The sequence below is a fragment of the Neovison vison genome, chromosome 5 (genome assembly GCF_020171115.1).
Source record: "Neovison vison isolate M4711 chromosome 5, ASM_NN_V1, whole genome shotgun sequence".
Classification (NCBI taxonomy): Eukaryota; Metazoa; Chordata; class Mammalia; order Carnivora; family Mustelidae; genus Neogale; species Neogale vison.
In genome coordinates this window covers 83,359,171-83,611,852 of record NC_058095.1, presented here as the reverse complement: position 1 = coordinate 83,611,852, position 252,682 = coordinate 83,359,171, and the positions used below count along the sequence as shown (strand labels likewise).

Genomic DNA, 252,682 nt, shown 5'->3' with positions numbered 1-252,682 from the left:
ATTCAGAATTCAGAAAGAAAAAGTTTTGTTTATGTTCTGTAATATTGAGCATATTTATTTTTTTATTTCACTTCACAGACTTACAAACATTTCCAGAGTTATTAGTCAAATCACTGGATTTGGGCATATTTGTAGTAAATATTATTAGTAGTTTGGGTCATTCTTTCTGGGCTTTCAGGGAAAGTGGAGAATTACCATCCTGTTCTGTGTTAGACTTAACAGACTTTCACCCTTTCTCCAGTCTTAAGTCTTGTAAACATGTGCGGTGGAAAGTTAATTTTTTTAAAGAAAAGCAAATGCTTGAAATATACTGATTTTAAACTTGATTTTGCTTTGAATATTCATTGATTTATTTTGGTATTTCTTAGATTATGTTGAAATTTGATTCTACTCCAAGGGTAGATAAAGAAAAAGCAGGTTGTTTAAGGGACAGAGTAAGAGTATATGTTGAATTTTTGTTTCACCCTCTTTCATTATTAAGGAGGGACGTTAGGCACAGACTAATCACCTGTCATTTGAAGAGAGCCATAGGTGATATTTAAGGTCCCATATATAAAAGTTTTTTTAAAAATTCATCTTTAATGATTCTCTCTAAAAATACAGTCATTTGTGAATAATGCCTCTGGTGCATTAATTAGATTATGTTACATTTTTCTTTATGTTTTAAGCATAGCTTCCCAGATTGGGTCTTGTGCATTCTTTGTAATATCAAATGGCAGTTCAGTTTGACTTTCTTTTTTTTTTTAATATTTTATTTATTTATTTGACAGAGAGAGATCACAGGTAAGCAGAGAGGCTGGCAGAGAGAGAGAGAGAGAAGCAGGCTCCCTGCTGAGCAGAGAGCCCGATGTGGGACTCGATCCCAGGACCCTGAGATCATGACCTGAGCCGAAGGCAGCGGCTTAACCCACTGAGCCACCCAGGCGCCCCCAGTTTGACTTTCTTTTAAAGCTAAGTGGAAGCAAAAACATGTTCAGTGAAACCAATGAGAACATCTTTGGCTCAGAAATTCCATACAGTACTAATAGCAGCGTATGTCTCACCTCCTATTGACTTCTTTCCAGGTAAATTAGTTTTAATGACTAGCATGACTATGAACAGAGGTAAGTCACTGATGATTCCTGGAGTTAAAGAATGAAAAAACTGAAGTGAAGCACACTTAAATAGGGATGTGCTAAATATTCTTTCCACAGTAGTCAGTGGTTTTAAGTTTTCATGGTTTTCATGTCCATTTACTTTGCCAGGTGAATCTTCAGATATTCCTATTAGTAAGCCTAAGATCTTAGGCTGCAATACTCATTTGTACATCTGCTTATAACTGCATTGCCCTGGATGGTCCTTTCTGAGGACTCACCTGGTAAAGCCTTTTGAACTGATACAGTACAGGGGAAAGGCAGAGAGACTTAGATTCAATTCCTAACTAAGCTATTTAGGGTTTATGTTAATTTCCATGGGCCTATCACTTATATCATAGGACTATACGTGTTGTTAATTCTTCCCAAAGGAAAAATTTTAAACACGGTAATGGATATAATAGTAGATGCTCAGCAGATTCCATTATATTTAAAGATTATTTCCAAGAACACATTTTGATCAATAAATGTGACCTAATACAAAGTCTAATACCTGATTGTCATTAATTACTTTCAAATACTGTGACACCTACACATCAGTAAAATGTGACCTTCTAGCCCTAGCCAAACCACCATGTTGATACTGGGATAGAGTTCACCATAGTATTTATTGTTTCTTCTTTTCTATATGATAAAATCGATTAAGTCAGTGGTTTCATTTCTGTTGAATATTCAGCTTCTGTTCCTACAACAATAACAATCCTAAAGTGATTCCTAAAGGAAGTTTCACGAATCACTAATTCTTTATGACTTAGTGTTATCAAATAAATTGGAGAAATAAACCAAGTGGGTTTTTTTTTTTTTTTTGGTTGTTTTTTTGTTTTTACTATGTGAAGCTAAAGCTTTACTACACTAATGCACATTGGAAACTAGAAGATCTTAAAGAGATTTTCTTCAGCTTATTTAATGGTTTCTTCTCAAAGCATGGGACTAGAATTCTAGTGAACATCCTTTGCAACATGCTTAGGTTGAATAATCTGGTTATACAGTACTTGAATGGAAGAAAAAGACTGTGTTCTTGTAATTATGGTTAATTACTAGTTATTTTTTAGAAAGGGAAAAACGAAGCTAAAGTTCATTTACGAAACATTTTCAAAGTAATCTTCATTCCTTTTATGTACCATTTCTGAAGAGTAGCAAGATGAACAAAAATAGTTTCTGAATACACAAAGGAGTAATTCCTGGATTGAAACTGATTTGAAAGCATCTTTCAAGTCTAGTTTAACTTGACAGATAATCTTCACTTTACTTCAATAATAAATTGCCTTTGATGTTTTACATTTCTTAATGATTTTCAAAAACCAATAAATTACAATGCAAACATTTCACCAGGAAAATTCTGATCTTCATGCAGTAGAGATGTGCTGTCTGGGCAGTCCGCACTCTTGGTGAAGGTATAATTATATGAACTTCCTGACATGTAGGTCACTTTATTTATAAAAATAACGTAGCTGTACACATCACATGAAGCTACCTTGTGTCTCACACGTTATGAAAGCAATTGAAACTTTGAAAGCTTAAAAAGATGTTTCTTTTCCTTTTTTTAAAGATTTTATTTATTTATGACAGATAGCAAGAGAGAGAACACAAGCACAGGGGAGCTGGAGAGGAAGAAGCAGGCTCCCACTGAGCAGAGAGCTTGATACGGCATTGATCCTAGAACGCTGGGATCATGACCTGAGTCGAGGTCACTTAATGACTGAGCCACCCAGGAGCCCCTAAAAAGATGTTTCAAACCAAAAGTGATTTGCTTTAGCATCAATTTTCTGATAATTTACAAGCCAAGGCAGTCTCATATGTATGGACACTACCTCTGTAAAAATGTACTGCCATAAAAGTTGGCTATTGTTTCCTTGTTCATGTTACTGATTTCTTTTAGTTTTATATATTTTCTTTACAGCCTCTTTGCTAAGTTACAACTGATTTTGAAATATTTAGTAGATTTGTCTTAAGTTCGAAGCATTCAAAGTAAATAAAGCATGTTACAGACCTGCAAATAGTACTTAAAATTATGGTACTCAACAAAGTTGTAAACCTCTTTTATGAACTACTGAATGTCCTCATTTGGCAGCTGAGCAATTTATTTATATCCTCATCCAAAAAAAAAGGACTTAAAGCTATTTGGAAAATACATAACTTAGCAAGATCATAAAATTGATAAAGGAAGGTAGGAACATAACATTGATTGCCTTGGGGAATGGAAAAGTATCTCCCTTGAGTTTCGGTGACAGTGAAGCTGGAAGGGAACCTCTCTCACTCTATGTGTTATGTGGTAGGTACTGTATGCTAGATGTCTTACACATTGAAGGCACTCAACTCTGAAGGCTCTGAAGGACTCCTAGCAGGTCAGCTGACCAAAAAGTATCTGTTATTTTCATGGATAATGTTGTTGCCTCATAATTACATTGTTTGCCAAATTAGTAGCGGGTCTTATTTCAGCATGTCATCGTTCACCAATCAGATCTTGCGCTCATTTATATCTCTTGCATTCTATAGCTAACCCCCAAATGAAAAATGCCTCTAATTCTGTCAATATTACAAAGCCTCAATTTAATGTCTTAGTGCCTCTATTTAAAAAATTTTTTTTAAATTCCTGTATTAAGACTGGGTAAACTAGACAGAGGTTTGAATTTAATGTTGTAAAACGGGCATCTAGCTTCAAGTGCAAAATAAGCTACCTGGAATACGTTTAATTTGAAGGGAATCTAAAACCTTAAATCTTGTCTATTGCCACCATTCTTAGGTGTAATTTATAAGATAGAGAAACGAGAGGAAACAGTTCCATCAAGAGTCAGTACTTGTCTCGTAAAGCGGGACTTGGAAGGCCTGGAAGAAACCGCGTTCACCGGCTTTCCGGAAGCGCCCTCGGGCGGGAGGCTGTGCGCATGCGCGAATGCAGCACGGCCCGGCCCCGCCCGTTGTCCTATCACTGAGTGACTGCGCACGTGTGGCTTGTGAGTGGAAGATCCCGGTTGCCAAGGTGGGGTAGTTTCTGCGCTGTTCAGCGGCTTCGGAATCGATTGTGGTTCTTTTTCTCTTGTGACTCTTTCTCCAGTGCAGTGGAAGAGGAGGGGTTTCAATTTGTGGTGTCTGGGGATGGCTGCCGCGCTGAGAGGGGAACCTGGTTGCTGTTGTATGAGACCCGGCCTCGTGGGCCCCGGCCCCGGAAGGTCCGCACGGCTGGGCTTAGGCAGTCCAGGTGCGGGGAAGAGTCAACCCCCAGGCCAGGGCAGCACGAGAACTCCCCTCCGATCAGAAACGGAACTGGGGCCTACTGCTATTTACTTCATTGTCCCGGACGTTCAAGCCTCCGCCCCTGTCTCCTGGGGCCTTAGGAGGCAGGTCTTCTGCTGGGCGCAGGGTGTTTAGTGGCGTAGACCAGGCCCCAGCTCCCCGGGACAGGCGGGAACACGGGAAACTTAGCGGTTACTAAAGGGCAGTAGCGTCTCCTACAGGGATCACAGTAAGGGACCTAGCTGGGATGGGGGACACTTTGCAGGGGAAAGGGAGGATGTGTAAGATCAGAAGGATATCTTGACAGGGGTTGTGATTTCGTGGAGGTACACAAAGCAGTTCGTCGTGTTGTACGTTTATGATCTGTATTAAACTGTAGGTAAATTTTACCTTTTTTAAAGTTAATTTCTTAAAATAACAGGATAAATAGAATTTTAGAAAACGAGAGGGAAGAAAGCATCTTAGGCAGGGTAACTACGTATACAAAGATGAAAATGAAAGATTTTGGCCCTTTTCTGACAGTAAATGGGATTAAGGATAGAGTCGTAGGGCAATATGCAAAACTAATTAGGAAACATCTAGGCCATTCTTACCCATTTTCAGAGGGAACCTTACAGACTACCTCAGATTTCCCTTCCCTCCCTCCACACCCCCTACCCATTTACTCAGGCTCTGAGATGAGCCCTAAACCTGGGGGTTTTTCCTAGTGCTCTTTCCACTGAATCACACTGCCTTGACTGAAATAGCTTGCAGATGACAATATGAAACTGTATGAATTTATACAGTGGGGCAGGGAGTGGCTTGCTTTAGTAAATTTAATATATGGAGATTGAATTTTATATATTTGAAGTGTAATTGGATTTACACATTACTTTTTAGGATTAAATTAGTTACTTTGAGTTAAATACTCTTTAAAGAAATAGAAAGAAACCACAGTCCATTAGGAGCCTGCTAATCCCTACTGATGCTGTAAGTTAATGTTTCCAGCCCTTTGTTCATGCTGTTCCTTCTGCAGTCCTCACTCTTCATCTTTTCTTCTCCCTCAAGGCCAAGTTAAAGTGCCTCCTGCTTCACTTCTGTTCGCCCACTCATGCTCTTCATTCTGATCCCATTGCACTAACGGTGGTGAATGGCTCTTTTCTAATAGAGGACTCACCATATTATCACAATGATTTGTCTTTTCCTCAACCATGGCACTGTAGACATTTGAGGTCAGGTAGTTCCTTGTGGAGGGTTGTCTTATAAATACATGGTATTTGCCAGCATTCCTGGTCTCTACCCACTAGATACCAGTGTCACCCCCCGCCCCACACACACACACACTCTTCTGACAACCAGAAATTTCTCCAGACAGTGCCAAATACTCCCCTTCTGGGGCAGGCAGCGGGGGTACAAAATCCATGAGAACCACCATTCTTATGTATGAGCCATATGAGACTCAGCATCAGTTTAATAATATGACATAGCACTTCCCAACTTTTCTGGACTTGAAAATCTCTTTCACATCAATTTCATAAACCCACTTAAAAACCATTGTTTTTAAGCAATGCTAAAGATACGATAAAGTGGTGACTTAAGTAAAAAAGTGAGAATATTGAAACCAAAGTTCATTTCATTTAGTCTGTAGCAATGTTTATTACATAAGCAGATTTAAATTTCTCCCACTTAACAAGTGATGCAATCTTGAACTCACTTTATTAAGGTAGAAAACAGTCTATGATTGCTAAAATTGCAGCCCCTTCCACTCTCCACATGTTCCTCTATTGATCTTACTATCATCCAACACATTTTACTGCTTATAGTCTGTGCCTCACTGGAATATAAGCTCCAAGAGGACTGGGACTTTGATTTCCATCACTAAGAATACGCAGTACCTCAATAACTGATTACCAAATGAATGGATTTGGTCAGCTTTAATGTAATATTTTATTTTGGAACACAATCCATACTAAGCTATAGATTGGATAAATTGCCTATAAATTGGAGTATAATTTGCAGTGAAAGTAGACAGTTTTCTTAAACTGCTTTTTAGAATTTTTTTTTAAACATAAACTGGTTTCTTTTTATGGTTTTCAGGTTTTATTTCAAGCTGCAGTTTGAAAGCCCTTCTTCACAAATGGAGCTGTGGAAAATGCTTAGTAATAGTAAATAAAAATTCAAATTTTCCTGTCTATATCAGGGATAGATGTACGTACATGTGCCTATACAATGTACATGGGTGTGCATACATACATATATGTATATACATATACATATGTATATACACTAACACACACATACTTTTTTTTGTCCTTTACCTCTTCTAGACAGTAGCATAGTGTAGCTTTGATCAGGAACTGGTTGTATACTTCAACTCTGCCAGGAGATGCTGGATTGTGTGAAAAGATTCTTAATCCTGAAACACCAAACCAAAATGAGACCTTTTAGTAGGTTGCAGATCAGTTTGCTATGTTTTCTTAGTCTCTCTTGGTTCGGCATGCACAACACACTAATCTTTGGAATTTCCCCCTGGAAATTCTCCAGCCTGATAGCTCCTGGTATGCTTTCCTAAAAATTTATTCTTTGTGCTTTTTGCAGTAAACTAAAATTGCTCATTTAAAGTCTTCATACCATTGCTCCGTGGGACTGCTGCAGACCCCTCTATGTTGATTTAAATTACTTTTATTTTAAATTATAACCTCAAAGGCAAATAATTCATCCTGCTGTCTGCATCATCTGTTCACCACAGATTCTTCCACATCTACAGAACTTAATACATTTCTCAAATTAAATATAAACAAAACTATAAAACAACAAAATTCAAATTAGTTCATTGCAAACATTATTTTATTGCTGAATTAGTAGGCAGTTCTTTTGAGATTATTCCTAATCTACTTGAAACTGTATAATGCATCAGTTCTTTTACCAAACACTTGTTGCAAAGTCTATGTCCTCTACCTTCAGTGCTCTTTTTCCTTTCTTTGCCTACGGGAGAACTTATTCCCCAGAGTCATGACAACAATATAATTTAATTACCTTACTTAACCATCCATTGATATCCATGCTAATAACATTTCCCTCAATATTTTTATTGTGATAATATACATGTAACATAAAATTTACCATCTTAACCATTTTTAAGTGTACAGCTCAGTAGCGTTAATATATTCAGCACTGTTGTGCACCAACTGCCACCATCCGTTTCCAGAACTCTTTTCATCTTCCTGTAAAACTGAAACTATACACATTAAACAGCTTCCCATTTCTCCCATCCCCCAGCAACCACCATTCCACTTGCTGCCTTTATGAATTTGACAGTGGAATCATAGAGTATTTGTCTTTTTGTGACAGGCTTTTTTCACTTAGTATAATGTCCTTAAGGTTCATCCATATTGTAGCATGTGTCAAATTTATTTCCTTTTTAAGGCTGAATAATATTCCTTTGTATGTGTATCCATTCATCTGTTGATAGACACTTGGTCTCTTAGATCATGTAGAAAACAAAGAGTAGAGTTATAAATTGACATTACAATAAAAGTAATAAAATTACTTTCATAATTGCCCATATATTTACCTTTATGAGATCTTTATTTCTTCTACATACGGCTTTGAGTCACTGTCTAGAGTACTTTCTTTGTTTCTTTTTTTTTTTTAAGATTTTTTTATTTCTTTATTTAACAGAGAGAGAGATCACAAGTACGCAGAGAGGCAGACAGAGAGGGGGGAAGCAGGCTCCCTGCTGAGCAGAGAGCCTGATGCGGGGCTCGATCCCAGACCCTGGGATCATGACCTGAGCCGAAGGGTTAAGCAGAGGCTTAACCCACTGAGCCACCCAGGCGCCCTGTCTAGTGTACTTTCATTTTAACTAGAGGACTCGCTGTACCAATTTTTGCAGGGGTAGTCTAGTGGTAACGAACTCCCTCAACTATTGTTTATCTGTGAATGTCAGTTTCTCGCTCACTTTTTTTTTTTTAAGATTTTATTTATTTATTTGATAGAAATCACAAGTAGGCAGAGAGGCAGGCAGAGAGGAGGAAGGAGGCTCCCCACTGAGCAGAGATCCCGGTGCAGGGCTCGATCCCAGGACCTTGAGACCATGACCTGAGCCGAAGGCAGAGGCTTTAACCCACTGAGCCACGCAGGTGCCCCTCTCCCTCACTTTTGAAGGACATTTTCATCAGATAAGCGTTGTTGGTTGATTTTTTCTTTTTTTTCTATTCAGCACTTTTTAAGTATATCAGTCCACTCCTTTCTAGCCTCCAACATTTCTTTTTTTTTGTTTGTTTGTTTTTTTTTTTTTCAAGATTTTATTTATTTATTTGACAGAGGGAGATCACAAGTAGGCAGAGAGAGAGGAAGGGAAGCAGGCCCCCTGCTGAGAGAGAGCCCGATGCGGGACTCGATCCCAGGACCCTGAGATCATGACCTGAGCCCAAGGCAGTGGCTTAACCCACTGAGCCACCCAGGTGCCCTAGCCTCCAACATTTCTGATGAGAAATCTACTAATGATCCCTTTTGGTGATCCCTTTTATGTGACAAGTACCCTGTCTTGATGCTTTCAAGATTGTATTTTTGGCTTTCCATAGTTATTTTTATTATGTGTGGGTGTTTTGAGTTTATTCTACTAAAGAGGTCATTAAGCTTCTTGGATGTTTATAGTTCTGTCTTTCACCTAATTTGGGAAGTTTTCAGCCATTATTTCTTCAAATAATTGCTTTGTCCCTTTTTCCTCTCTTTCTGAGACTCCCACAGTGTGTATTTTGGTCTACTTGGTATATGCCCTTAAGTTCTGTTCACTTTTCTTTATTCTTTTTTTTTCTTTCTTTCTTTTCCTCAAACTTAGTAGTTCTAATTATCTTATCATCAGGTTTGCTGATTCTTCTGTCTAATTTGCCTTCGAATTCCTCTAGTGAATTTTTCATTTCAGTAATTGTAATTCTTAGCTCTGGACTCTTTAAGTTTCTTTTTATGTTTCCTGTCTCTATTGATATTCCCATTTTGTTCATACATCATTTTCTTAGCTTTTCCCACATCTTCCTTTAGTTTCTTTAACATGTTTTAAAGTCTTTCTCTAGTAGATCCACCATCTGATCTTTCTCAGCTATGGTTTTTCTTGATTTACTTTCTTCCTTTGAATGGGCTATACTTTCCAATTTCTTTGTATGCCTTGTGATTATTTTGTTGTTGTTGTTGAAAACTGGTAGTAACTCTGGAAATTAGATTCTTCCCCTTCTCAAGGATTTACTGATTTTATTATTGTTCTGTTTATTGTTTTGGAGTTTTGATGTTGTAGGGCTGTCTGTGCTGTGTATCAGCCTGTGGTGTAAACTTAAGGTCTTCTCAGGTTTTTTTCTGAGCCTCTACCTCTTCCTGGGAAGATTTTAAGTGACTTTCTAAATATGTAGTTCCTTTTTATAATGATCTTGTCCTTAAATGTTTGGCTTCCCAAAGGAGAACAAGAGAAAAATAAAGTGAAGAAAGAACCGCTGGCCCGGGGCGCCTGGGTGGCTCAGTGGGTTAAATCCTCTACCTTCGGCTCAGGTCATGATCTCAGGGTCCTGGGATCGAGCCCCACATCGGGCTCTCTGCTCAGCAGGGAGCCTGCTTTCTCCTCTCTCTCTGCCTGCCTCTCTGCCTACTTGTGATCGCTGTCTGTCCAATAAATAAATAAATAAAATCTTTAAAAAAAAAAAAAAAGAACCGCTGGCCCTTTAAATCCTCTCAAAGTTTCTTCAACTGGAGGTGGAACTAAAGACCACAGTGGGAGCCTTACCCTAATGGCTGCTTGACTGTGTCTGTGCCTCCATATGCAGGAGCAGCTGTTAGTGATCAGTATACAGATCCCCAATATTTGAAGGACAGAGCCCTTATTCTCTACCTTGTTTCCCACAAATTGCATACAAACTACTCCTGGGACTTTGTGTGCTCTTAAGCTTTGTATTTGTTTATTTGGCACCAGCTAGTTACAGGGCCAAACTAGTGGCCAGAGTTGTTTCCGTCTTCCCTGCAAACCAGTTTTCATGGGCACGTCAAGGTCATATCACAAACCTCCCAACCACAAACTATAAAATGTGTGTTTTTACTTTGTGCCCAACAGGGTACATCCCCACCTAATTTCTTCCCACCCACCTTAGCAGTAAAGACAAGAGTTCCAGGTCTCTCTCTGCTTCTTTGTCCCCACATGTGACAAGTTTTGTATGGCCCTTTATGGTGCACTATGCCTCTCATTTCTAGGGAAACTGAATAATAAACACTTCTTGTAAGGGCATTGATCTCTCTGTGCTCTCACTCAATCTCCTTCATATATTAGGACCAAACACAAAACAGAACCCTGTGCACAGCTTCCTGACACAGGAATAAGGAGTGGGGGATGGGTAACCACCGCAGAGCTAAGTGCCAAAACTGACTGAAATTAATTGTACTTGAGCCTTCCTTTGGAAGTTGAAAGCCTTTAAATAAACTCTACAGTTCTAAAATAGTTACATCAGACAGATTGTACCAGTACAGCTGGTCTAGTCTTCCCAGAATCCTCTAATAACCTTTATACACACCCTTTTTCGCCATTCATTCCCATGAATACCACTTAGACATTGTCAACTCTCAGAACAGTTTCATCTCTTTCTGACCATTTTATGTTGAGGATACAAAATGGTGGATCTGCTGCATGGATGATTCACTGTGTTGCCTACAGTTGTTACAGTGATAACTATATTTTATCAAATCTGAGATACTATGGATTATAAGAATACCATCACTTTAAGAAAACATGCCCACAGTTAAATTTATACACCATCATTTTTAAAGTCATATCCTGATTTTAAGTTGTTAGAATGAGAAAAAAAATAGGTGAGGGATACTTGGACCTCAGTGTATTAGTTTTGCCACTTCCTATGAATTTAAACATTTCAAAATATGAAGTTTAGAAATGAGAATTGGGTCAGAAAGTAGGAATATCCTTAAATGCAGAATATCTGATTCTTTCCAAATAGAACTGATGCCAACTTAAATTATTAACCAGCTTAGAGTACCAGTATCCCTACATTCTCATCAGCATTTCCATTCTTTCGATTTACTTGTTTTATCTGCCCAAGCTTATTTTGGCCATTTGTTTCTAATACTGAGGATATAGAAACTAATCAAAATATTGGTAAGTGGTTTAGTGCTATGATTTGTTTGATGTTCATATAAACAAAGCTTTAATCCCCCCAAAAAAGTGTAATTGTACACAGATGTTTATAGTATTTTATTCACAATAGCCAAAAACCGGAAGCCATCTTAATTTCCTTCAATGAATGAATGTTTAAATAAATTTTAGGACCAGTATATCAATTTCTATTTAAACTCATAAGTGCATGCAGGTGCATGCACACACACACACACACACACACACACCCTGCTGCTTGGATATTTTGAATGTATTGATAAATCTGGGGAGAATTTACACCTTAATAATACTAATTCTTCTAGTTCATGAGCGTGGTATGTCTCTCCTTTTACTTAGGTCTTCTCTAATTTCTTTCAACAGTGCTTTGGAATTTTCAGTATCGAGGACTTACAGTCTTTATGTTAAATACTCTTAAGTATTTTTTATGCTATTTTATAGGAAATTGCTTTTAAGCTTAATTTCTGTTTATTTGCTGTTAGAAATGCAATTTACTTCTCTGTATTGATCTTATACTCTTAGACTTCAATAAACTCATTTATTAATTCTAGTAGTTTTTGTTGTTGAAGTTGGTTATGCTTCCTTAAAATTTTCTGAAAATAAACTTTGTCTTAGAATAGTTTTAAGTTTACAGAAAAATTGGGAAGATATCAGTGAGTTCCTATATACCTATACCCAGTTTTCCCATTATTAACATCTTCTACTAATAGGGTACGTTTGTCACACCTAATGAACAATATTGCTACATTATTATTAACCAAAGCCCATACTTTATTCTGATGTCCTTAGGTAATACATAGGCACTTCTTGGCAGTGACTGTTGTGTTTTTCTTGTTTTTGATGACTCTTAATCGGGGTTTGTCTGATTTTCGTTCATGCTTACACTGGGATTATGTGTTTTGGGGGGGATTATGTGTTTTTTGGAGGGGAAGACCATGAAGTACTGTTTTCATCACTGTATATCAAGGCTACAGGCCGCTGATAATGAATTATCACCTTTGATCACCTGGATGAGAGTAATGTTTCCTTAGGATTTTCTCTGTAAATAATCATGTCTACAAATAGGGGCATTTCTTCCTTTCCAGTCTTTATGCTTGCTTGTTTTTGTTTTGTTAGTTTGCCTTCTGGAATTAATGAAAAGCCAGGATAATTTTAAATGAAAGTGGTGACAGTGAATATCCTTTCCCTTGTTCCTGAGCTTAGAGAGAAAGCATTTATTGTTTCACCAGGAAGAAAAGTATGAAGCTTATGTGTTTTGTAGGTGCCGTTTATCAGATTGAAGTTCCCTTTTATACCTAGTTTGTTCAGTTTTTAACATGAATGGATGTTGAATTTTGTCAAAAGCTTTTGTAGTATCCATGCAAATGATCATATGGCTTTTCGCTTTTAAACTGATAAACTAGGGGGACGCCTGGGTGGCTCAGTGGGTTAAAGCCTCTGCCTTTGGCTCAGGTCATGATCTCAGGGTCCTGGGATCGAGCCCCACATCCGGCTCTCTGCTCAGCAGGGAACCTGCTTCCTCCTCTATCTCTGCCTGCTTCTCTGTCTACTTGTGATCTCCCTCTGTCAAATAAATAAATCAAATCTTTTTTAAAATAAAATAAAAATTAATAAACTGTTAAATTAGGAGTCCGAACACTTTTTGTAAAAAACCAGGTAATAAATATTAAAATATTTACTAAAGTAATAACTTCTTATAATAACTTATGATAATAACTTATCATAAAAACAACTGTAAGACATATAAACCAAAGGGTGTGGCTGTGTTCCCAATAATCTGATTTGCAAAAAAAAGCCACAAGCCTGATTTGGAATGCAGTCCAGAGTTTCCTGTTTGCTTGATCAAACTTGAGTCAGCCTCCTGAACCTTCTAGGCCCATCCGTACACTTCTTTGTAAAATCTAGTTTTAGCAAGAAGTTTGCTAAATCACTTTCACCAGAAACCACCATCCCTCTCTGCCTCTGATATCTGATCACCCTCAATCAGGAATTGAACCTGGTTGTATACTGACATGTTTTTATGTTAGATTTAATCTGGCTTCATTAAACAAGTTGGGAAGTACTCCTTCTCCTCTGTTTTCTGGATGATAAAATTATCAACATTTCTTTTTAAATGCTTGCTAGAACTCATCAGTAAATTTTCTTTTTTTTTTTTCTTAAAGATTTTATTTATTCATTTGACAGAGAGAGATCACAAGTAAGCAGAGAGGCAGGCAGAGAGAGAGGAAGGGAAGCAGGCTCCCTGCTGAGCAGAGAGCCCCATGCGGGACTTGATCCCAGTACCCTGAGATCATGACCTGAGCCGAAGGCAGCGGCTTAACCCACTGAGCCACCCAGGCGCCCCTCATCAGTAAATTTTCTCAGCCTCGAGTCTTCTCTTTGGGAAGGTTTGGTAATAAAATTAGTCTATCTTTGATAAATATAGGTTGATATGCTTCTTTAAATAGTTTAATTTTACTTGTTTTTGAACTTTCTATAAATATGTTATAGTGTTTATACCTTTGCTTTGCTCCTTCTCTTCCTAGAGGGGTAACTGCTTGCTCATAGAGGGTTTATTTATGTTCCTAGATTAAATTGTGTGACCAGATGTTTTATTAACAAGACTTTACAGGTGAGTGTTTGATGAAGAAAGGAAAGAAGAAATCAATAAGCTATTTATACTTCATGAAAATACATTGGTTTGTCAGTAGTTGATACATACAGGTTTTTGGTTTGGGTTTTTTGTTTATTTGTTTCGTTTTGTTTTTTGTTTTTTGGTTGTATTTTTGGATCCTATGTAGAATGGCTAGCTCTTTGATTTTGAAAAGTAGAACAAAAGCAGCATCTAGCAGGCATTTCTCATTTAAAAAAAAAATATATATATATATATATTTATTTATTTATTTAAAGAGGGAGCATGAGTGGAGAGGCAGAGGGAGAGAGAATCTCAAGCAGACTCCATACTGAGCCCATCAGGGGGCTGGATTCCAGAACCCCGAGATCATGACCTGAGCCGAAACCAGGAGTCAGAGGTTTAACTGACTGTACCACTTAGGCACCTTGGCATTTTTCATTTTAAGTGGCTGCTCAGCATCTCTTGAACCCTTTTCCTAAGCCTGGTGAATTTGCCAGGTTCGAATGCTATTTTACCAGCTGCCCTTGGTGGCGTAGGCAGGAGGCCGAGATTGTCAATCAGGTACACCTCCATAGGCCTTGGAGGAGGAAGGGAGCATGTGACGAAGCTATTGAATAATCTTTGCTGATTTTCAACACATCCCTTGCTGTACACTTTGGGCATATTTTAAAAAGCAAATAAGATGCTGTTTTTATGCTCTTAGAAAAAAAAAACTTATCTAACTTTTGGCTTAAAAATATGTTTGGTACTGTGTAGTAAAGAATTTGACCTCAAAGAGAGGTTTGAGCTTTGCCAAGGCTCTTGGGAGGTAACCTGTAAAAACGTAGACTGTCCCAGGTTGTGGGAAAGTCTTCGTTATTTATTAGGGCCATGAGGCCTTATCAACCCTACCTCCTGGTTGGGACAGCTGGAAACTGACTTCATCCAGGTGGGCTATCATTCAGTCACTCATACCAACACAGTGAAACCTTAATAATAGCTGGACACTTCGGGGCGCCTGGGTGGCTCAGTGGGTTAAGCCGCTGCCTTTGGCTCAGGTCATGATCCCAGGGTCCTGGGATCGAGTCCCGCATCGGGCTCTCTGCTGAGCGGAGAGCCTGCTTTCCTCTCTCTCTCTCTCTCTGCCTGCCTCTCTGCCTACTTGTGATCTCTCTCTGTCAAATAAATAAATAAAATCTTTAAAAAAAAAATAATAGCTGGACACTGAAACTCTGCAGAGCTTCCCTGGTTGGCAGGACTCCATGCATATGATCCCGTATCTGCGCCAGGAGGGTGATGCATCCTGAGGGCGATGGGAGCTTCCTGTTTGGAGCTCTTCTTGACGCTGCCCTGTGCATGTCTTCCTTTGGCTGGCTCTGATTTGTATCTTTTCCCTGGAACTGTGAGTACAGTTGTTCTCAGTGAGTTCTGTGAATCCGTCTAACAAATTACTGGACATGAGGGTGGTTTTGGGACCCCCCCCCCGAACTTGAAGTGGTCAGGAGTCTTGGGAAGGCTTTGCTGTCTGAACCAGAGCTGTGCCTTAATCTCCCAGTCTGGCTAACTCCATTGGTACCACAAGAAGTGGTACCTGGCCATCAGTTCCTGCAAGACCCCTTCTTTTTCTCCCTCCCTGTGTTTTACTTCTTCCCCTTCTCCTTGTCATTCCTTTAAATTTCCATACCTCTTTCTATTCCCGTCCTTTATCTGTCCTTCACTTACCCTATTAATAACACCCATGAGCCTTAGATCACCTGAACAGTGACATTCAAACTCAGAATGATCTCTGATTCAGGGGATCTACTGTGAAATGTCCACATATGGCTATTGGGGTGGCAGAAGAAAGCAAAATGTCTTTTGATATTTATGGTAAAAAATTTCATTCTGCTAGGAGTCTTAAAAATACAAGAATCTCATTTGTAGGGGCGCCTGGGTGGCACAGTGGGTTAAGCCGCTGCCTTCGGCTCAGGTCATGATCTCAGGGTCCTGGGATGGAGTCCCGCATCAGGCTCTCTGCTCAGCAGGGGGCCTGCTTCCCTTCCTCTCTCTCTCTGCCTGCCTCTCTGGCTACTGTGATCTCTCTCTGTCAAATAAATAAATAAAAATCTTAAAAAAAAAAAAAAGAATCTCATTTGTAAAAACTGAATATGGATAAAAGAAAAGCCTGCATTTGTTGAGCTGTATTTCAATAGGCGACCTCTGTAGATGTTTGATCTCAGAAATTTTAAATATGAGTTTCTCTTATAAAACCCACTTCCAGTTTGGACCTTTGCCATGAGATAAAAAATTTCTAAATTGTTATTTGATGGGAGAGGGGAAAAATACCCCCACAATACCTTTGCTTATTTATTTGCAGATTATAGACGATTTGTGAGATGAGTGACTCTGATGATGAAGATATCCCCCAGCTGTCTTCCCATGCCTTAGCAGCCCTCCAGGAATTTTATGCCGAGCAGAAACAACAAAGTGACCCAGGCAGAGATGATAAATATAATATTGGAATAATAGAAGAGAACTGGGTAAGTAAATGCATTCCACATCCCTCCGAAAGTATGGGTGCGATGCCGATTCCGTTCTTGTCCACACCTGTCGGTCCTGCCCTGTGTTTGTATCCTACTTCATATCAGTGTCTGTCTCACCTGCGCCTCAGAAGCTGATAGCCTGTCCTGGGAGCTGAGACAGAGTGCAGTCCATGATCATCTAAGACAGCATAAATGCAGATTTTCCTGGGTCTGACCATCAGGCTAGTTGGTGGTCAGATGGGGACAGAATGTTCATTTGTGACCAACACAAACTTGTGCTTCCTTCTTGTACATGGACGGTTCCTATTGGTTTTTAAATTTTTTTTTTTAAAGATTTTATTTATTTATTTGACAGAGAGAGATCACAAGTAGGCAGAGAGGCAGGCAGAGAGAGAGAGAGAGGGAAGCAGGCTCCCCGCTGAGCAGAGAGCCCGACGCGGGACTCGATCCCATGACCCTGAGATCATGACCCGAGCCGAAGGCAGCGGCTTAACCCACTGAGCCACCCAGGTGCCCCAGTTTCTATTGGTTTTTGTGGAGCCCAGCATCCTCATAAAAGGGGTAAAATATATCATTGCAGTAAATAGGGTAACTAAACTTAAGCATGCAATGAAAAAAGATGAGTGGGAGTTCTATAGAAGATATTAATAATTTCTGGTGCATAGAATGTATTTTAATTATATTTTTGTGGTCTAAATAAAAATAGGAATTAAAAGAAAAAAAAAGTGAGTTGAGGGAAACCAACCTAGGATGGAGCCTGGCAATTTAAATTTTTGAGGGAGATAGCTGAGAAATAGATGAAGCTTGTATTTTCTCTCTGTGCGCACCCCTCAGTAATGGATATGCGTCTCTCTCTGTCACTTTGGAACTAGAAGGAAGGTTTTGTATGCCTTTTTTTTAATAACCTTTTTATAGCCTATACATTTTGTGTCAAGTTTGGATCTCTTTGACTTGTATAAAATTCTCCTATTTACCATCTGTTTGAAACTGACTGATAAAAATATTTCTACACTAAATTTTCTACCAACACAAAAGCCTTTTTCTCACAGTTTCCCTTCTTTACGTGTCTTTGTCTTCTGGTTTGATGCTTCTGTAAATGTCAGAGACTTGAAGTACCTCATTCTTTTCTTTTCTCCCTGCTTAATGTTTGAAACACTGTGTGTTTTTTTCTGATTTTAAAAGTAATCCATGGTTGTTGTAGAAAATATATAAAAATATGAACACAAAAGTAAGTTATTCCTAATCCCACTACTTAGAATTAAGTATTTTTATAATTTTGATACTTTCTTTGGTTTGGTTTGTTTATCAAGTTGAGAAAATTTCTTAGGGACCAAAAAAAAAAAAAAAGGAGAGAGAGAATGATGCAAGTATTGGAAAGAAAACATTATAAAACTAGAGAATAAATTCAAGAGGCTCAATATTTAACTAATTGGAGTTAGAAATATTGAATTGAAAACAAAGGGGAGAGGAAATCTTCAAAGATTAATATTAGAAAATTTTCCAGAACTTCAGATCCTTACTAAGACACATGGTTACATGACTGAAAATTCTGTATGCAGGTGACAAGATCTTAGAACCTTCCAGAGGAAAAGCAGGCCACCTACAAAGACTCAGGATGAGTCACATTGCACTTTTTGATAGCTTTGTTAGAAAACTAGAAAAAAGTGGAGCAATGTCTTCAGTATTTGAAGTAAAATTTTGTTCAGCCTAGAATTCTGTACTCAGCTGAGCTATCAAACATGAAGATAAACTAAAAAACATTTTAGAAATGGCAAGTCTCATGGCATTGACCACCCATGCACTGCTTCTCCAAGCCTGCCAGAGGATGTGGAAGAATTAGAGGTGAGCTCAAAGAAACAAGCAAATGACACATGTATTAAGTCTAGGAAAAAGAAAAGGTAACGTACTAGAAGGAAATGGTAGCAAAATATGTTACTTGCCCCCACAGTAAACACTGACTGTGATTTTAACCAAAACAGGTTATAATTATATGGGGAGGTGAAGGGTAGGAGAGGGTGTGCATGACAGAGTGAAATTCTCATCTGCCATAATGTAAAGTGAATTAATCAAGAGATAGCATTTAGAGACACCTGGCTGGCTCAGTCCGAAAAGCATGGGACTCCTGATCTTGGGGTTGTGAGTTTGAGTCCCACACTGAGTGCAGAGATTACTTAAAAATAAATAAATAAACTTTAATAAATAAAAAAGGAGCATTTAAAGCATAATATTTGGAAATGTGGGAACAAATGACAGAAGACCCAACACTTCAGAAGATGCTTTTGAGGAGTGGGGGCAGGGACTCTTGTTTTTCTTTGTAAGTTTAGTAGTGCTTTTGACTTTTAAAGCTATCTTCATACAGCACACTGAATAAGAGAAAGACTTTTATTTTTTAGAAGGGTATGAGGAGAGCCAAAACACACAGCTGTGCTCTGACAATGCTGGAGTAAGAGAGAAGGGCAGCTCGGTAGCCAACTGCCAGAAATAGTCACCCACCTCCCAGTGCAAGTCGAGCAGACCCCCCTGCATATCCTGTGTATTAGGGGCTTTCCTCCAGCTTCTTAAGCACCCACTGAGCCACCCATGCACCCCACTTTTTCTTTTTAAAAAGTAATTATTCTTTGAAATTATTTTACAGAAGGCTCTAATTAAGCCCCTGAGCATCAGGGGCTGCTGACATCACAAAAGGAGACAACCAATCAGTGTTTCTGCTGATGGAAGAACACACTTCCACCTTTGTGTGCTTCTTGACTAAAAACTAAATTTGAGTCTGATTAAGCTTCTAGATTCAATTACCAGTTAGCAGCATATGTTAACCAACACCACAGGGATGAGGACAGCAAAACCCAGTCTGTGATCCTTTTTCTCCTATGCCTGGCCTCAGCCTTTACCTTATGAATGGTTCCTAAGTTACTTGTTTTTTCTTCAAGGGGTAAGTTGTTTGTCATCTTGCTCTTTGTCTTTCTTTCTTTCTTTTTTTACAACAGCTGTCATCTATTCAGCATTCTTTGGTGCAGTCTTACAGGCTCAGTGGGTGCTTCTTAAGCAAAGAGAGGTGGAGCTTGGCATTTTCCTGCAGCTAAGAATGGTTAGACACAGACATAGTTCATTTATATCCAAATGAATAAGTACATTCTGTCTTTGGAAACGTTTATCCACCTTGGTATTTTCTAGGTCAACAGTCACAAAATGTGCAGAATAAAACAGATGTCAGAGAAAAGTAACATAAAAAGTGTGTGGGGAGGTGCCTGGGTGGCTCAGTGGGTTGAGCCTCTGCCTTCTGCTCAGGTCATGATCCCAGGGTCCTGGGATCCAACCCCACATCGGACTCTGCTCAGCTGGGGGCCTGCTTCCCTCTCTTTCTCTCTGCCTGTCTCTCTCCCTACTTGTGATCTCTGTCTGTCAAATAAATAAATAAAATCTTAAAGAAAAAGAAAAAAACCTGAAAAAAATGTGCACACTGATATGGTAGATATAAATTAAAGGACAGCATTTATGGTGGTTCTGAAATGACTTTGACTCATTGCTCTGATCCAGCAGCTGAGCCAGTTTTGGTACAGTCAGGACACTGCTTTGCGACTTGCAACAGAAGCCGTTGCAGCTGCTGGAGAACGTGGCAGGTAAGATCCAGAGTTGGTCTCTCTTTTGCCTTCTGATGTTTGAAATGGCCTTCCTTGTTGAGCAATGGTTTGTAAGAAGTCTGAACCCTAATCTGCAAAAGCGGTAAGCCGTGGTTTGCAGAACATGACGAATTAAGAACTGCTCCAGGACTGAGTTTAGGGACACAGAAATCCACTCATAAGATATCCTACCTCTGATATTTATTTGTGTTCTCTAACCTGTTTCTTACATTTATACCCCTAAACTTTGCTTTAAAAGAAAAAAAAATCTTTATGTTTGACTTTTGAAGTTTTAAGAATATAGGTTTTCAGAGTGCCTGGCTGGTTCATTCGGTGGAGCATGCAACTTTTTTTTTTTTACTGTTTGTATTTTTTTTTAAGGATTTTGTTGATTTATTTGACAGAGAGAGATGACCAGGAGGCAGAGAGGCAGGCAGAGGTTGGGTTGTGGGGGAATGCAGGCTCTCTACTGAGCAGAGAGCCTGAAATAGGGCTCGATCCCAGGACCCTGGGATCATGACCAGAGCCAAAGGCAGAGGCTTTAACCCATTGAGCCACCCAGACACCCTGTATTTTTTTTTTTTTTTGGCTTAGAATTGATACATTTATTTTTTATTTATTTTTAATTTTTTTAAATTAACATATAATGTATTATTAGCCCCAGTGGTACAGGTGTGTGAATCATTAAGCTTACACATTTCATAGCACTCACCATAGCACATACCCTCCCCGATGTCCATAACCCCACCACCGTCTCCCTACCCCCCCACCCCCCAGCAACCCTCAGTTTGTTTCATGAGATTAAGAGTCTCTTATAGTTTGTCACCTTCCCGATCCCATTTTGTTTCATTTTTTCCCTCCCTATCCACCATGACCCCCCTTCCTGCCTCTGAAATTCCTCATATCAGAGAGATCATATGATAATTGTCTTTCTCTGATTGACTTATTTCGCTCAGCATAATACCTTCTAGTTGCCTCTACATTGTTGCAAGTGGCAGGATTTCATTTTTGATGGCTGCATAGTATTCCACTATATATCTATACCACATCTTCTTTATCCATTCATCTGTTGATGAACATCTAGGTTCTTTCCATAGTTTGACTATTGTATACATTGCTGCTATAAACATTCAGGTGCAGGTGCCCCTTTGGATCACTACATTTGTATCTTTAGGATAAATAGCCAGTAGTGTGATTCCTGGGTCATAGGGAAGCTCTAGTTTCAACTTTTTGAGGAACTTCCATGCTGTTTTCCAAAGTGGCCGCAGCAGCTTGCTTTCCCACCAAAAGTGTAGTAAGGTTCCCCTTTCACTGTATCCTCATCAACATCTGTCATTTCCTGAATTGTTAATTTTAGCCATTCTGACTGGTGTGAGGTGGTATCTCATTGTGGTTTTGATTTGTATTTCCCTGATGCCGAGTGATGTGGAGCACTTTTTCATGTGTCTGTTGGCCATCTGGATGTCTTCTTTGCAGACATGTCTGTTCATTTCTTCTGCCCATTTCTTGGTTGGATTCTTTGTTCTTTGGGTGTTGAGTTTGAAAAGTTCTTTATAGATTTTAGATACTAGCCCTTTATCTGATATGTCATTTGTGAGTATCTTCTCTCATTCTGTCAGTTGTCTTTTGGTTTTGTTAACTGTTTCCTTTGCTGTGCAAAAGCGTTTGATCTTGATGAAGTCCCAGTAGTTCATTTTTGCCCTTGCTTCCCTTGCCTTTGGCGATGTTTCTAGGAACAAATTGCTGTGGCTGAGGTCGAAGAGGTTGCTGCCTGTGTTCTCCTCAAGGATTTTGATGGATTCCTGTCTCACACTGAGGTCTTTCATCCATTTTGAGTCTATTTTTGTGTGTGGTATAAGGAAATAGTCCAGTTTCATTCTTCTGCATGTGGCTGTCCAATTTTCCCAACACCATTTGTTGAAGAGGTTGTCTTTTTTCCATTGGACATTCCTTCCTGCTTTGTTAAAGATTAGTTGACCATAGAGTTGAGGGTCCATTTCTGGGCTCTCTATTCCGTTCCTTTGATCTGTGTGTCTCTTTTGGTGCCAGTACCATACTGTCTTGATGACCAGAGCTTTGTAATAGAGTTTGAACTCTGGAATTGTGATGCTGCCAAATTTGGTTTTCTTTTTCAACATTCCTCTGGCTATTCGGGGTCTTTTCTGGTTCCATATAAATTTTAGGATTATTTGTTCTATTTCTTTGAAAAAAATTGATGGTATTTTGATAGGGATTGCATTAAATGTGTAGATTGCTTTAGATAGCATAGATGTTTTCACAATATTTGTTCTTCCAATCCATGAGCTTGGAACGTTTTTCCATTTCTTTGTGTCTCACTTTCATGAATACTTTGTTTCCTGAGTACAGATTCTTTGCCTCTTTGGTTAGGTTTATTCCTAGGTATCTTATGGTTTTGGGTGCCATTGTAAATGGGATCTACTCCTTAATTTCTCTCTCTTCCGTCTTCTTGTTGGTGTATAGAAATGCAACTGATTTCTGTGCATTGATTTTATATCCTGACACTACTGGATTCCTGTATGAGTTCTAGCAGTTTTGGAGTGGAGTCTTTTGGGTTTTTCACAAAAGTATCATCTGCAAAGAGTGAGAGTTTGACTTCTTATTGCCATTTCAGATACCTTTTATTTCTTTTTGTTGTCTGATTGCTGAGGCTAGGACTTCTAGAAACATGTAGAATAGCAGTAGTGATAGTGGACATCCCTGCCAGAGCACACAACTCTTGATCTCAGGGTTGTAAGTTCAAGCCCCGTGCTGGGTATAGAGATTACTTTTAAAAAAATTAATAAGAAAAAGAATACATGTTTTCTGTTTTGTTATTTCATCATCAGAATTTTGTATGTATATAATTTAAAGCCAAATGGTGCTGCAAGGCTTGTTAAAAAAAAAATGAATTGCTTATTGCCCCCTGGTGTGCTTCCCTTCCCTCTGCTCCCTTTCAGTGGATGCATTAGATATTTACAGCCGTATTTCTCAATACCTGTTTATATTGGCACTTCTTGATCTGTCACATGTAGACATTATTTCTTGACTTCTTACTATGGAGTGTGACGATTTAGCTCTCTCTCAAACTCCACACATATGCATGCTTTCTGTCTATATTCCTGATTTATGTCTTAATTTTGGTGAGAACAGGGTTTATATTATGCCACCACAAATGTCCCTTAAAGCTGAGCCTTATACTCTTTCTTTTCTAGTATGATTTTTCATTTTCCTGAAGACAGTAATTCTTACATTTTATGTGTATCTGTATTCATATCATGAATTAATGCTCAGGCTCTCTTCCAGTTATGTGAACCTCCTATCCATTAATGCAGACATGTTTCAACTCCATGAAAAAAGTCACTTCTGAGGCTTTACAAACTGCTCTTACCTAGACTAGTTGATTTCTAGCTTTGCTGTCGGTCTTACCTTGGTATCTCCCTTCACCAGAGCCCTTTTACTTCTCTTTTCCTCTGGATTCCTGTTTCCTGTACTCCAGTTCTTAGTGTACAGCCTTATCTAGGTTGGTACATCCTTCGATAGCTTCCACAGAAAAGGTGCACTGGAGGAAAAGGTTTAAACCTTTCATATATGTAAGCACTTTTATTCTGTCCTTCCTCTTGACTGTGTTGGTGTTGTTGGGTATCTCTTCTAGGTTTTGAGGGCATTGGCTCACTGCGTCTGGGTTTCTGTAGGCGCTGTGAGAAACCCAGTGCCATTCTGATTTCTTGTAGGAAACCTGTGTTTTCCTGTCTCTGTCCACAGCAAGCTTCAGGTTTTCTCTTATTCCCGTCCTTGGTGCCTTGCTGTGGCGCTTTCACCTTCTGTACTTTTTATTTTCTTCTTTCCTTTTTTCTATTTTCTTAACTCAGGCCCTTCAGTTTGGGGAAAGGTTTCTGCCACAGTTTTGGAGGCGTGGGTTGGGGAAGAGAATCCTGGGAACGAGTTTCTTCTTTATTAGATAGACTTTCAGTGAATCTTCCTGTTTTTAGCCCCGCCTTCTCCCCCAGGTCTTTCCTGAGCCTTTGGGGGTGCCCTGATGTAAGCCAGGATGCTTCTCAGCTTACCTGGCTGCCAGTTTAGGACTTGGCTTGTTGGGTCTGCTGAGCCAGATTCCACCTATCCATTTGCTTTTATGCTTCTTAAGGGGTTTTTGGTTGGTTGGTTGGTTTTTATAGTTTTGGGTCTTCTCTAGAGTTCTCTTTGCTCTTGGCAGTTCATGCTTAAGCAACAGGATGAACTTAAACTTATGTTTTATTTTGTAGGCTTTAATGAGGGAGCAAATGTAAATGAGTGTGTTATATCTGCCATCTTTAACTGGAAGTCCTAAGTTTTTCATTTTGCTTCTCTTTTTCTTTTAAATTATATGTAGATGCTTATCAGCTTTTTCTTAATGACAGTGTTTTTACACATGCTTTCTTTTTCTCCATTAATGTATGGGCGTTGGAGGAAGTTTTTTATTTTCTCTGAAAGGCATCTTCAGTATTTTTAGGAAGTGTGTCATAATATTCCAAATTAATAATAATGGTAGCATTTATTGAGCTCCTACTGTGTGCCCTGTCCACTGTATACATGCTTTATAGGGGGTCATCCCTTTTGATGATCCATTATACTCTGCATTATAAAGAGAAACTCTGAGGCTCCCCAGATGGTGTCTCCTGTGGAAGATCACCCACAAGCAAGTGGCAGAGCTGGGTCTGCTGCAGGATAAACACTGCAGATATTGTCTCCCCCAAGTTTATCACCATTCCACTCTCAGTCCCTCTTGCGTCTCAGACCACTTTCCTTTAGCCCTAAGTACAGCTCTGAAATTTCATGGTGGAGATCTGCTGGTGACAAACTCTCAGATTTCGATTGTCTGAAATTATCTGTCTCTCACCCTCTTTCTCAGAAGATACTTGCATTGTGTGTTTAAGCCAGGGCCACTGCTTGGTATCTTTGAGCACAATGAGGACATCATTCCATCCTCTGCCTCTCTGTGGCCCCCAGAGCTCTGGCAGCAGCCTGAGCTGGGGGTTCTGATGGCCCTTGTCTGTTTGGGCTGGGACATGCGTGTTTCTCACAGAAGTATATGTGACAACAGACACATAAAAAAATACTCAACATCACTCGGCATCAGAGAAACAGATACTGTGAAGGTTGTGGAGAAAGGGGAACCCTCTTATACTGTTGGTGAGAATGCAAACTGGTGCAGTCACACTGGAAAACAGTATGAGGGTTCCTCAAAAAGTTGAAAATAGAGCTACCCTATGACCCAGCAATTGCACTGGTAGGTATTTACCCAAAGGATACAAACAGTGATCCAAAGGGGCACCTGCACCCCTGTGTTTATAGAGCAATGTCTACAATAGCCAAACTATGGAAAGAAGCCAGATGCCCAACAGATGACATTCAAAAGAATGAAATCTTGCCATTTGTAATGATGTGGATGGAATTAGAGAGTAGAATACTAAGCAAAATAAGTCAGAGAAATACAAATACCATGTGATTTCACTCATATGTGGAATTTAAAAAACAACAGCTGAACATAGGGGAAGGGTGGGAAAAATAAAATAAGATGAAAATTGAGAGGGAGACAAACCATGAGACACTGGACTCTAGGAAACAAACTGAGTGTTGCTGGAGGGAAAGCGGGTGGAGAGATGGGGTAACTGGGTGATGGGCATTAAGGAGGCATGTGATGTGATGAGCATTGGGTGTTCAATGAAACTGATGAATGACTAAATTCCACCTCTGAAACTAATAATAATAAAAGCGTAGTTTACACTTATTCCTTGAGTATCTTGCAGGGTAATGATATGTACCATTCCATTTTATTAGATGTACCGCAATCAACTCAGTAATTCAATATTTAGGTTACTTTTAACTTTTTGAATAGTTGGTTTTAAAGTTAAATGTTGGAGTACTACCCATTTGTAAACTAGGGACTGCTTATAATGAAACAAATTCTTTGATTTCCTTATATAAAAAAGAAACAGAAATTCAAAGTAGCTTTTTGGCACTGATGTTGAATTTTACGATATTTTATTGAGGCAACTGTTTGGGGTTTTTCTCTCTAGATTATGAATATTATAAATTAGCTTCAAAATATTTTAGACTTAAAGTATTGGAAATAAATATTAAAACAAGGACCAACGTGAAAATAACAAGCAAATTTAAGCCTTGGGCTAACTTTCTTCCTAATGTGTTCCTAATGTTTTACATTTTTTACTATAAAAAAGCACAGTTATTCTTTCACATACCTTAAAATTATGAGTTGCAGAATTTTTAAACACCAGATTCCTTAAAAGTGAGGTAGTATAGTTTTCTTTTGAAATTTACTGCCTTTACATTAACTTGCACTCCGATTAAAATCTGAATGCAAGGACCTGTATTGTCTTAGAGAAGTAGTTGTTACTTAACACCATAAGCTATGGATCTTTCAGGAGTTTTTTTCCTTTTCTTTTCTAGAATAGCCTGTGTGAGCGCCCCCAGTGTTTACCAGAAACTGAGAGCCCTACACAGAGAAGACATTTCTGTATACATCTTTGAATATGACAAAAGATTTGCCATATATGGAGAGGAGTATATCTTCTATGATTACAATAATCCATTGGATTTACCTGAAAAAATTGCCACACACAGTTTTGACATCGTAATAGCGGATCCCCCCTACCTTTCCAAGGAGTGTCTCAGAAAAACGTCAGAAACCATCAAGTATCTGACTCAGGGCAAGATTCTGCTGTGCACAGGTAGGTACGTCTCAGGAACAACGACCAGATATTCCAGCCTTAGGTTTCAGGAGCTGGAAGAGATCTCAGAACTCAAAGCCTGAATCCATCTCCTGTGTGACCCTACACAAGTTGCATAACCTCTCTGTGCCCGGATTTCCTTATCTGTAAACTGGGACTGGTAATATGTCCTGCCTTTCAGCATTGCTGGAATTAAGTGATATGATAAATGTGAGATGGGGTCTGGCATTTGGTGAGTGGACTATGTTTTTTTTACTCCTTCTCATCAGGAATAGTAGCAGTATTTGATCCAGCCTCTCCACTTGCTGAAAGAGAAACATGGAATCGATAACATTAAAATGAATTGCATAGGGTTACAGAACTAGGCATTGGATTAGATTTATTTAATCAGCAGAAGATTTTCTTACTGGTGAGAGTCATGCATGTACTTTCTAAGGTGGATATACAGAGGGTTGGTGGAGAACTGGCATGTTAACTCCTGGTCAGTTATGTTGGGGGGCTGTTGTCCAGACCCCGGGGTGCCCTTGGGCTGCTGATGCCCCTCAGGCTGGGCAGGAAGCTGGAGCTGCAGGGAGTCTGTTTCCCATTGTGTTGGAGAATTGTCAAGAAGGTGACTTTTTCTCCCAGCTCATGTTTACTTAAGGCTTATTAATTCAGTAGTTGTTTGCTAGCCATCTGTGTTGGCTGACAGGCTGGTGCTCTGAGCTCATGGACCGTACCTTCTAGTTTTAGGGGATAGGTCAAAAACTTGCAAAACAGACAGAAGAAACGAATGACCAATTCTGGTAAGTGTAGTGAAAAAATGAAAGAATCAGAGAAGGGTGGGGCAGGCACTGAGACTGACCAGTGCCCTTAAGATGGGGCTGGGAGAGAGCTCTTGGAGGAGCAACATTCCAGTGGAGACCTCAAGGGGCACCCCCCTGGGGTGGGAGGGGGGAGGGAAGAGATTATAATTCCAGGAACCAGAGTCAGAGCCCCCTGGAGTTTTCCTCCTCCCCCTGGTTCTTGGAGGGATGTAGGGAGCACAACCCAGCACTGCGCAAGTGCAGGGAGCATCGCTGGAGTGGGAGGAGGGGCAAGAGGAGCCCTACAAGTGATGGACCCTGTTGGGGCTATCCTTTAAAGGCAGCAGCCCCCAATGGACAGGACCCAGTTGGCCTAAAGGAATGTGCTTTCACTTTGTGCTGAAAGGGATTGAAGGGCAGAAGTAGAAGCAGGCCCCCCATTGAGGGTATATCCAGCAGAGAAAAGACATGGTGGGGACAAGGTATGACAGTAGAAAGGAGGGCAGGGAATGGAGTAAAGATACACTTTGAGATCAAAGTGGAAGAACTCACTATGCTCGAGATGTGGTGGGAAGGGAAGAATCTAGGATGAGTCCTGGGTCTCGGGCCTGGGCGGGCTGGAGAAGTACTTCCTGCAATGCGGTGTTCCAGGAGAGGTGCTCCGAGGTCCGCGGGGCATGTCCACAGTGGGGCCACATGCCAGGCAGCAGGTGAGATACCGGAGCCCTCAGCCAGAAGCTGGTGTGAATGTATTCCCGTGAGTTTGCAAGGTCAGGTATTACTGAGAAGGGGGGTTCACTAGTTCTTAGTAATTATTTTTGCTTATGTTACTTTGTGGAATATAACTTCATTTCTAAATTTTTCTAAGTATCTCAGTTTTGCAGAAATATGAAAACCATTTATTAAATGAAAAAGGGAAAAAGTAGGTAATTTGCAAATGTGTTGAAGTAAAAAGGGATATATCCAGAATTGACCTTCCCCTGTATTTGCTGAGCGATATTGTCAACTTCACGTATTCTAGTCAAGAATCCCTTCACTGCTGGCGATGGCATTGTGGTTGGCATTTCAGACTTTGGGTTCACTGGGTTTTTTCCCTTCAGGTGCGGTCATGGAAGAAGAGGCAGCAAAACTTCTTGGTGTGAAGATGTGCAAGTTTATTCCAAAACACACCCGGACCTTGGGAAATGAGTTTCGCTGTTATGTGAATTACGATTCTGGGCTAGACCGTGAAATCTAAATGCAGGTAGTAATATAATATGGTAAAGGATCCTGTACGACATTTCTCTCTTATTATTTCCTTGGTAGACTGAAGTTATAACCTCCGCCCCTCCCCTGCGAAGTGGGGCTATCCCTGGCCTAATTTTCAAAGTAAAGAATATAGGGCGCCTGGGTGGCTCAGTGGGTTAAGCCGCTGCCTTCGGCTCAGGTCATGATCCTGGGATCGAGTCCCACCTTGGGCTCTCTGCTCAGCAGGGAGCCTGCTTCCCTTTCTCTCTCTCTCTGCCTGCCTCTCTGCCTACTTGTGATCTTTCTCTGTCAAATAAATAAATAAAAATCTTTTAAAAAAATAAATTAATTAAATAAAGAATATAACTTCTCACTATGACTTCCTGACTGCAGGTGCCTCTAGAGCTCGGGATGCTTTTGCCAACTTGAATCCATTGAATTAGAGTGGGAGAAATCTTAGAACCTATCTAAAGTCTGCTCTCCTCTCCTATGAATACGTAAAAAACTGAGGTACAAACAGCTTAGCAGCTTGGCCAAGACCTGAATTAGGACCTAGGCCTCTGCCTCAGGTCATCTGCCCCCTTCAGATGGGCCCATTCTGACTCCACCCAACGGCCTGCCAGTTCTTCACAGCCACTTTCCTGGGGTGTCATAGGACTTGTGAAGGGGCCCATCATCTGCTCCAGCGCCTCAAGGAGGAACAGCTTGTCTCCATGAGAGAAGTTGATAATCCTTAGAACTAGTATCTGAAAGCCTCCTGGATGTTTCCTCCTCTTCAAGGCCCAGGTGCCTTCTGCACACATAGCCCCTGCACCCTCACCAAAGCCACAGAAAATGCTCCAAGCCCCCGAGAAACGGAAACTGCCATCTACAAACCAGACGCTACAGCAGAAGGAGGTGAGAAGCATGCTAGACTATTAGATTTCAGAAATGAGACATCATTCATCCCCACCACAGAACAGTAATTACTGATACCTGCAACTTGGATTTCAAGACCTTGTCCTGAGTGACAGAAGCCAGTCCCCAAAGTTTCCATACTTCATTTCCATCTATGTAATATTCTTGAATGGTGAACAGATTGGTGGTTGGCAGAGGTTAAGAGGCGGTCCAGTCCAGGGAGGTGGATGGGTGGGCCCAGAAAAGGGAGAGCTTAGGGAAGCTGGAACACGTCTGCCTCTTGTTTGTGCAAAGCTTACACACAACTCCACAGATGGCATTACACGGCCCATGCACTTGCACACACATGAGAACTCTGAGTGAGGTCTTTGGGCAGTTTGCAGTGTCCAGCTCCTGGTATTCTGTGCTTGGTTAAGATGTTCTCATTGTGGGCAAGTGGTAAAAGACACAAGACCTCTCTGTAGTGCTCTTGCAATTTCCTGTGAGTTTAGAATCATTTCAAAATAAAATATAAAAAGGGGGGGGAATAACACTTCCCTACCTCAGATGACTTGCTTTGCTAACAAAACATGAAAGGAAGTGCCAAGCAGAGCTTTTATTTTCTGACATGACTGCCAACGATTTTCCACACACAAGCGCTCTGGCTGTCCAGGTGCTTGAGTGAACGGTGGGCCTGCAGTGGATGTGGGGAGGGAGCAGGAAGTCTGCTCTTGAAAATCAGAGACTGTGGGATAGTTACTGCAGTGAAAACCCAGCCTGTCCTGGAGAGTCTGGTACCCCGGCACCTGTGCTCAGGAAATGGGGGTAGGGGGAACCTGCTTCCTGTCTGTTCGTTCTTACCCTCGATGGTCCTACTTTGGGATAATTTTCAATTTACTTTAAAAATCACTTGGTATTTTTATGAGACATTTATATTTTATCAGTATGTCAGCACCTGGCACATGTGAAGTATTCAATAAATGTTCTTTAAAAAATACCCCCTTATTATTTCTTCATGAAGTCAGTTCACTAAAAATTACTTAGGCCAGTAACAAATTTTAGTAACATGTCTGGTAATGTCATGTGTAACTTAGGAACTGTGGGCAAGTAGCAGCCTAGAAACAGAAAATTGTAGTTATCCTAGAAGTCTAGCGTTTAGATGAGGAGAAAACTTATTTCTTCATGGAGGGTGGGGGAGGGAAGGACCAAGCTCAACTCATTAAATGTTTGTATAATAATAAGCAGCCAACATGTGTTTTATTACTTTGGACCCCTTGTGATTTTAGCAAACCCGTGTTCACATGTGATCCACTTCTGGGTCTCATAAAAGGTCTGCCACTCTGCCTCTGCAACCCTGAGGAACCAGAGTCAGAGCTGAGGGGCTGCCCAGCCCGCCCAGGGAAGGCAGGTGTGTGCTGCATGGCGCGTTTGACACGTAAGCTCCCTGACTTCTTAGGAGGCAGCCTCACCTCTTCCACTCGACCAAACCACTTCAACAACTCAAAAGAATATTCTAAGAGACACCTTTTTAAAGTCCTTGCTAATGCAGAGATTTCCACTGAGGCACAAAATAACCATAGCATGAGTGGAAAGAGAAAGGATAATAATTTCCACGTTGCTGACAATTCAGAAGTCTATACAATGACTTAGTCGGGTTGTTTGGGGGTCATGGGGAACCCTGACAGCTGAACACATGAAATCCCAGAGTCAGTTGGAAACCCCATTTTCCATGGGAACATCATGCTCTTCCATTCCTCTCTCAAATCAGAGCAGACTAAGCAATGACCCCTTTCTCCCTTTGCCTTGCTAAGAGACCTACAGCAAACAAGAAGTTTGGGTAACTGGACCCTGAATGTGGAACTCTTGGCATTTGTGATGTGTTTTAGTTGATATTCCCAAATGATTGTTTTTATCAAACAGTAGACATACTGTCAGTTGGCTGGAGAAAAATCTTCAGTAACCAGCAAGGTATGCCCATCCCCAGGGCCACCTCAGAGCCCTCCAGACAGAATTACTTAAAGGAAATGTTGGCAGCATGGCATTTCTTGGAGAGGAGGGAAGAAGCTGTGAAGGTCCCACTAGCAAAGTGTGCCATTCCGTGAAGCCTGGGACTGAAATGGTCTGGTCAGTCACTCCATTCACTGTGGGTGCCGGGGAGTGAGGTGACTAAGACCGCATGGGAGGGGCTGATCCTCACCTTGGGGGGTGTGGGTGGGCAGAATTGCTGTAGCCAGCACATTTCCCCAGATGTTTGATAAAACACAGTAACTACCTCTCTCAGCTCTAAAACACCCCTTTAGTTTAACAAGGGAACAAAATTCTGTCCCAATAAACTCTTATTATTCCCTGAAACAGTGTCTCCCCGGACTGTATCACCACCCTCTCTGCCTCCAACAAATATTTTTTTAAGTTTTTATTTTAATTCCTGTTAACATTCACTCCAACATATTCTATCTGGTTGTTGCTCCCTAGTGATCGATTTTTTTAAACTTTTATACAAAAAGTCATTATGATGATCAAAGCAATAAACATGAAATAGCTTGATATTTATTTTCAATGTAGCTTATAAATCACCGAGGCCAATATGTTCTCCTACCTCCTATGTGTCAGGCACAGCATCCATGTATAAGTGAGGAAAATGCGGCTCCGATTCACAGGGCAGCATTTGTGAGGAGTGGCCTGCCAATGCCTGACTGCTCACCAGCCAGTGCAGGGTCTGCTTTTGGCTGAGGATGGCGACTGTGCCTGCTTCACATGTGGTTCCCAGGGGTTTGGTGCCTGGAACAAGGCAAGTGCTCAATACATATTAAGTGCATGAATATTCCATTCAGAGAAAAAACACAAAGAAAGGTTGCCTGTCTGGTTCTGTAGAATGGAAAGCTAAATTTCTTCCGCAGGGAATGTACTAGCCTTTCACAAGCTAATTCGTTAAATAATAAAAATAAAACAGGGGTAGTTTCCCCAAATGTCTACTTTCCTTAAGTCTAGTCTTCTGTGATGTTTCCACTATTAGTATTTGAGGAGTAGCTGGAAAATGTTACCCAACAGTGGCGATGACTGGAACGATCATCCAAGCCATTGGTTTAACAGCAGTTTTTCTTTTTAATTTATGGATTTGATGTTATTTTTGAGCTAGCAATGAAAGATTGCTCTGGAAAGGAATGTATTCCAGATATACTACCGCTAGGGATACCTTTTTTCCCCACACACACCACTCCCCCAGAAGTTGAATGCAGAAGTAAAATTTCTCAGATAGTACAGAACTATACCTTGTACATAACTAGCACTTTCAATTCTGAATTTCTGAATTTTTGGAAAATTCTGGATTTGGCTCAATAATGTATTTTTCACGTACAAACTTCCGTCAGTACAAGTTGAAAATTCTCTCAGTGAACCCTCCATCTAGATCAAAGTAAGGCTGATACTTTGTAACTAGAGAGCTAAAGCCCTGTTATTGAGAGCTGAAGTTTGAGAGTGAAATACATATAAATAGCGTAGCCTTGGTGGCTCAGTCAGTTAGGCATCTGCCTTTGGCTGGGGTCATAATCCTGGGGTCCTGGGATGGAGTCCTGCACTGGACTCCTTGTTCTGCAGGGAGCCTGCTTCTCCTTCTGCCTGCTGGTCCCCCTGCTTATGCACATGGTGACAAATTTTTAAAAATCTTTTTTTTTAAAGATTTATTTGCCAATAAGAGGCAGATTAAGAGAGACCATAAGCAGGGGGAGCAGCAGAGAGAGAAAGAGAAGCAGGCTCTCCATTGAGCAGGGAGACTGATGCGGGGTTTGATCCCAGGACCCTGGGATCATGACCTGAGCCAAAGGCAGACACTTAATGACTGAGTCAAACAGGCCCCCCTCAATTAAAAAAAAAAAAATCTTAAAAAAAAAAAAAAACCGAAACATATAAAAAAGGGACACTTCTTGGCTTGGTTGGGGTTGGGGAAGAGACACTGACTTACAGGAGTAGTTGATCTTTCAAAGACCAAATCAGATCTTAATTTAAACTTCAACCATAAAATTAAGATAAAGTGAAAACTAAGATAGTTTCCTCTAAAAATAAGTCAAGTCCATCAAAGCCGAGTCCAGAGAGAAATGCACACCGCCAACGTGCCCTTCACCTACAATTGCTTGAATGGTTTAAAAAGAACTTCTCACTTTTACAAATAATTGTGTTCATGGACAAACTTTCAGCCTACAGAAGGGAGTATGGTTTTAGCTCGCATTGCAGGATGTAAATAAAGAGGCCCCTGATACTGATTTCTGGACATCATAAGCTGGCTGGCTTCTCATGTGGCTAGTTCTTGAAGCCCTTAAAACTAAGCTGAAACTTGGACTCTACTGAGAATTGGCAGAGATAGCACATTCCACCTCTAGCCTTATCCACCACATCTTATTTGGTCCCACTTACTTTCAAAAGTGAAAAAAAAGTTTAATTATATACATCTGTGGCCCTTTATAGAGTCATGAACAAACCACATTTGAGGTTTCTGGAATCCCTGGCCAGTCTGGGGTGAGCTAAGCCTCCTGCAGTTCCATTTTACTCATGTAGCAGCCTGTGAAGATCTTTACTGAAGGTCACATTCAGCCCAGTTTTGTTACGGTCAGCAACTGGTGACAGGCTGAATTCAGGGACTCAGGCCCCAGTACCCACTAAAAAGTTTATCTGAGGATTCCAGTTGTGCTTCTAAAAAACCTTGCCAGAGGAGGAAAGGGAGAACAGAATGGTTATAAAATACTTATATGTCAAGTAAAAAAAATTTTAATATACGCAAAATTCCTAATATAAAAATAGTTTCTGCGTCATTGAAAACATTGAACAAAAAAAAAGTAGGTATATATTCTACTTAAAAAAAAAAAAAAAGATTTCTTTTAGAAGCACCCATCTACCCATCTATCTGTAGAGGCTGGCACCTCTTCTGAGAGCGTCCTAAAAGCATGGCACTGTAGCGGGGCAGGGGGAAGGGTCTGAGCACTGAGGACCACGGAGGGAGGACTACGGAGAGAGGACTACGGAGGGAGGGCCCCGAAGCCACTTCGCCACACACCAGGCTCCGGCTACATGCGGAAGGCCCTGGTGCTACGCTCCCTACCTGCGGCCGTGTACCCGGTAACTTGCCGGCAGCCTTCACCAGCCCCATGCCTTTGCCTAGAAGAAAACCAGGTGATGCTGAGTGAGAGCAAGCCGTCAAGCAGTCAGGTCGGAAGACCTCTGCAGTTCGGCTGTGTTTCATGGACTCCTCTCCGTCCTCGAGTCCGCTCGGGGGAGGCGGCTGAAGCAGCCCGCGCTCCAAGAGAGGGGCAGCAGCGCCTCAGGGCCGGCCTGGCTTGTCGCTGGGGCTGAGCAGGAGCTTGGCGCCCTGCTTGTCCATGCTGGAGTTGATGCTGTCCGCTTCCTTGTCCTGCTCGGGGACGCACGTGCAGCCCACCGGCACGGTGACGTATTCCTCGGCGTACACGGAGCGGCCGCCTGCGCACGCCGAGGTCCGCCGCAGGATGACAGTAGGCACGTACACCGGGGCGCTCCGGAAACGCAGGTCCTCCTCGCCGAACAGCCCGGTCAGGCAGCCCCTGCACAGGCAGTAGGCCTCGGGCAGGTACTTCGGGTACCTGGCAGGGTCGTAGGAAATTCTGCGGGGAAGAGAGCACAGCTTTAGTCCACGCTTTGCGGCAAGAGGAACACACTGCGTGCTGAGAGAGGGCAGCCAACAAGGACTTCCACTTCTGGGTTCAGAAGGTGTTGAGACCATTGATTAATGGAGCAGGAAGAAAGGTGGGGCTGGACAGTTCATCCCGCAGTTAGCGTCCACGCAAGATCCCAATCTTAGACGCACCATGTGACTGCTTTATGTTAAATGGTGAAGACAGTTTATAACTGTTAGTACATTCCCTAAAAATGCTTTCAGAGTCTGTGCTAATATACACAGAAAAGTAAAATGTATCTCTTCACGTTAATGACCGAAATTCATTGGCAAAGTGAAGAGATGTACAATGAAGCAGGCTCAGAGCCTGGAGTTAGAGCCTGGCAGAGGCGGCTGTAATCTGGAGCAGCCGGGAAGCGAGCCACGTGCACACTGATAGGCGGCCACAGGGCCACCAGAATGTGAGACGCCCTCCCTGCTTCCCGAGGAAACAACAGTCCTCAGCCCCAGAGCCCTGGTCCCTAAGGCCTCAGATCTGCCCCCCTTCAGACACTAGGCTCTGTAGCCCCAGGGTACCACCCACACCCTTCCCCAGGGAGGTGCCACCTCTGCAAGAAGCTAGCTGGCCCAGGTGCCAGACGGTGCAGGCACCAGCCACATGGCCTCTGACACAGCTATCAGCAAAGGCAGCTGCAAGACACCTGTCCAGAAGGTCACAAGGCGGGCCCTGTGTCTGTCAGGGTCTGTGTGCCCTCCTCTGTGAAGGGGCCAAAGCCATGCTGGAGAGGGCACGCTGGCCAGCCTGGGACATTTGAGAAACTAATGCTGGTTTAAATGTAATCACTTCCACCCTCCTCTAAGGCTCTCTATTTTCTGGTCAGATGCCAAGAACCTATGTCAACACCTACAAAACAGCCCACTGCCACAATGCCAGGGGAATCTAGGGCTTCACTGGGCCGGATGGTTCCCTGGGAGGGGAAAAAAAAAAGCACATTCTGGCAGGATTCTGCCCTCTGCCACCATCCCCTGCAATGAGCCAAGAGGTCAAAGCTGTGTTTGGTCACTAATGGAGACCCAGGGCTCTTCTGTAATGTCCCCTTGCACAGGGAAGGATGATCCCCATTCCTCATGGGACTGCCATTTCCCATGGCAATGGGAATTCTCATTTCCACGAATCTCTCCCACTTAAAACATGTGCAATCCTCTTACGAATGTTTCTCTTGCTTCTGGAACTGAGTCTTAGGGACCCTAAACTCTCAGAGCCAGAAGTCAGGACTTCTGGCCTCTCAAGCAACACACACACACTTGTAGACCCACAATGTGCCAAGCCCAAGAAGGCCCCAAAATTGCTGTGCCAATGAGAGCTTATGAAATAAATTTTTAAAAATAAGGTGTTCCTAGAGGTCTTTACAGCCAAGAACTTGGGATGTATATGGTTTCTCATCCAGGTTTCTGGACAGAAGAGTGTGGCTCCATGGAGAGGGACAGTGGCCCAGGCTGGCCTTCACCCTCTACGGTTTGCACAAGTTTTATATCCTTCCGCAGAAAACCCCTCTTGACTGGTTTTCTTATATGTTCCCCTGCTAATGACTAAAATTCATTCACAAAGTTAAGAAATTTCCAGTTAAGGGACGCCTGGGTGGCTCAGTGGGTTAGGCCGCTGCCTTCGGCTCAGGTCATGATCTCGGGGTCCTGGGATCAAGTCCCGCATTGGGCTCTCTGCTCAGCAGGGAGCCTGCTTCCTCCTCTCTCTCTCTCTGCCTGCCTCTCTGCCTATTTGTGATCTCTCTCTGTCAAATAAATAATAAAAAAATCTTTAAAAAAAAAAAAGAAATTTCCAGTTAAGAAGCATGTTCAGACCATCCAGTTAATGGGGCAATGGGGGGTAGGAGGCTTTGGAAAGGTAAGGGACAGGTCAGCGAGCAGTGGGGTGTCCAACAACAGAGCTGAGGATTTCTTGCAGAGAGGAGCTGAAAGGTGGACAGACCAGCGGTGCTTACTGGGGCCAACTGGGGGCATCTCAGGAGTAGGAGGCAGAAGCCTGAATGGACTTCAAGCATGGGAGGGACAGGGTTGTTACACTGATTGGCCAAGAGACTTCTCTATTGAGAGCTCATGTCAAGAGGAAGTGTTAACTCTCAATGGCAGGATGAGGGTGGATGGTTCCAGATATGTAAGGAAAGTACATGGGTTTCTTTTTCTGTTTGGATCCAACATCTTTAGACATTAGTAGACTGAAGCATGATTGGGTGGGAAAGAGTCTAGAAATTGTTATCTTCACACAGCACCAAATTTACTCACTGCCAACTACATGCCAGGGACCATGCCCCCCAGAACCCGGAGCTGGGAGGCCCACCCAGGCACAGCGGTGAGGGAGCTGGGTAACACCTGCTGCATGCAGAAAGGCCAGTGAGGCCAGGAGCCAACAGTTAAACTAGAGGACCCAGCCCAGCCTGCCACTTGAGCATTCTAAAGCCAAGAGGGACATCTGCAGTACTTGGCCACTGTCTGAATGTGGGGGATAAGGTCAGAGGAAAAGTCTGCAGTGATTCCACAGCTTCCTGTTGGGGTGACCAGAAAAATGGGAGTAGCAACAGGGGGAGGGGGACCTAGGAGGCCTCAGGCCTGGCCATCCCTACTGGTGGTTGAACGCTGAGGCACAGATATCTTCACCTCCCTTCTCGCTGTTATAAGGCAAAGGCAGAGTCAAGGGTGAAGGCTATGAAATCTGTTATGTGCAAACAGGGAGAGGGAGGGGTGGGAACTGTCTACACAATGTAAGTCATCTCTGAAGCAAAAACATTGAAATTTATACTGATTTTGTCTATTCATCTTTCCCTCCAACAGAAACACAAAAATAGTGGTTGAAAAAATATTTTTTAAGCTTCTCATTACCACTTTTTCCTCAGATCTGCTATGAGGAGCTTTTGGAACAAATGAGCTCTATCCTTGCAAGGACTGATAAAGTTGACCACCCTTACCGTTCCAACTTTTTCAACCTCCTCTGTAAAGCCTTGTTCTTACCCCTCATCTGAGGTATGCAGAGACAGAGCACTGGGAGGACAAGTCAGGACAAATCCAAACTCTTTGCTTTGCCTTCAGAGGCCTCTGCAGCATGGTCCCTACTCCATTCCTTTCCAACATTGCCTCAAGGTCTCCTCCTTCACACATCCTAGCCTACAGTCATCCCAAAGAGGAATACCCCCTTGCATGTGCTACAGCTCAACTTTTACTCAAGATGCCCTCCCCCCAAAACCAATATTAAATCTTGCCATATTTTAAGGTCCAATTCAAATCATTACGAGTTTTCAAATTTCCTTAGCCAAATTCATTCTCTTTCTCCCCCAGGTCCTCACAACACTTGGTGCCTGTGAAACAAAGCTACACTTTGTTAATGTTTTCCCCTGGGAGGGAAGATTCAGGGCTGTACTCTTACTCATCCTTGTCCCCTAACATGAGAGAAAGAGTTTGGTAGATGGTGAGCTGCTGATGGTGAGTCTGGACTGCATAGCTCCCTGTCCTTCATACCCTTAGGTCCATATAAGGCCCTAACTTAAAGTTTGATGAAAAAGGAATTTATACTATTTCTGGTCACCTTCAATATTTATTCAGCAACATCTGAGTGTGAGTGTGATGTTTTAGCCAATGAGGATAGAGATGAAACACAGATCTACTAACCAAGGACTCACCATTTCTGGGGATAAACACTTAGAGAGTTCATCCAGCTGTGGCAGCTGGGAAGGCTTCCTAGCAAAGGTGGTTCCTGGGTGGATTCATCCAGATGAGGACGGGAGAAAGGGCAGTTAGGACAGAGGGCAGAGCCTAGAGCCCAGGGATCAGGTCAGCATTAGGGAACTGTGGAACGGGAAGGGAAGTATGAGTGATGCAGGGGTAATCTGTGGAGGCTGGGTCATTTAGGGGCCTCAAATTCATAGTGAGGAATTTGGATTGGACCGTGAAGGCAAAGGGGAGGATGTTAAAAAGGGAAATGACCCAATCAGATGGAATTTTAGATAGATCTTCCAGCCTACACAGTAGAATATGGTCTGGAGCCCAAGAGAGAGGTACTGGCTGAAGGTAGAGATTTTTTTTTTTTCAAGATTATTTATTTATTTGACAGAGAGAAGATACAATGAGAGAGGGAGCATGAGCAGGGGGAGTGGGAGAGGAAGAAGCAGGCTTCCCGTAGAGCCGGAAGCCTGATACAGGGCTTGATCCCAGGACCCTGGAATCATGACCAGAGCCAAAGGCAGATGCTTAATGACTGAGCCACCCAGGTGCCCCAAAGGTGGAGACTTTTAAGTTATTAGCATATAGGGACGCCCTGGGTGGCTCAGTTGGTTGGACGACTGCTTTTGGCTCAGGTCATGATCCTGGAGTCCCGGGATCGAGTCCCGCATTGGGCTCCCAGCTCCACGGGGAGTCTGCTTCTCCCTCTGACCTTCTCCTCACTCATGCTCTCTCTCACCTCCTCTCTCTCAAATAAATAAATAAAATCTTTAAAAAAGAAAAATTATTAGCATATAGATGGTAGTTAAATAGGATAATTCAGGGAAGTATATGGAGAGACACAAAATGAAAGACAGGGAAAAGCAAGGGGAGGGGCAGCAGGAGAGGGGTAGAGGGAGAATCTTAAGCAGACTCCCCACAGAGTGTGGAGTCCGATGTGGGGCTCCATCCCACAACCCCAAGATCATGACCAGAGCTGAAATAAAAAGTCAGATGCATAACCAAATGAGCCACCCAGGCTTCTGGGAAAACCAATTTTTAAGGGAGAATATGTCTTACTGTGGAGATTGACAGAATCAGGAATGGCAGTCCCTGAGCCAAGGAGGGTGGTCGCTAAAGAGGGGCTGGCCAAAAACTGGAACTGAGGGGGACAGTTTACTGGAACTAGAGGGATGGAGGAACATGTTAAATGGCACTATGAGGATATGACCAACAGTATACAGAATGCTGGAAATTCAGCACATGTTTATTCCAAGGGAGAAAGGGAGGAAGGGAACCCCAAAGAGCACTGAGGAGAGTGACATAAATACAGGGGACATGGGGCACTGCTAACCTGCTTTACATCCACTGTCTCTGTGCAGTTGTGAATTGAGCAACTTTTTACTTGTAAGTGTCTCCATTTGGATGAAAACTTATGATTGCTTAAAAAAAAAAAAAAAAATCAGGGGCACCTGGGTGGCTCTGTGGTTAAAGACTCTGCCTTCGGCTCAGGTCATGATCCCGGGGTCCTGGAATCGAGCCCTGCATTGGGCTCTCTGCTCAGCCAGAGGCCTGCTTCCCTTCCTCTCTCTCTGCCTGCCTCTCTGCCTACTTGTGATCTCTGTCAAATAAATAAATATCTTTAAAAAAAAATTAAACCCAAACTAAGGACCTTTCCAAAAAACAACTGAAGGTACTCTTTAAAAGTGTCACAGTCTCAAAAGACAAAGAACGAAAAACTGCCGCAGACTGAAGGCCGCTAATGGGCCTAACCACCAGAGGCTGCGTGTGAGCCAGGGTGAAGTGCTGGGGCAGACAAGGGGCATTAGTGGACTGGCTCTGAGTAAGGACTCTGGATTCTAGGATTGTTATCAAGCATTTTCTGATCTTGATAATTCTACTGAGTTTTGATGCTGCCGTTTAGGGAATCTGGGTAAAGGGTACACAGGAATTCTTTGTATTAATTTCACAAAGGTTTTTGTTAGTTTGAAACTATTTCAAAATGTAGACTTAAATTATATAATAGAAAAAAAAGAGAAAAAATTTTAAGGTTCTAAAAAAACCACTAATAAGGTAATTAGGGAACTATGAACCTGACTGAATATTTGAAGATATTTGGGAAGTATGAACTTCCAGGTTTGTTAATGGTATTGTGTGGTTTTATTTAACAGAGTCCTTATCTTTTAGAGATGCACACCAGATACAAGAGTGTACACAGACATACATACACAAACAGTGCTAAATGCTTGCGAAGTTAGAAAGTGCCCTGGGAATTGGCCAACTGGAAAGTTAGTCGTGATCATTACTTTTGCAGATTTTCAAGCTCTCACGATGGCCACTGGGCAAGGGTATGGCCCCTCCATGAACATTCATGCCAGCCCATCAGGACAAAGCAACGCAAAGTACACACAGACCACTGCGAACACGTGGGTGCCTGGAGGCTACGGCCCCAGGAAAGTCTGAGGCAGGTTTAGAAAAGGAGTGCTGAGCAACCTACACTCAGGCAGGAACGCAGCAACCACATGGGTAGGAAACTTCCAGCAGGTCACCATAGCTGGAATGACATGAGTGCAAGCTCATGCGTACGGGGGGCGGAGATTTAGTAAGACGTGTAAGAAGTGGACAGGATCTTTGAAGACCAGCGCAAAAAGTCTGGATTTTATCTTCCAGATCACGGGAAGCCATGTGAGGATGGTAAGCATGTAGAAGCCCGATCAGTGGACGTTTAGAAAGACCTTTTTGATAGTGGCGTAGACCCAACTACAGGCCAAAATCAGGGTTGGGGCAGGAAGGTCAGGCACAGCCTCTTCACACTCAGTTTCCTCCAATGCTAGTGTGACCTGGGGGCATCCAAGATCCCTTTCAATTACAAGTAGTTGGGATTTATCTTTATCTACGCACTCCTGTATGCAGGTAACAATCTGTGTAACAATCCTCATACCATCTGTTAATGATAGGCAGAATGAACAGTCACTTAGATGCTGTGATCATCAGAAGGCTCATCATCTGACTAAAAATATCTGCTCCACCCCTACCAGTCGGCCCCCCAGGACTGAAACTTCCACTGGCACAGTGACACTTCTGGGCTAAGGCATTATGACAAAGAGACATCTGCCTACCCCTACTTCTGCCCGGTACATGGAACATAATAACAAGGTATATGCATTGGTGGGTTTCAAATTGTGGCTTATGATCAAGAGGTTTCTCTTAAAATAGAAATGTGCTACCAAGGGGAGGGGTGCAGATACAATGCAAATCACATCCTGATACCCAGTATGGTGGGTATCGATCCCAGCAGGTACCATGGAAGAGAGAAAGCACAAAGACGGACATTCTGAAGGACACTAGTTGGGGGGAGGTGGGGAAGAGATCAGGAAGAAAGGTCTAGAAGCTTTGGAGACACAAAGTTAAAGCCTGTCACCCCAACCTCCTGGCTTAAGAGTCTGAGGAAATTATCAGCCTGGAGTGTTTTCTAGTTAAAGAAAGCTACCATGAAAACAAGACATCAAGAAACTCCAACACAGATCCTTTTCTCTTACCAAACATGGAAATGCAATTGAGTAAGTCTCCTGCATGGCTGTCTTGCCTCCTTGTGAGCAATAATTCTTTTGTCTTTACATTTTCTGCATGCTACACTGTGGAAGCTTGGCACCGGAACATACTTGAAACAAATCAGGTTTTCCCCTCTGATGGGATCCAAAAGTGTCCCTGGGGCCACGTGTGAAGCCTGGCTTGAGTGAGTGACAGCTGGCCCAGCTTAATCCAAGAACAAAGGACAAGTCCTCCAGAGATGATTAGAGGTGATGGAAACTGAGCTTGGAGAGGAATGTGAGTGACAGCAGAGACAGAAAAGAGCACTGCCCCTGGGACCCTGAACTCGGTAGGAAACAATTCGAAGCGGTTCCCCAAAGACTGCCACCTGGAGAACAATGCGTACATTCCGACAGACAGAACCGCAGCCACCCGACGTGCTCTCCATCCCATGCCCAAGTATAGCTTGGTATTTACTGGCACAAACTCACCAGCATGGCTCACCTTCCCACTTTGCAAAACATACAATTATTTTGATCTCAAGACAGCAGAGGCTAAGTATGATTGTTTCACAGCCATTCCAAGATCCCAAACTAATGGAACAAAGTTGGGGAAAATACCTTCTCTGGTTCAGACTGGAGACCCACAAGGACTGAAATGGTCTAAGTGGAAACAAAATTGTCTCATAATTGTCTTGCCAGATCTTAAGGTCAATGTGTTCAACTCATTGTCAATTACTTTTTTAAAAAGGGCAGGATGAAAAAAAGGGGGGGGGGGCAGGATGGAGTCATAAGCCTAAAATTTCAGTCCTATTTAGTTACCAATATCATTGCCTCTGCCTGGTTCTTTGCTGCAGAGAGGATGGAGCTGATGACTAGGCTACTTCCTCCAGCTTCCTGATGGCAGGACTGTTAATGTGTTTTTGTTTTTTTTTAAGATTTTATTTATTTATTTGACAGAGAGAAATCACAAGTAGACAGAGAGGCAGGCAGAGAGAGAGAGAGGGAACAAGCTCCCTGCTGAGCAGAGAGCCCGATGCGGGACTCGATCCCAGGACCTTGAGATCATGACCTGAGCCGAAGGCAGCGGCTTAACCCACTGAGCCACCCAGGCGTCCCAATGTGGTATTTTTTAATCCATGTTTTTTGCTTACAAAGGACAGCTGTCATCTACTGAGTTTCTGAGATTCCCTAAATTAATCTATAAAGTACAGTTCTAAACAAAGTAGAGTTTTTGTAGAACTTGGCAAGCTGATCCTAAAATTCATAGAAAGAGAAAAAGTCCAAGAATACACAAGATAATTTTGCAAAGGAAAGAGGGGGACTCACTTTACCAGAGATTAAGATCTTCTGAAACCATGGTAATACAGGGCAGCCCTCTGGGGAAACTGAGGAGAACCAATTTCCCTTCCCAAGACCTAAGATTCCTCTGCAGAATATTTGTCTTTTTGCCCGGCAGGTGGGCAATAACAAAAGGCATAAAAAAGATTTCCAAACTGTGGTTTTCTGACCACGTGCATAAGAACCACAGTGGGAGTTAAAAGCACAGATTCGCACCCTTGACCCCCTGAGTCAGGATTTCTGCATACCAGCCAGCTGTGCATGTGACTTGTCTTGCTCCCTTGAAGTGGGGAGTCACTGACGGTCAGCAGGAGCCTGTTCCACAGCACAGCCAGCAGTTTCTTCAAAAGGTAGCCACATATATATTGACTGCAGTTGATAGCAAGTAATTAGATGATTGCATTTTCCCCAATACACCCAATTTTCATGATCCTACCAGTGTAGCACTCCCTACACTGAGAAATCTAACTAAAGCAGAAGGTCAGTGTTAACCAAACAAGCAACTGGCATTGTAGAGAGGATGGTGTGCGGATCTCAACTGTGCTTCACTGGAGGCCCACAAAGGAGCTTTCAAAACTAGTGATCACTATTCCCCCCACCCCAGAGATTCAGAATTCATGGTTCTGGCATGGGGCCAAGGTATTGGGATTTTTTTAAAGCTCTCCAGATTATTCCAACATGCGACCCTGGTAGATATGAGAGATAATGAGTCACTGAGATGGGGGTTTGTGTAACCTTCCAATTTCTTTTTCCCTTTGGAACCAGCCCTGAAGCTAGGTGGTTATGAGAGTATGGGGGAAAGAATGGTGCATGACGAGGCTCAGAGCTGCTATGAGAGGGCTCTGTTTGCAGGCCAGGGAGTAGCCAGGGTCATAAGGACCACAGTTTCCCTCTGCTGTAAAGCTGCGGCCAGCAGCTCCAACAGTTCCACCCTCTCTCTATTCCCTAAGGCCTGAGAGAGCCAAGATCTTCAATACATGCTGCCAAGGAGCTCTGAAAAAAGTTCTTCTGGCCCCTGCAAGAAAACAGCAGTTGTGCATTTCTCCTGAAAGAGGACATGGAAAAATCAGCCTGGGAGAGCAAAGTCTGAGCTGGCACCGATGCCCTGGAGTCAGAGCCCCAGTGGATTTCACCTGGCCCTCTTCACTGGCCAAGGAGAGCTAGGGGTCAGCCCTACCCCCCTGTGGGGACTGAAGTTGACTTTGGTGTGATCCTGAACTTGGCATCAAGGTCAGTCCTGAAGCTGAGCCAGTGAGGCAGGCTCCAGAACTGACCAGGCTCTCCTGCCAACCAGGCTGGCTCTGGACTACTGGGAACCTGGAAGGACTCACAGCTTGTCCGTCCTTTCCCTTTCCTGAGAAGGAAACTGAGGCACTGATAAGGCGAGGGGCTTGTCCAAAGTCTTTCAGCTCACCTGGCTTCGTCCCATCCGCTGCCCCACCCACAAAGCCACGCCATGGTTGGGGTATTCAGCTGGTAGCCAGATGCTTCGTAAGTGCTAAATCTACAAGCAGGAAATCCACTGATGCCATGTAAAATCTGTTTTCTGGAAGATCAGGGAAGATGAGAGAGACTCATGGCTTGGAAAAGAATTTGGAAGATAATTTGGAAAAAAAGCTTTCCCAGAGGGAAAGAGAGAATGAGAAATTAGAATGAGGGCCAGAATTTCTCAAAGGGTTTTATTCTTTTGTCATGGCAAATGCCACACATTCATTGCAGCTGGGAAATATCTCTTCAAAGGAAAAACATAGCTCATGCCCACGGGGTGGCTTAACTATCTTTCCAGGGGAAGCTGCAGAATTTGGGTTCAAAGCCATCTTTGATGTGTCCGTCCTTGGGGCAGGTGGGTGAAGCACCTCCGTGCATTAAGGGTGGAGCCCACCTTGATCTGAAATGAACCAGCTGTTGCCTTACAGTGTTCAGGAGGAATAATTCATACCAAAACATTAGCCTAGGCTATTTAATTCTGGAAGAGTCCTTAGCAGATTATTTTCTCTTTGACCTCATTACTTTAGTGAGCAATGTACTCATTACCATCCTTCAAAATCTTCATGTGCCATTTCTGGAAGACAGGCACCATAAGGAATTTCACTTCGTGGTATGTGTGTTCCTTCCAGGACTTGGCCCAATTCTTCTGTTGGTATCAAGAGTACAAACATTCTATTCAGGTGAGGACATTTGGAAGAGGTGACGATGGATGAAATATTATCATCATCCCTGGTTGCTCTAACAATGCTAAAGTAAAACCCAGGCAGTTGAAGAAAATAACTATCAAAGCAAAATGAACATATCTGTTTTCAGAAAGAGAGACTTTAATCCCATGACAATGCTCTTATTTTTACTCTGTGAAACAATGATAGGTGCAGTAGAGCCCATTATATTGAGTAGCTCAGAGAAAAAAATCCACGCAGTACTTCGGCCAATTAAACGTCACTTATCTATAAAAAGTTTTCCAGGGTTGGGGTAAGGGGAGGGGCGGTGCTCTGCTGGTTAAGTGGTTAAAGGGCTGCCTTTGGCTCTGGTCATGATCCCAAGGTCCTGGGATCTAGCACCGCCTCCCCCACCCTCCCCACAGTCAGGCTCCCTGCTCAGTGGGGAGTCTACTTCTCCCTTTCCCACTGCATTCCAACCCCCCCCCACCGCTGCCCCCGTGCTCTCCCTCTAATAATAAATAAAATCTTAAAAAAGTATTTTGGGGTGGGGTGTATCAACATTTCATAAACAAGCTGCCTTGAACCATGAGTGTCTCCTTTTCTAGGACAATGGGTTTGGTGAGCAGTGCCCTCACCCTCCCTGCAAGCTGTAACTGGAGACTTCCCCAGCGGGCAAGCGGACACTACTTCTGCTCTGTCCGCCCTCCCCTGTCCCTTTCCCCAGCCCTTCCTTTCTTGAACAGAGAGGTACCACAGTGAGCGGGCACAGAAAGGGCACAGCACCTGCGCTGCTACACCATATACAGATATTCCTTGAAGGTATGCACATTCCTAGTTTGTTCTTAAGCCGTTTGCAAAAGCTGTAGATTTGAATCAGGGACTGAGGAAAAAGTGCACTTGCTAAGGAGAATTATAAACAGGAAAGGACGCTTCTCCATTCCAAAGATCACAGGGCCCGGCCTCCCCAGGAGGAAGCCAGGCAGGTCCGCCACGGCGGCCGGGGAGAAGGCGGGTTGCCGCGGTGCTGCCCCCTGTCGGTCACAGTGGATGCAGCGACCCCATTGAGGCCCCCTCCCTGGGAGAAGGATTGGAACGGGTGCAGTCCTACAAGACTTTGGAGTAAGGCAACCACTGTGCTTAATGCTGGGACACAAACATGCAAGTGCGTCAGGGGAAAGGGGGCATTTAAAAGAAAATATTTTAAAAGGGGGCTCAGTGCAGCAGAGAGAACGTCAACATTATACTAACTCCTCTCACTATCTCTGGTTAATGTTATATTCCCTTCACAATTTTACAAATGACATGATGAGGGAAAAGTGATGTGATCGTTGCCCTGAGAATGTGCGAGGAAAGCGGCAGGTCTGTGTTCTGAGCACTGCCCTGGCTCGGGCAGTATGTGGGGAGTGGACGCAGCTGTTTCTGCAGTGGTGAAAGGGAATAGGTGATGGACAGTCCCAGGGGAAATAGGATGTTTGGGTTAGCTGAACTGAAAGGTTAGAAGAGGGTGAAGCACAAATACCCTTTTTATTTCAACCTTTCCTGACAAAAACCTTTCTAAAGTGCAGTGTTGCTAAATATCCGATGATAGATTTATCATGAAGAACACGAAGTTCATCCCTATAAATGGGCATCACTGGTCTGGCCCAGGGGACAGTGGTGACCTTGCCTGACTCACACATGAGCTGGAAGCCATTGCTGTTGCTGTGCCTGTCTTCCCCAAAAAAGTCACCTGTTGAAAGTTCTGGTAATAGGGAGTGGTGCCAATTTGGGTTCTGCATGGGAAAAAAATCAGCCTATCCGATCTGGTGATTGTACTACTGGACTCTCCTCCAGCCTGTCCCCCTGCTGAGACAGCTCCTCCTCCCCCAAGGCTCCTCTGCCCTGGGAGGATTTGCCCAGCTGTGGGTGGTCTCACCGCCTCTTCCAACTCCCTGCTGGCAGTTGCCTTTATTTTTAAGTCCCTCACCCTCCCCATGCCCTTTCCTCTTTCTTCTCTCTTCTTCTCTGTTCTATTACTTCTTCTTTCCATTTATTTCCCTTGCTGTGTTTGCTACCCATGGAGTTGTTTATTGCAAAATAAATTTAGGTATAGTCTCTTAAATTCACAGGAGGAAAGAGTATATGGAAAAGTAGCAAAACCTAAAATTAAATTGTTGTGCATTAATCATAACCTAGAGAAAAGTTATCTTTAGACCATGACCCCAAATTGAGAAATATAAACAATTTAAAAATCAGAGTATTGGTAGGTGTTTATCTTTGGGGTTTCAACATCAATGAGTGATGTGTACCTTTAAACCTTAATGAACCTCAGTGTTCTTACAATGTATTTCTTACTATGTCAGTTTGGCTTAAAAAAGTTAATGCGCAATTACATTGATTTTATTCTTGGCATTTTGTTTCTAAAGCTAAAGAGAAACAAACATGATGCCACAAAGTAAATGAGAAAATATTTTTATATTCTGGAAGTTGAATGCTGCTTTTCTACTAGCACATTGGTCAGGAGCATGGGCCAGATGGAATTAAAGATCCAGGATGAGGTCCTGGGCTCTACCATTTAATGCCTAAACTCTTGGCCCAATACCTTCATGTCTCCAGGCCAAGTTCCCCACCCATAGCAGCTTAGCTGTGGGGGCACAAGCGGCCCCAAAAAGTACAGTGTCTCTCCTGTCAGCCAGAACAAACAATTCTCTTCAGACCAATGCTCAGGGAAAATCAAGGCTGTTAAGTTTTGTTTCTTCACTCTCTGCTTTTTCCTCATGGTTGGTGAATTTCCCTTTCTGCTCTCAATTTAAAAAGGAAGATGTTTTTAAAATCAGTAATACATGCACATGGTAGAAAATTCAAAACATATGAAGGAGTGAAAAGGAAGTCTACTTCCTCCTCTATCCCCAGCCTTCCAGGTCCCTTCCTGACAGGCACCATGATAACCATGTTCTAAAGCTGCCCCTAAGTGTGTGGGGGTGGTGTGTGTGTGTGTGTACGTGTGTGTGTATATTTAAAAATAACATATGTATGTGTTATATAATAGCTTCTCTTTAACATGCAAATAAAGCTATTACATAGCTTCTCTCTAACAAATGACACTGTACTGCAACTTGCCGTGTTGCCCTCTATGTTGGTGATGGACTAGTCTCATTAGGCAGGTTTACAGCTGCCCCATATCTCTTTCTGGCTGTTTTATGACATTTTATTGACCTAGTTGCCTATTGGTGGGTGTTGGGATAGTTTCCAATGCCCTATTACCACCACGGACACGATTGTACATACATCATTTGCTACACAGACAGGTATGGCTGGAGGAGTAAACCGGTACCTAGAGCTGCTGGGTCAAAGAGCAAGTATATTTAAAATGTGAATGGCTAATACCTGGTTGTGTGGTTTCATACCCCCTGCTGTAATGAGACTGCCTTTTTCCTCACCCCTTTGCCAACAGAGCCAGGTTTCTCAGCCCTGTTTTAATATGCATTTCACTTTAGGTTGCCTGAGTTTCACATAACTGACTCCTTTACCAGGAACTACCCATGATCTTTGTTCCACCCTATATTACATCTTTTTCTTTCTTTTTTTTTTAAAAGATTTTATTTATTTATTTGACAGACAGAGATCACAAGTAGGCAGAGAGGCAGGCAGAGAGAGAGGGGGAAGGAGGCTCCCTGCTGAGCAGAGAGCCTGATGTGGGCTCGATCCCTGAGACCCTGAGATCATGACCTGAGCCAAAAGCAGAAGTTTAACTCATTGAGCCACCCAGGTGCCACTATTACATCTTTTTCTTATTGGTTTGTAGAGCTCTTTAGGAAGCCCTTTGTGACATGGGTTGCAAGTATTTTCTCCTAGTTTGTCCTTGTATTTTTCTAATTTAATTTTGTTTTGTTTTGTTTTGCTTCTTTGTTTTTAAGATTTTTATTTATTTATTTGACAGACAGAGATCACAAGTAGACAGAGAGGCAGGCAGAGAGAGAGAGGGAAGCAGGCTCCCGGCTGAGCAGAGAGCCTGATGCGGGACTCGATGCTAGGACCCTGGGATCATGACCTGAGCTGAAGGCAGAGGCTTTAACCCACTGAGCCAACCAGGTGCCCTTCTAATTTTATTTTATTGTTTATTTTGCCAAGAAGAAATGGCATATAGAACTGTGTAGGTGAATGTATCAGTCTTGTCTTTTATGGCTTTGGGGGGGGTCTGTAAGCTACTAAATTGGCCTCTCCACTCCAAGACTGTAAATATAATTGATTGTGTTTTTTATGGGTTTGTGGTTTTATTTTTACATTTAAATCTTTCAGTCATTTGTTATTTATTTGTATATAGAAGTGAGATACAATCATGTTTTTCCAGTTGGTTACTCAGTTGTCCCAACACCATTTCGAATGATCCATCTCCCCCTTAAAAGTATGACGTCACCTTATAATCCAAATTTCTATTTTAAATCCTATCTTATCCACCTAAGTCATCCTTTCCGTGCCTTCCTGTATTTCTTACTGGCAGTCTGTTTCCCCATCCTTCTTCCTTTGGTGTTCTCTCTGACTCGTTTTAGACTTAACATACTACTTCTAATTCTATACTTAGAGTTGCAGAGGCGAGCGTACTCTTCCCTCCAGGCTACACAGGTCCCACAGTGACACCACTAAGAAACCAGTCCTGTCCTCTGCTTTAGAAGAGGTTTTGAGCTTCTATGAGAAAATTTTTTTTTTCCAGTCTTCCAGTGACTCAGGAGCATTGAGAAGTGATCAGAGGTCAGGAGAGAAGAGAGGCCATCTCCTGGTGGGAGAAGGCAGGGCTTGCTTTAGTACCCAGCAGTTTGGAGTCCTGGCCCAGTTCCCATCCCTAAAAGACTGTCCTTCATTCAGAGAGTGTAAGCCTCCATTTGCTCACAGGGGAGTAATGTCATCGGTATTTCTAAATAATAAGAAAACTAATGCAGATGATACCACCATCAGCCACCTGATACAGATATAGCTCCTGCTCCCAGGCTCCATACAGCACAACCTGGGCAGCTTAGACCCGGACTGCTCTATGCTGTGTGTTGTTCTTTTCCATGACCTACCTTAGCCACTCCCTCCTCCCTGCTGCTCTTAGAACTTTCCCAGGAGACACAGGTAAGGTAGTAAAGGCAACTCAACTTAACTTACTATGCAGAATTCTAGGGCTGACACCTCCTGATCTGTACTTCAGTCCCAATCTTTCTTCTGAGACCACATTTCCAAGTCAAGTTGGATATTCATACCTGTGTTCCTCTTAGGCATGTAAAACTAAACTCAACAGGTCTACTACTGAATTTACTTTCACCCAAAAAACTCTCCTCATTCATTTTCTCTGTTTTGCTTAAATACCATCAACAACGCAAGCCAGAAACACAAGAGATGCCCAAGGAGGTCTTGAAAGATCACTGCTCTGTGTTACTCTTCTGCCTTTCAGACCACAGCCTAGCCTGGGAGACATCTATTTGCCAGGAGAGCTTAGAATTCATTAAAAATTCTCACTTTGCAACTTCTGCCTGGAGAAGACAAGCTCTTGTTTTGGGAGATCTTCCAAGCTTCTTTAATACTATTTAGCATATCAAGGGTGTAATATGAGGTTGGAGGAAAAAGGATAATATAAAAGCCCATCCTTTGGACTGTGGATATGATGGGAAGAAAGAGGAAAAGCAAGAGAATGAAGGCATCAAAAGGAATGGTTCAATATGTGTGTCCTGAGGGCATCAGACGAATGAAGAGTCAATTAGGGCAGGAGGGAGTTCTGGGCCTGACTTCCATGGTGGGAGGGAGCTCAGCCCCAAGCGAACCTGATCCTCAGCAGAGCGGCCAGGAGGAGGGAAGGCCCCTGACTAGCAGGTGGATGCTTGGAGAAGCCTGGATTGGTTTCAGACAAAATCATTACATTCTGCATATCTTAATAGCAGATATGCACTTAAAGGCTTAAAGACACTTAAAGCCTCAAGCCATTACATATTTTACACTCTCCCTCTCCCTCACTCCCACATACAATCATCATGCACCAAATCTTGTCACTTTAACTTCTTTAAGTAATACCTTTCAAGCTGACCCTAGTCTCACTTTTTCCACTGCCGCACTGCCTGAGTCCAGACCCTAACTACCTTTTGCCGGAAGTACTGCACTGCGTCCCGTGTCTCCCTTCAGATCCATCCCTCATCAGGGGTGCCTTACCAAAACACAAAGTGGTCACATGACTTCCTTCATCAAAAAACATCCTACAGGATACATATCAAACTTGTAACATTGCTTTTTAATTTTTTTTAAATTAACACATAATGTATTATTTGTTTCAGGGGTACATGTCTGTGATTCATCGGTCTTACACAATTCACAGCACTCACCATACCACGTACCCTCCCCGATGTCCATCACCCAGCCACCCCATCCCTTCCCCCCACCACAGCATTGCTTTTAAGGCCAAATCTAGTTTCTGCTTCCCTCTGCAGCCTCCTCTCTTGCCACTCCCAGCCACACAGAAACACACATGCGCTTGCCATTCTTCCATCTCTTCCCTCTTGTCATAAGCACTCCCTGTGAACCACACTTGTCCTTGCTTTTTCACTGAGGGCTTTTTCAGGTCTGTGGCAATGTGAGGGCTCCCTCCTTGTACAGCGAACTTTGAGCCCTTGAGGACGGTGGTACTCAACAGTTAACAGCAGGGAAGGGAACAGTCATAAATGTGTGCTGGGGACATCCCCGCCACACTATACCCTACACAAGCCCTAGAACACCCCAGCCTCACTACTTTGTATGTTATTCCTTTCTTCTGGGATGACCTCTTTACCAGGCCAATCTCCGAGTTATGCCCATTCTCCAAAACACATTTCAAATGCCATTTTGATCCCCCTCACCACTTCACACTATCACACTCTTAAGCTTTCCTGTCAAATAGTGTTCTGCCTTGTTTCTTTCCCAATTATCTCCACTTCTCCCTTAGACTATAAGCTCAGATGAAGGGCTTCTTAAGGTTTAATGCTCAACAGTGTCTGGACCACCGCCACAGGCACTCAGAAAATGTCTGCAGACTGCCACACTAGAACTTCACCGGTCTCCTGTACAAAATTCTAATGACGGATCACTCGGGTTGGTCCCTTGCGGAATCTACTGAACTATATACCTGGCAAATAGGTACTCAAGAAACATCTGCTCCGTATTCAACAGTGAAAGGGTAAATAACGGGATGCAGGTTTCCCTCTAGCGAGAGATGATGAGACCTTTGCGGGAATTATTTATTCCCAGCCCAGTCTCTGCACTTGGTCCGCCCGCCTCCCTACCTGCCCTGTCTCGCTACATCTGCCCATCCCCGTCCCTCTTCGCGACCCACCTAGCCACTCCCGACCGCCCCGCCCTGCCCCGCCGCACCTGCCCTGGCCACTGGCGCCCAGCCTGCCCCGCCCGGCCCCGCCCTCCTCACCACCCACCTCACTTTCGCAGGCCCCACCCTCCGCATCCCACCTGCCTCGCCCAGCCCCGCCCTGGCCGCCCCACCGCGGCCCCGCGGCTCACCTGTAGGCCCACGGCGACACGCTGCGCAGGTTGGTGGGCGGCCGGAAGCGCCGGTCGCCCGGCCTGCCCCCTGCCGGGCAGCTCGCGTTACGCGCTTGCTCGCGCGGCCCCAGCTGCAGCGTGTGGTGGAAGGCGCCGAGCACGCCCGCCGCCAGCCGCCCGTACAGCTGCTCCAGGAGCTCCTCGGGCCGGTCGGCGCAGCCCCGTGGCCGCGCCGGGCGTCTGTTCGCCCTCAGGGCACCTGCGGCCCGGCCAGGCCCCAACGCCAGCAGGACGCCGACCACCAGCATCCAGACCTGCAAGACAGGCCGCACTCAGCGTCCGCCTGCGGCGGAGGAGCCCGCGCCCGCCCGCGCCCGGCCCGCCGCGGTCTGGGAGCCGGTGGGCGCCCCCCGTCGCGCAGCGGACCGTGAGGCGGGCCCGGAGGATGGGTGCTGACCAAACGGGCCCCCGAGCGCCGCCCCCGCCCGCCCGCCGCCCTCGGGGGCCCCGGGACCCTGCCCTGCGCCGGCCCGCGCGCCCGGGGCCGCCGCCGCCGCCGCCGCCCCGAGCCGGGGGCCGCGGGGGAGACGGCTGCGGGGTGCGCGTGTGCGTGTGCCTGCCGGGCTGCTGCGCCCTGGGCTGCGAGTGCCTGTGACGGCCGTCCGCGCCACTTACCCCCGCACGCGCCATACTCCCGCGGCGGCGACCTCGACGCTCCGCTTGCAGCGCCCGGCCGGTCAGCGACGGAGCCTGCCGAGCCGGCGGCCGCGCTTGAGACGCCGGAGCCCGCCGCCCTCAGACTCACGCCCCCACACCCTCGTCATCCGCCCGCCTCCCTCCCGCGGGGGCTGCGCGGCCGAGGAGGGGCCGGCGCGGGGTCTCGGCGTGGACAGCCCCGGGTGCCGGCCGTCTTAGCACCGGACTTGGCTTGAGTGAGTTCCCTCGGGCGTTTCCTCCTCTGCGTCCGCGGGCGCGCACCGACGAGCCGGGGCCACGAGGTCGTTGCCCGGGTTCTCAGGAACAAGCCGGGGCTGCACCCTGTGCTTCTAGGACTGGAGCACATTTGCCCCCTGATGAAATGCACTCACCAGTAACCCCGGCATCCCCCCGGTTGTCAGGAGAGACCCGCACCACCTGAGGGCTGGCCAGCCGCGTTGATTCGCGCCCGACGAAAGTGGCGCCTTCCGAGGCCCGGGGAAGAGCGAGCTCGGAACTGCGTGCTGCGCGGCAGACGGGGAGGACGAGCGAAGGTGCTGCGGCCCTGCCCTGGCGCTGGCCTGTCTGGCTGAAGAAGGCCTGGAAGGAACTGGGCAGATCTGCAGATCTCCAGAGCTCAAAAGTGGGGCCAGCTTTGTGAAGTTAGGGGAGACAGATTCTGGCTCAGGGCAAAAAGATTCTTCTAGTAATTAAAGCTCTCCGAAAATAGAACAGACCATCCGGAAAAAGAAAGAGCTAAAACCTGGAAGATTCTCTTCTTCAGGACGACTTCCTCTTCTGAGACTCCATAGTTCAAAGAAATAAATTTATTAGAGATTAAAACATCTCTTTTTAACAGGGTGAGAGGAGGTCGTTTCTCCTTTCCCCTCAACACTCACGAAACGAACCTTCTGTGCCTCTTCTAGCAACTCTAAAATCAAAGTACTAAAATCCCCCAACTTGCATTTTTAGGTCTGTGAGTGGGCATCACTTGATCTATTACAGTGTTGGATAATTCCTACTCCATGATATCTGTAAGTGCAAGCAGTCTTGTAAAATAATATTCTGTGAATAAATTTTAAAATATATTTAAATGAAGGGACTCTATTATACTTCAAGAACACAAGAAAACATGCTCATTTGTTCTACAAATTAATGCTTTTTAGATGGCAGGCTAATGAATATGGCCATTTTACAGCAGTCATTCTTTGAAAATGAAAACGAAAGACTGATACCTTGAAAGTGTAGAAAATAGGTAATTTATGCTTCCCTGAATGGTTTGAAGCTTTGATATTTGACTGCCTTGGTTGTCTACAAGGTATTGGTCTCCTTGATTAAATGACATTTCATTTGTGCTGTGTAGAAAAAGCAACACTTTTACATGCCTTGAACATTATGTAACTGAAGAATTTCAGAATTACTGCTAAAAATCCACTGAAATCTCCAATTTAAGCAATTTACAGCTCTTGGTGAGTAAACATGTGTTTTGAGGTTCTAAAACACTTCTTTTCTGACTAGTAGATAAATTGTTCATGTTCTTTGTTATCTTTCTGGTAAAATGGGAATAAAGATCAGTATTCTAAATACTGCTTATTTTGTATTTGATAAAAAGTGTGGGAGTCCTTTAGGAGAATGAGACTATCATTACAATAGTTTTCCTAGGAATACTCAGTATGTCTCATTACAATATCCTTTCATATGCAAGGGGACACAACTTAATTGTGCCAGGCTGTTAATTCTGTATGTTTTTCAACAAAATACCTGTTGTTGTCTGGTAGCAATTTCTCTCTTCTTTCTTGATTGGAAATACAAAGTATTTCTCTTCTTTCTTGGTTGGAAATAGAAAGTATTTCCTTCCCAACAGTTTCACCTGAAAATGCTTACCTATTTGATAGAACATAAAATTCATCTTTGTGAGTCTAGACAGAGTTGAGAAAATTTCTCAGAAACAGGTGCAAAGGGATGCCTGGGTGGCTCAGTCAGTTAAGCTTTTGCCTTTGGCTCAGATCATGATCTCAGGATCCTGGGATCCAGTCCCATATCAAGCTCTTTGTTCAGTGGGGAGCCTGCTTCTCCGTCTGCCTGCTGCTTCCCCTGCTTTGTGCTCTCTCTCTCTGACAAATAAATAAAATATTTTTTAAAAAGTGCAAAATGTTTTGTCTAATTTTTCATCAGTTACCCTCAAGTCTGAACATATGTATGCACATACGAAATAAACATGTTAATAATTAAAACCAAATTTAAGAAAAATGAGAAAAAGGCAACCAACTTCCTCATGTTCCCTTAGAAATTAATGCTTCTCTGGTGTTCTTTACTGAAGATGTCACCATCCTTGTAGTTACAAAATCTTGATCTCAAGTCATCCTCAGTTCTTCCCTCTCAACACCTCGTCCACTCAACCATTCCAGTACAGACACAACTTAAAACAGACCAAGCTGTTGGGAAAAATCTTTTAGGCACCATAACTCTGAAAGCCAGCATGAGGTTGATCACTCCTATAGTTAGATTTTGGGTTACCCATGCTTCCTTCCTTCCTTTAAAGGACTGTCACATTTTTCCACCAGTAGTGCTTTTTATTACTACCACCTTCTTGGTTAGCACCTGGATCTACCATCACTCCTGCTTATCATTCCTGGCACCTCTAACATCCACAGAAATAATTTATTCAAATTAATTCTAAAGGACTACCTCCATTCCAATTGTCTTTTCTTCCATTTTATCTCAACTATCAAATCATATGGTTGTACTCCAGATATTATCATTACCAATAACTGCACTACATGCAAATATAGGATTTAAAATAGCTACTCCCTGATACAATCACTATTCTCTGATCTCATCAGTTCTTCTAATCTTACCACTTTTCTACTAAGCATCCCATTCTTGAGTCCTTATTTCCTTCTTTGTCTACTTTAGAGTTCATGGTTCAGCACTATTACCACACCCTTGCAAACACCATTAATCCCTTGTTCCTTTTTTCCTCTTAATATTTGCTCACAATAATCCCAACTCCATTAAAATCATACAACTTGGTTTATTAGACTCCATTCTAATTTCTGACCACAAATCTCAGATAAGCATTCAACACACACATCCATTACATTTCCCCAGTTCTATTCCCTTTTACCAAGATCATTAATTTACATTTCCTCTCTATCGAATCTCTACTACTCATTTCCCTCCTCACCAAATGTTCCATACCCACAGATGAAAGCTATTTTTTTTCTACCACTGAATACTAACCTATTTTCATTCAGTTTCACATATTCTGCCTTCTTTCCTGATACATTTGATAAACCCTTGACCCCAGTTCCCGCTCTAACAACCATCTAATTTCCTTACTTTTTAAAAATATTTATTTATTTGACACAGAGAGAGAGCACAAGTGGGGGTGCAGCAGGCCGAAGGTGAGAGAGAAGGATCCCCACTGAGCAGAGCGCCAGACTGATGTGGGGTCCAATCCCAAGACTTTGGGATCATAACTTGAGCCAAAGGCAGCCTCTTAACTGACTGAGCCACCAAGGTGCCCCTAATTTGCTTCCTTTTATAACAAAATGTTCTGAGTTGTGTCCCTTCTCTGGCTCCAAAACCTCATTTTTTACTTTCTGCTCAACCTATCCTAGTTGGCTATTTATCTGCAACACTTCATTGCAATAACTTTTAACAAAGTTGAAGTGATATAATTATTGCCAAAGTCAATTGTGTTTATCTAATTATTAGATTTTTTTGCACACTTTCACATACTTAACCACTCCCTTAGTCCTTATTCCTTTTGATTAATGTTTGTACAGTGTACCTTTTCCCATCTTTTCATTTTCAACCTGTCTGTGCCCTTATGCTTAAAATGTCTCTTGGGATGCCTGGGTGGCTTAGTTGATTAAGCATCTGACTCTTGATCTCAGTTCAAGTCTTGATCTCTAGGCCTTGAGTTCAAGTCCCACATTGGGCTCCAAACCCAGCATGGATGTGGACTTAAAAAAAAAAATGTGTCTCTTCTAAGTAACATATAGTTTGATTTAATTTTTAGTCCAGTCTGATAAGCTTTGTCATTTAACTGGAATATTTAATCTTTTTACATTTACTGTATTAATAATATAACATAATTATTAATACAATTAGTATTTACTAATTATATAATTATTTACATAATTTGGTTTACTTTTTAATACTAATATGTAAATACTAATATAATTGGGTTTACATAAATTATATATAATAACTTAAAATGTGTTAGTATAACAAGTATTTACTTGTAAATTATGTAATTATTAATATAATTTGGCTTACTTTTTTATACTTACTAATATGTAAATACTAAATGGGTTTAAGTCCTACTATCCTGTTACTTGTTTTCTATTTTTCCATCTGTTCTTTTTTCCTTCCCTGCCTTTTTTGAATGAATCAAGTACTTTTGTTATATATTATCCTTCATTAGCTTAAAAAACTTCTATTCTGAAATAATTTCAGATTTATAAAAAAGTTGTAAGAATAGAATAAATAACTCTATTTGCCCTTCACACAAATCCATTAATTGTTAACATTTTTCCACATTTATCATTACATTTTTTTTCAGACATCAGGATCCTTTGTTCCAAAATATTTTGGTAATGTATTACGGAAAAAGGGCATTCAGTTATGTAACCACAATGTAATTATCAAAATTAGGAAATTTTACAGCTAATAGATTGTCTAATAGACCTATTCATATATAAAGTTGTCCCTATAATGTTGTTTAGAACAAATTTCCCCCAATCTAGGATCTGAATGAGGATCATGCACTACATTTCATTGACATCTCTTTGTCTGCTTTAATCTAGAGCATTTCCTCTGATATTTTTTGTCTTTCATGATCTTAACTTTTTAAAAAGATTTTATTTATTTATTTTTGACAGAGAGAGACACAGGAAGACAGGGAACACAAGAAGGGGGGAGTGGGAGAGGAGCACAGGATTCCCACTGAGCAGGGAACCTGATGTGGGGCCTGATCCCAGGACCCCGAAATCATGACCTGAACTGAAGGCAGATGCTTAACCCACTGAGCCACCCAAGAACCTCATGATCTTAACATTTTTGAAAAGTTCAGCCGGTGATGTTGTAGGATATTCCTCAGTTTGGGATCCTTCTCATGATTAGGGATTGGGTTAGGTATTTTTGGCAGGAAGATCAAATAAGAAATCTTGGCCTCTGTCAGTGTATCACATCAGGAGGCACATGGTTTTAGTTTGTCCTATTATTCGTCATGTTAATTTTGGTCACAAATTAAGGTTGTGTCCAACAAATTTATCCAAAATTAGGATCTTCTCTCTTGTAATTAATAAGTAATTTGAGGGGAAATACTTTGAGGCTGTGTAAATATACTACTCTCATCAAACTTTCCTCCACTTGCTTTAGAACAACAGATTCTTGAATCAGTTACTGCCGTGGTTGCAAGATGGTGATGTTCTCAGTCTTTTTGTGTTTGTTAGTTATTCTATTAGATTTTTAATCATATATTCTTTTATTTCAGTTGTTACTCTAGAGACTTCAATATGTATCTTTGACATTATGGTCTGCTACTATCTGAACAATATAGTAACCTTAGAACAACTTAATACTTCTTCCCAGTCTTTGGGCTACTATTGTTATATATTTTATTTCTATATATGTTAAAAATCCCACAAATCATTACTATTGTTGTTTTAAGTAGTCACTATTCTTTTATATATCCCCCTACCTCTTTGGTGTTTTTCACCGTCTTTCATGGTTTCCAGGATAATTTTCCTTTAGACTATAGAAATACTTTTAGTATTTTCTGTAGAGCTAGTCTATGGTAATCCATTTTCTCAAATTTATTTGTCTTAGAAGTCTTTAACCTTAAAGATATATTGAAACGATATATTGAAAGATATATTCACTGGAATAGAATACTAGGTTGGCAGGGTTTTTGTTTTTGTTTTCTTTTAGCACTTTTAAAGATGTTATTCTATTGTCTTCTGGTTCCATAATTTCTATGGAGAAGTCAATCCTAAGTAATATTATTGTTCCTCTGAATGTACTGTGTCCTTTTTATTCTAAAGCAGTTCTTTGTCTTTGCTTTTCAACATTTAAACATATTTTTAGAGTGTAGTTTTCTTTGAATCTATTCTCATTGTGTTCACTGAGCTTCCTGCATCTGTGGGTTGATACCTTTCATCAATTTGGGATCATTTTAGACACTGTCTATTCAAATGTTACTTTTACTCCATTCTCTTTCTTTTCTGAGAGCCCTATTATGTTTATTTAAATTTTCTGCTTTTTAAAAAAGATTTTATTCATTCATTTGAAAGAGAGAGAGAGCATGAGCAGGGGGTGGGGGAGAAGCAGACTCCCCTGCTGAGCAGGAAGCCAGAGGTGGGGCTCGATCTCAGGCTCTGGGATTATGACCTGAGCTGAAGGCAGACACTTTAATAGACTGAGTCACTAAGGCACCCTGCCTTTTTTTTTTTTTTAAGATTTTATTTATTTATTTGAGACAGAGAGAGAGAGTACAAGTGGAGAGGAGGTCTAGAGGGAGCCCAATGAGCATGGAGCCCAATGGGTGGCTCAATCCCAGGACCCTGAGATCATAGCCTGAGCTTAACCTCTAAGCCACCCGGCTTAAATAATGATGATAAAGCTTAAATAAGGTGATAAAGCAGATGATTATCTTATCATTTTTTATTCTTATGATATTATTCTTATCATTTTTTATTTTTATTTTTTATTCTTATCTGCTCTTACCATCTGCTTTATTCTTTTTTCTAATTTTTCTAATTTTATTTAAATTCAATTAATTAACATATATTACTCATTTCAGAGGTAGAGTTCAGTGATTTATCAGATGCATATAACACCCAGTGCTCATTACATCATGTACCCTCCTTAATGCCCATCACCTAGTTATCCCATCCCCCCACCTACCTCACCTCCAGCAACCCTGTTTGTTTCCTGTAGTTAAGAGTCTCTTATGGGTTATCTCCCTCTCTGATTTCATCTTATTTGTCCCTCCCTTCCCCTATGATCCACTGTTTTGTTCCTTAAATTACACATATGAATAAAATCATATGATAATTGTCTTTCTCTGATTAACTTACCGTAATACCCTCTAGTTCCATCAACATCATTGCAAAAGGTAAGATTTCATTTTTTTAATGGCTAAGTAATAGTCCATTGTGTGTGTGTGTATGTATCTATCACATCTTCTTTATCCATTCATCTGTCAATGGACATTTTAGCTCTTTCCACGGTTTGGCTGTTGTGGACATTGCTGCTATAAACATTGGGTGCAGTTGCCCTTTTGGATCACTGCATTTGTATCCTTGGATAAATACCTAGCGGTGCAATTTCAGAGTCATAGGGTAGCTCTATTTTGACTTTGACAGAACTTCCATACTGTTTTCCAGAGTGGCTGTACCACTCTGCATTCCCACCAATAGTGTAAGAGGTTCCCCTTTCTCTGCATCCTTGCCAACATTTAGTGTTTCCTGACTTGTTAATTTTTATCATTCTGATTGGTGTGAGGTGGTATCTCATTCTGGTTTTGATTTGTATTTCCCTGATGCACATGAGTTTGTTGGCCATTTTTATGTCTCCTTTGGAGAAATATCTGTTCATGTCTTCTGCCCATTTCTTGACTGGATTATTTGTTCATCTACTTTATTCTTTCCATTCTTATTTCATTTGTGCTTCAATTTTGATGTTTTCTAATGATGGCTTCACTAATTCTGACTTAAGCTGTGTCCAGTACTTTGTTAAATCCATCCAAATAAGTTAATTTCAAACGTTGTATCTTTCAGTTCTAGGTTATCCTTGATTCTTTTCATAGATTCCAGTATCCTGATGAAATTCTCTTTTCACCCATTGTGTCCATCTTTCTCTATTTTATTTAACATAATAACCATATTGTAAAGCCTGTTAGATCTATTATCTGGATTAGCTAAGGGCCTTCTTCTTTTCTTTTGTTTATTGGCTATTTTCTTACTCTTTCTTTCTTACTGTATGCCTAATGTTATATATATAAGAACCATGGGAACTACAAATGATATTATTACCTGAGAAAGTTATTCTTTCTTCTGCTAGTCAGAGATGATTTGGTACTGATGATGTCAGTCCAATCAGGGATTGAGCTGGGTTGGGGCTGGTTGCAGTTTTTGTAAGTCAGTCCACCCCTGGTTCATGTCTATCCTTCCAGGCTTTTGATCAAGAGCCTGGCAGATCTATCTCCTCAACCGTGAAAGACAGCAAGAGAGTCAAATCAGACCCTGGAGGTTTTGAATTTAGACCATTAGCTTCCTACCCCACACAGCTCACAAAATAGCAGATGTCTTGAGGGTAGACAAATTGCGTTATTTGTGGAAAGCCCTTCCCTTTAGTGGAACTTTGTCCCCTAAGCACCTTAAGATTGTGGGAGATTTAACTTTAAATCTCTTTCTTAGACTTTTAAAACTTTAAAACCCTATAGCTTCCAGTACAATCACAAAGCTCAGCAAATGCCCATGGTGGAAAAATGGTCAGAAATTTGGGATTTCTTGAAGTTTTTAGTGTGTTGTACCAACCACAACCACATAACTACAAGTTCTGCTAGTTTCTTTTTTTCCTAGACGACTCCCTTTTTCTGGCCAACCCCAATTTCAGCCCATGCTCAAAATTGACAAATGTCTCTAGAGATGAAGACAGCCAGATCATCAACTCATCTAGAATGAACTCTTTCCAGTCTGGAATTTTAGTTTAATCTTTTTGCTCCCACAGCTTTCCAGTAATTTTTGCAATGATTTGTTGTCCCCCCCCCCACTTGTTATAGTAGGAGCATTGGCCTAATATGACCTATTGCATCCTCCTTAGAACTGGAAGTCCCACTCCCCTCAAATGTGAAACTTCCTACATCACTTACTGCTCCTTTCAGTCTTTTTTTTTTTAACCCCCTGACCTCATCTTTCCTGACCTCCAGGGCTGGGTGCTTAGACTTCTCCATCCTCACTTTCTCTAAGTGGCCTCATTCAATGGCAGTGGTGTTGAATACTATCCCTACACTGAGAGTTCCCCACCTTGCATCTCCAGCCCCTTACCTCTTCCAGTTTACAAGTTTTGTAAATCTAACTGCAATATTTGTATCTCCATTTGGATGCTGAAGAGACATCTTGAATTTAGGATGGTTAAATCATGGCCAATGCCTCCCCCCAACCCCCATCCACACCTCCCGGTTCCTCATAGTTGCTCATCCTTTCTTCTCTTTCCCATATCCCCATATTCAATTCATTAGTAAATATTTCTGATGTCTGCCTCCAAAATGGATGCTGAATTAACCAATTCTCATGTCTATTGCTAAAAACCTGATCTCGGGGTGCATGGGTGGCTCATTTGGCTAAGCACCTGCCTTCAGCTGAGGTCATGATCCTGCAGTCCCAGGATCGAGTCCTGCATAGGGCTCCCTGCTCAGCTGGGGAGTCCGCTTCTCCCTCTCCCTCTGTCTGTCTCCATGTTTGTGCTCTCATCCTGTCAAATAAATAAAAATCTTTAAAAAAATAAAAAATAAAGGATGCCGGGGTGGCTCAGTCAGTTAATCATCTCCCTTTGGCAATAGTCATGATCCTAGGGTCCTGGTATTGAGTCCTGCATTGGGCTTCTTGCTCAGTAGAGAGCCTTTCTCTTCCTCTGCCTCCTGCTCCCCTGCTCGTGCCCGCTCTCGCTCTCTCTCTCGTAAATAAATAAATGAAATCTCTAAAAATAAAATAATAAAAAGAAAAAAGTAAAACCTGGTTTCAGTCACCTTCATCTCTTGCCCAGGCTACTAGTAGTTCCAACCATTTCCTTCCCTTCCAACCTGCCCACCTGTTAATTCATCTTCATGGCAACTGGTGTGATTGTCAGTTTCTAAAGTTTAATCAAATCCTATCACTCTCCTTCCTTGCGCAAAGCTTTCTAAGGGCTTCTCTATTATTGTTGTTAGAGTAAGACCCAGACTGTATAGGTTCTATGTGATCTGGCCCTTGCCTACCTCTTGGTCCTCTTGGTCCTCACCTCCTTTCACTTTCTTGCTTATCTTGTATACACCACCCACCATGGTGGGCCCCAAGTCCTCTTACTATCACTCTAACGGAAATAACCTCTAACATAGACAAATCATTCCAATTTCAGTGTTCGTCATTTCATAGTTCTAGTGTTAATACAAATGCCACCTGCTTGAAAGGTCTTCCCTGACTCATCCATCTAAATGAGCTCCTCCCTCTACTACCATCACTCCCTATTACATTATTCCAGTTAATTAACTGCACTTAGCAACATCTAAAGTCTTTTTAAAAATATATTTATTGTCTGTCTTCCTCACAGGATTTAAGCTCTTTGAGGGCAGAGTCTTGTTCTGTCTTGTTCACGGCCGTATCCACAGAATCTTGCACATAGTAGATGTTTAGTGCCCTTGTTGAATGCCTCCCCCATTAGATCATAACCATCTTTTTTTTTTCTTTTAAATATTTTATTTATTTATTTGACAGAGAACACAAGTAGGCAGAGAGGCAGGCAGAGAGAGAGAGAGAGAGAGAGAGAGAGAAGCAGGCTCTGCACTGAGCAGACAGCCTGATGCAAAGCTCGATCCCAGGACCCGGGGATCATGACCTGAGCCGAAGGTAGAGGTTTTAACCCACTGAGCCACCCAAGCGCCCCAGGTCATAACCATCTTGAGAGCAGGGACTGTGATCTAATTTTGGTTTTCCTCTTCCTGCACCTAACAGTATCATGCACATTGTGGAGACAATGTTAAGATGGGTGGGACCACCCTCTAGTGAGGGGTTAAGGTAAGCCTCTTCTGATTGCCCCATCATTGCAATTCCTCTGACCATTAATGATCAGCCAAACACATTGCTAAAGAAAAATGCAGACAGTCCTGGCCTCCATCCCATACCCCAAGTCATGAATGGGAAAAGCCTTCTTAGAGCTGTCATTGCTCAGTGCTATTGGTACATGCCCCTGGACTGAAGGAAGAAAGGAAATACAGAAAAGAGCAATAGGGTTATGGTTTGGTATTTTCTCTTACTATAGTATCCAAAACATAACTGTTTTAATGGTATTATATTCCTGTGAGGCACACCTTTTATAGTCTTAACATTTTCTAAACTCTAAGTAATTAAGCTTAACTACAGATCCATCAATGATATGTCCTAACACTGTATTTTAAACAAGCTGTGAACCATAAAATCAATGTAGTGTTTTCATTCTAAAACCTTGTTTTAATGTAATCACAGAAAATACCAGCTGCACTAGAGTACTGTAGGGTAAATTTTTGTGAGCACACCCACTTACTTATACATATGTGTAGGTACTGGTCAGTGCTACAAAATATATTTCTTACTGTGGTCAATATTTTCAAGAGTAAGGAAGTCACTAACGTATTAGCTTCACAAATCTTTATTCCATACAAAACAAAACTTTAGACCCATCTCATAAAACAGAATACACTTATTTAAGGTTTTGACAGTGTACAAAATTAAAATTTGGGTGCTTAATCCAAAGTTTCACATAAGTATATCTTGTAAGGCAATTTCTTTCCCTTAATAAGTAAAATTTATGTTATATATTATTCGGGAAGCAAATCATCTCCTAATTCTTCATCAGCAAAATCATCCTCATCGATTCTTTTTTTGGCTGCAGTTTTTGGTCTTTCTATTTGAGGGCCAAGTGGATCCACATAGGAGGCATCTAGGTTTCAAAATAGATTGTTGTATTAGAATAATAAAGAAAAACAACAAATGTGAAACCAATTTGTCTCATAAGCTAAACTGAACTGAGTGAACAGAAATGCTCTCCCAAGTCATTTAAAATGTTGTCTGTAAATAAAAAATTCTTAATGCCCAATTATACATTTTTGCCATCTCACCAAATCTTCTTCAGACCTGTTATGCCTGTAGGAACTGGGTGGGGAATACCAACACTTGCCTATTTCTTTGTTACTGCTACTTTCATAAGGTTCATTTGTCCCAGGTAAAGCTCTGAGTTTGGCACTTAGTCGTTCACCTTTACTACTGGCACTACAGTTCTGGCCACTATCTGAAAACACAAAGATAAAAATGCATTTGTTTAATATGCTGAGAAAACATAACATTACAATATGAATCTTAAAGTACACTTATTTGCCAAGAAACAGGTTGTTTTATTTGGAAGCCAACTTCTGAGGGATATAATTCTTGTTTCCTGAAACTCCAAAGAAACCTCTTGTTGAGAATCTGTAACATAGATAAAACATCATTTAAAGGTAGTCTTTATATGTAGTCTTTCACATGTATGCTTAGTTATAGGTTTCAATTTTGTAGATTTACTGGTGAGAAGTTAGAGACCATGTTGATGAGTATAACCTAGCAAAGAATAAAGAGCAATTGGAGAAACAAATAGGAAGTCATAAGACAGTATGAGCTGTATCATCAACCTCATTAACAAGGCTGGTGAGTGGCCCTAAAATCAATCAAATGAAAAACAGCAGAAGAGGGTAGGAGAGGACCTAGATCATATAATTACTTTCTTTAAACATTAGGAGAATGTTCACGTAGGAGAGGATCAGATTTGCCCTCTATAATAGATTTTGGCTCTGTATAAGGAAAATCTTTAGAAGGATTATAGCATCCAAATATGGACTGGCTACCATGGGAAATATTGCAATCCATATCACTGAAGATTTTCAGATAGGGCTGAAGACTCACATTAGCAGGAAATACTAGTAGTGCTTCTCAACCTTAAATTTCCATTATATTTTTTAAAGAAATACTCCTCTAGCTCCACAGTTTTTAATTCATTCCTTTAAAATTCCCACAATGTCATTTTTTCCTATTATGGGAGCTTCACTTTTAAAAAGAATTGTCTATCAACATTTACTGATCATTTTTTTTCTGAGTATACTTTATATTTCAGTTTATTGATAATGTCTCTAAAAATAAACCAAAACAAGATGGTCTTTAAAATCCCACATTTCAATGGTGGCCAACTGTGTAAAAATTATAAGTCTTCTCTAAGTTCTTATAAAAAATGACCATTTCCCCCCAATAATATCCTTAGATTTAGGCTCTGAATGGGTCCACATATTTTGGTGTATTTTTTATTTTTTTGCTCCTGTCTAATTTTTTGTTACATTTAGGCCCATCTTTTCCATCTGTAAGTGTAAATGCATATTTTTCAAGGGGCTTAAGTGAGCTCAGGTCAAAAAGTTTGAAAACCATTGCTCTAGGCAGTATTTCTTTTTTCACTTTTCATATAGATATGGGTTACCTATGTGAATAAAAGAAAACTCTGACATCTCCCTCAGGCAACCATTGCCCTTCTGAAATTCTAACATAGCAAAGGATTCCACTCTTGTAGAACAAGCAAACTTCAAAAAATAAAAACTGACCTTCCTAGAAAAACTTCAAATGTCCAACTGAAAAGCCATGAATATAGTTTTTGAACATTTTCTATTATAAACACCAGTGAAGGTATATTGTGAATATCCTCATTTCATCATTTTCAATCAACTTTCATGGAGTAACACTGCCATACCATGGGCAGGTGTAAATGGATCAATAAGCATTTGTAAGTCTGGGTGGGTTTTATCCCTAAATAATGAAGCAAGTCATTATATTCATTTCATTGTAACAACAAACAACAATTACTATATCCTAGAGAAAAGTTAAAATATCAAGTAACTTCTAAAACCAAGAATCTGGAGATCAATTTATTATCTGAATTATCAATCAATGAACACTAAAACTTATCAATGATACTTTTATAAGAGAAAAATCTTAGAATCATAGAATTTATAGAGTAACAAGGATTCTTGAAACTTACCTATACCAGAAAAAACAGAATATCCCTTTGAAATGGACAATGTATATAGATAATTCCCAAAGTAAACAATACAATTGGTCAATTAAACATAGAAGTATTTAAACTTACTTAGCCTTACAGTAAGTGAAAAAAAGAACACTATATACTGAGTGCTACCATTTAGAAAGCTTAAAAACAAGCAAAATTAAAACCAGTGTTTGCATGCATGAAAAGGCGAGAAACTAAAAAAATATAAACTTAAATATATATAAAACATAAAAAAGAAATCTCACGGTGGTTACCTGTGAAGAAGCGAGGAGATGGGGTGGGAAAAGGCACATAGGTAGGCATAACAGTAATGTTCTGGTTCTAATGTCTTATGATGTTTGTTTATGTTTTATGATAGCTTCATTAATTTGAACTTTATATGCTTTGTAACTTAAGAGTGCTACATTGATTCTTTTGTAGGTATCAAGTATTATATAATTTAAACTTCACATAATTCAACACTATTAAAATGGCTAAGATTTTTAAAATATCAGGTTAGTAAGTGAAATGAACAAAATTTCTGAGATTAATATGGTAGTATATATCAACACTTAATTTTATGGTCACCAAGATAGCAGAATAGGAAACCCCAGATCTTTTTTCCTCACAAAGACACCAACTTGACAATATACAGTCCAAAAAACCTTCATGAGAACTCCGGAAACCAGTTGGAAGTTGTAGTACCCCAGATAAACTCAAATCGAAGAACAATTGCATTGAAACAGGTAAGAAAAGCCTTTTGATTTCAACTGTGTCAGCCCTTATTACAGGCCAGAAGAACTCATGATTGGGAATAAAAGCCCATGCAGATTCTCCATGTGGAATGAAAAAGAAGAGTGGAACATACATCGAACATTTTGGTTTTTCAGGGAACCGCGTGAAAGACTGGTTTGTCCTGTCTGACCTGGAGTGAGGAGGAAGCAAAATACCTGGCTGGTGGTTTGTTGCACTGCCAGAGTACCTTCCCTCACTGCACATAGTAGCTTCTATGTGATCAGGGGAAAGTATCTAGCTCATGGCTTCTTCTTGAGCAAGGGTGATGATTAGAGTGGAATGTACATCCAATAGTCCAGCTTTTGGTGGTGGTGGTGGTGGGGATGTCCAAGTGCCTGGTCTCACCTGACTCACAGCACTAATGGGGAACTGATACATCTTGGATGCATGGGGTCACCGAGAACAAAAGAGGGCTCAGTAGCCTTTGCAGTGCTAGAGATCCTGCAGCACCACAGACATCAGAGGAAGCAAGAGATACAAATCCAGAAAACGTTCTATTTAGGAAATTACATGTAGAAGCTGAGAGAAGATTCATACCAATAAAAACTCTTGAGAAATTCCCATAGTCTCTAGTGGGGCTGATTTGTGACAGTTTCTCTTGTACAAATCCAGCCCCCTAAAACCAGAGAAAAGTGGCTGTTTTTTCAAATGAAGAAATCACAAGAAACATGAAAACACAGCCCAATGACAGAAACAAAACAAATCTTCAGAAACTGATCCTGAGGAAACAGACCTATTGATTACCTGACAAAAAATTCAAAATAATTTTCTTAAATAAGTTCAATGTGCTACAAGAGAACACAGATAGACAATAAAATCAGTAAAATGAAGCATGAATAAAAGTAAACTATCAACAGAGATAGAAACTAAAAAAGGACCAAAGAGAAATTCTGAGGCCAAAGAATACAGTAACAATAACTGGATTGAAGAATTCACTACAAGTACTCAAAAACAGATGTGATTAGGCAGAATAAAGGATCTGTGAACTCAGAGATAGGTCATTTGAAATTACTGTATCAGAAGAACAAAAAGAAAACAGAATGAAGAAAAGTAAAGAAAGCCTAAAATAATTATGAGACATAATTCTGATTTTGGGACTAAACATATCAATATACATATTATAGGAATCTCAGAAAGAGAAAAATAATGGATGAAAACTTCCCATATATGAGAAAGGAAAATGAATATCCAAATTAACAACTCAAGGAACTCCAAATAGGATGGACCTAAAAAGATGCACATTGAGACACATTATAATCAAACTGAAAATTCAGACAAAGAATCTTAAGCAAGAGAAAAGCTAATTCATAAGCTAGCACACAATGATGAAATTTCACAACAGAAACATTACAGGCTATAAGAGAGCAGGATAGTATCTTCAAAGTGCTAGAAGAAAACTGGCAACCAAGAATACTATATTTGGCAAAACTGTCCTTCAAAAAGGATGGAGAAGTAGACTTTCCTGGATAAACAAAAGCTGGGGGAGTTTATCACCACTAGAGCTACCCTGCAAGAACTGCTAAACAGAATCCTTCAAGTTGACACAAAAGGATACTATACCATAAGAGAATATCATATGAAAATATTAAGTGGGGCGCCTGGGTGGCCCAGGCATTAAGCGTCTGCCTTCAGCTCAGGTTATGATCCCAGGGTCCTGGGATCGAGCCCCACATTGGGCTCCCTGCTCTGCAGGAAGCCTGCTTCTCCCTCTCCCACTCCCCCTCTTGTGTTCCCTTTCTTGCTGTCTCTCTCTCTAATAAATAAATAAAAATCTTTAAAAAAAAGAGAAAATATAAAGCTCTCTGTAAAGGTAAATGTAGAGATAAATACAGAATCTAGTAATATTGTCATGGTAGTACATAAATCACTTTTAATTCAGGTATAGAATATAAATGATAAAAGCATAAAATATAACCATTAAATTATTTTAATGAATACAAATGATAAAACGATACAATTTGTAACATTGATAACATAGTGTTGGGGCAATGTAAAGGAGCGAAGTTTTTGTATGTGATTTAAGTTATCATTAGTTTAAGATAGATTGTTTTACCTATGGGATCTTTTATATAATTCTCTCGGTAACCACAAAGAAAATACCTACAGAAGATGCACAGAAAATAAGAAAGGGTTCAAAGTATGTTGTTAGAAAAAAAACAAAAGAAATGAAAAAAAAATGACACACAAAAGGCAGCAAGATAGGAAGAGGACAAAATAACTAAAGGCATACAAAATAATTAACAAAATGGCAACAGTAAATACTTCCCTATCTGTAATTATTTTAAATATAAATGGATTAAAATCCTCAATACAAAGACCTAGAGCAGCTGATGGGTTAAAAAAAAAAATCCAGCTATATGCTACCTAGGAGAGACTAACTTTAGATATAATGACATACACAGGCTGAAAAGTGAAATGGTGAAAAAAGATATTCCATGTCAATGGTAACAGAAAGAGAGCAGGAATGCCCATACTTATTTCAAGCAAAATAGATTTTAAGTCAAAAACTGTCACAAAGAAGGAAATTATATAATGATCAAAGGACCAATTCACCAGGAAGACATAACAACTATATATGCACCTAAACAGCAGAGCACTCAATATATGAAACAAATATCGACAGAACTAAAAGAAGAAAAGATAGTAACACAGTAATAGTAAGAGATTTCAGTATCTTACTTTCCTTATGGCTTAACCAGCCAGAAGATCAAAAGGAAACAGAGGACTTGAACAACACTATAGATCAATTAGACTGAATAGATATTTACAGAACACATTATCCAACAACAAGGAAAATCCTGCTTCAGACAACTGTTGAATGGCAATTTTTAACCCTGAGCTTGTGCTTAAAGCTTTTTATCAATATGACTGACAAGTTAAAAAAGTCTCAAATCTTCATTTGTGCATCACTTTACAGATACTGGTGTGTAAGTATTTATCTGTCTGAAACATCAATATTCAATAATTACTTAGTCATAAATGTAGTTAATAATTAGATATAAAAATTATTTATACATTACTATAAATCTCTTAAAAAGATCAAGTTTTGACACACACCCACAGAGGAAAAAGAAATTGCTTAGAAAATTGCAGGAAGCCCCAAGAATTTCAGTATCAGTGAAAGCAGGTACAATAAAACCAGTTTCAGACATTCATTTTAGCCCTAAGAGTAGCTTAAAATGATCTCAGAATGAATAACTGATAATTGGTAAAATTAGTTTAAAATTACATTAAGTCCTAAGGCCCCAGTATACATAAGAATTCTTTGGAAGAGTTCCATAAGAGTGAAAACGTTGCAAAGAAAAAAAGTAAAAGTAAGTAATTAGGCAATGTGTTTTTAACCCTCATGCTGCAGCTGTGCTGTTGGGAGCCAACTGTATGCTTCAATCTTTTTAATCTCCTGTTGATTAGAAATCCCAGTCTACATCAACTGGTTAACACTGTTTTCAAACTGGCAGATCACATGAAAAACAGAAATGAATGGTAGTATCTTCAGAGGTCAAGCATTATACAGCGAGAAGTGATTGATTTGATAAACACCAGACCCCCCTCCTCTCTCCACACCTTTTTCAGAATAACCTAACTTCATTTCTTTTTTTTCTTTTAAAGATTTTATTTATTTATTTGACAGAGATCACAAGTAGGCAGAGAGGCAGGCAAAGAGAGGGGCAGGGAAGCAGGCCCCCTGCTGAGCAGAGAGCCCGATGCGGGACTTGATCTCAGGACCCTGAGATCATGACCTGAGCCCAAGGCAGCGGCTTAACCCACTGAGCCACCCAGGCGCCCCTTCAACATTCTTTTAAACATAATTTTGATAGGCTCTGTATGCTTGGCCAATACCTCCATTATCAGCAATATTTTCTCCCATGTATTAATTCCATTGAGATACTGTCCACCCGCTAGGTCCCAGAGTTTCCATACTGGTACACCATGCATTGGGATTGGTCTTTAAAATTATTTGCTGACTGTTGAGTCCACCAGTCAACAAGGTCTCCATCCTTGTTACAATTTCTGCCATTGTCATCGAAGCCATAGGTGATTTCGTGTCCTATGACCGTGCCAATACCCTGGTAGTTCAAGGAGTTAGACTGCTGGGCACCGAAGGAGGGGAGCTGCAGAATGCCTGCTGGGAAGACTATCTGATCTCTGCCTAAAGAATAAAATGCATTGATTACAGCTGCTGTGCTTATCCACTCATCCTTGTCCACTTTTTCTCGGAGCTTCTTTAGTTGTTTGTTTTGGCTGAACTTCAAATTTTGAATTATGTTTTCAAAGTATTCATCTTTCCTATAATCCAACTTGAGATATTCATTATTCAGTTATTATCGTTTGAAATAATGTTATCAGGGTAGCTAATTCTTCCTTTAATGGCTAAGGCCTTTTCCTCAGCTTACTTTTTCATTTCAGTATCCATCCTAGTGAGGTCATCTGAAGTCTGCATAAAAAACCTCATGGGTCTGTGTAATCAAATCCTCAACCCTATGTTTACTTTCTCCATCAAGTGCTGCTTCCACGTACACCCTTCCCACAGCATTCTCCATATTCTCATTGACATTGCTTATGACAATGACATTCTCATGACATTGCTATTTCTGACGTTGTGCCATAAAGGGCCTTGTTGAAACAATTTCTGGACTCCTTGTAGATTCGGCTGAGGCTGCTTACAAGATCCATTATGAATTTTTGAAGTTAAGAGAGTTCATTGGAGAGAGCAATGTGATGCTTTACGGTCCTAGCAAACTCTTTTAAAAAGTAGTTTGACAGTTTCTTTTAAAGTTAGACATATACTTACCATACAACCTCGCTATTCTACTCCTAGGAATTTATTCAAAAGAAATGAAAGTATGTGTCCATGTAAAGACTTGTACAAAAATATTCATAGCTGCTTTATTTCAAATGCCCCGAAACTGGAAACAACAAAAAAAGTCAACAACAAGGGAATAAATTGTGGCATGTCTATGCAGTGACTCTGCAATTAAATGGAAGGACACTATTTTTCACCAAAACAGTGAAAGAAGCCAGTTTAAAAAAAAAAGGCACATACTAAAATATAGTTATGGAAAACATCAGTAGTTAACTGAAGATTGGGGTGGATGAATGGGGCAGAGGGTGGGAATGAGGAGTTTCAAAGGGAAAAGAGTGCTCGCTTCGGCAGCACATATACTAAAATCAAAGGGAAAAGAGGAAACTTTGGAGGGTGATAGATTTGATCATAATCCTGATTATAGTGACTGTTTTATGAGACTCCTCAATCTACACATTATGTGCTATTTTTTTGTATGTCAATTATAACTCCAGGTAACCGGGGCAGGGACGAGGATAATCCTCTCCCTTCTGCTTCATAGTATAAGGAAGAGGTTTCTGTGTGAGAAACATGGATCAAATCTATTCCTGTACCATTTTTTTTAAAGATTTTATTTATTTATTTGACAGACAGAGATCACAAGTAGGCAGAGAGGCAAGCAGAGAGAGAGAGAGAGAGAGAGAGAGAGGAGGAAGCAGGCTCCCCACGGAGCAGAGAGCCCGATGTAGGGCTCGATCCCAGGACCCTGGGATCATGACCTGAGCCGAAGGCAGAGGCTTTAACCCACTGAGCCACCCAGGCGCCCCTCATGTACCATTTTTATACTCCTATCAACACTGAATGAGATTAACAATTGCTACACATCCTCTCCATCACTTGGTATCCTCAGTCTTTTTTAGTCATTCTACTGGGTATCTAATTGTGGCTTTAATTTGCATTTCCCCAATGACAAATGAGTGACCATATTTTCATGTGCTTTTCATTTGTATACCTTCTTCATTAAAATTTTTTGATGATTTAGTTTAAGTAACAAATATGGTGTATAGCTCCAAGAATGTTGAGGACACATGTTTACCTTTCCTAAATCCCTGTGAATAACAGTAAATCTTTATGAAATCTATAGCAAAGCAGAGAAGGAGTGTATGTGTGCTGTGGCAGTAATGGCAGGGGAGATACCAACATAATAGATTTGGGAGAATCACTCCCCCCCACAGCTTTATTGAGGTGTTAACTGACATATAGCATTGTGTAAGTTTATGGTGTACAATGTGATGATCTGATGGACATATACATTACAGTATGATTACTACCATAGCACTAGTTAACACTTCCAGCATATCACAGTTACCTTTTTTTTTTTTTTGCGATGAGAACATTTAAGTTCTTAGTAACTTTCAAGTATATAAGACAATATTTTTAACTATAATCACAATGCTGTACATTGGATCTCCAGAACTTACCTTTTTTTTAAAAAGATTTTATTTGTTTATTTGACAGACAGAGATCACAAATAGGCAGAGAGAGAGGAGGAAGCAGGCCTCCGGCTGAGCAGAGAACCCAATGCGGGGCTCGATCCCATGACCTGGGATCATGACCTGAGCCGAAGGCAGAGGCTTTAACACACCGAGCCACCCAGGCGCCCCCTTGTTTACCTTCTTAACTTCACCCCTGGGAACCATGGTAACCATGATTCTACTCTGTTCCTACAAGTTTGTTTTTTTTATTTCCATATGTAAGTGGTATCAAACAGTATTTGCCTTTTTCTGTCGGACTTATCTCATTTAGCACATTGCCCTCAAGATTCATTCATGTTGTTGCAAATGGCAGGATTTCTTTATTTCTCGTGGCTGATTAATATTCTATTGCATATATACACATCACATCTTCTTTATCTTTTCATCTGTGGACAGATACTTAGGTGTCTTGGCTATTGTGAATAATGCTGCAATGAACATGGGAGTGCAGATATCTCTTTAATATCCTGTTTTCATTTCCTCTGTATACAAACCCAGAAGTGGGATTGTTGGATCATATGATAGCTCTATTTTTAATATTTTAAAGAGTCTCCAAACTGTTTTCCATGGTGGTTGCACCAATTTATATTCCCATCAACAGTGCACAAGGATTTCCTTTTTTCCACATCCGTGTCAATACTTATTATCTCTTACCATTTAGATGACATTCCAACAGGTGTGAGGTGATAATGTCATGATTTTTTTTCCCCAATTTATTTATTTTCAGAAAAACAGTATTCATTATTTTTTCACCACACCCAGTGCTCCATGCAAGCTGTGCCCTCTATAATACCCACCACCTGGTACCCCAACCTCCCACCCCCCCGCCACTTCAAACCCCTCAGACTGTTTTTCAGAGTCCATAGTCTCTCATGGTTCACCTCCCCTTCCAATTTACCCAAATTCCCTACTCCTCTCTAACGCCCCTTGTCCTCCATGCTATTGGTTATGCTCCACAAATGAGTGAAACCATATGATAATTGACTCTCTCTGCTTGACTGATTTCACTCAGCATAATCTCTTCCAGTCCCATCCATGTTGCTACAAAAGTTGGATATTCGTCCTTTCTGATGGAGGCATAATACTCCATAGTGTATATGGACCACATCTTCCTTATCCATTCATCCGTTGAAGGGCATCTTGGTTCTTTCCATAGTTTGGCGACTGTGGCCATTGCTGCTATAAACATTGGGGTACAGATGGCCCTTCTTTTCACGACATCTGTATCTTTGGGGTAAATACCCAGGAGTGCAATTGCAGGGTCGTAGGGAAGCTCTATTTTTAATTTCTTGAGGAATCTCCACACTGTTCTCCAAAGAGGCTGCACCAACTTGCATTCCCACCAACAGTGGAAGAGGGTTCCCCTTTCTCCACATCCTCTCCAACACATGTTGTTTCCTGTTTTGTTAATTTTGGCCATTCTAACTGGTGTAAGGTGATATCTCAATGTGGTTTTAATTTGAATCTCCCTGAGGGCTAATGATGATGAGCATTTTTTCATGTGTCTGATAGCCATTTGTATTTCTTGATTGGAGAAGTGTCTGTTCATATCTTCTGCCCATTTTTTGATGTGTTTGTCTGTTTCGTGTGGGTTGAGTTTGAGGAGTTCATTATAGATCCTGGATATCAACCTTTTGTCTGTACTGTCATTTGCAAATATCTTCTCCCATTCCGTGGGTTGCCTCTTTGTTTTTTGACTGTTTCCTTTGCTGTGCAGAAGCTTTTGATTTTGATGAAGTCCCAGAAGTTTATTTTCGCTTTTGTTTCCTTTGCCTTTGGAGACGTATCTTGAAAGAAGTTGCTGTGGCTGATATCGAAGAGATTACTGCCTATGTTCTCCTCTAAGATTCTGATAGATTCCTGTCTCACGTTGAGGTCTTTTATCCATTTTGAGTTGATCTTTGTGTACGGTGTAAGAGAATGGTCGAGTTTCATTCTTGTACATATAGCTGTCCAGTTTTCCCAGCACCATTTATTGAAGAGACTGTCTTTTTTCCACTGTATATTTTTTCCTGTTTTGTCGAAGATTAATTGACCATAGAGTTGAGGGTCCATATCAGGGCTCTCTACTCTGTTCCACTGGTCTATGTGTCTGTTTTTATGCCAGTACCATGCTGTCTTGGTGATCACAGCTTTGTAATAAAGCTTGAAATCAGGTAAGGTGATGCCGCCAGCTTTATTTTGATTTTGATTGCGTTTCCCTGATTAGTGATGTTGAACAAATTTTCATGTGTCTGTTAACCACCTACATGCATCCTGTGGAAAAATGTCTATTTAGTTGTGCCTCTGCCTATTTGAAAATGTATTTTTTTATCATTGAGTTGTAGGCATTCTTATATATTTTGGAGATTCACCCTTATCAGATATGTGCTCATTCATATACTCTTCCTCATGAAGTGCTTATTCAAATATTTTCCTGATTTAAAAAAGACAACAAATAATTGGGCTGTTTTCCTACTTAGTATTGAATTGTAGAGTTCTTTTTATATTTTAGATACAAGTCCTAAGTCAGATATGTGTTTTGCAAGTATATTCTCCTATTTTGGCTTCCCTTTTCCCTTTGATAGGATTATCTTTTGAGAAGAAAAAGTTAATTTTGATGAAGTTCAATTTATCCATATTTAAAAATTTTACGGATCATATGCTTTTAATGTCACAGCTAAGAAATCTCTGGCTAACCAAAAGTCACAAAGATTTTCTCCTGCAAGTTTATACTTTGCAGTTTTATAGTTAGTAATATGATCCATTTGGGTTTTTTTCCCCCAATTAATTAACATGTAGTGTATTAGTTTCAGAAGTAGAGTTCAGTGATTCAACGGTCTTATATAATACCCAGTACTCATTACAACACACACCTTCCTTAATGATCCATTTTGAGTTAATTTTTAATATGGTGCATGGTGTAGATCAATGCTAATTTTTTTGCATGTGGATTTCCAATTATTCCAGCACAGCTTGTTGAAAAGACTATCCTCTTTCTACACAACTGCTTTTTGCACTTTTGTTAAAGGTTAATTGACTACGTATGTTTGGGTCTATTTGCAGACACTATATTTTATTCCATTGCTACATATGTATCAAAAGAAAAACTTTCGATGTCCACCTTTCTGGAGTCACAAATAACATCTGTTTTATCTGTTCATCCTCTACTAGTTTGGAAGTTATACATCACATTTCAATTATTTTTATATTTACTAGATATATTTAGGTGTATTTTAATATGTACATTTAACAGAGTTTAAAATTAATCAGTATCTTCACCTTCTTCCCAAACAAGCGGAGATCTTTGAATACTTTATTCTATTACAACTTACATCCCTGCCTGAAATGTTACTTCAGTCTAGGAATTTGGTTTTACCTTAATTTTAAAAAATTTGACAACATAGAGTATTTCCATTTTTTTAAGTATTCAAAATGTAATTAGATTTAATAGCCTATTTACCATCATATTTGCTTTTTTTTTCTTTTTTGTACTTCTGGCTTTTCCCTCCTCAGCCTGAAGTACCCTCTTTGCAATTTCTTTTTAATGAGAACCTATTGGTTAAAAATGCTCTAAAATGACTTTATATTGTGTTCATTCTTGAACTATAGACTCAATGGCATACAATTTCAAGTTGATAGTTAGTCTGTCTTCACACACTGACGATGTTCCAATATTTCTGGTTTTCTTTTTAGACTGAGAAAACTGAAACAGTTTTCCTGCCTTTCATATACCGTAACTTGGCCATGATATATGTATTATTTATCCTATTTGAGCATTATCTCACTTTGATAATTTGAGGATCTCATTAATACTAGAAAATTCTCTGCCATTATTTCCTTTTCCTCATTCTGTCTTTCTAACCCAATTATACGTAGACTAGACCTTTTTTCACTACATCCTTCATGTCCCTCAATTTCTATTTTCCATAACCATGACCCTCTGTCCTTCATTTTGGGTAATGCCTTCAGCTCTATCTTCCAGGTCATACATTCTCTCTTCATCTGATCCAATCTGGGATGAAGAGATTAGAGAGAATCATACATTCTCTCTAATCTAATCTAATCTATTCGGGACCAGCAAACCTTTTCTGTAGAGGGCCAGATAGTAAGTATCTTAGGCTTTGTGTGCCATATGGTTTCTGTTGCAGCATGAAGGCAGACTGAGCATGGCTGTGCTCCAGGAAAACTTCACTGAAAAAAACAGGTGGTAGCTCAAGCCAGATCTGATCTGTAAACTGTAGTTTTCCAACCCTTTATTTAACCATAAATTTTCTAATAGGTGAGTTTCTAATTTCAATTCTATTTTTCATTTCTGAAAGTTGTATTTTTGTTCTTTTCAATCTGCTTAGTAACTTTTATATTCTCTTATCCCTTTGTCATACTTAAAATACACAAATATTGCCCACTATCTTGATCTGATTCCTATGTGTCTATAGTGAGAGTTTGGACAGTGAGGGATTCTGTGCTGTCTAATTCTTAAATTTTAGATAGCAAGTGTTTAAGAGCTCAGGTACCAAAGGATAACCACCACATTGTCAAAAAAATTTATCTGAATTATTCAGTTCTTGAATTCAGGTATCAAGGGATAATCTATATTCTCACTTTTTTTAAAAGAGATTTTTAAAATTTGTCAGACAGAGAGAGAGAGAGAGAGAGAGTACAAGGAGGGGGAACAGCAAGCAGAGGGAGAAGCAAGCTCCCTGCTGAGTAGAGAGCCCAATGTGGGCTCATCCCAGGACTCTGGGATCATGACCTGAGCCAAAGGCAGGCACTTAACCAACGGAGCCACCCAGGCATCCCTTTGTACTCTCACTTTCAAAAAATATTTTTACCTAATTAAAACATCTGTAGTCTTTTAAAATGGATTCTACAGTTTCTGTTGTTCATTCATAGTGCCTTTTCCTTATGTGTTCAGACTTTTAAAAATTGTACATTCCTATTCTTTGTAACTTTACTTGAAGTATTTGAGTCTTTTTTTTTTTTAAAGATTTTATTTATTTGACAGAGAGAGATCACAAGTAGGCAGAGAGGCAGGCAGAGAGAGAGGAGAAAGCAGGCTCCCTGCTGAGCAGAGAGCCCGATGCGGGACTCGATCCCAGGACCCTGAGATCATGACCTGAGCCGAAGGCAGCAGCTTAACACACTGAGCCACCCAGGTGCCAGAAGTATTTGAGTCTTATTTATAGTATGTTCCTTCAGGATAGATTTAAACTTGTTTCTCCTAGGTACCTGGGAGCAGCACCAACTCACCTCTACTTTATGCCAGATTTTCAGTGTGGGGTTCCTTTAGGATCCATATTACCCAGGTAATATATATTCTAGCTACAAAACTCTGTGATTGATGGCTTATGGTTAGGAATTTTCCAGGGAGCTTTTCCTTTTTTTTTTTTTTTTTAATATTCCAGTAGTACCAAGGTGGAAATCCATCCTTTGTGGGGGAGATCCTTTTCTAGTTTACCCACTACCAGTATTTCCTGTTAAGGATCCTGTCTTTATAAAGGGATTCTTTGAACTGACCTCTTTTTGGTGGCCCCCACTGTATTTCTTGTTCCCCATGAGTGGTCTATAAACCTAGGCTCTAGGTCACCAGGTATTAGCTAGGACAAATGCCAGCTTCTGCACTTATTCCTTTGGACTTAATTTTTTTTTGAAGTAGGCTCCACACCCAGCATGGATTCTAAATCAGGGCTTGAACTCACAACCCTGAGATCAAGACCTGAGCGGAGATCAAGAGGTCATATGCTTAATCAACTGGGCCACCCAAGTGCCCCTCTACTCATTTTTAACCTCCAAAGAATCTCCCTTTTTCTTGCCAACTCAGCCATGCATTAAAAAAATTTTTTTTTATTTTCTTATTTTCTTTTTCCCTTTCTCTTTCACCAAGTATTCACCATTTTTAGGGAATCCTATTCCTGGAGGCATTTCCCTGAACATTCTGTCCATCTTACTGTCAGAAATAGAAGTAATAATTTCGTAGTCAGCAGGAACATACATAAATGTTACTAAAAAGGTTAAGTCTAATCTCTTTATTTTTCAGGTGAGAAAACAGGCCTAAAGAGGTAAAGTCACTTGGTCAAGAGTTCACAGTTAGTGGTAAGGCCATCAGCAAAACCGAGGTTTCCTGATTGCCAATCTACACCTTGCCCATTCTACAATTATGGCTTTTTGGCAAAGTGTGCAAAGTGTAAAGTGTGGCACCTTCCATACAGTTGTGAAAAGTTTTTATATGAGTAAGTATGGCCTTATTCGTATATACATTCCTACTATATGGTATTCCAGAATATGGCTGTCTTAATAATGATAAATACCCAAAGTAAACTCACAATCTCTTTTCATAGCCTTACGTTTTAGACCCTTTTCCTATCCCCAGAATAGCCTACACCTTCCTGTTTTAAAGCCCCTTGCAATCTTGAGATTTGGGGGAAAATCTCATGATATTTCCACTAGAGGAGAAACTATATCCTGCCTTGACCAATGTTTTTAAAAGGCAACTCATACAAAGAAGGCAAACTATTTGCAACATTTTAGAAAGTTAGGGTTTTAAAATATGAGTTCTTTTTTTGGTGAGAAAGTGAGTTTTATAACATAGGCACTATTCATGGAACAAATTAAGTAAAATTAAGAGGCTGACTACATAAATTTTTACCATTCTCTTCAAATAAAAATGAACACAATTTCCAAGTGAAGACAGTCTTTACTTATTTAGAAAGAGAACAGTTTGTTTCCTCTTTTCCACCTTCCTGCATCCCATATACTCCTTAAATCACTGGAATCTGGTTTTTGCCCAACAGTGTACTGAGACCACTTTCTTTAGGGTTACCATCATTATCTTAACTGAAAAATCTAATAGCCTTCTTTAGTTTTCAAGGTCCAATTAACCAATATCTGATAATTCTCCAACATCTAACCCCCTTCCCTTAAGCTAGGACTCCTATCAACCATCCCGGATTTCTTATTTTTTGAAAGTGCTATCTAAAATGAAACCTTCTAAAAAATTCTTCCTATTCCTCTGAATATGTTACAAACACAGTGCCCCTTACTCTTTTCAATCTCTTTTTAAACGATTCTCTTTTGGTGAGCTGTTAACTCTGATTTCACTATCCATTAGACATTAAAAAATACCTTTGATCTCTCTCCTCCCATCTCCAAGATGGCACCTACAAAGATGCAATCACTATGGAAGATCTTCTCTCATTCAGTAAGTATAAATAAATTTTTCTTTATATCTAGAAATACTGAAGAACATCATACAGAACTTTTGAGACCTTCAGCATGAATCTACTATCCGATTTACATCTATGTACTTTGTAGCACAACTTGCAAATGATCTATTCTCTTCTTATGACAAAGCTGACCTTCCTTTGCCTCTGCCACTTTTGAAAGTTAAGGGGCAGTGTACCATAGCTATGGATCCAAAGTACCCTTCCAACCCCTACTGTCTAAGAAAGTAATGGCATTATCAGCTCAGATGATATAATCCTCATATAATTTTAGGAGGCCCATTGCTGGGGCCTAGTTTTACTGTAAAACTTCAGATCCTTTTTATATTGTTAAAGTTGCAATTCTCAGTTTAACTTCACCCCTTACTCCTTACTCCCATTGACCTAATTGTATTATTACCCAATAAAACAGCTAACAGGGGCATATCAAAATTGGAAAAGTTGACTGTGATAGCTACTATAATAGGCAGTACTCAGGTGAAGAAGCTGTGGAGGGAATCAGTAAAGATGTATGCAAAGTAGATAACTCATTTATCACACTTCTTAAAAGCTCATTTGGGCTGAGCATGGAGCCTAATGCAGGGCTTGAACTCTCATGACTGTGAGATCGAGACTTGAGCTGAGATCAAGAGTTGGACACTTAACCAAATGAGCCACCCAAGCACCCCAAATTATTGATTTTTGAGTTATATTTTGTATATCTTAAATGCTTAACTCAGTACCTGGTATATAAATGTATGGGAGAGGGAGAAGTTGAAAGGGAATTGGCACTTATTAAATATCTGCTATGGTCGGGAACTTGACAAATGCTTATTTATTGATAAACAAAAAGACATAAAAGGAAAAAAGAACTGATAAAATATGTGTGTATGTGTATATGTATGTGTGTGTGCTCATGTATATATAAAATGTGTACATATATTTTACAGATATATGTAATATACATGTGTTTTACATATTTCATCAGATTTAAATACATATATTACATATATCAGTAAAATGTCTAGATAGGATTTCCTGGGCTTTTTGTAATTTGCTTCTGATGGAAATACCAAAAGAGGAGTTTCACAAATGTTTTGACTAACAGCATTATTGGAATAAATATCCAGCTTTCCAAAGTGTTAACTTCAAAATACAACAGTCATTTGCATATACAATTTCTAGAATTTTGTTTTTTTTATGTTTTTTTTTTCAATTTATTTATTTTCAGAAAAACAGTATTCATTATTTTTTCACCACACCCAGTGCTCCATGCAAGCCGTGCCCTCTATAATACCCACCACCTGGTACCCCAACCTCCCACCCCCCCGCCACTTCAAACCCCTCAGACTGTTTTTCAGAGAATTTTGTTTTTAAAAAAACCCTTTTACAAACTTTGTAAGTAAAGTCTGTAGTAAGAGAGAGGTTCACTTGACGTTTACCTTTATGCATTGATAAATGTAACCCTGTGGTAGGAAAAACTCTAAGAGTAATAAACTCCAAGGTCATACATCCAGGAGAGCAAAGAACATGGATCCTCACTATACCCACATGTGGATACCAGAATTTCAGGTACTGCCCCTGTTCTCCTTGGTCAAATAGGAATCACCCTTATCAGGTGCTTGCCTGTGTCACTGTCTTAAGTGTTTTCTATGTATTAACCTATCTCCTCCTCTCAACAACCCTATTAGGTAGATCCTATTTTCACTTCCATTTGACTGACAAGGAATCTGTGACAAAGAGATAAAGTGACTTGCCCAAGGTCATGTACAATATGGTGACTTAGAAAAAGAGGTCCACAGATGTTGAATGAATACCAGGACTGAGAAATTAATTACAATGACCTCAAATGCAGGGCAATAAGCCAAGGGCCAAAGGAAAGGAGCATGTTCTGTTGAAGACACAAAACCTCACACACTCTGTTATTATGTGTATGACGTATTTGGAGGTGGCCAGGATGTAAACAGCTAAGACAGTTTTAAGAGGAAAAGGTCAGTGATAAAGAATCTTATTGCACAAGCTATGTGCATGGATTAGATAGCTGAAATCAGTGCTTTAAAAGAGGGTAACCTGAAGGCCCCCACCTGTCACACCCAGGAATTATTTATGGAGAGCATGGCCTAGAGCAGGAATTAGCAAATTATAATCTGGGAGCCAAACCTGGCCTACCCCCTTTTTGAACATCTAGTGAGCTAAGCATGGTTCAGACATTTTTAAAGCTTGGGGAAAAAAGCAAAAGGGTAACAATATTTGTGACACATGAAATTTATACGCCATTCAAATTTCAGCGTCAAACATGATGTTTCAGAGAGCCCAGCTATAGCCACTTGCTTACATGCTGTCTGTGCCTGCCTTTGTGACACCACAAGTATGTATATGGCCCTGGAGCCTCAACTGTCTACTACCTGGTTCTTTACATAAAAGTGTGCTGACCCCCTGGCTTAGAGAACACTGTACTAGAACAACAGATGACACGTTAGGAGATGACACCAGCAAAACGCAAGAGAAACTTCTTCAGAATCTGTGGCACAGAGCATACTTTGGTGCCACAGTGAGTACTATCAATTCTCTTCTAATACTTATTGCTAATAAAGTTCCCTTGTATATACTAGCTTCCAAATGCTTAGATACTAAGGGCATTCAGCACATTTCCTCTTTGGCTTTCTGAGGTGAAGAGGGCACTTACGCTGGAACTGAAGCGGAAAGGAGTGACAAGCTGGTGAAATGAGTCCTCAGTCCCTCTGGCCTTCTCCAGGCTTTTTTTGCCCCATTCATACTCACTCCCTTTCTTCTTAGAGGTCAGCTACATTTTATTGATGTGATTCTTTGAATTTAGATATATTTACATGTGCTTTTCCTATCCTACCTCCTTAGGCTGTAATCTTTTGTCCGTCCATAGGTGGTGGTCACTAAGCATGAGTTGTTCACTCTGCCTGGGACATCACTGAGGTCCCCAAAACTGTGAGAAGGTATTCTAGTTAAAAAAAACAAAAAACAAAAACAAAACCCAAAAAACTTACCCTTGGACTATAGTCTTACAACAAAATTCCAAATTTAAAAAACAAAACATGGTTACAATATATTTTATAAAAGACATGTTCCTCAAAAAGTTGTCTATAAAAGTTAATTTCTGCTCACTGAATCATATTACCCTCCTCACTTTCATTATAAAATCATTTTAGTGTAAAACTAAGAGATACACTGTCACAGGAAAAGTTCGCAACCAAGACATAATAAAAACTAAAAAATGCAGCAAACTAAGTAGCACACAGAGTAAATAAAAACAATTTTAAAATGAAACATTCATAACATAGCACTCAAGTCCCAAAATGCAACCATCATGTAAAGTGCGTTACAAGAAGGCACTCTTGTTTCTTGAGGACAGATACCCATGAGAAGCAGATGTATTCTGCAGATTTCTTGGTCTTTTAACTCAAGGCAACACATTAGGCAGGAATACGATTGCTCCTCTCACCTGGCTTATCCATGTAGACCATACATAGGCTGACTATGGAGACTTGGAACTTGGAACTTGGAATATAGCTCTCCTTGTGGAAGCTGACTTTCAGTGTGACTTAACTTTTTTCTGAATTGTTTGATGTTTTTGCACTGAGCAGCTGAAATCTTAACCCCAAATGTGGGTCTTAAAAGAGTCATAGGTTTCTACTTCAAGGAGTTAAAACATGTTCATTTCATTTTAAGTTAACTCTACAAAAACAAACTAAAGTACTGAAAATCCTGGAATGGATAGTCAATATTCTTAACCTAACATTATGGCTTTTTAACAGTTTGTATCAAGTTAATAATAGTAATAGCTACTCAGCATTGAGTGTGTGTCAGGCATTGTACTGAGTCCCCTTCCATGAATCAAGCATGTAATTTTAAGTTAGTTTCAAGCTCACACCACCTCCCAGGGTAATATACTCAGGAGTGAGAGAGCTAGGGCATGAGGCCAGAGGCTGGATGACTGCTGCTACTGTGAATTTATATTTGGTGGTAATAGTAGCAGCAACCTTTCTATACACACTATATCACATTTACTCTTGTAATATGTCATTTAAGATCTATCAGCATCAGCTGGGACCTCGTCAGAAATGCAAATTCCTGGGCGTGACCCAGACTGGCTCAGAAATGCTGGACTAGGGGTGCCTGGGTGGCTCAGTCAGTTAAACATCTGCCTTGGGCTCAGGTCATCATCCTGGGTCCTGGGATCAAGCCCCACATCAGGCTCCCTGCTCAGCGGGAAGCCTGCTTCTCCCTTTCCCACTCCCCCTGTTTGTGCTAGCCCTCACTTTCTCTCTCTGTGTGTGTCAAATAAATGAATAAAATTTTTTAAAAATGCTGGACTAGCAGCTCAGCAGGCTGTTGTCACAAGACTTCCGGGTGATTTTGCCACAGGCTAAAATTGGGGAGACCCACTGAAGAGGATAGAAGCTGAGGCTTATTAAATAAACTAAGCAAAAATAAGGCTGTAGTAGGACTAGACTGATCCACACAAAAAAAAAAGTGGACGATTTTCAAGGGCCCTCAAGATTTCATTTTATATAAACTAGTAATTCTGATATTTAAGTTCCCTATGATCCTCGCTCCTGGGCAATACTCTAATACTCTAAAAATCTAGTTGTAGGCATTGCATTTATTTTAACAGCTTAAGGCTGGCCTCTTTTGGATGCATTTGGAAAATCAACCCTTTCCACTATCTGACCTGTGGATCTAATCCAGACAGAAGTGTCAAGTATTTCCACATAAAGATGTAAATGTGCATCTCTAGGTTTCACAGGTAGAAGTGGATGATGGGTAAGATTGGGGCCTGTCGCATGTGGGTTTGTACTGGGAAGTCCTAGCTGAGGTATAATAAGGGGGCCAGTGGCCACTCTGCAGACAGTGACTGGGGCTGGTGGAGTGGCAGCAAGACTGCTGGTGAGGAAGGCACACCCACAGTGTGCTGTGCTGCAGGGTGCTTTGGGAGGGCCCCATGAGATGAAAGGGAAGAGAAAGCGAGAGAGAGGCATCCACAGCATGGTTTATTCAGACTTCAAAGCCAGGATAGCTTATCCTGTGGCCTGTGCAAAGAGCTGGAGAAAAAAAAGGCAAAAAATATGATTATTGAGAAAGTGTCAGGGTGGAACCAGCAAGGTCACTGAAAGAAGCATTCCAGCTTGGGTTGCAGGAGGAAATGAAGTCTGGGACACCATGTAACTGAAGGGATCAGGAAATAAGAAACAAAAAGGCAAATGGTAGGAGAAAAAAGCAAATAAGAACCCTGAAAAGGAAGTAGCTAATGCTTTAAACTTGTGCCAAAAGAACCAAGCAACATGAAACCCAGCTTGTAAAAATGCCCTAATAACACAGAATTTCCACTCCAAAATTTCCTCCTGTGAGAATAAAGCTTATTTGTACACTAGAACTGATTGTGTTGGGCTGAAATGGACTGGATGAGAGAAAAGAAAATGTATTAAAAAGAGAAACCAGGAGCAGGAGGTGTATTTGTAATAGAAAGGCCTCTCCTTCCCTGCCCTCAGGTATCAGATCTGGAGCAGCCACACCTTTCTTCACTGAACTAACCCTGACCAAGGTGGAAGTCCCAGGCCCAGGTGAGGTATTTCATTTTGTTCTGAGACATAGCATGATTTAAGGAGTATTACAGAGAGGTCACCTTGGGGGGAGCGGGGGCTGAACCAATCTTCATGTTGAAGGATCTGGCACCTTAGTGGCCTCTGAAGCACACTTTGATCTTTCTGATGTTTCTAAAGAGGCAGACATTAGTCTCTGGACCAGTGTCATCTGGGATCTGGCTCAGCACCAACCGATTCAAGGTTTTTAGAGCATGCCCTGGACCTGATGTTTCTAGAGCAGGTTTTCAAACATTCCAGACATCTGGGTAACTCAGGCTCAGGTTTAGGCGTTAACACTGGTTACATTTTGCAAGCTTATGAATTACCAGAGAAGGCTCTGAGAACTTAACATAGGCTGTTGGGGGCTGTTCTAGAAGGAACTGGATGGTAACCCTGAACTTAAGATTTTTATTTATTTATTTATTTTTTTTTTAAAAGATTTTATTTATTCATTTGACAGAGAGAGATCACAAGTAGGCAGAGAGTCAGGCAGAGAGAGAGAGAGGAAAGCAGGCTCTCCACTCAGCAGAGAGCCCGATGCGGGACTCGATCCCAGGACCCTGGGATCATGACCTGAGCCGAAGGCAGCGGCCTAACCCACTGAGCCACCCAGGCGCCCATGAACTTAAGATTTTTAGAGGAAGTATAGAAAACTTAGAAGATGGTGACTTGGTCCTAGAATTTTGATAAATACATAATATTTCCCTAGGGGTTACTCAAGATAATTATTTCTTGAAGGACATTCAATTTCAAAAAAGCTTGTATCACAAACTGCTTGCCTCCTAAGAGCAACTATGAATAGGGAGCAGCAAGTTGGTCTGTTGAACCTAAGTTCCTCTTAACTAAGGCACAAAGCCTTGTGTGCTGAATCCTTGCCCATTAGGGACATTTTTGGTACATACAGGTCCCTGATCCCTCATCTACAATTTCAAATTCAAAAGCTCATGAAAGCCAAGTTTTTAGGTAGCAATAGGTAAACTTCATGGGCATAAAGCCTGACTTGACCTGAAGTTATTTTTAACCATCATTTTAACCATCGTTTATCATAAATGTTAACCATCATTTATCATAAATATTTTAACCATCATATATCATAAATGTTGTTAACATTATAATAACATAATAATATGTTATTATTAACATATTTTGCCAAATTAGTAATAGTTATATTTGACTGAGATGATCTCCATCGGTATTATATATGGCTACTGCACGATAATACTTCTCTAAACTTCAAAAAATGCTGAATTCCACAACACACTTGACACAACAGGCTTTGGATAACAAGTTGTAGGCCTTTAGCTCTCCAGCTTACCAGAACTGTTGGGACAGATCTCTCAGACCCAAGACTCAGTTAAGTTCAAGCCCGGAGGGTTATGTGAACACATGAAAGCAGGAATGGGGCCAGGTTAACAGAACTGAGGTGACATCTGAGGGTAAAGGGACACTATGGAGATGTCAATACCCAGTATGACCATGGAGGGCTGACCAGATTGTAAATGGTTACTCCCTGCTGTGGCAGACTGCTCTTGGCATTCCTGGGACTCAAGCTGAAAGCTGCTTCTACCAACTTCTGAAACTCTGAGTGAAGACTCCTGTGACTCAAGGGTAAAAAGGCAAGGACTGTGAGGTTCAGCTGGAGAAGCTGGACTGCTCCTTAGAGAATCAAATTGTCTTGCTAGAACTAGATGCTACTGATGACTGTAACTGCTTAAACCTATCTGGCAAAGCAGAGCTTAGAACTCAGGAAAGAATCTTTATCCCTGCTGCAGCTTCTATCCTCAGGAAATTTAGAATACACACATGCATTTCTTCCAGCACAGAAGCAGTCTTAGCAGCACCTGAAACTTGTGTCTTTCCAACTAGATGTTAATTTCCCTGGACCCAGGGACCATGTCTTACTCATCCACATGTCCTCAGCACTTAGCACAGTATCTATCTGGCACCTGGTATGCACCCAATAAATGTGAATGAATGAAAGACCCACCTGAACTAAGGGTCCCCATTTGTCTTTGTCCTGACTTCTAGATCAAGAGATGGAAGAATGAAGTTGAGCAGTAGCATGGACTTGGATCACTTAAGCATGAGAGTGCTGAGTATGGATATAAGAGAATATATGTGTATTTCTAGGTCCCAATTTCACATTTATTTTTCCAATTAGTTTCTTTCAAACCACCAAATTTCTATGAAGTTTAACTTTTACTACCCCCTGATGTAGACAGAGGAGGTAGATTTTGTTGAGGAAGAAAGAGAAAAGGAAAACTTAACAATCTTCTTATTAAATAATGGTGTGACAAGCAATCAAATTCAAGGAGCTGAAAGATGCAAACAAATTTAGAAATCACTTAAAGCCTCCAGCATTTACATGGTTGGTCCAAAGATAGAAGGCTGTAATGAACCATGTCTCCTAATTTCAAGACTCACACTATTTCTACAAGAAAAGTGTAAAGACTCAGGACTGCCAGTGTTCTTTAAGATCATCTTACTTCTCATGGTACTACCTTAAAATGTAAATTTAAAAAATATAATACAGTAAAACCTCATTAGTATGGACATCCATGTTCATATATGCAGCATGAACTTATTTAATTATCACTTAGCAGAAACAGGTATGGTTAGTTAAGAAGTAAAATCCACTAACATTTACAGTCATTTACATAGCAGACTGCTTACAAAATTAATTACACTAAGTGACTTTTATTGTGTATAGAACAAGCAAACAAAGGACATTTTTTTTTTTTTTTTTTAATTCAAGGTGTTTCTAGTAGCCCATGTACTACCCACTTGTCAAAACCAGTATTTCAAGGAAATGGGAAATACTTACCACTGCCGGCACTCCCTTCTCTTCTGCTGCGGGAGCCCCCACTGCTGTCTCTGCCAGACTTTATGCGCTAGAACAAGAAGATGAGTTTCAAACAATAAATGATAGACCCTCAAAGTTGAATATAATTAAATGTTGATTTTAAATTAACGTTTCTCTGTTGCCCTTAAGATTCACTGCTCCTTCTCCCCTTAAAGCTGGGTTCGAATTGCTCCTTACCCAAGAGTGGACTTAATGGGAGAAAAGATGAGGCTGTTGTGTGAATAAAGCGCTCATAGCCTGCCTGCTACCAGGTCTTCAGTCCTTATGAAATACTCAGGGAGCACTTCCACTTACACGTGCAGGGTGACGTTGCTTACAAACCCAATATTCTGATATGAAAGTTCAGTTCTTAAACCAGGGGGCTAGCAGGAGACAAGGGAATCCACAGAAGGGCTATTTCCTGAGCTAGTCCTACTCTATAATGGCTGGACTTGAACTATTTTGGGGAAGGGAAAGATAAACTGGCTTTTGAAATTCAACTTCTACAATAAAAGCACAACTAATATCTCACAAAACACCTAAGATCTGTTCAGTAGTCCATTTTTGTAGGTACAAGCTCACCCTTAAAACATAAAAACTATCTCCAAGCTGTGACATTCTTGGGTTTCTTGAAGCAGTTTACAGTTATTTTGTGTTCTGCTTATGTGTTAGACTTTTTGTATTGACACCAAATCGGCCTCAAGTCATACTGCCAGATTCTCGTATGCCTAATGCTGTGTTTAGACGGACATGGCAGTCAGTGACCAGAATCAGACAGCTTTTAATAAATATTTACTCTGCAACTGACTTAAAAGTTATAAACACAGGTTGGTATCTTATTTAGATTTTCAATAACATAAACTCAATTTCATATTTAATTTAAAGGAAAAACCCTGACCCTGACAACTCCCCAGATGCTTGTAAATCATCAGATTATGGATGGGGTTATTGAGATAGTGGTCTGCTAGGAAGAAAAAAATTTCCTTTCAATAATTCAAGACTCATTTCTGTAAAATGGAATACCGTCCTAAAACTCAGGACTTCTAAATACATGTAAACATGCTCACATTTTTTCTGTTAAAAAGGAAACCTCCCTTGAAATCCCATCTCTTCCCTTTGCCCCTTCTCTTTTGAAAATCTAGAAATGATGATGTAACAAAATAAACATTTTAATGTCTATAATCAGATTTTATTTCTCCACAGATTATTTCTAGCTTATCTAAAACACCTACAACACAATACTATAAAATAAACTTAAAAAGACAAATGCCCATGTAACTTGAAATTTTTTCAAATCAAATGTGAGACGAGATCTTGCATCCTGCTTTAGTAACCGTATGTTTATAATAGGACAATTTAGAAAAGGGAGCACTTTCCACCATCACTACATTCTTCACCCCATTGCATCTATTCTTTGCTCTCATCTAGAATTTCCCAATCCTTTGGCTTTCAGCCATCTTTTCCTAAATTAAGTCCCTTAAAACCTCACTTTATTTGCAGCCTACTATCACCCCACCACTTTAAGTATATCTCCATCAGGACCTCCAGGCTCCTTGTTCACCCACTTGTCTTTCTGCTCCACTCACCAAGAAACCTAAAACCTGGCTTGATTCAATGACTTCTCTTCTTCTCCTACTCCCAGGACACCGTGTCCTGCTGGACACATAACACATAAGGACACGACAGTGTCAGCCTCCAGGGGCCTCCCCACTGCTGGTTCAGCCTCTGCCCCCAGGCCCCACAGAGCAAGCATGTTTTTAATGTACCACATTCTGTCCTTTTCACCTTTTCCCCCCCAGTTTAGGAGTTTCGTCTTTTTTTTTTTTTTTTAATTTCTTTTCAGTGTAACAGTATTCACTGTTTTTGCACCACACCCAGTGCTCCATGCAATACGTGCCCTCCCTAATACCCACCACCTTGTTTACCCCAAAGATAACAGATGTAGTGAAAAGAAGGGCCATCTGTACCCCAATGTTTATAGCAACAATGGCCACGGTCACCAAACTGTAGAAAGAACCAAGATGCCCTTTTCACCTTTTGAAACTGACCGCCCCTCCTACTTTGTGAGTAAAAGGCAGCCCGCACAGCTTGGTGCTTCCTCTTTCTATGGACCCTCTCTGTCTGCTACACTCTTCTTTATCTTAGTCCCAGCTACCCCCCACTCATCCCTTAAGGTTCAGCTCCATTCTCATCTTAGGGAAACTCCTGTGACCCAGGCGACTGCTTATTCAGTGTGCATACCAGCACCTATGCCCTCCTCACACTCATGGTCCTGCCTTGTTGGTCTTTTTCCTTTACCATTCTCCTGTGGGCAGAGAATGTGGGGTTTTGTTTTGGTTTGTTTTTTGTGGGCAGGGGGTGGGGGGAGAAGAGGGAGTGATTGGAGGATTCAAGGGAAAATCTTAAGTGAGAAGGAATCTTAAGCAGGCTCCATGCTCAGTGTAGGGCAGGATACAGGGCTTAATCTCACAACCCTAAGATCATAACCTGAGCCAAAATCAAGAGTCAGATACTTAACTGACTGAGGCACCCAGGTGCCCAGAGAATGAGGTTTTTTTTTTAAATCCCCTTCCAGCTGAACACCTATTTGCTTCTGAAAATCAAATTTCATCATACTGAATCTTGTGTACTTTGTTCTCTAACCCTCTTTGGTATTTTGGCTGACAGTTTTCTCCTCCTTTTCATTTTACTCAGTCTTTATTTCTTGCTCTTCCCATTTTGTTCTTTTCCAGACTATAGTCAAGTTTGACAGAATGCCCTGCAGCTGACTTGTGTCCAGTGAAGAAGAAATATAAAACATCTCTTTAAAAAATGTTGCTAAGTGGTGCCTTGGTGGCTCAGTCACTAAGCGTCTGCCTGGAGAAAGTTATTTAGTCATCATGGGTCTCAGTTTTCTCATCTACTAAAAAAATAATAAAGCCATACCCAACATCATAGGACTATTGTGATTATTAAATTAGTTAACACACATAAAGTGCTTACTTAGAACAGTACCTGTACCTATCACGCACTCAGTAAATGTTAGCTGTTGCTATTATTGTCTAGTTAAGCAGATGTAATCAAGTGGAATTAAAGGGAAAACTGTAACCAGAACCATGAAGAATGCTAACATCATTCATGACCATTCATCCAGCACCTTCACGTTTTTTCCCTCCTGCGGCAAAACTTCCACGGTTATTAGTACTTCCAGAGAAGAAAGGATAAAGACAGACGGTCAACTTTGTATTCCTTTCCAAGAGTTTGATGTGATTATCTATGATATCCCTGCTTTCAATTACATGGTCCATTTCAAAAATGATCTCAAGTTCACAATATAGAAATGTTCTTCTTGGGCAAGAAACACCAAAATTTGACTGTAGAGTTACCAATTCTAAAAAAGATATGTGACTATCTAACAGTGTGAAAATGCTTAAAGAAATCAAGACATATCTGTATAATAGTGTATTATGCAGGCATTAACAATGATTATATGGAGAAATTCTAATTACATAGAAAAATGTTAAGTTTCTGCATTAGGACAGATTCTAAACAAGAAACACACAGAGAAAAAGCAATACGTTTTAAGTTCAAATTTAGAAAAGGAGAGTGTCCTTAATTCAGAAGTTTATTTATTATACTTTGTTTCATAACTAAAAGTGTTTTATGAACTATGCAAGCCAGGAAATAGAATGCTCTGCCCCATGAGCTCACAATCTCAGAAACACAAACTGAAATGGGACATGCAACAATTAAAAGATAAATTAGCTCTCAGATAGTGAATATTCTTTCTCTTTGTCTCTTCTTCCTAGGACCTTTCTTTTCCACTATTTTTCTCCTTCGCTTTCTATTTATAAGCAAAACATAAGTGAGAAAACATCAAGAACATGTTTAAGATTTAATGCGGAGTACCAAAGAATAGAGAAATTGATTTTAAGGGTGTTGCAGAGAGAGTGCTTTGTGGGTGAGAACTGTGACTCTGATTCTAAAGAAAGATTAACCAGTAATATTTGAGAGAAGATATTAAGGATAAACTATAATGAGAGAAGATAGCAAAGTGACCTTAGGTTTTATACAGATTACAATGAGGGCAGAGATAAAATATCACCAAAAGAGGCACAGCTCAAGCTCTGTAAGATGTTAATAATTGGAGTAAATAAGTAAGAGAAACACTGGATCTAATCTAAATGCATCAATAGTAACTTGTATGAGTTTACTGAAGTATTCTTAATTAAGTCATTAGGGAATTATTTAAGCAAAGACAGTGGAAGGATGTCAGTTCTATGAGATAAACAGATAAAAACTGACTATAGTCAATGTATATATAAATATTTTGATGGAAGAGGAATCAAAAGGCTGAGTACTAACTAAAAAGGAAAAGCAGTCTCAGTGACATTTACATAGTCGCTCCTTTTTTTTTTTTTTTTTTTTAAGGCTTTATTTATTTGAGAGAAAGAGAGACAGCGAGCAACAGAGGAGTGAAGGGCAGAGCAAGAAGCAGACTTCCCACCCAGCAGAGAGCCCGGTACAGGGCTGGATCCCAGGACCCTGAGATCATGACCTGAGCTGAAGGCAGACTGACAGATGCTCAACTGACTGAGCCACCCATGCTCGCCTACATATTTATTCTTAATAGTATGATCCAACAGTCCACAAGAATATTAGCTCACACCAGTCAGCCAGACAAAGAGTTTAACACCACAGAGAGAGAATGCATAAAGGAAAGAAGATGAGGTAAGAGGACAAAGGAAGAGAGGAAGCCTATGTAAAGATGAAGTACGACGAAGACCAGAACCAGAGCACAGTATAAATAATGGCTCAAACTAAGCATGGGAAAATCAAGCAATAAAAAAATTGTGCAAAAGCAACTCTGCATCTCTTTAAAGGGGGAGTATTTGGTCTCTGTCCTTAAAGTTCATTTCCCAGGGACTCCTCAGAATCAGACTTCCTACAGTAGAGTTATCAACCCTTGTTAGAAGGGCTTTTAGCTGAAGGGTTAGGGCTTCTAACTGAAGGAGTTACAAGTTAGAAGGGCTGCTATTTATTATGTAAAACACTAGAAGTCTACTAAATCAGAGATGGTAATGCATATGCCAGTTTTCTTGTTTAAGGTTGTAAGTTGCAAGAAGAGTATTATGCATGATCCATAATTTGTATTAGTTGTGTGTTTTCTGTTCAGTATAAACTTAAGCTACTGATCATTAAACTTAGGAAGCCTTAAAGACTTTGACTATTTCCATGGTTCTATACTAAGTAACTTGACATAACAACTAATTTTAAGCTCTAAATAATGTTCTTGGTTTGAAATATATACTTATTTTTGATTCTTCTTAATGAAACACATTTAATAGTGATTATGAGGACAATTATGATAACCTGAATTTTGATTTATACCCATTTAATTTGACAAAGCTTTCACATAGGTTACCTAATTTAGCAACTGATTAATGGTAGTAAATTGGTCTTCGCAGCAAGTTTTAAACTATATACCCTACCATGGCATTTTAATGCCAACTTGATATTTTACAGGATTTTTAAGGTAAAAATTTATGTCATGCTCATAATCCGTAAACAACTGAGAATAAAACAACCAGATCACATCTCAAAGCAAAGATAACCATACTTTGAAACCAAACATGGACTTTAGATTTAATTATCCAAGATAATTAATTTCTTGAAAAAGTCTAGTCTTAAAGAATATATTTTCTTTCAATGAAAGGCAGACACTCAAAAATCGTGTTAAATTTTTAAATATTCAGTCTTAAACCTAGGAGAGATTATTTTCTCAAAGAAGTAAAAATAAGAACATGGTTATTCCACATATTGCATGAAACACAGAAATAAAATGCTTCCATGTATATTAATATTATCCTCAGAGCCATGTCCTACTACATAATGAAAAAGCTTAAAGAGAAAGTACAATTATTATATAGTCTTTAGCTTGGCTTCCATGGGCCACAGGACACTCCAATTGAAATTAACTGCATAAATTAATCTGTAAGTTATTTTATGTTGGGGAAAGTTACAGTGATTTGTCTATGAGCAATCATCCATGTATGTTGATTCTGATGCACTTTCTCCTATTAAGAAGTGGTTCTTGATAGAATTTTATCCTCAAAGTAGAATTTTAGCTATTCTTCCTTTTGTGCCATAGCAGAAAAAAATTTCAACTTTATTTTATTGAGAGAAGCCCTCAGAATCACTCAGTTGAGCTACAGAAGGCTGACATTTTGAAAATTAACAGACAGCAGTTTTCGGCCCATATGAGATACCTGTTCCCTTATTTCTTTCATTTTTTCCAATCTCTTGAGTTTTGTTGCATATTCTTGAACTTCTTTTAATCCAATATCTGTGCAGAGACGAACCAAGAAACGCAGACCTAAATTGTAAAAAAAAGTTTTAGAAAAATATTAATGCACAATGTTGAAAATATAACAAATCAAAATCTCAATCTTTGGGGATACAACTAGGAATGATACTCACAGTGTTTGTTTCTATTAAAAATTAACTACAGGGTGCCTGGGTTGCTCAGTGGGTTAAAGCCTCTGCCTCCGGCTCAGGTCATGATCCCAGAGTCCTGGGATCGAGCCCCACAGAGGGCTCTCTGCTCAGCAGGGAGCCTGCTTCCCCCTCTCTCTGCCTGCCTCTCTGCCTACTCATGATCTCTGACTGTCAAATAAATAAAATCTAAAAAAAATAAAAAATAAAAAATTAACTACAGTTTGTATTCTCTGGCCCTAGGGAAATGGTCTTCCTTGAAAGAGGACCTAAAGGGACAGACTCTCTACCTGCCTTGCCCTCAGGTGAGACCACACCATCTACTTAGAGGCCTTCCCATAATCTTTATGTCTTTATCTGCTTTTCCTTTACACCACTTATGACTACTGACATATGTATTTGTTTATTGCCTTTCTCTTCGCAGGAATTTTTCATCTGTTTTCTTTCTGCCATGCCCACAGTACTTGAACAGTGCTGTATACCAACATTGTACCATTCACAAGAATTTTTAAGTCAGCAATTCATGACCACTAACATATTGTAAAAGTAATGGTACCAAAATAATTTAAAATGTCACTATATAAATTGCCCATGTATACATTTATCTTAATAATTCATAATAAGAACATAATTTACATATATTTTACAAATAATACTTAACTATTTCTCTTACCTACCTATCCTTAGAAAGAGTAGCTTAGGAATATTTAATGTAAAATAAAAATCATTGTTTTTGGTAGATGGTCTCTGAAATTTAGTATGTCATCTAAACTCTCTAGAGCTGGTCAATTTTTGCTAACTGAAGAATATATCTTAAAAATGAATTACCCTGTTGGGTTTATCAGAAAACTACTCTGCTCAAAACAAGATATTACACCAAATTTTTTTTTCTATCACTATAGTTAAGGTAGACAAAGTATAATTTGTTTTGAAAATTATCCAGGCCGAAGTCATCTTGAACATTCCCTATGGCACAGGTAATCATTCATTTAATTTTTGGAGTGAATCTTTTTTTAAAAAGTATTTTATTTATAAGTAATCTCTACCCCCACACAGAGCTCAAACTCACACCCCTGAGATCAAGAGTCACACGCTCCACCCACTGAGCTGGCTAGGGGCACCTTAGTGTGAATCTTAAACTCTCAATAAAGAAAGACATTTGGACTTGCGTGCAGATTCTCCCTGTATTGGTCCAGTGCAGAGGTACTATAGCCACCGCGGGGGTTCTTCATCAGCGGCAATTCTGTCAATGCAATTTGGCAATGTCTAGGGACATTTCTCTTTTTGTAACGAGGGAGTGGAAGTGCTAGGAGAATCTGGTGGGTAGAGGCCAGGGATGCTGCTAAAATATTTTATAATCTGTAGGATGGCCACCCACAACACAGAATCAGCTCATCCTAAATGTCAGGGGTGCCAAGGTGGGGAAGTCTGCCCAGCAGACTTTTGGGTTGCTTCATTTTTACAAAAGATATTGCTACCACTCATTTAATCTCTGAATCACCAGTTTCCTAAAGTGACTGAGATTAAGAATCACATAAAAAAAACTTATAAAAAAGACATAGGAGGGGTATCTGGGTGGCTCAGTTGGTTAAGCATCTGACTTCCGGCTCAGATCATAATCTGGGGTCCTGGGATTGGGCCTGTATCAGGTTCCCCGCTTAGCCGCTCAGCCGCTCAACCAGGGAGTCTGGTTCTCCCTCTCTCTTCCCCTCCCCTCCATTTGTATGCGCTCTCTCTCTCCCTCTCTCAAATAAATAAGTAAAAATTTAAAAAAAAATAGGAAATGAAAGATATCTGTGTCTACTGCAAACCTAAATGAGAATCTCTGTAGGTTGAGCTAGAAATTTGTGCTTTTTAAAGTTTTACATGTAATTCCCAGAGAGCCTGTTTCCTGATGGCATTTGCAAACTACCCCTGTAAAAACAAATCAGCTTCTAATCAGCATTAGAAAAGTTCTTGCTCCTAAGATGCTACCAAAGGTCATAATTCTGAGCTCTCTGCTGTTGATCTTTCACAAAAGCCAAATGGAGAAAAAAATTAATGAAGGAACCTGCAGTACATCTCATTCCCAGATCAGGCTGGGCCACTGGAAAACTTGGCATGGAAAAGATTTATCTTACTGAACTGAAATGGATTGTTTATAGTGTTCATTGTTACTGAAAGACAAAATTAAGAAGTCTTTCAAACATTTTATTTGCTGTGGGGATGTCACAAAAGCAAGGAGCTGCTACAACTTTAATTGATCTTATCAAATATATCTTTTGCTTTCACAACATAAATGAAGAGTTAGAAATGAATGTTTTTGTCTTCCCAAGGAATTACTTTGTTTCCTCATAAATAGAAAAGATTATATAACTGATTACATTTTTTCTCTTTCCTTTAGGTGCAAAGCTATTCAGGGCCAAATACACAGTTTAGTAGGCGTATGCAGCATATAAATATGGGTATTTTGTATTTTCTTGATTGTGATTTTGTTGTTGGAACTCCCGTAATACTTCACGTTATTACTTTTAGTTACATAAAACCCATTATGCAACAAGATGGGGAATAAATGAGTATTTTCTACAAAGCGAATTTCACGAAAGAGAAATAAGCCCAATACCAACATAATGTTTTAAACTTGAAGTAACATTAAAATTCATTTGCTATCTGTATGAGCAAGATGATTGTTCTACTTTCATAAACTCTGAAAGTATTTTTCAACCTCAGAAAGTTGCATATTAAGTGGAGTTAAAAATGCCTTTTCTAGGGTGCCTGGGTGGCTCAATCGGTGGGGTGTTTCCCTTTGGCTCAGGTTATGATCTGGGGACTCTGCAACCCAGCCCCACATTGGGCTCCCCAGGGAGCCTGCTTTTCCCTCTCCCTCTGTCCTTCCCCCTGCTCACGCCCTCTCTCTCTCACAAAAAAATAGTTTTTAAAAAGTGTGTTTTCTATAAAACATCAGTTTATGAACTTAAAAAAAAACAAAATTTATTCTTCAAATTTCATAAAACCTGAAATACAGATGTTTACTACTAAAGAGAACCCAGTGGTATACTTAAATCCATCAAAAATTAAATTCTATACAATGTACCTGCATAGTCAAAATTTCTGATCATATAACCATATGTGTAATCATGTATCACAAATTACAGGCTGGTAGTTATATATGCAATTACTGTAGCAAATGTAGGTATCACACTTAATGACATAAAATGTGAGAACTTATAGCTTCAAAGTTACAAGATGTAAACTCACATTCAACATTTTCTGGAAATTTTCTGTGAATATCCTTATAAGTATCTAATGCTTTTTGGTAGTTACCTATAAATAAAAAAAGAGAAAAAGCCACACTAGCAGATTATAAAACTTATTAAGATTCAGCAAAGTAGTAATTTTAATTCAAGACACTGGCACCATTTATTGATTTAATAAGAAGACTTTCATGTCTTCCACAAGCATATATAAACTATGATTAATATAACTTCTGAAAGAAAATGTACAGAGAAATTTGAAAAAGGGGTAGAGCAGAAGTAAAAGGGTGATGACTGAAACTTAGCTTAGTCTTTGGGGCACCTGGGTGGCTCAGTCAGTTAAGTGGCTGCCTTTGGCTCAGGTCATGATCGCAGGGTCCTGGGATCAAGCCCCACATTGGGCTCCCTGCTCAGTGGGGGACCTGCTTCTCCCTTTCCCATTCCCCTTCCCTGTGCTCTCCTGTTCTCTGTCAAATAAATAAATTAAAATCTAAAAAAAAAAGGGGGGGGGTGACTAGGGTGGTTCAGTTGTTAAGCATCTGCCTTCAGCTCGGGTCATGATCCCATGGTCCTGGGATCGAGCCCTGAGTCATGCTCTCTGCTCATCAGGAAGTATCCTTCTCCCTCTCCCTCTGCTTGTGTTCCCTCTCTTGCTGTGTCTCTCTCTGTCAAATAAATAAATAAAATCTTTTTTTTTTTTTTTCCAATTTATTTATTTTCAGAAAAACAGTATTCATTATTTTTTCACCACACCCAGTGCTCCATGTAAGCTGTGCCCTCTATAATACCCACCACCTGGTACCCCAACCTCCCACCCCCCCGAAATAAATAAAATCTTAAAAAAAAAAAAAAAGACAAAAAGCTTAAGAAGAGAAACTTAGTTTAGTTCTTAAAAAAAGTGTCAAAAATTAAGATCTATTCAATTTCTAAAAATTAAAGATTATTTCAGAAGAACTGACAAATTCAAAAACTTAAAAATTGAAACATTAAAAAGTTTACAGAAAGCATTTTGTTTTATAATACAATGAATTTAGCTTCATAGCAGCAAAGAATAGGAAAAATGAATTTTTGATCTTTGCTAAAATCTCAGTAAACAATGAATCTCTCTGGGCCCTACTATACACAAAGCCTAGCCATGCTGACCCTCCAAGAGCTGTGGTGAGAACTGGATGCAACAGAGACAGGAAGTACCCAGCATCCAGCAGCTCTCAATAAATATCAGCTTCTATTCTTCTGATCCGTACTTCAGTAACACAAGGGAGGTTCCATCTTAAATCACTCAGAATACCTCATATGTATGTACATTTTACATAGGCCTGACACAGTAATGAACACTGGTAACTCAGAACTCACTCTGATATCAATAACATGTGCATACAGGACAGTGATGTTATAGATCTCATAGGAAATACAGTAACAGCAAAGACCAATGATCTAAATGATTTGAGGACTCCTGCCATTCTGAAAGAGCTCACGGGGATAAAGAAAGAAACCCACAAAACTGGATGAGAACACTGTTAATACTGTCACATCTGGGCTCCCCTTGGATTGAGGAATTTATTTTCCTGGATCATTTGGCTCTATAAGAGGGATTACAAATCTATTAACATTTATCTCCTTACTTAATCTCTGCTGAAAGTCTTAATTGTATCATTCACTTCTTGGTTAGTCCAACACTACTAATATTGCCCTGCTCCATGCTTCAGGACAAGTGTAGCAGTACAGGATGGAATAAAAACAGTTCCTGAAAACACAAAGATACCTAGTGGTATTTGGTATAGAAAACACTGCCCCCGTTGTTCTGGTCTGGGGCCTTCTTCAAGCTCCTCTGGTGTGAGACAGTTTTTGAAAGTTTGGCAGAGCCTACAACGATGTTTAGAATTAGGTGAACAGAAAATGGAAATGTAAACTAATGTGTACAGAATGTCTATTTTTCTGAGACAAAGTTGTCAAAATGATTACACGTTAACTTTGAAAAAAAATGACTCTGTTCTTAATAGCAATGATGGATTATATGATTAAGACCCACTTTGTAAGCCTAACGTTTTTTTGTATGTCGTAATTACTATATTTCTCATATAATGGTTCAATATATATAGTAATCAAAAGCTAATGTTTTAATAAACAAATATGCAGTTGGAAAACCATTATGTGGATAATTACCTAAAAGATATAAAGAAGTAAAGTATATAAAATGAATAAAATTAAAGCATTTACCACTTCTTCTAAAACAACTAGCTACCATCAGCTGCCATTTCACTTGTGTAGGCCTATAAAAGAAATAAATTATATGAAATCAGAGATGAAATAGAAATAATCTGTGATGATCAGTTTTATAAAGCTATACAGCTATATTATCTTTCAAGTCTTTTCAAATCTTTTTTGACCTTTGATTAGATCTTTATTATTGACAATGGCATATATATAATTTCTTTCATTATTACCTATCATATGGATATTAGAAAATTTAAATTTAAGAGTCCTTCAATCTAGTTCATGCCTTATTTAGATTTTATGTGAACCACTTAACCTGTTTGGCTAAAGACAACTGCATTCTATTTTAAACATTATCATATCTTTGCCATAATTTTATACTTTGGCTTAGTACCATAAGGATTAGAAATTTAGGCTTGCAAACTAAGTACCCATGAGGCAATTTCTGACCTTGTGTGTGAATAATTAGATAAAGATAAAGACAGAGTAAAAAAGAATTGTATTCATCCTTTTTTGACCTCTTAAAATTTTTTCTTCTTCTTCTTCTTTTTTTTTTTTTTGGTGATCCTGCTTATTATGCAAGGCTATAGGCTCTCAACCTTTTTTTAAGATTCCATTATGCAGTATTTGAGGGTTCTACCACATTATGTAATTCAACCAACACTTATCAGATGGACCATTTATACAAAATCTGGGAAATACAAAGCCAAATAAGATACCTGCCCCCCCTCAAATTTTATAACCTTTTCCTTTATAAAAAATCTGTGTGTGTATGTGTGCTCCAAAATTCATTGTTTATGCACCTCACCCAGTGATCCAGGCAATACGTGCCCTCCTTAATACTCACCACCAGGCTCACCGAACCCCTTACCCCCTTCCCCTCCAAAACCCTTGGAGTTTGTTTCTCAGAGTCCACAGTGTCTCATGGTTTGTCTCCCCCTCTGATATCCCTCAACTCACTTCTCCTCCCCATCTCCCAATGTCTTTTTCTAAAATAAGTAATCATGACCAGGATTTCTAAAGACAGTTACAAATATCTAAGAAAATAAGAAAACAAAACTTGAAGAAATGAAAGACCAGGAAATAACTGAGTGTTTTTCTTTCTTTTTAGACTCTTCCTTCCATTTACCTGATGACTTCAAAGACAGATAGCCTCACCCCTACTCAAATTGATGGCACAGCTACCAGATTTGGAGTTAGATTAAATCAGGGTTTAAATCACAGCCCTACTACTTGGGCAAGTTACTTAACCTCAAATCCACTTCCTACACAGCCGTCCCCTTTGATCTAAAGAAAACATGTATCTAATCACATTACTTCCCTCTTTAAAATGAATCATCTCCCTTCTAACCACATGTTAACTCCAAGGTCCTAATCCAGTTCATCCACTGTTAGCCATTTGCTGCCTCTCCAACTCCATTCCATGGTGCCCTGCCTAACATTTCATGCTACAAGTCCAAACAGGAGGACAGAGTCCCCTGCATTCAGTGCATTTTCTAGACTCCTGGTCTTTCCACACATCATTACTTCTACTTGGAGGCTCATTCCAACCTCTTATGCTCTTCCATGCTTGACAGGATTAGACATTTTAGGCACTCTTCTAATGTCCTAGAATCTGTTAGTACTGCATTTACTATACTACATTATTATTAAGTTTTGAAATATCTTATTAAACTATAAATTCCCAAAGGAAGCAGAGTCTTTGTGTTCCTAGGACCTAGCATGATGCCTGATATATACTGGGAGATCATTAATCATTAATTCCTTCTCATTTACATATTCAAGTATGTATCTTTATTATTTCCTTCAAGGTTGGGATTATGATTTTTAGTTTGGTAACCTTTTAATTCTGTGAACTTGATAAGTTATTTAAAATTCCATCTCTGTTTACTCATCTACAAAGTGGGGATAATAATAGTACCTACTTTGTAAAGTTGTTGTGAGGATTAAATAACACAATATATGTAAATAATAAACACTAGTTATTATTATAACTACTTCTTTTCTCTTCTTTAGGAAAGCCTTATTTCATGAATGTCACCTACTGGGAAATTTAAAAAACACTAGAGCAGTAGTGTATGCATGGATATGTATACATCCTTATATGGAAAATGGATTAATTATTTTCAACCACTAAAGTAGCCCAGTGAAGAGAGGAAGAACAGAGTTCAGTGACTTAATGTTAATAAGGAGTAGATAACATTCTGGGTTATTAATTATAGTAGATCATTACTGCAGATTATCTGCGACATTGCTCACTTCCATTAGCACAGATAATTGGATACTGATTTAATGTATATGATCATCACAAGATTTTATGCATTATAATAGTTGATAAGCTGTCATGTATAATAAATGAAACGAAGTACAATTTAGAACATGAGATAGATGTATTTTATTAATCTTCAGAATTAAACTGCCACGATCCTATTGTTACTTTTAGTAACTAGAGAGAGCCGAGACGCTATTAATATAGGTTAGGACAGTTTTGCTGAAAAGTAAATGAAAAAGCTAATTGCTTTGGCTTGTCTCTTTTATCTGTCTTACTATCAGAACCTAGTTTATAAATAATAATCAAGTTTACTTCTTGAATGAATACCTGCTTCTCTCCCCAATCCTCAAAGTAAAGAAAAATACTACTCTTTTACAAATAGCACATTAAAGACATAGTGATTTAAAATAACATCCCCTTGCCCCAGCACCCCCAGCAAACTGGTTATAAATTGCCTAGCACAGTATAATGAATAGAGGACTGTACTAAATGTTTGAAGTATTTTAAATCTACAATGACTTAGCTTTAAATTATAGAATTATGAAATTTTAGAAGTGGAAGTAGCCTCAGACAGCAATTCATTCTACCTGTTCATCTTCAAGGAGAAGGAAATGGAGATGCAGACAAGCTTGCCTAACGTCACTGTCCCAACAGTATTTACCAGGATAATATCCCATATAAATCCCTTATGTCACACTTTCAGAAAGTAATGAGGGATAGAGTCTGAGAATTACCACAGGGAAGAATTATGATCTCTGTATTTGGAATAAGTAAGCAACACTGGAAAGTCATGACTTCTGGATTTAAGATGGCAGAGTAAAAACCTTGTACTTTACAATGAGTTTCTGGAAATCACCCCCCCAAAACAGGGAGGATAAGAAAGATGAGTTCAAATTCTGTCTCAGATGAAACTTTAAAACCATATACAAATGATGGATGATGGATTAAAAAAAAGTGGAACCTGACTTTAGCAGGGCAAAGAAAGATAAAACTCAAGTGCTTGCCAACAGCATACTGAAAACATGTGTTCAGATCTTCTCTGCAAACATAAGAAATGCTCAAGAATTGGAATCACCAGCTCTGAGGAAGAGGGGGTAGACATGAAACTACAAAAAGGAAAACAGGCTGGGAATGTGACTGAAAAGCAGTTGGACACCCCCTCTGTGTAGCCAGGGCACCCCTACCCCTAGGAGCTTCAGGAAGACTCCAGCCCAGGATGCTGGACAGAAAACTGAAGGATGGGGCAGAGTCTGCTTCTGGAGCAAGGAGATGCTCAGTTCAGCCCCTTTCAGCTGCTGGAATGACGACAGCCAGGCTTACATTCCTGAGGCACATATTTACCTATGAAGTTACCAGGATGCTCCTCTGAATACACTGAATAGCCCCAGAGAAAAGACTAGAGTTTTAAGATGAACTCTCAGGAACAAAACCGTACTATCAACATGTTCTAATGTAGCATCTTGTGAAGGTGCTACTGGCATTTAGAGTGAGACAACTCACTGCACAGGTTCTCTGCACATTACAGAATGTTTACCATCCTTGGTGGCTGCGTACCTAATACCCACAGTGCTTCCCCATCATCATGACAATAAAAATACCCTTCTCCCTACATTTCCAAATGGCTCCCCCAGCCTAGGGCAAATGTTGCCTTTCTTTGCTCACATTATCTTTTTTCTTTAGTTTTTACATCTTTTATTGTGAAGTATAACACATATGGAAAAGTTCACAAAACATATTACACAGCTCAATAAACCATCATAAAGTAACTCATGTAATTGCCCTGCAGTTCAAGAAACAGGATATTGCCAACACCCTAGAAGCCTTCTTCACACTCCCTTCCAAAATTACTTCCTTCATCTACAAAGGCAACTACTATCCTTTTTTTTTTTTTTAAAGATCTTATTTATTTATTTGACAGAGAGAGAGAGATCACAAGCAGGCAGAGAGTCAGGCAGAGAGAAAGGGGGAAGCAGGCTCCCTGCTGAGCAGAGAGCCTGATGAGGGGCTCAATCCCAGGACCCTGAGATCATGACCTGAGCCGAAGGCAGTGGCCTAATCCACTGAGCCACCCAGGCGCGCCTACTATCCTGACTTTTTAACACTGATTTAGCATTTTTGAACTTTACATGAATGAAACAATATCTAGGTACCCTCTTTTTATAGCTTTATTGAAATACAATTCATGTAACATATAATACATTCATTTAACATGTATAATTCAAAGGCTTCTGGTATATCACATTAATTTTTTAAATTTATGATTATACATGATAAAAATTTTCCATTTTAGGTCATTTTGGGGTGCACACTTCAGTGGCATTAATTATATTCAGAATGTTGTACAATCACCACTACTGTCTTTTCAAAACCTTTCCATTGGCCAAACAGAAACCACACAACCTCTAAGTATTAACCCTTCATTTCTCCCCCGACTCTAGTAACCTCTAATATACTGTCTCTGTGAATGTGCCCATTCTAGAGATTTTGTACAAGTGGGATCACACCATATTTGTCCTTCTGTGTCTGGCTTCTTTTGCTTAGCATGATGTTTTCCTGGTTGTAGCTAGCATATGACATGTTGTAACATGTGTCAGAATGTCATTCCTTTTTATGGCTGAATAATACTCCATTGCATGTATACAACCACATTTTGTTGTTTATCCATTCATCAGTGATGGCTACTTCGGTTGTTTCCACCATTTGACCTTTGTGAAAAATGCTATAATTACTCATATACAAATACCTGTTTAAGTTCCAGCTTTCAATCCTTTGTATATATATAGGAGTAGAATTGCTGAATCATATGGTAATTCTAAGATTAGCTTTCTGAGAAGCCACCAAGTGATTTTCCATAAATACCACTTTACATTTCTATCCACAATGTACAGGGTTACAATTTCTCCATGTAGTTTTATTATTATTATTTTGTTGTTGTTGTTTTTAAATGTAACAGCTGCCCTAAAAGCTGTGAAGTGGTGTCTCCTGGTGATTTTGATTTGCATTTTCCTAATGACTAATGATGTTGAGAATACTTCTGTGTGCTTAATGATCATTTGTATACCACTTTGGGGAAATGTCTACTCAAATCCTTTGCCTATTTTTAAAATGTCTTCTTGTTCCTGTCGTTGTTGAATCACAGAAGTCCTCTATATAGTTTAGATATAGTCCCTTATCAGATATATGCTTGCAAATATGTGGGCTATCTTTTCATTCTGTTGATAGAGGCTTTTGATGTCCAAAAAGTTTTAAATTTTGATGAAGTCTAATGTATCTATTTTTTTCTTTTATTGCCTGTGCTTTTGATCTCATTATATCTAAGAAATCATTGTCAAATCCAACAGGATAAATATCTTCCCCTCTGTTTTATTCTGAGAGTTTTATACTTTTAGGTCTTACATTTAAGTCTTTGATCTATTTTGAATTAAATTTTATATGGGCTAAGGTAAGGGTCCAACTTCATTCCTTGATATCCACGTGGAGATCAAGATTTCTGAGTGCCTTTGATTGGAAAGATTGTCCTTTCCTCATTGAATAGTTTTGGCACCTTTGTTGAAAATCAATTTGCTATATACATGAGGACTTCTCCCTGAGTCCTAGATTCCATTCATCTCCATGTCTGTCTTTGTGTCAATATTGTTTTGATTACTGCAGTTCTGCACCAAATTTTGAAATCAGAAAGTGAGAACTCCAGCTTTTTTCTTTTTCAAATTGTTTTGGCTGTTCGAGGTCCCTTGAGATTCTATATGAATATTAGAGTGAGCCGGGCAATCTGCTTTACTCAGTCCATCATTTCAAATGTTAGTTTCATCTGGAAATAATGATTAATCTGGGCACCCAGTGGCCAGTCAAGTTGACACATAACATCAATCATCTCAGTAGAATTCACCAGTGAAGGTATCTAGTCCAGGGATTTTTTTATTGGAATACTTGATTGCTTCATTCAGTCTCCCTACTAGTTATAGGTCTATTCAGATTTTATATTTCTTCTTGAATCAGTTTAAGTTGATTGTGTGTTTCCAGGAATTTGTCTGATATATCTATATTATCTAACTCATTGGCATACAACTGTTCATAGTATTCTTATGATCTTTTGGTTTCTACAAAATTGGTAGTCATGACCCTATGTGCACTTATAATTTTAGTAATTTAAGTATTCTCTTTTCCTTCAACAATCTAAACTAAAGATGTGTCAATTTTATTAATCTTCTTAAAGAAACAACTTTTGGTTTTACTGATTTTCTCTATTGTTTTGCTATTCTCTGTTTTATTTATCTCTGATTCCATATTTATAAATTTTTCTGCTTGTTATTGGCTTATTCAGTATCTTGCAGACAGCTTACAGATAGATACCGATTTTATTTAATCTGTCAATCTTTTTCTTTTATTGGAAGATTTTAATCTATTTCTAATGTTATTACTAATGTTACTACATTAGTTATTACTGTTATTAATATTATTACTAATATGGGATGATTGCTTCTTTTTTTTTTGCTTCTTCTTTATAGATATTTGTTCTGTGTACTTCATATTTTTAGTTCCTCAATTCCTCCATTACTGTCCTTTTTGGGTATTTAGTTGATTTTTTGTAGTGTACTATTTTAATTCTCATCATTCCTTTTCTGTGCATTCTTTTATGTTTGCCTTTTAAATTATATAGGGTAAAGAAAGGTTATAAGCCAAACTAAAAATATAATACTGGCTTTTATTATTTACCTATGAAGTTACCTTAACAAGTGTTCTTTAATATTTTCTTAGGTCTTGGGAATTATAGTCTAGTGACTTTTCAGTTCAGCCTGAAGAATACCCTTTAGCATTTCCTGTTGGGTAGGTGTACTGGTAATAAACTCCCTCAGCTTTTGTTTATTTGAAATGCCCTCCTTCATTCTCTTCTTTTCACATGACACAAATACTCTTATTTTCTAAGCCATTTAACAAGGTATAAAACCAGTCTTAGTGGGGTACTTGGGTGGCTCAATAAGTTAACTATCTGCCTTTAGCTCAGGTCATGATCTTGAGGTTCTAGGATCAAGCCCATCATCAGGCTCCCTGCCCAGCAGGAAGTCTACTCCCTCTCCCTCTGCCCTTCTCCCCACTCATGTTCTCTCCCTCTCTCTCAGATAAATAAAATGCTTAAAAAAATTTTTTAAATTTATTTGTCAGAGAGAGAGCACAAGCCAGGTGGAGAGGCAGAGAGAGACCACAAAGCCAGGCAGAGAAGCAGAGGGAGAAGCAGGCTCCCTGTTGAGCAGGGAGCCTGATGCAGGACTTGATCCCAGGACTCAAGATCATAACCTAAATTGAAGGCAGATGCTTAACGAGCTGTGCCACCCATGAGTCCCTCACATAAATAAAATACATTTTTTTTAAACAATGAATTCTGGAACACTGAAAAGAAATAAAATAAAATAAAATAAAATGGTTTTAACTTTTTGACAGAAACACATTGAGAGAGGGAACACAAGCAGGGGAAGTGGGAGAGGGAGAAGCAGGCTTCCCACTGAGCAGAGAGCCTGATTGGGGCCCCGATGAGGGGCTGGATCCCAGGACCCTGGGATCATGACCTAAGCCAAAGGCAAATGCTTAACGACTGAGCCACCCAGGCCCTAGATAAACAAAATCTTAAAAACAAAACAAACAAACAAACAAAAAACCAGCTTTAACTCTCAAGCCATAAAAACCAGGCAATCTGTAGTAGTGGGTTGTTGTTGACTATTTTATTTTTAAAATTTTTAATGTTTTTATATAAATTCTGGTTAACATACAGTATTATATTAGTTTCACATATACACTGTGATTCACATGTGAACATACAATGTGATTTCACATACACAATGTGATACAATGATTCAACAATTCCATACATGACCTGGTGCTCAGCGTAAAAGTATACTCCTTAATCACCATCACCTATTTAACCCCCTGCCCCACCCAACTCCCCTCAGTAACCATCAGTTTGTTCTCTGTAGTCGAAAGTCTGTTTCTTGCTTTGCCTCTCTTTTTTCCCCCTTTGCACACTTGTTTTGTTTCTTAAATTCCACATGAGTGAAATCATATGGTATTAGTCTTTCTCTGACTGGCTTATTTTACTTACCATTATAGTCCTAGCTCCATCCATATCATTGCAAAAGGCAAGATTTCATTCTTTTTTTATGGTTGAGTAATATTCCAGCACACGCACGCACGCACGCACACACACACACACACACACACACAGAAATACACACATCTTCTCTATCCAGTCATCAGCTGATGGACGTTTGGGCTGTTTCCATACTTTGGCTATTGTAAATAATGCTGCTATAAACATCAGGGTGCATGTCTCCTTTTGAATTAGTATTTTTTCATTCTTTCAGTAAATACCTACCAGTAAAATTACTGGCTCATGGATTAGTTCCACTTTTAACATTTTGAGGAGCCTCCATACTATTTTCCATAGTGTTTGCATCAGTTTGCATTCCCACCAACAGTGCAAGAGGGTTCCCCTATCTCCACATCCTAGCCAACACCTGTTGTTCCTTGTGTTATTTTAGACATTCTAACAAGTGTGAGGGGTACCTCATTGCAGTTTTAAGTTGTATTTCCCTGATAAGTGATTATGAGCATCTTTTCACATGTCTTTTGGTCATCTGTATGTCTTTTCTGGAGAAATGTTTGCTCATGTCTTCTGTCCATTTTTTAATTGGATTTGTATTTTGGGTGTTGAGTTCTATAACTCCTTGATATATTTTGGATACTCACCTTTTATTGGATAGGGCATTTGTAAATATCTTCTCCCATTCTGTAGGTTGTCCTTAATTTTGTTGACTGTTTACTACACTGTGCAGAGGTCTTTTATTTGGATGTAGTCCCAATAGTTTATTTTTGCTTTTGCGTTTCTTGCCTCAGGAGACATCTAGTAAGAAATTGTTATGGTCGATGTCAAAGAGGTTACTGCCTGTGGTCTCTTCTAGGATTTTTATGGCTTCAGGTCTCAAATTTAAGTCTTTAATCCATTTTGAATTTATTTTCATGTATAGTAAAAGAGAATGGTCCACTTTCATTCTTTTGCATGTAGCTGTCCTGTTTTCCCAACACCATTTGTTGGGGAGACTATCTTTTTCCATTAGATATTTTCCATTAGATATTCTTTCCTGCTTTGTTGAAGATTAACTGGCCATAAAGCTGTGAGCTCATTTCTGGGTTTTCTATTCTGCTCCATTGATCTAATGTGTATGTTTTTGTGCCAGGACCATACTGTTTTGGTTACTACAGCTTTGTAATATAACTTAATGCCAGAGTTGTGGTGCCTTCAGGCTTACTTTTTTAAAATTACTTTGGCTATTTGGGGTCTTTTGTGGTTCCATACAAATTTTAGGATTAGTTCTAGTTTTATGAAAAACACTATTGGTTATTTTGATAATGATTGAATTAAATGTGTAGATTGCTTTGGGCAATATAGACATTTTAATAATATATTCTTTTTTTAAAAATTTATTTATTTTTAGAAAAACAGTATTCATTATTTTTTCACCACACCCAGTGCTCCATGCAATCCGTGCCCTCTATAATACCCACTACCTGGTACCCCAACCTCCCACCCCCCCGCCACTTCAAACCCCTCAGATTGTTTTTCAGAGTCCATAGTCTCTCGTGTTTCACCTCCCCATCCAATTTACCCCAACTCCCTTCTCCTCTCTAACACCCCTTGCTATTTGTTATGCTCCACAAATAAGTGAAACCATATGATAATTGACTCTCTCTGCTTGACTTATTTCACTCAGCATAATCTTTTCCAGTCCCGTCCATATTGCTACAAAAGTTGGGTATTCATCCTTTCTGATGGAGGCATAATACTCCATAGTGTATATGGACCACATCTTCCTTATCCATTCGTCCGTTGAAGGGCATCTTGGTTCTTTCCATAGTTTGGCGACCGTGGCCATTGCTGCTATAAACATTGGGGTACAGATGGCCCTTCTTTTCACGACATCTGTATCTTTGGGGTAAATACCCAGGAGTGCAATTGCAGGGTCATAGGGAAGCTCTATTTTTAATTTCTTGAGGAATCTCCACACAGTTCTCCAAAGAGGCTGCACCAACTTGCATTCCCACCAACAGTGTAAGAGGGTTCCCCTTTGTCCACATCCTCTCCAAAACATGCTGTTTCCTGTTTTGTTAATTTTGGCCATTCTAACTGGTGTAAGGTGATATCTCAATGTGGTTTTAATTTGAATCTCCCTGAGGGCTAATTATGATGAACATTTTTTCATGTGTCTGATAGCCATTTGTATGTCTTGATTGGAAAAGTGTCTGTTCATATCTTCTGCCCATTTTTTGATGTGTTTGCCTGTTTCGTGTGTGTTGAGTTTGAGGAGTTCATTATAGATCCTGGATATCAACCTTTTATCTGTACTGTCATTTGCAAATATCTTCTCCCATTCCGTGGGCTGCCTCTTTGTTTTTTTGACTGTTTCCTTTGCTGTGCAGAAGCTTTTGATTTTGATGAAGTCCCAAAAGTTTATTTTTGCTTTTGTTTCCTTTGCCTTTGGAGATGTATCTTGAAAGAAGTTGCTGTGGCTGATATAAAAGAGATTACTGCCTATGTTCTCCTCTAGGATTCTGATGGATTCCTGTCTCACGTTGAGGTCTTTTATCCATTTTGAGTTTATCTTTGTGTATGGTGTAAGAGAATGGTCGAGTTTCATTCTTCCACATATACCTGTCCAGTTTTCCCAGCACCATGTATTGAAGAGACTGTTTTTTTTTCCACTGTATATTTTTTCCTGTTTTGTCAAAGATTAATTGACCATAGAGTTGAGGGTCCATATCTGGGCTCTCTACTCTGTTCCACTGGTCTATGCGTCTGTTTTTATGGCAGTACCATGCTGTCTTGGTGATCACAGCTTTGTAATAAAGCTTGAAATCAGGTAAGGTGATGCCGCCAGCTTTATTTTTGTTTTTCAACATTTCCTTAGCGATTCGGGTCTCTTCTGATTCCATACAAATTTTAGGATTATTTGCTCCAGCTCTTTGAAGAATGCCGGTGGAATTTTGATCGGAACGGCATTAAAAGTATAGATTGCTCTAGGCAGTATAGACATTTTAACAGTGTTTATTCTTCCGATCCAAGAGCATGGAATGGTCTTCCATTTATTTGTGTCTTCTTCAATTTCTTTCATGAGTGTTCTGTAGTTCCTCGAGTACAGATCCTTTACCTCTTTGGTTAGGTTTATTCCCAGGTATCTTATGGTTCTTGGTGCTATAGTAAATGGAATTGATTCTCTAATTTCCCTTTCTGTATTTTCATAATTAGTGTATAAGAAAGCCACTGATTTCTGCACATTGGCTTTGTATCCTGCCACGTTGCTGAATTGCTGTATGAGTTCTAGTAGTTTGGGGGTGGAGTCTTTTGGGTTTTCGATATAAAGAATCACGTCATCTGCGAAGAGAGAGAGTTTGACTACTTCATTACCAATTTGGATACCTTTTATTTCTCTTTGTTGTCTGATTGCTGTTGCTAGGACTTCTAATACTATGTTGAACAAGAGTGGTGAAAGTGGGCATCCTTCTCTTGTTCCTGATCTCAACGGGAAGACTGCAAGCTTTTTCCCACTGAGGATGATATTTGCTGTGGGTCTTTCATAGATAGATTTGATGAGGTTCAGGAATGTTCCCTCTATCCCTATACTTTGAAGCGTTTTAATCAGGAACGGATGTTGGATTTTGTCAAATGCTTTTTCTGCATCAATTGAGAGGACCATGTGGTTCTTCTCTCTTCTCTTATTGATTTGTTCTATCACATTGATTGATTTGCGAATGTTGAACCATCCTTGTAGCCCAGAGATGAATCCCACCTGGTCATGGTGGATAATCTTTTTAATGTGCTGTTGGATCCTGTTTTCTAGGATCTTGTTGAGAATCTTAGCATCCATATTCATCAGTGATATTGGTCTGAAATTCTCCTTTTTGGTAGGGTCTTTGCCTGGTTTGGGGATCAGGGTAATGCTGGTTTCATAGAAAAAGTCTGGATATTTTCCTTCTGCTTCAATTTTTTGAAATAGCTTCAGAAGAATAGGTGTTATTTCTTCTTTGAAAGTTTGGTAGAATTCCCCAGGGAATCCGTCAGATCCTGGGCTCTTGTTTTTTGGGAGGTTTTTGATCACTGCTTCAATCTCATTACTAGATATCGGATACAGACCCATTTTAAAACAATCGCATTCAATGTTTCATAAAGTATTCTATATGAAGCCGATGGTTGTTTAACTTTCAATCCATTCTTTACATGTCCCCTCCCCATGTTTTAGGTATATGGTGTCATAGTTTATATCCTTCTCTTTTGTGAGTTCTTTGACCGATTTCTTGTAGAAATATTCATTTTTACTGCTTTTGTGTTTCCTACTTTCATACTGTTACTTTAAGTCTTTCTTTTCCATTCATAGAGTCCCCTTTAGTATTTCTTGCAGGACTGGTTTAATGGTCATGAACTTCTTTAATTTTTGTCTGTGAAACTACTTCTCCTTCTACTTTGAATGTCAGCCTTGCTAGATAGAGTACTTGGTTGCAGATTTTTCCTTTTCCTATGAAGACATCATTCCACTCCCTCTGGCTTGGAGAATTTCTGCTGAAAAATCTGCTGATTGCGTCATGGGTTTTCCCCTTATAAGTAACTGTCCTCTTCTGTTGCTTTTAAGATTAAAAATAATACATATATATTATTTATTTATTTGACAGAGATCACAAGTAGGCAGACAGGCAGGCAGAGAGAGAGGAGGAAGCAGGCTCAGCAGGGAGCTCTGCTCAGCAGGGAGCCCAATGCGGGGCTCAATCCCAGGACCCTGGGATCATGACCCGAGCCGAAGGCAGAACCTTTAACCCACTGAGCCACCCAGGCTCCCCACTTTTAAGATTTTTATCACCATAGTTTATCACCATATTTTGCTAGTTTAATTCAAATATGTCTTGGTGTGGATCTGCTTTTGTTGATTTTGATGGGGATTTTTTGTGCCTCCTGAATCTGGATATGTTTCCTTCCCCATATTAGGGAAGTTTTCAGCTATTATAAAATATAATATAAAATTTCTGCCCCCTTTTCTCTCTCTTCTTTGGACTCTCATAATATGAATGCTATTATGTCTGATGGGGTCACTTCTCATTTTGCATAATTCTTCTTTCTCTCTTTAGTTCATTTCATTGTTTCTCATTACTTTGTCTTCCAGGTCACCACATTGTTCCTCTGCTTTTTCCAGCCTGTTGTTCATTGCATCAAGCATGTTTCTACTGTTATTTATAGCACTCTTCATCTCTGATTCTTTTCTAACTCTTTCATCTCTGTGTTAGAGGTCTCACTGATGTTTTTTATTCTTTTCTCAAGTCCAGTGAGTATCCTTTTGATCACTGTTTTAAATTCTCCATCATGTATGTTACTTGTATCTGTTTCACTTAGATCTCTGTCGGTGGCCCTATCTTGTTCTTTCATTTGGGGTAATTCCTCTGTCTCCTCATTTTATCTAAATCTCTGTGTATTTCTGTGTATTAGAAAAACCAGTTATGTCTCCTGCTCCTGAACATTATGACCTTATGAAGAAGACTTCATGTCGTGCTCAGGGCCTGATTCTTCAGGAAATGTCTCCAGCGTGTGCTGCGTGTGCTCTGGCTGCTCTGCCCTTCAAGCTAGTCATCTGCAGAGGCTCTCTTTACCTATTGTGGTCAGTGTTTGGTCCCTGGCCTGAATGTGCATGAATTTTAACTAGGTGTGTTCCAGTCTACTTGTGAAATAAGACCTGTCACCACCTCTACCAAAACTGAGGCCCTGTAAAACTCTGGTTGGGAGATGTAGTGTGGGCATGGATTTGTGCTGGTTTTCCGGGGAAGAAGCCTGCCATGCCAAAACTGAGGTAAGCCTTATTTAAAAGAAGGGCATTTCCACCCAATCACCAAGGGGTGGGTCTTAGTGTAAACAAGTTAGGTCACCAGTGTTGGTGCTATACTGCTTCCTGCAGGAGGTCCTGTGCTTATACTGAAGGGAAGGAAATGTCACTGGCCAGCTCCTTTTTTCCTGGAGAGGCCTCTCCATGAATGCTGCCTTTCAGGGACATGTTCTGAGAAGGTAAATAATCTCCCTATTTTGTACCTCTGGTACTCTTCAGATCACTGTTTCAATGCTGAATGTCCTTGGGTTGTTCCCCTGCCTTCTCTCCAAGAGCAGTCCAGCCCTCTGACACTTAAAACTTCAGCCTTTAAGCCTCTTGGGTTGCAAGAACTCATGAAATTCAACGTCTCTAACTTTCAAAGCCAATAACAATGGGGAAATGTTCCCCTTGTGCATTCCTGTGAGCTTCTTTCTTGCCCTTCTCTGCAACTATATTCCCTCCCCTCTACAGCAGCCAGGATCCATTTCTTCCCTAAACCACATCTCTATACTTCTTACCTTCGTCAATGTGGCCTCTTCACTACCCTCAGTTGTGCAGCATGTTCTGCCAGTCTTCAAATTGATTTCCAGGGTATTTAGGATTATTTGATAGTTATCTAGCTGTATTCATAGGATGAGGAAAACCTAGACCTCTTACTTTGCCACTATTTGGCCATCCCTTCATTCTGAAAGGATTGTTTTGCTAGATATAGAATTGTTGGGTTGATAGTAAATTATTTTAGAATTTAATATCATCGTACTGTTTTTTTGGCCTCCAAGATTTCTGAGAAATCTCCTGATAATGTTACCAAGGATCCACTGTATTTTATGAGTAAGTTTTTTCTTGTTGCTTTCAAGAGTCTTTGTCTTTTGGCAGTTTTATTATAATGTGTCTTGATGTAAGTCTCTGAGTTTTTCCTACTTTAAATTCATTGAGTTTACTGGATTTGTAGAGACATGTCTTTCCTCAAATTCTGGAAGTTTCAGTCAATGTTTCTTGAATTTCTCTGCTTCTTTCTCTACCTCTTCTCCCTCCAGAACTCCTACAATGTGTACATTGGTCTGCTTGGTTGTATTCCATATTTATAATAATCATGACCAATATTAAGAAACAATTTCTAATGCAAAGAATTCTCTAATAATGATATTACATTAGATGGACCAGTTATGACTAAGATTTCTTGATGTTTTAAGACATGATTTATGGATAAAAGAAAATAGGAACCAGTAGTATAGGTTTAATACAATTACCAAAAATATTACTAAGAACCATAAACATCTAAGAAATATAGAGAAGTGAGGATTTTCTACTGTAAAGGAACACAAATGACAGGTAATGTAGCTTAATTCAACTGTGTGCCAACTACTCTGGAATATGTAAAGAACTATACGGCACAAGAACAAACACCTCTCCACTGCCTCCAGAGAGCTTACATTTTTATTATAGAGGTAAAAATCACCTGACAATTAAAGACTTAGAATATAAAAAAGGGAGAAAAAGTAAAGGTTAGATGTATGGTACAGAAAATAAATGCTCAGGAAAATAAATGCCCAAACTCATACTGAATGTCTCTGTCACATAGCAAGAAGCAAGTAAGAAACAGGTGGGAATAGAAAGTAAATGTACGGGGGGCACCTGGGTGGCTCAGTGGGTTAAAGCCTCTGCCTTCAGCTCAGGTCATGATCCCGGGGTCCTGGGATCGAGTCCCGCATCAGGCTCTCTGCTCAACAGGGTGCCTGTTTCCTTCTCTCTCTCTCTCTCTCTCTGCCTGCCTCTCTGCCTACTTGTGATCTTTCCCTCTGCCAAATAAATAAATAAAATCTAAAAAAAAAAAAGAAAGTAAATGTATAGGAAAGCAGGGAGAGGGGAATATTAAGGGAGTTCCTAGAAAGGACTTCTCTATTTCCTGGAAAATTTAAGTTTAAAATAGGTAGATTGAGGAGATCTGTGAGGAATATAGGAAAGGCAGTTAGTCAGGGACACTTACGACTCATGAGGAGTGTTTACAAAATATAAATTTGTATGACATCACCCCATCTAGTTACAGAATTTATGTCCAGTAAATTTATGTCCAGTAGTGCTTCCAAGGCTGTATATGAATAGAATAGAATGGAAAAAATGGTTGGATTAACCCATGAACTGAAATGTATTGGGACAGATTGGGCAGGAAAGCAAGAGAGAAAAAGTAACCAAGTAAGCAAGAAAGGAAACAGATGTGATCAGTTAAACAGCCTGTAAAAGTCAGCCTCAGAAGTAAAGCCAGGAGACACTGAAACTGCAAGAGAAAGGAAGGTCAAGAGACTGGAGGTCTTATCAAAGAAAAGCATAATGGAAAGTAAGTTATATGGAAGTTGGGAAGAGAGGTTATGTTCATACAGGTGGATATTAATGAGCTTTTATTGGTATAAATATGCTGGGTGATAATTAGAATTGGGTAAGATCTAGGTGGCTGAACTGCCGAAGAGGTAAAGATGTCAATGAAGTTTAGGGAGGTTAAATCTGTGAAACTAGACTATTGAGGGCATAGAGAGAGAGAACATGAACTAGACAAGGTAAGAGAATGGCTATGAAGTCAACATTTAACATTCACAATTAGGAGTCAAAGATGGAACAGTGGTGGATGGAGCCTCAAATTAGGAAGGCTGTTATATGAGTTAATGGGCTAAGGCTAGGGTTAGTATTAAGTGTAATAAAAAGTGTAATACCTATGTAGCTTTAATCTCAAGCATATGATTAAACAAAACCTATCCCCTTATGTTGGTGATTAGTGTTATGATTTTCAAAATATTTATGTGATTTAAGAGATTAAATGGGATTAAATTTTATGACATTAGCTAGTGAAGCTAACATCATAAAAATTAATTATCTAGGGGCACCTAGGTGGTTCAGTCAGTTAGAGATCTGCCTTCAGCTCAGGTCATGATCTTGGGAGTCCCAAGACTGAGCCCTGCATCAGACTCCCAACTCAGCAGGGGGTCTGCTTCTCCCTCTGACCCTCCCCTCACTCATGCTCTTTCTCTCTCAAATAAATAAATAGAATCTTTTCTAAAACAATAGTCTAGGAGAAGAGTCTAAGATGGTGAAGGAGTAGGAGACCTTAGCTTCATCTGGTCCCATGAATTCAGATAGATAACTACCAAACCATTCTGAACACTTGCGAACTCAACTGGAGATTGAAGAAAAGAGTAGCTGCAACTCTAGAAATAGAAAATTGACCACTTTCTGCAAGGTAGGATGTGTGGAGAAGCAAATCTGAGGTGACATATGGGAAGACAGACCACAGGGGAGGGAGCATTCCTAAGCCAGCTACTGGCTAGTGATATAGCAGTGCTTTTAGAAGTGTGCTGCAGTGAGGGACAATCCACCTGAAAGGAGTGCAGGTGGCTAAGTGGGGGCAGAACCCTAGGTGGGATAGTGTAGTCTTAGAATTCCCCAGGATCACAGGAGGACTGTGGATGCCTGAGAGCAGCAGAGCTGTCAAGGCATTAGAGCAGGGAAGATGGCTGCAATCAGTGAGCCCATGAGTGGGCGCTCAGCTTAGGGTTGCCATATGAACCATGACATAATCAGGTGACTGTTCCCAAACAGGGGCCCAGCCAAAATGCTGGACTGGTGAGAATCCCCTTCCTCCCCTAGGAGGAGTGGTGTGAGAGCATGCTGCAGGAGTCTTCAGGGTTTGGAGACTTGAAGTGGCGTTGTGTGCCTGAGTTAGAAACACTCAGTCATAGGCTGGATGAGCATGGAGTGTGGCTGGAGACCAGGGAGACATGCGTGACTAACTGCTTTTCCCTGAGGGAGCACTAAGGAGTGGGGCCCCAAGGTTTTGGCTCTGGGCCTAGAGATTGGGAAGCTACCATTTTCATTCTCATCCTTTAAAGCTGTGGGGAAAGCCTTCAGGGAACAAAAGCCACAGAAAGCAAACTGGAGCAGATTATTATTCTGGTCCCTTGGCAAAGGTGTTGCAATTCCACCTGGGGCCAAAAATCTTGAAAATCAAAGCAACAGGCCCCTCCCCCAGAAGATCAGCAAGAACATCCAGCCAAGACCAAGTTTACTGAGCAATGAGAACTGCAAAAAACTCCAGTGTTAGGGGAGCACAGCACACAGAATTCATGGCTTTTCCCCTAAGATTCTTTAGTCTTTCAAGTTTAATTTTTAAATTTTTTTCTTTCCTTTTTCTTCAACCAATTTCTTATTTTATCAACTCCTTTTTAAAATCTTTTTTTAAAATTTTCATTTTTACAGTTACATTCTATCTCTTCATTGTATTTAATTTTATTTTTGTATATATATGTTTTTATTTCTTTATCATTTTGGGATGCAATTTCCTCTAACAGACTAAAATACACCCAAAATCTAATGTATGGTTCTGTTCTATTCATCTGTCTGATCATATTCTTTTTTTTTTTAAAGATTTTATTTATTTATTTGAGAGAGAGACAGTGAGAGAGAAATGAGCGAGGAGAAGGTCAGAGGGAGAAGCAGACTTCCCATGGAGCCGGGAGCCTGATGTGGGACTCGATCCTGGGACTTCAGGATCATGACCCGAGCCGAAGGCAGTCATCCAACCAACTGAGCCACCCAGGCGCCCTGTCTGATCATATTCTTTCATTTTTTTTCTTCTTCCTTTCTGGTTTTTTTTTTTTTCCTGGCTCTGTAAAGTCTTTTTTAACTTTCATATTTACAGTTACATTCTACCCTTTCAAGGTATTTAATTTTATCTTTGTATATATATGTTTTTCTTTCCTTACAATTTTGAGATGTTGTTTCTATTAACAAACTGACCAACTCAAAATACAACTGACCAAAATACATAGCTCGTTTCTGTTCACCTGTTGATATGCCTTCCTTTTTGTTGTTGTTTTTTCTCTTTTGTTTTTTTTGTCTTTTAATTGTCATTTTTTACAGTTACATTCTATCCTTTCATTGTATTTAATTTTACTTTTGTCCACATATAAGTTCTTTCTTTATAATTTTGTGATCTAGATTTCTAACAGACCAAAATACATACAGGATCCAGGGTATTGTTTTATTCTGTTCACCTGCCTGATTATACCCTTTTTTCTATCTTTTTAAATTGTTTTGAATCTTCAAGATGTTTTTCAGTTTCAGGTTTCTTCTGATTCATTTAGTGTACATTTCAGTAGGGTCATTGTTGCCATTTTAGTATTTTGTTCACTTGTTCATCTATTTGTCTCTGGAAAGAATGACAAGACAGAAAAACTCACCTCAAAAAGGAAAACAAGGGCAGTACTGCTAGGAACCTAATCAGTATGGACACAAGTAAGATGTTGGAACTACAGTTCAGAATAATGATTATAAAGATACCAGCTGGATTTGACAAAAGCATATAAGATACAAGAGAATGCCTTTCTGGAGAAATGAAAGAACTAAAATCTAACCAAGTCTAAATCAAAAAGGCTATTAATGAGATGCATAAAAAATGGAGGCTCTAACTGCTAGGATAAATGAGGAAGAAGAGAGAATTAAGGATATAGAAGACAAAATGATGGAGAATAAAGATGAGAAAAAGAGAGATAAACAACTACTGGATCACCAGGGGAGAATTCCAGAGAAAAGTGATACCATAAAGTGAAACAATATTAGAATAATCGGGATCTCAGAAGAGGAAAAAGAGAGGGGTGCAGAAGGTATATTGGAACAAATTATAGCAGACAATTTTCCTAATCTGGGAAAGGAAACAGGTATCCAAGTCCAGGATGCACAGAGACCCCCCTCAAAAATCAGTAAAAATAGGCCAACACCACGACATAGAATAGTGAAACTTCCAAATCTCAGAGACAAAGAGAAATTCTGAAAGCAGCTTGGGACAAGAGGTTCATAACCCACAAGGGTAAAAACATTAGATTGGCAGAAGACCTATCCACAGATATCTAGCAGGCCAGAAAGAACTGGCATGATATATTTGGGATGCTAAGTGAGAAAAATATGCAGCCTTATTTTTCATTCAAAATAGGCATGAGAAAAAGCTTCCAGGACAAACAGAAACTAAAAGAATGTGTTATCACCAAACCAGTCCTATAAGAAATGTTTAAAAGGATCCTTTAAGCAAAGTGAGAGCCCAAAGGTAACACAGACCAGAAAGGAACAGAGCCTGTAAAGCAAATACATGTAGTGAGGAGGAGTCAAGATGGTGGAGAAGTAGCAGGCTGAGACTACTTCAGCTAGCAGGAGATCAGCTAGATAGCTTATCTAAAGATTGTAAACGCCTGCAAATCCATCGGCAGATCGAAGAGAAGAAGAACAGCAATTCTCGAAACAGAAAAACAACCACTTTCTGAAAGGTAGGACTGGCGGAGAAGTGAATCCAAAGCAATGGGAAGATAGACCCCGGGGGGAGGGGCCGGCTCCCGGCAAGAGGCAGAGCACAAAATCAGGACTATTAAAAGTCTGTTCCGCTGAGGGACATCGCTCCAGAGGATAAACCCGGGCGAAGCCCACGCGGGGTCAGTGTGGCCTCAGGTCCCGCGGGGTCACAGAAGGATCGGGGGTGTCTGAGTGTCGCAGAGCTTGCGGGTACTGGAACGGGAAAGCCGGCTAGAGACAGAGCCGACAGTAAGCTCACAGCTCGGGGTTACCTTGAACCGGTCGCAGGCTCGGTGAGCTCGGAGTGCGGCCCGACGTCAGGCAGACGGGAGTTACTGGGCGCTGTTCTCTGAGGGCGCACTGAGGAGTGGGGCCCCTGGCTCTCGGCTCCTCCAAGCTGGAGACCAGGAGGCCGCCATTTGTATTCCCGTACTCCGGAACACTACGGAAAACGCTCAGAGAACCAAAGCTCCTGAAAGCAAAGCCGAGTGGATTACTCAGCCTGGCCCCTGGTAAGGGCGGTGCAATTCCGCCTGGGGCAAAGACACTTGAGAATCACTACACCAGGCCCCTCCCCCAGAAGATCAACAAGAAATGCAGCCAAGACCAAGTTCACCTACCAAGGAGTGCGGTTTCAATACCAAGGAGAGCAGCAGAATTCCAGAGGAGGAGAAAGCAAAGCACGGAACTCATGGCTTTCTCCCTGTGATTTTTTAGTCTTGCAGTTAACTTAATTTTTTTTTTTCATTTTTTTTTTCTCTTCTTCTGCTAAAATTTTTTTTAACTTTTACCCTTTTCTTTTATAACGTTTTTAAACTAGTTTATCTAATATATATATATATATATATATATATATATTCTTTTGTATAGTTTTCTTTATTCATTTTCTTTTTTAAATTATTTTCGTTTCTTTTTTCTTTTTCTTTCTTTCTTTTTCAACCTCTTTTTATCCCCTTTTTTCCCCCCTCACGATTTGGGATCTCTTCTGATTTGGTTAAAGCATATTTTCCTGGGGTTGTTGCCACCCTTTTAGTATTTTACTTGATCCTTCATATACTCTTAGCTGGACAAAATGACAAGGCGGAAACATTCACCACAAAAAAAAGAACAAGAGGCAGTACCGAAGGCTAGGGACCTAATCAATACAGACATTGGTAATATGTCAGATCCAGAGTTCTAACCGGGCTCGAAAAAGGCATGGAAGATATTAGAGAAACGCTCTCTGGCGATATAAAAGCCCTTTCTGGAGAAATAAAAGAACTAAAATCTAACCAAGTTGAAATAAAAAAAGCTATTAATGAGGTGCAATCAAAAATGGAGACTCTCACTGCTAGGATAAATGAGGCAGAAGAAAGAATTAGCGATATAGAAGACCAAATCCCCAATATGGCAAAGGGAACGAGCATCAAAATTCAGGAGGTTCAGAGAACGCCACTCAAAATCAATAAGAATAGGCCCACACCACGTCACTTAATAGTAAAATTTACAAGTCTTAGTGACAAAGAGAAAATCCTGAAAGCAGCCCGGGAAAAGAAGTCTGTAACATACAATGGTAAAAATATTAGATTGGCAGCTGACTTATCCACAGAGACCTGGCAGGCCAGAAAGGGCTGGCATGATATTTTCAGAGCACTAAACGAGAAAAACATGCAGCCAAGAATACTATATCCAGCTAGGCTATCATGGAAAATAGAAGGAGAGATTAAAAGTTTCCAGGACAAACAAAAACTGAAAGAATTTGGAAACACCAAACCAGCCCTACAGGAAATATTGAAAGGGGTCATCTAAGCAAAGAGAGAGCCTACAAGTGGTAGATCAGAAAGGAACAGAGACAATATACAGTAACAGTCACCTTACAGGCAATACAATGGCACTAAATTCCTATCTCTCAAAAGTTACCCTGAATATTAATGGGCTAAATGCCCCAATCAAAAGACACAGGGTATCAGAATGGATAAAAAAGCAAAACCCATCTATATGTTGCCTCCAAGAAACTCATTTTAAGCCCGAAGACACCTCCAGATTTAAAGTGAGGGGGTGGAAAAGAATTTACCATGCTAATGGACATCAGAAGAAAGCAGGAGTGGCAATCCTTGGATCAATTAGATTTTAAGCCAAAGACTATAATAAGAGATGAGGAAGGACACTATATCATACTCAAAGGGTCTGTCCAACAGGAAGATCTAGCAATTTTAAATATCTATGCCCCCAATGTGGGAGCAGCCAACTATATAAACCAATTAATAACAAAATCAAAGAAACACATCAACAATAATACAATAATAGTAGGGGACTTTAATACTCCCCTCACTGAAATGGACAGATCATCCAAGCAAAAGATCAACAAGGAAATAAAGGCCTTAAACCACACACTGGACCAGATGGACATCACAGATATATTCAGAACATTTCATCCCAAAGCAACAGAATACACATTCTTCTCTAGTGCACATGGAACATTCTCCAGAATAGATCACATCCTCGGTCCTAAATCAGGACTCAACCAGCATCAAAAGATTGGGATCATTCCCTGCATATTTTCAGACCACAATGCTCTGAAGCTAGAACTCAACCACAAGAGGAAGTTTGGAAAGAACCCAAATACATGGAGACTAAACAGCATCCTTCTAAAGAATGAATGGGTCAACCGGGAAATTAAAGAAGAATTGAAAAAAATCATGGAAACAAATGATAATGAAAATACAACGGTTCAAAATCTGTGGGACACAACAAAGGCAGTCCTGAGAGGAAAATATATAGTGGTACAAGCCTTTCTCAAGAAACAAGAAAGGTCTCTGGTACACAACCTAACCCTACACCTAAAGGAGCTGGAGAAAGAACAAGAAAGAAACCCTAAGCCCAGCAGGAGAAGAGAAATCATAAAGATCAGAGCAGAAATCAATGAAATAGAAACCAAAAAAACAATAGAACAAATCAACGAAACTAGGAGCTGGTTCTTTGAAAGAATTAATAAGATTGATAAACCCCTGGCCAGACTTATCAAAAAGAAAAGAGAAAGGACCCAAATAAATAAAATCATGAATGAAAGAGGAGAGATCACAACTAACACCAAAGAAATACAAACTATTATAAGAACATACTATGAGAAACTCTACGCCAACAAATTTGACAATCTGGAAGAAACAGATGCATTCCTAGAAACATATAAAGTACCACAACTGAACCAGGAAGAAATAGAAAGCCTGAACAGACCCATAGCCAGTAAGGAGATTGAAACAGTCATCAAAAATCTCCAAACAAACAAAAGCCCAGGGCCAGATGGCTTCCCGGGGGAATTCTACCAAACATTTAAAGAAGAACTAATTCCTATTCTCCTGAAACTATTCCAAAAAATAGAAATGGAAGGAAAACTTCCAAACTCATTTTATGAGGCCAGCATCACCTTGATTGCAAAACCAGACAAGGATCCCATCCAAAAAGAGAGCTATAGACCAATATCCTTGATGAACACAGATGCGAAAATTCTCACCAAAATACTAGCCAATAGGATTCAACAGTACATTAAAAGGATTATTCACCACGACCAAGTGGGATTTATTCCAGGGCTGCAAGGTTGGTTCAACATCCACAAATCAATCAATGTGATACAACACATCAATAAAAGAAAGAACAAGAACCATATGATACTCTCAATAGATGCTGAAAAAGCATTTGACAAAGTACAGCATCCTTCCTGACAAAACTCTTCAAAGTGTAGGGATAGAGGGCACATTCCTCAATATCATGAAAGCCATCTATGAAAAACCCACCGCAAATATCATTCTCAATGGAGAAAAACTGAAAGCTTTTCCGCTAAGGTCAGGAACACGGCAGGGATGTCCATTATCACCACTGCTATTCAACATAGTACTAGAAGTCCTAGCCTCAGCAATCAGACAACAAAAGGAAATTAAAGGCATCCAAATTGGCAAAGAAGAAGTCAAATTATCACTTTTCGCAGATGATATGATACTATATGTGGAAAACCCAAAAGACTCCACTCCAAAACTGCTAGAACTTGTACAGGAATTCAGTAAAGTGTCAGGATATAAGATCAATGCACAGAAATCAGTTGCATTTCTCTCCACCAACAATAAGACAGAAGAAAGAGAAATTAAGGAGTCAATCCCATTTATAATTGAACCCAGAACCATAAGATACCTAGGAATAAACCTAACCAAAGAGGCTAAGAATCTATACTCAGAAAACTATAAAGTACTCATGAAAGAAATTGAGGAAGACACAAAGAAATGGAAAAATGTTCCATGATCCTGGATTGGAAGAATAAATATTGTGAAAATGTCTATGCTCCCTAAAGCAATCTACACATTTAATGCAATTCCTATCAAAGTACCATCCATCTTTTTCAAAGAAATGGAACAAATAATTCTAAAATTTGTATGGAACCAGAAAAGACCTTGAATAGCCAAAGGGATATTGAAAAAGAAAGCCAAAGTTGGTGGCATCACAATTCCGGACTTCAAGCTCTATTACAAAGCTGTCATCATCAAGACAGCATGGTACTGGCACAAAAAAAGACACATAGATCAATGGAACAGAATAGACAGCCCAGAAATAGACCCTCAACTCTATGGTCAACTAATCTTCGACAAAGCAGGAAAGAATGTCCAATGGAAAAAAGACAGCCTCTTCAATAAATGGTGTTGGGAAAATTGGACAGCCACATGCGGGAAAATTGGACAGCCACATGCAGAAAAATAAAATTGGACCATTTTCTTACACCACACACAAAAATAGATTCAAAATGGATGAAGGACCTCAATGTGAGAAAGGAATCCATCAAAATCCTTGAGTAAAACACAGGCAGCAACCTCTTCGACCTCAGCCGCAGCAACATCTTCCTAGGAACATCGCCAAAGGCAGGGGAAGCAAGGGCAAAAATGAACTATTGGGATTTCATCAAGATCAAAAGCTTTTGCACAGCAAAGGAAACAGTTAACAAAATCAAAAGACAACTGACAAAATGGGAGAAGATATTTGCAAACGACATATCAGATAAAGGACTAGTGTCCAAAATCTATAAAGAACTTAGCAAACTCAACACCCAAAGAACAAATAATCCAATCAAGAAATGGGCAGAGAGCTAGTACCCGCGCCTGGAATCGGGTCGCAACCCCAGCCGCGTCTGCCACCTGCCACTGCCTCTGGACCATGGACCCCCGCAAAGTGAGCGAGCTTCGGGCTTTCGTGAAAATGTGTAAGCAGGATCCGAGCGTTCTGCACACCGAGGAAATGCGTTTCCTGCGGGAGTGGGTGGAAAGCATGGGGGGGAAAATACCACCTGCCACTCATAAAACTATATCAGAAGACAGTATCAAGGAAGAAAAACCAGATAGTAAGAAGGCGGAGGAAAACATAAAGACAGATGAACCATCAAGTGAGGAGAGTGATCTAGAAATTGACAATGAAGGTGTGATTGAACCAGATACCGATGCCCCTCAAGAAATGGGAGATGAAAATGCAGAGATAACCGAGGAAATGATGGATCAGGCAAATGATAAAAAAGTGGCTGCCATTGATGCTCTAAATGATGGTGAACTACAGAAAGCCATTGACTTGTTCACAGATGCCATCAAACTAAATCCTCGCTTGGCCATTCTATATTCCAAGAGAGCCAGTGTCTTCATCAAATTACAGAAGCCAAATGCTGCCATTCGAGACTGTGACAGACAGAAATAAATCCTGATTCAGCTCAGCCTCATAAGTGGCGCGGGAAAGCACATAGACTTCTGGGCCATTGGGAAGAAGCAGCGCATGATCTTGCCCTTGCTTGCAAACTGGATTATGATGAAGATGCTAGTGCGATGCTGAAAGAAGTTCAGCCGAGGGCCCAGAAAATTGCTGAACATCGGAGAAAATATGAGCGAAAACGTGAAGAGCGAGAGATCAAAGAAAGAATAGAAAGGGTTAAGAAGGCTCGGGAAGAACACGAGAGAGCCCAGAGGGAGGAAGAAGCCAGACGACAATCAGGAGCTCAGTATGGCTCTTTCCCAGGTGGCTTTCCTGGGGGAATGCCTCGTAATTTTCCGGGAGGAATGCCTGGAATGGCAGGGGGGATGCCTGGAATGGCCGGAATGCCTGGGCTCAATGAAATTCTTAGTGATCCAGAAGTTCTTGCAGCCATGCAGGATCCAGAAGTTATGGTGGCCTTCCAGGATGTGGCCCAGAACCCAGCGAATATGTCAAAATATCAGAGCAACCCAAAGGTTATGAATCTCATCAGTAAATTGTCAGCCAAATTTGGAGGTCAAGCATAATGCCCTTCTGACAAAGAAAGCCCTTGCTGAAGGAAAAACAACTTCGATCACCTAATGGATGTCGCAATAATACAAACCAGTGTACCTCCGACCTTCTCATGAAGAAAGCTGGGGTGCTGTGAAGAGAGTCCCTACCCCTCTGCTCCCCATGCAACTGAAACATTCTACAATGGTTTGCCATTAGGGTATTCATTCAGATAATGTTTTCTTACTAGGAACTACAAACTTTAAACACTTTTTAAACCTTAAAAATATTTAAAAACATATTAAAAGGGTGTGTTAGTCCCTAAAAAAAAAAAAAAAAAAGAAATGGGCAGAGGACATGAACAGACATTTCTGCAAAGAAGACATCCAGATGGCCAACAGACACATGAAAAAGTGCTCCATATCACTCGGCATCAGGGAAATACAAATCAAAACCACAATGAGATATCACCTCACACCAGTCAGAATGGCTAAAATCAACAAGTCAGGAAATGACAGATGCTGGCGAGGATGCGGAGAAAGGGGAACACTGTTGGTGGGAATGCAAGCTGGTGCAACCACTCTGGAAAACAGCATGGAGGTTTCTCAAAATGTTAAAAATAGAACTGCCCTATGACCCCGCAATTGCACTACTGGGTATTTACCCTGAAGATACAAACGTGGTGATCCAAAGGGGCACGTGCACCCGAATGTTTATAGCAGCAATGTCCACAATAGCCAAACTATGGAAAGAACCTAGATGTCCATCAACAGATGAATGGATCAAGAAGATGTGGTATATATACACAATGGAATACTTTGCAGCCATCAAAAGAAATGAAATCTTGCCATTTGCGACAACATGGATGATACTAGAGCGTATCATGCTTAGCGAAATAAGTCAAGCGGAGAAAGACAACTATCATATGATCTCCCTGATATGAGGAAGATGTGATGCAACATGGGGGCTTAAGTGGGTAGGAGAAGAATAAATGAAACAAGATGGGATTGGGAGGGAGACAAACCATAAGTGACGCTTAATCTCACAAAACAAACTGAGGGTTGCTAGGGGGAGGGGGGTTGGAACAAGGGGGGTGGGGTTATGGACATTGGGGAGGGTATGTGCTTTGGTGAGTGCTGTGAAGTGTGTAAACCTGGCGATTCACAGACCTGTACCCCTGGGGATAAAAATATATGTGTATAAACAGTCAAGTTACAGGTAATACAATGGCACTAAATTCACATCTTTCAATAGTTACTTTGAATGGAAATGGGCTAAATACCCCAATCAAAAGACACAGGGTATCAGACTGGATAAATAAGCAAGTCCCATTGATAAGCTGTCTGCAAGAGACTCATATTAGACCCCAAAACACCTCCAGATTTAAACTGAAGGGATGGAAAACCATTTGTCATGCTAATGGACATCAAAAGAAAGGTGGGATGTCAATCCTTTTATTAGGCAAATTAGATTTTAAACCAAACTGTAATAAGAGATGAGGAAGGACACTACATCATAATTAAAGGGTCTCTCCAACAGGAAGATCTAACAATTATAAATATTTATGCCCCTAACATGGGAACAGCCTATTATATAAGCCAATTAATAATAAAATTCAAGAAATATATCGATAATAATAGTAGGGGACTTTAACACCCTACTCACTGCAATGGACAGATCATCTAAGCAGAAGATCAGCAAGGAAACAAAGGCTTCGAACAACACACTGGACCAGATGGACTTCACAGGTATATTCAGAACATTCCATCCGAAAGCAACAGAATACATATTCTTCTCGGGTGCACATGAAATATTCTCCAGGATAGATCACATCCTGGGTCACAAATCAGGTCTCAACTGGTACCAAAAAAACTGGGATCATTCCCTGCATATTTTTGGACCATAAATGCTTTGAAACTTAAACTCAATCACAGAAGGAAAGTTGGAAAGAACTCAAATACATAGAGGCTAAAGAGCATCCTACTGAAGAATGAATGGGTCAACCAGGAAATTAAAGAAGAATTTTAAAAATTCATGGAAACAAATGAAAATGAAAACACACTGTTCAAAATCTTTGGGATACAGCAAAGGTGGTCCTAAGAGGAAAGTATATAGCAATACAAGCCTTTATCAAGAAACAAGAGAAACGTCTCAAATACACAACCTAACCTTACACCTACAGGAGCTGCAGAAAGAATAGCAAAGAAAGCCTAAATCCAGTAGGAGAAGAGAAATAATAAAGATCAGAGCAGAAATCAGTGAAACAGAAACCAAAAAACAGTAGAACAGATCAATGAAACTAGGAGCTGATTCTTTAAAAGACTTAATAAACCAGTTTTGATAAACTCCAGGCCAGACTTTTTCAAAAAGAAAAGAGAAAAGACCTAAATTAATAAAATAATGAATGAACGAGAGATCAAAACCAAACCAAAGAAACACAAATAATTATAAGAATTTATTATGAACAACTATATGCCAGCAAATTAGATAATCAAGAAGAAAGGGATGCATTCTTAGAGACATATGAATTACCAAAACTGAACCAGGAAGAAACAGAAAACCTGAACAAACCCATAACCAGTAAGGAAAATGAAGCAGTCATCAAAAATCTCCCAATAAACAAGAGTCCAGGGCTGGATGGCTTCCCAGGGGATTTCTTCCAAACATTTAAAGAGGAATTAATACCTATTCTTCTGAAGCTGTTTCAAAAAACAGAAATGGAAGAAAACCTCCAAACTTGTTCTATGAGGCCAGCATTGTCCTGATCCAAAACCAAAAAAAGACCCCACCAAAAAGAATTACAGACCAATATCCCTGATGAACATGGATGCAAAGATTCTCACCAAAATACTAGCCAATAAGATCCAACAGTACATTAAAAGGATTATTTACCATCACCAAGTGGGATTTACTCCTGGGCTGCAAGGGTGGTTCAATAGCCACAAATCAATCAAGTGATACACTACATAAATAAAAGAAAGGACAAGAACCATACGGTCTTCTCAGTTTATGCAGAAAAAGCATTTGACAAAATACAGCATTCTTTCTTGATTAAAACTCTACACAATGTAGAGAAAGAGGGAACATACCTCAATATCAAAATCGTATCATATATGAAGAGCCCACAGCTCATTCTCAATGGGGAAAAACTGAGAGGTTTTCCCCTAAGGTCAGGAACATGGCAGGGATGTTCACTATCACCACTGCTGTTCAACACAGTATCAGAAGTCCTAGCCTCAGCAACCAGACAACTAAAAAAAATAAAAGGCATCTGAATCAGCAAAGAAAAAGTCAAACTCTCACTCTTTGCAGATGACATGATACTCTATCTGGAAGACCCAAAGAGTCCACCCCAAAACTTCTAGAACTCATACAGGAATTCAGCAAAGTGGCAGGATATAAAAATCAATGCACAGGAATCAGGTGCATTTCTATACACTAACAATGAGAGAGAAGAAAGAAAATTTAAGGAGTCAATCCCATTTACAATTGCCCCCAAAACTAAAAGATATGTGAGAATAAACCTAACCAAGGAGGCAAAGGATCTTTACTCAGAAAACTATAGAACACTCATGAAAGAAATTGAGGAAACACAAAGAAATGTAAAAATGTTCCATGTTCATGAATGGGAGAACAAATATTGTTAAAATGTTTATGATACCTAGAGCAATCTACATATTCAGTGCAATCCCTATCAAAATACCATCAACTTTTTTTCACAGAGTTGGAACAAATAACCCTAAAATTTGTACGGAACCAGAAAAGACTCAAATAGCCAGAGGAATGTGGAAAAAGAAAACCAAAGCTGGTGGTATCACAATGCCAGACTTCAAGCTCTATTACAAAGCTGTAGTCATCAAGAAAATATGGTACTGGCATAAAAACAGACACATAGATCAACGGAACAGAATAGAGAGCCCAGAAACAGACCCTCAACTCTATTTTTGATAAAGCAGGAAACTAATCTTTGACAAAGCAGGAAAGAATGTCCAATGGAAAAGACAGTCTCTTCAACAAATGGTGTCGGGAAAATTGGACAGCCACATGCAGAAGAATGAAACCGGACCATTTCCTTACACCACACACAAAAATAGACTCAAAATGGAAAAAGACCTAAATGTGAGATAGGAATCCATCAAATTCCTAGAGGAGAACACAGGCAGAAACTCTCTGACCTGGGCTGTAGCAATTTCTTGCTAGACACGTCTCCAAAGGTTAAAGAAACAAAAAACAAATGAACTATTGGGACTTCATCAGGACAAAAAGCTTTTGCACAGCAAAGGAAACAGTTAACAAAACTAAAAGGCAACCTGTGGAATGGGAGAAGATATTTGCAAATGGCATATCAGATAGAGGACTGGTATCCATAATCTATAAAGAACTTATCAAACTCAACACCCAAAAAACAAAAACCCAGCCAAGAAATGGCAGAAGACATGAACAGACATTTCTTCAAAAAAGACATTCAAATGACTAACAGACACATGAAAAATGCTCAACATCACCTGGATCAGGAAAATACAAATTAAAACCACAATGAGATCCCACCTCATACCAGTAAGAATGGCTAAAATTAACAAGACAGGGAACAACAAATATTGGGGAGGATGTGGAGAAAGGGGAGCTCTCTTACACTGTTGGTGGGAATGCTGGTGCAAGCATTCTGGAAAACAGTCTGAAGTTTCCTCAAAAAGTTGAAAACAGAGCTACCCTATGATCTATCAATTGCACTACTGGTATTTACCCCAAAGATACAAATGTAGTGATCCAAAGGGGCACCTGCACCGCAATGTTCATAGCAGCAATGTCCACAACAGCCAAACTATGAAAAGAGCTCAGGTGTCCATTGACAGATGAATGGATAAAGGAGGTGTGGCATATATATACATATACATATATATATATATGAATAATACTCAGTCATCAAAAAAATGAGATCATGCCATTTACAGCGACATGGATAGAACTACAATGTATCATGCTAAGTGAAATAAGCCAATCAGAGAAAAACAATTATCATATGATCTCACTGGTATGAGGAATTTAAGAAACAAAACAGGGGATCATAGCAGAAGAGAGGAAAAAATAAAACAATATGAAGTCAGAGAGGGAGACAAACCATAACAGACTTTTAATCATAGGAAACAAACTGAGGGCTGCTTGAGGGGAGGAGGTGAGGGCATGGGGTAACATGAGGGTGATGGACATTAAGGAGGGCTTGTGATTAATGAGAACTGGGTGTTATATAAGACTGATGAATCAGTGAACTCTACCTCTGAAACCAGTAATACATTATATGTTAATTAACTAAATTTAAATTTAAAAAATTAATTTAAAAAACCCAAAAATTCCTAACACAAACCCCACACAGATATCAATCAAATTATTAACCATTTCTTTATCATTCAAATGATTCAAAGTCACATTTAATGCTAAAATTCAATTTGGCCAAAAACAAAACAGACCAGAATTTTTCAATTATTTTTGAATCAGGTATGTACAAAACATTGGGATATGAACTTAAAGACAGCTTTTAAATTTTTAGTATACAATGTAAATTGATTACACGTTGAAACCAGCACAACTTACTTCTATTAGGACTCTTTCAGAAATGAAACCTTGTCTTAGGACCAAGTCAATTATTTTTTAATTGATAATGAAATAATACTTACTTGCTGAGTATGAATAAAAAAATACATAATGAAAAGGACCTTAAGGAAGTATTTTTTAAAATTTTTGCATAAAGGAATAATATACTTATCATAATAAAGACCAAGTAAAATGGAATATCATTCAACAAAATGGAAATAATATGTTCATTAATATTTGCTCATATAATATTTATAATATGTTTATCAGATTCTAATTTTAGGGATAAAATCAAATCCCAATAGAAGGCATTTTAGTAAACATGAAATCAGTATAGTTACTTACTGTATAAGAGAAGCTCTTTCAAAGTATTGAATGGCTTTTTCACAAAACTGGGTGTCAATGTAATAGGCTCCAAGCCACTCAATGACTTCAATGTTAGAAGGGAAATACCTGTATGACTGGAAAAAAAAATGGAATGTGAGAATACAACATCAGTGACAACGTATAATTTACATCTCAACATTTTACCTACTAAATGGATTAATTTATCCAATGTGAAGTTTCTTAGTAAAAAAGTATGAGCTGTCTGTCATAAGTATTTTCTAAGTTTTGAAACTACAAGATTTATAAAACTTAACATTTGTTTGATATATTTTTAAATTACCTATCAATAGCTTTTTGATGTACTGATAGATGATCTGAGTCAAATAAGTAATAGAATTAAAAAAGAGATGAAAATAATGCTTCAAGGGAACAATTTTTACCTTTAATTTTCTTATTAAATTAATAAAGAGCTAAATTTATATTCCACAAGTGCTTTATTTTATTTTAAATCACTCTTCCTTTTAAACTGGCAAGCAAGATCCTAGCCAACAGGATCCAACAACACATTAAAAAGATTATCCATCATGATCAGGTGGGATTCATCCCTGGGCTACAAGGATGGTTCAACATTCGTAAATCAATCAATGTGATACAACAAATTAATATGAGAAGAGAGAAGAACCACATGGTCCTCTCAATTGATGCAGAAAAAGCATTTGACAAAATCCAACATCCGTTCCTGATTAAAACGCTTCAAAGTATAGGGATAGAGGGAACATTCCTGAACCTCATCAAATCTATCTATGAAAGACCCACAGCAAATATCATCCTCAGTGGGAAAAAGCTTGCAGCCTTCCCATTGAGATCAGGAACAAGACAAGGATGCCCACTTTCACCACTCTTGTTCAACATAGTATTAGAAGTCCTAGCAACAGCAATCAGACAACAGAGAGAAATAAAAGGTATCCAAATTGGCAATGAAGAAGTCAAACTCTCTCTCTTCGCAGATGACATGATTCTTTATATGGAAAAGCACTTCTAAATTTTAAAGATGAAAAGGACTGCTGACTGTTTTATAACAATTTGTAAAAAGCTAAGAAGTAGAAGGAAAGTAAGATTATACCTACCTCATAGTAATATTGAAATGCTTGGGATTTATCCCCTTCACTATCATATAATTCTCCTAGTTTAGACAAAGCTCTAGAGTCGGTTGGAACAACACTGATCAGCTGCATTAACCATTCAATAGCTTGATTGGGATCTTCCATTAATTCATATCTTGGAAAATTTTAGTTAAGGATAATACAATTTTTCTAAATTCATTGATCAATAAGGAAACCTAAAAACAACATTATGATAAACATATTTCTTAGCCTATAGTAATGTGCTATTTCATACTGGTAACTCTGAATTTCTTCAAGGATGGGGATGAAAAATGGAGCACTGTACACTCATGTTCATATATACCTTTTTGTTTTTCCTTTTGCTTCATTACTATCGACTAAAATCAACTCCCAAATCTCTAGCAGAATTAACAGTTTACTCTTTTATCCAAAGCACTATCTAAAATTTGTCCTTAATAAAAATGCCTGCAAGTTGTGTTAAAATCATTCTACCTCTCTTAGTATGTCTAACATATCAAGGGAAGAGTTTCCCTGTGAGTTTTCCCTAATTAGATTATAAACCCCAAATAGGAATTTCTTTTTTTTGAGTTTTTGTGCCTAGTAAATCCTCTGCATACACTGAAATAATTTATTCCCACCAATACTTATTGACTATTTTTATATTAACTGTCTTTTTTTTTTAAAAGATTTTATTTATTTATTTGACAGAGAGAAATCACAAGTAGGTGGAGAGGCAGGCAGAGAGAGAGAGAGAGAGAGGGAAGCAGGCCCCCTGCTGAGCAGAGAGCCCGATGCGGGACTCGATCCCATGACCCTGAGATCATGACCTGAGCCGAAGGCAGCGGCTTAACCCACTGAGCCACCCAGGTGCCCCTTTATATTAACTGTCTTAGTGAAATGAAAATGTTCCAACCCAAAATTTTACTTAAAAAGAAGAATCTTCTGGGTTTTTTTTTTTAAGATTTTATTTATTTGAGAGGGAAAGAGAGACAGAGAGAGAGAACGAGCAGGGGAAGAGGCAGAGGGAGAGGAAGAAGCAGACTTCCCATTGAGTTGGGAACCTAACATGGTGCTCAATCCCAGGACCCTGAGATCATGACATAAGCCAAAGGCAGACGCTTAACCAACTCAGCTACCCAGGTGCCCCAAATACCTTATTTTTAATGATAACAAATGTGTTATCATAAGAGAAACATAAAACCAAGAAAATGTATTCAAACAGCCTTACACATATCAATTGCTTAACTGAATCCAAACTGATCCTTAACTGGGCAGTAAAAGATCATGATAGTGGCAGTTTCAGAGAGATCATATGGACAAAACAAAAAAGCTAAAAGGAATAAACATGAAACCAACTGCTCTAAAAATAATTTTTTCATTAAAAAATGTTTTACGTACTTTAACAAAAGTAGAGCAGATAGTATTAAAAATTATTAATGGTATACCTTATAACATGCTTTTTCCTAATATATTTCCATAAAATTTATATCAAGATAATGCTATCTTAAACACCTATGTAAGATTTTAAACTTGGGGTACCTGGGTAGCTCACTCAGGCAACCACCTCTTGATTTTGGCTCAGGTCATGATCTCAGGGTCGCAGGATCAAGCCCCATGTCGAGCTTCTCACTCAACAGGGAGTATGCTTCTCTCTCTCTTCCTCTGCCCAAACCCCTCTCTGAAGATAAATAAATAGAATCTTTTTTTTAAAAAGAGAGATTTTAACCTTTCCTGGAACACCCAGATTGCATGGTCAATTAAGTAATCGACTCTTGGTTTCGGCTCAGGTCATGATCTCTGGGTGGGGACACTGACTCTTATGATGCATTCTGTGTTGAGTGCAGAGTCTGCTTGAGTTTCTCTCTCCCTCTCCCTATGCTCTTCCCCCAATTCATGCAAGTACTCTCTCTCTCAATAAATAAAATCTTAAAAAAAATATTTTAACCCTTTCCAAATATTGTTGTGAAGGCTTATTATTTTTAAAATAGAGAAATTAAAATGTTTTTCAAGTACTGTCGAAGGCACTAAAAATATTAACAAATTTCTGCTTTTTCAACCAAAGGCAAGGGGGAAAAAAAAAAACCCAAACTAAAGAAGGCCAGGAGTTGTAGGAGAAATTGATATAGGAGGAATGTTTTCTATTTACATTCCCCAGAGTTCTAAACATAATACTGGCACATACAGCACAGAGTCAATAAGTGGCTATTGAATGAAGGGAACGAATGATTGAATTCAAATAAACTACTGGCTAATTTTGTAGGGTAAAAGCCTTTGAAGAGTTATAGTCATTATACGTCAACTAAAATAATTAAGACAACCAAATTCAATCGAAATTCAATTAATAGTACTAATAAGTAACTAACAATATTTTCCTTTTAAATAGTAAGTTACTTCTTCAAAAATACCCTATAAGACTCAGAGTTAATGCATTCTAAAGTATCTCATCTACAGCCAATGAATAGTTTATATGTATTAAACATGTTATACTCAATGATTTCGATTATTATTTCCAAAAATTAAGAAACAGTAGTTTTAACCTTTAAGTAATTCCTTTTATAGCAAGTGATCTTTTAAAATAGGATCACCCAGAAAACAGACTCATAACTATAGAAAACAAACAGATGGCTACCAGAGGGCAGGTGGGTAGGGGGAGTGGATGAAATAGGTGATGGGAATTAAAGAGGGCACTTCTCATCATGAGCACTGAGTAATGTACAGAATCATTAACTCACTAAGCCATACCTCTGGAACTAATTTAACACTTGTGTTATTAACACTAGTGTTAACTAATTGGAAATTTTAAAAAAAGAAAACAAAACAGGACCACTCAAATATTTTTATCACATATTAATCTGATAGGTTTTAAAATATTATCCTCATCAATTATTTAATTGGCTAAGGTTAGTTAATGATTGGTACTCAGTCACCAAATGAATTAACAACTGTTCTTAAGTTTTTCATATAAGATACACATTTGCTATCTGGTAAAGAACTTGGGCACTGTTTCTCAGGATTGCGTGAAGTTTCAGGAAACAATCCAAAGCCTCATCAAGCCGATTTAGCTTCTTATAGGTAAGGCCTTAGAAAGAAGAGAGAAAAAAGCTATAAGCATTATTGGTAGACATTTTCTCAAAGTCACAAAATAAATCCATATATATGTAATATTCATCCAGAAGAGAAAATAAAGATGAATAGATTTCTCTTAAAAAAGAACAAGGTGGGGAAGGAGATTTCCACTAACATTTGTCAGAAACCAAAACACACTATAATGCTTTAATGATTGTAAAGTGTTTAAGGGGGACCAGGAATAGAGAGAGACATCAGCAGAATACAGAGTTTAGAAACTGACTCAGTTACAGAATTTAAAATCTGTGGGGACTAAGGGACTAGTAACAAAAGGTGCCAGGACAACTGACTACACATGAAACAAAAAAATGTAGGTTCCTATTTTGAATACATTCGAAACTTATTTTAAAACTAAAAAGAAAAACAAGGATGTAGAAATATGAAAAGAAAATACAGGAAAATGATTTTATCATCTTGGGGAAGAGCAACAAACAGAGGAAGCCACACATTTTCAAAAAGCAAAATTTGACTAGAAAAATTGTTTGACAAAAGAAATTACAAAGTTAAAAAGTGAAGCAAAAACTTATAAAGAGAATAATATATACCTAGGCAAGAAATCTCCTGCATTAAGGCTTTTACTATTCACTTTCCTTGGCCAGTAATGCTCTTTTCCCACTTACCCACATGGTCACACCCTCCCTTCCTTAATAATATGACTTTAAACTCTCCTTGACTCTGTCTAAAATGGCCAGTTCCTCCCTGCCTCCTCTCCAACCCAGCCAGGTCTTCTTTTTCCCTCTGGCAGGAGATTAAAGACTCTTCTGGGGGAGGAAGAATCCAACTGGCCAACAGGCAGCTCCCCAACTACACAGATCAGACAGATGGCCCTGTGGCAGGGTGCCAGTACATCAATTTCGCTTGTGGCCTCAGAGATCCCACTCAGCTTTAGCTGCAAACTTCTAAATGCAAGAAGACCGGCCAAGATCATCAGACAGCTGAGGAGAGTTCGTGACATGAAATATAGTGGATAAAACAAACAAGCAAACCAAAAAAAGCAAAAACATACCTATGCAGGGAGAAGAACACTTCAAAAGAAACTTCATTAATATCCCAAGAGATAAGACACAGTATTGCATCATTGTGTTTGCCCCACTACAAACTCATGAACAGAAAGAAGTGATACCCATGTCAGGTGACCTCTGACAAGCAGGGAAGGGAATAAGATGATGGTACGCCTCTAGGTCTTATAACATTTTGTTTAAAAACAATACGTGATGTGAATATGACAAAATTTTAAAATGCATTAAGTATAGTGGTAGGGACATGAGTGTTTATTTTTCTGTAAAATTTCTTTGTTTGAAACTGATCATATTTAAAAAGGAGAAAAAGGTTTTTTCCCACCTATCAGTTTGGCAAAAGTTAAATATCCAGTATTAACATGAATTTGGGAAATCAGTCTCATACACTATGGTGGTACATAAATTGGAAAAGTCTTTTTAGAGGATAAGAGACAACATTTATCCAAATTTTACATGTGCATAATTTTTGGAATTATTAGTTTCATTAAAAATAATCTACAATCCAAGAATATCCTTTTCAATTTTTTGTTACAAGGAAGTCAAATTTTCCCTCTAATGAACTGGAGTTCTTTAAGCCAACTTAAGAAAAGAGAGAGAGAAAAAAAAAAAGAAAAGAAAAGAGAGAAAAAAAAATTATAAAGGAGAAAACCAAAGAAAGCAATTTTGACTGTTTAACTTACCAATATTGTAAAGTGCTTCAGTACAAGAAGAATCATTTCTTAGAGCCTCTTTATAGAATTCAGCTGCCTTCTCATAATCACCATTTGCAAAAACTGTATTCCCTTTATTAGTGAGAGCTGAGGGATTATATCTATCAGAGTTCACAGCTAAATCTGCATAGCTGCTGGCTTGTGAAAATTCATTTTCCTAAATAAAGTACAAAACATACACAAAATATTTGGAGTTTATCAAATATATTTTCTCTATGTTCTGGATTACAGACACGATAAACAGATTTTCTGAGATTATGAATATGATAAATATTTTACATATCTTGGTCTTGATAGGCTTATTCTACAAAAGATTTTTAATCAGTAAGCTCCTTCAACTACCCAAGTTTCTTAGGACTGAATTCTTCAGAGACTCGTGGTTTGAATAACAACACTAATTACATGTGAGTGGCTCCAGTGGCTCCAGTCTGAATGCCTAAATTTCAAATCGCAACTGCAATACTATGTTTCCCAAACCTACACCACTGAAATAGGTAAAAAGGCATCATTCTCCTTTCTGCACCTCAAATTGATTGCCATCACGTACTAGGATTTGCATTTCTAGCAATAAATTGTCTTCTCTCCGTCTCCTCTGCCAAGTGTTCCATCAGGACCTTGCCTTCATTCACTTAAGCTGCATGGACCTTTCAATTCTTAATAGTACAGCATTTGTGCTATGTCCGCTTGCTTATGGTAGGAACCAGACTTCCTAGAATCCTAGTATCCCCTTCCCCCATGGTTCTTTTCTAGAGTTGGCTGTAAGAAACACGTAGGACACATGGAATGCAGCCATGAAGCAGCAGCTTTTACTCTCTGAAGGTCTTTTTCTGGTCATCAGTGGCAGGATTGTTGCAGAAATGCCTATGTGTTCCAGCCTGTCCTCATTCCTCATTTGACTCCACATCCCGCTCTTCTTCCCAACTGTGCTGTTCCAGCTGACCACAGTCACCCAGATACCTGACGGGGCTTGGCTCTGGACCCAAAGAGGAGGCAATAGTGCAGAGGCAATTGCTTTCCATAGGGCTTTCCATGAAGGCCCCCTTTCGGTGGCTGCTGGACATGCTTGGCCACTAACTCACTGATTGGTGATCCCTGTTCAGATCCTCTGACTCTCCTTCTGCACCTTCACCTCCATAGCTCCTCCATCATTGTGTAATTTCTGGTTCCCAGATCCCTTCTCCCTAAACACTCACAGTGACGCTTCCCTTAGTGAGCTTTTAAAAAACTGAGATACAATTCACATTTCTAAAAATGTACACTTCTGTGGTTTTTAATATATTCGCAAGAAGTTACACCACCATCACCAATATTTTCAGAATATTTTTACACCCCCTCCCAAGATATCCTGTACCCCTTAGCAATCATTCCCCATTCCCCCTCCCACGCTGGCCCCTGGAAGCCACTTACCTGCTTTCCATCTCCATGGATTTGCCTATTCTGGACATTTCATAATAAATACAATCATATAATAGGTGGCTTTTTACGTCTGGCTTCCTTCACCTAGCATAATGTTTTCGAGGTTCATCCATGTTGTATTATGCATCAATGCTTCATCCCTGTATGCAGCTCAATAACATCTCATTGTATGGATAGGCCACATTTTGTCTATGCATTCATTGTTGATGGACACCTTGGGTTGTGCCCACCCACTTTTGTTTGCTATGAATAATGCTGTTATGAACATTCATGTATTTGATATAAAAAATGATACCTAAAAGTGGGGTGCTGTTGTCATAAAAACTAAAACATATAACCTTATCTTTTGGACTAGGCAACAGGCAAAATTTAGAGAAGCATTAGAACCACATTATTGGAGGCTGGAGAGGCAGTAAGGAATTGCTACCAGAGGCTGAGTAGACTGCAAGTCATATTTTACAGTCATGAAACAACTGGGAAAACTGGCATCTACACTGACTTGGAAGTTAGAAAGTGTACTTAGTAAATGTGTGCATGTGGCCAAGGAGGTCTCCAGGCAGGAGGTTTAAAGTGCCAATTAACTTATTTTAACTGGGCATGATAAAGTACACAAAGAGAAAGAAGCTTAAGAGAGAACTGTTCAGATTTTCCAACTTGAATTTAGAAGAAATATAGGCTGGACAATAAAATTATTTCATATCTCTAGTTTGGGCTGGACAATAAAATTATTTCATATCTCTAGTTTCTCTTAGCAGCAAGAGTCTCAGAGTAAGAACTGGTTGCAGGGTAGAGATCACATCAAGGGTGTGGCTAATACCCTTTGGAACCCTCTCAGAAGGATTTAAGGTAGTGAGTAGCAAAGCTGACCTTCTCTCTCAGGTAGAAAAAAGCTTCCAAGTATCTTTGGGGCTCTATTCCACAAAAGCCTTGTACACCTAAGTGGAAAGGGGTCTGCCTTGAAAAGAACTGTGGATGTGGCTTTTGGGGCACCCCCAATAAGATTTATAGAAAACCTGCCAAGTTTTTAAGGGAACTGAACCAGCTTAAGTGTTGCCAGCTTGGATTAAAGAGACACAGTCCAAAATGAAAGAAGACCTGTGGGTCCCCAATTTTTCTGGGAAGAAAGCAAGCTAAGAAAGTTAATCAGCTACAAGTATTGGTTATTTATTTTTGTAAAAGGAAGGTGCCCTCTGAAAGCAGAGCCAAGAGCAACAGAGCCCAAAGGATTGGGCGTACCACTCCCAAGGATCAAAGCTGGGTCCTGAGGAATATTCCCTTTTCCTACTTTAGGGGGCACTGGCCCCATGTACTTAGATTTCTGACCCATTCAGAACCAGTGTCTGCTAGGTACCTCCATCTTACCCCCTTTGAACAAGAGTATCTATTACAGTTACCCTGTTCTTTTTGCACCACAGGATGTTAAGTCTATGGAGGAGATGGCATGTTTTTCTGTTCCCAGACCTTTGGATCAAGAGGCCCTGTGTCTGAGAAAGACCCATCTCTATTTAGACCTGCTGCTGTGAGTGTTGAGACTATGAGCGTCCTTGGAGTGGTAATCACTTGCATATGGAAAGGATGCACTGAATGCAGGCAGTGACAGACTTTTAAAATAAAGGTCCCAAAAGAGTCACACCTCCCAGTATTCAGGCCCTTATATGGTTCTCTTCCATGTTTGCTTTGCCCAAATAGAATAACAACAAATTCAGTGCACACAGGAGCCTGATAAGTACCCGAGTGCCCTGGGGTCTCCTCCTATGGACCCTATCCCATGTAAGAAGTCTGGGCTCCCCTGCCAGAGAAGGAGGAGGAGGAATGAGTTGCTGGTCAGCAGCTCAGCTGTTGACGTGAGGGAGGCACTGGTACCATGCAGCCTCAGTCAAGCCTCAGAATATGGCAGCAGGATGAGTGACCCCAGGCCAGACCAGCAGAAGGACCATCCAAGTGAACCCAGCATTTTCAGGTAGAATATGAGCTAATACACGGTTATTTTAAGCCACTATGTTTTGGGACAGCTTATTATAGAACAATAGAAACTGATACAACTACACACTGGATATCAACAATACATATCCAATTATGTATCATGTATATGACTATGTACCAGACTCACAATTTTGCCTCAAAACAACGATTTTCCTCAGAATGATGTGCAACAAATTACTGATCAGATACTGTGATGACTCTCCTTGGTTAACTAAATCTAACCATTTTTCTTCTTTTTAAAAAAATCTTCTTAGTCTCCACCCGAACATTCATCAAACTTTGATCACTTATTTAACCACTCTGTCACTATATGATAATAATGTCCATTTGGTCACTAATTTAGCCATTTTTACAAAAATTACAAATGATTTTCTAAATTCAAATGTAATGGCTATAATGGAGACTGTGTTTCAGACCCCCATACTTGTCCTTCAGAAGTGCTGGGAATGTTGCTGGCCATCAGCCTCAGCTGTCAGCCCTCTCTGTGAATCACTCTAGCCCAAAGAGAAAGAGGAACCTTGCCCAAAGTCACAACCCCTTCCTGGTGAGCAGGCTGTATCCAATGACTGGTTGATGCAGAGGTACAAAGGCCCACCCCTAGCCATCCCAATTCAGAGGGTCCAGCAGGGTTGGCTAAGGCCTGTGGTGACTACGTCACAGCCCAACTTCCTTCTTCCCTCACTGCTGCTTCCAATCCTCTCTGAGGTGCTGATCCAAAGAGATTTGTCCAGTAAACTTTATGAAAGCTCATACCCAACTCATGAGTTTGCTGTCTCACCAGCAAAAGTGGCCTTTTCTGACCCTTCATTCTTGTGTGCTACCTCTCTGATTTCAGTATTATATACTTCCTCTTGGTGCCTTCCTTTACTTCAGACATCATACTGTAGTTCTCTTCTGTTCTTCTTGATCTGAGTCTTATTTTTGTGTCTTTAATGTATGTGAATCCCAAAGTTAGTTCTCAGTTCTGCACTACACTCTCACACCTGGAAATACTTTCTATTGTCTTAGTTCAGGCTGCTATAGCAAAAATTACAGACTGGCTTAAAGAGCAACATTTATTTCTCACAGTTCTGGAGGCTGAGAGATCCAAGATCAAGGTGCCAGCAAATGTGGGTTTGGTCAAAACCATTTCCTGGTTTGCAGATGGCTTCCCTGCTGTGTCCTCACATGGTAGAGAGTAGGCTCTGGTTCCTCCTTTTCTAGTAATGGTCCTAATCCCATCAGGGGACTCTCATAACTTCATCCATCTCCTGAGTTCATCCAACCCTAATTATCTCTCAAAGTCCTTATCTCCAAATACAGTCACATTGGGGGCCTGGGCTTCAATATAGAAATTTGGTTAGGGGAGGGGACACAATCAGCCCATAGCATCTATTATCCACGCTTTAACCTCATCAGAGATGATCATCAAATTTTATATAACCCTAACTTCCCATCTGAGATTAGTTCCATGTGTTCCTGGACATTTCTATTTAAATATATCACCACTGATACAAACATTTTAAAAAATATATTTAAAAACAAACTCAGCACCTCTCCCCCTAATCTGCAGCCTCCTCTACTCCTGCACCTGGCACCACTCTCCTGCCAGACTTAAGATACTGGAAGCATTGTTCACCAGTGGTTTTGAGCTCCTTTGCATCACAACACATGCAAGAAATAACATCTTTCCACTGTAACAGTAGTTCAACACAGCAGTAACTGTCAGTGGGGCAAATATCAGAAGTTCAAAGAGGGACTAGAAATGTAGTTTAACTAAATATAGTGATCCTTATGCATACATTCCCTCCCAGCTTTCCTGCCTCTGTGATTTTGTTCATTCCTTTTGTCTCCCAAAATGTTATTTGCCTCCACAGAATTTTCTTTCTTTTTTTTTTTTTTTTAAAGATTTTACTTATGTGACAGAGAGCGAGCGAGAGCAAGCACAAGCTGGGGGAGTGGCAGGCAGAGGGAGAAGCAGGCTCCCCGCTGAGCAAGGAGCTGGATGCAGGGCTTAATCCCAAAACCCTGGGGTCATGACCTGAGCTGAATGCAGATGCTCAACCAACTGAGCCACTCAGGTGTCTCTCCACTGAATTTCTGAAGCACTCATCACCTATATTAATTAATTATTCTCTACTTTCAACCAAACTTCCCTCTTCCCTCCTAGGCTACCTGCAAGCTTTTTTTTTTTTTTTTAAGATTTCATTTGTTTATTTGACAGACAGAGATTATAAGTAGGCAGAGAGGCAGACGGTGGGGGGAGGAGGAGGGAAGCAGACTCCCTGCTAAGCAGAGCCAGATGTGGGGCTCAATCCCAGGACCCTGGGATCATGATCTGAGTCGAAGGCAGAGGCTTTAACCCACTGAGCCAACCAGGCGCCCCCTCCATGCTTCCTTTGTTCCAAATTAAGAAAGTGCCCTTTTAGTGAGCTTCTAGGCTTTTGGTATTCCGCAAGACTGGGATCCAGCAGATGCTCAAAGTGCGCTTCTTATGGTGACACTACATCTTACATAAATCATTTAACCTGAAACATCATTTTCTTTACTACTAACATGGTGTTGATATAGGGAGTGCCTGGGTGGCTTAGTCAGTTAGGTGTCAGACTCTTGATTTTTGGCTCAGCCATGACTTCAGTGTCATGACATCAGTCCCTGTGTTGGATTTCAAACTGGGTGGGGAGCCTGCTCAAGATTCTCTCTCTCCTTCTCTCTCTGCCCCTCCCACCTACCTTTCTATCTAAACAAAACAAACAAAACAACAAAAAAAAAACTCTAGTTCATCTCCCAGATCTACATTCTATAATTCTGAGTAATGCTTAGCACCATAATTTTTCTCCCTCCCTTCTATTTCTGAGATGATCCTCTTACTCATGTCCATAGATAAGGCCCCTGGCCCAGAACTTGTCATGACCAGACCCTCTAGACACCCAATCCTACTAACATTCTCCACTAATCTTCTTTGGAGCCTCTCTAGGCATGCTCTTCAGGCAGAAATTCAGCAACATAAAAATACCACATTATCAACTCTTAGTATAAAAAAAACAAAACTTACCAAGTAATAAAGAAATGAGAGGTTGGTTGCAGCTGCACTTTTCACTCTACTGTCCTTTTTTTCAAACATTTTTAAGGTCTCTACAGCCTAGAAATGAAATATCTGGAAGTTACTACCATTGTAATATGACACTATCTAGTCTTAAGGTTGGGGTAAAGATCAATGTATCTAGAGTATAAGGCCAGGTTAGGACACAAAGGAAGTAGATTAATATGTTTAAGAAAACAGATTATAAGATGAGAATTTCATACCAGAATCTGAATGTCAAGATCCTAGAAAATGTTCAGACTAAATAAGCAAACCAAAACCAGACACTAAGAAAAGGTGTCAGGAAAGAACATAAAAGACATATAGGAACCCAGTGAAAAGGTCTAATAGCAATGTAACTGGAGTTCCAAAAAGGGAAGAAAGACTATTGGTTGATAATTTTCCAAAACTGATGACAGAAACTAATTCTGGAAGTATTACAAAAAAATAATCTTAAGTAGATCTAAATATAATTATATTCTCAAGCCATGAGAATGAAAGTGCATTTTTAACCATTTGGCCAGTCGGAGACAATCCTAACCAAACAGGATATTTGGAATGGTCAACACTTAACATGAAAGGTGAGTGAATACTCAACCTAGAAATGCCTGAGAAATAACAGGAAAAAAAAGTGGAGGAAGGCAATGAGTTTTCCTTCCCTCCTTCAAAATACATTTACTGAATAGAAAATGCTTGGCTTCTTGGCACCTTCTGTTCTTAGGGAGAGTTGAGTCCAACCAAAAATCCTACTTTAGTTTTTATGATGGTCAAGAGCCACCTAATATTGAAAATATCTGACAAATCTGTGTCATGCAAGTGTTTGAGCTCATATGAAGTACCATTAAGTGTACTGATTCAATTTTGTTAAGGATAAAAGATTTTAAAATACTAGATTCTACATATATTGGTTATAATATAGGTAATTATTCTTTTCAAGGTTTTTTGATTATTTTAAGGAAAACCACTGAAAGTTTCTAGACTAGTAGTTTACAATTCTTCAAAGTAAACCCTGGAAGAAAAAAGACCCCAATACCATAAGCTCACTTCTGAGATTCTCACTTACTTTCTTGGAAGGATCTTTGACAGAATTGCCAAGAAGTTCCTAAGATGCACCTCAGAAATTACTGCTGTTTACACTGTACATCCTGTAGAAGTTATCTCATTGACTCTTTACACAACCTCCATGGTTATTAATGTAAAAGTTACTGCTATTTTGAATCTCTAGGTTTTATAAGCTGTATTTCACTTTGAATAAGAATTGACATGTTTTAATCTTTACCTTTAGAGTGTGTCAAAATAAATATAATGTGTTGATTTAAAATAGAAGGCATATGAACAGATTTAACTCACACATCTATTAAGTTCTCTGAAGTAAAGTGCAGAGGAAAAAAACTGTTTTCTGATACTTATGATATCCATAAAGCAGGTTATCAAAAGCAAACCAACAACAGTTAAAAAAAAAAAACCAGTATGCTAGAAAGTTGTTTACATCATTCCTTTTAGAAATAACTATTCATATTAGTCAAGAAAATGTCTTAGATTTTTAAATTTTCATCTTGTTACCTTGTGGCTCATTAGTAACAAGACATTAAGACTACATATAACAACAAATTATTCTCCTCTCAAAAGGTTACTAACGAATTCAAACAATACATATAAAAAGCAACGTAATCTTAAACCACTATTTAAAAGAGATAACATAAGTATTTTGAACTTTACAACATTCATTTAAAGACTTATTTATTTATTTGTGAGAGAGAGAGAGAGGGAGAGAGAGAGCGTGTGCAAGCACATGAATGTATGAGTGGGGAGAGGGGCAGAGGGAGGAGACAGAAAAAAATCCTCAAGCGGACTCCACGCTGAGTGCTTAGACCAAGATCATGACCTAAGCCAAAACCAAATGGCTACTCAACTGACTGAGACACCCAAGTGCCCCACACTTTACAACATTCATTAAAAAATATGAGAGAATAAAAAGATATTTCGTATTTTAAATTTCTAAACTCTAAATCACTCTAAAAAAAGCTATAAAATTATTCTAATAAAGGGAACATTCCCAAGATATCTAGCTTTGAAATTGGTTGTTTTCATAACCGTTCTTTACATGTCAATAAAGGCATAGCCAATATATCTGTTTTTAAAAAGAAAATATTATACATCAATTCATTTACAAGTGAAACTGATAAAAGTACACCTAGTAAAATTAAATTTAGTTCTGAAGAGCAAAACAAATAATGAAAATAAACATTGATAGTTTGCGTTATGTCCCCCCGCCCCCAAATGGTTAGGAAAATAGATATATCTCCATTTTGGGTTTCTTTTCTGAATGATGCCATCTACCTACTGGTTTCTGTATTCCATTGCATCTGTCCATACATTATCACTGGCCTTTATGACAAACTACTTCATTTCATCTACCTTCGGCTTTTTGGTGGATTCCTTCTCTTTTACAAAGGTGAGTACAAAACAGCACTATCATCACAAAGAACCATACTCTGAGATTTCAGCATCTTTACTTAACTATATAATTATAACCTCATATAAGAAGGCATACATTTTTCTCTTTTATTTTGAATTGTAAATAAAGTAGTCCTCATCAAATTATCATTATGAGTTATGTCAACTCAATCCATTTTAATCTAACAAGGTTCCTTTCAACTAAGGTTGTATCATACCCACCTCATCATACTTACAATATACAAATAAAAGAAACACAAAGTCAAAGCAGCAATGTTGAAAAGAAAGCAGAGATTACATTTTTAAAACATACGTAAACTAATTAAAATCTTGAAAATGCAAATGGGGCATAAGGTATTTCAAAGGAGAATAGCTAGGTAAGTGGCAAACAATATGATTTGCGTTAAGTGAATTCTAAAATGAAATTCTAAATGAAATTTAACATAAAGAAATTAGAGTTTCTCCTTTAATAGACAATTTTAAAACAGAAGTAATACACTTAAATCTTTCAAAAAGACCATTTAAAATAAAGTATCAAGAGAAAACTGGCAAATACGGTTTTGTCTACTTTGTCACCTGTAACAGTACTTTTCACACACATAAAAAATTATTTTTTTGGTGCAGAGATGACATTGGCAAGATAATAAAGACCAATTTTTGTGACTTCACTTTCACTGGAAAAGTGTTACAACACTTATAGAGAGTTATCGCTGCATTTTTAAAAAATTAATTAATTTATTTGACGGAGAGAGAGCACAAGTAGGCAGAGTGGCAGACAGAGCGAGGGGGAGAGAAGCAGGCTCTCAGCTGAGCAGGGAGCCTGATGTGGCACTTGATCCAGGACGCTGGGATCATGACCTGACCTGAAGGTAGCCACTTAACCGACTGAAGCACCCAGGCACCCCAATCATCACTGGCATTTCTTTTTCTTTTTTTTTTTTTTTTAAGATTTATTTTATTTACTTATTTGACAGACAGAGATCAGAAGTTGGCGAGAGGCAGGCAGAGAGAGAGGAGGAAGCAGGCTTCCCACAGAGCAGAGAGCCCGATGCGGGGCTTGATCCCAGGACCCTGGGATCATGACCCGAGCTGAAGGCAGCGGCCTAATCCACTGAGCCACCCAGGCGCCCCATCACTGGCATTTCTAATGACCGCGAGTGTGATGATCGAATGACACAAGAGACATAAAGGTACTTTGAAAGTCTTTTTGGTGCTTTACAAATGCCAAAAAAAGTTTAAGTATACTAAATGCATATATACAATGGAACCAGTCTATGGGACTGCATTATATTAATCATATAATGATTGCATGAGCCCTGGCGTTTATCTCCCCACTTCTCTAGAAAGAAGTTAGTCATTCTGTTGTCTCCTAGACAAAAGGAAGACCTTACGTAGGAAGAAAAACTGAAACACAGGCTTGGGACAGGATGCAGTAAAGATACTGTGGCTTCCTCTGGCCCTACCTCTCTGGGTCTAAACTTGGGAGGAGCTGAGTTTTCTAGTTATAGACACATTTGACACTAATCATTGGTTTTATGAACCAGGATATCGGGTTTCATTTTGTTCCTTCTCTTCAGTTATTGTCACCCCCATCCTTCCTTTTTAAAGCTGTCTACTCTTCTAGGCCTTGTCACAACCAGGTCTCATTTGAGAGAGACCACTGAAGGTAGAGTACCCATTCCATCTTGACCTAAGGTAGCAAGGTAGCAGTGGTACCAGCAAGAGCTCCTAGAGCATTATGAAACTGTGTTTAGCAATGGGACCCTTTTATGCCCAATGCAATGTTAGTAAGTAAACCAAATAAACAAAACAGGTACCAAGAAAGCTACTCTGGTGAGCAAAGCAAATGGAAGCATCAGGCTACTAGTTGGGCTCCTGGCATTCCCTGATTCTAAAAAACCTTAAAGCTTTAGGAAACAGTTTGAAAACCTCTAGGGGAGAGAAAAAAAAAAAAAAAAGGATGAGGGAACCTACTCTCTTGTGTTTAATATTTTCTTCTCCCAATAAAGATAAATAATACATGGAAAAAAAAAAAAAAGAAAACCTCTAGGGGAAAGTTGATCTCTGAACTAGAATATGGTTTAGTAATTTAGGACCTATGCTTTAAATGAACAGTATTTACATGGGGACAAACAAGACAAACACATAAAAATTAAAGTGATATTATATTTTTGGAAATGATGTTAAGACAAGTAAAAATATTACTCAACTTTGGAATAATCACAGATAACAATAATCTAGAAACAGCTCCACAAGATTATTGCTTTCACCAGTGAACATATAAAACTTCATCTACAACTTTTAAAAACTTACTTGATTAAAGTCCTTTTGTCTCAAGTATGTAATTGCTTTGTTTATTTCCAGATCATTTGCTAACTCTACATACTGAGAAGCTTTCACAACTTCAACACACCTATAATGGAAAGCATAAAAAAAGTTATTTTATTTTGTTTTGGCATATTTATGTTGTTGGTGAGTTCCTTCTGACTTTTCAAAATAATGTCTAAGGGTCCCTTGTGCTATCTAAGGCTAAGCACCAGATTTGTTGCGAAGCAGGGAGTAAGTTGCTGAATTGTTTAGTTTGTACACTAATCTTATCTAAATTAACTTTGGTTTATTGTCACTTCTAATTATTTATGGTATTTTGAATAAAATTGGGTTGATATGTATAGTCTCATTTTTTAATTAACTACTAAAACAATTTCAATTTGTAACAGGTTAAAAGTATTTCTATTTATTTTTTCATCTTAAATGTTCTGATGGTGAAAAAAATTCTATAGAACTTGTAGAATATGTTTAAGTTTTATGTCCAACTTGAACAGACTACCATAGATCTGTTCCCCAAAGCACACAGAACATTTGTTTTTAACTATATATCAGACACTGCACAGATTCCTTTATAAGCATTATCACATTTAATCCTCACAACAACCCTGAAAGATAGGCATGGTCTCTGTTTAGAGATACAAATATGGAAGATCTAAGATCACACATCTAGAAAACTGTCAAGTAAAAATTTGAGCCCAATTTTTATTGACACCAAGCCTATTCTTCAAATTGAAGTCAACTGAAATCAGTTTAGTTGACCATGACCCTTATTTAAAAAAAAACAGAACATATAAAATATCAAAGGGCTTCATACATAATAAGGACAAGGACTGTTTCATGCAACGTATTTCAGTAAACAATGTAAAATAAATTTCTTACCAAGGTCTCGTTCAAAAATATTTCAAATCCAATGGCCTGGACAAGAATTTTTTTTTTTAAGATTTATTTATTTATTTGAAAGAGAGAGAGAGAGAGAGAGCATGAATATGGTGAGGCAAGGCAGAAGGAGAAAGAGAATCTCAAGCAGACTCCCCACTGATCGTGGAGCCCAATATGGGGCTCAATCTCACTACCCCTAAGCTCACTACCCTAAGATCATGACCTGAGCTGAAATCAAGAGTTGGACATTTAACTGACTGAGCCACTCAGATACTCCTAGCTTGGACAAATAATTTAAAAACATTATAGCAGAAGATCCCTTTCTTCAGGTAGAATCTTCTATTTTATCCTTGACTTATGAAAGAGCCTCTCTGCTTGCAGTGGGGATAGAGAACGTGAAGCCCTGCCTGCACAGTACCCCTCTGAATGACTCTCTGTTCCCAAATCCACCCCAATAAAGTAGCCTACTAAGACTGCAAGGGCTCCAAGTGAATGATCTTGAAACTACTGATACATCACTGCATTCAGCAAACATTTGTTGCATGTCTACTAGATGTCAGACATTATATTTGGTTCAGGGACTAAAAGCGTAAACAAAATATGGTTCATGCCCTTGCAGGTGAAGCAGACCAGTAAATTTAGTTCTGTATAAGAACTATAATAAAGGAATACAAGAATGCAGGGGTAGAGACTCTAAACCACACTGCGGAAAGGTATTCCAGAAATATTTGCCACTCAGTTTGAATCTTAACTTTTTATTACTTAAAAGAGACACACCTTAAATTAGGAATATAGAATTGTCAAAAGTAAAGTGAAAAAAAGAAATACCAGTAGCCAAAAGAAAACAAAAAATGCAAACTTAAAGGCAAGAAACATTATTAGAAGTAATAAAGGACACCGCTTAATTAAAAAGGGCTTATTAATCCACCAAGGATATAACCCATTCTAAATCTTCATACACCTAATAACATAACTTCAAAATAATATAAAACAAAAGTTAATACATCTGAAGAAATAAAGAAATCTGTAACTACAGTAAAAAAAAACTTTTTTTTAAAAAAGATTTTATTTATTTATTTGATAGAGAGAGAGACAGAACACAAGCAGGAGAGTAGGAGAGGGAGAAGCAGGCTCCCCACTGATCCAGAAGCCTGATGCAGGGCTTGATCCCAGTACCCCGGTATCATGACCTGAGCTGAAGGCAGTCGCCCAACTGAGCCACCCAGGTGCCCCAGTAAAAAAAATAACTTTTAACACAACTCTCTCAATAGCTAAAAGAATAAGCAAACAAACTACTGGGTATTTACCCTAAGGATACAAATGTAGTGATCCGAAGGGGCATGTGCACCTGAATGTTTATAGCAGCACTGTCCACAATAGCCAGATTATGGAAAGAACCTAGATGTCCATCAACAGATGAATGGATAAAGAAGATGTGGTGTATATATATACAAAGGAAAGAACCTAGATGTCCATCAACAGATGAATGGATAAAGATGTGGTATATATATACAATGGAATACTATACAGCCATCAAAAGAAATGAAATCTTGCCATTTGTGACGACGTGGATGGAACTAGAGGGTATTAGGCTGAGCGAAAAAAGTCAATCGGAGAAAGACAATTATCTTATGATCTCCCTGATATGAGGAAGTTGAGAGGCAATGTGGGGGTTTAGGGGGTAGGAAAAGAATAAAAGAAACAAGATGGTATCGGGAGGGAGACAAACCATTAGAGACTCTTAATCTCACAAAACAAACTGAGGGTTGCCGGGCGGAGGGAGGTAAGGAGAGGGTGGTGGGATTATGGACATTGGGGAAGGTAAGTGCTATGAAGTGTGTAAACCTGGCGATTCACTGACCTGTACCCCTGGGGCTAATAATATATGTTAATAAAAAAATTAAAAATTATGAAAAAAAGAATAAGCAAACAAAAATCAATAAGGATAAAATACATCTTATCAAAAGTGACATGAGAATAAAATTGAAGTCTTTTATTTATTAAAAAGATAGGATCTGTTTAATAAAATTCTTCTTATATAGAAAACTTCAAATGCAGATGGCTTTACTAGTGAATTCGTCCAATTGTTTAAAAAAAAAAAAAGCCAATCCCCTCCTCTGGCGGGGGGAAATATCTGAACTTGTGGCGTAAAGACAGTTTACCCCTGTAACAAAATCAAAGACATTGTTTTTTTAAATTACAAATTTCAGGGGCATCTGGGTGGCTCCGTCAGTTGAGTATCCAGCTCTTGATTTCAGCTCAGGTCATGATATTGGGGTGATAGGATTGAGCCTCGTGTTGGGCTCAGTGGGGAATCAGCTTGAGAGTCTCTTTCCCTCTTCCACTGTCCCCCCACTGGGACTTGCTCACTCTCTCTCTCTCTCAAATAATAAATTCTTAAAATTACAAACTTCATCTTTCTCACTAATGTGGATGCAAAAATCCTCAGCTAAAGATCACCAAATCAAATCCAGTGATATTTTAAAAGGATAATACATCACAATCAAGTAGAGTTCATTCAGATGATTTAACATTCAAAAATCGATCTTACGATTTTTTGATAGATAGATTTTCATAAAAACTCTTAGCTAACCAGAAAGAAAAGGAAACATTCCTTCATATGATAAAGAGTACGTATAAGAGTCCTATAGCAAGCATCATACTTAATGGCAAGTTGTGGAAAGCTTTACCCTGTGAGATCAGGAACAAAACAAAAATGCCTATTTTATCACCACTTCAATTCAGCACAGAACTGGTATCAAAGCCAGTGCAATGAAGGAAAAAAACAAAAAGAAGCATAAAGATTGGGCAAAAAGAAATAAACTGTCATTATCTATGGATAGCAAAAGTTCATATAGATAGATAACCCAAAAACATCTAGAGATGACTATCTGCATTTAATACATTTAGTAAGTAAATGTATTAAGGTCAATGGATAAAGATCAATATCTATAATCAACTATATATCTACATACTAGAAAAGCACAAGTAGAAAATGAAATTTTAAAACTATGCCCTATACCATCAAGAATCAAATACGTAGGAATAAGTATAACAAAAGACATGCAGCTCTCTAGACTTAAAACTAAAGAAAGTATTTGTGGGTGCCTGGGTGGCTCAGTAGATTAAAGCCTCTGCCTTTGGCTCAGGTCAGGATCCCAGGTTCCTGGGACCAAGCCCTACATTGGGCTCTCTGCTTGGCGGGGAGCTTGCTTTCCCCCTCTCTCTCTGCCTGCCTCTCTGCCTACTTGTGATCTTTGTCTGTCAAATAAATAAATAAAATCTGAAAAAAAAAAGAAAAACCCCACAAAGCTAAAAAGTATTTGAAAGAAATTACAGAGACCTAAGTGGAGAAATGTATTGTACTTACAAATTTGAAAAGTAAACATTTTAAAGATGCTCTCCAGCCTGATCTATAGATTTGAATGAAATACCAATTAATTTCCCAGTAGGTCAAGAGAAATGGAAGACAAGACACAGACTAGGAGAAAACATCTGAAAAGCAATGTCCAGACTTTCACTAAGCTACTGCATGGTACTGCTGTCCCACTGTCCATCTTGTCTGGCCATGTGGCTAAGCAGGGACCAAAAACTGACACTAGCCCCTGATGCAAATGCATGTCCCAGACAGCAGTCTGCAGAGCCCAAGCAAATCTAAGTTCTTGATATGTCTTCCACAAAAGCCTTGTGATCAAGAGTCTTCCCCATCTCCCAGGGCCTTCTCCTTGTCTACCTCCTACATAAGATTCTCATGGAGCTTACCAAAGCTCCCTCTTTTTGGTTTGAATTGACCAATCTGGCCTTATCCCATGAGCCCAAAACATTCTACCCATGGACCCTAATATGGCATGTACCCCAGCTACAGCCTTTCTTTCTGCCTGTACCCTATCTTGACTTCCCTGTGTGGTGCCTCCACTTGTACTTCCTCTAGGACCTGTGAGTAATAAACTTCTCTATCTCAATTTCTCATGGTCAAGAGTAATATCCATTGTACAGATGCACCACTACACAGCAATGAAGATGAACAAACCAGAGCTACATGCAACAACACTGACAACTGCCACACAGAGTAAAAGACACCACACATGAAACAATATGCATAGCACAAGTCCACCTATATGATGTTCAAAAAAATGCAAAACTAAAGGGATGACTGGTTAGGTGGTTAAAGTCTGTAGAAAAGCTAGGAAGTGATTACTATTTAAGTCAAGATATCCATCACCCATCAGAATGGGAGGGGCAGTGTTTGAGATGGGCACAGCAGAACTTCTAAGGTGCTGACTGTGTTCTATTCTTTAAATGTTATTAATCTAGATAGGGGTTACATGAATGTTTGCTTTGTGATAAATCACTGAGCTGATGTTATTGGTTCGTAATTCTTATGTGCTTTATATTTAACCACATAAAGGCTAAAAATAATTTTAACCCCATACAAATGAGCTAACAAAAATACAGTGACAGAATAATTAATGATGAAAAATCCAAATAATGCCAGGACTGACTTTTTCCTTTTGGTTTTCAATAAACAGGTATATTATATTACATGAGTTTCCAAACCTGGCTGCCCATCAGAACCACATGGGAAACAATGAAAAAATATAGATTCTTTTGTTCATCTAACACCACTGAAAAATACGAATGCTTGCTCTCTACCTCAGAACCCTAACTCAGATATATTGGGAGCGGGAGTGGAGCCGAGTCATTTTCTTTTAATAAGCTCACAGTATCATTCCAATGAGTACACTGTTTAAGTCACTGGCATAGTAAATGTTCTGACCTTAACTAGTATTTGTCCTTAGTGAAGCTAATACATTTTTTACTACTCATTTCTCTCAGCTATAAAAAGGCAATGATTTCATGCTTATCTCATTGAGAGAAAATATACAATAGTATTAAACAAGAATCCAAAGTAGCTGTCCTCGATAAATTGAAGCTAAAGTAAAAAAAATTTAGCCAAAATTTAGGATGTGAATGATACTATACCAGGCCTGAGCTATACACCCATTGAAAATTGCCCCAGAGAGAAGGAAACAAAATTAATGACCCTGTCTTTAGTAAAAATATATAAAATTTCTGGTTTTATAATTAACTTACTAATAGCTTTGAGAGCTAGATATTGGCATAATCCAGATTTCAAATAGGCTGAAATAGTCAACAGTGAACAAAACAACTAGCAACCACTTTTTTAAAACTGTCCCCTTAAACCATTAAAAAAAATTTATATATATAACAGCCAATATGACTAAGTGAAATAGAAGACTATAACGATTTGTCTTGATGAAGTCATTTAAATATTATTGAAATGGAACAGAAATCAGGTAAGTTTAGTTTAAATGCTTTTTTGTTGTTTAATTTGAAGTCCTAAACATTCTCTAAACATTGAACAGATGTTATTTATATCTTATAAAAGCCTCTTCTTTAATATTCTACAAAGAACAAGACATGAAGAAATTAGATATGGAGAAAATATGATGCTTATAAATAACCATTATGGAATGATATCCTGTATGTAAAGTTTTTTTTTTTTTTAAAGGTTTTATTTGTCAGAGAAAGAGAGAGAGACAGAGAGCGCGCGCACAAGCAAGGGGGAGGAGCAGGCAGAGGGAGAACCAGGTTCTCCGCTGAGCAAAGATCCTGATGCAGGACGTGATCCCAGGACCCTGGGATCATGACCTGAGCTGAAAGCAGATGCTTACCTGACTGAGCCACCAAAGCATCCCGTAAGTATTTTCTAACCATAGCCAGAAGCTCTGATGTTGACTCTAAAGATCACTGTCCTCCATTCAAAATACACATATATACATACATACAGAGGTATATAAATGCACATAGTTTTTTTGTATATAATCACATAAAATGTACACATATGCATATATGTTCATAAGTATATACACATATATATTACAGTTTCTGAAAAATATTATGTAAGCTTTATGAATATCAAACAATATGAATATATTGTTTATATTATATTTATATATATTCATATATATAAAATATATGAAGCTTTGAAGAAAGCTTCAAAGTTACTAGAAACATGGGTTTCACATAATCTGAGATCGGGCAAATATTTTTTAAAACCTGGCAAGTTCTATCTAGAGATATAAATGCCTACTTAGTTAACACAAAGAAATAAGGCTTACTACATTTTAGTTTACAAATGAAATCTTAAAAATACCTATGAATTATAACATAGTTATGATATCACTATGCATATCACTATGCTCTTTGGCTAAAACTAATATTATACTACGTAACATTAAAAATACTGTTGGAGGAGTGATGTCAGCAAAATGGTGGTATAGCAATTTCTTGTACTTGTACCCTCCCCAAAAGATCGATTTTAAGGACTATCCATGCATGAAAATATTTTCACAAGAGCTAAGGATTCTAGGTGAGGGATTACAGCACCTGGGTGAAGATCAGATGTAAGAAAAGACACACTGAGGAGGACAGATAGATTCACAGACCCCCTTCATTTTTCCTCCGAGCCTAGACAGCCTGGCATGGAGAGAGAAAGCCTCTCTCCAAGAGAAGTTGAGTAAAGTAAGTGTCTGACTTAACTGCAGACTCTAGACTAGACCATCCCAATACCAGGCTGACTCTCAATGCCCTAGGTGACTCCCTAGCACACTCCTATGAACCCAGGATCCTGCCCATCCTGCTACCTGTAGGATTCTACACCTCAGGTGGCTCCTAGGCATCAGGCTCCACAGATAGTACCTGTGAAACAAGGTTACCAGCTCACTCCAGTTCCTGGTGGCTCCAGTGGCCCAAGGTGGTTCCTGCAAACTTAGGTCCATGGCCCAATGGATAAAGCAGCTCCAGTGGTTCCAGACAACCTCTAGATTCCCAGCAAGCTCCCATGAACCCAGAATCCTGACACATCCTAGCATCAGCCAACTCCCAGGCAACAACTTTGGCCCTACAAAATAGACAGGATGACTGGGCCCAGAGAAAGGATGACTACTGTACACCCAAGCTTTTGACCCACTTCAGCACCAGGCTAGCTACTATAGCCCCAAATCTCAAATACCAGGTCAGCCCCCAGGTTCAAAGCAAGCCCCCACTGACCCAGGTTCTTGGTCCACCCAAGTGCCATAATTACTTCTGCAAATCCAACCTCCATGCCATCTCCTGAGGGCTGCAGGATACAGGCCAGCTCCTGCAGCCCCAAACTCTAGGTTGGCTCTCACAAAACCAGGCTTCCAGCCTGTCTCAGTACCAAAACAGCCTCTGTGGACCTAGATGCTAGGTCCACCCCAGTGGTTCCCAATGCCTGGTTGGTGCCTAGAAACCTAGGATCCAGGTCTGCCCACAAGACCAAGGTCCCAAGTCCATTACACAGATTCAAGCACCGAGCACACCCCAGGGAAACAAGGCTTCAGCTCCACCTTGTGACCTAGGCACCAGACTGCTCCCCATGTACTCAAGTACAAGATTTCACCCACTACTAATCCAGGCAGCAGACAACAGACCTGTCTACTCAAGTACTACACCAGATGGTCCACCCAGAATTTCTGGACAGGCTGATTTGTAAAGGGCTTTACCTCATAAAGACAGTCTATAAAGGCTAAAAGAATAAATCAAGAAGTTCCACAAGGAAATAGAAACCATTAAAAAAACAAAAGCAGAAATCCAAGAATTGAAAAACACAATAACTAAATTGAAGAACTCATAAAAAGCTTCAACACAGACCTGACCAAGCAAAAGAAGATATAATGAATGTAAGACAGATCATTCAAAATTATCTAGTCAGAGGATCAGAAAAATAAAAGAAGTACCTACTTCCTTAAGTTCTCAGATACCAACAAAAGGACATAAGGATCATAAATAATTAATAAAATATACAACCACCAAAGGAAACTAATAAAGTTCTAAGGACTGACTAAAAAAATGGAAATCAATGAATTGTCTGACAAAGAATTTAGAATAATCCTCTTTAAAAAGTTTAGTCAATTTTAAGAAAACAGACAACTAAATGAAATTAAGAAAACAACACATGAATAAATCAAGAAGTTCCACAAGGAAATAGAAACTATTAAAAAAAAAGCAGAAATCCAAGAATTGAAAAACACAGTAACTAAACTGAAGAACTCATAAAAAGCTTCAACAACAGACCTGACCAAGCAAAAGAAAGACAGATCATTCTAAATTATCTAGTCAGAGGAACAGAAAAATAAAAGAATGAAAGAAGCCTATGTGAATTATGGGATATCATCAAAAGAAAGAAATCTACCCATTATTGGAGTCTAGGAGAAGAAAGAGAAAGGAACAGAAAGCCTACTTAAAGAAGAGTAGTTGAGAATCCCAAATCTGGTGAGAAATTCAGACATCCAAGTTTATGAAGTTAATAGGTAACCCCAAATTTCAATTCTCCAAGACACATTATAATAAAACTGTCCAAAATAAAAGATAAAGACAATTTTAAAACCAGCAAGAAAAAAAAGTTCCTCACATATAAAGGACACCCCCCATCAGACTATTAGCAGATTTCTTAGCAGAAACCTTGTAGGCCTGAGGAGAGTGGAATGATATACTGAAAGTACTCAAAGAAAAATGGTGCCAATCAAGAATAATTTACCTGCCAAAGTTTTCTTTCAGAAATGAAAGAGACTTTCCCAAACAAACAAAAGCGGAGGGAATTCACTCCTACTAAACCTGTCTTACAAGAAATGGTGAAAGGAGTTTAAGACAAAATGAAAGAATGCTAATTAGCAATATGAAAACATATAAAAATAAAAAACATATTGTTAAAGTTAAATAGCAAACTCAGAATACTGCAATATTATAATATGGAGCTATGTCAATCACATAATTCAAAAGGATAAAGGACAAAAGTATTAAAAATAACAACTATAATAATGTTAGTGGGTACACAATATTTAAAAAGGTAAATACACAATATAAAAGAAGGTAAAATTATGGGGAATGTAAAAGAGTAGAGGTTTTGTATGCAAAGTTTTCATTAGCTTGAGGCTATTTTAACAATAAAATATTTTATGTAAACAAAAATCTATAGTAGATGCACAAGAGGCAGAATGAAGGGAATCAAAGCATACCACTACGGAAATCATCAACTCACAAAGAAAAACAGTGAAAGAAAAAGAAGAAACAAGGGAACTATGAAACCGCCAGAAAATAATAAGATGACATTATACCTATCAGTAATTATTAACTACTAATATTAATTAATAATTACCTATCAAGAGCCTCACCTAGCAATAATTAAGTATAATTGAATTAAATTCTCCAATTAAAGCACAGAGTGTCTGAATGCATAAAAAGTCCCAACCACACAAGAGACTCACTTCAGCTTTACAGACACAAACAGGCTCAAAGTGAAGGGACAGAAAAAGATACTCAGTGGAACAAAAAAACCAAGAGCTATACTTGTATCAGACAAAATAGACTTCAGGTCAAAACTGTAACAAAAGACAAAATGGTGGGGTGCCTGGGTGGTTCAGTGGGTTAAAAGCCTCAGCCTTCGGCTCAGGTCATAATCTCAGGGTCCTGGGACTAAGCCCCATATTGGGCTCTCTGCTCTCTCCTCTCTCTCTCTTTCTCTCTCTGCCTACTTGTGATCTGTCTGTCAAATCAACAAATAAAATCTTAAAAAAAAAAAAAAGACAAATTGGTCATTATGTAATGATAAAGAAGTCTTTTCATCAAAAAGAGAATAATTGTAAATATGCATGCATTCAATATCACAGCATTTAAATATGTTAAGCAAATATTAACAGACCTAAGGGAAGAAGTAGACAGCAGTATAATAATGGGGGATTTCAATAGCATTGTTCACTTTTAACAATGCATAGATCATCCAGACAGAAAACCAGTAAGAAAACATGGGATTTGAAATATATGTTAGACCAAATGGGTATACAAAACATTCTATCTAACAAAAGCAGAATACACATCCTTCTTAAGCACACACAAAATATTCCCCAGGATAGATCATATGTTAGGTCACAAAACAAATGTAGCAAATGTAAGAAGACTGAAATTATACTTAAGAATCTTTTCCAACAATAATATGAAACTAGAAATCAATAATAAGAGAAAAACCAGAAAATTCACAATATGGAGAGTTAAAAAAATTACACTCCTGAACAACCAGTGGGTCAAATAAGATATCGAAAGGGAAATTAAAAAAATACCTTGAAACACATGGAAACAAAACATACTAAAACTTATGGTATACAGCAAAAACAGTTACAAGAGGGAAGCTTATAGTAATAAATACCTACATTAAGAAAAAAAATCATAAATAAACAACCTAACTTAATACCTCAAGGAACTAAAAAAAAGAACTATGTTCAAAATTAGTAGAATTAAAGAAGTAACAAAGATCAGAAATAAATGAAAGCGATTAGAAAACAATAGAAAAGATAAACAGAACTAAGAGCTTGTTTTTTTTTAAGACAAAAAAATGACAAATCTTTAGCTGGACTACCTAAGAAAAAAAGAAAGATACAAATAAATAAATTCAGAAATGAAAACTGGTGAATTAGAAGAAAACATAGGTGAAAACTTCCTTAACATGGATCTTGGCACTGATTTTTGGCTATTACACCTAAAGCAGAAGCAATAAAATAAAAAAGATACAAGTGGGACTACATCAAACTAAAAAGGTTCTATATAGCAAAAGAAACTACAAAAAATAAAAATGAAAAGACAACTAGAGAATGGGAGAAAATATTTGCAATTCACATATGGACATATCTTGGAGACACTGTGGATTCAGTTCCAGACTGCTGCCAATAAAGCAAAAATTGCAATAAAGCAAGTCAAATGGATTTTTTGGTTTCCTAGTGCATATAAAAGTTGTTTATACTATACTGTAATCTATGAGGAGTGAAACAGCATTATGTCTTTAAAAAAAAAAACAGTGTACATAACTTAATTAAAAATGCTTTGTTGCTAAAAAATGCTAATCATCATCTGAGCTTTCAGCAGGTTGTAATCACTGGTCACAAGTCACCATAATGAATATAAGAATAATGTAGGACTTCCTGGGAAGATAGCAAAGTAGGAAAACTCTAGGCTCACATCCTCCCATGTATACATAACACCCCGTTGGTGTAAATAACCCAGAAAATTCAGAGTGTATCACAAAGGGACATAAATCCCTGGGGAACTCCTCCAGAAATAAAGGAACTGAGAGGCACCATTTCCCTCCATTGCTCCTCAGCATAAACATATGCCCACCTATGGGACTTGATATATAATTTGCCAGCCCTACTCTCCCGTCCCCATGTTGTGCTTCTGCCAAACCACCCCTCTAGATAGCCCACCTTAGTCTGGAAATATCAGAGCCCCTCCTGCAGAGGACCTGTAGTCAAAGCTTGACAGTACTGCAGCCCTACTGCTTTATGCCGTCCTTTAGCAGATCTGCACTTTCCAACACACTCTTGGCCAGAGCCCATATAGGGCAGTGCCACAGGCCTGGCAGTGTGCAAGAAGTCCCAACAGTGGCCAGTGGCCAGTACCACTCCAAAGTGACTCCTGCCCCAAAGAGAGGGAAACATAAACACATCAGTGAGATGGAGTCCCCAGCAGTGGGCAAGAGGCAGATAACTGCTCTGACCATAGGTCCTACAAACCAATGGAAGCTTCTTGGGGACAACACAGGGAGAACACCCTGTAGTTTGGTGCACTACATCTCTGGCAAATGCCTGGCCTGACTCAACTGAAGCCAAGGCATCTGCAGACTGGCCCACTAAACCACAGGGACAAAAACTGCCCATTACAGGCAAAGAAAGCCCCTGCAGATGACTGGACTGAAGGAAAATACTGGCTCAACCACAAGAGCAGGGTAAACATATCACACATAGGAGAGAATCTCTGAAATGCCAGGTTCTGGTGAACAGGGGATACTGCATGGCAAGGCACATAAGGCCGGTACTCTGAAGAGTAGGAGATGTAGCTGACTTTCCTTATACATAGAAACAGACACAAAGAGTTAGACAAACTGAGAAGACAGAAGAATATGTCCCAAATGAAAGAACAGGGCAAAACCACAGCAAGAGCTAAGCGAAACAGAAATATGTAATATGCCTACTACAGAATTTAAAGTAATGATCATAAAGATATTCATCAGACTTAAGGGAAGACTGGAGGACATAAGTGAGATCATAAACACGAGGTGAAAAACAACCAATCAGAGAGTGGAACACAGTAAATGAAATTAAAAATATACTAGAGGAAATAAATAACGGACCAGAGGAACCAAAAGAACGAAGTGGCAAACTGGAGGACAATGTAATTGGAAGTAATCAGGCTGAAAAGATGACATAGAAAAAGTTATGCAAAATTAGATCAGACTTAAGAAATTCAAAGACACCATCAAATGTAATAACACTGGCATTATAAGGATTCCAAAAGGACAAGAGAGAGAGAACAGGGGGCAGAAATTTATTTAAAGAAATAATGGTTGAAAACTTCCTGAATCTGGGGAAGGAAACAGAAATTCAGGCCCAAGAGGCACAAAGATGCCCCAACAAAATTAACTCAAGGAGGTCCATGCCAAGGTACATAATAATTAAAATGGCAAAAAGTAGTAATACAGAAAAAATTTTAAAAGCAGCAAGAGAAAAGAAGACAGTTATATACAATGGAAAGCCTATACGGCTCTAAGTTGATTTTTCAGCAGAAACTTAGCAGGCCAGAAGAGAGTGGCATGATATGGTCAAAGTGCTGAAAGGAAAAAATCTGCAGACAAGAATACTCTATCCATCACGGTTGTCATTCAGAACAGGAGAGATAAGCATTTCTTAAACAAACAAAAGTTAAAGGAATTTATGACCATTAACTAGCCCTACAAAAAATATTAAAGGGGACTCTCTGAGTGAAAGACCATAAGCAAGAATAAGAAAAGTAGGACTCACAAAAGCTGTAAACATAAGTATAACTGTAAATACCACTCAAGGGATTCACAAAATAAAGGGATGTAAAGTATAATACCATATACCTAAAACATGGGGAGGAGAGGAGTACATAATGGGTTCAGACTTAAGTGACCATCAACATAATTTGTACTGCTACATGCAGAAGAGGTTATACACAAACCTAATGGTAATCACAAATCAAAAACCAGTAATAGATACAGAGAAAATAGAGAAAGGAATCCAAGTATATGACTAAAAAAAGCCAAGTAATCATGACAGAAGAAGGCAAAAGAAGAAAGGAATGGAGAAAAACTCTAAAAACAAGCATAAAACAAGTAACAAAATGACAATAAATACATACCTATTAATAATTACTTCAAATGTAAATGTAAATGTAAATAGACTAAACACTCCACAATCAAAAGACATAAGAGTGATAGAATGGATTAAAAAAACAAGACCTAGAAATAAGAGACTCATTTCAGACCTAAAGACACCTGCAGACTAAAAGTGATGTGATGGAGAAACATTTATCATTCAAAAGGATATGAAAAGAAAGCAGGTAGCATTGCTTATATCGGATAAAACAGACTTTAAAACAAAGACTATGATGAGACAAAAAAAGACACTATATAGTCATTAAGGAGACAATTCAACAAAAAGATATAACAACTGTAAATATTTATATACCTGACATGGGAGCACTTAATACTTAAAGTGTTCAATAACAAACATAAAGGAAATAATTGATAATAATAACATAAAGGAAGTAACTGATAAGTCAATGGATAGATCACCCAACCAGAAAATCAACAAGGAAAAAAGGACTTTGAATGACACACTGGACTAGATGGAATAAACAGATATACTCAGAACATTCTATCTTAAAACAGCAAAATACACATTCATTTCAAGTGACATGGACCATTTTCCACAAGAGATCACATATTAGGCCACAAAACAAGCCTCAAGAAATTAAAAAAATCAGGGGCGCCTGGGTGGTTCAGTGGGTTAAAGCCTCTGCCTTTGGCTCAGGTCATGATTCCAGGGTCCTGGGATCGAGCCCCGCATCGGGCTCTCTGCTCAGCAGGGATCCTGCTTCCCTTCCCCTCTCTCTGCCTGACTCTCTGCCTACTTGTGATCTCTGTCTGTCAAATAAATAAATAAAATCTTTAAAAAAATAAAAAAATAAAAAAAGATCAAAGTCATTCCATGCATTATTTCTGACTACAGCACTATGAAACTAGAAATCAACCAGAGGAAAAAAATCTGGAAAGACCACAAATACATGGAGACCAAATAACATGGTACTAACAGTGAATGGGTCAATCGAGAAATCAAAGAAGCAATAAAAAATACATAGAAATAAATAATAATGAAAATACAATGACCCTAAATCTTTAGAATGCAACAAAAGTGGTTCTAAGAGGTAAGTTTATAGCAATCCAGGCCTACCTCAAGAAGCAGGAGAATCTCAAATCAACAATATAACCTTACACCTAAAGAAGCAAGAAAAGAAGAATGAACAAAACCCAAAACCAGTAGTAGAAAGGAAATAATAAAGATTAGAGCAGGAATAAATGAAATAGAGACTAAAAAAAAACCCCAACAGAACAGTTCAATGAAACCAGGCGCTGGTTCTTTGAAAAGATCAATAAAATTGACAAACCTTTAGCCAGACTCATTTAAAAAAGTGCTCAAACAAAATTAGAAATGAAAGAGGAGAAACAACCGACACCAAAGAAATAGAAGAGAGTACAAGAGAATATTAGGAAAAATCATATGCCAATAAATTGGACAGCCTAGAAGAAATCAATAAATTTCTAGAAACATATAACTTCCCAAACTTAATTGGGAAGAAAAAGAAAATTTGAACAGCCAGGATCATATATATGGTTTCACTGGTCAATTCTAAGCCAATCCTTCTCAAACTCTAAAAAAACTAAGGGGGAAAATTCCCAAACTCATTTTATGAGGCCAACACTATCCATTACCAAAACTAGGTAAGAACATTACAGCAAGAGGAAACTATAGGACAATATCCCTGATGAATATTTATATGCAAACATCATCAACAAAATATGAGCAAACTGAATTCAACAGCATATTAAAAGGATTAAAAGCAAATGTTCTTATAAATACCAAGGTCAAATGAGATTTATCCCTGGAATGCAAATATAGTTCAATATGTGCAAACCACTAACTATGGAACATCACATTAACAGAATGAAAGATAAAAATCATAAGATCATCTCAATAAATGCAAATTTAACGATTCATGAGAAAAAGCCTCAATAAAAAGAGAAGACATTGGGGCGCCTGGGTGGCTCAGTGGGTTGGGCTGCTGCCTTCGGCTCAGGTCATGATCTCAGGGTCCTGGGATCGAGTCCCGCATCGGGCTCTCTGCTCAGCAGGGAGCCTGCTTCCCTCTCTCTCTCTGCCTGCCTCTCTGTCTATTTGTGATCTCTCTCTGTCAAATAAATAAATAAATAAAATCTTTAAAAAAAAAAGAAAAAAGACAAGACATGAGTGTTAGAGAAAAAGGAACCCTTGTGTACTGTACGTGAAAATGTAAACTGGTACAGTCGCTATGGAAAACAGTATGGTTATGTTAATTTAGTAGAAATTGTTAATTTAGTAGAAATGTTAATTTAATAGATGGTAAATGTTAATTTAGTAGAAAATATCAGTCAAACTGGTTGGCATTGGATAAATGTTCAAAATTTCACTCAACTGCTACGTTGCAAAGACATAGTTATAATCATATTTTTGAAAAGTTAAAAACATTAAAAATTAATATGTAGGGGTGCCTGGGTAGCTCAGTCATTAAGCGTCTGCCTTCAGCTCAGGTCGTGATCCCAGAGTCCTGGAACTGAGCCCTGCCTCGGACTCCCTGTTTAGCAGGAAGCCTGCTTCTCCTTCTCCCACTCTCCCTGCCTGCGCTCCCTCTCTCGCTGTGTCTGTTTCTGTCAAATAAATAAATAAAATCCTTAAAAAAATTAATATGTATACCTAGTAAACTTTAAGAGAATTCAGGTTAGATTTAATAATAGTAAAACAAATAATACATACTATTCAGCATAATTAAAGATAAATAAATAGAGTTCATTTATTGTGAGGTGGTTGCCCCCCAGATCAAGGAAATCTTTGGTTACAACCACAGTTTGGTGCCCACAAAAAGGGACACAGTGATTCTGTTGTACTATAACACCATTCAAAACACAAGTGGAGTACTGTGTACACATATAGGGACACATTTTAAGGGACTCATTTATAAACTAGGCAGGCAACTAGTCAGGTAGAAAACCAGTCATTCTAGAAAAACACATTATATCTGAAATGAGTAAAGAATCTGAACTGTGTATCTGAAAAGAGAAAAAAAAACTCTGAAGAAAGTCCTTTCATCACTATTGGCACTAACTGGCAAAACTTCTGATTCAAAACATGAGCAAATACAACTTCTGGAAGAATGAGAAACTACTGGATTATAAAGAAGAAAAAAAGGAAGTGACACTAAGAAAGCAGAGGAGAGAGTTTCCTGCCTCTACTGAATCCAGGTGAGACTGGGATTCAGGGACGGCAATTGAGGAGATGAGTTGAGAAGGTGGCTGAATCAGGGTGCCTGCCTACAGGGCTCTTATGGAATCACTGAGCACTCCATCTCTGTGTGAAGCAAAGCCCGCAGACTCCCCTTAACCAGACAAGCAAAGATAATGAAAATGCTCTTATAAATACAAAATAAAAATGCATGAACAAAATAATTAAATGGAAGAGTTGGATGAGAAAGTCAAGAAAGTCTCCCCGAAAGCAAAGCAAAGCTAAAGGATGGAAAGTATAAGAAAGATAAGTGACAAGAGAGTCTCAAACCCAATTGATAGAAATTTATAAGTAGAGAAGAAGGAAATAAATTACCAAGGAAATAATATAACACAATTTCCCCAAATTGAAAGTAAACAACAGACTACAAATTGAGGGGTCTGTTGAGTGCTTAGGAGGAAGACAGAAAAAAAAGACATACATAAACATACCATTATGAAATTTCAGAATAACAAAAGCTACAGAGGAAATTCTAAAAATCATCAGAAAGAAAACACAGGTCACCTACAAATAACAAAGATGAGTCTAGTATTAGACTTCTAATCTGCAACAATATTAGCTAACAATGAAGAAATGCTTTTAAACTTCTAAAACAAAGATACAACTTAAAATTTAAAATTTTTTACCTCATAAAATAAATGATCAATCAGGAATGAGAACAGAACTGCACATTTACAGACATGCATAGAAAGATCTTAAAAGGATTAATTAGGGATGAAATAAAGGAAAAAATAAAGTGGTAAACAAGGGAAAAAGATCCAAACCAGGAGAAAAATGACAGTAATCCCCAAGATATTTAACAGCAGGCCAATACAGTAACCATGATATAGAAACTGAGGCAGAGAGAGCTATTCTGTAAGAGAGAACGCCAAGAAAACCTGAGTCTGCAACAGAAGCAAAAAATGCAAAAAAAGAGAGCCAGGAACTGGAAATACCAATAAAAACAAAACATCACGGATCAACTGTGACGCCTCCAGTACAAATTAAACCAGGGAGACAACGTATTCCAAGGAATAGAATGGACTCCAAGGAATAAACAGAATAGGTAAGCATCTGAAAGATGGTAATAATATGCTAAAGAAAACAAGTTATGTCTAGCAAGAAGAAACATGAAATGTACTTAGAAAACAAGAAAGCAAAACAAAGCCCAAGCTCATACTTATAGAGAATGGACTGTGTAATGGACGAGTGAAAGAAAGAAAGAGAAGAACAGTTAAACCTTCTGTACTTGGCTTTGTAACTATGTATATGTATCTTGGATTTTTAAAACTCTGTAAGGTACCATACAGAAGAGGTCATAGACTCAGTCTATGTTTGCTTGAAAGATCACAGAAAAAAGTTCCACGAGGGGCAATTTTGGGTTCAATACAAAGATTTTTGTAACCCTTAAAGATGTTCAGAAATAAGCTGAATACCAGAAGACTCCAAGCAGAAGTTAAACGGCCACCTATATGGGATGCTACAAAGGGGATTCCTGTACTGGGTCAAAGAAAACAAATTCACTACTCATCCAACAAATAATCCAAGATTTTTCCAACTCTAACAAAACTCCTAACTTCTATTTAGGAAATACATTACATCAGGAGACAACAGCCCCTTTAGGTACGAGAGCTATTCCTCAGGGAAGAAAGTTTCAGTTCTACTGACAAACTTCAGGTAGAGAAGGAAAAAAATGAGAAAAGGTACAGTAAAATGGAAGAGAATACAGGCTGGATTTGTACTGTGGAATTATGCATCCTTATATTGAATGGTAGCACACCTGACTTACTATTTAAGAAATGACATAAGCAATAATAAAAATACAGTAGAACTTTCAGAATGCCTTATATTGATTTTACCACAAATTATTTTCCTGATAAGTAGAAATCAATATTCATAATTACTTTTCTAATAAAAGTTTAAATCAATAAATGTATAAATTATGAAAACATCATATCCATCCAGTTATACTGAATTTCTCTCTTACCAATCATAACCTACAGCAAAAGATGTTTCAATTACAGGAGCAATGAGTTTTGCGGCTGTCATGATGTATTTTTCTGCCATGGCTTTCCTATATCAAACAAACAAAAAAGTTTTATTGAGAGACTTGGTATAAAGAGTTTGGATTTTTTTTAAGTATAAACATTACCTATCAAGGCTAACACACCATGAAAGTCTACTATATAGTGGACAGCTACACTAGAAATCTGTCTGTAAGTCAGGTTGACAACCATGGCTAGGAAATGGGATTAGCAAGCCACAACTGCCTTCTGGATCAACAGCTCATCTTTCTTTTCAGTGCAGGCTGACAAATAGAAGAAACACTGGATTAACATAATAATAATAATAAAAAAAACTGGTATTAAAACAAAACAAAAATCACTGCTTAATACAAGATGAATGATACTGCTTTTTTCCCCCTAAGAATTTATAGTTCTGAGCTCTTACAGTTAGGTCTATGATCCATTTTGTAGTAATTTTTGTGTATGGTATGAGACAGACCCAACTTCATTCTTTTGCATGAGGATATCCAATTTTCCCAGCAACATTTGTTGAAAAGACTATCTTTTCTCCATCAAACTATCCTGGCGCTTTTATTAATTATAAATGTACAAGTTTTTTCTGGACCTTCAATCCCATTCCAATGATTTCTATGCCTATTTTTATGCTACTAGCATGAAGTACTACTATACTTGATTTGTGTTTTGGAGTATGAGCCCTCCAATTTTGCTCTTCTTTTGGAGTATGAGCTTCCACTTTTGCTCTTCTTTTTCTTTTTTTTAATTTAATTTAACTTTCAGTGTTCCAAAATTGTTTATGCACTAGTATTGTTTTGGCAACTTGGGATCCCTTAGATTTCCATATGAATTTTAGGATCAATTTGTCACTTTCTAAAAAAACCACTGCTCAGATTCTGATATGGATTACACTCCATCTATAAAATAATTTGGGGAGCACTGTCATCTTAACATTAAGTACCTATCCATAGAAATGTGATGTCTTCCCATTTACTTAGCATATACTTCAGTAATGTTTTATACTCTACAGAGTATGAATTTTATACTTCACTTGGTAAACTTATTCTTAATTATTTTTATGCTACTGTAAATGTAATTATGAATTTCATTTTGGCTAGTACATTGCTAGTATATATTTCTATAGTACTAATTCCTATATATCGATATCTTACTCTGCAAGCTTGCTGAACTTGTATATTAGTTAAAATTGCTTTTTAGTGGATTCTAAAATTTATGTAGGATATTCCACATATAAGAACATGTAATCTGTAAACAGAGATAATTTTGCTTCTTCCTCTCCAATCTGGATGTCTCTTACTTCCTTTTTTGCCTAATTTCCATGGGTAGGACCCTGAGTGCAATGTTGAATTAGTGACAGGGAATAGCCTTATATTGTTCCTGTTCTAAGGGTCTAATCATGCAGTTTTTCACCATTAAGCATGTCAAACTGGGCTTTTCATAAATGTCCTTATCAGATTGAGGAAATCCCTTTCTATTGTTAGCCTGTTGAGGTGTTTTAGTTTGTTTCCATGAAAGCATATTGGATTTTGTAAAAAAAATTTTTTTTTCTTTATTGATATCCTTTTTTTTTTCCAATTTATTTATTTTCAGAAAAACAGTATTCATTATTTTTTCACCACACCCAGTGCTCCATGCAAGCCGTGCCCTCTATAATACCCACCACCTGGTACCCCAACCTCCCACCCCCCCGCCACTTCAAACCCCTCAGACTGTTTTTCAGAGTCCATAGTCTCTCATGGTTCACCTCCCCTTCCAATTTACCCAAATTCCCTACTCCTCTCTAACGCCCCTTGTCCTCCATGCTATTTGTTATGCTCCACAAATAAGTGAAACCATATGATAATTGACTCTCTCTGCTTGACTTATTTCACTCAGCATAATCTCTTCCAGTCCCGTCCATGTTGCTACAAAAGTTGGGTATTCATCCTTTCTGATGGAGGCATAATACTCCATAGTGTATATGGACCACATCTTCCTTATCCATTCATCCGTTGAAGGGCATCTTGGTTCTTTCCATAGTTTGGCGACTGTGGCCATTGCTGCTATAAACATTGGGGTACAGATGGCCCTTCTTTTCACGACATCTGTATCTTTATTGATATCCTCTATTATACTCATTGGTTTTTACAGAGTAAACCAATTTTGCACTCCTAGGATAAATCCCATTTTGTCATGGTACACAATTCCTTTTATATTTTGTTTGTATTTTTGGCTTACTAATATTTTCTTTGGGATTTTTGCATCTATATTCATAAGATATTATCTCTAGACAATATTGATCTATTATCTCCCCAACCCCTCCTTTTTTTGTACTGTCTTTGTCTTGTTTTGGTATCAGGGGAATGCCAGCCTCATAAAATGAATATTTTCTGGAAGAAGTTGTATAGAATTGATGTTAATTGTTTTTTAGGCATCTTTTAGATTTCTCTAGTAAAACCATGTGAGCCTGGAGATTTGGGGGGGGAGGTTTAAAATTACAAATTAAATATTTACAGGGCTATTCAAATGATCTATTTCATATCAGGTGAGTTGTGGACACTTGCGTTTTTCAAGAAAGTGGTCCATTTTGTCTAAATTGTCAACTTTGTGGGTGTAGGGTTGTTTGTAGGTTGTAGGTTGTTTGTTCCATTATTATCCTTTTGATGTATACAGAGCCTATAGAGATATCTCCTGTTTTGTTCCTAATACTGGCAAGCTGTGATTTCTTATCAGTTTTGCTGTAAGTTTATTAATTTTATTCATGTATTCAAAAAATCAGCTCTATATTTTTCACTGGTTTTTTTTCAATGTCAATGATTTCTATTCTTTATTTTTCTAGTTTATTAATTCAGGAGCTTAGGTTATTAGGACTTTCCCACTATCATTCTAATTACTTTCCCTTAAGTGTTGTTTTTTACTGTCTCCTTTCAAGACTTTGTCTTTAATTTTCACAAGTTTAATCATGATGTATCTTCACATGGATTTCCTTGGGTTTATTCTCTTTGGTATTTATTGTTTCTTGTATTGTGTATTTATTTCTCTAGCTAAATTTCAGGAGTTACCAGCCATTATTTCTTTGTCCAATCTCCTTCTCCTAAGACATTGATGACAAAAATTGCAGATCTTTTGCTTTAGTCCCAGATGTCACTTAGGCTCTGTTCATTTCTGTTTTTACTCTATCTTCTCTCTGTTGTTCAGATTGGGTAATATCTATTTTCCATATTCCGGTTCACTGAATCTTTCCATATCTCCTTTATTCTCCCATTGAACCCATTCACCAATGTTCATAATCACTTGTTCAAACATTTTCATCATGGCTGATTTAAAATTTGTCGGATAATTCTGATATCTCTGTTGTGTCAGTGCTGGCATCTACTGATTCGATTTTTCATTTGGTTTGAAATGAAATGAATCCTGGTTCTTGGTATGACTAGTATTCTTGATCAAAACTTGGGACATTTCTGCACTATAATACTCCAAATTTTTATTTAAATTTTCTGTTTCAGCTGGCTTTTTTGACATGGTTCCAACAGGGGAAGAAGAGACACCACCTCATTATCATCAGATAATAGATGCCTAGGTTCCCAATACAACTTCCTTTGACAACCAACATGGGAAGAAGTCCCTGTGTCTCCTGGGTAGGGCAGGAGTTCCTGCTTCTACCATGGTGATTGCTGACACCACAGTGGGGTGGGCTTGTTACCACTGAATGATGATGAAAATTCTGACCCTCTATTATTTTCTCTGACACCAAAAGAGAGGGAGAGGTCTTCACGCTGCCACATGAAGTGGAATTCCAGGCTCCTGTGTGCTGTCTGTTGACACCAGAGTGATGGGACTCATTAAGGGCCTATCAGATTAAAGTCCTGGCTCCCTACTTGGACTTTTGGGGTATGTGTACCTCTTTACAGCCTTATCGGTGTAGAAAGCTAGGCTGTCACTTGACTTTTGTTGGCATGCATGGGAGTGGGGCTACAGTCTGTGTGTGTGTGTGTGTGTGTGTGTGTGGTATTTGTCTCAAATCTTGGGGGCTTTTTTTTTTTTTTTTTTTTTTAATACAACCATTGTCATTTTCTGATTGCTTGCTTCTTCAGCTCCAAGTTTGGGAAACATGAGGGGAACTCACTGCCATGTTGTTCCTCAAGTCCTGAACTCCCTTCCTAATCTGTCCTTTTCTCTTCACCTTTCTTGTATTTGTTTTATATATAACTTTCAGGGTTTTTATTTGTACTTAGTGGGAAGAACAGGAGAAAACTATGTCTACTCCATCTTCCCATTAGTATTTTTAATATTAAACTTTCTAAAAATTAAGGGCCTTCTATACATATAATGGAATATTATTTAGCTTTACAAAGGAAGGAAATTCTGTTACATGCCACAACATGGATGACCCTTGAGGACATTAGGATAAATGTACTAAGCCAGTCACAAATACTGTAATTCCATTTACATGAGGTAAATAAAGTCAATTCATAGCACAGTAAGTAGAATGGTGGTTGCCAGGTGTTGAGGGCAGGACCTAGAGAGCTGTTCAATGGATAAAATTGCAATTTGAGAAGATATAGAGTTCTGGGATGAAATAGTTGAGAGGGACTAAGAGTAAACTTATCATGATGAGCACTGACTAATGTATAGAACTGTACATCTGAAATTAATATAACCTTAATGACACTAGAATTAAAAATGAATAAACAGAATTAGTATATGACCTAACACTTACACACACACACACACACACACACACACAGAGTTCTGAAGATTGGTTATAAAACAATGTTAATGCACAAAACATTACCAAACCAAGAAGTCTTATGTGCCATAATAAAGATGGCAAATTTTATGTTTGTGTTTTTTACCACAATTAAAATAATTAAGGGCCCTCTGCCATGTGATATACTCCTAATACATATACCGTAAATATCAGAACTTTCAGACCATACTTGGCAGAGACTAGGTACTATATTGAAGGAAGGAAGAAATAAGCAAAATTTTGTCTTTGGGAGATGAAATTTAATTGGGAAGGTGGGCAAAAATACATAAATATATAATTTTTTAAATAAAAGTAATATGAGCAAAGTTCTAATATTACACCAAATTCAGAGAGAAAACAAATTACAAGAAAACAGTAAGAGTTATTGAGTAAGAATAATTGGGATCAGCCTGAGGACTATGATTATCTTGAAGGCAGAAAGAGAATCTAGTAATATATAGAAATGGTGAAACAATAGCCTTATTGGAGAAATATACTGAGTATAACAAGTTTTGAGGGAAATAATCAGAATGTACATTAAATTCTTTTATAAAAATTAAACCTATTTGGTAAGGCACAAAATATTACCTTTCACGTTCCATTTGCCTTAGATGATCATTTTTTATAGCTTCAATCACTAAGTTAGTGTGTGGGTCATCCTGGGAAAATAAAATTGGAAAAAAAAAAAGATCAATTCAGAAGTAAATACCAAGAACTTGGATTTCTAATCAACCTCACCACTAAGCAGTTACATAAAATGGAAAGTAAATTAATCTTTCTAAGCTATTTTCCCTTGCATAAAGCAGAACTTTTCTTCTCATTTCTGATTATCAATTACATTCTCCTTGAACAAACAGATTCTGAGCAACTGATAAAAGGTCAGACTGGATAGAATAGGACCAAGTACACAGAAGCTGTGTGACATAAACTCTAAACTCAAATATAAATACTTTAATGATCATCAAATTCCTTAGTAATCAATATCTCTACTCTCTCCTAAGAATACAGATAATTTTTTGGTAAGATATTTTTTCTCAATATGAAAATAATATATAGTAGTTAATGTTTACTTAGCACTTACGATGTTACAGGTACTCTTGTAAGCATTTTATTTTTTTTTTAAAGATTTTATTTATTTATTTGACAGAGAGAAATCAAGTAGATGGAGAAGCAGGCAGAGAGAGAGGAGGAAGCAGGCTCCCTGCTGAGCAGAGAGCCCGACGCGGGACTCGATCCCAGGACCCTGAGATCATGACCCGAGCCGAAGGCAGCGGCTTAACCCACTGAGCCACCCAGGTTCTTGTAAGCATTTTATATACCTCATTTAATCCTCACAACCCTATATGGTAGGTTAGTATAATTAGCCTTATATTATGTATAAAGAAGCTGAGGCATAAGAAGAGTAAGTTCTGAGTGATGGAGCCAACCACTATGTTGTAATACATTTATAATCTATTAAGAAAATATGTTAAGTTCCATTTATGAAATTGCCATTATTATACCATTTTGATAAACACAGGCATTTTCATATAGTTTGGCTTAATATAAAATAACAGAGCAGAATACCAATACTTTATATGTAAAAACCTGAAAAATATTTTTAAAATATTAAGAAAAATTATCTCACTGTCTAGAAACTATTTCTATTTTACTGTATTTCCTTCCAGTTTATGTCCATGTATGGGTATGTATATTTCTTTCTTTTTTCCCTTGGTTTTTCCCTTAACATTATATATTATTTCCTCCTCAGGTCTCTGAAAATATGACTTTTGTATTTTCCTGCATTCTATGTGAAGGATAAGGACTTCTTTTCATTTTTGATCTACTTAGTACATACAGTTTTAGTTTCCTGTGTTCAACAATGACTGAAAAAAAAAACCAGTTAAGAAAAGGCTTTAGTGGTTCCTTTGTCAAGATAGTATTCTTAAAGAATGGCATGTAATCTTATATTTTGTAAGATTTTCTCTTTTTTCACTAAAATTGTAAAGTCATTCTTCAATCATAGTCTCTAGCCCTATTTCAACAGAGTCGCAATGTCAACCTAATTTAAATAGCAAATAAAACTGGTAAAAGCACATTAATTAAATTTAATTAATTAAAACATATTAATATAGGGCTAGAAGAAACCTAAAAGGTCACGCATTCCAACTTCTTCATTTCTAGAAACAGAAAAGCACAGATAACTGGTAGCTGGCTCCACAGCAGTCTTCTTATACTCACACTTGGTGAAATATATTTATCATCTTCATCAATTTCTAACGGAACAGCAATCAGTTTTTGGAATGCCTTCTTCATTTTGTCTCGATCTCCAACAGCAAAGTAACTAAGAATTAGGTTGAAGCCTGCCTTCAGATTTGGTGCCATACTCATGATGTGCTCAAATGAATTAATGGCATCTGAATACTGACCAGTTTTTATAAATGTAACACCAATGTTCTGCATGATTTTAATCCTAAAGAAATACAAACATAGATAAGCTTTAAAAGTCTCTATTCTTTAGTATGGTAGTAAAGACATTCCACTGATAGGTTCTTTCTTTCCTTTCTCATTTTTTATCGCTTTGTTAAAGCTTTATTGAGGTTTAACTTACATATCATAAAATTCACTTGTTTTTAGTATACAGTTCAGTAAGCACTGCTAATATCTCCACAGCTGTGAAACTATATCCACATTTCTATTTTAAGTCACCTCCGTTACCCTAAAAAGAAAATCTGTGCCCATTAGCAGTCACTTCCCATTCTCATCTCCTGCCCTACACAATCATTAACCTACTTTCTGTCTCTCTAGATTTGTTTCTTCTAGACATTGCATAAAAATAGCCATATATAATATTTTATATCTGGATTCTTTCAATTAGCATAATCTTTTGAGGGGTCCTCCATACTATAGCATATATCAGTACTCCATTCCTTTTATATTTCCAAATAGTATTCCACAGTATGAATATACCATATTTTATTTATTCATTGCCTATTTGACAGACATTGGATTGTTTCCACTTTGGGGCTATTATGAATAATGCTATGAACATTCACACACAATCCTTTGTGATAGCATGTTTTAATTTCTCTTGGGTATATACCTGAGAGTGGAATTACTGGCCCACTGGTAAATTTGTATTTAACTTTTTAAAAAACTGCCACATTATTTTCCAAACTGGCTGTACCATTTTATATGCCCAGGGTATGAGGTTTCCAATTTTTCTACAGGCTCTTCAATAATTATTTTCAGTCATTTGATTATAGCCATTATAATAGATGTGATCCCATCTTATTTCTAACCACTCAACATAATACTGTTTCAACTAAATTCATTTATTCATAACTCCCTAATCAGATCACAAATACTGTTATTTCTTTGGCTCATCCCAATTTTCCCTTTGTCTGGAATGTAACCCTTCTGCCTTTATCACGTGGGTAACCTATTGCAAGTACACCTCCTTCACAAAGCCTTTCTTGACCATTCTTGTTCTTAAAAATCAGTCCCTCAATTTAGTTACTATAGCACCTCTTGATTACTGGTAATTAAACACTTGACATAAACTATCTAATATTATTATCTTTTTCTACAGTGCTCAAAGTTTTGGAGTTACCTGAGTTAAAAGTGCCTAAGAGCATTGTGTCCTAGAAGCTAGATATTTCCCAATAATAATGATATATTACTAAAAAACAAATAATCACTAAAGGTGGCATTCACAAATAAACTAGCTTTCACAGAGGAATTATACTAAGCCCAAGGAAAATTATAATCAGTAAATATCCTGGAAATCATCTATGGTATCAAGGTCACTACAAGACCATAAGGTAATTTGCTGTTTCTGCTCCTGAAATATTGTATGAATAGAAAATATTCCAGCTTCCTCCTCCTCTCCCCTCTTCTAAGATTCAAATGCAATCCCTTCCTGAACTATTTCATTCTCAATCTCCAGCAAGAATATAAGGTGGTCTTAATTTCTAGCCTATAGGAATTAAGGTATTCTGTAGTCTGTTATGTTCTAGAGGACTGCTGTTTTGATTTTATGTTGGCAGTAACTTATATTTGCCATTAATGACCTGCCAGGTTATCCCTTATACAGGCCAATTAGTTTTGTCTTATTTTAATTGATTACATATTTTGTCTCTAACCTTTAACTAGTCATTATATAAATGTGTGTAAGTAGTCAATAGGGGAAAACACCAAAATGCTACTGATACAACATAAATCTAAACACCTAACATGTACAAACACCTAAAAACATCCAACCCACTGGTGACAGGTCAGAAGAGTTATCTTGTTTCTGAAAAACAACACTTAAATTTCACCAAGTTATCCCTATGTAAACTTACCTCATTTCTTTATGGACGCTTGGAATTTGATCTAGTGCCATTCGGTAGAATTTAATGGCTTTGGAATAATTTCTTTGCTTTAAATAAATATTGCCCATATTCACTTTCAATCTTCCTAATAAAAAAATAATGAATATATAATATTCTATTTTCTTCACTTCTTCTGTATTTTAAATGTCCTTACTTCATATTCTTTGACGCTTTTCTCAAGTTAGGAAGCTTCAGACACTAACTAAAATTTTCTTTTAAAGAGTTATACTATTTTCCTGTATCTACACACTAATCTCCCATAAGGAAATGGAACTAAAGATAGATGGAAATGTGAAGCCTGAAGCTAGAAAACAAGTGATTTACATTATAAAACTGGAATTGTGCTTTTCTTTGAAAAAATGGATTTAAAAATTAGATTCAATAATGCTACACATATTTTATTAAAGGAAATGAAATTCTGATAAACTTTAACACTACTACCAAAAAATTACACAGTATAAATGATATATATATAAACTGTAGTCTCTTGGGAATAAATTTACAAGGAAAAGCAATTTTTAAAAAGATTTTATTTACTTGAGAGAGAGAGAGAGGGTGAGCAAGAGAGAGCATGAAAGAGGGGGAGAGGCAAGGAAAAGAGAGAAAGAGACTCCCCACTTGAACAGAGAGTCCTAAATCAGGCTCAATCCCAGGACCCTGGGATCATGACCTGAGCCAAAGGTAGCTGCTTAACCAATTGAGCCACCCACGCGCCCTTTGGGAAAGCATGTCTGATGGGATTGCAATGGTTCATTCTACTTATGATGACAGAATATAATTTTTGTTTACTGTTAGGCAATATACCTTATACCAAACAAACAATACATTTTTTGTTTACTGTTGGGCAATATACCTCATACCAACAAATGTTTCTTCATTTGTATTTATGTGGGTTTTCATATAAACAGTATCTTTAAGCAGGACACTTCCATATAAACACAGATTTGTTTAGAGCATAGATTATTTTAAGAAAACAAGGGGAAAAGTAAATTGACACTACAAAACTACTATACTCAGTCTGCCTGGCTGGCTCAGTTAGAAAAGCATGCAACTCTTGATTTTGGGAGACTGTTGATCTTGGGATCATGAGTTTGAGACCCACATTGTTGTAGAGATTACTTAAATACATAAACTTTAGAAAAAAATAGAAGAATTATACTTACTGGGAAAATTGACTACATATACCCACCTGCATTGCTAAACATCTTATTTTTCACTATAACTTGATATGTGTTTAGTGCTTCAGCATACATTTCATTAGCTGAATATTGACTGGCCAAGTTGAAAAGAACCTAAGGAATAAACATTGCAAAAACACATGTAATGACCATTATAGGCCCATTTTATCTATACTCTTTTCAGAGATTAAGACCCTATAACAAAGCTAGATGCCTTTCTCAAGATACCCAACCAACTAGGAAGTGAAGCATGCACAGAAATATCTTGCATTCAAAATGAAGCTGAACATTGAGACAAGTATAACTATCCTCTATACGGCACCTTAATTTCATAAGTATTCTTTCTAATTTAGGTGGTATTTGCCATCCATTAATCTCAGAAAGACCTACAAAGAATAAACTTGTATTGTTAATGTTGCTGGTAATAAAAGGAGAAGGTAAGATAGCGAGTCAAATTTTCTTTGTAAATAAAAATTAAATCTTATGTGGAAATATCTTAAAGATTCATTTGTCTACTTCTTTACATGCAAAACTGTAAAAAGTGTTTCTCTGTATGCAACATTATAATTTAAGTCACTAAGTTATAGAAATTTATCTTCCTACAGATAAAAAAAAAGATCACTAGAAATTACTCCCTAAAGATTCTATGGAATTTAAAGATACTAGCTACTAAGAATAAACATCTAAAAATTCCTATTCAAAGTTTCAAATGCCCTTTTTTCCCATTTGTATGGCAGATGAACACTTTTCCCATAAAAAATACACACTTTTAAAACACCAGTATAAACATCTAGTGTCTTTTTAGAATTAAAAAAAGTTCTGTAAGAAATTTTTTGTTTTTTTTCACTACCCTCACAGAACATTATATTATTTACCTAGTTGGAAGTACTTAAAAATCACAGACAAAAAGTCCACATTAGAATTTCATTAAAGTAACCACACTAAAAACAGAGCATAAATATTAGCAATCTTCCAGAAATAGAGTCATTGGGTGGTGGGTTTGCGGGTATTTCTTAAGTTATTAAAAACTAATTAAATAAAAAAAAGTCTCTGCACAGAACAAAGAGTGCCTCATGAACTTCATAAAGATGTCTATTAATTGAATTCTGAGTACCCAAGGTCCAATAAGATTTATAATAGCTAACTGAATTTAAAATAAAATAAAATAAAATAAAGTCTTCGTAAAAATTAAAAAAAAAAACAACAATGGAAAATAAGAAAATAGAAAAAAACTTTCAGAATCTACAAATCCTAGCCAAAATAATTTTACTCAACAGGTATTTTATACTTACTGAGTATGTTAAATCCAAATTGATATTTTCTGGAGTTGTAACTTGTTCTCGTTGTCTCACCAAGACTCTCTCTTTTCTTCCTGCATCTTTTGCCTTTTCTAAGGCCTGAAATCAAGTTCTTACTTTGTAAATTCCTTTAAGCATTCATTATGAGCATTTTATGCTTTTGAAAGATATTTGCATATGAAGCTTGGTTGGATTCCTTATACTTCCTTGGATTCCCAGTATGCCCTCCTATACTCTTACAATAAACTCCCCTTGAAAACAAAAGAACCCAGAGTATTTGTTTAAAGTGGAATTTATCATCATAAAATTGCCACGAGTTCTCCCCACTGCTCCCCAGAAAGAGGAAGTATGAGTGATAAAATGGAGAGTATATTAGCCCCAAGTCAAGTTTCTTTATCACCATACCTGCTATCACCATTTAGATTTGACTCTACGTATTTTCTTCTTTTTTTCCATCCAATCCTGAATCTTTGGGTATGTTAATTCCAACTTATATGATAAAAATTTAGATGGATTTGTTTGGTTTCTGGGATGCTCAAAACACAGAAAAATCAAAGGATAACTGCTATCCACTATTATAACAAATGCTTATTACTTAGTGTGGCTCCTATATCCCACTCAGAATGCCAAGACCCTTTTCCTGATTTCCACCAAGAGACTAACTACAGGCAGATTAATTTAACATAGGATTTTTTTTTAGAGCTAGATTAAAAAAAGCACCAGTTCTGTGAGCAATAAAAGTAGCTCTTATACTGAACAATTCTAATGGTATTCATTAATGTGGTAACTAAGTCTTAGAAAGTACACTTATATGGTATGACAAAGTAATGAGGACAAAGCAAATAAAGAAAAAATATTTAATTAATTTATTAAGATTCTATTTATTTATTTATTTGAGAGAGAATGAAAGATCACAGATTGAGAGGGAGAAGCAGACTTGCCACTGAGTGGAGAGCCCTATGCAGGGCTCAATACCAGGACCCTGAGATCATGACCTGAGCTGAAAGCAGATGCTTAACCTACTGAGCCACCCAGGTGCCCCAAAAATATTTAATTAGAAAAAGAGAAGCAGAGGGATGCCTGAATGGCTCAGATGGTTAAGTGTCTGCTCAGGTCATGATCTTGGGGTCCAGAAAGGAGTCCCGCAAAGGGCACCTTGCTCAGCAGGGAGCCTGTTTCTCCTTCTTCCTGCTACTCCTCCTCCTTATGCTCTCTCTCTCTCTCTCTGACAAATAAATTAATAAAATCTTTTTTTTAAAAAAAGGCACGAAAAACCAGAGTTGGGGGTACCAAAAAGCAAACTATGATTTTGCAGTTTACTTAGAAAAGAGTATTTTAGGGTAGTGAGGTTTAAATAAGAAAGCAACACTTAGTACTGCATGTGGACCATGGTAGCTATGCCTTTCAGCAGGCTTTGAGTCTAATTCAATAGGCCACCAAGGCTGCAAAATTTAACCAACCATTCCACCAAAATTTGTTTTCCTATTGTATTGACCAATGTAAAAAAATTACAAAATCAGTCAACTGTTTTGACCTGAGAATTTTTATGAAGCAGCTGCCCATTGTTTTTAAAAAATTGCTTTAGTGAAAACTCTAAGGCCTGTCAACAGCAAAAAACAAACAAACAAACAAACAAAAAACCCATGTGTATCTATTCAGGTATCCCTTACTTTATAAAGTTCATAAAACGCCACTCTGCTTTAACAAAAGACCTACATTAGCACCTGTTTCTTGCTAACTCAAAGAAATATGAAGAAGATTTCTGCTTTTACAAAAAAAAAAAAGGCAAGAAGTGAAATAGTGTGCAACCTCTGTTTTGTAGCAAACCCTTCCAGAGGCAGCGCACATCTCCAGTGGCGACAGCAGCCTCACCACACTCAGCATCTCAGCATCAAGCCATCAGAGCTCTGGACTGCCTGTGAGCATCTGTGCTTTATTTTGATTTTCTTTGTGTATCCACTAGCAAGATGTGTCCCAAGACATCAGAAAAGCCTGAGAGAGGTTAGTTTTGGGGTCTAGGAATGCTCAAAGATTTTTCAATATAAATTCATGGTAATTGTTTGATGCTATTTGCTTATGAAAGATTTTGCTCTACTTCTAGATAGCAGGGAAAATCTGTACATTTGCTTTTTATTTGTGCACATACATATGACATATACTTCACCATCTTGAATCCTAGAAGTTTATGAACTTACCAATTTTAAGTCTCCACAGCTGTTGGCAATACAGCTTTCTTCTACCAATTCATTTACTTTCTTCTCTAATTGTCTAATCTTTTCTTCTGGACTATTAAAGAAAAAGCAGAGGTACTGATTCATTCAAGCACAAATAATACATATTAAAATTTAATTTACCTGTAACATTGTCCGTTATGTGCTTTTATAGGAATAGGTTACAGATAAGACAACTGTATAAATGGCATTAAAGAGCAAATGCAGTACTGTTTTTAATAATTATATAATTAATAATAAAAATGACATCTTTGGTTAATAAAACTAAATAATTACTTGGCACAAGTGTAATTTAATACTGAGCCAAATGCTTTACCCTAATTATGTCATTTAATCCTCCCAATAACATCTGATATAAGTACTACTGTTATTATCATTTTACTGATAGAGAAATTGGTTTAGAAAGTTAATTTTTAAGCCCAAGATCACACAGCCAGTTAAGTTATAGTGCCAGGATTTAAACCCAAGTAAGGTAATTCGAGGACCCGTGCTTTACATTATGATGCCCAAAAGAAAGCAGATCCTTTCTTAGACCCTATGACAAATGAAAACTTTACTTTATGGTGAAGAAAACTGAAGACCCCATAAAAGAGATGAAAATTATTATTACTTAATATGAGATGGGTACTCTAGAGAGTATTTCCAACAATGGGAAGAAGTTAAAAAATCCTGATTCAATTAGTGGCAAACACAGTACTCCCAAATCAGTCACATTTCAAAAATAACATTAATGTCATTTTGCTACCACTTTCTTCCAGCAAAGTATCACAATGCTCTGAATGTACATCAATGCCTAAATAAAATTTTACTATGAATATTTGAGAAAACACAGTAGTTCTTTTCGTTTTCTAGAAATAGACTTATAAAAAATACAGGAATAAATTCAATAGTATAGCTTTGTCTATAGAATCATGTTTTTTGGTAGAATTTGACTAAAATTTAGTCAGGTGGGATACAAACTTTATTGATTTACTAAAAATTTGCAAATTTCTTACTGAGCAATGAGCATAATAAATGCCATCTTATAAGGTTACAACAAAGTACAGAATTCTATTTTATAGTCCAAAACACCCTAATAAATGTCTTCAGATATTACTTATAGATAATTATTAAACCTAAAACATGAATACAAAATTTTAAAGTTATAAACATTATAAAGACACTAAAATTTTCATAAAAGTAGCTCTTATACTGAACAATTCTAGTGTTTTTTAGTGTCTATTTTACACGGTAAAATAATTACCCTATCCCTATCAAATGCCAGGAAAGTGAACTCTATGCAGACACTGTTAGACACCTACCCACACAAGAACCTGCCACCATCTTTTCTCCTCGCATACAGATCTAAACTAGTCAAGAGTCTCATTCTCTTGCCAAACGTTTGGTTCAGTCGTGCACATATGATGCGCTTCTCGCCAGTGAGAAATTAAGACAGGTTTGCTTAGGGTAAAGGCTTCCTGGGAATATTTTGTTTGCTCTATGAAAGGGACCCCAAACTGGGAACTTTCTGGCTCTAGGATTTATTAACTACATGGAGATTTTGAACTCTCAGGGCTCTTTTGGCATGATAGGATGGCAAGCTCTTAAGAAAAGCCAAGAGAGCCACAGAGAAGCTGAACCAGGGATGATGTTATTGAGCAGTTAAATTAACCAACCCCAGAAGTGCCTTTCCACCAGACTTCCTATTAAATAAGATAATAAATGTTCTTATTGTGTGTGTTTTCCTCATGTTGGCAGCTGAAAGGGTTCTAAATGACCTGGTATTTAAATAAAGTGACATACTTTTATTAGCAACATGCTGTCATTAACTAGGACACAGAGAAAATAGATTTTCTGTAGAGGTTTGTTAGTGAAAAAGAGAAATTATGTAATTTATACAATAGCCCAAATAGTGGCTTTAAGAACTACAATTTTTAAATCTCTATTATACAGAAGAAAAATAGTGTTTAATAACAAGAGGCTCTGTAAACAGCTTGGGTTCAAACTCAGTCCTGCCACTTATTAAAGATGCTAAGTGAAGACGGCTGTGTTTACTTTCTCCCTAAATGAACTAATGATAAAAACATCTCAGTCTTCATTTTTATATAGCCCTTGCACAGCAGCAGTGAATACTCCATAAACACTGGCTTATGTTACTACTTGTAAAATATTTCCATCAATGGTACTTAGATCCCAGTAAGTACCTATACCTGAATTTCTACCACAGCTCTTGGCTACTCTTTAGCTGCTAGCAAAAAACTAAGTTAATGCTCTAAAAAATTAAATTTCATAATACTGATATGACTCTTCCTATATGTTCTCTTAATTTTTTCATTGAAATATTCTTTTAAAATAAGTATATCCTGTTCAGTTTTCAACTCCATTTGGTCTCTAAGAGAATCAATATTAGCATCTATAAACATTAGACTTATCTTCACAAAAATATTAAAATAAAACTGCATAGAACACACAAGGCTGTTTTTCTTAGACTAGGTTCTTTTGCCTATTTCAAGAACCAGAGATGATGTTTTGATTACTATTCTGTTGACATGAACTTTTATTTTTGAGGATACATGATTAATTTTTTAAAAAACTTCTTTAAAAAATATTTTTATTTATTTATTTGACAGACAAAGAGACAATGAGAGGGATAACACAAACAAGGGGAATGTGAGAGGGAGAAGCGGCTTCCCATTGAGCAGGGAGCCCAATGTGGGGCTCTATCCCAGGACTCTGGGATCATGCCCTGAGCCAAAGGCAGACGCATAACTGACTGAGCTACCCAGGCACCCCCAAAAGCTCTTTCTTTTAATCACCCAGTGCTCATCATGACAAGTATACTCCTTCTCATCACCTACTTCCCCTATCCCCCATCTACCTCCAATCTGGTAACCATCAGTTTGTTTTTCATAGTTAAGACTCTCTTTCCCTATTTGTCTCTTTTTTTTTCCTTTGCTCATTTTTTTCTTAAATTTCACATAGGAATGAAATCAGCTGGTATTTGTCTTTCTCTGACTTATTTCACTTAGCATTATCTCCATCCATGTCCTTGCAAATGGCAAGGTTTCATTTTTCTACAGCTGAATAACATTCCACCAAATATATATATACGCCACATCTTCTTTTTCCATTCCTTTATCTATGAACACCTAGGCTGCTTTCATAATTTGGCTATTATAAATAATGTTACTATAAACACAGGGGTGCACGTACCACTTTTAACTTGTATTTTTTTTATTCCTTGGGTAAATATTTAGTGGTGCTATTGCTAGACGGAACAGTAGCTCCATTTTTAACTTTTTGAGGAAACTCCATACTGTTTTCCATAGTGGCTGCACCAGTTTCAATTCAAACCAACACTGCATGAGAGCTCCCCTTTATCCACGTCCTAGCCAACACCTATTGATTCTTGTGTTGTTGACTTTAGCCATTCTGACAGGAGCGAGGGATTAGCTCACTATAGTTTTGATTTGCATTTCCCTGATAGAAACTGATGATGAGCATCATCTCATGTGTCTGTTGGCTGTCTGGATGTCTTTGGAGAAATGTCTGCTCATGTCTTTTGTCCATTTTTTAACTGGATTTGTTTTTTGGGTGTTGAGTTTTTTAAGTTCTCTCTCTCTCTCTCTATATATATATATAGGATACTAACCTTTAACTGGATAGGTAATTTGCAAATATCTTCTCTCCTTCCATAGCCTGCCTTTTAGTTTTATTGGTTGTTTCCTTTGCTATGCAGAAAGATTTTTAGTTTGATGTAGTTCCAATATTTTATCTTTGGTTTTACTTCCCTTGTCTCAGGAGACATATCTAGAAAATGTTGCTATGGCTGATGTCCAAGAAATTACTGCCTGCGTTCTTTCCTAAGATTTTTATAGTTTCAGGTCTCGCATTTAGGTCTTTAATCCATTTTTTTTTTTAATGGTGTTAAACCCTTCCTTCAGCTTTTTTTTTTTTAAGATTTTATTTATTTATTTGACACAGAGAGAGATCACAAGCAGGCAGAGTCAGGCAGAGAGAGAGGGGGAAGCAGGCTCCCTGCTGAGCAGAGAGCCCGATGTGGGGCTCGATCCTATGACACGGAGATCATGACCTGAGCCGGAGGCAGAGGCTGAATCCACTGAGCCACCCAGGCGCCCCAGGTCTTTAATCCATTTTGAGCTTATTTTTGTGTATGGTGTAAGAAAGTACCCCAATTTCATTCTTCTGCACATGGATGGCTGTTCAGTTTTTTCAATACCATTTGTTGAAGAGACCGTCTTTTTCCCATCAGATATTCTTTCCTGTGTTGTCCAAGATTAACTGACCATATAGTTGCAGTTTATTTCTGGATATTCTATTCTGTTCCGTTGAACTTTGTATCCATTTTTGTGCCAGAACCATACTGTTTTGTTTACTACAGTTCTGTAATATAACCTGAAGTCTGGAATTGTGATGCCTCCTTTGCTTTTCTTTACCAAGACTGCTTTGGCTATTTGGGCTCTTTTGTGTTTCTACACAAACTCTGGGATTGTTTGTTCTAGTTCTGTGAAAAAAGCTATTGGTATTTTGATAGGGGTTGCATTAAACATATAGATTGCTCTGGGTAACAGACATTTTAACAATTTATTTGTTCTTCCAACCCATGAGCATGGAATGTCTTTTCATTTCTTTGTGTTGTCTTCAACTTCTTTCATCAATATTTTATAGTTTTCAGAGTAAAACTCTTCACCACTTTGGTTAGATTTATTCCTAGGTATCTTATTATATTTGGTGCAGTTATATCTGGAACTGTTTTTTTTTTTAAATTTCGCTTCCTGCTACTTCATTATTGGCATATAAAAATGGTTTAATTTTGTATCTGAAACTTCTCTGAATTTATCCGTTCTAGCAGTTTTTTGGCAAAGTCTTCCTGATTTTCTATACATAGTATCATGTCATCTGTAAATAATGAAAGTTTTTTTTTTTTTAAAGATTTTATTTATTTATTTGACAGAGAGAAATCACAAGTAGACGGAGAGGCAGGCAGAGAGAGAGAGGAAGGGAAGCAGGCTCCCTGCTGAGCAGAGAGCCCGACGCGGGACTCGATCCCAGGACCCCGAGATCATGACCTGAGCCGAAGGCAGCGGCCTAACCCACTGAACCACCCAGGCGCCCCAATAATGAAAGTTTTAATTCCTTGCCCATTTGGATACATTTTATATTTTTTTGTTGCCTGATTTCTGTGGCTAGGACTTTCAGTACTATGTTGACTAAAAGTGGTGAGTGGATTTCCCTATCCTGTTCCTGACCTTTAGGGGAAAAGGTCTCTTTTTCCCGCTTAGGATATGTGTTGGGCGGTGTCTCATATATGTTGAGGTATGTTGCCTCTAAACTTACTTCGTTGGTTTTTATTATGAATGGATGTTGTACTTTGTCAAATGCTTTTCCTGCGTCTATTAAAAGGATCCTGTGGTTATCTTTCTTCTTAATGATGTGATGTATCACATTGATAGATTTGCCAAATCTATCAAACCACTTTTGGAACCCAGGAATAAATCCCACTTAATCATGGTGAACAATTTTTTAAATTTATGTTGGGTCCTGTTTCCTAGTATTTTGTTGAAGATTTTAGTATCTATGTTCATCAGAGATATTGGTCTGTAGTTCTCAGTTTTTGGTATCTTTATCTGGTTTTAGTATCAGGGTGATGCTAGTCTCATAGAATGAATTGGAAAGTAATCCTTCCCTTTCTATTTTTTGGAATAGTTTGAGAAAAATAGGTCTTAACTTTTCTTTAAATGTTTGGTAGAATTTCTCTGTGAAGCCTTCTGGTCCTGGACTTGAAAAGAATGTGTATTCTGCTGTTTTAGGATGGAATGTTCTAAATCTATCTGTGAAACCCATCTGTTCCAGTGTGTCACGCAAAGTTATTGTTTCTTTTGTCGATTTTCTGTCCATTGATGTAAGTGGGGTATTACAGTCCATTACAGTTATTGTATTATTAGCAATTATTTCCTTTATGTTTGTTATTGTTTCATGCATTTGGATGCTCTCATGTTGGGTGCAGAAATATTTATAATTGTCATATCTCCTTGTTGGATTGTCTCTCAATTATTATATAGTGTCCTTCTTTGTCTCTTGTTACAGTCTTTGTTTTAAAGTCTAGTTTGTGTGATGTAAGTATTGCTACTCTGGCTTTATTTGACATCCCTTTGCATAATAAATGTTTCTCCGTCCCCTCACTTTCAATCTGCAGGTGGCTTTAGGTCTACAATAAGTCTCTTGTTGGCAGCGTATAGATGGGCTTTGTTGGTTTTTTTTTTTTTTTTAAGATTTTATTTATTTGACAGACAGAGATCACAAGTAGGCAGAGAGAGGGAGGGAGGCAGGCTCCCCAATGAGCAGAGAGCCCATGACCTGAGCCGAAGGCAGAGGCTTAACCCACTGAGCCACCCAGGCCCCTCTGGGCTGTTTTTTAATCCATTTTGTTACCCTTTGTCGTTTGATTGGAATGTTTAGTCCATTTATATGAAAAGTAATTATTAATAGCTATGTATTTATTGCTATTTTATTACTAGTTTTGTAGTTGTTTCTGAAGATTTTTCTGATCCTTTTTTTTTGTCTTTCTCTGTTTTATAGTTTTCTTTAGTGATATATTTAGTGATATATATTTCTCTTTATTCTTTCCATATTTATTATTTTTTGGTTTGCAGTCATCATTAGGTTTGTATATAGCATCTTCTGCATATAGCCATCTATATTAAGTTGATGGCTGTTTGAGTTTGAACCCATTCTTCACTCCTGTTATCCCCTCACTTTAGGTATATGATGTCATATTTTACATCCTTTTGAGTTCCTTGACTGGTTTTTAAATAAAATATTTTTACTGATTTTGTGTTTCCTACTTTCTGTCACTTTTGGTCTTCCCTTTTCACTCAGAGAATCCCCTTTAAACATTTCTTGCAGGGCTGGTTTAGTGGTAATGAGCTCCTTTAGTTTTTGTTTGTCTGGGAATCCCTTTATCTCTCCTCCTATTCTGAATGACAGTCTTTCTGGATAGAGTAATCTTGTCTGAAAATTTTGCCTATTCAGCATTTTGAATATATCGTGTTGCTCCCTTCTGGCTTGGAAAGTGTCTGCTGAAAAATCTCTGCTTAGCCTAATGGATTTTTCCTCGTAAGTTACTGTCTTCTTTTATCTTGCTGCTTTTAACATTTTCTTCTTTATTTTTGCCATTTTAATTACAGTAGATCTTGGTATGGGTCACTTTTGTCGATTTTGATGGGTATTCTGTGTGCCTCCTGGCTCTGGATATCTGTCTTCTTCCCCAGATTAGGGAAGCTTTCAGCTATTATTTCTTCAAATAAATTTTCTGCTCCCCCTCTTTTCTTTTGATGGACTTTTCTAATATGGCTGTTATCACATTTGGTGGAGTCACTGAATTCCCTAAGTCTATTCTCATTTTGTGTAATTTTTTTCTCTCTTTTCTTCAGCTTGATTACTCTCCACTACTCTCGTCTTCTATGTCATTAATTCGTCCCTCTGCTTCTTCCAGACTGCTGTTCCTTCCACGATGCAGGTTTCTCATTTCATTTATTATACTTTTACTTCTGGTATACCTTATATCTGTATTAAGGGTCTCAATGTCTTTCACTTTTTCCTCAAGTCCAGTGAACATCTTTATGATCACTACTTTAAATTCTCTCTCAGTCATTTTATTTCTATATGTTTCACTTAGATCTCCTGCTGTTGCCTTGTCCTCTGTTCTTTCATTTGGGACAAATTCCTCTGCCTTCTCATTCTAAGTCTCTGTGCAAACTTCTCTGTATTAGGAAAGTCAGCTATGTCTCCTGTTCTTGAGGATAGTGGCCTTATAAAGAAGAAGTCCTGTAGTGCCCTGCTGTATAGTGTCCCATGTTCCCCAGGGCCTGGCGCTTCCAGGAGTGTCTCCAGTGTGTACTATGTGCACCTGCTGTTGTGTCCTGGCCACTTTATCCTTCGGGCCCGTCACCTGCAGAGGCTCTCTTTGCCTGCTGTGGACAGTTTTTGGTCCCTGGTCTGAATCTCGAAAATTTTAATGAAGTATTCTCTTACCTGTTTATGAAATGAGACCTGTCACCACTGCCACTGGAACTGAGAGTCTGCAAAATTCCCTCTTTGGGAGGCGCAGTGCTGGTAGGGGTTTGTTCTGGTCTTCTGGGGGAGGGATCTGTAGTACTGGGACTTACATAATCCTAACTGCAAAGTGTGTTTTCATTGGAGTATAGGGGATGGGGCTTGGTGTATGCAAGTTAGGTAGCAAATGTCTGCACTGTGCTGGTTCCTACAGGTGGTCCTATACTTATGCTGAAGGGCAAGGGAGGGAAATGGCAACAGCCCATTTATTTGTTCCTGGCAAGGTCTCTCCATGAACACTGTCTCTCTGGGATACCCTCTGACTTGAGCAAATAACCTCCCCACTGTGTGCCCCAGGCACTCCTCAGATCACTGTTTCCTTGCCTTGTGTCCATGGGTCATTTATCTGCTTTCTTTCCAAGAGTAATGCAATGGCTGCCAGGCTCTATCCTGGCCATGCCTGCTAATCTTTAAAACACCAGACTTTGGGGCACCTGGGTGGCTCAGTGTGTTGAGCCTCTGTCTTTGGCTCGGGGTCATGGTCCCGAGGTCCTGGGATCGAGCCTTCATGGGGCTCTCTGCTCAGCGGGGAGCCTGCTTCCTCCCCCCCAACCCACACCTGCCTGCCTCTCTGCCTACTTGTGATCTCTCTGTCAAATAAATAAATAACCAATAATTAAAAAAAAAAACTCTAGGCTTTAAGTCCCACTGCTTGCCAGAATCCATGAAATTTGGCCTTTTTGGCTTTCCAAGCCAAATCTATGTCAGTCAGTTTTCCTTATGCACTCTCCTGTTAGTCTGTCTCTCACCCTTCCCCACTACCACAGCTCTCTGACCACTGCAGCTGCCATGTTTCTGTCCTAAACCCTGTCTCCATACTTCCTACTTTCTTCAGTGTGTCCTCTTCTCTACCTTTAGTTGTGGAATTTGTTCTGCCAGTCTTCAGATTTCTGGAGTATTTAGGATGATTTGATAGTTATCTAGTTATATTTGTGGGATGAGGTGAGCCTCAAGAAGTGGGGGTAGGGTCCTACTCTGCTATCGTCCCCTCCCTGTTTTCTTAAATTTTACATAGAGTGAAATCATATGGCATTTATCCTTCTCTGACTTATTTCACTTGGTAGTATACTCTCCAGTTCCTTCGATGTCATTGCAAATGACAAGACTTCATTCTTTTTAATGGCTGAATAATATTCCAACACACACACACACACACACAATCAATATATACACCACATCTTTATCCATTCATGAATTGATGGATACTTGCGCTGCTTCCATATCTTGGCTTATAAATAATGCTGCCATGAACCTATATAGGGGTACTACTCACATGACCTTTTAAAATACCTGAAAATTATGTATTGGAAAATAAAAATTAAAAATACACAACACTAAAACAACATGAGAACTTACATACCTATCTTCACTTTTGGCTTCCAGAGGAGGAGCAGGGCCCCTTGACTGACCAAGGGGGTCAAATGCAGAGCCTGAGATACAATTCAAGAGCTCATATTGATTTGTGATACAAATAATTAAAGAAAACTTGTATAAGTTAAATTTACCTATTTATTAAATGGCTTAAATTACCTATTTATTAAATAGCCAGGACATTTATTATGTTTATATAAACACTTTATATATCAAGAAATTGGTAAAATTTTAACATACATCAAATTTTATAAACAAAATGTGAAAACAAAAATGAGTATTCTTTCAGCATTTACTTCTCCTCCACAGTAATCTATCCTAACTCTAGGAACTCTAAATTATCAATCATGCGAGTAATAATCAATCATGCTGGTATTGAGTTTTTAACTATTCTATTGATATAATACTATTTTCACCTGTAAATTTTTAATTAGGCTTTAACTTATATAAAATAAATTGCATTTTTTAGCTTTTAAAAATGCACACATTTTTAATGTACAGGTCAGCACACTTTGACAAATTACATGCCAATATAACCAACATTCCCATTGGGATGCAGAAAGTTTTCATTGCCCCTTTCCTCTTTTATTGATTTTTATTAACATATAATGTATTATACCCCTTTCCTCTCTTAATGTTACCTAAAATAATAACATACCTTACCATCAACGACATGTTAGATTTTATTTAAAATGGTAACATTTTACATTTACACACAGAAACACAGTAACAACATTAAAACATCTGAAAAAAGTTATTAGAAGAGATAATATAACAAACCTCTCAAAGCTGCTTTGGTAAAACCAGCTGCTCTCACTGCTGTCATTGGTCTAGTAACTCCATCCTTGAAAGAAAAAAAATCATTTAAAAGGTGTTCTTAAATTAAGATTTGCTTCTTATTTCTAGTTCTGAACATATATTAACATAGTCCCTTTTTTTTGTAGTCCCAGTTTTTCTGATTTTTTAAAAAGACCTATTCATTTATTTGAGAGAGAGAGAGAGAGTGCGAGCATGCACATGTGTGGTGGGGAGGGACAGAGAGAAAGGAAGAGAGAAACTCTAAGCAGACTCTGAGCTGAATGCAGAGCTTCATGCAAGGCTTGATCTCACAATTCTGAGATCATGACCTGAGCTGAAACCAAGAGTTGGACGTTTATTTGACTGTGCCCCCAGACACTGCTTTAACACTTATTTTTAATCACTCTCTGCTTTTTCCTTACACATGCCTCCTCATATGTCAGTTCTGTCTCTACTTTCCCTTCCCCCTATAAAATTTCAATTCCTCGCTTTAACGGATCTTACTGCTAGTTTGGAAAGAAAAACTCAAAAGATTTTTATATAGCACCTAATATAAGTTATATAGGTTATTAGCTGCCTACTCCTCTACTTTTTTGGTCTCCTATATGCCTATGAGAGAAACTACAGAAATTCTTACAAGTTATAGCATGGGAAAAATGGGACCCAAAGTTCACTACACAAGCAAACTATCAGTTCTATGTCCACTCCCCAATGGGATTTCATTTGAGACCTGAGTAAATCCAATAAGATTTTGATTCCAAAGATTCTGAACAGTCTAAACTTCAGCCCAAAATTTAAAGAATCATGTTCTTTATATAAGATACACCTTCTTTAACATTTTAAAATAATATAATAAAAAGTGTCGGCAATAATATTCTAAGTCACAAGAGAGGCCCAAAATGAACAACCACATGACAGAGATACCTGAATAGCCCCTGTCACTGGTCTTCCCATCGAGGATGCCAGGGATGTCTTGGACTAGTAAACAGAAAACTAAATTAAAATGATTCAAAAAAAACTACATTTAATTTTATAAGAACCAAGTTACAAAAATTTTCTTCATAACTTTTTTCTTCATTCTATTGGCAAGTAAACCTAATCTTTTCCATTTATAACCTAAGGATATAAGACTAAACAATAAAACTCTAAAACAAGTCTCAGCAAACTACAACCATCAGCCTTTGTCAATAACATTTTATTGGAGTACAGCCATACCCCACTGGTCTGCACACTATCTACAGCAGCTTCTATACTACAAATGCAGAGTTTGGTAGCTGCAACTAGGGACTATGACCTGCAGAGCCTATACTGCCTGGCTCTTCACAGAAAATGTTTGCTGTTTTCTATTCTGAAGCACCACCAAAAATCAAAGTTGATGAGTAATACAACCTTAGGCTGATTAATAAAACCATGTTTCACTTAACACACAGTTACATTATGTGTATGACTAATTTCCTTATTCATATCAATAAATATGAAGTCAAGTATCCTGGACTTCAAGGTACTAAAACCAATTTTCTGATCCCTATGGAATACTACAATAAAGACTAGGAAATACTATTTTACTTCATTCTTCCGTTTTTCTCCCATTCTCCCTTTGGATGCTAAAGACATCCAAATTTGGGCAAGACTTCAAACTTTTTCTTTATGGATTTTTATATAGCATCTTTCCTCCAAATATCTCAAATAAAAGCAACACTGAAATATATGCCTCTGAAAATTTTCTCAAATTTTATAATTTTATTTTTCATGTATTAATTGGTAGGTTTTAAAATATAAACATCATTACTTTCATATAACATTTAACTTCACATAAAAATATGAATGGAATACACATGAGACTTGGTAATACTAAACAAAAAATGAAAGGAAGTCAATCAACAAACACAAGGTTTATAAATGGAAATGATAATAAAATATTTTCTGATAAATTTATAATCAAAATGACTATAATATAAAAGCTATTAATCAAATTAGACTTTTATAAGGTTTGTAACTATCTAAAATGAAAAATATATCTGGGTCACAGACGGAAAGATAACTCAAATTATTTAGAACTGCCTAAGGTGAACTTATGGATAAGAAAAAGCACCTTAGTATTTTTAGCTAAAGTAAACCTACCCCATATCCAGTAGCTACAGGTCTAGTAACTGCTGTGCTTGGTATTTTAGCAGTTATCTTGGGGAGGAAAAAAAACATAGTTAATAGAATTCAAATTAAGCTATACAATAGAAAACTAGAAAAGCAATGGGAAATATAGACTCATCAATAGAGAAATATTTATATAATATTTAGAATAACTTCTCTTAAATTACTCTAAATATTAAGGATCCCAGGTATTTTAAAGTATTAAGAAGGAGAGTTTTTCTGGAATTCATTTTAAAGGATTAAAGAAACTTGAGAATTATCTGAGGTATCAGTGAGAAAGGTTAGTTTTCATGACTGCTTCAATCATTCATTATGAATACTGACTACTGCCAGCCACTAGGCCGAGAGACACAGGATCTTGCATCAGAGAATCTGCGTTTAAATTTCAGCTCTCCTTCTACCAGCTGTTTTTATTCATACTTTTTTGAACCTAAATTTTCTCATCTTTGAAATAAGGATATCCTGATGCCAAAATTGTAATTGGAATCAAACGGGACCATGTAGACGGTACTCTCCCAACTAACACAATGTCCCTTGTGTTAGTTGTTAGGCATATTTGTTTGAAATATTTGATTAAAGCATCATTAGTACAAGAGCTCTACTTCTGGTTATGATGGACTGCTGTTTTAAACAACTTTAAATAACCTTCCCACTAAGAATAACTAAAAAAGCTGGGGACATTTAAAAAAAAATTTTTTTAAGGATTGTCTCTCCCTCTTTTATTTTTTTTTAAAGGATTTTATGTATTCATTTGTCAGAGAGACACACAGCAAGAGAGGGGGCACAAGCAGGAGAGTGGAAGAGAGAGAAGCAAGCTTACTCCTAAGCAGAGAGCCCAATGCAAGGCTTGATCCAAGGACCCTGGGATCATGACCTGAGTCGAAGGCAGACGCTTAACAACTGAGGCACCCAGGTGCCCCAAAACAAAAATATTTTTATAAAAAAATCAATTTGAATATATTAGAGAATCAAAAAGGCAGTGAAGAATTAACAAGGTTTCAAGATATGGAAAAGGAAAAGCTAGAGAGGTATGCCTGCATTTGAGCCTGCTTTTCTCCAAAAGGCATGACTAAGTAGCTGAACACAGCTCTCTAAAGACTCTCTTAAGACATAAAATGGTGGAGTTGGGAGGGGGTGCTGCCACGGAGGCAGCCTTGGTAATCCTCTAGGCTTTGACTGTGATCTCAAAAGGCTATACTCTACAACTGAAAGTAGATAAAAAGCATACAAGCCCTCATAAAACTTTAGTCCAATTAGGAACCATCTCGAACTTAACTGAATTAAGGTTAGCCAGGACTCCTAATGTCTCTAGGACCATAAGCAAAAGTAAATTCTCCAGTGAAAGGTAAGATCATATAGAGTTGCGCTAAACAGTGGAACTTTTCTGCAGTGGTGAAAATGTTCTTTATCTGCCTTTTCTGGTAAGAGCTATTAGCCACATGTGGCTATTGAGCATTTGAAATGTGAGTGACTGGTGTAATCTGAATTTTTATATTTTACTTTATTATAAATAGTTTAAATGTACATAGCCACATGTACCTAGTCATTATTATACTGACAACTCAGACATATACCCTTAAATTATCTCTAAAATTTTTCATTTACAATGCCTGACATTGAATCAAAAACAACCTGACATACAGGAGGCAAGACTACCTAATGAAAAGGGAAGAGAAACAAAAGACTAGAAAGACACTCAGAAAAGGATACATATAATGGAAATGTCAGACACAGACTTCAACATAACTATGCTTAATATGATCAATGAATTAAAAGACAAGATTGGTAACTTCAGCAGAGAACTGGAAAGTATAAAAAAGGAATAAATAGAAATTATAGAACCCAAAAACAGTTGAAAATGTACAATTCTGGCATTGTCGAGGAAGTAGTAAAACACTAAGTAATACTAGACTTTAATAATTTAAAGATGAGTATTGTTTTCTTCAGGAAAACACTAGAGAGAATGGTTAAAGAATATAAACACACAAAATAACATTGGGAAGATATGGAATAATAAAAAAAGAAATAAAAGAAGGCAAGAAATAAAAGAAAATGATACATAAAAGAGTCAGAGAAAACAAAAAGCAAATAGTGAGACAAGTTAAAACCAAATCAGTAATTTCATTAAATGTAAATGAACTAAAACTTCCGACCACATTTTAAGAAAAAAACTCAGTTACATTCTGTTAGTGAGAAATACATCTTAAATATATGGATATGGAAAAGTTGGAAGTAAACAGATGGGAAAGACATATCATGCACACACTAGACAAAAGAGAGCTTCTGTAGCCCCATGAATATATCAAGATCTGACAAAATAGACAAACAGCATGACTAGATATAGGACATTTCAAAAATAATAATAGGCTCAATTTACATTGAAAATATAATCATTTGAAATAGTTCTTGCTCCAAATATATAAAGCAAAACTCTAAAAAAAAGAAATAAATCCACAGTGTAAATTTTAATATCTTTCTAACATAACTAGTAGCCCCCCCGACCCAAAAAAATCAGTAACAATATAGAATTCTTGAACAAAACCATTAACAAACTTGATCTAACTGACAGATCGTAGGAAAAGCTGAAAAGGAAGGATATGTGTCTCAGCAATTTTTCCATGAGAACAAACTAAACAAAAGAGACCATTATTCTTTTAAGTACTTACTAATGACTAAATTGGTATTTCAGTTGTTTACTTTTAGCATGGGGTTGATCTCCTCAGATAAAATGGATTCTACATGGGCTCTTTATTTATTCACTTACATCCTCATCTGCAATGCCCTTCCCATACCTCAAGTCAGTTTTAATTGTACACACCCTTTAAGATTCTACTGAAATTTATCTTCTAAGCAGTCTTTGCTGATTGTCCCAACTAGTGACAAATAACCTCTTTTTGTGGTCCCATAACATTTGTACTCTTTTCTTTACAATACTTATTACATTATGCTTTGAATATATGTATCCATTTCATTTTCCTTCCTAAGATTATAAAGTCCTTGGGACTAGCTAGAATTTTATCCCTTGAGTAAGCCTAGCACCTCTCACATAAAAGTTACATAATTTTCCCTGATTAACATAATAAATAGGATATGAAGAAAATATTCAATATGGGGTCAACAGACTTAAGCTCTGCCCCAATTATGGATACCTGTGAGATCTGGCCCTCTAGGCCTAAGTTTTCTCATCTATAAAATGAGGATCTCTAAAGTTGCTTCTGAATATCACTGAAGGGCCAGCATGATAAAATGATCACCTGATGTCTGATACCTGAAATCACTAAAAATACGATTTACCACGATCAACTGGGACTTATTCCTGGTTGCAAGAGTGGTTCAATATTTCAAATCAATGTGGTATGCTATGTTAATAAGATAAGGGATAAAAACCATGTGACTGGGACGCCTGGGTGGCTCAGTTGGTTAAGCAGCTGCCTTCGGCTCAGGTCATGATCCCAGCATCCTGGGATCGAGTCCCACATCGGGCTCCTTGCTCGGCAGGGAGCCTGCTTCTCCCTCTGCCTCTGCCTGCCTCTCTGTCAGCCTGTGCTCGCTCGCTCTCCCTCTCTCTCTGACAAATAAATAAATAAAATTAAAAAACAAACAAACAAACAAAAAAAACCATGTGACCATTTCAATAGATACAGAAAAAGCATCTCACAAAGTGCAACATCCATTCCTGATTTAAAAAACCCTCAACAAAGTAGGTTTAGAGGAAACATACCTCAACATAATAAAGGCCATATATGAAAAACCCACAGCTAACATCATCCTAAATTGGGAAAAACTGAGAGCTTTTAATCTACAGTCAGGAATAAGACAGGGAGAGGGAGGAGCATGAGACCATGGCAGAGGAGCATGAGACCTAAATTTCATCTGGTCCAAGGAATTCAGTTAGATAGTTATCAAACCATTCTGTATACCTATGAACTCCACAGGAGACTGAAGAAAAGAATAGCAATAACTATGAACAGAAAAGTGACCACTTTCTAGAAGGTAGGACATATGCAGAAGTGAATCTGAGGTGATACATGGGAAGAGAGACCACAGGGGTAGGAAGTCTCCATCAGCTGGCTCCCAGCAAGTGATAGAGCAAAGTCATTTCAAGCAGGGACCCCACAAGTGGCAGATGTGGGGAACAATCTTCTTCCTCCACTGGAAGGAGCAGCAAGGAGCATAATACTGGATTTGGAGACTCTAAATGGGATCATGTGCCAGAGACAGAAATGCTTGGTCACAGGCCAAATGAGCATGGAACATGGCCAGAGACCAGGGAGATGGGAGTAACTGACTGCTTTCGCTGAGGCACACTGAGGAATGGAGCCCAAGGTTTCTCCTCCAGGGTTGGAGATTGGGAGGCAGCCATTTTTATTCTCTTCCTCCAAAGCTGTACAGAATTCAAGGAATAAAAGCTACCTAGAGCAAACCCAAACAGATTGCTTAGCCCGGCCCCTGGCAAGGGTGGTGCAATTCTACCTCAAGCAAAGACTTTGAAAATCACTGCAACAGACCCGTCCCATAGATCAGCAAGAACATCCAGCCAAGACCAAGTTTACCAATCAATGAGAACTGCAAAACTCCAGCACTAGGGGAATACAGCACATAAAATTCATGTGGGCTTTTTTCCCATGATGCTTTAGTCTTTGAATTAATTTTTTTTAAATTTTCTTTAATTTTTTAAAAATTTCTTTCCTTTTTCAACCAACATCTTATCGTATCAATACCTTATTAAAATCTTTTTTAATTTTCATTTTTACTGTCATACTCTATCCTTTCATTATATTTAACCTTATTCTTTTGGGTATAAATAAGTTTTTCTTTCATTAAAATTTTGAGATACAGTTTCTTCTAACAGAACAAAATATACCATATATCTACTATATGGCTTTTTTATTTTTTTAAGATTTTATTTATTTATTTGACAAAAAGATGGAGAGAGAGCACAAGTAGGCAGAGCAGCAAGCAGAGGACGAGGGAGAAACGGGCTCTCCACTGAGCAGGGAGCCCGATGTGGGGCTCAATCTCTGAACCCTGTGATCATGACCTGAACCAAAGGCAGCTGCTTAATCAACTGAGCCAACCAGGAGCCCCTTATCAAGCCCACTTTAAAATTTTAAAAAGGGCGCCTGGGTGGCTCAGTGGGTTAAGCCACTGCCTTCGACTCAGGTCATGATCCTAGGGTTCTGGGATCGAGTCCCGCATCGGGCTCTCTGCTCAGCAGGGAGCCTGCTTCCTCCTCTCTCTCTCTCTGCCTGCCTCTCTGTCTGCTTGTAATCTCTGTCTGTTAAATAAACAAAATCTTTAAAAAAAAATTTTTTTTTTAAATTTTCATCTTTACAGTCATGTTCTATCCCTTGCTTACTCTATTTCTGTATTTATGTAAGTTTTTCTTTCTTTGAAATTTTGGGAGGCAGTTTCTTCTAAGAGACCAGAATACACCCCAAATCAACCGGGTGGCTCTGTTCTATTCACAAGCCTAATAATATTCTTTTTTTCTTTCTTTTTTTTTCCCTTTCTTTTCCCCCTGGTTTTGGTCTCTTCTGATTTGTTCAGTGTATATTTTTCTGGGGTTGTTGTTACCTTTTTAGCATTTTGTTCTCTCATTCATCTTTTTTTTGCTGGATAAAATGACAAGGCAGAAAACCTCACCTCAAAAAAGAAGAATAACAGGCAGTACTGACTGCCAGGGACATAATCAATACAGACATTAGTAAGATGTTGGAACTAAAATTCAGAATGACAATTATAAAGATACTAGCTGAACTTGAAAAAAGCATAGAAGATAGTAGAGAATCCCTTTCTGGAGAAATAAAAGAACTAAAATCTAACAAAGTTAAAATAAAAAAGATAATTAATGAGGTGCAATAAAAATTGGAGGCTCTAACTGCTAGGATAAATCAGGCAGAAGAGAGAATTAATGATATAGAAGAACAAATGATGGAGAATAAAGAAGCTGAGAAAAAAGAGAGATAACTACTGATCATGAGGGGAAAATTCAAGAGGTAAGTGATACCATAAGATGAAACAATATTAGGATAATTGGGATCCCAGAGGAAGAAGAAAGAAAGAGAGGAACAGAACATATATTGGACCAAATTATACTGAAGAACTTCCCTTCAGTATAGGAAACAGGCATCAAATGCAGGAGGGGCAGAGAAATCCCCCTCAAATCAATAAAAACAGGTCAACACCCTGTCATCTCATAGTAAAACTTACAAGTCTCAGAGACAAAGAGAAAAGCAGCTTGGGACAAGAACTCTGTAACCTACAAGGGTAAAAATATTAGACTGGCAGCAGACCTATATCCACAGAGACCTGGCAGGCCAAAAAGAACTGGCATGATATATTCAGAGCAAAAAATGAGACATATATGCAGCCAACAACTATATCCAGCTAGGCTGTCATTGAAAATAGGAGGAGAGATAAAAAGCTTCCAGGACAAATGAAAACTAAAAGAATTTGCAAACACCAAACCAGCCCTACAGGAAATACTGAAAGGGGTCCTTTAAGCAAAGAGAGAGTCTAAAAGTAACATAGACCAGAAAGGAACAGAGACAATATACAGTAACAGTCACCTTACAGGTAATACAATGGCACAATATTCATATCTTTCAATAGTTACCCTGAATGTAAATGGGCTGAATGTACCAATCAAGACACGGGGTATCAGATTAGATTAAAAAAACAAGACCCATTGATATGCTGTCTGCAACAGACTCATTTTAGACCCAATGACACCTCCAGATTTAAAGTGAGGGGGTGGAAAACCATTTACCATGTTAATGGCCATCAAAAGAAAGCTGGGGTGGCAATCCCTGTATCAGATAAATGAGATTTTAAACCAAAGACTATAATAAAAGATGTGGAAGAACACTATAACATACTTAAAGAGTCTATCCAACAAGATCATCTAACATTTGCAAATCATTATGCCCCTAGCCTGGGAGTGGCCAATTATATATATATTAATAACAAAATCAAATAACAAATAACAAAAATTAAAGAATACATCGACAATAATAAAATAATAGTAGGGGACTTTAACACACCCCTCACTGAAATGGATGGATAATCTAAGCAAGCGGGACGCCTGGGTGGCTCAGTTGGTTGGACGACTGCCTTCGGCTCAGGGCGTGATCCTGGAGTCCCGGGATCAAGTCCCGCATCAGGCTCCCAGCTCCATAGGGAGTCTGCTTCGCTCTCTGACCTTCTCCTCGCTCGTGCTCTCTCTCACTGTCTCTCTCTCTCAAATAAATAATCTAAGCAAAAGATCAACAGGATATAAGGGCTTTAAATGACATGCTGGATCTGATGGGCTTCACAGATATATTCAGAACATTCCATCCGAAAGCAACAGAATACACATTCTTCTCAAGTGCACATGAAACATTCTCCAGAATAGATCACATCCAGGGTCACAAATCAGGTCTCAACCGGTACCATAAGACTGGGATCATTCCCTGCTTATTTTTGGACCATAATGTCTTGAAACTTAAACTCAATCACAGAAGGAAAGTTGGAAAGAACTCAAATACATGGAGGCTAAAGAGCACCCTACTAAAGAATGAATGAGGGGCGCCTGGGTGGCTCAGCGGGTTAAGCCTCTGCCTTCGGCTCGGGTCGTGATCCCAGGGTGCTGGGATCGAGCCCCGCATTGGGCTCTCTGCTCAGCGGGGAGCTTGCTTCCCTCTCTCTCTGCCTGCTGCTCTAACTACTTGTGATCTATCTGTCAAATAAAAAAAATCTTAAAAAAAAAAAAAAAAAAAAAAAGAATGAATGAGTCAACCAGGAAACTAAAGAAGAATTTTAAAAATTCATGGAAACAAATGAAAATGAAAACACACAGTTCAAAATCTTTGGGATACAGCAAAGGCAGTCCTAAGATGAAAGTATATAGCAATACAAGCCTTTATCAAGAAACAAGAGAAATGTCTCAAATACACAACCTAACCTTACCCCTACAGGAGCTGCAGAAAGAATAGCAAAGAAAGCCTAAATCCAGTAGGAGAAAAGAAATAATAAAGATCAGAGCAGAAATCAATGAAACAGAAACCAAACAACAGTAGAACAGATCAGTGAAACTAGGAGCTGAGTCTTTGAAAGACTTAATAAGATTGATAAACTCCTTGCCAGATTTTTCAAAAAGAAAAGAGAAAGGACCCAAATTAATAAAATCATAAATGAAAGAGAGATCAAAACCAAACCAAAGAAACACAAACAATTATAAGAACATATTATGTACAACTATATGCCAGCAAATCAGATAATCAAGAAGAAAGGGATGCATTCCTAGAGACATATAAACTACCAAACTGAACCAGGAAGAAACAGAAAATCTGAACAAACCCATTACTAGTAAGGAAATTGAAGAAGTCATCAAAAATCTCCCAACAAACAAGCCCAGAGCCAGATGACTGCCTACGGGAATTCTACCAAACACTTAATGAAGAATTAATACCTATTCTCCTAAAACTGTTCCAAAAAATAGAAATGGAAGGAAAATTTCCAAACTCATTTTATGTGGACAGTATTACCTTGATCCCCAAAACAGAAAAAGACCCCACCAAAAAGGAGAATTACAGACCAATACCCCTGATGAACATGGATGTAAAAATCTCACCAAAATACTAGCCAATAGGATCCAACAGTACATTAAAAGGATTATTCACCACAACCAAACAGGATTTATTCCTGGGATGCAAAATTGGTTCAATATCTGCAAATCAATCAATGTGATACAATACATTAATAAAACAAAGAATAAGAATCATATGATACTCTCAATAGATGCTGAAAAAGTATTTGACAAAGTACAGAAGCCTTTCTTGATCAAAACTTTTCAAAGTGTAGGGATAGAGGGTACATACCTCAATATCATAAAAGCTATCTAAAAAAACCCCACAGCAAGTACCATTGTCATGGGGAAAAACTGAGAGCTTTTTCCCTGAGGTCAGGAGCACAGCAGGGTTGTCCACTACCACTGCTGATATTCATAATAGTACTAGAAGTGCTAGCCTCAGCAATCAGATAACAAAAAGAGATTAAAGGCATCCAAATCAGCAAAGATGTAGTCAAACTTTCATTTTTTGCAGATGATATGATTCTTCACATGGAAAACCCAAAAGACTCCACCCCAAAACCGCTAGAAGTCATACAGAAATTCAGTAAACTGTCAGGATATAAAATTAATGTAAAGAAATCAGTGACATTTCTATACACCAACAATAAGACAGAAGAAAGAGAAATTAAGGCGTCAATCCCATTTACAGTTGCACCCAAAACCATAAGATACCTATGAATAAATCTAACCAAAGAGGCAAAGAATCTGTACTCAGAGAAGTACAGAATACTCATGAAAGAAATTGATGAAGACACAAAGAAAGAGAAAAACGTTCCATGCTCATGGATTAGAAGAACAAATTTTGTGAAAATGTCTATGCTACCTAGAACAATCTACACATTTAATACAATCCCTATCAAAATACCATCAACTTTTTTTCAAAGAAATGGAACAAATAAACCTAAAATTTGTATGGAACCAGAAAAGACCCTGAATAGCCAGAGGAATGTTGAAAAGGAAAGCCAAAGTTGGCAGCATCACAATGCCAGACTTCAAGTTCTATTACAAAGCTGTAATCATCAAGACAGTATTTTGTACTGGCATAAAAATGGACACATAGATCAATGGAACAGAACAGAGAGCCCAGAAATGGACCCTCAACTCTATGGTCAACTAATCTTCAACAAAGTAGGAAAAAATGTCCAACGGAAGGAAAAAAGTCTCTTCAACAATTGGTGTTGGGAAAACTGGACAGCCACATGCAGAAGAATGAATTTGGACCATTTCCTTACAGCACACACAAAAATAGACACAAAATGGATGAAAGACCTCAGTGTGAGACAGGAATCCATCAAAATCCTTGAGGAGAACACAGGCAGCAACCTCTTTGGCCTCAGCTATAGCAACTTCTTCCTAGAAATATCACCAAAGGCAAGGGAAGCAAGGGCAAAAACGAACTACTGGGACTTCATCAAGATCAAAAGCTTTTGCACAGCAAAAGAAAAAGTCAACAAAACCAAAAGACAACCGATGGAATGGGAGAAGATACTCACAAATGACATATCAGATGAAGGGCTAGTATCCAAAATATATAAAGAACTTAACAAACTCAACACCCAAAGAACAAAGAATCCAATCAAGAAATGGGCAGAAGACATAAACAGACATTTCTGCAAAGATGACATCCACATGGCCAACAGACACATGAAAAAGTGCTCAGCATCACTCAGCATCAGGGAAATACTAATCAAAACCACAATGAGATACCACTTCACACCAGTCAGTAAAGCTAAAATTAACAGGTCAGGAAACAACAGATGTTGGTGAGGATAGGGAGAAAGGGGAACTCACCTACACTGTTGATGGAAATGCAAGCTGGTGCAGCCCTCTGGAAAACAGTATGAGGGTTCCTCAAAAAGTTAAAAATAGAGCTACCCTATGACCCAACAATTGCACTACTGGATATTTACCCCCAAAATATAAATGTAGTGATCTGAAGGGACACATGCACCCGAATATTTGCAAAAGCAATGTCCACAATAGCCAAACTATATTAAGAGCCTAGATGTCCATCAACGGGTAAATGCATAAAGAAGATGTGGTATATAAATATATAGAATGGAATATTATGTAGCCATCAAAAAATGAAATCTTGCCATTTGCAATGATGTGGATGGACCTAGAAGGGATTATGCTAAGCAAAATAAGTCAAGCAGAGAAAGACAATTATCATATGATCTCACTGATATGAGGAATTTGAGAAACAAGACAAAGGATTATAGGGGAAGGAAGGGAAAAATGAAGTAAGACGAAACCAGAGAGGGAGACAAACCATAAGAGACTCTTAATCTCAGGAAACAAACTGAGGGTTGCTGGAACGGAGGCGAGGAGGAGGGATGGGGTGGCTGTGTGATGGACATTGGGGAGGGTATGTACTACGGTGAGTGCTGTGAATTGTGTAAGACTGATGAGTCATAGACCTGTACCCCTAAAACAAATAATACATTATATGCTAATAAAAAAATTAAACTAAAAAGAAAAAAGAAAAAAAAGAATAAATAAAAAAATAAAAAAGGACGGGTGCCTGGGTGGCTCAGTGGGTTAAAGCCTCTGCCTTTGGCTCAGGTCATGATCCCAGGGTGCTGGGATCGAGCCCTGCATCAGGCTCTCTGCTCAGCAGGAAGCCTGCTTCCCCGCCCCAACCTCTCTCTGCCAGTCTCTCTGCCTATTTGTGATCTCTGTTTGTGAAATAAATAAATAAAATCTTTTAAAAAAAATTAAAAAGGAATAAGACAGGGATGTCCACTTTCACAACTTTTATTAAACATGTACTAGAAGTTTTAGCCATAGCAACCAAACAACAAAAAGACATATAAGTCAAATCCAAATTGGCAAGGAAGAAATGAAACTTTCACTATTCGCAGGGGACATGATATTCTATATAGAAAACCCAAGACACTCCACCAAAAGACTGGTAAAAGTGATAAATGATTTCAGTATAGTCACAGGACATAAAATCAACATACAGCAATTTGTTGTGTTTCTATAATGAAGCAGCAGAAAGAGAAATTAAGGAACCAATCCCATTTACAATGCTACCAAAAATAAAGAAAAATAAAGATACCTAGGAATAAACCTAACAAAAGTGGTGAAAGACCTGTATTCTGAAAACTGTCAAACACTGATGTAAGAAACTGCAGAAATCCAAAGACATTCTGATTAGAAGAACAAATATCGTTAAAATGTTGATACTATCCAAAGCAATCTATACATTTAATGCAATTCCTATCAAAACCGAGAGCATTTATCACAGAACAAGAACAATTCCAAAATTCCAAAATTGTTCCAAAAGACCCCATAGTGACAGCAATCTTGGAAAAGAAAAGCCAAGTTGGAGGCATCACAATTCCAGACTTCAGGTTATTTTACAGAGCTGTAGTAAGCAAGAGTATGGTCCTGGCACAAAAATAGACAAGTATATCAATGGAACAGAACAGAAAACCCAGAAATGACCTCACAACTATATGGCCAATTAATCTTCAAAAAAGCAGGAAAATATCTATTGGAAAAAAGACAGCCTCTTCAATAAGTAGTGCTGGGAAAACTGGACAGCCACATGCAAAAGAATGAAACTGGACCATTCTCTTTTACCATAAACAAAATAAACTCAAAATGGATTGAAATCCTAAATGTGAGATCTGAAACCATAGAAGTCCTTGAAAAAAGCACAAGAAGTAATTTCTCTGGTATTGGTCATAGCAACTTTTTTCTAAATAGGTCTCCTGAGGCAAGGGAAATTAAAGCAAAAATAAACTATATCAAATAAAAGGCTTTCTGCACAGCAAAGGAAGCAATCTAAAAAACTAAAGGCAAACTATAGAAGGGGAGAAGATATTTGTAAATGACTTATCCAATAAAGTTACTATCCAAAATACATAAATAACTTATAAAACTCAAGAGATCATCATCACTTACCACCTGGGAAATTCAAATCAAAACTACAGTGAGCTACCACCTCACACCTGTTAGAGTGGCTAAAATCAACAACATAAGAAACAACAGGTATTGGCGAGGATGTGGAGAAAAAGCAACATCCTTGCATTGTTAGTGGGAATACAAACTGGTACAACCACTGTAGATAACAGTATGGAGGTATGTCAAAAAGTTAGTAATAGAACTACTCTATGATCCAGCAATTGCACTACTGAATATTTACCCAAAGAAAATAAAAATATTAATTCAAAAGGATTCATTCATCCCTATGTTTAAAATAGCATCATTTACAACAGCCAAATTATGGAAGCAGCCTAAGTGTCCAACGATTGATGAACGGATAAAGAGATGGTATATATATAAAATGGAAAATTATTCATCCACTTAAAGGAATGAAATCTTGCCATTTGCAAGGAAATGGAAGGAGCTAGGGAGCATAATGCTAAGGAGAATAAGACAGAGAAAGACAAATGTCATTTGATTTCGTTCACATGTGGAAGTTATGAAACAAAACAAAAGAGCAAAGGGAAAAAAAGACAAATCAAGAAACAGATTCTTAGCAATAGAGAATAAACTGATGGTTATGGGGGGGGAAGAGTGTGTGAAATAGGTGACGAAGATTAAGGGGGGCACTTGATGTGATAAGCACGAGGTGATATATGTAACTGTTTATTCACTGTATGCTACACCTGAAACTAATATAACACTATTAACAACTGGAATTTTAAAATAAAATAAAATAAAATAAAAAGTGGCTAAGATGGCAAATTTTATGTTACGTGTTTTTTTTTAATCACAACAACAACAAAAAATTTCACTTACTGGAGGTCTTCTGCCATGACTAGTTCTCACTGCTTGCTGAAAAGCTGTGTCATTCTCTAATTCCTAAAACAAATAAGCAAATTCAACAATTTAACAACATGAAGTGAGAATTAAGGAAAATAAGTTTAATGTCTTCTGTTTGGTATTTATGATCCTCTGTAATTCATCTCACTCCATCTGTTGGTACCCAGATAGCAGCTCAAGGACTCTTATCCTCAAAGCTCCCCCCTCAAGCTTCCCTAATATCAAGGCTCCTTACTTGTCTAGGAAGAGGAATACTGGTAATGTCAGTCAACTGTAAGGGTATCTTATCTTATTGGCCACGATTTAAATTTGTGGTATCATTATGCCTGGATAAAATATCAAGTACACAAGGATATGGCCTTTATTCTTCTTTCTTCCAAAGAGCTAGAGCACTAGGAGCAGAGAACCATCTCTTTCTCTCCCTCTCTCTGTCCTCTCTCCCTCCCTTCACTTCTTCCATATTCGGGGACCATGATTACTAGCCCCATCTTGAAAAAGCCTTAGGACATTTCATTTTGTTGGAGAAGTAAATTCTGGAATTCAGACTGGAGCTGAGCAAACAGAAGGCTCCACAGGGTCCAACCTGCTGTCCCATTTGGAGACAAAGCCTCAGTTGAAATAAAATATTATTATGCTTTGCTGATTCCTGCATGTACTCATATTCTTCATCAGGAAAGGTGAGGAAAGTAGTATTGATCAAGAGCAAGATACAAATGTTTTAAACTCTCTCAAAAGCACCCAGTTTTGCCAACCACCAACCTTCTAACCAGACTTTATTTCCTACTCCTTCACCAACACAAACTCTGGCTCTAACTCTTCATACAGATGTTATAGGCAACTGTCAGACTTGCCTCTGATTTATTTCAGACTACTTCCCAAAAAATGTACTTCTGATTGTTAAAAAAAAAAAATTTAAAAAAGATAACTATCAGTTAACTTTTAAAACCTCTGCAAACAAAGTAAAATGTTTATATAACAAGGATGTTAATAAAATGCACTTTATTTTTTCTATTTTTAAAACTTTTTTTTCTTTTCAGTGTTAGAAAATAAGATGCACTTTAAATGTGATTTTATTATGTCCAAGCATTCTTTAATTTTTACCTTAAATAATCCTGATAACCTCCATATCAACTACAGAAAATTAGTAAGCACACAATTTTCAGTTACTCATGGAAGCCAGGCAATTTTCATATGAAGTATAAAGCAAAAGGCAACCTTCAACACAATTATTTATACTACTTTGGCAGATGCCTTATGAAAAGGAAGCTTCCAATATTCCTAAACGATAAGTAAAATTTTATTAATGAACTTGGTGAACTTTAACTAAATGACAAACTAAAAAACTGTCAACAAACTCTCAACTTACAAATACCAAACTAACACAACTTTTGTAATTTTTGTTTGCGATTTTATTAGTAATTTGCATAATCTTGAACATCTTAGAAACTGTTTCAATTTATTTACATATGGAGCTTGTTATTATTCCAATTAATCAAGATATAAAAAACTGTGAGTAAACCAAATGTCATTTTTATTTTACTATTTAATTAATTTTTGTGTCTGGCATTCTGAATATTCTCTTTGAATTAAACAATGAAACCACACTGTGATGACCTGAGAAGTTAGGAAGTTTCTCTGGTGCTTTAGAGGTGGTCATATTCATGATCTATTAATTCCACTTCTGGGACTCTAGCCAAGGAAATGTTCGCTCAAAATATAGAAAATCATTTATGCACAAAATTGTTCACTGCATAGTTATTTAGAACAGTAGAAAACTGAAAATAAATATCCTGTGATCTGAAAATAGTTCTAATCATCTATATATATTTAGTAAAATGCAGCAATTAAAATTATACAGTTGACCTTGAACAACACAGGTTTGAACAGCATGGGTCTAATTATACGTGGATTTTTCCCCAATAAACACATTGGGAAATTTTTGGAGACTTGTGACAATTTGAAAAAACTTGCAAGCCATCCAGCCTAAAAGTATTGAAAAAATTAAGAAAAAGATATCATTGTAAGGATACAGTATTTGATATATAAAACATACAAAATATGTGTTAATTGATGATGTTATTAGTAAGGCCTCTGGTCAACAGTGGGCTATTAGTAGTTATGTTTTGGGGGTGTCAAAAGTTGTATGTAGATTTTTGATTGCATGGGGGGAATGAGGTAAATCAGTGTCCCTAAACTCCATGTTGTTAAAGGGTCAACTGTATTTAAATTCTTAGCATCATGAGTTACTGTTCATGATGTAGTTGAATGTACGAAAGCAAACAGAAAAGTAAATGCTAGTTCAATTCCAAAGATGCTAAAGGAAAACTGTACATGTATTCATGAAGGAAGGACAACGCAAGAAAATATTAACAGTAGTTATTTTGGAGTGATGGGATTATGGATAATTTTGTTTTCAACACTGAGCATGTACATTTCTTTATACATACAAATTTTAAAACTGGGAAAAAGGGGAAGGGCTCAGTTCTTTTCAAAATCTATGCAAACTTAGTAAAACACCTATGTTTTAGTGTAAGTTTTTAAAAAGGAGTCCACATAATCATATCTACCCATCTATATTATACACAAGGAGGGAAACACCTGTGTATATTAAAAGACGGAATACAGCAAAGTATAAGCTTTTAAAAGGAGTCCACATAATCATATCTACATATCTACAGTATACACAAGAAGGGAAACACCTGTGTATATTAAAAGATGGAATACAGCAAAATGTCAAGTGATTAATTATATCAATCTATAATTAATTTGGGTGATAGGATTTACATTGTTTCATTTCTCTCCAAACTCGAGTTTTTCAAATTATCTACAAATGATTATATGTTTTAGATTTTTATTTCATAGAGTTAAGTGAATGGTTTCTATTTTCTTTCCTTGTTTTCTTTCCAGATCTCACATTCACAGACTACTTTTTCTCCAGAGGAAAAAACAATTGAAAAGTTACTAAAGCAATTTAAAAAACTCTAGAATAAGATTTCCTAAATTCATATAAAGTCCTATAAATGCTAGTATTTGATTATTATATACTAGCAAAAAAAATTAACAACCATATCCTTCACCCTTACTTTATTCACACGCTAATTCAAGCGTGTCACATGCTAACTCTCATAATGATATAAAGATTTAAAATACTCAAATATTTTTTAAAAATTCAAGTATTTGTCTTAACAATTGCATCTTTTTTTGAAGTTTAAGTGGATACAGATGGATATAAACGGATGATTAATGATACCATTTTATCCAAAATATACAGAGATACACATAAATTTACATAAGGAAATGTTTGGTCAGATATGCATATGCTAGTTAACATTTACTTCTGGATGGTTAACATTCCTTTAATTTTAATTTTTCTTTACACTTATTTCTATTTCCTAAGTTTTCTATAAAATAATCATAATTAAAAGAAAAAATCACTATACGACATTTCACACTTACAGCATGAAAAAAAACTGGTTTTAGATGCCTCAAGCGACTTAGATCTTTTTACTTACACATTGAGATAGCTAGTGCTGGAAAACGCAAGTATATAATTAATCCTAATTTGTTTATATAGCCTTTCTCATGATTTTCCCTTTTGCTGAAATTAGTACTATTTGTAGAAGTTAGTACAGACTTCAGTAACAGCACTTTTCTAGGCTTTTAACCAGTTTATTTAATCTAAAGCAAAATAAAGCAGAACATTCAAACCCGAAGTTTTCATGAACCAGCTGGTTAACAAAGACAAACATAAAATATTCAGTGGTTTGTTTTTTTTTTTTTTTTTACCTCAGTATCATAGGTTGGATTGTAGTCATTATAACCAGAATAAAGATCATCTTCATCTGTCTCTGGGGCCAGGTGTACATTTTGCATCATTTGTACCTATGAAAAACTGGCAGTATAAATATGTTCTTGTTATATGAAATCTTAATTGAAACAAAATATAACTACTTAACAACATCCTGGTCAAATTTACTGCTACATATTTTTATGACTTAAAATTTTTTTCATATCAAATTCTGAAAACCAGGTGTCAAAACATTCATTCATTGCTCTCATTTCAAATTTATTCCACACTTTTTACATTAAAAAGACAGTGACAAGCACTTGAGAGAAGTACAGTTGGTTGCCCTTATTTTCAAAGAGCTTAGTATCAAATGCAGAAGAAGGTATGTCAATTACAAAGCAATGCAGAAACCACTATACACCCACCACAATGGTTAAATTTAAAAAACCAAAACCACAAAAGGTCAGCAGAGATGGAGTTATCTAAATAGTCATACATTGTTATGGGGTGTACTATAGTACAAATTTGGGGAAAAAAAGTCTGGCAGTTTCATAAAATTAACATTTATTTCTTATGACTCAGCAACTCCACTCCAAGTATTTACGTGAGAGAAATAAAAACATTGGTCTACAAAAATGCCCAAAACTAGAAATGGACCAGGTGCCTATCAACAGAATGGATAAGCCAATGTGCCATATTTATGCAACCAAGTATTACTCAGCAATAAAAAAAAATAGTGCACTAATGACATATAATATGGAGGAATTATGTTGAGTGAAATAAGCCTCACAAAACTGTACCTTATGGGTTGTTTTGTTGATTTAAAATTCTAGGACAGGCAAAACTATTGTGGAAAACAATCAGAAGAGTGGTTGATTTTTAGGCATTGAGATTAGAGACTGAATGAAAAAGTGCATGATTATATAATTTTCTAGGGTGACAAATATTCTATATCCTGACGGGTTTGGGTTATACTGGTATAGACACTTGTAAAAACGCAACAGATGCATACCTGAAATTTTTCTTTTCATTGTACATTTTTTCTTGAAAGAAAAAAACTGTAAATAAATATCAAACTATAATTAATACGCCTACCTAAGTATTTAAGGGAAAGCTTAAGATCTATAATTTAGTTTGATGTGCATAAAAAAGATGCCCCATAAAAAGGGGCGCTTGGGTGGCTCAGTCATTAACTGTCTGTCTTCGGCTCAGGTCATGATCCTAGGATTCTGGGGTCAAGCTTCACACTGGGCTCCCTGCTGGGAAGGAAGCCTGCTTCTACCATTTCCCCTGCTTGTGTTCCCTCTCTCACTGTCTCTCACTCTGTCAAACAAATAAAATCTTTAAAAATTTTTTTAAAAACAACATGGATAAATACATAGGTCTGTGATAAAGCAAGTATAGAAAAATGTTAATTGTAGAATCTATGGAGCAGGTATGACATTCCCTGTAAAATTCTTTAAGCTTTACTATACATTTGAAAATTTCCGTAATAAAATGTTCAGGAAAAACTGCAAGACAGAATAAAACAGATGTCAGAGAAAAGTAACTTAAAAAATGTGTGTGTGGGGGGGTGCCTGGGTGGCTAAGTGGGTTAAGCCTCTGCCTTCAGCTCAGGTCATGATCTCAGGGTCCTGGGATCGAGCCCCACATCAGCTCTCTGCTCAACAGGGAGCCTGCTTCCCCTCCTCTCTCTCTCTCTCTGCCTGCCTCTCTGCCTACTTGTGATCTCTGTCTGTACAATAAATAAATAAAATCTTTAAAAAAAAAAAGTGGGGGGAAAATATAATTACTGTATACATATACTCTAAGTAAATGCTGTAATTACTAGAGAATTTGGGAAGAATTCTTGGATAAGTAATCATTCAAACTGAGAAATATTTTAGTTTAGGGGAGGGGGCAGGACAGTTACCCAAGAAATGTAGTACTGAACTACTTTATCTTAAATTCCATATTTTCTTTGCAGCTTGTACAATTTTAAGTGTGCCAGTAAATTCAGACAAAAATTTCAGCTTAATCTTATTGCTCAGGATAATGCCAAACCTATGTGGCCACTTGTAACCTTTAAAAAAAAGTTATGTGAAATATAAAATTAATTTTTTGTATAATTCACATACCACAAAATTTACTTTTAAGGTGTACAATTCAGTGGTTTTTAGTATATTCACAACGTTCTGCATTTACCACCACTATCTAATTCCAGAACACTCTCATCACTCCAAAAGATATCTGGGACCCTTTTGGTAACTACTCTCCGTTTAGTAACTACTCGCCATTCCTCCCTCCACTCAGCCTATGGCACTAATCTACTTTGTCTCTATGGATTTGCCAATTCTGGATATTTCATACGGAATCATCAAATATGTAGTCTTTTATGCCTGGCTTCTTTCACTTAGTATAATGTTTTCAAGGTGTGTCTATGCTGTAGCACACACCAGTACTTCATTCCTTTTTGTGGTTGAATAATATTTTATCTATTTATTAGTTAACCGACATTTGCATTGTTTCCCTTTAAAGTTATTATGAATAATACTGCTATGAACATTTGTGTGAGTTTAGTGTGGACATAAATTTTCAATTCTATTGAGTGTATACCTAGGAATGGCATTGTTGGGTCATGTGGCAACTCTACATTTAATTCTTGGAGAAGCTGCTGGACTCCAAAGGGGCTGCACATTTTACATTCCACCAGCAATGTACAAAGGTTCCAATTTCTCCATGTCCTAGCCAACACTTGTTATTGCTGCTTTTTGATTATTGCCATTCTAATGGGTATATAATGGTATCTTTGTGGTTTTGATTTGCACTTCCTTGGAGACAAATGATGTTTTGCATCTTTTCATACACTTATTGACCATATCTCTTTGGAGAAACTTTGCTCAGATGCTTTGCCCATTTTTAAAAATTGAGTTATTTGTCTTATCTGATTTACAAAAATCTTTTATATATTCTGGATACTAGACCTTATCAGATCGATTTGCAAATATTTTTATCCCATTGTATGTGCTATCCTTTCATTTTCTTGATAGTACCCTTTGAAGTGTCCTTTGAATTTTGATCATGTATAGCTTCTCCATTTTTTCCTTGGTTGCTTATGCTTTTGGTGTTGCATCTAAAACAAACAAACAAACAACAACAACAAAAAAAAACCACTGCCTAATCCCAGATCAAGAAGATTTATACCTGTTTTATTTTAAGAGCTTTATGGTTTTATCTCTTACACTTAGGTCTTTTGAGTTAATCTTTCTTTAGAGATGAAAACTATGAGAGAAAACGGCAATCAGATAGAAATGTTCATTCCAAACACCATCAAAAGTACTAAAAGTCGTAAGAATACAAACTCCCAGTAATAAAATAAGTAAGTCATGAGGATGTACATTATAGTATAGAGACCATAATATGGTAATAACTTTGGTGACGGATGGTAACTACATTTATTGTGGTGATCATTCTGTGATGTATATAAATTTCAAATCACTATGTTGCACAGCTGAAATGTGTATGTCAATTATACTTCAAGAAATAAAAATTTGAAAAATAAAAGTCATTGGTATAAGAGAAAACATTTTAACTTAGAAGCTTTAGCTCAGAGAATATTAAACCGGTGGTTCTCAAAGTTTAGCATGCATGGAAATCCAAGGGCCTGTTAAAATACAGATTGTTACTCCCTCACCAGCAGAGTTTATGATTCATTAAGTCCTGGGTTGGAGTCATCACCATCCCCTCTATTCCTTACAGTGTGCATTTCTGATACAAGTTCCCAAGTGGTGTTGATGATGCTGATATGAGAACCACACCTTGAGAACTTTCTGATTATGAGCGCCATTTCGGTCAGTTCAACTTACTTGCATATCATGAAGAAAAGCAACTTTTAGAACTAGAGAAATACCCTTCTCGCTGGGTTGCAACCCCAATGTAATTAGCTTACATCTGGGCCTTCTGCACAGACATCTATTGAGCAATTTAATCTTAGAAATGTGGAAAGTGAGGCCAGGAAAGGTGAAATACAGGCGGCAGAGCAAATACTACAACTTCAGTTCTCTGGATTCCCCAAGGGTTCAAAAGTAGTTCTCACAAATCAACCGATTAGCGTTGAAGCAATCTGGAGATAACACTACTTCAACATAAATTAAATGTCAGTAACAACTTTTTTAAAAATGCAAAAGTTTATTTTCTTTTTTAAGATTTTATTTATTTATTTGACAGAGAGCGATCACAAGTAGGCAGAGAGGCAAGAGGCAAGCAGAGAGAGAGAGAGAGAGAGAGAGAAGGAGGAGGAAGCAGGCTCCCTGCCCAGCAGAGAGCCCGATGCGGGGCTCGATCCCAGGACTCTGGGATCATGACCCGAGCTGAAGGCAGAGGCTTTAACTCACTGAGCCACCCAGGTGCCCCAGTGTGTCTGTTTTTGAATGACACACTCCCACTAGTCAGTGGGATAGTTGGATAGTCTACAACCAAGATGTCTATTGTAGTTCCTCAAAAGGTCACAAGCAGAAAATCCACTTGGTAAATTAAAAGTGGGATTTTAGCCCTGGAAAGAATCTTGGAAAAACAATACTTCAAGTCTTTGGAAATTTTTCATCCTTGTGAGGCTAAGTACAGGCTTATGCCTTCTTTTGTGTCCTCTCCTATTTCACGTATTAAACATTTTATTAAAAAATTTCAAATAGTCTGGGGCGCCTGGGTGGCTCAGATCATGGTCTCAGGGTCCTAGGATTGAGCCCCACATCAGGCTTTCTGCTCAGCAGGGTGCCTGCTTCCCGCCCCTCTCTCTGCCTGCTGCTCTGCCTACTTGTGATCTCTATATATACAATAAATAAAATCTTTTAAAAATTTTTTCAAAGTTTTAAATAACACACAAAAATAAAGACGAATATTCAGTGTATCTCCTATAAAATTCCAGAGGTGGTGGAAAGGTCTAATCTGGGTTCGAATTTCCCGGTTGTAGGGTGACTGATTTGGTACCACCGCCAAGCGCAGAGCAGCACCGCCCAAAGCTGCTTAGAGGAGTAACGCAAACTCGGGAAAGCAACGCCCGCGCTTGAGAGTGACAGACGTGGGGCCTGCAGGCCGCGTCCAGCCGCAGGCGGGAGGGAAGGAAGTGCCGGTAGGCAGCCTGGGCCCCTCCGCAAATCAAACCCCCGCCCCGAGCGGCGCGCCAGGGATCCGCGCGGGGGCGTGCCGCCAGGTGCCCGGCCTCGGGACCGCCACCCGCCGCGGGCCCCACCGCGCCGGCCAGAGGCGCTCCTTGTCCCCGGGCCCTTCTCCTACCTCCCAGCGAGGGGGAGCAGAGCGACCGTGAGTCTAGCGGGGTACGACGCGCCTTTCTCGAGAAATCTACCAAGAGCACGCGTAGGCCAGAGCGCGGCGCCCAAGTCGTTGCCACGCGCGGAATCCAAGGAAGCGGCTCCCACAGTCCTCAGCGCCAGAGCGGGGGCGGGGGAGAAGGGGGAGAGGCGAGGCGAGGGGGGCGGGGTGGAGAGACAGTGGGGGTGGGGCTGGAAAGGAGTGCGGCCGGGCGGGGGCGTGGCCGGCTCAGAGCTGTACGCGAGTGGAGGCTGGGGCGGCCTGTGCATGGTGGGAGCAGGATGGGGGTACCCAGTGAGCGGATTCTATTTAGAGCGCGAAGGGAAAAAACCCAACAGTTTATAAATCTTGATGAAGTCAGTCAGGATTACCCGGGGATGATACTAGTTTATTCTTAAGTATCTCTTGTAGCCATCACTCACTGCCCCCTTTGGTCACCCTGTGAAGTTGCTCAGCTGTGCCTATTCCCTCCTTGCTTCTTCCCTCCTTCCTCATGTCTAGGTGTTCCCTCAGGCACCCTGTGTACACCTTATCCAAGCTCTTGATGTATTTTCGTCTGGTGAGTGTCTTAAAGGGCAGGAACTGAAATTTTGTGTCCCAAGCACCTAGAACCAGGTTCATACTAAAAATAAATGCACAGGATGAATGAGAAATGCATAATTTCTGTTTAACGTTTAATGTTAACGGTTAATGTTTAATATTAAGGTTTGCTTTAGATTTTGAAGGTTAATTGGAGTCAGGAAGGGAGGTCTAGACACCAGAAATTACTGAATTTCAAACATTAAGTACATGTTGGGAGACAGTTTTTTAAAATACATTATATGTATGTCAATGTAATATTTTAATTATCATATTAACAAGGTTATCTTGAGGGGGAAAACGACACATAGTAAAGAGGGACAATTTTTTATGAATCTCTGGACTAATGTGGTTAATTTAATGAGTCAGCTGGACTAGCCCACAGTACCTACTTTTTTTGTCAAACACTACTACAGATGTTGCTGTGAGGATTTTTAAAGACACAGATAACAATTAGAACAGTAGACTTTGAATACGGCTGATTACCTCTCATCATGTAGGTGGGCCTCATCCAATCAGTTAAAAGACTTCTGGGAAAAGACCAATGTCCCTGGAGGGAAAGAGAATTCTGCCGCCAGGCTGCCTTCAGACCCCAGCTGCCACATCAACCCTTCCCTAGGTCTCCAGCCTGCTGTCCTGTCCTGCAGATTTTGGACTTGGCAGTCCCACAATTGCATGAGCCAATTCTTTAAAATAAATCTCATTAAATAAATTATTTTGGTCCTCTTTCCATGGAGAACTCTGACCAATATAGGGAACAGCTTTGGATGATTGGCATAGCTGTCTCGCACCGTGCAAAAGGCAGGTTTGTTACTATCCAGTATGTTAAAGATAACGTCTCCCTCTGAAGCAAAGCCTAGCCAGTTTGGCCTGCAGTTCATTATAAAAGATTAAAGTTTCCTAAGTTCAGGGTTCTTCAGCTGTGACACAAACCTGTTGCACGTGCAGCATCCACCTGGCCTACCATCATGGGACTTGGGGAGGCAAGGAGAACTGAAAGGAATATGAAGCTCAGGCTTCTTGCTGTGCTTTGAAGAATGAAGTCCTTTGGTTCAGGTACTTTCTGGCAGCATTTATGAAACTGTGTTAGATTGGAAAGAGAGTAAACTCACACAATTTTTGACAGTATCTAGCTATGATGTCGGGCTGAAAGCATATGGTTATTACATATTTGTTGAATTAGAGAGCACCATACAGCTCTTCTCTCAAGTTCTGGCACTTCAATATATTAGACAATTTTTGTTATAATTTTAGGTCTCCAGGCCTAAATTTCTAGCTCTATAATTCTATAGAATTATCTACAGCTCTAAAATTCAATACATTTCTAGCTTTATCAAAAAAAAAAAAATTACTGAGCCTGGGTGGCTCAGTGGGTTAAGCCTCTGCCTTCGGCTCAGGTCATGATCTCAGGGTCCTGGGATCAAGCCCCACATCAGGCTCTCTGCACGGCAGGGAGACTACTTCCCCCTCTCTCTCTGCCTGATGCTCTGCTTACTTGTGATCTCTCTCTCTGTGTCAAATAAATAAAATCTTTAAAAAAATTTTTACTGGAAACAAATTTAAGTTCCTTTATACTTGGTTGCTCTTTAAGCATGGTATGACGTAACCAGAGAGGAGTCAATCATCTCCTTCACTTAAAATATTGTTATGTAGCTATCACTTACTGAACATACACTTATATTGCTGGACAAAATGTTGGGGTCACAAAGCTTGTATTTCTCAAATAAAAGCTCCACAGAAAGCAGAGGTTTTTATTTTTTGTTGTTGTAGACTATACCTTAGTGCCTAGGGAAGTGCCTGAAAATAGTTGACTCTCAATTATTTATTGAATAAATTGGCAGGGCTTGTAATTAATTACATATAGAGGCGGGGTGAATGAGAAGCAGAAAGCATGAATCTTACATTTAGTGCAAACAATGGGGGAAATGTTCTTGCACTACTAATTAATATGGATATTTGAGAGAAAAGAAGTTTTACATTTTGAACATGAACATGTTGAGTTTCAGATGTCTTTAAGATGTGCAAATAGAGATGTTTGAGTAGGCAACCATATATAAAGATGTAAAGCTCAGAGAAGAGATTCCATCTGGGGATATACATTTGGAATTCACAGTCTCTCAAAAATTGATGGAGTTGGAGCCTGGGAGTGCATGGAGTTGGAGCCTGGGAGTGCATGAAGTTGTTATTGGAGAGGAAGGTGTGGAGGTCTGAGAAAAGAGAGCTTAGAACTTGGCCTCAGAAATTCATGATTTAAAGATTTTGATCAACAATAGCCAAACTATGGAAATAGCAGAAATGTCCATTGGCTGATAAACAGATCAAGAAGATGGGGTATATATACATAATGGAATATTACTCAGCCATCAGAAAGAATGAAGTTTTGACATTTGCAACAACATAAATGGAGCTAGAGTGTATTATGCTAAGCAAAATAAGTCAGAGAAAGACAAATACCATATGATTCCATTCATATTTAGAATTTTTTAAAGATTTTATTTATTTATTTGACAGAGAGAGAGGTCACAAGTAGGCAGGCAGAGAGAGAGGGGGAAGCAGGCTCCCTGCAGAACAGGGGGAGCTTGATGTGGGGCCTGATCCCAGGATCCTGAATTCATGACCTGAGCCGAAGGCAGAGGCTTAACCCACTGAGCCACCCAGGGGCCCCTCTCATATGTAGAATTTAAGAAACAAAACAGATGAACGAACAGGAAGGGGGAAAAAAAAAGAAAAAGAAAAAAAAAAACCATAAGAGACTCTTAACAATAGAGAAGGGTTGAGGGGGGGAAGTTGGTGGGGGTGGGATAAATGGGTGATGGGTATTAAGGAGGGCACTTGTACGATGAGGACTCTCATGGTCCCATTTTGTCCACTGATCTTCACTAAGTACAGACATAAAAAAAGGCAATGGTCGTGCTCGCTTTGGCAGACCATATACTAAAAAAAAAAGGCAACGGTAGGATTCATCCAGGGTTAGAATTTGTTAGGCAATTGCAAAGAAAGGGCAGAGGGAAAAAAATGAGTTTTAACGGTAGACATAAAATTTAATATAATTAAAGGGGAACTGAACTAAAGGGAGCTAATGAATAGGAGGAAAGTAGAGTAGTCAGGTTAGAAGTGCTGATGAGGTTGGAGGAACAATTGCAGTAGGGTTACTTCAACAGATTGGAGAGTAGGCTTTCTGAATCAGTGATGATGGAAGTAGTGCAATTTTGAAATGGTAACAAGGTCCAGGATTTGATGATAGGTGTGATCGGGAGGAAGCCATTTGGGATTCAGAGTCCAGAGTTGAGGTCACTGGAATAAAGTATACTGAGTCAGGTGGAGAGGGGAAGCAAGGAGAAAGTCGGAAGAAGTTGAATAAAGGTTTACCAGATGTCTTGAGATTCACAGCCACAGAAGGGTTGCAAGAGGGTGGGGAATTGGTGCTCTGGAAGTCATATGGGGAAGCCAAGGAGAACCTACTAACCCTGCTTCCTGACGCTGGGATCCCTGAGCAGTGAGAGAGTAATCTAAGAGGGCTTCATGGGAAGCATTGTCCTTGGAGGACAGCCAGTTTTCCCCATAAAAGAGCAGAGGGATGAGAGAATATTGGGAAAAGAGTTTGAAGATGTGGGGATACCACCAACACTGGACAAAATTTCTGGTGGACGTGGGGAAGTATTGGGCCAGGTTATGGCTGCTGACACGAATGACTTGCTCTCTAGGTAGTGACCAAGGACAACAGGTATGTGGGAGGGAATGGATTTAGACTGGACACTCTCTGGGAGGGGATGGGCACTAGGTTAGGTAGTCCTAACAGAATTGTGCTGAAACTGGAAGAGACATACAGTGTTCCCTTTCTTCGTGGCCAGCTATTGATGGGAGTGGCAGGTCATCAGCACAAGTGGGCACCAGCCTTGTGGACATTTATTCAGTGGAAGGTGGTTGAGGATGGGTATGTTCAGTCTGGTTTTTGGCATTGACTTGATGCTCTCACAATACTGCTAAAGGTCTCTGTTGTCTGTCAGTCATCAGTTATTCTGTCTACCCTGCTGCATTTCTCTCCAATCATTCCTCTTTTCTCCATCTCCCTAATACCTAGGGGTTCCGGACAACCATCCTTTCTGGTCTGTCTGGTTACCATAACTTCCTAATTTTTCTCACTGCTTCCTCTTTACTCTTCTATATTGCTCTTGTTCAATTTATTATCACACTGTAGTCAAAGTGATCATCCTTAGGTGAAAAGCTGATCACAGTATTTTATTCCCTGTTTAGAACCTACTGGTGCCCTCTCTCCCCACTCTGCCTTGACTTCTGGACAAAGTCTAAACTCGTAACATGACTTATAAGGCCCTTCACAGTCCCTTCACAGGATTCTTGGCTGCAGCCAAGAAAAACCAATTCATTCTAGCTTAAGCAGAAAAGGAATTTTTTAGGAAGATATCAGGTAACTTACAGAATTGTTAGAGAGGCTAAGGAATAAGGCTTGGAAAAACAAAAGAAACCCAGGGAGGTAAGGCACAGACAAAATCAGATCAGAGGAACAAGCTGCCTGACTTATAGAGAGCAACCCCTTAAGTTTGCTCAAGACTGAGGGAGTTCCCAGGATGTGAGTTTTTCAGTTACAAAATCAGGAAAATCCTGGACAAACCAGGGCAAGTAGGTCACCTTACTTAGTCTGTTGCTGTAGGCATCTGTCATCTTTTTTTTTTTTTTAGAGATTTTATTTATTTGAGAGAGGGACAGTGAGCAAGAGAGAGAGCACAAGCCAGGGAGGAGAGGCAGAGGGAGAAGCAGAACCCCCTGCTGAGCAGGGAGCCTGATGTGGGGCTTCATACCAGGTCCCTGGGATCATGACCTGAGCCAAAGGCAGATGCTTAACCAACTGAGCCACCCAGGTGCCCTGGCATCTGTCATCTTGATACCTTAATACTTGCCCTCCACTTGATTCCTGCCATCTTGTCATTGGACACTTGATGTCACATAGCTATATTCTGTTGTTACTGGCACGTTTTGCCTTACCACTGGACATTGGGTTCTAGGCACCATGAACCATTTCTAACCATCCTGCCCTTCATTTTCCTCCATCCAGAATCAGAGTCCCCAGTGGGAACATGAGCTAACTGGCTTTAGGTCAGTATATCTTGTTCTGAGAGCTCAGAGACAGGGTATCTGCTCCCTCTGAGCTTCCTTCTTCTGATTTTGGGATTTTCCTAAAATGGGAAGGGTGTTTAGATCTTAGACAGCCAGAAGTGACTAATGTCCATGACATCTCCCTTTTTTTTTTTTTTGCCCTCCTGACTTGCATATTATGCCCCAGGCTATACTTCACTTCTTTCAAGACACTGGAAAGTATCATGATCTCTCTCACCTCTTGGCCTTTACACAGCTGTTTTTTTTTTCTTTTTTTTAAAATATTTTATTTATTTATCTGAGAGAGAGAAAGAGAGACAGAGCATGAGCAAGGGTAAGGGCAGAGGAAGAGGGAGTAGCAGGGTCCTCTCTGAGCAGGGAGCCAAACATGGGGCTTGATCCCAGGCCCCTGAGTTCATGACTTAAGCTGAAGGCAGATGTTTAACTGACTGAGCCACGTGGGCACCCGTTTTTGTTTTGTTTTGTTTTGTTTTGTTTTCTAAAATGGACTTTCTACAGTCCTCTTAACCTGAGCCACCCTTTTCTCCAGGATGCCTTTCCTAATCCTGGTGTATTAGTTTGCTAGGGCTGCCAAAACAAAATACCCCAGCCCAAGTGGTTCAAACAACAGAAATTTATTTTCTCAGAGTTCTGGATGTTGGAAGTCCATGATCAAGGCGTCAGCAGGGTTTGTTTCTGCTGGGTCTCTCTCCTTCGTTTGCAGCAGTGCTTCCTTGCTGCTGCTTCCTATGGTTGTCCCTCTGCACATGGCACCCCTGTGTGTCTTAATACCTTCTTGTAAGGACACCAGTCAGATTAGACTAAGACCCATCTTAATGCACTCGTTTTAATCTAATAACCCTCCCCTTTTAAAAAAAATATGGATTGATTCATGAACTTGCATGTCAACCTTGGGCAGGGGCCATGCTAATCTTCTCTGTATCATTCCGATTTTAGTATATGTGTTGCTGAAGTGAGTACTAACCAAATACTGTCACATTCTGAGATACTAGAGGTCAGGGCTTCGACTTATGAATTTGCAGGGGACACAGTTCAGGCCCTAACAGCTGGTTAAGTTTAGGCCCTGTGTATGCCTGTATGTTGATCTTCCACTATGAGCGCACATAACACAGTCTTATAGTTTACTACCTATGTGTAAAAGTTTGCCCAAGTCAACCTCATACATCTGTGCACCCCTGGATTTCCACCCCAGTACAACAAAACTTTGTTTATCTGATAAAAGACAATTGGGGCACTGTGCAACCTTTCACCTATTCTTCCCAGAAAAATACCATGAAATGCTGTCATTGCTTGTGGAATATTTAAAATTACCATGATTCTTTTCTACCTTAAAAGTTAAAAGCAAATTAGCCTTGAAAATTTTTCCCTTCATTTTTCCAGTAACAGACCAGTTCTTTCCTAAGGTTAATGACCCGACCAGTCAAACATTTCCCTTTCAAATTTAGTAGGAAGATAATCACCAGTCAGTACTTTGAAAATATGATCATGGAAGTTCCAGATCCTGTTGATCTTTTGTTTGTGTGACACAGTGGCAAGCTATACTCCTACCTGGATGTTCTATCAGGGGCTCACTTTGTGTTGAAAGAGTAGGCTCAATTTTACATATTCTGCATCAAATGTACTGCACTCTCTCCCTTTAGACACACTTAAATGAGATTCATATTCTTTAACATGAAAAACACCTTTTTTTCCCCCCAACTGGCACCAATCAAGTCTGGAGAAATCATCCTCATGGACTTTGGGAAGGATCTTTAGATGCTAAACTGTAGATAGACCCTGTACTCACAGTTTAAATAGATACCACACTTTGTTCTGGGACTTGTAAGATTTCTTACTTGTGAGTTACAAATTAACTTTAGCCTCCTGATAATTCCAATTTGTTCTAAAATAAATGGACATTGGACTGTAAATTACCAAAATGAAAGAGTCCCATTCCATTCACAACATAAACACTATAGTCATTAACAAGTTGAAATTAATATGTAATATACAAGAGGCAGGAGGTATTTCAAGATGTACCCACACTATCACATGCCTTCCAGCATCTGAAATAAACAAAGCACAGTTTAACCCAAGATTCTAATTTATAACTAGGGAGTGCTCATTAAAGCCCAACCATTAATTTTATAGTATATTCTTTGCCAAAGAAGAATTAGCCCAATGACTGAACATTATCACGATTTATGACTTTTCAAGTTTGAAAAGGCAAGCTCTTGGCCTTCTAAAGGTAAAGTAAACCAACTCAAAGGCACATATAAAAATAACATGAATGAGGGGCGCCTGGGTGGCTCAGTGGGTTAAGCCTCTGCTTTCAGCTCAAATCATGATTCCAGGGTCCTGGGCTCGTTGAGCCCAGGTCTAGCTTCCTGCTCAGTAGGAAATCTGGTTCTCCCTTCCTCTGCCCCCCCACCACTCTGCATGCCTGGTGCTCTTTCTTTCTCTCAAATAAAGAAATAATAAATAACATCTTAAAAAAATAAAATTGATGACATTGGCTACATATCATACTAGTATGCTAATCATATAGGCAGTACAAAGCACTTGGTTGCTTTTGCCTCTTTCCCTTTTGATTTCCTCTCTCTCATCCTGGATCATTGTTTCCACTTTAAATCTAGCTCTAAAATCTTATTACTACCCAAAATTCTTAATGTATACAACAAAAAAAGAGCCTCATAATTGAGTTGATTGGTGTAAATCTTTAGAATTATCCATATTTTATCATAACTTTTCAATTTTCTTTTGGATTTTTCATCCAAAATTGAGTTTTCCAGTTTAAAAAAAAAGGCATTACTTAACTGGAGATTTTAGAGGGATATGTAACAGTTGTGTCAAGTTTAACACTTTCTAGGTATAAACACAAACTCAGTTTCTATTCTTATTAATTTTGCCATGATTTTGCAGGTATTTACTCCATCTGCAGTCAAACCCCTCCATTTCCTGGATCTCACCTGACTTTCTAACCTTATTTTCTTCTGTTAAGGAGAAATAATGATTCTGGAAGCAAAGATGAAGTACTGAGGGAAGGTTTACTGTCAAACAAGGAACCTGATCCAGATCAAAAGTTGGACACCAGGGATGAGACTCTGTGACCTGGGTCTCAGGAAAGCAGAGTGTCTGAGGTCTGCAAATATCCAGGCTCTTTGATTAGACATTCTGAAAGCATATTTCTGTATTTTGTCAGAAGGCAGTCTCTCCTATGGGTGGGAAGGGCTTGTATTAGGGTAGTGGGGCCTCAGTTGTCCTTGCTGATTCAGGATTATGGAATCCCAGCTGTCATTATAAAAGAAATCAAGTCTGCATTGCCTCCTACCCCTCAGGTGATATCATCATCATCATCACTGATAGTACGATTATAATCTTCTGCAATGGGGGCCATGTCTTGTATTTCTTGGCATTCTCCATGGATGTGTAGAATAAATTTTATTTTGGTCTTAGCTTTTTCAACTATAAAAAGAATATTGGAAGGTTTTTAGAAATACTCAAAAAATTTTACTTGTAAGGGATTGCAGACAAATTCAACAAAATTTCTGGACCTGAACATTCTTTAAGCCAGTCCATAAAGCTTGCTTATACTGAGTCCAAACTACATGTAGTAATTCAAGTTCAGTTATATTGATTATAATAGCATTAGCCATAACATCAGTGATTTATAATTATTATATAATATTTGTTAATAATATAATTATGTGTAAGAATTATATAACCACATAGGATGGTTATATAATTATAATACCAATGATTTATATCATGTAATTTTATGATATAAAATTAATCAATTTAATAATTAAAGCATATTTGTGCTTAGTCAAATTATATTTAATAATTTGACATCTTCCCTCCAAATTTATCCCCATCTTACCAGAAAGTCTACGACTCGGGGAATCTCCTTTTAGCATAGAGTTGCGCCCTATTCTTTTTATCACAAGGTTAAGAAAACAGAAGATAAAGACTATGACTTCTTTTCATAAGCAAAAATACTATTTTTTTTAAGATTTTATTTATTTATTTGACAGAGAGATCACAAGTAGGCAGAGAGGCAGGCAGAGAGAGAGGGGGAAGCAGGCTCCCCGCCAAGCAGAGAGCCCAATACAGGGCCCTATCCCAGAACCCCGGGACCATGACCTGAGCTGAAGGCAGAGGCCCAACCAACTGAGCCACCCAGCTGCCCCCAAAATACTATTTTTAAGCTTAATTTGAAAGGGAAGTACCAAGAAAAGGTAAAGGTAATTCAATATTTTTTCAGCTTACTGCTTGGTTTCTGCAAAGTTTCATGGACCTCTGTCCTTCTCAGATACACTGTACTTCTCAAATACATTATGCCAGGAGTATGCAGGAAAATGATGAATTTTTTTTTGAAGCATCAATTTTACTAGAATATGTTTTGGGGGAAAGTGTATATAATTGAAATTGGTAAAGAAATTTAAATATTTATTATTTTTATTGAGGTATAATTGCAAAATATTATATAGTTGGCCCTTAAACAACATGTGTTTGAACTGTGCAAGTCCACTTATAAGTGGATTTTTTTCAATAAAGTACAATACAGTACTGTAAATGTATTTTCTCTTTCTTCTTATATTTTTTATCAGGGGGTAGGGGCAGAGGGAGAGAGAGAATCTTAAGTAAGCTCTATGCCTGGCATGAAGCCTGATTCAGGGCTTGATTTCACAATCTTGAGATCATGACCTGAGCCCAAATCAAGAATCAGACACTTAACTGACTGAGTCACCCAAGGCACCCCTAATTTCTCTTTCTTATGATTTTCTTAATAGCATTTTCTTTTCTGTAGCTTATTTATTTATTTATTATAAGAGTATGTATATGATACATATGCTTTCCAAAATATGTAGCTAATTGACTTTATATTATTAGTATGCTTCCAGTCAACAGTAGGCTGTTAGTAGCAGGGAGCCTGCTTTAGGGCTCCATCCCAGGACCCCAGGATCAGGACCTGAGCCTAAGGCAGAAGCTTAAATGACTGAGACACCCAGCAGCCCCAAAATCAGATTGTTTCTTTGCTATTGAGTTGTATGAGTTCTTTATATATTTTGGCTATTAACCCCTTCAGATATATCATTTACAAATATTTTCTCCCATTCAGGAGGTTGCCTTTTATTTTATTTTATTTTATTTATTTATTTGACAGATCACAAGTAGGCAGAGAGGCAGGCAGAGAGAGGAAGGGAAGCAGGCTCCCCGCTGAGCAGAGAACCTGATGCGGGGCTCAATCCCAGAACCCTGGGATCATGACCTGAGCCGAAAGCAGAGGCTTTAACCCACTGAGCCACCCAGGCGCCCCTGGAGGTTGCCTTTTTATTTCGTTGATGTTTTCCTTTGTTGTGCAGAAGCATTTTAGTTTGACGTAGTTTCTTTTTGCCTTTCTTGTCTTTGTTTTTGGTGTCAAATCCAAAAGATCATCACCAAGATGTATGTCAAGGAGCTTATGAGCTCTGTTTAGAATTTTAGAATTGCTTGTTCTAGTTCTGTGAAAAATGTCATTGGAATTTTGAAAAGAATTACATTAAATCTGTCAATTGCTTTGGGTGGTATGGACATTTTAACAATGTTAATTTTTCCAATCCATGAACATGAAATATCTTTCCATTTATTTGTGTCTTCCTAAATTTCTTTCATCAATGTCTTAAAGTTTTCAGTGTACAGTGTACACCTCCCTGGTTAAGTTTATACTTAGATATTTTATTTTTTTTGGTGCAATTATAAATGGAATTGTTCTCTTAATTTCTCTTTCTGATAGTTTGTTATTACTGTACAGAAGCCCAACTGGTTTCTGTATAACTTGCAACTTTACTGAATTCTTTTATTCTTTTATTAGTTCTAACATATTTTTGACAGTCATTACAGTTTTCTATATATAGTATCAAGTCATCTGCAAATAGTGACAGGTTTACTTCTTCCTTCCAATTTGGATGCCTTTTTTTTCTTTTTCTTGCATAATTTCCCTGACTTTCCAATACTATATTGAATAAAAGCAACAAGAGTGGGTAAGCTTGTCTTGTTCCTGATCTTAAGAGAAAGAACTTTAAGCTTTTCACCATTAAGTATAATGATATCTGTGGGCTTGTCACATATGGCCTTTATTATGTTAAAGTACTTTCCTACTATACCTGCTTTATTGAGAGTTTTTATTATAAATTGCTGGTAAGTATCGTCAAATGCTTTTTCTGCAGCTATTGAGATAGTCATATGATTTTATGCTTCATTTTGTTATGTTGTGTGGAATGTTGATTGATTGAATTATCTTTGCAACTCTGGAATAAATTCCACCTGATTATGTTGTATGGTCCTTTATATATATATTATTGAATTTAGTTTGCTAATATTGTTGAAGATTAGGGGATCCCTGTTCATCAGAAATATTGGCCTGCAGTTTTTCTTGTGGCATCCTTGTCTGGTTTTGGTATCAGGGTAATGTTATCTTTGTAAAATGATTTTGGGAGTGCTCTCCAATTTTTTTTTTTTTTGGAAGAGTTTGAAAAGGATTGGTTTTGGGTGCCTGGTGGCTCAGTTGGTTAAGCATCTGCCTTTGGCTCAGGTCACAGTCCCAGGGTCCTGGGATCGAATACCGTGTTGAGCTCCCTACTCAGTGAGGAGTCTGCTTCTCCCTCTCTCTCTGCGCCTCCCTCCGCTCAGGCATGCTCTCTCTTAAAAAAAATAAATAGGATCTTTAAAAAAATTTAAAAACCCATAAAACAAAAAAAAAAGGATTGGTTTTCAATCTTCTTTGATTGATGTTTTTGTTGTGGTTACCATAATACTTATATTTAGCAACTTAAATATATATATGTATATATTTATATATGAGTTTAAGTTGATAACAATTTTGAATGCAATCTATAATTTTGAATGCAAAAATTAAAAAAAAAAATTTTTTAATAATCTCTGAACCTAAGTTGAGGCTTGAACTCACAACCCTGAGATCAAGAGTACACAAGCTCTTGCAACTGAGCCAGCCAGCCACCCCTCTGCATGGTGGTGCAAAAAACATTTTACATGTTTTTATCTTGTATGTCCCTTAACTAATTATTATAGCTACAGTTATTTGTTACTATTTTTGTCTTTTAACCTTCATACTAACTTTATAGTTGAATAATCTACTACCTTTATGAATATTTGCCTTTACTTGTGAGAATTATACTTTCATATGCTTTTTTATTACTTATTAGTGCTTTTTCTCTTCAGCTTGAAGAAGTCCCTTTAATATTTCTTATAAGGCCAGTTTAGTGTTGATTAATTCCTTTAGGCTTTGTATGTATGGAAAAGTCTTTATCTCTCCTTCAATTCTGAATGACAATGTTATCACATTGAGTATTCTTGTTGGGAAATTTTTTTTCTTTTAGCACTCTGAACATATTGTGCCACCATTTTCTGGCCTGCAAATTTCTGCTGAAAAATTTGCTGAAATTCTTATGGGGGCTCACTTGTGTTTAAGAAATTTTTCTTTCACTGCTTTCAAGATTCTCTCCTTGCCTTTAACTTCTGACATTTTAATCATATTGTGCCTTGGTGTGGGTCTCTTTGAGTTCCTCTTATTTAGAGTTATCTGGGCTTTTTAGATCTGAATGTCTGTTTCTTTCCCCAAGTAAGGAAGTTTTCAGCCATTATTTCTTTCAAGAAGCTTTATCCCCCTTTCTCTCTCCTCTGCTTCTGGAACTCCTACAATGTGAGTGTCTTCTGCTTGATGTCTCATTAGTCCCTTATACTATATTTACTTTTTTTTATTCTTTTTTCTTTTTGTTGCTTTGATTGGGTGGGACTTTGAGTTACTGATCCTTTATTCTACTGTTGAAGTTCCCTAGTGTATTTTTTTGGTTCTGCTACTGTATTCTTCAGTTCTGTGACTTCCATTTGGAACTTTCTTCTATTTTCCTTCTCTTCGGTGTGAAGTTCTTACTGCATTAGGACTATTATTTTGAACTCTTTATCAAGTAAAGTTCTTGTCTCTTTTTTCATTAATTTTTTTTCTGACATTTTATCTTTTTCTTCCTTTGGGACATATTTCTGTGTTTCTTCATTTTGCTTGACTTTATGCATTGGTTTCTATGAATTAGTTGAAACAACCACATCTTTCAGTCTTGATAGGTTGGGTTTGTGTAGGAACTGAACCTTGTTCGACCCTGCCCTTTTTGATCTTGGTTGCCTCTGAAACCTTTGTGATTGCCCAAAAAGTCTATTATATTTTTAACAGCTCAGTACTTCAGGGTGTGCAGAGACCAGTCAGTGTCCCCACAGTGGTGGGGGATCCCAGTCAGCATATAGATTCAGGCTGATTGGATACCAGATGCTCAGGCAGCAGCTTTTAGAGAATACAAGTATATATGGTTCTATGGGACTGCACGCATAAGCCTGGCTGACTTCCAGAGCCAGATGATCTGGGGGTGTCTCCTGGGTGGCAGTTGCAAAAATTAGGATTCTGGAAGAATATATCAGCAATTTCCTGGGAGGTATCAGTGAGCTGTGCAGAGAGAGAGTGCAACAATTGTGCCCCCTGGCCTATGTTCCCCACGAGTGCCTTTGTGGCTTCTAGATGTACACCAAACCTGAAACCTGCCCCTAAGTTCAAGGCCCCATGACTAGCAAGTAGTTTCCTTTTCACAGAAAGCCTAGGGTTATGTTTCAGTTGCTGTCTATCCAGATCCCTGGGACAAGGCTGCCAAGAATTGTTTCTCTGATTTTTAAACACCCATGGGACTCAGGAAAGGAAAGCCCCCTGGTCACCAGTGCCAGGCTATTGAGGTGTATCCCTGGGATGGCAGCCACAAAAACTAGGGCACCAGGTATAAAAACAGGGCTACTGGTTGTGTATAAGAGATTCCCTCTGAGAGATGCCAGGGCACAGCAGAGGGACAACATGAAGAAAGGGCCCACTCTCTAGGGTCTCAAGAAAGGTTACAGACAGCCCTTAAATGTGTGTTTAATTAGACACCTACCCCTCAGCTTAGCAGGCCACTTTCACAGAAAGATGGAGCTCCTGGCACTGTTTCTCACTGTGCCTGGGGTGGTAGCTGTTTAAAATGTCTTTCCCTGTGGGTTAAAGTCCTGTGGAACCTCATAGTATAAACCCACCAAAGCCTGGTGATATAGCGGTGTCCCCTTGTGGCAGTCATAAAAATCAGGGCACCAGACAAAGGTACAGACTGTTTTCTGGAATGCCAGTGAGCCGAAGAGAGGCAGATGGAGAGTGCAAAGATTATGCTCACTGGCCTTTCCTCCCGAAGAGCCCCTCTGTAGGACCCTGTACGTGTGTCAAACCAAAAGCTTGCCCCGCTTCCAGGAGAAGCGAATAGACCTCTTCCTCAGAAAACCTGGTATGTTTCTGTCTGTTATCTATGAAGTGCCATGAACTGTTCCCCTAATTGTAGTGGTCCTGTGGGACCCATGAGCACAAGACCCCCTTGGTCTCCAGAACCAGGCAATCAGGGGCTATCCCCTGGGTGGCAGGTATTAAAAACTAGATCATCACATGTAAAGACAGGGGCCCCTGACATGTGTAGAAGCTCTACTCTGGGAGATTCTGGTGGTCTGGGATGTGGCAAGGGAGACTGTGAGGATGGCATCTACTGAGAAAAGGGGGGGGGAAGAGGAAGAAGAAGAAAGAATAAAAAGAAAGAAAGTAAAGGTGCCTGCCAGCATTTGCAAAGCAGAGGGACAATGTGCAAGATGGCACCCACCAGCCTCCAGCCCTGGAGAGTATCCCAGCAGACCGCTGTTCCTCAGACTGATGTTTTACAATGAAATAAGTCTCTTTCACATAGAATCTGGGCACTTTTCAAAGGACTGCTTTTGTGCTGGGCCCAGGGAGGGGTGAATCTGCAGATGGGCTCCGTAAGAGCAGCACATTTGGGGCACCTGAGTGGCTCAGCTGGTTAAGCAACTGCCTTCGGCTTAGGTTGTGATCCCCGAGTCCTACAATCAAGTCCCTCATCAGGCTCCCATCTCTGTGGGGAGTCTGCTTCTCCCTCTGACCTTCTACCCTCTCATGCTCTCTCTTACTCTTTCTCAAATAAATAAGTAAATAAAATCTTAAAAAAAAAAAAAAAAGAGCTGCACCTCAGTTCCCACAGCCCTGTGGATCTCATGGGGAAAGGCCCTGTTTGTCTTCATGGCCAGATGTTTTGGAAATTCATCCCTGAGGTGCTGGTTTTATTTTATTTATATTTTATTTTAATTTAATTCTATTTATTTTTACTTTATTTATTTACTTCTTCCAAATTTTTATTTAAATTCAAGTTAGTTAACACATAGTGTAGTATTGGTTTCAGGAGTAGAATTTAGTGATTCATCACTTACATTATAACACCCAGTGCTCATTACAACAAGTTCCCTCCTTAATGCCCATCACCTTTCTAGCCCATTCCCCCTCCTCACCTCCAACAGTGCTGTATTCTCTATAGTTGAGTCTCTTATTGTTTTTGCCTCCTTCTCTGTTTTTATCTTATTTTTCCTTCCCTTTCCCTATGCTTATCTGTTTTTTTTCCTTAAATTCCACATACAAGTGAGATCATATGGTATTTGTCTTTCTCTGACTGACTTATTTCACTTAGCATAATACCCTCTAGCTCCATCCACTTCATTGCAAATGGCAAGATTTCATACTTTTTGATGGCTAATATTCCATTGTATATATACCATATCTTCTTTATCTATTCATCAGTCAATGGACAGTTGGGCTCTTCCCATAATTCAGCTATTGTTGATAGTGCTGCTATAAACATTGGGGTGCATGTGCCCCTTCAAATCAGCATTTTTGTATCCTTTGGATAAGCATGTAGTGGTGCAATTGCTGGGTGGTAGGATAGCTCAATTTTAACTTTTTGAGGAACCTTCATACTGTTTTCCAGAGTGGTTGCCCCAGTTTGCATTCCCACCAACAGTGTAGGAGGGTTCCCTTTTCTCCACATTCTGAGGTGCTGCTGGTTTTAAAAGTTGGGGTGCCTGATGTGGGATACAAACGGATTACTCCTCAGGGTAAAGCTCCAGGTTTTGCATTCCCTCTTAATCACAGGTTGCTGCACGGGGAGGGACTTATAGCAGGGTAGTTCTCAGCCTTTCCTATCCATTCAGTGTGATTTCTCTCTTGTTTGCCTGATGTGAAGGGGTCACTCCGCCGGTCTCTCGGGTTTTCTTGAAGGAAAATTTTCCATAGAGAGCTGTAGATTCAGTACGTCCACGGGAGGAGGTGAGTTCAGTATACTCCTCCCTCACCATCTTGAACCAGAACCTCAAATATTATTTCATATTAACAAAAATATGGATATATTATAGAATAGAATATAAATCATTATACATTCTTAAGAAAACACTCCAAACGCCAATGAAACATTAAATTTGGAGGAGATGTTTTCTGTGACCCAAGGAAGAAAGTGTCTTCATTCTCTGCCATTGGGGTTCTTAGGTGGAAAAAATTTGGAAATGTTAGCCATAGAAAGCTGACCCTCTTGAGTTAAGGATTCTGGCTTCTATGTCCAAGCATTGCTACTGAGTTGTTGTGTAATGCTTAGGAAGTCCCTTTCTTCTCTATGACTGACTCTTGTCCCATATGAAAAGAGGAGTTGGCCTTGGCCTCATCCAGCGCTAACTACTTCCGGACTCCAATCTTAGCTGACTTCTTTTCATATGTCACAAGTTTGACTATAACTTAGCACATTATTGCCAGCTAATTGGACTGATGTTCACCTTGATAGGAATTTTAACTATTGTTAAAAGGAACTTCTCAAGTGTATATGCATATCTTCCTTCAGGTTCAAAAGTTAAAACTTTCCTTTTATACAAATCTCTCGCTTTTTAAAAAAAATTTTAAATTTTTAAATTTTTTAAATAAACATATAATGTATTATTAGCCCCAGGGGTACAGGTCTGTGAATTGCCAGGTTTACACACTTCACAGCACTCACCATAGCACATACCCTCCCCAATGTCCATAACCCAACCATCCTCTCCCTACCCACGCCCCCCCACCCTCAGTTTTGTTTTGTGATTTTTTTTAAGATTTTATTTATTTATTTGACAGAGAGAAATCACAAGTAGGCAGAGAGGCAGGCAGAGAGAGAGAGAGGGAAGCAGGCTCCCTGCTGAGCAGAGAGCCCGATGCGGGACTCGATCCCAGGACCCTGAGATCATGACCTGAGCCGAAGGCAGCGGCTTAACCCACTCAGCCACCCAGGCGCCCTTGTTTTGTGATATTAAGAGTCTCTTATTTTCACGACATCTGTGTCTTTGGGGTAAAGAAGGGCCATCTGTACCCCAATATTTATAGCAGCAATGGCCACAGTTGCCAAACTATGGAAAGAACCAAGATGCCCTTCAACAGATGAATGGATAAGGAAGATGTGGTCCATATACACTATGGAGTATTATGCCTCCATCAGAAAGGATGAATACCCAACTTTTGTAGCAATATGGACGGGACTGGAAGAGATTATGCTGAGTGAAATCAGTCAAGCAGAGAGAGTCAATTATCATATGGTTTCACTTATTTGTGGAGCATAACAAATAGCATGGAGGACAAGGGGTGTTAGAGAGGAGTAGGGAATTTGGGTAAATTGGAAGGGGAGGTGAACCATGAGAGACTATGGACTCTGAAAAACAGTCTGAGGGGTTTGAAGTGGCGGGGGGGTGGGAGGTTGGGGTACCAGGTGGTGGGTATTATGGAGGGCACGGCTTGCATGGAGCACTGGGTGTGGTGAAAAACTAATGAATACTGTTTTTCTGAAAATAAATAAATTGAAAAAAAAAAAAAGAGTCTCTTATGGTTTGTCTCCCTCCCGATCCCATCTTGCTTCATTTACTCTTTTCCTACCCCACAAACCCCCACGTTGCATCTCCACTTCCTCATATCAGGGAGATCATATCAAATCTCTCACTTTTAAGAACGAGTAGAGGGCCCTCGATTTAAGGTAGTAAATCTGTGTTCAGGGTGATAGGTGATCACTGACTAAACAGGGGAGTGGGGCAGAGGGGAAAAAGTGGAAAAACACTGTAATAAATGTTGAAACAATTTTTATGGTTGGAAACTAGGAAAAGGTGGCCTGAAGTCCACTCTGCTGCCTCTGTAGTCTCCCTTGGGTTTGGAGCAAAGTGGGGTGGAATGGAAGGATTTCTTTAGAAAGCAGCACACTCCTGCCCTTTCATGAGTCCCAGACACTGCCCCGTTGTTGCAGCATGGCTTTCGTGCCACACCGAAGCTGATTTCTGAAAGGCCCATTGTACAGGGTATGTGCAGAGTAAATTTCCATCACTTTGGCTTTCCTTTCCCTGTTGTCAGACTTCTTCCCTAGTACATAACATGTCAACTTTTTTCTACTTGCTTGAGTGGTAATTAAATCACTTTCATCATAACAGATGTGAATTTAGCTTTTCAGCTCAAAAGTAGGATCAGTGAAGGCTGGAATATGTTTGGGGGGAACCCCCCCCGATAGCTCTTATACGATCCAAAGAAAACTCCCACTCATTCATCATCCAAAATCACAAAAAAACAGTAACACTCAAATAACCAAACTCTTTTAGAATATTGTGCAAAGATGTTTGATGACATGAAACAGTGAAATTAAGCACATTACATTGTCAGCCTCAACTTTATTTATTTCTATTTTTTGGTAAGGGAGGAAGGGAGAGAGAGAGGGGAGGAGAGAGAATATGAGCTGAGCAAGAGAAGGGCAAAGGGAGAGGGGGAGAGAGAGAATCTCAAGCAGGCGCCATGTGGAGCATGGAGCCTGACTCAGGGCATGATCTCATGACCCTAAGATCATGACCTGAGCTGAAATCAAAAGTTGGATGCTTAACTAACAGAACCACACAGGCACCCCCAACATCAAATATTTTTATTGATCTGCATCAGCTATATACAGTATCTACCTATAACATGTCCACTCATTCATTCATAGGAGTTTCATAAATGGATAAGACAGAAACAAAGCATTCCTGGCAGAGGGAAGGGTATGTCTAAGCTGCACTGTCTAATATGGTAATAGTTAGCCACAGGTAACTATTTAAGATGAAATTTAAACTAAATAAAATTAAATAAAAATAAAAATTCAGTTCTTTAGTCTCACCACACTTCAAGGGCTCAATAGTCACACATAGTTGGTGACTGCTGTGTTGGAGAGTACACATACAGACTACTTCCATCATCACAGGAAGTTCTATAGCACTGGGATTAGAGAGATAGTAAAATCACTTGATTACACCATTTGAAAAACAGTTTTGAATGAGCTATATTTACTTGTGAGCCCAAAGCATGGTCCAAAGAATATTAGTGACCTGATAGTGGTTTCTAAAGACATGTGAGGTAAATTATCCTAAATACCTATAATATGGGGTGCCTGGGTGGCTCAGTATGTGAAATGTCTGCTTTTGGTTCAGGTCATGATCCCAAGGTCCTGGGATCGAGGCCCCATGTCAGGCTTCCTGCTCAGCAGGGAGTCTGCTTCTCCCTCTCTCTCTGTACCTCCTTGTGCTCTCACTCTCATAATATCTCAAATAAATAAAATTTAAAAATACATAAATACCTATAAAGCTACAATACAGAACACTGAGAATTGAATTAGTGCTTTATTGGCACATTTACTTCAAAATTTTCCTCTTGAAGAACTAGATGGCACTTTACTGACACATCATTAGCCTTCCTGTTCATTTGGTTTGTGGTTCGCTGAGTTAAATGCTATGGGAAAGTGAGAGTGGCTTGGGAAGTTGAGAGATTTTTGTCTTTTTGAGGTGGCTTGTGTATAAAATTTTTGAACTGTGCCAAAAGGCAAGGAGAATCATTTTTATTGCAAATGTGCCTCTATCCAGTAATGACTTTGACTCTGAAGCCCCAACACAGAAAATTGAAGATCACTCAGGCTGAAGATCTTAATTGTCTTGTGTGTTTAAGTCTACATGCTTGTTGACTTAAACTCTCATCTTCTATCTTGGCATGCTTTCAAACTGAGGATATATGTCACCCATTCTCTTATTCTTCTTGCCACCTCAGAATTCTGAGACTGGACAAAAATAAAATCCATGAGTGACATCTTCTCTGAGTGAATTCAGAAATGATTTGGAAAGAAGCCACAGTAATTCCAACAGTGATGAAATCCTCAGTTTCTGACAAGGAGCTACCATCTCTTTGGACTTAGTTGTATTCAAGTACATGAATTTCCCTTGACAATATTATACTCATCACAACCTCTGTCACATAGGGTTGTATAGGTTATGCACTGCACAAGGGAGACACACCTAAGGAAGTGTTATTCACATTACAGATATCATAGATTTGGTACTTATAACAATAATAAAAACAATTTTCCAGAAGATGGCAGTAAAGTATCTTGTTCTAAAAAATATCAATACAGCTTGACAATTTTTGGCAGATGGAAATTTAAGTGTCTTGAGGATGAAATCTTGTTTTAAAATGTATACAAAGGCACAAATTTGATGGTCACTTGCTCTAGATCCTGTATAAAATCAAATCTCTATTACTAATGAAAGTGAATCCATGCAGTTTAATAGGTAAAGAAAAGGAAAAGGAATTATAAATATATATATATTGAAATTCTAACTTCCAAATGCTCTGTTAAAATTGTTCTTACTCTCAATATATCATATGAGATATATAGTTTAAATATAATAGAGTACAGCTGAAACTTCCCTGGGATCCATGGGAGTATAGGTACAAATGTGACAGAGGAGAATCCTTCAGTCTTAGGAACACCTTTCAGTTTCCCCAACACATGCAAACTGTCTTCTAGCTTTGGTTTCCCCAAAAGAAAATATATCAAAACTGTGACGTTGAGGAGGAAAAGGTTGTTGTACAGAAAAAAATTCTTAATTCAGTGGCACGTTTAAATCATTTGTCATTCAGAACTATGATCTTTCTGGTAACTGAGTGAATGATCATGAAAACCCTATTTCTTGTGGAACATTTTTATCATGGTAATATTTCATTATGTTTCATTAAACTTCAAACTTATCTTTCTTCCTTTCTTCTTGTCTGGCTATCCTTTTTTCTTCTTAAGCAAAATAAATATAGGCAAGGAATGGATGATGAGAAAACATTTTGTAAATGGCTGTACCAATGCATGAGGTTACTTGTGATCTTTTAAAGGAGGTCAAGAAGTGGAAGGGAGGATAAGTACATGTAATCAAGGGTGTGTCTGCGGGGGCCAGGAAGAGCTGTAGGCAACAGTCTATGTGCACATTTATTTTATGAAATAGTTTGCAGTGATGTTGCAATGCATCTGAACATTCCTGGAGGCTATTCCTGAGTTTGTAAATTTCATACCTGAAATTCAAATTTTAAATCTTTTGAGAAACATTGTTCAAGCTTAAAATTCATGGCATTTTCATTGGAAAGAAAAATTCTGGTCCAAGATTTACTGCCTAAGTGGCTATCATTATCTTTCTTAGCCTCTGGAAGTCTCAGAGCACTCACCTGTGAAAGAATGAGCTAAAATCTGTTTTCCACGCTTTGCAAGGAGGTTCTGCAGAGGTGGTGGGCAGGGAGAATGCGTGTGTGGAAGAGCTGTCCTGTAAGGCAGTGGTAGCCAAATAACTACCCAACACTTACTATGGGCCTGACACATTTTTAAATAACCACACTGAGAGGAAACTATGACTATTCTCTTACTGATGAAGAAGCTGAATTTGAAGGGTTTAATGAACTTATTCAAGATCATACAACCAGTAAAGGAAGAATTTGCTATTGAAACCCTAGCAGTCTGACTCCGGGGCCCACATTTCTAACCACTATACTACTCTGCCTTTCTGATACTGACATGTATACTACTACCTATATAGTGTTGAAATAGATTTCCAGGCCCCAGATGGGACCTGCGTCAGCAAACTGAAACTTGGATCACTTTTGTGTCCCTGTACATGCTTGGCTTGACCAAAAATGCAGTTTATTCATTCAGCCAATCCCTACATGCCAAGCCAACTCTGGGCCTTCTCAGCCCAAACAACCTGACTTCATGACCCCAGCCAATCTGATACTTGCAATTTGTCTTTTCTTCTTTCTTTATTCTTTATCCTTTAAAGGTTTCTTGTCTTCCACCCCCATTCAGTTCTCCGAAGGGAGTCTGTTCTTTTGATGAAATGTTAAATAAGTTTGCTTGTATCACCTAATCGTCTTCTGTTTAAGTATGGCAAGATGTTAAATTGGGGATTATGGCCAATGCTTGAAGACAACAAATGTTAGACAACAGATAAATTGCAGGCCCAAGGTGCATTTTTTCCAAAGTAGGTTGTCGACCATGTTTTAGGATTTATAAACCCCTTACCAACATTGGGGTCAAGAGTGGACAGTTGGGGTAGAAAGGAGAGGTTGCAGAGATCTGGGGTTGGGGGAGCCGTTGCCATGGTCTTCTATACCCTTAAGGGGGCTGGGTGGTGCCCAGGCCTTTACCTTAAGCTGGAGACAGATGTAGACAGACTCCTCAGGGAATGCAGGTTAGAGAGATATGGGACTGGGATTTGACTGCTGCTGGGGGAATCTAAAGAACAGAACAACTGGAAGGTAAGACATGGGTTGATGGGGTTGATGGAGATTGGTGTTACATTGAGATGAGTCAAAACTCAGAATTTGTTTTACATGGACACAGATGCAGCTCACATGGGAGATGGTGAGCTATTAGAGCCCTTTGACTTCAAAGCAAGTCAAAACTCTTTTAGTCCAAAGCAAGAGAATCATTTAGAGGCCAATGAGAGGGCATGTGGGACCGCCTTGCTCTCCAGCTCTGGAGAGAGAAGTAGCGGCAGCTGGCAAATGGTGGCCCAGGTGAATGGGAAAAGAAGGAATTGGCCAATTCACCTTCAATGTTCGCCTGCCACTGGTCCTAGCTGGCAAAGGGGAGATTTAACTACCTAATCAAGACTGCTCTATTTGCAATTGAAATTGCCCCTTAGCTTGAATTCCCTGAATGTGGCCAGAAAACTCAGGGCCTGACGGAACTTTCTTTAATTGAGGACCAAGGAAAACACTTTTGCCAGTGAGCGAGTTTGCAGGGGGAGAGAGACATAAAAAGTCGGGCTTTGATTACATCCCAGGAGCTGTTCTTACTCAATGGATCTCATATGTGCTAGACAGAGTTCTTTATATTACCTTAATTTCTAGAGCTAACTTTTGTAAATGAAAGTGTTTATTATTATAAAAAAAGAAACATTTTACAAATCTTCACATTTCTCTTCAATAACATAGCCCTCTCTAAATTTTACCCAATGTAAACAATTTTCCCCAATCATTGTTATAATGACATGGTATATTAAAGTGGCATAATATTTTGACGATATGACCTATTTTTCGTGCCTACCACTTTTATGGTCGCTGGATCACTTCTAAAAGACCGTTATCCAAAAATATTGAATAAAACATTCTTCATGTTGAAGCAGGGATTTGAAAGACGAATTCTTTTCATTAGTTTTAAAAGATTTTATTTTTAAGTAATCTCTACACCCCACAGGTTGAGTGGGGCTCAAACCTACAACCCGAGATCAAGAGTTATGTGCACTACTGACTGAGCCAGTCAGGTGTCCTCATATTTAATTATCTTGAATTATATTTCTTCACAACTTCTGTTGGAATACAATTTTCTTTGCTCTTTTTCTGTATTTTATCCTTCCATCCCATATTCAGCTCTGAGGTTTATTGGCTTGTTTTTGCATCCTATGGTGTGGAGGGGATAAAACCAATCTAACACTTTCCGTTGAAGTTGGAATTCATGTCCCATATTCCATAGCATGGCATCAAACTAAAAAAATAATGGAAAGAATGATGCGTTTTGGAAATAAGCAGAAGAAAGCTTTTAGAAGCAGGAGTACTTATGATGTGCTTAGTAAGGAAAAACTGGTGCATAGTCCTTAACCTTAAGACTTTTACAATTTAACAAAAGACTAAACATTAAGCATTTCTTAACACAGTGGATTGTACAATAAAAACCGGAGTGAATGAGTGACTCAGTATACCATGCAGTGTTTACAGGAAGCTCAGGAGCTCAGAGAAAGGAGCAATCATCCGTCACAAGGTGAAGCAGAGACAGCTTCAGAAGGAAGTGGGGTTTAGCAATGTAAAAGAAGAAATGTTGTCTAGTCTGAATAATTTGGGAGGGTGTGTCTTATTCTTTCTTGCTCACCACTGTCTCCAATGTCTAGAACTGAGCCAACACAGCAGCTACCAGATACATGTGGCTATTTAATATAAGTTAGAATAAACTAAAATGAAATAAATATTGATTTCCTCAGTCACATTAGCCTACTGGCAAGTAGCCAAGTGTAACCGGTGACTACCATATGGGACAGTGCAGATAGAGCACATTTCTACCACTGCAGAAATTTCTGTTGGGACCATGCTGATTAGGGATGGGCACATAGGAAGTACTCAATAAATACTTAATGAATGAAGGTAAATAATGGCCATTGCTGAACTTGCTTCTTAGAGCCTCCTGTTTTCTCATCTTACAGATGAAGAAACAATTAAAAGACTGGGAGGATCAAATGAGATAATGAGGTGAAATTACCTCATGCACTAGAATGACACTAATGTGAATTATTATAATTCAAGCTTCCTGGCACTATGGGTTTCAGAGGGAACCCAGAGGACTTGGCAGCAGGCAAAATATGTGAAGGGTGCCAAAAGGTACAAATATCCACTTATAAAATAAATAAGTTCCCTCTGGGAACCACCAATCTGTTCTGTAAAAATATGGACTGCTTCACAAATTTTTTTGTCATCCTTGGGCAGGGGCCAACCTAATCTTTATATCATGTCAATTCTTAATATATGTGCTGTCAAAAGGAGCACTTAATGATTTAATTCTTAAAGGTTAATTGAGGTCATTTAAGAGCAGATCATTTGACCAGATAGTCCAAGTGAATTTTCTCATTGCTAATTACTGTGTAGGCTGAGTCTGAGGGCCCTTAGATGCCATCCCATTGATATTTGAAAGTTTTCTTGCCTCTGGGCCCACAGCTATCCGAGGCCAACCTGGTAGCCTTCCTACTCTAAACATGGGTCAACAATTTCTCCAAGCAGTCCTGGTTCCTTGTAGTGAAGAATGTAGAAGAATGTAGAGATCAAGATTGGGGCATCAGGGTTTCAGGCCAGATTTGTGATCCTGGGTGGTACTGATCTTAGAGAGAACTTCAGAGGACAGAACTGGAAAACAACTTCATTCAGTCATTCTATCTATCTATCTATCTATCTATCCCTCCATCCAGCTATCTAACTTCATAGGATTCCTCTTTAAATTCTTTTCTTTTTAATGATTTAAAAAAAATTTTTTTTAAGATTTTATTTATTTGACAGACAGAGATCCCAAGCAGACAGAAAGGCAGGCAGAGAGAGAGGAAGGGAAGAAGGCTCCCCACTGAGCAGAGAGCCCGATGTGGGGCTCGATCCCAGGACCCTGGGATCATGACCTGAGCCGAAGGCAGAGGCTTTAACCCACTGAGCCACCCAGGCGCCCCTCTTTTTAATGATTTTAAAAAAGATTTTATCTAATTATTTGTAAGAGAGAGAATGAGCCAAGCAGGAACAGGAGCAGGCAGAAGGAGAAGCAGGCTCTCTGCTGAGCCTGATCTAGGACTCCATCCCAGGACCCTGAGATCATAACCTGAGCTGAAGGCAGACACTTAACCGACTGAGTAACCCAGGTGTCCCTCCTCTTTAAATTCTGTTTCTATGGTTATACCTTATTTTCACTTATGATGAAATCTTTTTTTTAATGGTGAAATCTTCATGCCAAACAAACCCAACACATATATTTGATTTATCCAAACAAAAAAAAGCTTAAGAATAGCAATATATTGGTATGAAAACTAAACCACCAAATGAAACTCAAGGTTTTTTGTTTGTTTGTTTTGCTTTGCTTTTATTTTGTAATTCTTTTTTCCTTAGAATATGTCCCAGTAAGTATGGTCTCTAGAGTCCTTGTAATTCCTATTTTGTATGGTTACAGTCACAATGGATACAGTCACTGTATCCATCTCAGGGCAACAATTTCAGTATCTGTCTCTAATTCAGTCTAAGCTCACCTGAAAATTCTGTAACCTAAATTGTAAAGGTAAGCACTTACCAACAATCCTTACATAAAGTAACAGGGGAAAAGGACGAGGGGGGTAACGAAATTAGATGACACAAACATATACAGATAAAATTAAGAAAAAATTGCATGGACCGTATGGTCTTCATACTGTTACTGGTCATGAATATAATATTTATTACTTCCTTTCCAAGTACTTGTCACAAGTTCACCTTTGTACTGCATCTCAACTGATGAAGGTTTGTGTGGTGTGTGCGTGTGTTTTTCTACTAGGTGCGGGTGGGAGTGGAGTGAATCAAACACTTATTCTTGAAGGATGCAAATCATCCCAAATCCTACCTCATGGGATGCCTGGATGACTCAGTTGGTTAACTGCGTGCCTTTGGCTCAGGTCATGATCCCAGGATCTTGGGATTGCCCCTGTGTCTGGCTCTACTCAGCGGGCAGCCTGCTTCTCCTTCTTTCTCCGCCTGCCCCTCCCCCTCTTATGCTCTTGTGCTCTCTCATTCTCTCTGACAAATAAATAAAATCTTAAAACAGCAACAACAACAACAAACTCCTACCTTTAAAAAATTTTATTGAGGTGTAACATATATATAATATAATGCATTCATTTAAGTTTATATTGCAGCGAGTTTTTTAAAAAAGATTTTATTTATTCGAGAGAGAGAAAATAGGGGGAGGAACAGAGGGAGAAGCATGTTGAGCAGGAAACCCTACAAAGGATTCAATCCCAGGAGCCTGAGATCATGACCTGAACCAAAGGCAGATGCTTAACCAACTGAGCCACCCAGGTGTCCCATTTCAGTGAGTTTCGATAATATGTATACCTGTGTAACTACTATCCTAATCAAGATATAGAATACTTCTATCAATCCCTAATTTCTCTTGTGCCCCTACTGAGGCAATCCCCTCCAATCTCTAGGACAAGGTATCCCTATGATTGGTCTTTTCTGGAGTCACATATAAATTGAATCATTTGGGGTACCTGGGTGGCTCAGTTGGGTGGCTTTTGATTTTGGCTCAGGTCATGATCTCAGGGTTGTGAGATTGAGCCCTGAATTGGGCTCCATGCTGGGCATTGTGTCTGCTTAAGATTCTCTCCCTCTCCCCCTTCCCCACTGCCAGTGCATGCACGTTTTTTCTCTCTCCCTAACAAAATGATTTTTTAAAAATTGAATCGTAGATATACTCTTCTGCATCTGACTTCTTTTCTTTTGCCCAATAGAATATTATTGGGAGTCATTCGTGTTGTTGAATATATAGGTAGGTTGTTCTTTTTATTGCTGAGTGGTATTAAAGTGTATGAATATATCAAAATTTGTTATTCTATTCCCCCATTTAAGTTGTTTCTAGTTTTTAGCTATTACGAATAAGGCTGCTAAGAATATATTTTTACACATCTCTGTGTGGATCCTTTTTATTTTCCTTGAGTAATACCTAGGACTGGGATTGCTGAGTAGTGTGGTAAATATGTTTCACTTCACCAGAAATTTCCAGGTTGCTTTCCTAACTCGTTTTTCCATTTTGCATTCCCACCAGCAATCTGTGAGAATTCCATTGTTCCACATTCTTACCAATGCAAGTATTTTTCAGTGGCTTTGATTTTAGGCATTTTGTGGCTTTAATTTAAATTCCTCTGAGGTCTTGTGATGTTTAGCAGGTTTTCACTGCTTATTAACTACTAAATATATCTCCCTTAGAGAACTGTCTCTTCAAATCTTTTGCCCACTTTTTAATTGGGTTGTTTCTATTTATTTAATCATTTATTTATTTCCTTTAATACAAAATACAAATTCTACCATGACAAGTCCCCAGAGGAGCTGGTCCCAGCCTGACTCTCTCATACTACTTTTTAATCTCTTTGCCCACTGTGCTATAGCTATGTTGGCCTTCTGTTTCATTCTCACACCTGGCAAGCTCAGTGATGATCTTTATATTACCGAATCCTTCTCATCAATTAGTCTGCAGCTAAAAAATCATATTCTCCAAGAAGATTTCTCTTCACTTTAAAGCAGCACCTCTGTGGTCTCCTTCTGGATGCTCACTATCCCATTACCTCTTTCCAGTTACTCAACAGAGACAACCAAGCTCTGAAATTATCTTACCCATTTACTTATTTCTTGCTGACTTCCACATATACACTCCATGAAAGCAGGATCTTGTCAAACTAATTCTTCTCACCTAGTAAAGTGACTAGCATAGGGTGGGGGCACAACACAAGTATATATTGGCTGAATGAATGAAGTCAAACTCTCACTATTTGCAGATGACATGAAACTCTATGTAGAAAACCCAAAACACTCCACCAAAAAAATTTGCTAGAACTAATACATGAATTCAGCAAAGTCACACAATATAAAATCAATGTAGAAATCTGTTCCATTCCTATATATCAATAACAAAATGGAGGAAAAAGAAATCAAGGAATTGATCCCATTTGCAATTGCAGCAAAAACAATAAGATACCTAGGAATAAACCTAACCAAAATGGTGAAAGAGCTATACTCCAAAAACTCTCAAACACTGATGAAAGAAACTGAAGAGGATACCATCTCATACCTTCAGAATGCCTAAAATTAACAAGTCAGGAAACAACAAATGTTGGCAAGGATGTGGAGGGAGGGGAACACTCTTACACTGTTGATGGGAACGCATACTGGTTCAGCCACTCTGGAATACAGTATGGAGATTCCTCAAACAGTTAAAAATAAAACTACCCCACAATACAGCAATTGCATTACTAAGTATTTACCCAAAGGATACAAAAATGCAGATTTGAAGGAGTACACGCACCCTGATGTTTATAGCAGCACTATCAACAATAGCCAAACTACGGAGAGAGCCCAAATATCCACTGACTGATGAATGGATAAAGAAGATGTGATTTTATATATATATATATATATATATATATATATATATATATATATTTATCAGCCATCAAAAAGAGAGCGAGAGAGAAAAAAAAAAGCGAGAGAAACCATAAAGAGATTCTTAACTCCAGCGAACAAACTGAAGGTTGGTGGAGGGAGGAGGGTAAAGGATGGGCTAGAGGGGTGATGGGTATTAACGAGGACAATTTTTTAAATGAACACTTGGTGTTGTATGTAACACTCAATTCTACTCCTGAAACCAATATTGTACTGTATGTTAACTAACTAGAATTTAAATAAAATTTTGAAAAAAAATTGAAAGAAATATATCTTTCGGCTATTTAAAAAGTTGTGATAATGTTTATACAACATAAAACTTGTCACTGTTTTAAAAAATTAAATTTAAAAGCTGTTTTAAAAATTATTATTGAGTTTGAGAACTCTTTCTACATTTTGCAAACAAGGCCTGTAATATATACCTAATTGAAAATATTCCTCCCCCCCCCGTTTTTGGCTTATCTTTTCATTTTCTTGATATTGTCTTGAAAAAAGCATTAAGTTCTTAATTTTGATGAAGTCTAATTTATCAACTTTTTATTTGCCTGTTAAAGTTTTTGTGGCACATCTAAGAATCTCTGCCTAACTCAAGGTCACAAAGTTTTCTCCTATGTTTTCTTTTAGATGTTTGTGGGTTTAGTTTTCACATGAATGGATGTTAGTGTTTTTATATATGGTAAGGGGCTATTATTATCATTACTTATGCATATCCAATTGTTCCAGCATCATTTGTTGAAAAGATTATCCTTTGCCATTGAGTTGCCTCTATACCTTTGTTGAAAATCAGTAGACTATGTATATTTATGGATGGGATCACAATCCCAGACTCCCTCCTCTATAGGCCATTTTTCCCCATATTTGGGGGGTGGTAATGTTCTGCTTGTTTAAGGCAGGACTGTAAGTCTGGTTTTTATTATTCCATCTGGAACAGAAGCAGGAACCCTCTGTACCATAATCTTTAAAACTGTTTCTTATTGATAGTCGCCATGATTTCAATGTCTATTTTAACACTTTATTAAGGGTCTATATATTTTAATATTTTTATTCTATTTTATTTCTATACTGAAATAAGCCGTTTTGTCTATCTTCATGTCCAATTGTATTTCTATATAACGGATCTGTAGGACTGGAATTGCAAATCTAAAGTACATACTTTTAAAATTTTGGTTTGTCAAGAACTATGAGGGGTCCGAGATTTTCATCTTATTACAAGCTTATTACAAGCTAATGAATTAGCTTGCTGCAGCTTTGTGGAAGCTGACAGGAGACACGAGACTTCTGGATTAGAGATGAAAGACCATGTTACTCACAGCAAAAGCAGTGACCAGAGTGTGAGCATATTTACCTCAGTTCTTGGAGCCCCAATTCCCACAGGGTTACACAGAGGGCCAGATGACTGAGCATTTGCAAGTGACCAAGGGACTGGCACTTGTTTAACTTAGAGCTGACACTGTGGTGAGCAGCAAACAAGCCAGTCCCCTTCTACCCCAGAAGAGACCAGTTACAGGGTACTGACTTTGTAGGAGCCTTGATTACTTAGCTTCCTGGGTGCAGAGCTACAGAAACTGCTTAGCATCAGGAGATGGATAAGTCTTGCAGTCTGCTCTACTCAGCAAGAAAGTGCAGAAATGCCCAGGACTCATGGCTGACTGCTCTTTCAACAGCGCTTTTTCTCCACAAAGGAGAATATGCCAATATAAGCCTACCTTCAGTTGAGTATTAAGGGGTTGTATGTGTGAAACACTTCATTTCCAATATGGCTATTTTATCAATCTTTGTAATTTTAGCTATTTTGGTGGGTGAAAGATGAATTATCTATTTTGTATTACTTTTCATTTATCTTAAGCGAGTTGAGCTCTTTGTTTCAGATGTCTATTGAAACTTTGTGAAATTGTTTTTTAAAGCCTACCCCTCCCTCTGACAATCCTCCTTCCATGTTCTGACTGGAAAAAACAAAGGAAGAGCTCCATTTTTCATCTGAGTAGGTCAGTGATACTTGTGTTTTCAGCTTGAGCACTCTCTAATCCTCATGAATTGGATGACTGTGGTATTTCCCTTCAGCTTGTGCTGTGTGGACACAAACTGTCGTGAGATGTATGATGCTCTTTCCCTTTGGTCTGTTTATTTGCTCTTTGGTATTTCCTTTCTGTCATACATAA

At 38.6% G+C, this 252,682-nt stretch overlaps 3 protein-coding genes, 1 long non-coding RNA gene, 2 other non-coding genes and 1 pseudogene across 11 annotated transcripts; 3 read left to right on the top strand and 4 right to left on the bottom strand.

The window, feature by feature from the left end:
• The first annotated feature begins 4,028 nt into the window (after window positions 1-4,028).
• Window positions 4,029-31,097, top strand: EEF1AKMT1 (EEF1A lysine methyltransferase 1). 3 transcript variants are annotated; one of them, XM_044249395.1, is made up of 6 exons: window positions 4,029-4,113; window positions 16,458-16,620; window positions 20,158-20,240; window positions 26,688-26,968; window positions 28,854-28,996; window positions 29,374-31,097. In XM_044249395.1, the coding sequence occupies exons 2-5, from the start codon at window positions 16,477-16,479 to the stop codon at window positions 28,988-28,990; spliced, it is 645 nt and encodes a 214-aa protein (XP_044105330.1). In that variant the 5' UTR covers window positions 4,029-4,113; window positions 16,458-16,476; the 3' UTR covers window positions 28,991-28,996; window positions 29,374-31,097. The 3 variants fall into 3 exon arrangements, with proteins under 3 accessions (XP_044105330.1, XP_044105331.1, XP_044105329.1); XM_044249396.1 differs by lacking the exon at window positions 29,374-31,097 and having other exon boundaries at window positions 20,161-20,240; window positions 28,854-29,027; XM_044249394.1 differs by lacking the exon at window positions 29,374-31,097 and having other exon boundaries at window positions 28,854-29,027.
• Window positions 31,098-33,709: 2,612 nt separating this feature from the next.
• Window positions 33,710-54,392, bottom strand: IL17D (interleukin 17D). The gene is made up of 3 exons (XM_044249398.1): window positions 54,378-54,392; window positions 53,721-54,016; window positions 33,710-35,483 (listed from the first exon to the last, which is right to left on the bottom strand). Exons 1-3 carry the CDS (start codon window positions 54,390-54,392, stop codon window positions 35,165-35,167), a joined length of 630 nt encoding a protein of 209 aa, XP_044105333.1. The 3' UTR covers window positions 33,710-35,164.
• An 11,387-nt stretch (window positions 54,393-65,779) lies between these two features.
• On the bottom strand, window positions 65,780-220,954 carry IFT88 (intraflagellar transport 88). Of its 4 annotated transcripts, XM_044249390.1 has the most exons (26): window positions 220,811-220,954; window positions 215,539-215,644; window positions 211,729-211,791; window positions 198,330-198,386; window positions 197,133-197,186; window positions 196,191-196,254; window positions 195,400-195,469; window positions 185,889-185,979; window positions 183,688-183,792; window positions 182,407-182,509; window positions 181,188-181,302; window positions 179,083-179,314; window positions 177,451-177,521; window positions 172,079-172,165; window positions 152,732-152,831; window positions 147,935-148,021; window positions 141,472-141,658; window positions 139,617-139,725; window positions 136,650-136,800; window positions 135,541-135,656; window positions 102,880-102,932; window positions 100,667-100,732; window positions 97,204-97,310; window positions 90,938-91,004; window positions 66,324-66,434; window positions 65,780-66,086 (listed from the first exon to the last, which is right to left on the bottom strand). In XM_044249390.1, exons 2-26 carry the CDS (start codon window positions 215,626-215,628, stop codon window positions 65,965-65,967), a joined length of 2,478 nt encoding a protein of 825 aa, XP_044105325.1. In that variant the 5' UTR covers window positions 215,629-215,644; window positions 220,811-220,954; the 3' UTR covers window positions 65,780-65,964. The 4 variants fall into 4 exon arrangements, with proteins under 4 accessions (XP_044105325.1, XP_044105326.1, XP_044105327.1 ...); XM_044249391.1 differs by lacking the exons at window positions 197,133-197,186; window positions 198,330-198,386; XM_044249392.1 differs by lacking the exons at window positions 65,780-66,086; window positions 100,667-100,732; window positions 102,880-102,932 and having other exon boundaries at window positions 66,359-66,434.
• Window positions 82,340-93,879, top strand: LOC122906907. The gene is made up of 3 exons (XR_006384635.1): window positions 82,340-82,497; window positions 88,021-88,092; window positions 93,688-93,879. It is a non-coding gene; the product is annotated as an uncharacterized LOC122906907 (long non-coding RNA).
• Window positions 128,522-129,866, top strand: LOC122906905 (annotated as a pseudogene).
• A 6,457-nt stretch (window positions 220,955-227,411) lies between the features above and the next one.
• On the bottom strand, window positions 227,412-227,518 carry LOC122908031. The gene has a single exon (XR_006384835.1). It is a non-coding gene; the product is annotated as a U6 spliceosomal RNA (small nuclear RNA).
• Window positions 227,519-246,245: 18,727 nt separating this feature from the next.
• LOC122908067 lies at window positions 246,246-246,350 on the bottom strand. Its single transcript, XR_006384861.1, has one exon. It is a non-coding gene; the product is annotated as a U6 spliceosomal RNA (small nuclear RNA).
• Window positions 246,351-252,682: the final 6,332 nt, after the last annotated feature.

Excerpts from the sequence above, each read along its gene's own strand:
- IL17D (XM_044249398.1), bottom strand. Across the intron at positions 35,484-53,720 it reads GTGTCGCCGTGGGCCTACAG|AATTTCCTACGACCCTGCCA; the intron begins GTGAGCCGCGGG and ends TCTTCCCCGCAG.
- EEF1AKMT1 (XM_044249395.1), top strand. The coding sequence starts at position 16,477 with ATGAGTGACTCTGATGATGAAGATATCCCCCAGCTGTCTTCCCATGCC. Across the intron at positions 20,241-26,687 it reads GCTGCTGGAGAACGTGGCAG|AATAGCCTGTGTGAGCGCCC; the intron begins GTAAGATCCAGA and ends TTTCTTTTCTAG. Across the intron at positions 26,969-28,853 it reads CAAGATTCTGCTGTGCACAG|GTGCGGTCATGGAAGAAGAG; the intron begins GTAGGTACGTCT and ends TTTTCCCTTCAG.
- IFT88 (XM_044249390.1), bottom strand. The coding sequence starts at position 215,628 with ATGATGCAAAATGTACACCTGGCCCCAGAGACAGATGAAGATGATCTT. Across the intron at positions 197,187-198,329 it reads CTGTAGCTACTGGATATGGG|TCCAAGACATCCCTGGCATC; the intron begins GTAGGTTTACTT and ends TCTGTTTACTAG. Across the intron at positions 152,832-172,078 it reads TTTGCTGTAGGTTATGATTG|GTGTGTTGAAGTTGTGAAAG; the intron begins GTAAGAGAGAAA and ends TTTCCATTATAG.